Source organism: Acipenser ruthenus, chromosome 3, assembly GCF_902713425.1.
Source record: "Acipenser ruthenus chromosome 3, fAciRut3.2 maternal haplotype, whole genome shotgun sequence".
Taxonomy (NCBI): Eukaryota; Metazoa; Chordata; class Actinopteri; order Acipenseriformes; family Acipenseridae; genus Acipenser; species Acipenser ruthenus.
The window spans coordinates 106,028,729-106,295,444 of record NC_081191.1 but is presented as its reverse complement, the minus strand read 5'-3'; the positions used below and the strand labels follow the sequence as shown (position 1 = coordinate 106,295,444).

Sequence of the window (266,716 nt, the reverse complement as noted above, 5' to 3'; positions counted from 1 at the left end):
ATGTATGTATATATATATATATATATATATATATATATATATATATATATACATATATATATATATATATATATATATATATATATATATATATATATATATATGAAACAACAACAACGTTAATAAGAGCTGATATTGAGACTGTGAAAAATAGAATATAATTGCAATTTAATTTATGTATTTATTTTTTTATCAATTGATAGAAAGTTTGTAAACAAATAATATGTAAAATAGTGCACTGTACATCAATCATCACGACTCCCTCTAGTGGTCAGGCTCAGTATAACAAGGGTGAGTCCCATGGCAGAATACCAGTTGCTGGAAACCCTATATGTAATCAAAATTCAAATGAATTAGATGGCTATAAATATACAAATTGAATTAACAATTTTGAACAACTATCTGTTTGTTTATTGCATGTTTGTGCCTCCCATAACACTGTCCAAGGCTGTTGTTATGTAGGTTTATTTAATAGCAGTCTGGAACAGTTCATTACCAAACTATTTTTTCATTAAAAAAAAAAAAAAAACATTATTTTAAATAACTCTGATGGAATCTTACTGGTATGATCCTTTGCAAAGCAGAATTATATTTGACTAAAATTTAAAAATGTTAACTGCAGAAATTATTCTTTTTTTAATACCCAATCAACGTGTTATGCTAATTAAACTTCAGCAGTCAGGGTGTAGAGTTACAGTATGTTTTCTAAATTATATTTAATTTAGACTTGGAAATGAATGGAACTCCTCTCCATTGGCAACGCATCTGCTTACATTATTTGCTTTAAAGCATGTTTGTGAAAAAGCTTAACGGTTGACTGCTCCTCCCCATCCTTAAAATAAAAACAGAAATTCATAATCTCACTCTATCTTGAATATATGAGGCTCAGGGTGTGAACTGCTGCAGCTCTCAGAAGCTAATTGAAAACTGTCTGCCACTTGCTCTGCCTGTGCCTGTTTAACACACATTTTATCTGTCAGCTTCATCATGGGAAATGAAAAGAAACAGAAACAGCCTCTGTTCTAATAAGTGCTGGTTTACAAGGGATCTGGTGCTCTGTATCTGTTCTATTTATATTTTGATATATAACACAGTTTTAATCCAGATCGCTCAGATAGTTTGCCAATGTAATGTACTCCGTGGCACTGTGTCAACTAGAAAAAAGATGCTGATATTGTGAAACTGTCACTAAGTCAACTGATTAATGGTGTCCATATTTTCACATAGGCATTCTGTCAACAGATACTGGTCATAAGTGACAGAACCACAGTGTCAGCTGGTACAGGTGTCTCTAGTGTAACACAGCCATTGCATCAAGTCGTACAGGTGTCCATTAATAAAAACATTTCCATGGCACCCCTCTTTCTTTACTGTAACTTTTCCTTGTTAAAGGTGGTGTTAGTAAGGTTTTATAACACATTTCCTTACCTCTCTTTAGCTTCAGTGGCATTTTCACTGCTCCCCTTGTCGAATGTTTTCATATCTCAGTAGCAATGTTAAAGCCTTACCTGGATACAGCAGTCATGTGTGAAGAGGCATTTCCTGGCTTTCGAGAATTCAGATTTACCGTATAATGTTAAACTTTTGTGGTTGTGAAGTAAACCTTTAAGGTTATTCTGTATTTATTTATTTTTCTTTCATTTTTACATTTGCATGTATACATGGTATTAATAACTAGTATACAGAGCTACGTTAGTTGATGATTCTTTGATGACATTTTGCAATGCTCTCTTCATGTCTCCCCATATTTAATCCTGTTTCCAAAGACAAAACAATCAGGGCCAAAAATATACAATGGGTTTATGTTTATCATTGGGGAATGGATTCAAGTAAAAATGTGTTTGTGGCAGAAATGGTATGTTTATTTTTCCTCCTACATGTCAGAGACCTGTTAGAAAGAGCATTCACAGTCAATGTGTTTCAAAGCATCTTGGGGGCATTTTCGAAGGGGAACGTAATTTCAGATCGAATGATTTATAAACATGAATATGTCAAAAGGAAATAGATTTTTCATGTGTACTGTGGCATATGGAAAATGAAAGAATACAGATGTGTACAAAAGATTAAGATAAGTGTACAGTCACTTTACAGCAGAATCTTAAAAAAGTAAGCCATATTAGGTCAGAGGTGAATTGAATCACATTAGGCATGGGTGGTTACTATAAGCTTGCAAATATGAAGTCATTACCTCAAATGGTTTCTGAGATATGAGACTTTGACACTGTGGCTACAGAAGCTTTATAAAATAACTGACATGATAGCCATGCTTAAACTTCACCAATAGAATCACAGCATACAGCTGTGTACCGACTATGAAGCCTATAACTGGAAACGCTCGTTTTTTTTTTGTTTGTTTTTTTTATCATCAGGAAAGCAGATTTACGTGATTACAATATGGCATCTAGGGGTTGATCTTGTTGGGACTGGACGACCATTGCACTTGAACAATCTGTTTCTATTCCATCTTGGATGAGGACAAATAGCTAACTCAGAATGGCTGAAAAATGAAAAGGCACATTTACACAACAGGCAGTGTCTGTGGCTGTGGCTGATAAACATGCCGCTTCTAAAACACCTTGAACAAAACTGTGTTTTTACAGTTGAAAGTTTGTGCTTTGAGTTGGCTTGCAGTTGTGACAGTTTTGGTTCTGTAACTGCTATAAAGACTATAAACCTCAGTATCATCAGACTGGAAATATACTGTATACAAATAATCTCTTCTTTCTAGAAGAAAGGCTACCTGCTCATTGTGACATTTGGTACACTGTAATTCCCTAACAGGACTAAAGGGGTTATTTACTGAAACATATTCTTCTGGTTAACGTGGACTAGAAGGAGGACATTTCCCAATTTAAAAATTGTCTCAAGTGCTACTGAACATGTAGCGTTCTTTTTTTCCTAGAAATTGTGGTTTTATTTCTGAGAAAAGGGAAAAAGGCCCGAACTTAATCTTAGGTCAAAGGCCCGAACTTAATCTTAGGTCATATTTTTATTTGAAGATTTATTTTGAAGGGTTGAGGCAGAGGTTGGACTCATCGTTGTTTCATTTTTTTCCAGCTGTGTCTTGTAAGCACCAGATTCAGACTGTTTTTCAGTGTCATGCTGTAACACAGTTAATCTATTTAGTAATTCTGCTTGGGGAGAGAACTAGCCACGGGGAGCAAAGTCTGCTGTTGTGCTGTATTTATATATTTCTCGACTTTAAAAGATTCAGGTATTGCCTATTACTGATGGGCATAAAATCAAAATACAGTATTATTAAACTCAATCCTTTTAACCCTGTATAAAATACAGTATTATTAAACTCAATCCTTTAAACCCTGTATAAAATACAGTATTATTAAACTCAATCATTTTAACCCTGTATAAAATACAGTATTATTAAACTCAATCATTTTAACCCTGTATAAAATACAGTATTATTAAACTCAATCATTTTAACCCTGTATAAAATACAGTATTATTAAACTCAATCATTTTAACCCTGTATGTAGTTGCCTTTACTTATGCCTCTAATGTTGTCTATGTTGGAATTGAGGCAAGGATACTCTTCTCATCACCAATGGTAAAAGCTAATTGAAACTCATCATTTTGAGACTCCTAACTGCACCAAACCATGTCTATAAACAAAACAAATACGTGGCTGAATAAATGACATCCTAATTGACACTGGACTCTATTTTCAATTTGAGCAATATTATTGCTCAGTATATATACGTTAATATAGGGTGTCTCTTATTGTATAAGTCATGTCATCCTGTGTTTTTTGGGGGGCGAGAGGACCTAAAAGCGAAGCTGAGTACTTCTGGCGGCTGCTCAAACTGTGCACAATGACATCTCTTACACAGTAAGACACCTTACACACGGTGAATTAACTTACTATACATCACACACATGAAGATTGCACTCAGGAATAGCTTTAAAATGAAACATTCTTTTTTTTATTTTTGTAAAACATAACTTTCAGTAGTGTATGAAATGGAACTATGGGTAGTGTAACATCTTTACATATTTGTTTGTATGTTCTTGGTTAATCTTTGGTTGTCAGAATCTGATTTGTTAGTATAATATATATATATATATATGGATAAGTTTGTGATATTTGGTGTGTATCCTAAATCCTGTAAAGAATACACTTAACACTATGCCCCAATCATACAAAAATGTACATTCACTGTAGTCATTTTTATAAAATGTATTTGGAATTCAATGACAATATAAAAGAAATCTCTTCATATAAAATGTATTAGCTTGTATCCCTCCCCATCCCAAATGGATCCACTTGTTTAATAATGTCAAAACACATTCACTGTAAGCATTGATAAAGGCATTCGTTTTTAAATGTAGTAATGGCAACATCTTCATACTGAAGTTACTCTTATCACCACCTCCCCTGAACTGTTATCTTCACTGTTGACTTCCTGGCTTGTCGACCTGGAGCACAGGTGCCGTATGCAGTATCCACAGTGATGTCGATGAGACCTTATTTGGGTCGGGGGGATGGAACTTGTGGGTCTGAAGCTAGTGAGGGGTAACCATAGAGTCCTGCTGGCGGAGGATTCTCCGTGACTGCTATTTTCCTCCACGTCTGTAGTCTTATCATAGTTCTGCACGTCCCAGTGCAGATTAACAGCTCTCCATCGCTTGAATACATTTTGAACTGCAGCTCCTTCATGAATAATTAAACCTGAAAGAAATCAATAGGTTAAAAAAAAAAGGTTTAGATGCGCACAATTTAAATCAAACGCACGTCCTTCTTCAGCTGGATCAATTCTAAACTCTTTAACCTTGTTGTTGAAATGCAATTCATGACAATTCCTGGACCCATAAAAACACCTTGACAATCTACAGATAAGAACCCAATACAAAACACTGACTAATAACAAGGAGAGGTTCTGTCTGGTGTTCGCGAGGATACCTATGCTGGTGTACTTTTTTGTTAGATCATATTACAGACTTGTTAGTTTGTAGTTAAGATTTTCATATTACATATGTTGGATAACCTCACTCTACCTTCTCATGAGACAGCTTAGGTGGATATTGCATTACTTTTGCAATTGATCAATATTTCCATCAAAAAGGAGCTGTGCTATTTATTGAATAGACGATTTTGTTAATATACAGTTTCACTTGTGGAAAATGATGCAGAACAAAAAAAAAAAAAGGTTTGTGAAAATTCGGTCACTCCCTGTGTGTTTGCACATGATCAGCATTAAGTTCAGTGGCTCAGAGACAAATTAGATGTTGGTTAAGGAGGACAGGAACAGAGGGAGAAATAGGGCAACTCAACGCCATGTCGCTCAGTTTTTTAATGTGTCCCAAAGTGTGGTCTTCTGTATGTGGAGTCAATACCAAACCAGTTGCAATGTCATGAGAATTTTGATTTGATTTGCAGGGTGTGGCACTTTCGTTGTTATCAGAGTTTAATTAATGGCTTTAGGAACCTTCTTTTTGTTATGTATAGTTTCACACAGAATAAACTGCATATTAGCACAATCAGCCATTCAATAAATGGCAAAGTATGGTTTCAAATCTTGTTCATTATTCACATTTAATAGCAGTACATGAGAATATTTTCAGACAAGTGGCTGTTGAAAATGCAACATCTCATTTTCATTGGATTTTTATTGTCCACATATCAAAGGTAACATACTGCCAACTGCATTACACTACCATTGCTCTGTCCATTGTTGTAACACAGTATCACAGCGTAAGTATGTTAGAAGATATTAAAGTAACATGTTTCTTATTAATACTGCAAGGAGTTTTTATTATGCTTTAATATCTCTCCTAAAAGCTGACACATTCAACAGTGTACTGCCAGGTGCCAATTGCTGATCAAGGCCAGTCTTTCTGAAAACAGATAAGATATACCTACAGAGTGGTATAGCTGCAGGCATTTCTAGAGGAAACCTCTGATTACAGCAAAATGGCCATAGCAAAACTTATCATTAACCAATATTCTTACCTATACACACTAAATCCATAAATCCATACATCCCATAGCAGATCTGAAACAGGACGTCCCTTCTTTGCCACACTGCATTCGGACTGAAAGCAGACCACAGGAGCCAACTCACACTTGCTACCAGGAACAGGGAACCCAGGAAGACAGCAATGATCTGAACCTTCTCAACCAGGGTTATTGTGATAGCCTGCCACTGAAGAAACAGGAAGCAGTCAACAGGCATCCGATGTGGCCTGTCAGAAAACGTTACATCTCTGCTGGTGTCTTGTGTGGGTGGGGAGAAACATGGGGAATTTTACTTATGTATTTCTTCTAGAAATACAACAATTCTAGCAAAACCACCAGTTTTTTCAAACATCTTGCCATTGAAATGACCGTCAGGTGATCAGTATTGAAAACCACTGATGTTTTTCGTTTGTAAAGTTTAAAATGAATGCAATAAAAACAGCAGTATCTGCAGTGAAGTTGGTGGATCTGTTTACATGTTGATTTTCAGTTTTTTTTTTTTTATTTAGCTGTTCCAACCAAATCAGTTCAGTACAATTTCTGCAAGCTAGCATTATTTAAAAAGTCAATTTTCCTGATGTGTTGAACTCAACAGTTGTCATTTCAAATTTTGTACAGTGCTTTTAATAATATAGCGATGCTGGGGACGGCAGTATGGAGGGAGTGGTTTTTAAAATTTAAAATGATTTGTAATGTGGAATAATGACCACTGTAGTCAGAACCTGGCTGGCTGAGACAAACAGTGAGGGTTGTTATATGCAATAATCCAAAGTTAAAATATTTGGATACTTATACAATGAATGTGATATGTGTTTTTAAACAAACATGCAGCAAACATAATCATGTTATATTAGTACAAATATGTAGTCTTTCTGAAATGAATGATGTACTATACTACTTCTGTGAATACATTAAGAAGCACCAATGATATATGGATCGCTTCAGGTAAAAACATATGTGTGGAATGTACATACACTACGCTGTCACAAAGGTCAGCTTTCTGATAAAGTCCAATGAAGCCCAAACTATGGTAGAATGTAAAACAGACAGCAAGGAATTATATTGCGTTACAAAACTGAACTTGATTCTGGATTGCCTCAGTTTTATAGGGGATGTTGCTTTTCGTATTTACAGTATGTATTATTTTCAGAAATGGATTTAATTTAATAAAAAAGGAATTGCTCACAAGAGAGGTTATATCTATTATATAATTCCATCGTTCTACTAATGACACTGCTGAGGTGAACAGCCTAGGACAGTGGTTTTCAGGCCTGGTCCTGAAGTACACCCAACAGTTCAGAAGTTTGCTTCAACCCCACTCAGGCCCAGATTTATAAAAGCACTGCACATGTTTTACGACCATAAAACAGGCGCTGAATTCTTGGATGGGATTTACAAAACACACGCAATGGTATAATCACTGGCAATGTCTCTGTGCACTTTAGCCCTTGATGCATATGTAATTGTGTATATGCTTATGTAATTCTGGGGCGTTTGGGAGGGGATTTTGCAAATGAGGTCTATTAAATATTCTGTCTAATTTATTAAAGCTGCCGGTAATTGTGGGCCTCGTATTTGCTTGATTATTTTAAGAACTCTGAAAAGCAGGTGTTAATTTGCCGCAGTCAGACAGTAGGCTGTATAAAAGGCAAGGTGATGTGGGAGACCTGTCTGCATCAAGAAGGAGACATCGTTTTCAAGGACAAAGAAACATTTGATAACATTTTGCAAAGAGCTAATTTTTTAACCCTTCTGATCAAGTCAGTTTGTAAATTACAGTTTATAATAACGTATTGTTTTGCAAACCCCAATTTTCAATACATGTTTCATAGCATAAATGACAAAAGTCTGCAAATAGAGAATATAGAATCCTTGTAAAAAAAAAAAAAAGGTTCTTAGAAGCACCTAAAAAGGTCTTCCCACAGTAGCAAAGCAAGGTTCTTTGAGTGTAGGCATTATTATAAGAACGGTGGAGGCGCACTAAAGAAATAGTCTCATAGATATGTAATACAATGAGGGATCATACTCCACCGTTACTTTAGTAATGCCTACAGAATTTGTTATGTAATATGGCATTCTGGTATTTAACAATGCTGGTTACTGTTCGTATGAAGCTGTATGGAGTTATTGTTGTTGAACATATTGCTATACAATGGAAGGATTTTCCACCCGTTTGACTGCCATGGATGTAAGTAAATAAAACGTATTGTTTCTGAAGTTTGAAAAGTCTGTATGCCTGGAATTATTCTATACGAAATAAGACGTTGAACTAATATGCGAAGCACAGTAACTGGATGATGCGTCGTAATGTATAAGCAGCCTAGACTACAAACTCTGAAGTGGTACATTTGTTTATTAAGAAGCCACCACACATTCCATAATTTATTCCTTTGTCCTGGTCATGTATTTCGAGCTTGTACCAAAATCTCCACTTCCGTACTGGAGCATCCTCATCACCTTGGCTAGTACCAGGCTGAGGTCTTTGTGTGCCATTCATTTTCCTTTGGAATGTGTAGCCTACACACGCAGGGTTGACCCAAACCCACTATTTATTGTGAAAGGTGTGTAATTCTCCACTGCTAATTGCGGTGACGGGTATTTAACTTGTTTGATTGCGTAATCACCTGCTTCCTGCAGTCTTATAAAATAGGTCGTTATTTTGACACTGAGTGCGGCCATACTGAACAAGCACATTAAGAGGTTTTTTGCGGTCCATTTTTCCCCATTATAAATTTGAGCCTAAATCTTTGTTTTCCAGTATATTACAAAGCACAAAAAAACAGCCTCTTTAAGGCTTTAGAACATACGAACATAAGAAAGTTTACAAATGAGAGGAGGCCATTCGGCCTATCTTGCTCGTTTGGTTGTTAGTAGCTTATTGATCCCAGAATCTCATCAAGCAGCTTCTTGAAGGATCCCAGGGTGTCAGCTTCAACAACATTACTAGGGAGTTGGTTCCAGACCCTCACAATTCTCTGTTTAAAAACGTGCCTCCTATTTTCTGTTCTAAATGACCCTTTATCTAATTTCCATTTGTGACCCCTGGTCCTTGTTTCTTTTTTTCAGGTCAAAAAAGTCCCCTGGGTCAACATTGTCTATACCTTTTAGAATTTGGAATGCTTGAATCAGATCACCGTGTAGTCTTCTTTGTTCAAGACTGAACAGATTAAATTCTTTGAGCCTGTCTGCATATGACATGCGTTTTAAACCCGGGATAATTCTGGTCGTTCTTCTTTGCACTCTTTCTAGAGCAGCAATATCCTTTTTGTAACGAGGTGACCAGAACTGAACACAATATTCTAGGTGAGGTCTTACTAATGCATTGTAAAGTTTTAACATTACTTGTCTTGATTTAAATTCAACACTTTTCACAATATAGAGTTTCTTTAAGTTTCTGTTCATCACAGGACTGCATTAAAAAAATTAACAAAAAACAGTATTAAATAAAAATGCTCCACGAGTCAAGAAAAAAAAAAAAAAAACATACATTGTGTTTGGTTCTAGACTTGAATTTGCCAAAGGTTATATTAAAAATAATATACTGCATCAAAAATATATAATACTATTTATTCTCCAGTAGGTTATTGATTGTTTTTCTACCAAGACTTTGGAAAACTTAAGGTATTTCATTATAATAATAGCTTTGGCACCCTACTGTTATCAATTTGGTGGTCTGCAGTCATTCTTATTATTTATTTTTTAGCAGACACCCTTATCCAGGGCGACTTACAATTGTTACAAGATATCACATTATTTTTACATACAATTACCCATTTATACAGTTGGGTTTTTACTGGAGCAATCTAGGTAAAGTACCTTGCTCAAGGGTACAACAGCAGTGTCCCCCACCTGGGACTGAACCAACAACCCTCCGGTCAAGAGTCCAGAGCCTTAACCGCTACTCCACACTGCTGCCCTAAAAGGCCAAGTCTGTAAGTCATACTGAGGACAGTAGCCATCACCAAACACAAACATGAGTTGAGGTTTAAACATGAGAACTTTAACATTTTCAGATCAATAATTTTCATAAACAATGAGGATTGTTTTGCTATCAGCAGGCAGCAAGCAGCAGAGCATTTTGTTCGTTGTGCTTATGTGTTTTGGTAATGTCTGGATTACAGTGGATTAAATGTGACAGAACCACACTTTGGTTACCTGACATGGCCTTTTCATTTTGATTGCGATGACTTGGTATCTGTAACAGCACAGCTCACATCTCCATGACCCCCTTTCACTGATCCATTTTAAAAGGCATTGCTGATGAGTGTATCTCACCGACCCATCACAGCGGCAAGGATTCAGCAATTCTCCCTGAAGACACAAAGACAAATTAGTGAAAACAAAAAACACCTAGAATAAGAACATCAAACTGTATCTTTAGAACCTCTCATTTTGCATTAAACTTTAACCAGTCTCTATTGAGTGTAAATCAAGCCTAACTTTAAAACATCTGGATACAACTGTGGAAAAGGTAGCAGTTTCTTTAGGCAAACGTGTCTGCTTTTTGTCTATTTGTGAAGCGATACATTGATTCGAAAATCAATCAGTCAGTAAGTTCTAGATCTGCCAAGTCTCACAATTTGGGAGCAATAACCACAGCAGCTTGAGTGGAGAATAATAAAAATCCAACTACGAGGAAGAGCAGGCTCACCATGCACTGAAGACAGAAAAATAAAAATCTGTCTTGAAACCACTTACCCCTGAAATCTCAGTCTTGCAAAACTGACAGCTAGGCCTACCTTTTTATAAATGTATTATAAATACATTGTTAGGGACAAAACTCAAAGCTTGTTATCAAGAATTCAATTAACTGTTTTAAAGAGGGTTTATTCATGTATTCTCATTTCTCATGGTGCGTCTTAAAGAGAATATCATAAAAAAGTTATTATTATTATTATTATTATTATTATTATTATTATTATTATTATTATTATTATTATTTCTGCAGTTATTATACATTATACACTGCGACAGCCTTTACAACCAATGAGACTGCTCTGTTGCCATAGGATATGTCACGATACACTGCAGCTTTTGATTTCTGTAGTTTATGAAATGGAAGTAGTTTAAGCTGAAAATAAATTATTCAATCACTACTGCAAACTACATAAGAGAGCAAAGTAAAAACAACATGTTTTATTAATCTATTTTCTTTATAAAGTAATGGTGTATAATAGTGATGATTTGTTTTAAAGAGCAGTGAGGTAAACGTCCTTGTTGTTTATTCAAATTCAGATTGTTTACCTCTTCCTGGGAGACAGTCAGCATCCCTGGGAGACAGTCAGCATGGTTTCAGGAAAGGGAGATCGTGTCTAACTAACCTGCTTGACTTTTTTGAGGATGCAACATTGAAAATGGATAATTGCAAAGCATACGACATGGTTTATTTAGATTTCCAGAAAGCTTTTGACAAAGTCCTGCATAAAAGATTAATTCTCAAACTGAACGCATTAGGGATTCAAGGAAATGCATGCACATGGATTAGGGAGTGGTTAACATGTAGAAAACAGAAAGTACTGATTAGAGGAGAAACCTCAAAATGGAGTGAGGTAACCAGTGGTGTACCACAGGGATCAGTATTAGGTCCTCTGCTATTCCTAATCTACATTAATGATTTAGATTCTGGTATATTAAGCAAACTTGTTAAATTTGCAGACGACACAAAAATAGGAGGAGTGGCAAACACTACTGCAGCAGCAAAGGTCATTCAAAATGATCTAGACAGCATTCAGAACTGGGCAGACACATGGCAAATGACATTTAATAGAGAAAAGTACTGCACCCAGGCAATAAAAATGTGCATTATAAATATCATATGGGAGATACTGAAATTGAAGAAGAGATCTATGAAAAAGACCTAGGAGTTTATGTTGACTCAGAAATGTCTTCATCTAGACAATGTGGGGAAGCTATAAAAAAGGTCAACAAATCAAGGGAAGTAATGTTAAAACTTTACAATGCATTAGTAAGACCTCACCTAAAATATTGTGTTCAGTTCTGGTCACCTCGTTACAAAAAGGATAGTGCTGCTCTAGAAAGAGTGCAAAGAAGAGCAACTAGAATTATCCTGGGTTTAAAAAGCATGTCGTAAGCAGACAGGCTAAAAGAATTGAATCTATTCAGTCTTGAACAAGGAAGACTACGCGGCGATCTGATTCAAACATTCAAAATCCTAAAAGGTATAGACAATGTCGACCCAGGGGACTTTTTTGACCTGAAAAAAGAAATAAGGACCAGGGGTCACAAATGGAGATTAGATAAAGGGGCATTCAGAACAGAAAATAGGAGGCACTTTTTTACACAGAGAACTGTGAGGGTCTGGAACCAACTCCCCAGTAATGTTGTTGAAGCTGACACCCTGGGATCCTTCAAGAAGCTGCTTGATGAGATTCTGGGATCAATAAGCTACTAACAACCAAATGAGCAAGATGGGCTGAATGGCCTCCTCTCGTTTGTAAACTTTCTTATGTTCTTATGTTCTTATGTTCCTACACTACACGTAAAAACAAATGATTGAGTATTAGAAAACATTTCAGTACCAGCTTCCAGCTCTAGAGGGCTTCTACCCAACAGAAACATTTTTATGCAAAGTATGTTAGTGATGTGGTCTTGAACTCTAAATGCTATGTTAATGTTGTATACAGTGCTTTTTTAAACAGACGCTGGCAGTGTGGAACATGATGTGCTACTGTTTTCTTTTCTCTGTTGGCTAGTGGAGAAAATGCGTTTAACAGCCAAATAATAATAAGATTCTACTGCTGCTTGGGGCTTCAGGGACCTCTAGCCCTCTGCCTTTATTCTCCCTCCCCATTTTTTTGGCCAGCCACCACTGCATAAGCTATAATGAGATATTTTGAGGAGGTCTCTCTTTCACCCCTCACAGTTCACCCTGCTGTACAATGTGTTCCGATGTTCAGTGAAATATGTTCACTTTGTACATTGTGGAATCTAATGTACATTGTACATTGTGGAATTTAATGGAGCCTACTCTCCCTCCGACCTAAGAACAATCATCCTTCACCAATGGGAGCACAGACCAAGCGATCTTCCACTCTGACAGAAACTAATAAAAAAAATTTAAACTACGTTATTTCCTTAAAACTAAGTTATTTTTTCCAGTTCATTATCTACCCAGTTTAATTATAAAAAAGGAAATTATATTTAAGATTCTTTAATATTAACTTAATTTACGTTAGTATTATCATTCATTAAATTCACTTGAACCTTAACACCCGTTTATTGTATTTTTATTACAGATACTATTATCCATGTGTTATAATTAGTTGCCAATTAGTTTTTATTATTTTCTCCCCAATTTGAAATGCCCAATTATTTTTTAGGCTCAGCTCACCGCTACCACCCCTGCGCTGTCTCGGGAGGGGCGAAGATGAACACACGCTGTCCTCCGAAGCGTGTGCCATCAGCCGCCCGCTTCTTTACACACTGCAAACTCACTGTGCAGCCGCCTCAGAGCTACAGCGTCGGAGGACAACGCAGCTCTGGGCAGCTTACAGGCAAGCCCGCAGGCGCCCGGCCAGACTACAGGGGTCGCTGCTGCGTGGTGAGCCGACCTAACCCTCCCTCCCCCGGGCGACGCTCGGCCAATTGAGCACCGCCCCCTGGGAGCTCCCGTCCACGGTCGGCTGTGGAATAGCCTGGACTCGAACCGGCAACGTCCAGGCTATAGAGCACATCCTGCACTCTAGCGAGTGCTTTTACTGGATGCGCCACTCGGGAGCCCCCCCCCCCAGTCCATTTTGTCACGGCACGCCACTACTACTCAAAGGATTATTATTATTATTATTATTATTATTATTATTATTATTATTATTATTATTATTATTATTATTAATTTATTTATTAGCAGACGTCCTTATCCAGGACGACTTACAATTGTTACAAGATATCACATTATTTTTTTTTACATACAATTACCCATTTATACAGCTGGGTTTTTATACACAGAAGGTAAAATAATAATGGAAGCAGAGTTTGACAATATTACACTGCAGACATCTTTTTTTAAACAAGTAGCCTATGTACCGACTGAAGTGCTCTGTTCAACCCGTTTTACCGAAAAACTTAATCAACTGCGTTGGTTTTCATACAAATTAGGCAGTCGACATGTTAAGCACCCTGTATTTATGAAGGTGGAGAAAATGCTTTTGATTGGCTATTTAAAAAATAAATAAATAAAATCCTCATAATAGGAAAAAATGTAAATAAAGGAATTTTCGGAAAGCATACTGACACGTGATAAATAGGGGGCCAGTGTCTTCTACAGTGTTGAATCATTGAATTAATAAAACAGATTATTTGAATTGAATATATATATATATATATATATATATATATATATATATATACAGTGGCTCTCAAAAGTATACCCCTTGGACTTTTCCACATTTTATTGTGTTACAACATGGAATCAAAATGGATTTAATTAGGAGTTTTTGCCACTGACTAATACAAAAAAAAGTCCATAATGTCAAAGTGAAAAATAAAATCTAGAATTTTTTCTAAATTAATTACAAATATAAAACAGAAAATAATTGATTGATAAGTATTCACCCCTTTGCTATGACACACCTAAATAAGCTCTGGTGCAACCAATTGTCTTTAGAAGTCACATAATTAGTTGAATGGAGTCCACCTGTGTGCAATTAAGGTGTTTCACATGATTTCAGGTTAAATACACCTGTCTCTGGGAGGTCCCACAGTTGGTTAGTACATTTCCCAACAAAAACTACATCATGAAGACGAAGGAACATTCAAAGCAAATCCGGAATAAGGTTCTTCAAAAGCACCAATCAGGGGTAGGATATAAGAACATTTCCAAAGCACAGTAAAGTCCATTATTAAGAAATGGAGAGAATATGGCACAACTGTGAATCTGTCTAGAACAGGCCGTCCTCAAAAACTGAGTATCCGGGCGAGAAGGGTACTAGTCAGGGAGCCCACCAAGAGACCTATGGCAACTCTAAATGAGTTAGTCTTCCACGGCTGAGCTGGGAGACACTGTGCATACGGCAACAATAGCCCAGGTGCTTCACAAAACTGGCCTTTGTGGGAGAGTGGCAAAAAGAAAGCCATTGTTGAAAAAAACTCACATCAAATCTCAGCTAGAGTTTACCAGAAGGCATGTGGGAGACTCTAAGACCAAGTGGAAGAAGATTATATGGTCTGATGAGACCAAAATAGAGCTTTTTAGACTCAATGCTAAGCACTATGTTTGGTGCAAGAACACCATCCCTACCGTGAAGCATGGTGTTGGCAGCATCATGCTATGGGGATGCTTCTCTGCGTCAGGGCATGGAAAGCTCATGAAGATAGAGGGCAAAATGGATGCAGCAAAGTACAGAGAAATCCTGGAGGAAAACCTGCTGAAGTCTGCAAGAGACCTGGGACTTGGGAGAAGATTAGAACATAAGAACATAAGAAGAGCAGGACAATGACCCCAAACATACAGCCAAAGCCACACTGGAGTGGCTTAAAAACAAAAAGGTCAATGTCCTGGAGTGGCCCAGTCAAAGCCCGGACCTCAATCCAATTGAGAATATGTGGAAAGAGTTGAAAATTGCTGTTCACCAAAGGTCCCCATCCAACTTGACGGAGCTTGAGCAATTTTGCAAAGAAGAATGGGCAAAAAGTGCAGTGTCCAGATGTGCAAAGCTGGTAGAGACTTATCCAAATAGACTCATGGCTGTAATTGCTGCCAAAGGTGCCTCTACCAAATATTGACTCAAGGGAGTGAATACTTATACAATCAATTATTTTCTGTTTTGTATTTGTAATTAATTTAGAACAATTTGTAGATTTTATTTTTCACTTTGACATTATGGACTTTTTTGTGTTGATCAGTTAGATATATTTTATTTTTGCTTTTAACTGAACATGCTACTTTAAGGATGCACTTGCCAAAATACATCTCTCTCCATATGGTTTGTGCAACACATTTTTGGTACAACAAATGAGGATGATGTCGCCCACAGACAGACCACAAGATCACACTGACAGTCTAAAAATGTCCTGGTCTCTGCTGGCAAAAATGCTGTCTTTGATTCAATAGGTTGCCCGCTCTACAGTGACATTTTTAGATAACCTTGTGTAACTGTCAGTCCCCAAGCAAGCACTATACAAAAGCATCAGATGCACTTGAATGTGTAGTTAATAGCCTCTAATTCCAATTACCACATCCCCTGCATTGTTCAATATTTTCTATAACAGAAGTGGCATTACTGAACACAGTTTGTTACCCTTCAGACCAATCTTTGAGCATCTGAGCCACTGCCCCTGTTGCAGAAACCAGAAAATAAACACGCCATTGTTTCTGTTTTCATCCTGATTTTTCATTTTTTATTTGTTGGCGTGTTTTTTTTAAAAAAAAAAACATTATCAGCCTAACCCCTCCCAATACTGGAAACTATCTGTGATATAATACGCATTTTACAAAACCCCGCCAGGATCAGAGCTTTTCAAATCGTTTGTTCTGATTTTGTCAGTGGCTGGATAGAACTGCAACGGGAGACTGGTGGTAACCATAGACCTAAACAAAATGAGGACTTTGATCCTTTACAGATATAAGAAAAAAAGAACATAAAGTTTACAAATGAGAGGAGGCCATTCAGCCCATCTTGCTCGTTTGGTTGTTAGTAGCTTATTGATCCCAGAATCTTATCAAGCAGCTTCTTGAAGGATCCCAGGGTGTCAGCTTCAACAACATTACTGGGGAGTTGGTTCCAGACCCTCACAATTCTCTGTGTAAAAAAGTGCCTCCTATTTTCTGTTCTGAATGCCCCTTTATCTAATCTCCACTTGTGACCCCTGGTTCTTGTTTCTTTTTTCACATCAAAAAAGTCCCTTGGGTTTACATTGTCACCTTTTAGAATTTGGAATGTTTGAATCAGATCGCCGCGTAGTCTTCTTTGTTCAAGACTGAATAGATTCAATTCTTTTAGCCTGTCTGCATATGACATGCCTTTTAAACCCGGGATAATTCTGGTTGCTCTTCTTTGCACTCTTTCTAGAGCAGCAATATCCTTTTTGTAGCAAGGTGACCAGAACTGAACACAATATTCTAGAGAAGGTCTTACTAATGCATTGTAAAGTTTTAACATTACTTCCCTTGATTTAAATTCAACACTTTTCAGAATATACCAAGCATCTCGTTGGCCTTTTTTTATAGCTTCCCCACCTTGCCTAGATGAAGACATTTCTGAGTCAACATAAACTGCTAGGTCTTTTTCATAGATTCCTTCTTCAATTTCAGTATCTCCCGTATGATATTTATAATGCACATTTTTATTGTCTGCATGCAATACCTTACACTTTTCTCTATTAAATGTAATTTTTCATATATATAGTCAGATCATTATTTGAGAAATGTAAAAAAAAAATAATAAAATAAAAATGACAATTGACACATAAACCTAATAAAACCCCTGCAGATTTTATTTTTATAAAATGTTTAGAAACACTTTAAAATGTCATTTTCATTTTACTAATCAGTACACCATTAGATTTTTTTGGAAAATTAGTATTTATTGTATATTAACATGAAAAGATTATTATTAAAGTAATCTTTAATAAGAATGTTTAAAAAACTGATCATAAAACCAAATTCAATGACTATACGTATTAACAGGGGTGCTTCATTTTATCAAACATATAATATTCTCCTCTTTGATGTTCTGTAATTACCTTTTCTGGTCCATGAACCACATGATGTATTATACATTGTTCCATGACTTTATTGATTAAGTAGATGCTGAGAAAAAATATCCCTTTGTAATGAAGTATCCCATTAAGACTGAAGAAAATGGCTTTTCCATCCAAGTACTATTTCTCTTGGAGATCTAATGACAGCAGTTTAACTTCCTCCTCCCCATTGAATAGCTTATTTCAAAGTCACCAAACAAGGATGTTTTATTTATCATTTGTAGTAAGGTATTTCTAACATCAATCAGACTCAGTTGCAAGACGAGTAGTTGAATCTTAAGATAAATCCTCCGAATTCATTATCAGTGCCTGCGCAATGTGTGTCAACAGCCCTCTGCTCACCTTCTGCAGTTTTGTGCTGCCATTCTACATCCTAAGACTCATTTTGAAAGCTTCTAAATGTTGTTTATGCTAGCCTGTGATAGGGACAGAACTTCACGCTGTAGGAACATGCTATAAGCCTATAGCCTAGTATTTGGAACCAATAAAACCAGTGCATTCTCAACTAGGCTTTAGGTCAACTTCCAGCTGCCCAAGTCTTGTCTCTCATGGGCAGTGATTGAGTGCAGTTTCATCACAAAGCAGTCAGTTCAGTTTTCTTTTTTACTCCTTCCTTGAAACCAGCCCTTCACTGCTGTCATCCTTCTACTGCAGTGCTGAATCATGAGAGCTCCAAGCCATACCGGAAACAAACCACAAAACTCAAAACACATCTGAATCTGCGCTTATAGTCCTTGTATTTCATATTAACTTGGTACTAAATCAGAAGTCACTTTTTTAAGATCATGCAACCCATTCCTGCATGATCTTAAAAAAAAAGCACTATAGAGAAACTCAGGATATCTTTCACAGATATTATTATTACAAATACAATAAACATCAAATAAAGCAACAGCCTACATAAATAACCATAGGATTCCCAAAATATTGTGTTGTCATTCAGTTATGCCAACACAAAATCCAAAATAGCTATACAATTCTAAAGAAATACCCAGTACAAAAAAAATAAACCTGGAAGTATTTTCTTATTTATAGTCCACAAATGCAGTTCACTTTTACATGTTACACTGGCATAGAAATGTCATCCAAATTACAATTGGCAAAGTAATACATAGTTAAAACAATAAGCAAACCTGAGTGCAAATCTTCAAATAAAATATAGGATACAAATTAACAAGAGGACATAGAACAAAAAAATGTGCTATTATACTTAACAGCACATTTTATAAAACAAAACAAAGCATTTTGAATTAAGAAATGATAGGCTCTTTGTGATTTTGAATTAAGAAATGATAGGCTCTTTGTGATTTTGAATTAAGAAATGATAGGCTCTTTGTGATTTTGAATTAAGAAATGACAGGCTCTTTGTGATTTTGAATTAAGAAATGATAGGCTCTTTGTGATTTTGAATTAAGAAATGATAGGCTCTTTGTGATTTTGAATTAAGAAATGACAGGCTCTTTGTGATTTTGAATTAAGAAATGATAGGCTATTTGTGATTTTGAATTAAGAAATGATAGGCTCTTTGTGATTTTGAATTAAGAAATGATAGGCTCTTTGTGATTTTGAATTAAGAAATGACAGGCTCTTTGTGATTTTGAATTAAGAAATGATAGGCTCTTTGTGATTTTGAATTAAGAAATGATAGGCTCTTTGTGATTTTGAATTAAGAAATGATAGGCTCTTTGTGATTTTTGGTACACTTATGGTGTTTGCTGTTTTAGTCGAAAAGGCTTCTCCTGTGCCAAACCAGGCCAGGCCCACAGTGGAAAAGAGGTTTAAGCAGTAAAATGAGACACCTGGCAGGAGCAGATTGTATTCCTAAGACTGTATCACTCTGAGTGGTTTTATTTATATTTCTGGATATTAGATATAAGTTTCTCTTTAGAAGGACCAACAGTTAGTTTATCTACAATATTTGGTTCATAATGCTGGATCAATGATATTGGGCCAACATAATCCCAGTGAGTTAAATTACATTGGTCCACGGTTCAAGCCCTTATTTGCACCAGGCCAATTCTAGTGTTATGGGTGACATTTGGACACAAAAAGTAACTTTTAATTCATTGATTGAATTTAAACTAACATTGTTGATGATAAAGTACTTTTTAAACCATATCTTGATAAAAATCTCACAGTTCATAGTCTCACAGTTATTTTTATTTTTATTTTTTTTGTAGCTGCCCAATTATGGTCATGTATGGATGTCGTCGACAAGCGTTGTTGCATCACTTGTCATGTACTCAGATTTGTGGGACCTCCACCCAAAACCTTGAATGTTCTCCACAATCATATCAATAATGTATCATGTTATTATTTTGTTATATCTCTCCAGCTTTACGGATGTGGTGGCATTATGCAGTGTCTGACCTGCAATAAAGTACTGTAATTCAAAATAATGGTTTTTATATAAATGTCCCAGTGTAACATCAATTTCAGGAACACTGTTTAGTGACACATGTATACGCATATTTTAAAACATAACCAATACATTTACTAAACTTTCCTGTTTCAAACAATATTGAAACCTAAGGGGAATGACTAAATGTTTTGTATAGATTTGAAAAATGACTGTATTTTCTATGTCCAGTTAAAACCATATAACAGTGAAATAGTTCATTTCTACTGGACACATGTCATGAAACTTGACAGTGAACATCACAGAATAGAGTTGTTGTTTATTACTGTGTTTGAAGCTAGTTTCTCAAAGTGCTTTTAAGCCCTGGGAACACAAATCCACTCACACAGTTGATTCAGCACCTTAGCGTTCTCTTTCTACTTTTATTCATTAACAAATTGACTGCAAATGCAAAGAGCATGCTCTTTCATTGTAAAGTAATACTTTGGATTGGTTTATGAGCAATACATTACAGGCTTTTAGTCCTTTTATGATTTGGAATAGTGCAACAAGTGAAAGGCTTCAACTGATTATCCATCGAGACAATCAGAGGAATCTGGCCAGTTAACTTGGGTGACATCAGCAGTCTACTTTGTGAACCAAAAAAAAAAAATCATATGGTGTCAGCCTTTATATTTTAGTCCTGGTGTCCTGGACAAATTCCAAATACAGAATACAATTCTGGACTAGCTAAAATCCTGCTAACCCAAATTCAAATGGTTTGAGGTTCTATGTTTAGCGTTTGGTTTTTACGACAGTGGATATTAATATTAATCATCACACTTTATCTGGTTTCTTAAAAACATAATTCCCTGGGGAATATGATAGACACTGTGGAAATGAGTTACTTAGACAGTATATATACTGTTCCCTGAAGTTAGAATTCTCAAGGCCGTGCTACAGAAACCGCAACATGTACTGTAGTTGCTGAAATGCATGTTTTAGTACTACAGTAAATACATTTTTTTAAATAAATACATTTATAAATTGTACATTACGTTATATTTGGCTATATTATGTAAATATGCTTATACTTTATAATCCGCAATTTGATTATAATATATATATATATATATATCGACCTAATAAAGCTTAAGGATGGCAAGTGCTTTTAAACATTAGAATTAAGTGTATCATAACCTAAAATAGTTATATGCAGTGAGGTTTGAACATATGACATAGAAATCAATCCATCTGTTATGATTCAAACAATACGAAACCGATGTATTTGTTAGTTAGGAGCTAATTAAAGTGAACGTTAAACCGTAAGCGTTTAAGGTGCTGTCTAAGGTACTGAAAAAATCCGCACTCTAAATACTCGACTATCAGACTCTCTCTGAGTGTTTAACTAAACTGTAAAACAGACAATCGCCCCCGTATCAAAAAGAATGAAAGAATACCTGCTCTGCGCCTTGAAAGCAAATTCTGCAGCTTGGAGTTGGGCTGCTGTTCTCGCTGCTGCAGTCAGAGTGTGATGCGTCCGCCTTACTGGGACTCTCCCCACTTTCCTCTTGCACCTTTCCACCACTGTGTACACAGCGACACTTGTCTTTCGCGTCGCCGCATCCACTGCGCCCCTCTCCCGGGTTTAGATCTACACCAGATCCTACTCCGACATCTTTCTCGTTCTCTTGGGTAGCCCCGGTGTGATACTCTCCTTTCAAACCACTAGTGCTGTGTTTTTGTATGCAACTCTGATTTGAAATTGTAGCGCCTCTCTGCGGGTCTGGTTCTGTAGCGCTGCAGACCCGACCCGCCTCTGCCTCCAAGCTCATATTAGTAAGAATACGGTTAAAAATTAGCACATCACAGGGTTGCAGAATCCGACAGAAAAGCTTTTGAGCGTTACAGCAGTTCATAAACGTTAGACAAACCGACTCTCACGTGAGCAGTCAGTCTTGTTATTAGAAGGCTGATCTCCTGACAGGTTCATATCCAAACAGACTGCAGAGTGCAATGGAGCGCTCGCTGGAAAACCGACATCCTTTGGAACGCGAGTGTCCTCACTAGGGTCGCGTTTCCAAGGAAACATGGAATTTAATAAACGCAGAAACTTTCCAAGCACGGGCACACGAGCCTGTCACACAAGATCACAAGGTTAACATTGCTGCAAAACGGTATGAGAAAGGCAACAGATTGAGCTGGGAAGCGCGCATACTGGGCTGTCCGTAGGTACATTTTGCGGGAACCATCCATGAGTGTGTGTGGGGGGGGTGGGGGGGGGGGGGGGGGGGGGTAGATTCTGGACAGCTCCCGGGACCGGCCTGCTACTGACCCACTGACACTTAAGGGAGCGATGTTTTCCCGTCTGTGTGCAGAGGAAGAAGGAGAGAGGTTGAGAGAATATTGAGAGAGAGAGAGAGAGAGAGAGAGAGAGAGAGAGAGAGAGAGAGAGAGAGAGAGAGAGAGAGAGAGAGAGAGAGAGAGAGAGAGAGAGAGAGAGAGAGAGAGAGATGTGGTTAGGAGGGCGGGGTGATTGATCTTGGATGTATTTTGAAAAGCAATCTATTTAATTTACGTTATATGGATACAAAGACTGGTTAAATCAAGCACAGATGGAAAAATAAATATGCATACTGTTATTGTCTGTGACTGACCATACTGAGTATGTAATTTCCATTAGAAAGCCAAGATAATTATAGAAATCGATATGCCTTTATAAAAATATAGTCTACAAATACGTCAACCATAACTGAATTTGTCAAGATATATTTACTGCAGAAGCCTAAACAAGTTGCTATATAGAATTTACTAAATATTTCTAAATCCTAAAACTTTTTTTCTCTTCTATACCTCTATGCATGACAAGATATAATATATAACATATTTATGTAATGCCTTCAGATATCTGTAGTTTTCTTCTATTAGATTTCAAAACAGCTTGCAAAGCTAAATCTATAAAAACAACACTTGGAAAACTGTGAAAATTCTATAGGTCACCCCCCCCCCCCCCCCCCCCCCCCATTGTGAGTTTTAAAGGAATTAGAGAGAAATTATTGTATAACCTAATGTGGACCCTTTAGAAACATGTTTCAAATTGGATATTAGAGTTTAAAGTCTGGGCATCAGCTGAATGGATGTTCTTCAATGTAATCATCCGGTTCAGGTAATAAATATATCACAGAGTGGGAGACTGCTGAATCATTCACATCCAGTTAAAGCAAGGTATGATGTCAGCATCACCCTGCAAAGATGCCAAAAGATGCATTGATGCAGCAGGGTTCTGTTACCCGCAGGTCACAGACACCCGGGTATTCACTGTGGATATAATGTGTGGTGTTAAGATTCAACAGTGGCAGTCTTGAACATTAAATAATCTGTGGATATTGGAACCTTGATCACTGTTAGCCCAGCTGTGAACTCATAGGCATTTCAATGGAGTTTCATAGGATGGCATCTGAATAACACATGATTTTCTAATTATGTTTGTAGTCCTGAAGATAATGTAAAAAATTGGCCACAAATTCACAATGAATTCAAACGGAACACCACTTGAATAGCACGTAATGCATTGGGATTCATACACTATAGACAAACCCAATTGTGCATTCATTTAAATGTGATCACAATCATAATTCTGTATTCTGAAGATAGTAACATTCAGGTCTGTTCTTTAACTGTTGTTAAATTAATATAGTCCTTTTGAAAAGTTCTCTTCATGAAGACAAAGGCATTGGGAAAATGAGTCTGCAGTCCTCTGTGGATGAGTGCCATTTCCTGTCAAAGTACTTATAGAATACCTAGACCTTGCCAGATGACTTCATATTAATCTTAGCTTATTATAGCTACTTGCTTTGTTTTCAAATTGCACTCAAGTTTATAAAAGACTATGGCTGTTCACTTGTGTACATTATACTAATGTACATTTCTATCACTAAATACATTGTATGGCATTTAACAAGTACTTAGCGTGAACCCGGCCCGTGTGGATGTGTGTACAGCACAGAAGAATACATTAGTCAAATGCTTTTTGAGCTGTGTGCTATTTTAATTTCAGTAATTACATATCCCAACTGAATCATCTTGATTATTCACATTATCACTTTCTAGTCCATCTGAAATTCTGAAAAAATAGGGTGAAAAAAGCTGAATTAATTTGTTGTGCAGATCATATCCTTTGTGTGATGCTGTAGAATGCTCAGTTTAATTTCATTAGAACATAACTGCAAATAATATATATATATATATATATATATATATATATATATATATATATATATATATATATATATATATATATAGATTTGTATGGATACTCGAACAGGTATTAATAACAATTACTGTACCTTTAATAATGTATAGAATAAAGTTACCATACACAAGTACCTACTGTATGATATATCGCTAGTAACCTATTCTATCACATTAAGCATACAAAATCACAAAGCTTTACAAATCATTAAATTAATGCAATTCAGTAAAACTTTAACACCTACAGTTAATGTAATGAAATACTGTAATTAAACATACCATATACCAAACTTTGAAATCACCAATGACTACAATTCAGTACAGCTTGGACACATTACAGAACTATAGGAATCATTAAACTTCAAAAACTCAGTACAATGTTTCTATACTTTGATACTTGCTGTTAAGGCATTGTAATAATGTGCAATTGAAATGAATAAAATAAAAGTTCTTAGCTGCTCAATAACATAGACAGGATCTCCAGCCCTTACGGACAAAATAGAAGAAAAATCAAGAACGAGGCGACTGTTTTAATTAAACTGCAACAATTTAAAGCACACAATGCTCCATCTAAGGTTTTGGTGGTTTGAATAATTCTGTAACTTTCATTTGCCTCAGTCTGCTGGTCTTTTTTTTTTTTGGCAGCTAAGTCTCGTAGTCGTTTTAGCATCAGAAGCTGTGTGCGTAATACACACGTTATATATTTAGGCCATCATAAGTAAATATCTTGTTTGTATTAATATTTGTAAAATTTAAAAAAAAAGCAATTTCTAGTTTACAGTTACCCAATACTATTGATATTTGATAGTTGCAATATATCTTTAGCAAAATCAGCATCTACGCTGGCTATTTCTACAGTATATATCAAGATACAACAAACAGGGGTTCATTTTGAAATACAAAAGACTTACAAGACACTAGCATCAAAGAACTCATAAAAAAAAAAAAATGCATGCCCAGGATAAAGTCATTCAACTCAGTTTTTTCCATAGCTGGTTAATTGGCTTGCCAACTGATTTTAGCAAAGGCTGCTTCAGCAATATGTTAAGTATTTAGCCAGTATTTAGGAATGGCAAATTATTGATGACACAGGTATGATAGCAATGCACATTTATTTCAACACCTAGAGGATAAATGGTTAAATGGACATGCACAGCCACACTCTAACTCTCAACCCCTTTGTTTTTAGTTTGTGGATCCAAAAAACATTTTAGTACAGCAATGTATAGAGATCTCTTACAGTTTGTACTTTGTAAAGCGGATGTGGAATATTGATTACATTATGCTTTTTAAGAGGATCTTTATTGCCAGAGTAGTGAGTCTGACTGTAACCCACAACTGATAGAAGTCCTATCCTGAGCTAACAGTAATAGCATCAAGCTCTGTATTATTATGATTAGGGTTTCACCATGTTAATTCAGTTACTGCATTGGGAAGGTTTTTTTTTATTATTATTTTATTCATAATTCATTCATGCACATAACTGACTTATGGCTAAATGCTAATAAACCATTTAATGACTGTTGTTGTTTTACCAGTACTATATATTCACATCCTTAGAATCCTCCATGTATTTTGCTAAGGCTGGAAGTTAAACAGTATTTATTAGCTGAACTAAATCCTAGACTGATTTAAATCTTACTTTCCTTACTGTCCATAAAGGTTTTACATGAGAAAATGATGCCATAGAAATAATTGTGAAGGCCTTTATACCAGTATAATATCACATTGTAAAGGAATATCACACTGGAATTACTCCTGTTGAAGTATTTGTAGAAAGTCAAACAATATTTATAAGCATTAGATATTATGCCTAAAATCTATTTTTCTGTAACACTTTCACTCTTACAGTTTCATTTATACAACACGTTGTCTTTTCTAATAATTGTAAAATACGGACCGGCAGTTAAGATTTATACATAGAAGAATTCAACTGCCATGATCCCTTTGGATTACTGATTGTGGATACAGTTAATATACAATGTCAGGGCACCTTTTTCCAAAGCTCCCAGGCCATCATTTCTACTGTGAGATCCAAAGGGTTTTTAAAATGGCTCTTCATCTGGTATTAACTTAAAACTTTGAGGGAGAAATTTAAACAAAACCCGTGGATGTGGAACATTCATACAATATCTATTATTATATACAGGTAGTGGACAAAAAAATGGAAACACCTGGGTAAATGAGGGACACCAAGTATATTGAAAGCAAGGGCTTCCACACAGGTGTGGCTCATGCGTTAATTAAGCAAATAACATCCCAGCATGCTTAGGGTCATGTATCAAAATGCTGGACAAGCCTGGTTGCCTATAATCATGGCTAGCATGGCTGCAAGAGGAGACCTCAGTGACTTTGAAAGAGGGGTGGTTGTTGGGGCGCGTTTGGCAGGAGCTTCAGTGACCAAGACAGCTCAACTTGCTGATGTTTCACAAGCCACGATGTCTAAGGTGATGTCGGCATGGAACTCCGAGGGAAAGACATCATCAGCAAAGGGCAACAGTGGGCGGAAGCGCATACTCCAGGATCGTGATATCCATTCATTAATTCGAAGGCAAAACAGGCGAGCAACTGCAGATCTGCAATTGACTGCAAATTTCAACCTGGGGCGTGAGCAGCCAGTTTCATCAAAAACAGTCCGCCGAGAACTCCACAGAGCCAGATAACATAGTGGCCCCACCCCCTATTAAGTGACTTTACATTTTTTTGTCCACTACTTGTATCATCCATAACTTAAGCACTCAATCAAAATCTGAGTAAAACCATTTTATATTTATCTAATTACAGACAGTTTCTTTATGATTCTAAACATCACTAATAGATATTATGTTATTTTCAAGCGTGTAGTAATGACGAGCAATAGCTACAAAACATGAAAAGCCTTCTCCTTAATCCATAGTTTATGATGGCTACATATTATGACATTTTTACATTCCTTACTTTCTGTTACTTGAAATATCAATACCTTTTTTATGTTAATATTTAAAGCTTCCACAACTACAGGAAGCCTTTTACATACATATTTAAAATCTCTGTAAAGCATGAGGATTGGTGAGACCTTGGAGTGATGGTTGACTCGAATGTGCTGACCATTTTACCAGAGCAGGGTGTTGCCTTGTTCATAATACAATTATACAATTCGCAATTATCATCTTTTTTCAATATACAACCATGGCCAAAAATGTTGCATCACCTTATAGAATTAACTCATTTTGCTTCATAAAGGCAAATGAAACCTGCTGAATAATGTTACTTTAACATACTGAATTACATACCGCTTTGTAGTTTTCTATATACTTAAAAAAAAGACAAAAAATTGAAAGATGTGACATTTCAAAATGTAACATGAAATACTGTACTACTATTATGGCTTCCGGTAGCCTTTAGAATTGTGTAGTTTCTTTGATTATGTGATCTTAAATAAAATATCTAAATTGTGTTCATATAGTTTTTTTTTTCTTTTTTTAAGGATGTCTCAATCCTAAAATTAAAGGTAATGCAAATCTTTTGGCCATAGCTGTATATGTTAAGTTGCATTCTCTGATGCTGCAGAATTTGGTGCACTCTAAGACATTGTATGAAATTTATGTTAGCTTGCAAGGCTGTCCCTAGATGAGACTAGGGCTTGGCTAAGTATAAGGTCAGTTTAGTTCACTGTGGTCTCAATTAAAGTAAGCTGAGACTCCCTGTGTCTCCTTGGGAATCACCTGAGGAAAGACGGGGATTGAATGAAACAGGAAATTGGATTGCCCACTCATCCTGAGGAAGTCTGGGACTCCCAGGTTATGGTTAATGCACATCAGTATAGTCTGGAAAGTGAACTACTGCTCTTGTCCACATAGTACCTGATCTAAAGATTGATACAGGTCTTCTTTCTCTAAAGTTTTCAGTAAAGCCCCCAGAAAAAAACAAACAAAAAAACACAATCAAACACCACTGCAGCAGCAAAGGTCATTCAAAATGATCTAGACAGCATTCAGAACTGGAATGACACATGGCAAATGACATTTAATAGAGAAAAGTGTAAAGTACTGCACGCAGGCAATAAAAATGTGCATTATAAATACCATATGGGAGATACTGAAATTGAAGAAGGAATCTATGAAAAAGACATAGTACTATATGTTTACTCAGAAATGTCTTCATCTAGACAATGTGGAGAAGCTATAAAAAAAAGGCTAACAAGTGTTTGATTTAAATCGATGGGAGGTAATGTTACAACTTTACAATGCATCAGTAAGACCTCACCTAGAATATTGTGTTCAGTTCTAGTCACCACATTACAAAAAGGATATTGCTGCTCTAGAAAGAGTGCAAAGAAGAGCAACCAGAATTATCCCAGGTTTAAAAGGCATGTCGTATGCAGACAGGCTAAAAGAATTGAATCTATTCAGTCTTGAACAAAGAAGACTATACGGTGATCTGATTCAAGCATTCAAAATCCTAAAAGGTATAGACAATGTCGACCCAGGGGACTTTTTTGACCTGAAAAAAGAAACAAGGACCAGGGGTCACAAATGGAGATTAGATAAAGGGGCATTTAGAACAGAAAATAAGAAGCACTTTTTACACAGAGAATTGTGAGGGTCTGGAACCAACTCCCCAGTAATGTTGTTGAAGCTGACACCCTGGGATCCTTCAAGAAGCTGCTTGATGAGATTCTGGGATCAATAAGCTACTAACAACCAAACAGGCAAGATGGGCTGAATGGCCTCCTCTCGTTTGTAACCTTTCTTATGTTCTTATGTTCTTAAGTAATACGGTTCTATCTTGATACAGTAGTTTTTCAAACATTACTGCTCAAAAAAAAAAAAAATTAAACTTAAATGAAATGCTTTTTATGGATTCATTAGACATGGCATTATCTAAAGGTTATCTCAAGCAATGCACTATTGTCAAGTTGTCTAGTACAAGAAAGCAGAAGATAAGGTCAAAGTCCATATACTTATCTATTTTATCGGCCAGGGCATAGCAACACCCTGGCTTAGTTTAACAAATTATATTAAGGCTGTAGTTGGGAAGGTACTGTATGAAGAAAACAAAATGTGAATAGAAAACAAGATTTATAATTACACAATTCTGTTCCATGCCATCTATGTGCACACCTTAGCACACAATTACATTTATAGGCATAAAAAGCTACTTAGATACTTGAGGATGCATTATTTCCACCACCCCAACAACCCGGTTTACATTAGTATCAATGGGAACTGTCATTTTAAGCTTCTGTGGGTTTTCTTAGCCAGAGAATCAATTAACGCATTGCCCTTTTAGCTGCATCATCCGTCTGCATTATTTCCCCTGCTAAATATTCAAGTGATGTAAGACTGTATTTGCAGACTTTTCCTGTCTGAGTGCCTAACCAATATTTAGAAATACATTGATCTGTTAAGGAAGTGGAAACCCTGCCAAAGACAAAGAGGCCATAACCAAATACATTGATTCATTTGTTATCTTTCTATTGTGTGGCAGCACAGTACCAGCACATCAGTCACTGCCCCACCACAAGTTGCATTATTCCATTTCCTCCACTCTTTTTTTTTCTTGTCATGTGTTATTGTTTTAAAGAGGCCATTCTGTTTTGAGATTCAGAGTGTGTAGATCTGACCCCATTCATGGCCTCGCAATACAACAATGCTCTCAATAAAACACCTGTTATCATCGTTCATAATTGGCAAGTTGGCTCAGGCCAGAAAACATGCTGTAGCATTTTGAACTAATTTCTGTGAGCCGTGGTACCTGGAAATTCAGCATAAAGAAAATTACAATAATCAGTTCCTAAAGATACAAAATCCCAACTTCAGAAGCCAGACACTTTCTGCTCCTTGCCAACTCTTAAATGTTAGGAATAATCCCAAAATGTATTGTACTGTAATCTCCAGACTTGAGAAAAAATATATACAGTGACATAGCTTCTATTGTCATTATCCTTCTTTTATTTACCAGATCCTTTTTTTAAAAAAACATACTGTGTGATTTCAAAATCAGTGGCTTTGCATCTAAATCCTCCCAGTGCTATCATTAACAACAATCACTCAGGGTAAGTGCTGACAGCACAATCCATACCATAATGCGCTCTAAAGTCTAGCTGTAGCCGATCCTGTGCTTATATTCAGTTGGGAAGTGATAGTCTTTACAGTAAATGTTTTTTTTTTTTTTTTTTTACTGTGCCATGCACTGCTATCTCCACTGTAGCTTTGCAGTTGACGCTATCCAATGATTGCCTAAGAATATTATTTTGAAGTCACAAACTGAATAGTGACAGCTAACAAAGCGTTTTCGGGATCATGCAGTTCAAGGAAGAGAAGGGGAGCACTGTTTGGACAAGCTGACTGGGATGAAATGTTTGCAATTATTTATCACTTGTTTTTTTTTTTTCAAAATGTAATTATGTTTTTCAAATTGAATACTCAATAAAATAAACCAATAATATTGAACTGCCTGTTTTTATTGGCAGTATATACCAAGCACACAACCATAGCACAGAACTAGATTTGTCCAGAATGTTCAATGGCTGCCTCAGGGACCCCAAGGCAACCTGAGCGGGTCTTTGATTTATCTGCAAGTAACTGGAATATTTAGCATGTGGGTAAAGTCTTTGTAGTCATAGCTCTACTAAATTCAATCTAATCTTTTAGCATCAGACACCTGAAACGCGGTTGCCAACAGTCTTGTTTGCCCCAAGTCCCGGTTTTAATCCTGGACATCTTGATTCCAGTATTATATATATATATATATATATATATATATATATATATATATATATATATATATATTTAGATTTCATGTGTGCTAGTGTTTTAATAGAAGTCATTGAGATCAGTACTGACATATCTACTATACGGGGCTGGTATAATGTATGTCCACATATCCTTTGGTTTATCTGGGGTGCTGGAAACTAACTTCATTGGCATATGTGAAAGATACCTTAAAATTGAGAGTCAAACTTAGATTATCCAGTTGGAAGCTTTAGCATTAGATACCTGTCTAGAAACAACGCAGGATTTTTAAAATGATTTTGTACATTTAGAGAGAAAAATAAACAAGATTGGTATTGGAGGTTGAAGTTTGCCTTGAAGTAAAGCGAGACATCTATGGAACACAAAGTCAATATGTAATGAAAATATGGTGATGTTATAAGTCAGTGCTGTTCTGTCATGTTTGTCTCCGGAGCAGTAGGTGAAAATGTGTTATTACAACCTGATTATAGAAAGAATGGTAATGGACTTAATCCAGATATCTGTTATTTAGTCTATTTCATAAAAACATAAAATGTGCTGAAATGATTATTTGATAAGGATTGGAGACACAGGACAGTAATTTACTGAAGATCTTTGGCTGAATACAAATGTTTACTTCCAGTGATGATCAGCCAGGCTCTGCAGAAGAATGGGATTATTTTACAGTGCTGCTTTTTGGTAATCATGAGAAACTCTCTACAAACAAGGATACCTGAGGACAATAACACGGGCCTGGAAAATGTGACAGCTGAAATAGATAATTGCAAAACAAACCCATCTTTAATTAGGAACTATCAGGAAATAATGTTTCACAAAGGAAATTAATCACATGACTTGTCAGTTTGTTTACTACCTGATGTCATTACCCTCTGCAGCCATTGCTTTTCCACCACTACTTGGCAGCTGTGACACAGTGATCCGTAATTTCACAGCTGTAGTATGGAATGAAGTCAGACATTCACTATCCTGGCTCTTTCAAACTATTTCATCTTTGTTTCTATCCTGGCATCTCACAATCAAATAACAAACGGATAACCTTCATAAATGTATTATTTCATAAGTTTTCTGTGCTGTCGATTGCCCTTTCCATTATACATTTTGGCATCTTATGAATTTGATGAATGCGTTCATAATAACCCCTATTCATGGCTTGTAATATAAAGTGTAACAAAAGGCAGATCCAGTAATTCCAGAAGTAATATCAAGGATGGATTTATAAATAAGTGGTGCCCACATTTCCATCTTGAAAGATGTTGAGTATGTTTGACTAGAGAACAATGGATCACATTGAGCCAGATGAGAATATGCAGCACTAAAATACATATTGTGACATCACTATAAAATATAGCTTTGTTCTTTTTCTAAATTACAGAAAAAAAAAAAATCAACCAAAATATCATCAATGCACTAGAGTTGTATTGACAGCAGGAACATGTCAATTTGACCTGTGACTTACACTTTGACATCTATGTGTTTTAGTCCATCTTACACAGACAGCCAAAGCATCTTTGACTGTAATAAACAGTATTATTATTTAGCAACGGAGATCCAAATAAGCCAATTCTGCCAGCTTTATGCATCTCAATGTAAAATGTGACAGCCGCAGAACAAAAAAAGTTCCCAGAAACAGAAGCACTTTAATGACTGACTGAACTGCTAAAATGACCTGTTTTACAATATAATTATTTTCATTTGTGTCCTGCTGCCCCTTCTCCATCCACCAATATTTATATTTGATTTTTTGATTAGATTGATTGATTAGGTGAGAACTATATCTAGTTATCTTAAAATGTATCTGAACTTATTTTTACTTTCAATGTACCTTCTAGATTCTCTTATCAATTGATCCTTTGCATTCTGGGAGCTGAGTTTATTATTTGATTCAGCCCCAGGGTTTGGTTCCAAAGTTTTACACACATAAAATCCAGGATCACATTTCTATAACTTGAGGATTAGTTTATTTTTACCCATTGACGCTATCCCCACTTGCCCAATTTAAAACATATAAAACAGTGGAAATCTGAATTCCACTCCTGGATCCAAATCTTGCATATCAGCCCTAACCAATGAAGTCCTAAAATACCAGGGACAGCAGTGTTAACACTTCCATACAGATCCCAACAACATTCTCTCCAAGCACAACATTAAGAGTCAAATAGTGTCAAAGAGCAGATTCATTTACATATTAGTGTTTCTGTTTTTTTTAGCTGAGACAGACAGCACAGATACCAGTACTGTCTTGACATCAATCAATTTTTCACAAACACACACAAAACAAAAATCTTCCATTCAACAATCACACCTTTGCTGAAGGTCAAAGTGTTATTCATAATGCCTTGGATAGAAATCACAATTGATCTCTTTGACTTTTAATATTAACAGCAATGGGGTTTGTCAACCAAATTGATCAAGCTTTGCAAAGGAAGCTGTGAACTGGGGTGAAAGCCCCCCGCCCCCCCCCCCCAAAAAAAGGAAAACACCTTTGCAATTTAAATACGTGTCCCTGCAAAATCATGGACTGAAAATAGGATGATATTGCCCTGCAATCTGGTTTGTGAGTTAATCAATAGTTTGGCTTTGGCACAAAACTAAGATAATAACATTTGATATTAAAGACTGAACTGGTAGGAATTAATGGATCACTGTGTATACAAACACTGCATTACTTTGGAATTGAAAATACATTCAGAAAATATATAATTCTCAATGTACTCTTCTTTCTGAATTCACTTGTCCCATTGTTTGTACAAGTGGCTGGATGGCAACAGAATAGTGTTTCGATACACCTCCCTGCAGATCCTCAGATCCATACATCCAGATTTGATGGCTGATACAATGCACTACTATCACATGCTTCCCACTTGATGATGTTCACCCTTCAGAACATGACATAGGAGGTTCTGCCACATCTCTATTACAGTCCAGACCTTGTCAGTTTAAATCATGTATACATACAGTATACTGCATTAGTTGCAGTTCCACATTAAATGAAACCACAACCTTGTACTCTACTTATACATTTTTAAGGCCAACTACTTGGCAATAGGCATGAAAATATAATTGTAGTGGATTCGATATCTTAGCTGACATTGCAAATTCTGAGAGGTCTAATATTACATGGCCACAGGCTGCTAAATTGCCAAAAACATAATTTATATTAAATGGGTATTTCTTTTTTTTTTTTTTTTCATTTGATGATGTACAAAGGCAGCTTTGCCTTTAGGATAGTTTATTTGGTATTCAACCCTTGAATTTGAACATTGTTTCCTTAATTACAAGTACTAGACATATAATAAATTGTAAACCACAAGGTCTCAATTAAAAATGACCACTGGAATCCAAAAGTGTTATCTTTGTACTGGTAAACTGGATATATATATTATATTGAAAATATTACTGCAAGCAATTACACAATTACAAGCAATTATACAATTACATGTGCAACTTGCATGCAGTTGGTTTCAGTGCGAGTCACAAGTTTAGAATCTGACTTGTGCTCTGAAGTGCATCTGTTTGGTGGAGTTATTGCTCATTCCTGTCTTCAACATCCACTTGGACTTCATCCTCTGAACGTACTGCATGTCTCTTTGTCTTGACAGTGATGCATCTTTAGCTGAGGGGGAATCCATTTAAAGTTTTTACTCTTCACATACAAACTCCAAACATTATTATGCCCAAAAGTAATTGTTTAAAATGGATCTCTATTTAGAATAATCAGTTAACTATTAAAGGGGAACAGTGGAGCAAATTAAGTATTTTATTTTTTAATAAAACATTTTATAATCTCTTCTCTCAATCCTGATTAAAGCCTTGGGACCAGACTTCAATTTTCTAAACTGAGCAATCCACACTAAGTAACAGTAATACATCACTTACCCATATCACTGCTCCAACCCAAGGCTTTGTACTGGCGCAATACCCTACCCACTGCATTCCTGTTGCCGGCAACAGCTACGACTCTTGACACACCAAATCGTTGCTTGTAGTACCTCATCAAAGAGCGATGGCCAATTTTTGCCCCTGGTACAAACAAATAACTTGTCACACATTGACTCAACATGCAGGATTGTGAACTCATAAAATTGTATGTTTATATAGGAGACACCTTTATCCAAGGCGACTTACAGAGTCACTTACAATTACATCTCACCCGAAAGACGGAGCACAAGGAGGTTAAGTGACTTGCTCAGGGTCACACAATGAGTCAGTGGCTGAGGTGGGATTTGAACCGGGGACCTCCTGGTTACAAGCCCTTTTCTTTAACCACTGGATCACACAGCCTCATAAATAACAACCTCATATGAACTCACATGCATCTGCTTTTTCTTTTCTCCCATTCAAAGCAGTGCATTTCCTGCCAGAGCTGTCTATAAGGCTTTTTTTTTTTCCTTCATAGGGAAGCTAACCCAACTATAGGCAGAAGACACTAATGAGGGTTCTCATGGGTTTCCACAAGGACTGCTACAGTATATGCCTACCTGATGGGAGGATCAGCTCCAATGTTTCATCATCATATTCAAGATTATTTTCATCTGGCAATTCCTCATCCTGCATTTCAACATCACCTCCCTCTTTCTGGTCAGGATAACTACTCCTGTATAAACACAATACAGATACATTGTGTTTATTGGTACCTGGAGGACTCATATCAAATTAGTGGCAACACAAAAGTAACTAAAGAACACTTCCAGATGTTCTGCTGGATATGACAAAGCACTTTTTTTTCTGTGCTTATTTCATGTTCTGCATTTTACCTGAAATCAAAGAAATCTGCAAATTCCAGAGCTGCATCTCCATCTGTGAACAGTTTACAGTGGCTCTTGTCAGTCATGTGAGCCTGAACTGCCTCAGCTGAGTAGAATGACCTACCCTTCTCATTGCACCAAAGGCAGACATTTCCCACTCCAACTTTTTCTCCTACACAAAATACATAAAAGGATCATACTCGTCACTTCCAGTGTGTGTGCACACAATAAACAACTAATAAAAGCATTTTATTTTGCAAGGACATAACGGTTGAACAAAAAAAAAAAAAAAAAGTGTTTTAATCTTTGTTTGATCTTTTAAAACACTGAGGTTAACTATTAAGAATGGTGTCTCACACACTCTGGTGACTTGTGTCACACAAAGAGTGCATGATAAACTGTTCTAATATCAGTTTTCCTAATTATTTGAGTCATTTTGAAAGGATGCTAAAATTTCACGTTTTAAAACAGTAACTTTCTTACTAGCTCAGTAATGTGTTTTGTTTAAGCTTCTAAAACAGAATGCTGAACATTAAATGTATATTCCAACACCGCTATCTGTAAAATCAGGTGGTGTGTGCCATTCATGAAATAAAAAGCAACACATTCCAATCAGAACTTGATGAATGAAAGAAATAGCCAGGTTTGTTACTTACCAAGATACTTGAGCAGAGCCCTTAGATCCACCAGGAATTCTATATCAGGGATGAAGAAACTGTGGACCTTGGTCATGTGGGCTAGGTTTTTGATGAGGGAGCGAGAGTGATGGGAACAGAAGAGACAGTCTGTAACTGCTATGACACCAGGAGGCGTGTCTTCTGAAGGTGTTGTCTCACCCTGCTCAGACTCCTCTTCCATTTCCTCATCTTCTTCCAAATCCTCCCACGCTTCTGAAATGCAAAAGGGAGATAATACCATTGCATTTTAGAACTAGGATATCCAAGTTCTGCTTTGTGACAAATTCCCTGCCAAGGATGTACAGTTATGGCCAAAAGTGTTGCGTTGCCCTATAGATTTAACTAATTTTGCTTCATAACGTCGAATGAAACCTAATGAATAATGTTATGTTAACATATTGAATTACATACCTCTTTGTAGCTTTCCATATACTTAATGAAAAACTGACATGACATGTGACATAAGAATAGAGGTTCTTTAGCATATCCACAGATTCTGGTTCTCTGAATAACTTGTACTAAAGAATGTCCAAAGCAAGAGTGATCAGAATTGGATAAGCAATGTAAAACTCTGCTATACAGAAGTATGCCTTCATTAATGTACATAAGAGTTATTGGATTTCATTATTTTTTTTTAAATGTTACAGCATTACATTACAAACTGTTGATTAATAAGTTAAATTAATAAATCAATTAAACTACTGAATTCTACATATACTTCCAGAGTATGCAAAGGTAGGTCTACTAAATGCTTAGTAGAAGGACATTGTGGTATAAAAATGTATATCCAAATGTTTCATTTCTTGAGAATGTCCATCAGTAAAAGGAATATGCCTGGTAATCATTTTGTTACCAAAGAAGCTTTTTAGAAAGATGCAATTTGTAGTTGTGGATCAGAATCAAAACTAAGGAAACACATTGAACACAGCTAATTATAATAAAAGTGCACTTAAAAACAAAATGTTGAATCTCACAGTACGTGCTAGCTTGATCTTTTTAATATATCACTGCATCCACAATATAAAAACATATTCACCGACTGGCTGCACAACCTATGCAGGGTATCACCTAGATGTTGTAGCTCAAACTGTGGAGTAGGTCCTGGAAAAAAAATCTTGAAGCACACCTTACCTTCCTCTTCAGGGACTTCTTCCATAGCTGCCTCCTCCTCCCCCTCAATGTGCTCTTTCCCAAGTTTCTTAGCCTGTTCCTCAAACCACTGTAGCCTGGGTGGCTTGTCTTGACGTTTCTTTTCCTGGGACGAGAGCTGGCTCTGGCTGGCAGCTCCTGATGCCTGAGCAGGCTTACTCTGGGGCGAACCCGTCTGTTGGGCCCAGATGGCCTGCTGGATGGCAGCGTTCATGGTGTCATGATCCAGCCCCTTCTCCAGGTTCTTCTCATTCAGTCTCTCCACTTCCTTCTGGGCGGCCTGCGATGCCTTCTTCTCAGCGTCCTGGTGCCTCCGGGACTTTATGTGGTTGTCAAAGGCGTTGGCAGTGGAGAATCTCTTCGCGCAGGTGCTACACTGGGAGCTTGTGCCCTGGCTCTGCACCTCCACCGCTGCTCGCTGCGCCATAACCCTCTCCTGGAAGTTTTCAGCTGTGACAGGGGGCATGTCTGCCACCTTGCGTTTCAGGTTGTACCGGTGCCAGTCTGTCTTGTAGTGGGCACGCTGTATGTCGCCATCAGAAAACACCACCCGGCAGCTGATGCAGGTGTAAGAGGACATGGCTGCAAATTAAAAGGATGATGTGTTACTGAAGTGAAGCTCTGTTTAAGATTTAATTCTTTAACATACAAAGAGATCAGCCTTGGCATTATTGTTCCCTAATTAAGTAAATGCTGTCTGGTGTACAATATTTTGTATATTGTAGTTGATGGTTAATCACTAGAAAAAACACACACACACACATATACTATATATATATATATATATATATATATATATATATATATATATATATATAAAACACTGCATTTACTAACAGTTTAAATTCCGACAGCATCATTATTCATAACAAACGCTGCCTTCATTGTTCAACACCTTTAGTCTTTAAATTACTGATATCAAAAGTAGTCAAGCTGTATGTCATATGTTATCTTGCAATTAAGCCTCGACCGCATTTCTTATGGTAGAACTCTCCAGAGAGCTTAAAAGGCTGGTGTGTTGCATTAAAAAAAAAAAACAAAAAAAAAAACGTATAGTATTTGGTTCTTTATAGATTTATAAAACCGTACTTCTGTTTTTCTTTTTTAATTATGTCGTGGGCCAAAGCGTGGCCTGTATTAGAGGCTGCAGGCTGAGCTATTCTGATTCACTTGTCGCACTAAGGCCTGCCACTATAACTCAAAAAGACAACTCTCATAAAAACAATTGTGAACTTATACATCTCTCACAGATCATTTGAAAAAACATGTTCCCAACACAAAATCTATCGACATATCAACTCTGAAACCCAATCCCTACCAACGATGTTATTTCAATTTTTTTTTTATTTATTTTTTTCACTCTTGTCATCAAATTTACATTTTATTTTTCAGATAAACTGGGAACTGGGCGCTGGAGTCAAACACCTGGGAAATAACTGGAAAATAGTTGCAAGGTCTTACTACGTATTCATTACAGTACACCTGGCATGAGCGGTGAATCACCGTGGTACAGAAAGCATTTATAATAAGCAGGGATAACAGTCCCACCAGTGATTTTATTATCCTGACCTGATCTAACAGCTTCCATGGCTTTACGTCTGCCTCTCCCTTCATTCATTCATAACAGGTCAATAAAACATACCATTTCACATCATATAAAACAATATAGTTTATAAATGTAATGCTATAATTATTTTAAAAAAATTACTTTAGCATTTATCAAACCTGGCAGCGATCGTTATGAAAATGTAAAAGAAAACAAATCGGTTAATTTAACATATACTGAGATATTCTCGTGCTACCGAGCCGTGTAACAATAACGCCAAAACAAAAACAATGTTCCCGTACATGGCAACCTACAAACTAATCCCTTTTTTAATCATTGCACTCACCAACTGTAAAAGTTCTCAACCAAACCTGTAAGTACACAAATTCGTGTTGCCAAGTTAAACACCCACAACACTCACAAACACCACGTTTCGCAGTCTCCGTTTCCCCACATATTAGAACGTCTTCCGGGTGGTAACCCTAGATTCAACTCAAGGCCCTTTGCAAGAAAAGTGACTTCAAATACGAAAGACTGCCCCTACTGGTGAGGATGATCTTCAACAGACTTCGTTGGTCTGAGTGAAAAAGGAATGACAAACCTTGGTGTGGTGAGCTTCAGCGCCTGCATAGTTTACTTACATTTGTGTCAGCCACTGCACAGCAAGATAATATGCAAACATATGGAATATACTATGCTGGTCTAAGGTACAGTTTTTTTTCTTCTCCCATTAGAAAACCACATTATCACAATTCATTAAGTGTCCTTAGGTGAACAGCTGACACACTCTATATTGAAAGGTCTGGCACGGCAGATATTTTTAATAGAGATAGAGATCAGGAATAAGGCATAGTGACTCCCATTTAAGTGCTAAACACAAAATAATACTTACGTTGTTTTTGTAATTAATTGAATGCTTTTTTGTCAGTTCAGTGTGTTTTGAAATGGAAGCATGTGTAACTTGTTTTGCTCCATGTCAGCAGTTAGAATGGCATGATTGAGAGGGCCATGAGAACTTCACAAAGAGCAATCCTTCAAAATAAGCATCAGGAGGTTATTGATTTATACATGCTCAGATTTCCACTAACCTACAGTGAGGACAGTGATGAAGCTAGCAGAAAGGGGCCGGTGCTTATACTACACATTTACTATGCCTTTTCATTTTTTTATATACCATACTATATATAAAATATAGTTCAGTAAAACAAACACAAAAAGAGTACGAAAAACATCAAACTACTTTTTTTTAGTATCTATTAAATTCCAAACTAAACTCATTTTCATAAACTCTTTTTTCACTTCTTTAACAACACTATACAATAGCGTTTCATGAATATCAAATTTAAAACAAACTTGCTTGTTTAAACTTGAGTTAAAGCTATATAAATAGGGATATGTACCTCTGTCTCAAACCCTTAACCAAAAATATTTTTTTCAAAAGTAAGTATTTAAAATGCTCTACCTTCAAATGTATCTTAACAGAGGCACAGTGAAAGTTTTATATTTGCAGAGGTGGCTGTTTCAGTCTGTCTACCCTTGTGGTGTTACTGTGACATTTATCAAAAAATAATCTGTGAAAATGTTTAATATGTTAAAAGTATTCACCACATCTTTGGTGCAAAGCATACAGACACACAATTTATTGTGCTGCATTTTTCTCATTGAAACTTTTTTTGTGTATGTTAATGTGTAATGTGACATTGAAAGATGGAGTTCTGCCAGCCTAACTGGGGCTGACAGAGTCCCGTTTGATGTGGATTTGACCGTGATCTGCTGATGATGGCGATAAAGAAGTCAATTCCAGTTGAAGATGGAAACGGAGCTGTAGCTTACTGTACATTCACTAACCGCACAACCATGACTCTATAGGAGCATGAAACATTTTTTTTTTGCATGTACACAGAAGGTTTAAATGATTAACATTTTTTTTATTATTATTTCAGGATGTTTTTGGACAAAAGCCCTTCTTCAGCTGTGTAGAAAGAAAAGTAAACACAGTGCAGTAAACGTGTTATTCTTTCCCAAAAATAACAGTATGTCCTAAAATGTTTTTCTAAGAACTTGTGGTTGTCCAGTGAGCACGGACGAAACTAGTTATGTAGTCTTCATCATTTGGGTGCACGGGTTAATTTCCCTAAATCTGCAAGACATTCCTCTTTCTAGAACTCATTTGTATTCACTCTAATTGTCATTTAAGAGCAGTTTTGGTTTTATTTTCGGTTCTTAAAGAATGTGGGTGGTTAAGCATAACATCCTGAAAGATGGTTTCACATAACAAATAAAACATTAAGGGGCTGATGTAAGGATACATGCAAAGTAATTTGCGGCTGCAAAACACCTATATTGCGGCCAGAATCTGGTATTCTGCACCCGCTATCATAGTAGATATTGAAATGTATTCAAATGAAGAAAAGAGCATGGAATTGGGCGGGGATCTGGAATACTAAGCGGGTGCAAACATTCAAATGAAATTGCTGACCCCTCAAAAGCTTTGCACCTTCATTTACAAAGGTGCAAACCATTGTAGAAGAGAGTATTTAAGAGCTGTATAAAAGAACACACCTTCAGAGACCTGTCATTGGCCTCATGATGGCTGTTGTGGTACACTTCCTGATGCAGCGACGCTTGGCTCTTGTTGAGGACAGGCAGAAAACCTTCAGAGGAGAGCAGCACGGAGACAACCCAGGGTCACCTTTTCATCACCTGGTTGACTGTCCTGGTAACACCGACAGTATTGACTTTCTCCACTATAAAAGGACCATATGGCCTCTTTTGGCAGCATAACTGATGTTGGCTGAGGCTTTTCCAAATAACTCAATTTCATACCGAGTGACCTCAGCCTTAATGACTCTCAGCTCCTCCTCAGAAAATGTGGCCATTTAAAAAAAAAAAAAAAAAAAAACCTTAAACTAGAAAATGACTACAAAACATTAGTTATGCAGATGAGTACTCCAATGAAATTAAAATGTATGTGAATTTGAAGCTATTATTTCTAAGCGTTACCTGCATGTTTGCTTTGTTTTTGGTACACAAACAGTTTTTATTGTGTTCAGAATTGATCAAAATGTACCTTTCTAGATTTTTTAAGTCAACATCGTCAACAGCTGTCAAACTTTTTACCAGTGAACATCATATTTTTATTCACAGACCAACAACAAAATTCTTACATTACATTGTACGTAAAGACTACGGCCACTGTATCTGGTATTGTTGTTTAAATGTGAGTTTCTAAAGTATTCACACTTTGAGACCTAGTATTTTTATTTTTTATAATTATCAAAACGTAGCCGCACTTCCATATGACACAGATAGCCTACTGCACACAAGTAACAATTGCAGTACTTTGGAAAATGGGAAAAAGTCTTCGTCAGCTCTGAAAGGTTTTTCAAAATGTTATATTTGATTGATGACATAATAAATGAATTCCAACAGCAAAATATTCCTAGTAGTATTTTATTTCTCATTGCGTAATATACAAGAGCGTAATAACACTATTTATAAAAGAGAACAGACAGAATACAGTGAAACAAACTCAAAAATAAAAACTCCAGATTTAACATTCTTAAACAAAATTTAAATGCTGTACATAAAGTGGTGAAAAATACAATAACATCCCATAATAAGGAAGCAAACACAAGCTTTCTTTCTTAAATGCCAGTATGTAACTATGGTTTCCCCACCATCACAATATCCTATCAATTAATAAGGCAGATGCTTTTTGTTAAAGTGCTACGCATGGATATACAATTGCATTCTTTGTAACCAGATTGCGGTTAAAATGTAATACAACTATTTCTGTAATATTGATAAATGATTTATACATTGCGTTTCAAAGAGATTGCATTCCTGTAAGTGCAAAATCAACACAAGTGCAAAAAAGGGGGTTATTATTATTATTATTATTATTATTATTATTATTATTATTATTATTAACAAAGACCCAGACATTTATTACTGGAATCATACGTTTGATGGAGTATCCTGTATGGCCTGATAGTTAAGAGGCAACAGCGGATGGTGTCTCAGTTAGTACATTTTTCTGCAATTCATTTTTGGCTGGTTTCACAGAACCTGATTAGCGCTAATCTCAGATTGCCTAATGTTACTTTAGTTACAGAATCCAAGATTATAATGCTAATTGGGGTCTGTGAAACTAGATATTTAAAAAACCAAGATCAGTACAAGCCACTTTACTGTGGAAGATGAAAGCATAAACAGAAAGCTGGAAAAAAACCCACTTTGCTGACTACACAGTAATAGACATCAGAAACTGTAAATTGTAAAGGCTAATATCTTCAAATGAGCAGATAAGATGCTAATTTGAGGGGAATGGTTGTAATTGCAAAAGGCAATGAAAATGTGTATTAAACAAAATGAAATGAGCAAGAACAAGTCAACTCTGAACTGTGCTTTAATGCATAAAGATGCTTTGAATCAATTGTCAACTGTTATTTATTCAACTATTCCAGATGCAAAAGGCACATACATAAGGTACCAATGTCAAGAACCACAACACATTTGAAAGTGTTGTTTGAATGTAGCTTTTTAAATAGTTTTTAATAGACTGTTTTTGCAGTAAACAATAGAATTGGCTCCAAGTAAAGGCGATTAAGTAATGGATACCTGGAAATCAAGTCTACCCAGCATTAAATACCAATATAGTTTTGTTTGTTTTAATGCAAGACTATTTAAAAATGGAATTGTCGTCTATTGAGGGACTAATGATCAACAGTGTTAGGAAGTTGGATAGTGAAGAAAAAAATAAAGGGGACCTTTTTGACTACAGTTCCATTACAGAACTGGTAAGGTCTCTGCTTTATTGATCAGTCATCAATTGGATGAAAATTAAAGTTGAAAAATATGGTTTAATGAAACAAACATGAATATATTGGCGTTCTTGCTGTGAATAATTGATTAATCATTAATTATAATTATTAACTAGGACTTTGTGATTAAGGGTTAACATGTTAATTAAGTTAGAACTGTTAAAACTATAGGCTAAAAATATAATGTAGATATTCCTATATCAAATCTAGAAATATTACAGGCAATTCTTCATCTTGGAGTTACATACTGTGTAGCAGACATGAAATAGATCAGTAGATTATCAAAAATAGCCATGTGACAATGAAACCCCATGATCATAATCAAGTGAAAGGCCAAACACCATTTCCTTCAGTTGTGCTGCTTTCCACAATGGACAACTATTAAGTCTTGTATCCTATTGGCACTACAGTGAAAAAAATAAAGAAATTACGTAAACTGACTCCGTGTCTTTGAGACCTGTGGGTCAATTTTAATGATCTAAACAACAGAAAAACTGCAAGACGTTCCTGCAATGTCAAAGTGCATATTTCAAAATTACTGACACGTTTTCTAACTTTGGCTTTTATGAAGGAGGGCAGGGATGTTTTGTTCAGTATGACAGCTGTTTAGCTCATGAAACAACCTCACCATTACTGGGTGATAAGCAGATAAGTGCTAGGTATCAATAAATCAATAAGTCAATAAATGTGTCTCACACAAAGAATGACTTCCAAAGCATATGGATCAGTGGAAAAGCCATTACAAATCAGTATACTGTACCACTCTTTTTGATACTCAACATAATACACCAATGTGTGCAGCTGGGACATGGAACAGGAGACGCATTGCTGGGCAACCAATTGAGCATTTAGGCTCACCCTGTGCTGAGCTGATCGGGAGGTCGGAATTGGCTGGGGGGCGTGCCCGGGGAGGCTGTGCTGAGCTGATCGGGAGGTCCGGATTGCTGCCGTGCCTGGGGAGGCTGTGCTGAGCTGATCAGGAGGTCCGGATTGCTGCCGTGCCCGAGGAGGCTGTGCTGAGCTGATCGGGAGGTCGAAATTGGCTGGGGTGCGTGCCCGGGGAGGCTGTGCTGAGCTGATCGGGAGGTCCGGATTGCTGCCGTGCCCGGGAAGGTTGTGTTGAGCTGATCGGGAGGTCGGAATTGGCTGGGGGGCGTGCCCGGGGAGGCTGTGCTGAGCTGATCGGGAGGTCCGGATTGCTGCCGTGCCCGGGAAGGTTGTGCTGAGCGGATCGGGAGGTCGGAATTGGCTGGGGTGCGTGCCCGGGGAGGCTGTGCTGAGCTGATCGGGAGGTCCGGATTGCTGCCGTGCCCGGGGAGGCTGTGCTGAGCTGATCGGGAGGTCCGGATTGCTGCCGTGCCCGGGAAGGTTGTGTTGAGCTGATCGGGAGGTCGGAATTGGCTGGGGGGCGTGCCCGGGGAGGCTGTGCTGAGCTGATCGGGAGGTCCGGATTGCTGCCGTGCCCGGGAAGGTTGTGCTGAGCGGATCGGGAGGTCGGAATTGGCTGGGGTGCGTGCCCGGGGAGGCTGTGCTGAGCTGATCGGGAGGTCCGGATTGCTGCCGTGCCCGGGGAGGCTGTGCTGAGCTGATCGGGAGGTCCGGATTGCTGCCGTGCCCGGGAAGGCTGTGCTGAGCGGATCGGGAGGTCGGAATTGGCTGGGGGGCATGCCCGGGGAGGCTGTGCTGAGCTGATCGGGAGGTCCGGATTGCTGCCGTGCCCGGGGAGGCTGTGCTGAGCTGATCGGGAGGTCGGAATTGGCTGGGGGGCGTGCCCGGGGAGGCTGTGCTGAGCTGATCGGGAGGTCGGAATTGGCTGGGGGGCATGCCCGGGGAGGCTGTGCTGAGCTGATCGGGACATCCGGATTGCTGCCGTGCCCGGGAAGGCTGTGCTGAGCTGATCGGGAGGTCGGAATTGGCTGGGGGGCGTGCCCGGGGAGGCTGTGCTGAGCTGATCGGGAGGTCGGAATTGGCTGGGGGGCATGCCCGGGGAGGCTGTGCTGAGCTGATCGGGAGGTCGGAATTGGCTGGGGTGCGTGCCCGGGGAGGCTGTGCTGAGCTGATCGGGAGGTCGGAATTGGCTGGGGGGCATGCCCGGGGAGGCTGTGCTGAGCTGATCGGGAGGTCCGGATTGCTGCCGTGCCCGGGAAGGCTGTGCTGAGCTGATCGGGAGGTCGGAATTGGCTGGGGTGCGTGCCCGGGGAGGCTGTGCTGAGCTGATCGGGACATCCGGATTGCTGCCGTGCCCGGGGATGCTGTGCAGAGCTGATCGGGAGGTCGGAATTGGCTGGGGGGCATGCCCGGGGAGGCTGTGCTGAGCTGATCGGGAGGTCGGAATTGGCTGGGGTGCGTGCCCGGGGAGGCTGTGCTGAGCTGATCGGGAGGTCGGAATTGGCTGGGGGGCATGCCCGGGGAGGCTGTGCTGAGCTGATCGGGAGGTCCGGATTGCTGCCGTGCCCGGGAAGGCTGTGCTGAGCTGATCGGGAGGTCGGAATTGGCTGGGGTGCGTGCCCGGGGAGGCTGTGCTGAGCTGATCGGGACATCCGGATTGCTGCCGTGCCCGGGGATGCTGTGCAGAGCTGATCGGGAGGTTGGAATTGGCTACGCAGACGGGCGCTGAGCAAAATCTTGCGCTTGTTGAAATGTATGGGTGCAGCTTGTCATGAAGTTACTTAAAAACATATATAATAAAAAGTGGTTTAAAAGTATTTGATTGTCAACATATTGCCCAAAAAAGGTTTCCTAAATTTACATACCATATTTTGGACAAGCATTCTTGAGGAAGTAAAATGGTTTGAAATTAGTTTCTGCCAGTTCATTGATATATGGATACAGACTCCATGATGTTCACATTTCGCAATAGAAGTAAACAAACATCCATTTGGTAATTAAACCTGTGAAACCACATTTGACATTATTTCAATTCATGCTATTTTAACAAGGCATAAATAGTCAGATACAAAATGTTAATGACATCAGATGGAACATTAATTACACTCCCAAATCGTCTGAAACACATTGTTTAACACAGATTCCTAAATCTATACATTTACCGTTCCTAAATCACAATAATTTCAAATATGATTCAGCCCTGTGTAAAACAAATATATAGCAAGCGTATTTCTTAATTTCTAGATATCCTTCTGTGGGTTATGCATGGTCACTTCACGTTTTCCCTCCCAACCCTCCCTGCCCCACCTGCATTTATGTGATCAATGGCCTCCGAGCAGATTGGAAAGAAAGCCTGAGGGTTTCGCTTTTTTCGTCTCTGCCTCTGTTTGTGCCAGTCCCAGCTCGCTCTCAATCTGCTCCAGCTCAGACTGGTCCAGCAGTTCAAAGTCATCTGCATCCTCAGTATCCGTTTCCTCACTGGAGCTGATGGCCGGTGCAGTGGGTTGAGGGGGTGTCTCAGAATGGGAGGGAAGTAGCTGTTCTCTAATGGCTGCAGACACCGCAGCAGCAATTACCTCTCCTGCCATGGCATTGACGAGATCAAGGGTCCGATCGCCACTCGGAGGAAATGACAATCGCCCCTCACTGCCGCTTGTCTGCTCCTGCCCTGGTTTCCTGGTTCGGCTGCGGGGAGTGGGGAGGCCAATGCTCAAGTCTTCGTCGTCGCCATTCGTTTCTGCTCCATTGTCCAGAGATGGGAACTCGGAGAGCCCACTGGAGAAGATTTCTTCATGGTCACTTGGTCGGTCAAGATCTGTAATCCACAGATAAGCAGATTAAATACAAACTAATCAAGTTTAATGCAAGTCCTTTCTGTTTTGGCAAATGACATTGGTCGACAGAGAACAGTAGGCTAGGGAACAGCATCAATGGTTCCAAAAAAACTGTTTATAAAGTTTAATTCAAATTTCTTACTTACATATTTAGCACATTTTATTAATGGTGCACTTCCAAATTTCCATTAGCACTGGCTTGGGTGAACTCCATCATGATTCATTCAGTTATTATACAGATAATAATAATAATACTAAATTTAAAAAATGTAGACATGACTTACCATCTGAATTTTCTGTCTGAGGAGTATGACCCTCAGACAGGTTGAATGTTCCATTGTCAGTCCAAGACACCTCAGATGCCTCTGTGTCAGATACTGAGAGCTCCTTGCACATGGTCAAGGGATTCATCTATACAGAGACGAAGGAAATATTTACATAGGTTCCATTCTAAAGCTCCTGCTGTTAAGAAGGCAGGCATGAAGAGCAAAAGTAATCGATACATCGCAGGGAGGAACTAGGAGCACAGAGAATGCCCAGCATCACTACGATTACAGGTCCTATATATTATAGAAAATATAGAAATAGAAACACTTGCTACATGAAGCACATTTTGATTAATGGGATGACACTCACATGGCTTATTAATCTGTTGTACAATTGTATTCTGTAATATACAGAAGCACCACTTCCAGGTTGCAAGTTCAGTCACAAAGACAGCAGATCTGATAGATATTGAAGCAAGTAAGACAGGAAGTGCTTGGGTTGTCAGGTGTTTCCTCACATAAAGCTCCATAAATGGCTGATGTTTCACAGGGAACGGTTTTATCTGGCTGTGTTAATATATTTTCAATATGCTTAGAATACAAACCTTAGGACAAAAGGCAGATATTTCAGCTTCACTGTTGTCTTCAGTACTTTTGACATTTTGTTTTTCTAAAAGAAAAAAAAAGATATAGTACAATATGGTTTGTGGAATTCTCTTGTGTGCAGTATACAGTATTATACAGTTTTTGAAGGGTCTAAATCAGGTTCTCTGTCTAGAAGACAATGAGCAAAAATATAACTGAGACTGTTGCAATCTACACATGGTAGCCCCTAGCCCTTAGAACATGTTTATTTCACAATAAGCCCTATTCCCATTTGGTCATTTAGGATGAGACGTTCAAGAACAGTGGAATCAGTTATACTTTGTAATAACTGGAAGTCAATTTAAGAGCATATTTTCCAAAAATAAAAGTAGTTTACAGTTGACATAAGCAAATACAAAAGTAATCACTATTTTCAGAAAGCTGCTTCCCGGGCACCAGAAACAGGATGCATTGCTGCATTTTGTTATTTATGTATGTTCCAATGTATCAATGATGCAAATTACAAACAAGTAGTTCAGCTTTAACCAAGTAAAATACTCACCGTGTCTTTCTTTTAGCTTCTGGAGAAAATCTCCAATGCCAAAATCCAGCTTCTGCAGAACTGGTTCGATCCTACTGTACAATTTTTGACCAAACTCATGAGATGACAACAATGGCCATACAAAGGCGCACAGCACTATGAAAAGGGGATTAAAAAAAAAAAAAAGGTTAATATTTTTTTTTAATTGAAACATTTAAATTTAAATGTACATCCTAACAAACATAAAGGCTTGGGTTGTACTTATCTGATGCGTTGTGAGGCATGAGGTGCAACCCATTCCTTCAAGCGTGTTACTGTGCGGTTGCGGTGTATGGATATATAAGCGTGTTACTGTGCGGTTGCGGTGTATGGATATATAAGCGTGTTACTGTGCGGTTGCGGTGTATGGATATATAAGCGTGTTACTGTGCGGTTGCGGTGTATGGATATGGAAGTGGGATGTTCCTGACTTGAATGAAATGAGATCCGAGCCACTGGTTGCACTCTTTTAACCATATGGGATTGGGATGTCAGCAGCCAATCAGAATGCAGGAAATTCCCAAGGAAATCAACTTGAAAGTTGTCTTTCCATGTCCAAAAATCATGTCATGTTTTCATGCTTTTTTTTGTTGCTCTGTTAAAAATGTGTTTAAGAATGACCTAAAACATTTTTTTTTAGTAAACCAATTGTTGTTGAGATATCTTGTTAGTTCCAATACTATATGTACATGAACTGTTCGATACATCATGTAATGCACTTAAAAAGGTACTTACATACAAAATAGGAAATTAGAACTCCTGGAATGCAACGACCAAGGACAGCGAAGAATGTGCACAAACTACAGGCGAGAAGGCAAAACTGAAGAGACAAAGAAAAGCAGGTTTCGTATAACACATGTGTGTGTAATGGACTGTACAGGGTAAGCTGTGGAAAGTCAGGGGAAGTCTGTATCTAAACAGCAGTTTACATATTAAACAGCCTAGAGGTGAATTAGGGCATGGCATTGTACACATGAGTTTGAGATTTCTTAATGTTTGGACATGTACAGCTTGTGTCACAGACCTCGAGTTGCATTCATTTTGGACTAATGTAACATTAGAAAGTTCCACTGCAAGAGGTAATCTTGGTTTGTGAAACCAGTCAACAGATGATTTGCAATCAATCATAATATATTATAAATAGACCTTCAAAGACAATGTGTGCTTAAAATGTTTTTAAGACACCATTTATATGTAAAAAATAAAAACCTGAGTGTTTAAGAAAAAAACAGTAACATGACATACAGTACACATTGCTTTATAGCCCCAGATTGTGATACTGTCAGTAATTTCAAGTATATTCAAAATAAACAAATCTAATCCAGATTATATTGTAAAATCCAGTAGCCTACAGATTGGGGGTTGAATGAAACTTGGTGTTATTCATGTTTTTAAATAATGATAACATTTAAAAAAATGCTATTTAACAACTTCAAATACATTTGGGTGATGCTATTTACATTACGCTGTACTTCAGAAAAGCACAAAACTCCTGCCTACAGTATGTATAGTATGACTCCTCCTCCTATTCCAGTACAGATACGATGCAATTTCACTGTAAAGAAATTGAGAGATGTTGTTCAGGACTTACTTTGCCAGGGTTTTGCTGTTTAAAGGAGGACATTTCCTGGAAGAATAAACTACAACTCATCCATGACTCAGAAACAACTTGAACGTCTCCAGGCCTGCTCTCCTGTCTGGAATCGATTACTTGCCAGCTGGAAACAACAGCAAAACAGCATAATGAGTGGAAAAAAAAACATAACCACAGAATAGTTTGTAAACAAATTCTCAACAGCAACCACATTATAAAGTATGACCGTTGATTTAAAATGCAAAGTCAAATGAAGGGTTCTTCATGCTACTTTACATCCCCCATACAATAATACACATTTAAAAACAAGTAATGATAGCTTTAAATAAGTAAGGCTGGAGAGTGTTATCCCTCTGCCAGGGAGTTGGGGTTTTCAGCCACCATGTTGACAACTACTACATGCCTACAGCACTGTGAACCCAGCTCATTTAATTTCCCTGGTGAATTCAATTGACAAATGGATGCTAAGAGTTAGGCCAGATGGATGGCCAGACACTGCCAAGAGATTTGCTGGACACACGTCGCTTTATGAACGGTATCTTATAAAAAATAAAAGTAGTCCAGACATAAAACCTGGACTCTGGAATGGACATTATAAATAGAAGACACTCAAATCAATGTCAGACTTAGTAGTGGATGTCCTTGAAATAGCCGTATAGTGACAAAACTACAGAACTGTTAAGAGCATTACAGAGCTGTTCAAACAGACTATGGAAGAGGTTTGCCCAAGTTAAACTTTTTAGTAATTTGTAACTTTCCCTGTTTTCAAGGTTACTTGATCCGTTGTTTACAGTAATGTCCACTCGGATGTGATACATGATCCCTTAGCATTAGCCTGACATGCTCGGTCACATTGATCTGTCATAGACAACTGGTACAACTGTGACTTAGCTTGATCTGAAAGTATTGAGCAATAGCTGGGCCCACTAAAGGTGCAGCAGCCTGTCTATACAAGCTCACAAACACAGAATGCCAGCCTCCAGTACACCACAGTAACAAAATCCAACATCAGCCAGCCAACTTCACAAATATTTGGTCAATATTTGTTGTTGGTGGATCATACTTAATATTGATTTAATCCGCCTTAAGGAGCTGCTGATACCCACTGACTACTGCATTAGTGGGAGTGCCACTGTAAATGAAGGTCTCATTTTACCAAAACATCAATATACCTTCTGGAGCAGTTTGAATAAATTAAGCACAATGGCAATGTGGATAAAAAATCTGTATCATATGGTCAGCAGAAAAAAATGCAGTTATTTGGACAATATTGGTAGTTATGTTCATCTGAATAATTGTGTACAGTGAACAGTGGAAAGTTGTGCATTCAACTCTACCTAAAAAACTAAATATTAAAAAGACGCTTTTGAAGTTATATTAGCCATTCCTCTGTCTGGATCATGGTTACAAACTTTAAAGGTGAAATACAAATGGCTGTGAATGTCCGAAGAGTTCTTTAAAAGTCTCTGCCTTGGAGCAAGCACAAGATCTTCAGGAATCTGTAAGGCTTATTAATAGCAACACACAATAGAGAGAGAGTGTGTATGGAATCTGACAGGATACCGAAAGCCTAACTAAAGCTGCACATGGATACTGCTATTGTTCTACTGCTGTTTATTGTTTCTTGAGCTAACTCCTAAAAGACAGTTACTGAAATATAGCCAGCAATTCAAACACTAGCTTCAGGTTAAAACCAACTGAAAATGACATTTATTGAAAAACTAAAATGTAGTATTATACTGTATATATAGGTCTCAAGAAGATGATAAATTATCAGATAACTGAGTCTGGTATGACTGATGTATGTTCATTCGACACTACTCACTTTTTTTTTGTTTGAATTATTATTAAAAGGAGAGGTTACCAACTTTTTCATACAGGTATTGTACCTCTCATTAGCATACCAACAACATCAAAAGTCCACTTGTCATTCATTTGATTTTCACTCAGGTGATGTCATTTTTTATGAAGCAAACTTTACAACATTTTCACACACCGAGGTTTCCGGCTCAAACACTCAGATCTTAGTATCAGCCAAGGCCCCTTGAGTACTGACAAATGAATACACTGAGAATGCTGGAAGGAATTACATAGCTTCTTTACATAACTAGGCAAAATAGGTGGTGAGGTTTGGCTGAAACAAAAGGTACTGTAAAAAAAAACAAAAAACAAAAGTGTAATAAACCCTTCCTTAACTGTAATAATGTCTTCCCAGGAGACTTTTTAGACTATTGACATGATAATCAAAGATTAAAAAAAAAAAACTTTGAAATCATTGTTTGCTTCTCCAAATAAGATAGATTTTTCATGGATCAGCCACCAACTGCCAGTTCCCATAGTAACAGGATGACTTCCTTCTTACAAGGTTAGTCTCATTTCTAAAACACAGCACGTTTTAAAACTCATCTTACATTAAACCTGGCTTGAATAAATTACAGCTGGCGCTGCTGTACTTAGCAATAGTTCTATATTTCTGTCAGATTTCACTGAATGCTTTTTGTTCAGTTGCATTAGTGCACGGTCTCTGCAGCAGCTGTTTTCAAAGTAGACAGCCTAAAATAGCTGCCTAATTTACACCCTTTGAGAGCTAGGCAAGCGGTGTCGTTACCTTGCCATATGCAATGACACCCCTGCTATATTCATATGCTGCATTTAAAATTCCCACCACTTAACAGTCTGTTTTGTTCTTGTGTTAACTTGAAGTATCTATTTATGCAAGGGACTAGCCAATTAATGGCTCTTACATGTCATTAAAGGAATAATGCGCGACAGGACGCGTGCTGTGCTGGGATAAATTACATCACGCGTTGGGCGTCCAACACCTGGGAAGTGAAGTTATCCCAGAACAACACACAACCTGGAGTGCATTATTCCTATTATACAATGTCTCACACTGTAAAAAAAGTGATTTTAAATTAGACAAATGTGGAAATAACATTCCGCCTCATAAAATAGTTCCTGTTTTCCATTTACAACTGTAGTAAAGTATTAACTATGATATTCTAATAGATATAGTAACTTTGCATGGATTACGTACCCCACCCTTAAATGAATTCATGTAGAAGCTCTCTGAAGATACTAATAGTCTCACAAGGGAAGCCGTATGTGGGAATTGTAGAGTGGAAAGGCGTAGAACAGCCTTTGCCCAAACAGCTCTCTCTAGTAGAGGTACTTTATACTGGAATTCCCTTCCTTCAGTAATGAAGGTCTTAAGGCTTGGTTGAAACATAATCAATTAATAATGTATTCAGGATGTATTTGAATTTGAATTGTGTTTCAAAGTAGAAGTAATATGGAGATTTATTATTATTATTATTATTATTATTATTATTATTATTATTATTATTTGTTTATTTAGCACATGCCTTTATCCAAGGCGACTTACAGAGACTCGGGTGTGTGAACTATGCATCAGCTGCAGAGTCACTTACAATCACGTCTCACCCGAAAGACGGAGCACAAGGAGGTTAAGTGACTTTCTCAGGGTCACACAATGAGTCAGTGGCTGAGGTGGGATTTGAACCGGGGACCTCTTGATTACAAGCCCTTTTCTTTAACCACTGGACCACACAGCCTCCTAGATTTATTACAGTTGTTATCAATGTCTGCCCGAGGACTGTCAATGGAAATTAGCCTACTGGCTAAATTAAAAATGCAATGCATCTTGTTTGTAATAATACTAATCTATGTAATAATTGCATGTGTCCCTGATAAATAAATACAATACAGTTAATAACAATAGGACTTCAGGTTTTTTATGTATGCTGAACACATTGTTGGCAGAATTGAGCTCATTTGACAGTATATGTTGAGTTTCAAATTATAATACTGGTGGACTAATGCATCCAATGAATGACCACTCAAAGCACCCCCCCCCCAAAAAAAAAGAAAACTTGTACATTTTTCTTTTATTATCTGATCACGAGGCATTAAATATTCTGACTATCACAAGCTTTTTGGAAGAGCAGAGGACAAAAATGTTCTTAGTGCAACAGTTAGTATATAGCAGAACAACTGGAACAATTCGATAAAGCTTAGAGAATATGTGCTGTTAATGGATAGCAGGTAGTGTTAATCTCCAACACTGGTGCATACAAATCCTGTATAATACAAGAGTGAACAACTTTGCAGTAAGACTGACTCTGGTCAGGTTTACAGAAGTGAGAAGTCTATAAAAAGCAACTCGTCCCCCTTTCTCTACAGTGACCAGCAAAGAATCAACCAGGACTAAAAGAGAAAACCTCTATGGACCTCACAAAACCTGTCAGTAACATTCTTAGGGTGAATCTCCAAGCTAAGGTCAATCTATACTGATCAGAGCATGTGATAGAATCACCTGCTTATCTTCAGTTCCAGGTGCTGCAGTAACTGAGTGCAAATTACAACTGAGAAGATGAGGGGAGGAGGGAGGAAGTCCTTCCATCTTTCTCATTCCAGATGCATCTTATACTAGGATCATTAACCAAGTCTTAGTGTGACCACCACTGACACTGACAAACAGGTGCCCAATGTTACTTACCATTTGCACACCTGAAGTTGTACAGTAAATTTATAGGTTGAGAATGTCTGATTGATTCTGCATGTAACCAGCACACACGTTTTCAAACTCCATCTGTACTTTTGTGTTACACTGACAGTCTATTGCTTGTTATTAACTTGCATGTATCCATCCCAAGACATCCGCCTGTTTATATATACTTAAATATCTGGAATAAATAGTATAATAAACAGGTGACGACCATCTCAGACTGCTGTCACACCGCTCTGTTTCCAAGGGACTGGAGCATATTATTATACAGCAAGGAAATTCCAACAACATGCAGTTACAGAATGATTGAAATAATATGCTAATGACAGGCAGCCATTAAAATGTTTTAATCGTGTGACTTGAGTTTGTAGAGTAAATGTAGATAAATGATGCTCAAAATGGGAAACAGATTCTACTACTGCTGTGTACTACTCAGAGAAGACTAGTACACAGCAGTAAGACATGTAACCATTCATGTAACTATCATAAGACATGTAACCAAGGAGACTTATCATGAAATATACAGGTGGTTCTCAAATATGGACAATTTTATACCAATAAAATCCTTAAAGCAAGAGGAAATAGCTGGGGCACTTTTTGGATAACTTCATTTTATTTGGGAAAGCCACGCCGCCAACAGTGACTCCTCACGGTAAGGGCCACGTACAATGTGGCTTCACATTCTGTATAGTCACAATAGTTTTGGTATGTTATTTTATTCACACAAACGCTATTGAGTAACTCTTAAGAAATGTATTGTCCAGTTGACTTATGAACCAGCATAATAATATCAAAATAAATCTGCAATTTGTTTAAACAGATAACACTGCAAAACAGACAACAAGGGACACAGTATTGTAATGCATCCCTTATAAAGTTTGCAGGGTGTTCTGTTACACTTTAATCCAGCTTTCTCAATCTATCAACATTTTGTACAAAGTTTCAAACGCTGGTTCCTAAAGGGTATATTGAAGCACATAGTAAAAGAGTAAGCAATGTTGGTGTTGAAGATTAATGAAAAGGTAAAAGTAATTCAAGAATATTTGAAAATGTCGTTTCAGACTCGACTGACATACATCAGAAAGCCTATCATTCACAACAGCCTTTCTTGGTATTTCTTCCTCGTTCTCTGGCAGCCCACTGACATCAATTAACGCAAGCCATCCTGGCCCTCCTCCTTAACAAATCATCACTCTTGCAGATGTGGAGAAGCAGGTGCTACAGCTCATTTCAGTCACATACTTGGCTCTTTCCCTTGGACATGACACATGACCGCGTGCTGCTCAGAGCACCTGAACCCCAGAGTGTTTCTGGAGGCAATCCCTTCTACCACATGACAATCTTTCTTCATCTTACAGATTTCAAAATGCAAGGGGTGTGTTTTTGCGTGTGTAATGTACTGCTACATATGGTTGGGGGGGGGTGCATTTAAAAAAACAAAAAACAAAAACAAATACAGGTTTACTATTAGAAAGTAGAACTTGCTGTGCTAAATACAGCCATACATAACAGAAGTAGCTAGTAAATCCCAGTATAAACAAACACAAACGATTCCACAGATAGATGGCAGACACTGTAATAAAGAGACAGCAGGACATAAAGAAACTGGTAATTTTGATACAAACTATGCAACTGTCTTCACAAGACTCCAGCCAAAGACTACATCAAGCCCGCTAGAATAATACAATCTTTGACTTTCTGTACTGTTTGGTGACACAGGGTATCAGCAAGACAAGCTAGTTTCTAGAACACGTACTTCAGCAGACATAGCCAGCAGGTAACTTCAAACTACTAGACAGAGTGTTCACATATGGAATTGAACCAGTGACCTCTGATAAAGAAGGCTGTTTGTTGTTCAGGGGCTCGTGCCCTTCCAGCACTCGCACACCATCTGGCCACTCTGTGTTTTGTATGCGCATCAACAAGTTTATAAACCACTTGTTGAGGACAGAAAGGCTATGATTGGCTGTGCTTAAGAAGCTTGTTAATAAAACATTCCAAGCCAATCAAGCCCTCTCTCTTTAACAATTAAGGCTTTGATGTCAAAAACATAATTTTACTTGTGGGCAGCAGGCTACCCCAAGTCTACCACAGTCCTAATGCCTGCCTTGTATGGTTACAGATATAGACTCCATTTTATGTGCAAAGCTTTTGCTCTGCCACACCATCAAAAGCAGAGGGTTTGATACACTTTCTACTGATTTGCTTTCCACTGATCTGCTGCGCTTTGAAATTCCAAGATGACATTTCATCAAGAGGCTGGTTTGAGTTATACTAGAGAAGCAGAATTTGGAATCTGTGATTTGTACAGTTATCTGTCCATCACTTTCCTGCGCTTAGTAACATCACAGACAGTTGTAGTACTGCTCTTTCTCCACACTGCCTCCTGGAGATACACACTACAGACCCAACATGAAAAATGCCAGTAGATTAAGAAACAAACTGGGAAGCTAAAGCTGATTTTCTGAACAGGGGCTGATCTCTCAATCAGAGCACCATCTACTCTCGATATCTCACTTTTTTCCATTACTCTGTCGCTTGATCAGTCTCCTTCTCCCATTCACCACCTTGCAGCATGTTCAACAGGGGAAGCTTAACCACCAATCTAATAGCGATGTCAGCCCATGTCCTACCACCTAATAACTTCGCTATTAGAATGTAACTTCTTCTGAAGAACTTCCTTTCTGAATAAAATGTAAACGGAATCTTTTCTGAGATAACAGCCTGCTCTAACTTTAATCAATCAATCAATCTATCAATCTTTATTTTATATAGCGCCTTTCATAGTGGAAAGCATAAAACAAAATATGAATACATTATTTTTGTGGCACATCTAGATTTCACCAAAAGAGAGCAGCTGTTTTACTTTGTTTTTAATTTCTAACTCCTGGTCTAATCCACCATAAAAACATAAAATGTACTGAACTAAGCTGGATACTTCACTGCTGCTAGTTCATTAATAACAAGAAAATATGCCTTGAACAATTGGCTATGACATCATAGATAACCTCACTTCTGGTCAACAGAGTTTTAGACAGAAAAGCTACTCCTAGTTTTAGGATAAAAAGCAAAGTGCATTAAAAATATATGTAGAAACTTATCTTCTTTAGGTGTAATATTCACAAAAGCCTTTAAGTTAGCATGCCAGCACATACATAATGTCACTAATGTCATAGTTTACCTCACTCCTTTGCCAGTGTCTTCACCAGCTGACATTTCACTGGCTCTTGGTTTATGAATTAATATATAACAGTCTATTTTAGTAGAAAGAGTATGGTGGCTCTAGGTATCCCTTCCTTGCTTCTGTATGTCTTCTTTGGACTTAATTCAGGATTTGAAGTGGGAGTCCTCAAAAGGGTTCTTGACAGAAAGTCAGTGTAGCAGTATAGCGGTCTCCAGCTCAAGTGTTTGTCTTCAATGAAGCTCAGGCTTAGTTATTTTGATTGGCTGCTTCTATAAATAAGTCAGTCACGCAACATTCCAACTGCACTGATGAGGCAGACAGGATAGGAAACAGTAATTGCAACTGGAAAGTATTCCCTCTGTGTAAGTCTGACAGAAACAGCACCTGGACCCCACAGCAGTGCCTTTGATGGCAAATAAGGCTCAGCAGTTTTTTTTGTTTTTTTTTGTAACAACTTAAAGAATGAAATGATACAGCTATTCCTGTGTAGTGGGATTCAATGTTCTAGTGCAGATTTCACAAGTGAACCTGCGTCTTGTTTACCCAGCAGCTATAAAATACTAACCACATATTTAGCTAACCTGACTACAAGGACTAATCTGTTCCCTCCCATGTTGATTTTGTAACAGCCTCACAATAACAACTTCCTCAATTACACTTTGTTAACTCTGCAATGCTTGCAGGGAAGCCAGAAAGTAGCATAATGTAGCAGGTGAAAGTGGGAAACAGTTTGGTGGGCTGTTTGACAGGCAGTGCTAGCCTGCCACAATTAAACACTCTAACAAGTGAGACTGTATGCTTAACATAGCATCTTCTGGAAAGATAAATACCATCAAACTCATAATCTGATTATAACAGACCATCTGTGGGGTTAAATATTAAGGATAGGAGTCTGACTAATAACCCTTCTAGGCACTTCCTCAAAAGAGTCAAAAATTTAATTCAGTTCATATAAAACGTATATATATATATATATATATATATATATATATATATATATATATATATATATATATATATATATATATATATATATATATATATTAGTTTTTTTTTAAAATATAATTATTTATTTTTTTTTTAAATATAAACTGTTTTGTGGGTTTCCTGTAAAAAGTAAATCAGTAGAACAAAGGCTGAATATCTTTTTCTTTTTTTTTCTGGACCAATGAAGACTGAACTTGCCATTCATAAACCCCCACACTGCTGAAAGTGGCAGCAAGGGCAGAGAAGGGTAAACTATGGAAACAGACACCAAAGAATTTGACGTTTTGAAATTATTTTTAAAAGCATGACAAAGGCACCCAGGAGGGAAACTCTGTTGCTGTTCCTTTTCTCATGAGGAAACAGGATTGTTCCATGATCAGTTTACAAACCTAATACATCAACACCACCCAGAACCAATCAGAGGCATTATAAGGAGACACACCCCCCAGCTGCCACCCCATCTCTGCCCCTCAGTCTGGAAGCAGTATCAATGAAGAGAACAGCAAAGTACACTGCTTGGTCATTCAGTTACTAGAAAGATTTCTAAGCCTATGACATGTCAGATAAGCAATCAGTGAAAGTGGCAGGCAACAGTCCAGAGAACATTTCATAACAAAACTGAACAAGAGCAGCGTAAACAAGAACACGCACAAGAAACACTTCACAGTAATAAACACAGATCCTGAGTTTACAGCATGGCGATTCTGTCACTGCTAGACACAGTAATAAACACAGATCCTGAGTTTACAGCATGGTGATTCTGTCACTGCTAGACACAGTAATAAACACAGATCCTGAGTTTACAGCATGGTGATTCTGTCACTGCTAGACACAGTAATAAACACAGATCCTGAGTTTACAGCATGGCGATTCTGTCACTGCTAGACACAGTAATAAACACAGATCCTGAGTTTACAGCATGGCGATTCTGTCACTGCTAGACACAGTAATAAACACAGATCCTGAGTTTACAGCATGGCGATTCTGTCACTGCTAGACAGACACAGTAATAAACACAGATCCTGAGTTTACAGCATGGTGATTCTGTCACTGCTAGACAGACACAGTAATAAACACAGATCCTGAGTTTACAGCATGGTGATTCTGTCACTGCTAGACACAGTAATAAACACAGATCCTGAGTTTACATCATGGTGATTCTGTCACTGCTAGACACAGTAATAAACACAGATCCTGAGTTTACAGCATGGTGATTCTGTCACTGCTAGACACAGTAATAAACACAGATCCTGAGTTTACAGCATGGTGATTCTGTCACTCCTAGACAGACACAGTAATAAACACAGATCCTGAGTTTACAGCATGGTGATTCTGTCACTGCTAGACACAGTAATAAACACAGATCCTGAGTTTACAGCATGGTGATTCTGTCACTGCTAGACAGACACAGTAATAAACACAGATCCTGAGTTTACAGCATGGCGATTCTGTCACTGCTAGACAGACACAGTAATAAACACAGATCCTGAGTTTACAGCATGGTGATTCTGTCACTGCTAGACACAGTAATAAACACAGATCCTGAGTTTACAGCATGGCGATTCTGTCACTGCTAGACAGACACAGTAATAAACACAGATCCTGAGTTTACAGCATGGTGATTCTGTCACTGCTAGACACAGTAATAAACACAGATCCTGAGTTTACAGCATGGTGATTCTGTCACTGCTAGACACAGTAATAAACACAGATCCTGAGTTTACAGCATGGTGATTCTGTCACTCCTAGACAGACACAGTAATAAACACAGATCCTGAGTTTACAGCATGGCGATTCTGTCACTGCTAGACAGACACAGTAATAAACACAGATCCTGAGTTTACAGCATGGTGATTCTGTCACTGCTAGACACAGTAATAAACACAGATCCTGAGTTTACAGCATGGCGATTCTGTCACTGCTAGACAGACACAGTAATAAACACAGATCCTGAGTTTACAGCATGGCGATTCTGTCACTGCTAGACAGACACAGTAATAAACACAGATCCTGAGTTTACAGCATGGTGATTCTGTCACTGCTAGACACAGTAATAAACACAGATCCTGAGTTTACAGCATGGTGATTCTGTCACTGCTAGACAGACACAGTAATAAACACAGATCCTGAGTTTACAGCATGGTGATTCTGTCACTGCTAGACACAGTAATAAACACAGATCCTGAGTTTACAGCATGGCGATTCTGTCACTGCTAGACAGACACAGTAATAAACACAGATCCTGAGTTTACAGCATGGTGATTCTGTCACTGCTAGACACAGTAATAAACACAGATCCTGAGTTTACAGCATGGTGATTCTGTCACTGCTAGACAGACACAGTAATAAACACAGATCCTGAGTTTACAGCATGGTGATTCTGTCACTGCTAGACACAGTAATAAACACAGATCCTGAGTTTACAGCATGGTGATTCTGTCACTGCTAGACAGACACAGTAATAAACACAGATCCTGAGTTTACAGCATGGTGATTCTGTCACTGCTAGACAGACACAGTAATAAACACAGATCCTGAGTTTACAGCATGGTGATTCTGTCACTGCTAGACACAGTAATAAACACAGATCCTGAGTTTACAGCATGGTGATTCTGTCACTGCTAGACACAGTAATAAACACAGATCCTGAGTTTACAGCATGGTGATTCTGTCACTGCTGGACAGACACAGTAATAAACACAGATCCTGAGTTTCTGATTGATAAGTCTTGTTTCTGAATGATGCAGCAAAACTGAAGAAGAGGTACAACTAAGATGGCTAAAAGCATAATAAAGAAAGTTGCTATAACTATTCCCCAAGTCCCCTATAGCTCAAGGCAGCTCTGAGGACTCTGGCTAAGGTTTGTACAGTAATAAGCAACCATTTGACTTGAGTACTGGGAGGGGGTGGTTGAAAAAATCTGAATATTCAAATGAACATTGCTGCGCATGAATTCAAAGGCAAACTTGTGTCAGCCACAAATTACATAGTAAACTAAAAATAAATAAATAAATAATAAAAAAATGAAATACGTTTCACAGCGTGTTTTGCCTTGCATCAGTTTCTAAAATGGCGATGTGTGAGATTAACATAAAAAGCAGGATCAACAAAGTGCAACTTAAGATTTGGCAAGCGAGTCAGAATCGGGGGATTGAAAACGCTTAATGTTCTCCAAACACTGGCTCAACCTGCAAGGTAAATGTAACGTATAGTGATCAATGTTTTGTTTTGTTGCGATCCTATTTTCTGTTATGTGGAGAGTAATAAAACAAAACCCACCATTTTGGTTTTCGTTTCTTTGTACAACGTCCCCTTTTCCACATGTATTTTTTGAAGAGTTTATTTAAGTTAAATTTGACAATTTCCCTTTGCATGTACAGCTAAAAAATGTCATAAGTAAACCTCAGTAAAGCCATTACTTTATGAAAATGTGTCTTTTGCCACTTTGTTTATTGCAAAGAAACTACAATAGCAAGGACTGAAAAAAGTGACGCCTACTTTTGTACTGTTTCTGCCTGAAATGCACACAGTACAAAATGTATAACTTTAAATACTGTGTGACTTCATTTGCTTTATAGTTAATTCAATGGGGGAAAGTAAGGCCTTCACAATCTTTTATTGTGGAATATTACAGTTACAATACGTATCAGATTTAAAAGTGTGTACTGTATTACAATCCACATGTCGTCTCTTCTGGCAAGTGATATTTTCAGAACCATATCGTTCTGAATTAAAATACTTCTGTTGAAAATATAATACTTTACCAACAAAACCAATACATTACATCTAAATGGAAGCCTATTTATTTTAAAACACAGTCCTTTCAGCTATGTATTTTTGATATTGTATCTTTTTTGTGTTCCCTGGAAAACGGACAAGGGTTCGAACAGGCCAAAATGAAATAATCAGATTTGCGTCACACGTATATAACCATCACTGAAGTCAAAATTTTATCGGGTCGGATATGTGAGTGCTGACTGTATTATAATGTGCTAGACTCAGAATGTGACCAAATATCTTGGTTCATCTACAGTTGTCTAGCATAACATTTTTCTTACAGGTAATGATCTCAAAGTATTTGAAAAAATCTGTAAGTTCTCACATTTTCTCAGTATTTATGTATTGTGTTCTTAATCAACCCTTTGTCAGCGGCAAGGGGTTCAAACGCACCCCAGTGTGTTTAAAATGAACAAATCTGAAAACTCTTTAAATATCCAGATATATCCTCACAGGCAATTAAATTAGCTTTATTTTGATACCAAGAACCCTTGTCTGACACAGGAAATGGGACTAATCGTCAATCAAAATGCACATGGTACATTTTTGGGGTAGTTTTGCACCCCATTCAAGCTTCTGAGGGTTGCAAAAAATAAAACATAAATGTTCACATACAACCATCACAGCTCCTGCTTACTGTCACGAAGGTATTGTAGTTAAATACATTTCATGTATTTTCACCTTCACTGCTCTGTATTTTTTCATGAGTGGCAAATACGGAACCCATCTTCTACCATTTCACTGCAAATGATTTTCCTATTTTCAATTAAATGAAAAAACTTTTCTGCCATTTTCTCATGTGCAGAATACCGGTAGCGCTAGCGGATGCCGCATACTGTTACACCCCTAACCACAACATGCTTTGACTTGAAACCAAAAGTAGGAACTTACCTCTCACTGAGACTCCGCCACAACTGAGCACCTGTGAAAATCAAGAAGACGGATACTTAAAAAAACAAAACCTTTAGATTCTCGTGTCTGCAATTGCAATTATCCTCATCCTCCAACTCTATTGAAGGAATTGTTTAAAACACAAAGGCAGACTGAAACTGAAAATACAGCCCCTTCCACTTATCATCAGTCTTCAGTGCTTTACGGGTTTAACCTTCCTGCAGCCATTAACAGTGAAAGCTTAAAACTTCCCCAGATTGTAATTACCCATTCACTCTAAAGCCTAAGACCTACATACAGTACATTGACTTTTATTTACTAAATGTGAATATGCAGTAAGATAAATAAATGCCTTTTGGGTAATTCCAAACACTATACATTATTGGTAACATTGTAAGGTGGTGTTTGAATTAGCTGAGTTAGTGTGTGATTAGCAGGTGAGTGGTTAAATTGATTAGAAGTTGATTTGCTATTTGATTTGTTTCCACACAGTTTAGTTGGTTCTTTTGCCAAGCAGTTGTAACATTTAATCAAGCAGCCTATTTCGGCGCCAGCAAGAAGCGCCAGCAAACTGAAGCGCCTCAACAAAAGAGCCGGGAGTCTAGCTGTGGGAGTCTAGCTGTGGGAGTCCAGCGAGGGGAGGCCTGCACTGAGACGCTGTTCGAATAGATCCGAATCTAACAGAGCTCTGGTAGAAGCCATCTGCTAGTCAGGTCTGTACCCTCCACCCCACTGCTCCTACTGTGCCTTTTGTCTTGCCTGTCCTGCAATGACTGTATCTCACATCCATGTTCTGTCCTCTCGCCCTCGTCCTCTGCCCTCTCTCCGCTGCTGCTCCTCCAACCCCTCTAACCTCATCCCTCTGCCTCTCCCCCCCCTTCCGCACACTCTCTGGTGCACTCTGGAACTGTCACTTTTCTGCTAACAAAGCTGACTTCATCTCTGCCTTTGCCTCCCACCTCTCTCTCGATTTCCTTGCTCTCACTGAATCCTGGCTGTCCCCTGATAACACTGTAACTCCTGCTGCCCTGTCCTCTCTCTACGTCCTGTCCCATACCCCGCGTCTCCCTGGACGGGGAGGTGGGACTGGTCTTCTCCTCTCTCCCTCCCTACTCTTTTCTGTCCCCTCCGATCTCTCCTCACTCTCTGTTAATACCTTTGAATTTCATGCAGTCCAACTAACCTCTCCCTGTCAACTCCTGCTCATTGTACTGTACTGCCCCCCTGGGCCTCTCGCTCACTTTCTGGATGAACTCAACTTTCTACTCTCCTCCCTCCCCTCTCTGTCTACCCCAACTGTCCTGTTAGGTGACTTCAACATCCATCTCTCCAACCCCAGCCACTCTGCTGGATTCCTCCCTCTCCTTCACACCTTCGACTTCTGTCTCTCTCCATCCCCTCCTACCCACAAAGCTGGCCGTCAACTGGACCTCACCTTCTCCAGGGCCTGCTGCCCCTCCACCCTCTCTGTCACCCCCCTGGACCTCTCTGATCACTATTTCATCTCTTTTTCTCTGTCTCTCCCCCCTCTCCCTGCTCCTCCTACCCCCACTGTCACCTCTCGCGGTAACCTCCGCTCTCTCTCCCCCTCTGTCCTTGCCTCCACTGCTCTCTCTCACCTCCCTCCTATCGACGCCTTTTCACAACTCTCCGTAGACTCTGCTACCTCCACCCTCTTCTCCTCCCGCACCTCCTCCCTCGACTCCCTCTGTCCCCTCACCTCCCGACCTGCTCGCCCCTCCCCTCCCCATCCCTGGCTCTCCTCTGCGCTCCGCTCGGCAAGAATCACACTGCGATCTGATGAAAAGAAATGGAAGAGAACCAAACTCCCTGCTGCCCTAGACCTTTACCACACTCTCCTCACCCTCCTTCTCCACCTTCTTGCCCCTCTCAGACTCTGACCTCTCCTCCCTGCTCCAGGGTCACAAACCCACCACGTGTGCCCTGGACCCCCTCCCCACTCACCTCTTTCAAGCTGCTGCTCCTGCTCTACTTCCCTTCATCTCCTCCCTTCTCAACACCTCTCTACTTTCTGGTCTCTTTCCCTCTGCCTTCAAAAAAGCCTCTATCACTCCCCTCCTCAAAAAACCTACCCTCGACCCCACCTCCCTCCAGAGCTACCGTCCTGTCTCCCTCCTACCCTTCCTCTCCAAAACCCTCGAGCGGACTGTACACCGCCAGCTCTCTGCTTTCCTGTCCAACCACTCTCTGCTCGACCCTCTCCAATCTGGCTTCCGCTCTGCCCACTCCACTGAAACCGCCCTCCTGTCTGTCACCAACTCACTTAAGTCTGCCCGAGCTGCCTCTCTCTCCTCTGTCCTAATTCTCCTCGACCTCTCTGCTGCCTTTGACACTGTTGAACACTCTATTCTACTATCATCTCTCGCTGACCTGGGGATCTCTGGCACTGCTCTGGCCTGGTTCTCCTCCTACCTCTCCAACCGCACTTACCAGGTAACCTGGCGTGGAGCAACCTCCACACCTCACCCTCTTTTAACAGGAGTCCCCCAAGGGTCAGTCTTGGGTCCTCTCCTGTTCTCTCTCTACACCCGCTCCCTGGGCCCCCTCATCGCATCCTATGGTTTCTCATACCATTTCTATGCTGATGATGCTCAGATTTTCCTCTCCTTCCCCACCTCTGACTCCACCATCTCCTCCCGTATCTCTACCTGTCTGTCTGCTATTTCCTCCTGGATGCACTCGCATCACCTTAAACTCAATCTCTCTAAATCTGACCTCCTTTTCTTTCCCTCCTCCTCCCCCTCCTCTGATCTCTCTATCTCTGTTCCTCTGGAATCTACCACACTCTCTCCCTCTTCCTCCGCTAAGAACCTTGGAGTCACCCTGGACCCCTGCCTCTCTTATTCCCAGCACATCTCCACTCTGGCACACACTTGCCGATTCTTCCTGAGCAACATCCGAAGAATCCGACCCTTCCTCACCAACTACGCCACCCAGCTCCTGGTCCAGGCCTTGGTACTCTCCCGCCTAGACTACTGCAACTCCCTCCTGGCTGGCCTCCCTGCGTCCGCCACCCATCCGCTCCAGCTCATCCAGAACTCCGCTGCCCGCCTGGTGTTCTCTCTGCCTCGCTTTGCCCACGCAACTCCACTACTCCGCTAACTCCACTGGCTACCGATCACCGCTCGCATCCAGTTCAAGACTCTTGTACTAGCCTACAGATGCCTTGACCAGACTGCACCCAGCTACCTCCAGACCCTCATCTCTCCCTACACCCCCACTCGACCTCTCCACTCCACCTGCACTAGAAGACTGGCTCTACCTCCTCTACGCTCCCCTGCCTCCAGAGCCCGCTCCTTCTCCACCCTCGCTCCGCAGTGGTGGAATGACCTTCCTACAGATGGCAGGACCGCCCAGTCCCTGACCACATTCCGGCACCTCCTTAAGACTCACCTCTTCAGACAGCACCTGTAGAACTCGTCTGTTTTTCCCCTGGGACACTATCACCCTTCCTTAAATGCGCTTTATTTGCTCTTGTCTGCCCCCTATTTTACTGCATTTAGTCCTGTACTTCAGAGTACTGTAATCTGCCAAGTGTTTAATCTGTAGTATTTTGTATTTAATCATATCTTGATGTAACTATCACTGTCACTGTTATCTGCTGTATTATTGAATTGTATTTTGTCACACTTGTACTTACTTGAACCAAAGTCATTGTATTTATCTTGCTCTTATTGTATTACTTGTACTGTAACACTTGAAATGTATTTGCTTACGATTGTAAGTCGCCCTGGATAAGGGCGTCTGCTGAGAAATAAATAATAATAATAATAATAATAATAATTATATATTTGGGCAATTATAGCACCTGTATTATTTTAATACAATAAACAGTATGATTAACCAAACTATGTAATCAGTGCTGCTGGAATCCATTAGCTTATGTTATTGATAAACAGTACTGTACTTACAGTTTGTAGCCATAGACCATTAAACACAGTAATTGTCAAGAGTAACTAGCTTCAAATATTGTGGTAATGTAGTAGAGGGGAGATACATTAGTGCAAGATTCCAGGATGGTACTTTAACTGGAGGCAGAGGGAAATGTAGTCCTGGGGACCTACTTAAAGACCAGGACTACATTTACCAGCATGCACTGCACCAAGAGGCAGGTGAAGCACCTGGGTCTGATGACCCCCTTGATAAAGTCAAGGGAAACCGTGATGGTAGGGCTCTTTGTGCTTAGATCCAAGGCCTCATGGTGGAAGGGACTGAGACTCTATGAACTAGAAGGTATTCTTTATATTTGGTTTAAGTTTGGATTGAAAGTGCAAGTGGGGGGTTATATGTTTTGCCACTGGTAAGCAGCCTAGCTGTCCTGTATTTATTTTAGGGAAAACTACGACTGTTTAGTTTAGGCTCGAATACGAGCTAGGTTTTGTTTTGTTTGTTTGTTTGTTTTTTGTTGTTCTCTTTATTTTGTGGAAACCCTGAAACTAATAAAATATCCAGGTACTGTCCTGGTTTAAACTATCCCTGGGTGGAAATCTACTGTTTTAAGCACAAAGTAGACAGTGAACGAGTCCTGACTTAACATGTAAGAATCGCTTCTCTTTACAATATATATATATATATATATATATATATATATATATATATATATATATATATATATATATATATATATATATATGCGCTTTTTGTGATCTCTAGACCTTTGCATCTTGGACAGGTGTCAACAGAGATTAAGGGCAGTGGATGCATTAACACAAGAGTAAAGAGTAAAATACATTTACAATTGATTACATTACAATGTCCCTTGTTAGCATATTAATATACAAAAATAAAAATAAAACACCCCCCCCAATTGTCTTCAAAATGTCTGTCATGTTGAAATAAACAAATGACATGTCCTTAACTGCATCAGGAGAGATGCTCCATGTAGCAACACAACAAGTTATCTCATTTTCTTTTTAGAATTACATCTGAAGAATGCAGAGAGCTTTGACCTGGCCTATTACAAGCCGATCAGCTTATAGCTTTTGTTTCTACTTAAAATTCAAACTAACTAGCTTCTTTCTTCTTGCAGGGAATTTCAGTGACAGATAACTGATTAGCACATTCCTCCTTCCTGTTTCAAAGTAACCCTTTTTGTAATATAGGGCACACTGTAGTTTAGGAGTTTGCTTCTTACCTCTTTTTCTGGACAGAGCAATATCCTTCACCATTTGCACTGTGAGAAGGGCAAGCAAAGCTAATGCCATCAGGTAATATACCCTCCAGGAGGTCAATGCCACAAACCTGTGAGAAAAAGGAAATTATGAAAATGACAAATCAGTTTGCCATATATCTCCATCACTTCCCCATGCCTTAGTACACAATGCCTGACTCAGTATTACACCTGTACAGTAAGGTCTGTGTGGTTGTCCCACAATTTACACAGTGTAAATTGAAATATTGACTGGATCTGTATCACTAAAAAATTGTGCTGTACATGAAAAGTAAAACGATTTCTGGTAAATGTGTTTCCTGCTAAATCAATAATTCATTTATGAAAATAGTCATCTGAAAAGTTGCTGCTTTGATGAAACAAAGCTAAGCCACTTTAGAATAAAAACATTGTTATATATTTAAAAGTGAATAAAAGCCGCTGTTTTACTGCAGTACTGTACTGGTCATTGAGATGTAATGAAATATGATTTGTAATGTACTGTGCATTACTACAGGCTTGTCAGAGTACAATATCACTCTGAGACAGATCAGCCAATCCTGCACACATGTATCAGTAACCCTACTTGTACTGTTTCACAATACAGCCGTATATAATGACACCATGCACAAGACCAACATGCACTATGTGTTGTCTTACAAGCAAACACTGCAGAGGCAGTCAGGCTACTGAAGGCACTGTGTAAACCATTGTATCGCTGCTACACAATCTAAACACTGCACCTCAAGGCTGAAGACATATATAAGACTAAAGTACACACTGTAGACAGCCAGTGGATATTTCAATACCTTGCTGTTGGAGAGTCTATTTTTCAGAGGCTGACTATTTAAAGACACATTCCTTGTTACTGAATGTCTGAAGTCTAAATAAGTTCCAAAAATACATCACACAGCCTCCCAAAATCCAGAATTAGTATAAGGAACCACCTAATAACTTCCAGAGACCCACAACAGCGGCATGATACTGACACAGTAGAACACGCGGTTCCAGTTCCAGGCAGCCTATCTGTATGTATACCAAATGGTTTGAATTCACTTCACAATGCATTTTGTATGTATTATTTATAAAGGTCTATTGTTCATTCATCTGCATTGCGCAGCAAGACTGATTTAGATTACTAGTATTTAAAAAATAAATAAATAAATAAATAAATACAGCAAGCAGGTAATAAGGCAACAGATAGAACAAAAACAGCAAACTAGAGGCATAGATCAGACTACTCGGTTTGATTGCTACAAAGATAATGTTGCTTAAAAATTGAATCGCCACATTTTCATGTGATGGATTTTAAGAATTGTTGTTTATTAGATACATTTGTGTCCCAGAAAAAAAAAACAGGACAAAAAATTACCCAGAAGATTTAGGCTACATGCAAAAATTCCATGTTGGAAGCCAGGAATTATCTGGCCCCCCCTAGCAAGGACTAATAGAACTACAGGAAATGTACATGTAACTCTGGCATGTTTTTTTGGTGCGTGAAGATGAAACTGAAATTGAAATGATCACATTTTCCTGTCAAACAGCTTGATACAGTAGTAATGCCCAGTTTCTATCATTCCGGACGGTGAAAAACCAGCTCTAAAATATACTGTATAACATTGGCTGAAAATATAAAGAGACATCATTATTATTATTTATTTCTTAGCAGAAATAGCATTAATCCCCATTGTTCATATTCTGTATGACTAGCAACAGGTGTGCAAACAGACAAACCTCACGTGTGCAGTAAAAAAAGATTTCAACAGAGCTGTGGCTGCCATTTTGCCCGAGGAGTTTCCATTACAATGAAGACACAAAGTTGGCATCACTAACAGTTTACTTCAGACACAATCTGTTGAATTAGTGCTAGTACTGCAGAAGCTACAAAAACATATGCGCTCCCCATACCTGGAACCTTTTTTTGAACATGCAAGATATAATTTTAAAACCAAAACTAAAAAGTACTAAAAACAAAACGGTTAAATCAACCCATAATTCTGAGTAAGAACTACTATTAGCCGAGTCTCCTTCACGTCCCTGCAGTCTCCTTCACGTCCCTTCACTGTGCCTCTGAGATATTTATCATCCATACTGTTGCACATTCCAATGGAGAATGTCATGAAAACAATTCACCATAAACCATAAAATAGAACCAAAGCACAATTGTGATATATTTTAGTATATTATCCAGCCAGATGGCAATCTGGAAGAAAAAAAATGTTGGTGGTGGGATCGGAGGACGCCCACTAAACCTTCAGTTCTCCTGAGCTGTGTGGGGAACTGCTGCGGTAAGGGAAATGTGGACATCCCAATATGGGGAGAAAATCGGGGGTAAAATAACTGGGCACACTAAATAAAATAAATAAGATAGACAGACAGACAGACAGACAGACAGACAGACAGACAGACAGACAGACAGATATAGCACGGCCATGGTTTTAATATGTTGATGTTTCTTTCTATTTACTTAGGCCTATTTATTATTTAAACTGTGTACTATTTAACACCCACATGTACTGTAACCCCTCTAATTGTACTACAGTAGTTATTCTTTTGGGACTTTTATTGTACGACTCCCGTTTTCATAATGCAACCCCCCTCCACACACACACACTTCTAAATCTGACTCCACTGACTCACTCTAGCCCTATTAGAACTTGACTGACAAAAAATGCAGTCTTATTATTGTTGGCTGCAGGGATTGAAAATGTTGCTCTAATATAGGATGCTGTGTGGTCCAGTGGTTAAAGAAAAGGGCTTGTAACCAAGAGGTCCCCGGTTCAAATCCCACCTCAGCCACTGACTCATTGTGTGACCCTGAGAAAGTCACTTAACCTCCTTGTGCTCCGTCTTTCGGGTGAGACGTAGTTGTAAGTGACTCTGCAGCTGATGCATAGTTCACACACCCTTGTCTCTGTAAGTCGCCTTGGATAAAGGCGTCTGCTAAATAAACTAATAATAATAATTTATATCCCTGGTTTATGGCTGTTGAATGAGTTGCTGTCTGACAGGTTTCAGTTAGTTCAAACTTGGGCTGTAATTAAACATTAATCTAGAGCTGTGGTCTGGACCCCTTTGGGTCGCAAGACAGTTCAATAGGGCCGCAGCACACAGCACTACTCTCATCTGAAAGACCCTGTCACCTGCCAAAGCAATGCCTCCCAGGCTGGGGTTCCATTCACTTACATGCAAGCTGTCCTGCCACTGCCCAGCTTTCATATCTGAAGCAGATTAGAAAATGGATAGAGAAAATAAACTTGAAGAAAGACTAGAAACATATTCTCAACTGCTGTGCCCATCCTTTACTGTAAGTTTAAATAAAATGATAAGCAACAAGAAAGTCTGATTAAAAAAAAAAAAAAAAAAAACACGTTTGGCCTTGTTCCTATTTAGAACAAAACACCATGCATCAAAATATTATGATGCACGATATGGCTACGGTAACTAAAACAGCCACGTTCTCTTGCTTGGAACCGCTGAATGCAAATATGTTTATACATTAACCTAAATCAGCTTTTAAAATGATAAACAATGACTGCGCACACATCATCTCTATTCGTTTCAACCGCTTTGGCTTAAAAACAATAACAATATATGAGTTTGTTCCGTGCACTGCATAATCTACTGCGGCTTACCAGAAGAGTGCATTTGTGCAGATGAAAAGCACTACGCTGTACAGCGGTCTCCGCCAGGTCAGTGCGTCTAGGATGTGGCTCAGCAGAGAGCTGTCACAGTGCAGCCAAGACGCTGAAACCGACTCTCTCGCTCCCTCGGCTTTCTCATCTTCCACGTCTGCATTGCTCCTGGTTTCAGTGCAGACAGGTTCTGCTGCGACGCCATCATGTTTTCCATCTCCAGTATCCTTCTCTGTTTCTTTCATCTCATGGCTCGCCATAATAAACGATCCCAACACGACTTTCTGCTGACTTAACGCCTCTTGTTGTTGTCGGCTGGATGACGTCACTCAGAGCCCGGCAGGTTGTTCCGGAGGACGATGACGTCATTGGTTAATCGCGGGAGGGGAGGGAGCCTTGGTGATTTAAATATTGTTGTACGTTTCTTTTGAGTTTAACAGTTAGGGTGAATGCATAGTGTATTGTTAACGTTTTTACTCAATGTTACTGTTTCATGCTGCATATTTAAATAATAATAATAATAATACCCCCCGTGACTCCGTGTATACAAAATTAAGACACCAAGGTTAGCACTTCTGCCCTACTCAGTGCAATTGGATTGGTAATATGTGGGAATTCAATTTGATTAAAGATCAGTGCTATATCTTGAACCCTATTTACTGGAACATCCTTGTAACCTGCCACCCTGCCAGTATGCTGGGATTCCGTCAACCTGTCGTCTCCAGCTGGGGCTACTGTATATGTAGGGCTACTGATTTTTGGGAATGGAATTCTGCTTTGCAAATGCACCTTTTAAAAAAACTGCGCAAAGTCTTTTACCTCTGTTATTCTCCTATAAAAATAATGGATTGCTTTGAAAACTACACTACCCAGAAGCCCAGCGATGACGCTTGTATAAAACGTTTTTGTATTGGATCATTGGATAACGAGTAAACAGGTGGTTTTGTGGAAGTTACACTGATGGACTCTCTGTTGCGGCACTGCCAGTGTGTGCCGTGTGACTCGAGTTGCTTAAAAAAGCATCTCCATGTTTTGTGAGAGTTTTATTCTGTGGAATAGTTTTGGAGTGAAAAGTACCAAAAAAAAGCGATTGTAATGGTACTCCGTTAAATTCTCACACTGTTAGATAATTAAAGTACTATTCATATGGTAAAATGTGTAAGTCTTGTTCAATATATGAACATTAAGTTATGTAATATTTATTATTGCTTAAAAATGCGAGTAAAATACTCTGGCCCGCCTACTCCTCTTTTTTCCAACTAAGGCAACTCTACCTGTCCAGGGTACACGAGAAACGCATGCAAGCAGCTTACAGCAAGTACAGCATAAACCAGACTGTGCTGTTGCAGATGAAACTACAGATGGGAAGAGATAAAAGTGTCCTGAACATGGTATTTAATTTCTAATTATATGAAAATGGTATATTTTTGTAATAACGCCCCTCGTTTTTAGTCTGTATATTGTAATGCCAGCAATAAGCTGTTTTTTCAAATCACCGTTATTTGTTGACTGACCTGCAGTACATTGTTACTAGTGGACTGCAAGAAAGATTTTTCCAGAAAACTACAGTATCTCAGTCTTAAAAAAACAATTCAGTAGGTTTTTAATGTAGAAATTTTATTTATGTTCGAATTACGTTGTTAATTCTTAATAAATTGGTTTAAAAATGGAAAAAAAACGGAATTGTCCATTTTGAAAAACGGAAAAAAAACGGAATTTGCCATTTTGAAAAACGGAAAAAAACGGAATTTGCCATTTCCAAGAATGGAAAATCGTGAGCCCTATATATGATACTGAGGGGCCTGGTTACCATGGCAGCATAGCCACCACGGCCTGTCTTCTTTCTACCAGCAAGCCTACAAGTGTAATTGTAGAGTATACATCTATGGGCTGAGCACAACGGTACCACTAACCACTCCGCATTAAAGCAGTGTGCTTGGCTGTGTTACATTTCCAACCTCTGAATTCTCTAGAGCCTCTGTAAGTTCTAAATGTGATTACAATTAAACTTGAGACTTTATATTTCACAGGATTCCCCCTGGCAAGAGTCTCATGAAAAACTATTGGCTACTGTTATTTTAAAAACTATTATTTTATACATTGAAGTAATAAGTATGACATTATGACTGATTTGATGATGACGACAGGGACTGTGGGATGATACAATTATTTATATACAGCTGTGCAGTGCAGGAGTTGTCCCTGTTTTGTACTGCTCGACCTGGGTTATGAAATCCCTGTGGTAACATTATTTATCATAAATCATTTAGAGATTTTGGGTATACATGGAGGTGTCTGGCTGTCTGTTCATCCATCAGTCTGTATGTCGCTAACATTTTTAAATATGCATATCATGTCATTGCTGAGATTAAACATTTCATTGCTAATTCTTATTCTGTACCACAACCAGTACATGGTGTTAACTATTAAAAAAAAATACAATTTGAAAAATAGTATTTCCTGTATTTCTATTTATAATCCATTACCAACCTCTTTTTTTATATAAATAGATTTGTGGAACATTATTTTCTAGTTAAATAGTTTCCTTGATTATTTTGCCCATCCTGATGTTTTTATGTCTGTGTTCTGAATTTCATCAGTTGTTATTTTACAGCTGTGTTTGGCATATATTCAGTGTCTAATTACACTGTGTAACAAATTTTTATTTTTTTTTCGTTCCTGGGTAGTAAGTGTTATTTCCTAATTGCTTATGCCTCAAAAGTATAGAAAATGGCTATTATTCCCCACAAACTTTGCTTTTGTGACCAGGACAGTGATATTTTGAAATTTACCTATTTCCAATGAGAAAACGGGCAAATTTGTGTCTTTTTGTTCATATAAAGTCAGAAAAAAACAACATATGAATCCAAATTAACATGTATTTATACTAAAGTAATACAAAAATGACTACAAAAGATTTAGAAGTGAGTAGGTTTTCAAGATTTACGATTATACTGTAAATTACTTTCACGAATCAGCCCCCAAATGTAGTCTCCCATCATGTTCTCGTTATACTGTCCTTCATTGACAGCTCATCCAGGAGCCTCAAAGCCGTGCTACTCCATAATGGTAACAAGTACCCGTCTCTTCCCCTGGCTCACTCGGTGCACCTCAAAGAGGATTACAACAGCATCAAGACCTTGCTGGACGCCTTGAAGTATGATGAGTACGGCTGGGACCCCCGGAAGGTGCTGATGCCACCACTGCACATCAAATTGGGCCTTATGAAACAATTTGTCAGAGCTCTAGATAAGGAGTCGGTAGCCTTCAAGTACCTTCAAGACTTCTTCCTTAAGCCGTCTGAGGCAAAGGTCAAAGCCGGTGTCTTCGTCGGACCACAGATAAAGAAGATCCTGGAGTGCAATGAATTCCCCAAGAAGCTCACTAGTAAGGAGAAAGCGGCTTGGAACAGCTTTGTCGCAGTGGTTCGGGGCTTCCTGGGCAATCACAAGGCCGAAAACTATGTGGAGCTGGTTGAGACGCTGGTGAAGAACTACGGCACAATGGGCTGCAGGATGTCCCTCAAAGTCCATACCCTTGATGCTCATCTTGATAAATTCAAGGAGAACATGGGAGCGTACTCGGAGGAGCAAGGCGAGCGCTTCCACCAGGATATACTGGACTTTGAACGCCGCTACCAAGGACAGTATAACGAGAACATGATGGGAGACTACATTTGGGGGCTGATTCATGAAAGTGATTTACAGTATAATCGTAAATCTCGAAAAACTACTCACTTCTAAATCTTTTGTAGTCATTTTTGTATTACTTTAGTATAAATACATGTTAATTTGGATTCATATGTTGTTTTTTTCTGACTTTATGTGAACGAAAAGACACAATTTCGCCCGTTTTCTCATTGGAAATAGGTAAATTTCAAAATATCACTGTCCTGGTCACAAAAGCAAAGTTTGTGGGGAATAATAGCCATTTTCTATACTTTTGAGGCATAAGCAATTAGGAAATAACACTTACTACCCAGGAACAAAAATTGTGTTACATAGTGTTATGAGTGTAGGATCACTCATACTAATACTAGAAATTGGATATATTTTAACTTGAATTGATATTAGTTGGATAATCAATATTTGTGTTTTCTTTATACCAGCAGTCAACATCCTGAGCTATCTACATCCAAAGAAGGAGAATTGGATTGGGATGAAGACATTTATTTAGATATGCAGATTTAGATTTGGAGCAATTCTAGATCATATGTGTTAGGGATCCTGTATCAGTTTATTATGTGGAATATTTTGGTAAATTGTCGACTTTGTGAGGTGTAACTGCAGTAATGACATCTGAGGTCTTTCTGAGGTCTTTCTGAGGTCTTTCTGGCAACATTCTGCTTTCAGGAGCGGTGTTGAGTTATTATTGGGGCAACTGGAAACAAACAGGTTGTGACATCATCCACCACTGGGATACTGAAGCCTGAAGGCGACCAGACCACAGATGAAATTCTGAGCAAACCGCATTATTGATAAAATAGAGGAAAACACACCCATTTCCTAATAGCAAAAGAACCCTCATAAGAGGGCTTTGCTGGTAAGGCAAAACAGACTTCACAATGCAAAGTAAACAAGTGGGTTAAAGAGTCTTGTCTTGGTTGCCTGCATTTTAAACTCACCACAAGATGGCAGTGTAATACCAACATTTATTGAAGGACAGCAAAAACAAAATTGAATACAAGTGTACATACAAACATGATGTGTCATGGGATAATTATCGGCAAAAGCAGAACACATCTTGGCTTTATTCCTTATCCTAACAATGGCACATAGCAGCACAAGGGAACACAGCCAGACTGTAAGATTTTGTGTACCTCTGAATAAAGAATCAATATATCATAATGAAAAAGGTTATGCATGCTTGTGCAATCACTAGTACACCCCACCCTTAATTTAAACCTGCCTTTGTTACACAGAGTCATCTGCTAAGAGGCAAGAGATCTAAGGGACTTTCATGTGATTCAATGCAGTTCACACAAAGGATTACAGTACATCATGGACAGGGGTGTCTATAATTTGATTGAAGTTAGTGTATTCTCTGCAACCCGTGGAAAAACAGATTTCAAAAGATACATCTGTGAGGAGTTAAAAGAACAAAAGAATATCCATCTTATTTGTCTTTCAACATTGTTCAGCACTTTCTTTCCCTTAATAGACACACACAAATGGGTTTTCTTCATTACAAACAGTTAAAGTGCATTGCTGAAATTATGTAACCAAAATGGTATCTGCATTGTGCGAATGGGTTTATATTCAATTCCATGTTCAGCCCCTTTTGCTTTTATTATTGTCTCCAGACCCTCACAAGGACAGGCTGTGAGGTGTGCCTGTTGACCTTGTGATAAAAGGATGGAGTGATGTGGCATGCGTCTACCTGTTTGCTTTCACAGTTAATAGTGCACATGTTGTTCTCTTTATAAGAAACTCATTACTAAAACAATAAACAAAAACAAACAAACCAAACAAACTACAACAGTAAACTTGGTTTTATTTTGGACATTTGGGGAAAAAAAATATTTGCATCTTAAGTTGTAACACATGTCAATTATTTATTCTGAATCTGTTCAGCCAATCAGGTGAACATTTACAAAAAACAGGAGGCCATAATCTCAAAACTTTGGGTCCCAAGGATTCATTCAGTACTCCTGCCATCAAATAATTACAGTACCATTCCTTCATATGAAGTGTAATTATTTTCTACAATAAGAAACATATTTATTTACCCATTTCTACAAAATGAAATTTGCATTATATTTTATATTAAAGGGGAAAATAGTCTGCCAGTCTGCCATTTAATTACATTGCGACTACAAGTGCAATATTAAGAACTGTATTTTGTACCCGAGTCATTTACACAAACAGAAAAAGTACATGTTACTATGGGACACCATGCAGATTTATTTAATGGCTTGTTTGCTACACATTCTGAAATGCAGAACACAAATAATACAGAGAATACAGAGCTGCTACAGTTTTGTTTTTATGCTGTAAAACATCTCATTTGGCAATCTATATTGTTTATCATTTTTGAAAAACGAGTTGATTTCATTGCAATATATGATTATTGGAGTAACAGTCTGGTTAAAATACCTAAAATTCATGTGTATTAGAATATGTACAGCCACATATTATATAAAACATTGCACTTCATCATCTTTGCAATAAAACATTTTAAAAAATATGGATTAAAACTCATGTATACATATATTACAAAAAAAAGACACAGAATTAATGAGGGATGAAATGTAATGCTTTTGTTAAGGAAGGCCGCCAGCAGCATTCCAAGACAGGCTGAAAGAGTGGGAGCAGGAGAATACCATCGTGCACACCAAAAAACACACACTGTAGCACAGGTCAGGTAGGATGAAGCCCTGCAGTCCTCCTTTGCCATTTGTCCTTAACGATACAAGTGCTCAGAGTTTAAAGCAGTCCCACTAATTCTGAGCTTTTTTGATTTCTGCTTAAATACTACATAAGGCACCTTAGTACTGCCTTATTGGCAGTGCATGATTTGTTTTAAATACTATTCAACATAGTAAAGCTTTGGAGGTTTACATAGGGGTAAATCACAAACAGTCTTTAGTCTTCAATAGCAGTATTTGGAAGTTAGTTGTAGCCAGAACGTTATGAAGGATTTCACAGATCAATCTTCTGTTACGAGTTAAAGCTAAAAAGTCAATGTAGGTGTCATCTTATTTTTGCTCTTCCGGGTTAATGGTTCTCGGAGGCTTGCAACAGCCAGTCTCTGCTTGTTCTTCAGCATCATGGGGAGCAGGTCTCCATTAGACCACCTGAGGTCAGAAGCGGGCCGACGACTTCACCTGCTGCTGCTGCACTGGCTGCCCTGGCTGCTGACTGAACGAGAGGTGCTGTAGCGCTTCTTTACAATCATACTGATGTAGGCTTTCATCAGCTTTGCAATGTCAACCACCTGGAAACAAAATGCAGTTCAATGTCAGTGTGTACATATATTTACAAGCGCTCGACTGCAAAAGTATACACATTTATTTAGCATTAACTGATTAAAATATGTGGCTAAAAGTGGTTTATTCTGAAAAAGGCCACATTTCACTATCAGCATTTTATAGAAATGTTCCTTACGCTAACACAGAGATCTGGAATAAATCCACTGGAGTAATAAAGAGTCATTTATCAAGTGTATCTATCCAGTTCACAAAGTATTCCAGAAAATCTCTATACCTGGATTGTTTCAAAAAGGAGCTCTCTGTCATCCACCACAATTTTGTATGTGTTTGAGAGCGGGGTTCCGAATGACAGAATGTGCTCATACTTGAAGATCTCCAGGGGCCTGGGCTCCCCTCGCTTGTACACTGAAATCGCAGCACCGCTGACTCCCAGCCACAGGTCTTTTGGGAAGCCACCTTCCTTACACTGAAAACAAAGCAAAGCAAAATAATTATTTGGAAGCACTGAGATTGTTGCTCAAATAACAAAAGCACACCAAGTTAGAATGATCTCCCTACACATTTTGCCAATTGCCACACAAGCAGTGTCTGATTATTTACTGACATAAATGAAGATTATAAACAGGCTACATAATTCCCTGGTGAAACCAGATTTGTTGTGTTTAGTTTTGGTCTAAGTACAAACATTCTTTGAAGAGAGTCCAAAGAAGAACTAGACTAATCCCAAGTGCCAAGGAAATGGGATAGGAGGAGAGTTTGAGGAATGAAACAAGGAAATCGAACCGTTATGCGAGACGATTAGACATTTTCATAAAAGGGGTCAACAAAGTCACTTTTTAGCACAGAACCAGGTGATTATTTGGATGTTAAGCGCAGAAGGATTCAGGTAATTTTCAGCCTGGGAAAAGTGGAGTGGAAATGAATGGAATGGGTTGCCAAGTCATTCTGTTATTGCCAATGTATTGGAATCCTTCTGGGATTCTGGGGTTCTGGGATCAATTAGTTACTGGTAACCAGATGTGCTTTTTCTTCTGTTCTTATATACATTTTACATTGCGCTCTCACCTCCACGTCGAAAAGAGTGGAGGCATACCCAGGCCATTCCTTCACCAGTGCCATGTATTTGACCATGGCCTGCTCTTGAGTCATGGACTGCAGCTTCTTCCACTTGTCGATGACGTTGGTCTTGGCAGCGGTGATCTCCTCTTTCACCCACGCGTCCAGCATCTGCTCCTCCACCAGTTTCTGCTTGTTGACGGAGCCGCCGCGGAAGCTCCTGCGCAGGGTCCCCTCCAGGAAGCTGGAGCGCTTCCTCTCGCACCTGTCCTGGGTTGGGGTGAAGGTCTTGGTAGACTGGGTGATCCGTGCCTTCAGCCTCTCCATTGGGTATACCTGTTCCATCTCGGGCACGGTGGTGTGGGTGGTGAAGTCTCCTTGCAGATATTGAAGCCGCAAGGCTGCCAAGAACTGGAGGGTCTCCTCTGGGGCTGGATAGTGCCCTCGGATGACAGCTTCATGAGCCTGCGACAATGAAAAGCAGAGATATATCCTCCTTAATGATCAGGTTTTCAATATGTCAATTAGACTGCAGGTTTATTAACCTCTTAAGTTACATTTCATTTGGTGCATATTTGATAAGCAAAGTTTCTATCTAATCAGTCAATGCATGTCAGATATTTTCAATCTGTATATGTGCTATGAAAAAAGACAGCACATACACATGAAGTCACGCTCACCACCTGTGCATGCAAATGTTGGTATTGCAAGTTAATACTTTTCCTATGAGAATACTAGTATTTTGCCAATCTGGCTTCAGGTAGTTTTATACATAAATGACAAAAGAGAATTAATCTACCACACACAAAATCAGCCTTCTAAATAGTTATCCAAAAAAAGCTGTGGGTAATTCAACTAAAAAAGAAGTGCCATCAAGTAAGCTCTATCTAAGCTCTTACCTGCTCAAACATAAAAGCAAATTCCACACTATCTTTAGGCACATTATCTGTGTCCAGGAAGCAGTAGAGTTTGAAATAGAATTTCCACTGATTACTGCCTTCCTCTGTGCTGGCTGCAAGCCTGAAAAAAAGTTAAACCACTTTTAGAGATCATACTGAAAACCAAAAACGCATTTAACATTCTAACATTAAATCATGACAGTAGCGGAAATGTCTTTAGAAATTCTATGGATTAAGAAAGAACAACGTTATCAACCTTATTCTGCAAAACAGCAAAGCATCCACTGAATACTATAAAACCAGTATCACCAGTTAGGTTTCCATTGGATCCTCAATGGCTAATTTAATGGCAACATATTTTTGGGGTAATTTTAACTGACCCATGTCCTCCAAAGACAGCATGGACCAATCAAGCCAGCCTTGGTTCAATGGGCAAGGGCTGAAGAATGTAGTACCATATAATATCTGAGTTATTAAGAGTTAGACGGGTCCACATTACTCGTAAATGTTTTTGAAACATTGTAATTACTTTAAACTATTGCTTAGATGGCAAAAAAACATGACCAAAATCATACAGAATTGTATGTTAAGAATAAAAAAGATTAAGTACTTTCTATTTCAGAACTAATATAATTTACAAAAATGTTTTGGTTTACAAGCACATTTAACAGCTGGTACTTTAAATATCTGTACTGAGGTGTTCTCTTTCTATTGTCTAATTGAAAGTCAAGAAAATTCAGTTTTGTTGCTTACTTTTCAAACTTGGCTAGGATGTCGGCAACAATGGTCCTGCTTTCAATGGCTTTGTCAGTGGTGCCATTGTGCTCAAACAAAGCAAACATGTTCCTGCTGTCTTCCATTGCCAAGCCACGAATCAATTTCTCAACAATCTGAAAAAGCACAGCAAACATCTTATTAACTACTTTCTATACTCTGTTTGGCACACTAAGTATAATGATACAGAAAATGAAATATCAGAAGGGATCAATGTTAAGTTTAGCCCATTCAGCCTTATGTTTGCCTTCTGGTTGTCAAGATTCCCTGGGTGGTCAATACATACACATAGCAGTAATTAATGTGTTAACATCGTTCATTTATGTAAATATGTATTTAAGTTGAGCAGAAAATAGATATGTAAGACTCATGGAAAGTTACATGTTGAATCCCAGGTTCATTTAAACCAGCTAAAACTCTAATTCTAGTAGAGTTTGTTGAATTCTGGGAAGTTTTATAGACTTGATCAAATAAAAGACATGTTCACTCTTTTGATATTGAACTCTGACAGCAATTACCCTTACGATTGACTTTGGCCACTGAACAGGTTACACGATTCCTCTTACCTCTCCAGCAGATGTGTGGGAATTGATTGTGATTTTACAAGAGCCTCCACCATGGCAGTAAACCGTACTTGTCATTTCTTCCCTACTGATCACAGCCTGGATTTCCTCCCGGGAGGGCACAAACTCCCTGGACTTGGTTCTCTTCAGTGACTCGCAGGTGAATGCTGCATACTTCTCCATCTCTGTGCCTGGGAATTGTTCTCTAACTCTAGAAACAGGAGAAATATTCATTTGTACATGATGTATATTACGTTTTTTATGCTTTTCAAATGGTGTGCTTTAATTTCCACACAAAAACACACATTACTGATAACATTAAGCGTGTTCCTTACAAACCCTGCTCTTGATCATAAGGGGGCTGAGGTTGCAATTGTTAAAAATGCATAGCTACACCCTATTCATTTTACATTTATATTTTAAATTGGAATTGATATTGAATGTTTTACAATACAGAGCTGTGCATATGGTTAGCAGCCTAAACACAACGTTAGATCTTCCCAATGAATCCTCCCCTACCTGTACTACAATGTTTCAGTTCCCATTCAACTAGAATACTGCAGTGCAAATCATTTTAGAGTACTTGCTTTTTGAAATAGTGTTTATGTCATAGTACTAACATCCCTCCAGTACCACATTTCTGACCTCCTATCTCCCGACACATGCAACACCAAATTAGAAAAGTGCATCAATTTGTAAAGATAGCACCTGACAGGTCTTTCCCTATAAAAACCAGTTTCTAAAGGGAGGCAGTTATGTATCCTATAAACTCTGCAGGATATAATTGTCTCTACCAGCTCACAAGTGTTGTATCTAAGAAAGCAAGCCCCTTCTGCTGTACCTCTTGAGGTGGAACTTCAGGTACTTGAGTATGGTTCGAGACGGTACAAATGTGCAGCTTATGCAGGTTAGGATCTGCCAGTTGCGCAGGTTTCCTACACTCCCCATGTTAGGAGTCTTGTTGGTCTGCTTAATGAGCTGGCAGTAGATCTCATCCCGCAGAGGTCGAAGGTCATGCCCCGTCTGCAAGATTCCTTGAATGATGGGAATGGGGTCGGGAACAGATTCGATCTGCTGGAGGGAGTTGAAAATCTTGATGGCTTCATCCTGTAGAGTTGTGTAGCCTTTGTCTTTCAGCACTGTGCAAGAAATACATTTCAAAACAGATTAATTTAGCCCAATGATACAGTAGGAACAATTGCTAACCTAATTAGGAAAGAAAAGGGCAGGGATCCAAATTCCGATTTAGGTGTGATTGCCTATAATTTAAATCACAAACAGACAAATCTGACACTGTATATGTTAATTACAAAACCCAAATATGACATGTGTTTTTATTTGGAACAAAAATAGTAAAAGATGGCTTGATGAATGAGATGGAAAAAGTAGAAAATAATAACAAAAAGGAAAATATATTTTACAGATAGCCCAGAACTGTACTGCAGATCCTCTCCCTTTACAGGCAGGTGGTTTACAATAAACAAGTATTTTTTTTGTGAGTGAACTCAACAAAGTCACTGTTTTCTTCTTGTACCTTAATTGTTGGTCTTTAGTTTCTCATCTGAGAAACCCAATGCCATTAGCTTAACAAATTCATTTTGCAGAGATGTTTCTAATGCCCCTAAAGGATCCAGATCCTGAGCATAAAACAAGCAACAGAGACCAAGTCCTTATCAGGAACAAACAGGAATAGAAAAGGCAGAAGGGTGAAGGTGAGGCTCAATTATGAACAGACCAGAAATTTCTTGTTCTTTCTAGTATTTTTCCACAGCAGCTTCTTTACGTAAATCCCCCTGCTTACCAGACAACACACCATAGGTCTCATCTCTTTAGATGTCCCATACATTTTCAGAGAAGATTTACTCCTTCATACCATGCTGTCCTTTGAATTTAACTGAGAATCCAACTTCCTAAAAGTTTTCAGATTCCAGTTTCACATTCACATTATAAAATAAATGTTGTCTTCATAACATGTTAGTTTCATAAAGCAGTGTTTCTCTGTCAATTTCTAATCCTGGCCATTGACTCATTGTGTGACCCTGAGCAAGTCACTTAACCTCCTTGTGCTCTGTCATTCGGGTGAGAGGTTGAAAGTGACTCTGCAGCTGATGCATAGTTCACACACCCTAGTCTCTGTGAGTTGCCTTGGATAATGGCGTCTGCTAAATAAACTAATAATAATAATACTCACAGTTTAGGTGTATGTCCCCATAGGGCAATGGAAGGAGTGGTGAGTGAAAAGGATGGTGACTGAAACGAAGAATTGGGTTTCTCTTGTATATTTGTTCCACAACTTCAGTATTCAAGCAGTTCTCCTAAAAAGAAAAGTAATAATAATAATAATAATAATAATAATAATAATAATAATAATAATAATAATGACCAGTTATGACCAGCATAGACAGGTAATTGTATGCACGTTTCCTGAAACATGAGCTGTAGAAAAAACAAATAGATAAACTGCCGTTTAAACTTTCTTTTAAAAACTCTACTTTCCTGAGCAGTGTTAACTATACATTACACAAGGCTTTTTGCCATGATCATTTGGCTACAGTTTTGGGGCCTTGTTTGCTTACTGATAGAATCAACGGTCACACTGGAAGCCAAACGGCTATTCTGACACTTTTTGATTTTCAGAACAGCCCTTACCTTGATGTCTTGAATGAGTTGCTGCGTTGGTGTGTCAATGGGTACCTTGGTATCAATGACATTCTGGATGGCACTTGACCACCTGGTTGCTTCATTCAGCAGTTTTGTATAGAGGCGGTAGCAGTGCTTGCGCCCATAGACAGTGACATTCCAATAACCTGCAGTCATCACACACACACACACACACACACACACACACACACACACACAGACAGAGGAATAGAGATCTTACATTTAGTTAGTTTACAACAATACTGGTGATACAGAATAATATTCTCATTGGGCATGTAATTACTTCAGTGTAAGGTTAAATGTTCTTTGTGGTAGCCAAGGGAAATTGACAGAAATACATGTGCTATTCTATACTTCTTACTATTGATTGTTTTTGTTTTATTTTTACTGTGGTGGCACTGAAATACCTGCAGTGGAGTTGTGTGCTCACTCACAGCTCATTCCCTCACCCCCAATCACTGGGACTTAAAATGCAAATATAATATTTGGTCAAAACCATTGAATGCTATAGCACAATAAAAGCAGATGAAATGCATTTTATATACATTTCAATGCAATAAAGGAATCCATAATCCTTTGTTTAAAAGTAAATATCATTCAAATAATAACATTGCAACTTTTGTTGCCCAATCTAAAACTGTCCTATTCAAGAAAAACCAATGAACTACTGTATGTAAAGCTTAATTTAATAAACACTGCAAAGTAAAAAGACGCCATTAAAACCAAGAACTGCTCAAAATGTGATTGATTGTCTTGCCTGTTTCTTTGAAGGTCTTTTCATCAGGCGGCACTGCAGAGCAGAGGCTGTTGAGCACCAGAGTGCCCAGTTTAAGCGCGTTTCTCTCTGAGCTCTTGTAGTAATCCAGAGAGTTGTGTGTCAGCACAAACCAGCGCTTCTTTAGCTTCATCGAAGTTTTTGTGCTGTTCTTCATCTCTTTGTGCAGCCATCCTGCAGATCAGTAAAGTGTTACTATGGCACTTGGAAAAGCAAAGGCGCTGCCAACAGTTCCTAGTTTCAAGAGGAACTCTCATAGGATTGGAATTTATCAACAGATATGACTGAATGTGAAGCTGCCTGAACTTCTGGCTCTTGAAAGAACCACTAGAATGTTAATTAAGGTATAATAATTATTTTAAATTTAACCTACTCTGGTAGCAAAAGTAAAAGGGTGCAGGAAACTTGATGTGGACGAGATCTATATAAAAAAAAAATCTGGCACCAATGAGGAGATACCTCGTTTAATAGCATAAAGAATAAACAGACTTAACAAAATACTGTACTGAAGTCAAGTGAAAAATTGAACAAGAAAATGAATGTGATTAACAAATGAGAACTCCATAACTGCAGCTTGCCTGGGGAAGATTACATGATAAACAAATTCATGCAAACACCTTATGCACTGCATTTAACATTATAGTATTTTTTTTAATTTTTTTAATTTTATTTGCCTGCTATTGTTAATCAAATGGATTGTCCACCCGCTGTTGTATCTCAGCTGCAGTGATGGTCACTACAGGTCACTCTGCTTACCTCTCTCTAGGAACTCCTGTCCTTCAACTCTGGTATCCCCCTTTGATCTTTGCAGGAGTGTAATCCAGTGATGCATCTCCTCTGGAGTGTCTGCATTGCAGTGTACGACACGGTTGGCCGTGATGATCACAAAAGAGTTGGGTCTAGATAGGGAGCAGGTGCAAACCGCATGGAAAAAACCATTAATCCTTGAATAAATATTTGGATTCTGTTTACACAACAGCGACATGTGGTGACGCAGGACAGCAATAAAAAGAACGTCCATTTACTTACTACCAACACCTATAAACTGTACAGTCTGTGTTTACTGATGCTGTTGTCTTTTTGTCACAGATTGTACAGCAACCAGTTGAAAGCTGCTGATTGTCTATATATTTTTTAGGAATAGTTAAATTGTTTGTACACGTTTTCACCATTAAGAATTTTTTTCTTTCAAAAGAATTGGTGTTCATATTTAGTTTGGGTTATAGACCCCTCAATAGCCCCATATTTGTGAAAAACAAAACGGTTTGTAAAATGTTAACCAGATAGACTCCCATGTTAACCCTTACCTCTCTGGATTGTCAAAAGCACACACTGAATCAATTAGTCCTACATCAATCGTACCCTAGGCAAAATCAAAAATAAAATATTAGGAAAATACAAACTGTAAACATATTAATATAACTTGATCATACATACAGTAGAAAATGTACAACCTGCTGAATAAATATTTCCAATAAACCTTCCTTGCTGTTTTCAGCCAGTTAGTCTTTCCAGAATTCAGCTTGTAATTTGGCTCAAATGATTACAAATCTAGACTTACCACTGCATTCTGTGGGTTGGCTTGTTCATCATGCATTTCACGAATCTCCTGCTCTGTGGATCCGTGGACCTGGCTCAGGACACTAAACCACTGGCTGCAATGATAAAAGTGGAGAAAATCCAACTATGACATCACAAATCTCAGGATTGGCATTGCCCTCATCTGGACCAAAGGCTTTCTTTGCAGGTCTAGTGCAGCATGGGGAGTAAACAGATTCCTTTCACAGCTTGTGGCTAAAAGCAAACTTGCCGGTTGTATGACAAAGACACTTACATGTACCAGCTTCAGAGAAAGAGAAAGCCAACCAAAAGAGCTGAAACCTACACATTCCTGGTGGCACTGCATTCAGCCACACAAGCAGATCCACACTGAACTGAAGACTAACAACCAGTGCAAATAATTAAAAAATGGGTTTCTCAGCAAGGGTGGTTAAAGTAATTTACAGATTCTTTATTTATGTATTTAACTAAGTATAACATACATGTGGCATTTGTTACATTTTTTAAAATTATTTTAAGGAAAGTTTAGTTTTAATTGTCAGAATAATTGACAAGAACATTCTATAGCTGTGCGGGTCTTTGCATTTCAATTTATTGTAAGTGTCTCATCTTATGAAATACAATGCCAGTCAAGTATTTAAAATGTTATTCAAACCCATATTAGGTTGCAATTTTGTTATAGATTGCATCATGGTACAAACTGTTTGACTGATGAATATCCCTGGCTGATAAACCATAACACACTGTATACTGTTATAAAAGTCAGTCTGCACCCGAACATAAACTTGATGACAAAAGAACATGTCTAGGCATGTTTAATCTCCAACGCTATTAAGCCGTTGAACGTATTCTGAATCAGAATGTGCATGGAATTTAAGGTTAAAATTGGAAGATTACTCCATTACTGCAATAGATTACACTGACAGAAAAATTCGAAGTTCATCTTCCTCAGAGAATGCTGTATATAATTCCAGGTGTAGTGAGTTTAAAGAATAAAAAAATAAAAATACCAGTTCATTTTAGGGTGGAAATGTCAAGATGGTTGAAATAGGGTTGCCACCTAAGGAGTAGACACACACAGATTCATCCCTGTCAGAAAATCTGAGAGTGTAGAAACCCAAAGGTGCATATGGTAGCGTCTGTCTCGCTCCTTCTTTCTCTCAGAAGTGTGCAATGGAATCTGGACTGGGAGTAACAGCACGGCTCAGACTGGTGCTGACTGTACAGGAGTAAAGGCTCCATTGAAAAATCAATATAGCCAAGCAAAGTACAGAACATACCCCATTCTGTACTACCTTGAAATAAGACTGTCACAATCAAATAAAGAACAGTTCTGTAAAATACAGAAAAGGTTTAAAGCAAGTTCATGAAAATATCCTACATTTCATTAAGCCAGCATATCGACCGGTATTGGATTACTAAAATGGTAGGCCTCCCAACCACTGACTCAGCTATATATGGTGCTATGATACAACACTTGTTCTTGTCAAGTGTGATCAAATTAGTGCCTTTTAAAACACACTTTCTTACCCCAGAATTATCAAGGTCTTTTCACCAAAGTGTGAATCTTTTTTTTTGTGAAAGAAAAATGCAACTGTTATTTTTAGAAAAAATACTGTAGCAAAACAAAAAAAAACACTTGGCAAAAATAGCACTTTGGAGTACAGACCCTGATAAATCTGCCTTTTTCTTGGTGCTTTTAACACATTTTTGACTTTTGATTCAAAGGCATCTGTCAGATAATGAAGTCTATTTTAATCATCAAAACAGTCTCTCATGACCTTTATTTCCAGAGTATTTTTTTTATTGTATTAAGTGATGAATAAATCAACCCTGAAGGAAAACACCAGCAGGATTATAAGGGCAGCAATGTTCTGAACAGCAATATCCATCACTGTTCAGAACATTGGCATTGATATCCATTACTGTTCAGAAGATTGCCATAGATATCCATCGCTGTCACCGTGTAACAATTTTTTTTTTTTTTGTTCCTGGGTAGTAAGTGTTATTTCCTAACTGCTTATGCCTCAAAAGTATAGACAATGGCTATTATTCCCCACAAACTTTGCTTTTGTGACAAGGACAGTGATATTTTGAAATGTACCTATTTTCCAGAACATTCCACATAGATGCAGTGCTGAGTAAACTTGGAGTAACTTCTAGAACTTTCCAGTAATATAAATAGTAGTATAAATACAGGGGCCTTAAGCCCACCAGTTCAGTTTAGTTCCAGCTGCCTAAGTGGATACATATCTGCATTTTTCTGAGATGGCATCAAGAGGCTGCAAGCATCCGGCAGACGCATTTTGCTATGTCTGCAGCCAATTTAATCAAGACAAGAGCGAAAAACTACTCCGTGGAAGCATCTGCTAAGATGTGTGAGGCCTACAAGGCATATTTTGACATGCCTGTCGGGGATCAAGACAAACCCTGGGCACCTCATTTCACCTGCGAGCACTGCAAAAAAACTCTGGAAGGTAAGAGGGACAATTGTTGCTCAGAATTTTATGTTATAAAATTTGTTAATTTTTAAAATTGTAAAAGTTTTTAATTTTAAAATGTTTTACAATTTTCATGTTATTGAAAAAATATATCATATATGAAAAATGTTGCGAGAATCTCTTACACATTAGTCATGGGTGAAATAAATGTTTTTTTGTAGGATGGTACAGAGGGGAAAAGAGAGCCATGAAGCCATGAAGTTCGCTATCCCAAGTTCGGAATCGCCTGTAACCAGAATGAGTGGCGCCTCTTCACTGACAGCTCATCCAGGAGCCTCAAAGCCGTGCTGCTCCATAATGGTAACAAGTACCCGTCTCTTCCCCTGGATCACTCGGTGCACCTCAAAGAGGATTACAACAGCATCAAGACCTTGCTGGACGCCTTGAAGTATGATGAGTATGGCTGGGAGGTCATAGGAGACTTCAAAATGGTGGCATTCCTGATGGGTCTCCAAGGCGGTTTTACCAAGTTTCCCTGCTATCTTTGCCTTTGGGACAGCAGGGACACCAAGGCGCACTACCACAGGCGGGACTGGCCACAGCGGACCGAGTTCTCTGTGGGGAGGAACAACGTCAAGTGGGAGCCACTGGTGGGAGCACGGAAGGTGCTGATGCCACCACTGCACATCAAATTGGGCCTTATGAAACAATTTGTCAGAGCTCTAGATAAGGAGTCGGCAGCCTTCAAGTACCTTCAAGACTTCTTCCCTAAGCTGTCTGAGGCAAAGGTCAAAGCTGGTGTCTTCGTCGGACCACAGATAAAGAAGATCCTGGAGTGCAATGAATTCCCCAAGAAGCTCACTAGTAAGGAGAAAGCGGCTTGGAACAGCTTTGTCGCAGTGGTTCGGGGCTTCCTGGGCAATCACAAGGCCGAAAACTATGTGGAGCTGGTTGAGACTCTGGTGAAGAACTACGGCACAATGGGCTGTAGGATGTCCCTCAAAGATCATATCCTTGATGCTCATCTTGATAAATTCAAGGAGAACATGGGAGCGTACTCGGAGGAGCAAGGCGAGCGCTTCCACCATGATATTTGAACGCCGCTACCAAGGACAGTATAACGAGAATATGATGGGAGACTACATTTGGGGGCTGATTCGTGAAAGTGATTTACAGTATAATCGTAAATCTCGAAAAACTACTCACTTCTAAATCTTTTGTAGTCATTTTTGTATTACTTTAGTATAAATACATGTTAATTTGGATTCAAATGTTGTTTTTTTCTGACTTTATGTGAACAAAAAGACACAAATTCGCCCGTTTTCTCATTGGAAATAGGTAAATTTCAAAATATCACTGTCCTGGTCACAAAAGCAAAGTTTGTGGGGAATAATAGCCATTTTCTATACTTTTGAGGCATAAGCAATTAGGAAATAACACTTACTACCCAGGAACAAAAATTGTGTTACATAGTGAGAACACTGCCATTGATATCCATGGCTGTTCTGAACATTGCCATTGATATCCATCGCTGTTATCCATCGCTGTTCAGAACATTGCCATTGATATCCATGGCTGTTCAGAACATTGCCATTGATATCCATCGCTGTTATCCATCGCTGTTCAGAACATTGCCATTGATATCCATGGCTGTTCTGAACATTGCCATTGATATCCATCGCTGTTATCCATCGCTGTTCAGAACATTGCCATTGATATCCATCGCTGTTCAGAACATTGCAATTGATACTCCCCTATGTGATACACAGTCTGGTAGCAAGGTATCCTATATCTATAAAAGAACATTCCTACGAGTCTTATCCGTATTCAGACTTTCTTTGCATTTCAGTGCAAATTAAAATCTGGGGCAATTTCACAATCTCTGTGTGTTTTTCTGTGTGTCTCTGTCTCACCCAGCTGCTAAACAGCTTCCCTGGGTGCTGTGTTACTAGCTCAAATATACACAGGGCTGTGATGTCCCTTTAAAAGTTCTATTAAACTGACTCTGTTTCTTAATTAAACTCTTGGAAAAACATTGATTGTGAAACAAGATCACTTTTGTTTTCTCTCCTGTAATTTGAATGAGACGATGATAATGTAAACAAAACAAACAAACAAAAAAAAGACAGCTCCTTATTTTTAATTCAAACCGAACACAAAAAGCGAGTTCAGTTAAATTGCTTTTCCCAGACTTCAAATCTTAATGACTTATTGCAAAAAAATGTCACAACCTGTTTTGCAAATAATAGTTTCCTCTTAATTACAATTTAATGAAATCAATTAATCTTCACTCGCTGTTTGCATTCGGTTTGAATTAAAAATAAGGGGCTGCCTTTTTTAACATTATCAATGAAACAGAATCATAGTCTCAATCAAGATACAGAAGAAAAAACTAAAGTGAACTTGTTTCACAATCAACATTTTTCCAAGAGTTTAATTGAATGGAGTTGGCTCAAAAAAAGGGACATCACATGGCTGAAAATAAAAACCGAAAACGAATTAGATGTGAAGAGACACCAGAACCTTCATGTGCAGTGCAGTTCATTATTAAGGTAATATTTAGTAAAACAGGGAGTATTCACTTGCCTTGCATCTTCAGCGGTTTCTGCAATCAGGTGGTATGTACGTTCTGGCATTACTACATCAATTCCATTCTCTTTCCCGGTATTGTCAATAATTTCCCTATAAATAAGACGGCGAGAAATTTTATTAGAAAAAAACAAGGTAGTGGCCAAATATACTGTTGAAGAATTGCAGATAAGGATTGCTCATTGGTATTATAACATCACATCTACAGTATTTCCCTATTGTCTGTTGTTTAAAGACATGCTGGCAAACTATTCCTGAAGAATATGATTTCAGTCAAATCTTGATGTTTTTACAGTAGATATGCACTGTATTACAAAGGTTCATGCTTAGACATTTGACAGGACTTTTTTCTGTGAGTGCTTTAGATGTGTTTAAGATAACTCTTGCCACGAGACACCTCAGACTAGTAAGAGGACTTCACGCTTTCAACACCAAGTATACATAAACCTAAATGAACTTCGTACTAGTCCAATTAAAGTGGCAAGCAACCCCCAATACCTGGTTTTGACATCACTTACCCTGGATGTATTAGCTATTAGATCTTCTAGTACTGTGCATGTGCACATGTGCATCCTATGCACTCAAAACTTATATTTCATCTTTCCATCACCCCCTCATTCAAAATTCTGTGAGGGTCTCCCCTAAATGGCACTTTCTCATGCTACTGGCTTGTGTGCAGCCTTCCATTATACAAAGGAATAGACTGTAGACCCAGAAATAGGTAGACAGAAAACACCTCTTTCAATTACTAAATTAAAAGATGAATGTGAGATTTCAAAGAACTCTCTGTTTCTTTTCAGCACGTACTTTGCAGCCCGCATGTCAAGAGTGCCCTTCAGCTTCTCCTCTCCGTCGTTCTCAAAGTACATGAGCTTGGTCTGGCGCAGGACGAACCAGCGCCTCTTCCAGTTCCGTCTGGAAAGCGTTGAGGAGCCGCCACCTTTCTTGTGCAGCCAGCCCTGCTTCAAGGCTTCCTGCTTGGAGCGGAACCACAGGAACGTTTCATCCTTTAAGACACACCAGCGCCTCTTCCATATGTTCATCAGACCCCCTAGCAGAAGGGAAAGGAGGACAAATGTGAGAAACAATCAAAAAAACGGATTTAGGAACAATACGACATTACTGCAGAGCAACATTATCACTTTTTACTCAGTTACCCAACGGCCCTTCTCCAAAATTGGGGCTCCTAACTGGCAGAAGGAATGTACTTTTACAACCCTTGACTTTATAGAACGCCACTTCTATTTAGCTCACAGTTCTTTTTTGTTTTGTGTCCTTCAGGACATTCCAAAAGCACTTCCAGCAGAGGGAATGACAAACCAGAATTGTGAGAGAAGCCTTGGGATAAAAACAGAGTACAAGAGAATAAAACAATAACAGCACTGTGCTCCATTTGACAGGGCTGATTAGTTCTTTGCATGCTATGGCAAAGTTAATATATGATTCAGTAATCAAAGCTAGGTCCCAATTAGCAACCATGGGAAAAATATATTCTCTTTGTGTGTTTTAGTTAGAAAGTCAAAACTGTGATTGCCAGGTACAGATTTATGGTAAAATGTAAGTATGTCATAAGCTACAGAGTTTCACATTTTGCTGCATGTGATTAAAAAAAAAAAAAAGTATATGTATGGGGTGGGTTACGGGGGTACCAAAAGTGAAGGGAACAGGATTGAACAAGCACTCCAAGAACCTATATTCAAAACATTAAGACTCATTCCTACACCCAGGACCAAAGCTGCTTTTAATAACCTCATGCCTATGTTACTGCCTTGTGACCACAACATTCTAACTGTTTTAGAAAAGTATTCACCTTTGATAAAAAGGAAGCTGTGAAAATAGGGAAGGCTGACACAGCTGTAGACAGAGTCTCTGCGGTAAGAAAGCTCATCATCTGTGTCAAACCTGCTGTCAAAGTCGTCTTCGCTGTCTTCAAACTGTGAAACAAAGCACTAGGTTAGTAACGAAACACCCTGTCCTTCTCACATACACGTGTACAAAATGACATATTTCCAATTGGGAAAAACATTTTTAACAATTTCATTAGAAAAAAAAGGATGTCTATCCCAAAAAGGAAATACTGGGTTACTGGATAATGAAAAAAAAGTTATTTTATTTTATTGTAAATCAATTGAACAAATGTATTACTCACTGAAGACTGTGCTCCTTCTGAACTGAAGCGATAAGCTCCAGAGCTGTTGTAGGTCCCCACAGAGAAACGGTAATCCGAAGACCACTGGCCACTGCGGGGGTTGGAGAATGTCATGCTGCTGCCAGAGGCAATAGCCCCATCATCATAGTCATCCTGGTCATAGTCAGAGTCTTCATTGGGTGGGATAAGCTCCACAGAGTCCTGGGGACTGCCACTCATGCTGTCACCAATGCAGTAAGCCAAATCCTTGCTGGCAGACATGTTCATGTTGAGAGAGTCTTGGATAGGAAGAAGCAGAGATGTGATGGCAGGATTGGGGAGGGTGGTAACCACTGTGTCATTCATATAGGGGTCCTCCTCCGAGGAATCATCACTTGTCCTAATACCGCTGGTCCTCTGGTCTGAATGACCATGCTCACTGGAGCTGGGCGAATCTTTGAAGGCATCATCGTCTGCTTCAAAGCCCTCATCCACCTCCTCCTCTGGGTTGTGCTGGCTGAAGTTGAAGTTCGGTTTATCCGTGCTGACTCCTTCTCCACTGCCCACGGAGAGGGAGCTCTCGATGTTGCGCACGCACTCGTCAATCTCGTCAAAGTTCAGGGACTCCAGGAATTCCTGGGCAGCCCGGCAAGCCTCCTCCTCGAGGCGCCTCAGCTCGTCATCACGGAGCAGCTGCAGCCGCTGGAGGGAGGCCTCAGTCAGAGAGAGCTCCTGCTGCTCCTTCTTGCGCTGCAGGTCCTGAATCTCTCGCTCCAGTCTCAGGATCTCCTCCACCTGGGTGGTATCCTGAGGCCTCTCCCCCGCCCGGCTGTGCTCCATTTCTTCTTCTTGAGCTTTTAGGAGGGCTGCCAACTCCTGCTGTTTACGGGCTTCCTCAGCCTGCATTTCAAAGGAATTCATTCTGATTAATAACTAGTAAAATTTCAAGCCAATCAAGATAAATTATTTGGTCTTCCTGGCTTTAAACATTACAACCACTAAAAAACTCATACCTGCTGTGCAAGGCGTTCAACTTCCAATCTTTGTTTTTCTCTGTAAAAGAAGGATTTCACAGTGAGGTTTTAGAAGATCTTCAATGGATATCAAGTCATGTATTTTTCTCTCTTTACTTTTTTGTTTGAAATACACCCCCAACATTACCTTTCTTCCTCTTCCTCTCTTCTCTTGCACTCCTCCTCTTCCTTCCTTTGTCTCTCTTCAAGCAGCTGGCTGTAGATCTTGCGTGCCAGCTTTCCTCGCACTTGCTTCTGGAAGGTTACGGCAGCTTTGCGGAGGTGGAGGAACCTTCTCCTCCAGAAGAAAGCCCGATAGTTCTTCTGAATCACCACAATGCACTGCAGGACCTTTCGATACTGTTTCCTAGGTTACAGATAGAGAAAGTAAGAATGTTAATTTAAAAGAGAGCACTGCATCAAAGTTACTTTTGAAATAAATAGATATTAAATGTTCAAGTACAGTAAAATTATTATTATTATTATTATTATTATTATTATTATTATTATTATTATTATTATTATTTATTTCTTAGCAGACGCCCTTATCCAGGGCGACTTACAATCGCAAGCAAATACAAATACAGACTGTAATTAAAATAAAAAATAAATATAGTAATACTTAAACTAATTTGAAAAAATGCAATGTTTTATTCTCTGACATCAGAGTCTGGTTGATATGGGATGCGGCTAAAGCATTTTTGTGGTCTTACCTCTAGAGTAATTATAAAAATGGCAATTACGGCATTAAATATTTCTGTATATCTGCTGTATTATTGAATTGTGGTTTGTCACACTTGAACAAAAATTATTGTATTTCTTGATCTTATTGTATTACTTGTATTGTAACACTTGAATGTATTTGTATTTGCTTGCGATTGTAAGTCGCCCTGGATAAGGGCGTCTGCGAAGAAATAAATAATAATAATAATAATAATAATAATAATAATAATAATAATAATAATAATAATAATAATAATAATAATAATAATAATAATAATAAATATTTCAAACTGTTCAGTGGCTGTTAGATTTGTTGTCTGAACAAAACATAAAAAACTGCCCTAATTATGTAAAGCATTATTCAACAGTCATTACTTACTGATATTATTAAAAAAAAACAAAAAAAAACAGATGGTCTGCAACGGATACATAATGCATGGAAAGAACACACCACATAAATCAATTTGGCATTACATCTCTGTCACCTGCTTTTTATTGTTCTTTTAATTGTTTATTTAACTCTGTCACTTCCCCTTCTTTGTCCTCGTCACCTTTCTTGTAGTTACTATTTAATCAGGCTTGCACAAGGCCATATTAGGGGGTCTAGTTTGTATGACCTACGTCAATATAAAATTATCCTTTTAGAACAAAACCAATCAAACAGTCATTAGTAATCTACGACTATAGAACAGATAAAGGGACCAGATACAGCTCAGAGCTAGACCTCAAAACAACATGATTTGTCCCCCTTTTTAACAGACAATGGAAATGCACATTGGTTGAATAGGTATACAGCAACAGAATGGAAGGCAGATTCCAAAATGAGACCCAGATATAAAAAAAGAGCATTGAATACAAGTTTTTCAAAGCTGTACATTTCAAAACTTTGTAAATATATATATATATATATATATATATATATATATATATATATATATATATATAGTGCACAATACATACACCATACAAACAGAAATGTAAGGCAGCAGCACAACTGGGGTAAACGTTTTTTGATAACACTTAAGTCTAAATGTGTAATTATCTTATTTTTCTGCATCATTTTATAAAGGGAAGTCCTTTTACTGCTTGAATAGGTGGATGAAGAAAGCCATTAAAGCTGAATTCATGAATATTTCTACTTACCTTGCCATGTAACCCATTATACAAGCTTGGATGATCATGGCTGCTTTGTAAACCTTAACTTCACGCTGTTTTTCCAGCTTGTGTTCAAGGGACTCCCGAAGAAAAACCTGGCATCAAATAAATAAATAAATAAATGTGTTTGATTTACTTGTCTCTTATCATGTAGGTTTTAATGCATGCCCGGTTGAAGTAACAACTTGTGATCTGTCAACCGCTGTTGAAAGCAGCCTGAACTGTCAGCTTCAGATGGTTCTTTGCTCTCAGGCACACAGCTGTTCCTAGCTGATAGTAAAGCTTTTCCTTATTGCTGCAAGGGTTAAGAAGATTTTCAGTTCTACATGACAGGACACAAATGGAATTGTCTGATGTAGTGAAAGTGATAACTGAAGCAGCAGTACGGATATGTCTCAGATGTGTTTCTGTTAGAAAGTCATTAGGATCGAAACTGTGACGAAGACTATCCTATCCTATCACTACCACAGACTAGCAAGCTTGTTTTTTTTTCTGTCTGCTAAACTGAATCAAATCACTGGTGCTTCTGACTGTATTGTTTAGCTACCCCCAAATTCTGGTCGGCTGTCTCATGGAAATATGACATTTTTGTGTGTATAACTCTTGTCTTTTGTTATTTATTTATTTATTTTTTGTTATCAATTGCAAGCCTAAAAATTCAAATTTATGAGGATCAGGCTTACTATATTATACTGTATGCATATACTATTAACACGCTCATTGAGTAAAATAGAGTTAACTTATACATTCATCTTTTCAGGGGATGAAACACTCTGTTTTATAACAGCATTAAGTGATTCCATTATCTATACTCCCTGCTGTTATCTGGTTAGAAGACAATTGATTTTATCAGCATGGTCCCCTACTTGGGGAGCACCTCCAGCTGTGTCACATGGTCCATTGCGACTCCTGTCACTTTTAATTAGAATAAACTGGGACATATTCCTTTCTTAGGCTGTTCTGGATAAGTAAATTTTGCAGAGTCTACACAATGGTCTACAGAAAGTGTAAAGTAAATTCACCACCAAGGACCAAATGGGGGTTCTTTTAAATGTAAGTAACACTGGCGCATATTAACTGGATATTACCAGGTAACAGAAACACAAAATACATATTATAAAACAAAAGCATAATGGTGTTAGTAAGCTTAAAAGGGCTGATTAATTTTATATATATATATATATCTGTGGCACTATTTGAAAACTGCGGTCCACAAGCGTCGTCCAACCAACCTGAACAACCTGGAGCAAATCTGCCAAGAAGAATGGGCCAAAATCACTCCGACACTGTGTGCAAAGCTGGTACATACTTACCCCAAAAGACTTAAAGCTGTTATTGCTCTACCAAATATTAATGTGTGGGGGTTGAATACTTATGCAAGCAAGATATTTCAGTTTTTTATTTTTCTTAAAAATATTTCCCAACATAAAACCAATGTCACCTTACAATAATTGATTTTGAGTTTCAGTGTTTTAAAATAAAATATCAAACAGAACGAAATTTCAATGTACCATTTGTAATTCAGTAATATGAGAGAATTGGTCAGGGGTCTGAATACTTTTGCAAGGCACTGTATATATATATATATATATATATATATATATATATATATATATATATATATATATATATATATATATATATATATATATATAAATAGTGTGTAATGGATAGGAAACTTAATATGGTACGATTATACATGAAATGATGAAAGAGGGTATAATACAATTATGTGTGGATCCTTCCACCGTATCCAGCATCTTGTATAGGTGACCATACTTGCCTAAGTTCTTCTATCTCGCTTGCAAGAATCCCAGAGATACACTTACCTTTGTTTTCCCTAGTTGCCACTCAGCACTTGTACTGTCATACGTATGAAGCAGACTTCTACATTTCTCCTTTACATCTTCAGGAACTGACATGTTCTTCATCAATACTTTGTATCTAAAATTGAGTGCAGAAGGATGTCATTTTAAAATGTAGGTGCCCTCATAAGCTGTTAAAGCCAGAATATTCCACTTACTCCCTGGCTAGTCACTTAGGAACTGGCAGTAAAAATAATGGATATAATGTGTCTCTATATGCAGTTTGTTATAAAGGCTTTTACACTAAAAGTTTGAACATGAAAGCATTGTGTCCTAACTTGAGCTCATCAGCTCCTCTTCATTTATTTTTTAAATTAAACCCTTATTATTAACAGCAGTTAACATTTTCGAATGCCTGACTGAAGACTGTAAGGTCTATCCCAACATACATGTTGAAAAGAACATTGACTGATGCCAGGCAGATTGATTATCCATCCAGAATGTTCAATTAGTATTCAGACTTAAGTAATGTGGCCTTCAAATCGATAAACATAATCCTTTCCCTATAAAAAACACACTAAAAAGAAGGCAGTAGTCTTTGCTAGTATTCAGGAATTTTGTTGTGAAAGTGTCTCTCTTTTCTGGTGACGCTTCAAGTGAAAGGGTTTAAATGAAATAAATGACCTTGTGTGAAAGTCTAGGAAGCTTCTCCTGACTGGAAATCCAGCCCGCCGTATCCTCACGGTCTCCAGCATTCCAGAATACCTCAACTGGTTTAGTACCACGGACTGGTCAAACTGGTCTGGCATCTAAATAATATTACAAAAAAAAAAACCCACATCTGTCAATCCATTTATGTCTTTTATTGTAACAAACATATCATTTGCATGGGTTTGTCATTTAAACTTAGATTTTAATTTAAAGAGAGGTCTTGTTCACAGTCGGGCAGTGGGGACTAATCATATTGATTGTATTTTGTCCAAACCAGGATTACTTTATTACCTCTTCCCTAATTTAGCACATCGCATTTGACCTTAAATATAATCTTTTGATATACAAGAAGCCAAAACCATAATGCTGTGCGTGAAGCAGGCAGTTTATTCACTCAGGGGGTAGTATTCAAACTTAGTTATATTTCTACCATTTCATGTGTGGTTCCAGTGGCAGTTAAGCCATTGAAACAAAGTACAGAACCATAAGTGATTAAAAAAAATAATAATAAACAGTTTACTAAAGAATATTGCAATTGCACATTACAATGGGGCAATGTATTATCATGGTGCCAAAAATTTGGTTTGTGGCCTTACAGATCTGGGTGCAAAAGAATATTAACCCTGGTGGGCGTTTGCGATAGAATACCCCTTTTTTCTGTTGGGCAAATTTAAAGAAGTAGGGTACTGTTACTGCAAGACCACCACAGTTTTGTCTCTGTATAACCCAGTACAGTACATGACATTTAAACATGGACTTGAAGATTCATACACAATAAGTAGTCTACATTAAGAAGCTGTCTGGAATTAAAGGCCAGATATGGAATTTGCATAACTGCTGTGCACATAATGTCCAATGATTGCCACCATAAAGCAGTCTGTCAGAAAACCGCCTGGTTGCAATTGTTGCATTCTTTCCATTCATATTTTGATTCCTATGTTATGCGATCACTCAGGCAAACAAAGGGATTTGGAATTTGAATCAGGAGAACAGAGGACCTTTGTCTGGGGGGGGATATGTTACTCCCAGGAGAAAACCAACTCTTGCTGTCAGTCACTTTCACCTTTCCATAGTCTCAAAAGAATAAGTTACAGCTTTCAGAAAGGAAAACAAAAAGATCTTTTATCTATTAAATGTTTTATTTTCTATCACAGAACGAGAGAGAGTCGATTAAATTGTTACCATCACTTAATATAAAGAGGAATATTCTTAATCCCATCTCTAATCCTTGCAAACAAAAAAAAATGTATAACAATATGGCTTTTTTTCAAAGCCCATTCTGTGCAAGCTGTGTCTCTGTCTCTTTTGCTCAATAACCAAAGGATTTCTCGAACCTGACTCAGTAAACAACCTCTACACACATTAATACCTTTACACGTTTTTACCTAACTGTACATCTTTTTAAATGTCTATTTGAGAACTACTGTAAGGCTGAAAAGTTTACACATATTTGTAAACTGCATAAACTAACTTCTACTTTTAACAGATAAATCATATCAATTTTCAAAACTCAAAAGATAACATTCAGAAATGGTTTGATTTACTTTACATTACTAAACATTCCGGATTACAAAGCTATACATTATATACCAAAAACAACTGTTTACAGTAAAGCAAATACATAACATTATATGAGTTTAGTGGCTTATATATTTGAGTTTAGTTTGACTGTTTAGCAAATTTACACTAGCATGTGCATGTTATAGCACCCCTACTGAAATCTATTTATATGGATTCCAAGAATATAGGTATTCATTTTCTACCTATACTGTATATAAAGTACAGCAATAGTCACCCTACAGTGTTTTACATTCCAGATCTTTGCATTGTCTTTCAATAGATGCTTGGCATCAAACTTACCTTTAGTTTTTTCATGTATTAACAACACTGGGCTTTCTAATTTGAAGAATAACTACATCACAAATACCCTGTACAAACTCATACGAATAAACAACAAGGGATTTACTTATTATTAACGTATAAAACTACTCACGTTAAAAAAAACACACACACACACACACACACACATCTTCAAAATATGTATTATAAAGCAAATACTGAAACACATATCAATCTTTAAAATCATTCCATACTTATCGATTTGCCAATCTTGTTTAAGGCATACAGAACTTTAAGTGCTTTTTTCCCCTAATAATAAATTCACAATTTGTGCATATCAAACAAAACAGTGCAAGTTGTTAGTTCCTATAAATGTGGTTATCTGCAACCATCACAGAGCAACTTCTCTGCAGTGCTAAACAAGATAAGAAAGAGTCTCCCATATTAAAATGACAATTGGCTACAGCTCTACATTAAAATGACTGGTTTCATACCAGACACACTTACCATGCAATGAACTGTGTACTTCATCCCTCCCTTTACTCCGTGCTCAATTCAAATTTCATACAGGGGAACAAACTACGACACTGATCTGCTCTGTTTAGAGCTAAAGCCACACTGACTGAACAAGACAGATTCTGCCACTTAGTGACCAGTTGCTAAGGCAACGCGTCCCATGCCGAGGCTAATTTGTGCAGTGACTTGTAGGGCCCGTTGGGTAGAGAGCAGCAGCAGTGGGCCAGTAGTTTAAGGCCTCAGACTGCCTATGCAATTTCAGCTCACCCATAGAGAAATGCCAGCTGTATTTTTCACACTAATTTAATTGGGATGGAGGGGAGGTCAGCCAACAAAATTCACCCTACAGGAGTGTGAGGCCAAAGTCAAGGCTTCATGTTTTAGAAAAGACAAAAACAGAGCCAAAAGTATCAGGAAAGGTTGTCTGCTGAAGGTGTTTACCCATTGTGATGTATTTACTGTATAATGCCTCAACTCTAAAAGGAAGAACTTTGATTATTTCACATAACAGAGTATGAGTGTGTCTTTAGACAAACAAAATAAATATACAAACAATAAATAAATACATTAACACAAATACACTCTAGTTATTTTACAACTAGACACACAGAGCAGCCAACTGAAACACAGTATTTTCATGACTGCTCAGCAGTAAAGCCCTCAGTGATCCTGCCTACCAAATGTATTCCATACACATATTTTAGTCCTGGGACGAGCACAGGATTTTCATGTTCGGATACTTGCTCATCATTTAAATGTTCGTTTGGATATTTGTTCGTTTTTCAAAAAAGTAATAAAAGTCATTATACTACTCGGAATGCAGGCAGAGACAGCATAGCAGCAGGGGCAGGGGGTGTGGCCCCTGTGTGCGCGCCTTTATTTTACAGCAAGACCTTACAATATGTAACACGTTCAAATAGAAAAATATCAAGTTAAAGAACAAATTGTGTGGGCCTTACTTTACCCCAGTGAATTAACTACAAAACAAAGGATGCCAAATAGCAGTTCAACTTAAACGTTGTTTTGTTTATTCCCAAAATAAATTGCATAAAGTTGACAATGCATTTTATTTATTTATACGAAAATCTGATTTTTGTATCTGAATATATGTCAAAAATATTCTTTCGTTCGTTCGTTCGTTCGTTCGTTCGTTCGTGAGAGAGAGAGAGAGAGAGACACACACACACAAAACAATGATCAAAGGCTGAGTTGCTGGTCATGTATTTAAGTACGACAACAGATGGAGGTAATGCTGAATAATGCTGAAATTGACAACATATTGATGGTATATGATTTCCCTCAGGCCAGCTTCTACACGTTGCAGTGCAATAAACAGCTGCCAGGCCACTCCACGAGAGAGTGCTTGCACACAAGCCATAGGTACATTTACATTGAATCAAATCAGTCTGAGGCTGTTTAGTTGTGAAAAATCTGTGGTTTGTACCCACATTTTCAGATTTTTTTTGTCAAGACTATTGTCTGCATTAGTGTTTTACCTTACATTTTTTACCTACTGTTATCATATTTTACAACATAATATTTAGTTTTTTTTTTTAAAAAGAAGTGCTAATTATGTGTTCAGGGAAACCAAGACAAAAGGGAGTGCCGTACATTTTTATTTTTTTATATGGACTGCTGTTTCCAAGAATAATGTTTGTCAGTCTAAATCAATCATGTGCTTTTCAAGTACTACTTTTTATTTCCCCGAATTTCCAGAAGAAATATTTCAGTCATACCCCTTGTACTCTAAGGGCTCTGGGAATAGATCTCCAAAGACATTTTACTTTAGCAGTCAGAAAACCTCCTCATACTTTATAATCCGATACCTGTGCTGCTAACTAGCTCCTTCTAAAGTGCTGAAAAGCACAAACCGTGTCACAGGTTTAGGCCCCTCAGCAAACACCAGCTGAGGACCCTTGCAGATCCTCCTCACCACCTGTGAGCGTTCCGTTATACTCCCCTTGTAAGGCCAGCTCAATTATCACCTCCCACTGCCATTGGACCACCGCCAAGCAATCAGGCTGTCGGGCGGAAACTCGATTTTCCATGAAAATGGTATTAGAAAGTAATCAAGAGACAGCTGTCCTCCCCAACGACTCCTTGTCTATCAGCCTTAGGGTTACCATTGTTTACTCCATTGACCAGGACTCTGACATGTGCCTGAAATGCAGCCTAATTCATGTAGGACACAATGGCCAGTCACATTACTACCACATGCACCTGCAGCAATGATGCCACAAATGCATACATTAAAGTCAACGCTTGCCTTAATAACAGCAATTAACACACCCTCAAGACAGACAATTGGCAAGCTTTTCATTATGTATCTATTTCAGCACACAGTACACAGTTCCCTTATTCTGACCCCTGTAGATGTTCTCTTTGTGTAACATGCAACTTTGGGCTGTTCTTTAAAACAGACATTACAGCAATAAGAGAAACATTGTTTGTATTCAAACTGTAGCTGCACTGTCTTTCCTGAGCCTTATACATATCTTAAAACTGACTTGAGTCCCACATTAAACATGATACAAATCCTTGAAGGCTTACTGTTCATGGTTAATGTTCTGTCTTGATAGATCTCAGGCATTTAATTGAATGGTTCTTTTAAGTCAGAGTGCACAGCAAAATACTACATATATATGTTTATTGCAGTGAAATAAATATGTTTTTTCAACATACATATTCTGTATTTCACAGGCTAACTTATTTAGAAGTTAACCTAAAGCTAGAACATTATTTTAATGGTTGAACAACAAACTGTCTAAACTGTATTTTATACTGCAGACTATCAAACGTTGAATTACTTTACTATCTAACACTACCTCGTTTGATGATTTGTATGCAATTTGTGTCCTGTATAGCATTGTTTTCTGGGTGAAAAGAATGTCTGTACATATCTGTGCCATACTTCATATTTTCAATTTACATCTGTAAACACCCTAACCATTCAAGATGTAATGTGTAATAAAGTTGACCATTCCAAAACGTTAGTGAGCTGAACAATCTCTTGTGTCCACAGTGACACTTCCTTCTCTTATTATCGTTGGAGAACATTACTCTGGAAGTCGCCAAGGGAATAGCGCCAAGCCTTGATCACAGCCAATATTTGATACGTGTAAATCAGAAAAGCCTCCAAATACTCCCCTGGACTGTTTCTTGTTGCTAGGTAACCAGAGGTCAGGCAGCATCCAAAGGCCAGAGTATTCCCATCCTCTGTTAAACTGATTTTGAGCGTGTTTGCATTTGTAATTCTGCCTTTCCACTGCCCATTTATCAGTGATTTAGTCAAGATCTCTCTGCTACTTTTAGCATTAGTTTTCTTATAGATTCTCCAGATCTATAGACCAGACTGCTGAAAATGCCACATGGGAGAAAAGAGGCCTGTTGCTTTAAATATAACCCTGAGTTTCTTAAAGCATTACAGCTATTTAAAATAGTCTATAAAAAAACATGTACATATGCAATACAAGTTAGAGTAAGTAGCGGGGTCCACATCAGATCGTTGATGCTGTGCTACCTGTTTGACAATGTGGGCAATAATCCTGACACAATCAGTGCACTAGAGAGGACATTTTGAAAAGAGCTTTGAATCAGACTTTAAAATTATAAGTGTAAAAAGTTGTCAGGTTAACAATGAAAGGATAAATTACAGGTATGTTATTTAAACAGTTGTAGCAACACGTGGGGACGTGGAACGCTATATTTCTCGGAACCCCACTACATACTCTTAAATGACTGTTCTGTACTGGTGCTGTACTTGTATCCTGCCAGTTTAAAACCACAACCAACTTGGTATAGTTTTTAATGTATATTTAAAAAGACACATTTCCAGTATTTGATAGTATGTAGACAAGAATGACATAAAAAAGAACTGACCTTATGCATTCTCCCAAACACAGCTGATACAGATGTTAGTACTGGATAGCAAACTAAGCAAGGCTGGCTTTCTTTACTGACCCAGATTTAAAATCCTTTTTGAAACTCGTTTTCCATACTGTCTCTATCTCCTCGTTCTCAATGTGAATCATCAAGACTAAAAAGAAAGCATCAGCCTGTCTCTCCCGGTCATTCACAGACCAGCAAGCTTCAACATGCTCAACTACCTCATCTGCCCAAATGCTGTACTATTAGAGCATGACAGCTATTACTCATCCTGTACTTTCAGCCAAAGCATATTCATCGAATGTATGTGAGTGATAATGTTCACCGAGGTGCCTGTAATTCTACAGAATGACTATGATCTTAAGTTTGCCCCCCATAGTTTCTAAGTTTAAAAAAAAACAACTTTCTTGCAGGTCAAATCAAATCATGCAAAATGACATTTATAGGGCAAATAGTAATTACAAATGATCACGTTTCCCAAGTGGAATCCCTGCCACATTAGATAATGAAAATATCACGATACAGCAGCTACTCTGAGCAGAACACCCCATTTCAGGGACCCGAGACACAGATCTTTTGAGCTGACAGTTGATCTGAAATTATCAAGCACTGCACTGTCTCTCTATGAGAATGCATCAGAGTGACTCATATCCACTGCTTTCTGATTAAATCCCCCACTTTACTCAAGGGGAATATGGTTTGTTTGTCCTCTTCACACGAAGCAACACCTATGGGAATATAACTAGTCGCCACACCCCTCTAATCTCTTGACAAGCCTGTGCTACCTCCCTGTTCTGTTTCACAACGGGAAATAAGAGGATTGCTTGGTAAACTACGCATTCTCCCGCAGTCGTTAATCAATCATGAATCATGGTGCCCTCTGCTGCCATGCATTAATTTAAATAAAACAATTCGGGGACCAAATTACTGATGCATTTAATCCACTGGATATAGCCTCATTAAAACGACAGATAATATGCATTTCTGGGATACTCCTGCATTCACATGTAGGTGCTCATCCAGCACCTCACCTTCAAAATATGCACATGACAGGCAGCTAGAGATAGCCATATATCAGTATAATATAAGGCAGTATTGAAATATGATATAAGATTTCAGTTCTTTCACATACTTTAGCACAACTGTTCTCACACATTTTGTTATCTACATCACATTTGTTATGTAGCTCAGACAAAGTCAAATACATTGGTGCTATTATTTATGGATATCATCAAGTAAATGAATCAATGACCAGCTGGCAGAAATACCTATCACATTTGATTTTTAAAAAAATCATTTAAAATATCCACATGCTTTCCTTGATATTTCAAAGAAAGAGCTGTTCACCTCACACTAAACCATTGACACCAAGGTGGTTAATTTTCAGAACTTGGTTAGTGGATTTTATATAAATGTATTCACTTTTATGAGTTTCAGGTTTGCTTTGCTTTTTGCATTAATTTATGCTTCTTGCATAAACAAGCAGAACATATGATTTTCTTTTTAACATACATTACCAAGACTGAAAAGAACCAACTGAGCGGGCATGTCTGAGAAACTCGAGTTAATGAGTGAAAATGCAGAGCCGTCAGGTTGCAGTCCAGTCTTACCTTCTGGGTATTTGGTTTGATGCAGCGGACAAAGAAAGGATTTGATGTGCTTAGAATGGCCATCAGGGAATGCAGGGAATTCTAGAATGGAAAACAATGGTGTATTTAAAAGACATTTATAGAGTAGCATAAATGTGCCTTACAGCACCTGAAATACTGCCATTAATACATACTGGTCCTTTGTTTAGATTTTCAGGTTGAATTTTCTCTACAGTTCTGAAGTCATATAACAGCTCACATCACACTATGAGTGCTATATCAGTACCATCAGTCATCTCAGGTATATCTGAACCTAAATATTTCATTTTAGCTTGCTGATGCATTTTTTTTTTTTATTATTTAGCAGACGCCTTTATCCAAGGCGACTTACAGAGACTAGGGTGTGTGAACTATGCATCAGCTGCAGAGTCACTTACAACTACGTCTCACCCAAAAGACGGAGCACAAGGAGGTTAAGCGACTTGCTCAGGGTCACACAATGAGTCAGTGGCTGAAGTGGGATTTGAACCGGGGACCTCCTGGTTATAAGCCCGTTTCTTTAACCACTGGACCACACAGCCTCCTTCTGCTTACCGTTTAACTTATGTTAATTTTTTTATGAGAATTTAGGTGAATTCAAACTAGGGACAACCACTGGCATGCATGACACATTAGCATGTGTGCGTGCCAGAGCTTGTACAACTCACTCACCACGAAGGTCTCTGGAATCAATACTCTCTGACATTCTGAATTACAGTATGGGAGGGGAATTGGAACACGGTTATGGGATTCAAGTCATGGCATGCAGAAAAGGGTTATCTACTATTCAGATATCATTTGTTACATGAATAATATCTTGGATTAGATAGGTACTGAAACATCACCCATAATACTTAGTGAACCTTTTCATACTGTGTCTTTCCGGCATACTTTCTTGCCACTCAGTTGGAACATCTATTCATTCATTGATCACTTTCACATGTGAAATATATTCAATATGCTCTTTTAGTGTAACGTGATGGGTTTGACTTTGAGCTCCCCTTTGGCTAATTCGATTTCCTGTCCCACAGCTTGACTGACCTTGAACTGTGAGCTCACAGTTGGTTTCCGATGTTTGGAACCACATTTCAGTGTATCTTGATTGTTCCAACATGAAACATGCTCAAACAGATCATAGACAAAATCCAGCCTAGAAAATTTGAGAGATGAAGAATTCAATCAATACCAATCACCTCAGACATTGTGTCCTGACAATATTGCAGGCCTTATATTGAAAAGGAAAGATTTATTGATCTAGCCTCAGTTGGTAAACCTCATTTTTTCTCTAAAGTACAGCCATTTTGATTTAATTGAACTTTAACACTGTTGTCGAAAAAACGTTTTTTATTTTGTTGAAGACTATTCTGATCTATTAACTGTAGTTTTGACATGTTTACGTAACACCAAATTGGTCGTAGTTCTGCATTTATTCATTTGGCTGCGTACTTATTAGAGGGTAGTGTAACATTCACATCTCCACTATTGGGAAAAATACTTCAGACTGTATGTAACAGAATATTGTGACTGAAAGAACGCAAGAATATACAGACCTGCTTTCCTGCAGTAAATTAAGAACATCTTCCCTGAATGTATCTCTGTTCTTCTCAAGAATGCCCCTCACGTCATATAACACCTAAAAAGAGAAGCGGTAACACATTGGTTATACACCGAAGCTTATTTTACAGGCTTTCGCTTTCATAAGCAAGCAAATTTATAAAGTTATATTAAAAATACATTTAACACAGTGTATCCAAAGATAGCTTAACTTACTTGACTTCCAATCAGTTTAAAACTGAAAAACAAAAAGGTGATGCGACATGCAGCAGGGGGTCAAAATGTACTAAACATACACACACACGCTGACAAAGACACTGACACAGACACAGACACAGACACAGACACACTGACACTGACACAGACACACAGACACAGACACACACACACTGACACAGACACACTGACACAGACACAGACACACGCACGCACACACAGACACAGACACAGGCACAGACACACAGACACACGCACACGCACACACACAGACTGACACAGATACACGCACACACACACACACACACACACACCCACACACACTGACACAGACACACACACACGGTATAAATTCTAACCATTCCTATAAAATAGAGCTGTCTCTGTTACAGTCAGGCTCACAAATCAGACTGCATCTATTTACTTTTAAGAACCGGTAATGTTCTTTTCCACGTGCAGTCTACACAGTTTTAAGAACAAGACTAAATACCTCTCCAGCGTAGTGTTTCACTCCAAAATTGTGCACAGCAACCCGGGGCTTCACATAGAAGGGATTTTGCTAAGAAGAGAAATAAAACGATTAAATAAAAAATATTTGCTCTTGTGAAATGCATGACCTTTCAAACTGATGAAATTGTTTTTACTCTGTGATGAAGTATTGTATTATATCGATTCACAGACCCAGTCAAGCTTCCTAAGGATAGACATGCACTCTGTCTTGCTCTTTCAGCAGAACCTGCACATCCTGTAATATATAAAGGATTTTCTCTTTCTGTCCCCAAGTTAGTAATCAAAAAATCACACAAAAATACACTGGACACTTAATCACATAGAGTATGATTATTGGTTTTCCTAAACTTTTTAAACAAAATACTTGTTTAGTGATCTTAACAGCAGTAATGAAATCCTCTTCGGTTTAGAATAAATAGTCTCCACGGTCTTTAACTGTTGAGGGTTGATACACAAGCACTTTCATATGCTGTGCAACAACATAAGGGTATATTGCTAATGCATACAAAAAAAAAAACACACCACCACCTACCGAATGCTGACAGTGCAGTTTTGCCAGCAAAGTGCCATCAGTTGCCTTAGGAAAGTGGCTCTCTTCATTAATAAGGGCCAGTAGTCCCAGTTTCTATGTAAATACAAACAGAAATGTCTTTATATTACTGTGATCTTTTTGCAGCAGCACATCACAGTTTCAGTTTAGAAGTGACAGCATTAGAAGTCAACCCTATTGTAATTTAAAAGTGACATTGCTAGAGTATGGCAAAAAAAACTAAAATGTGTGTGTATTTGATTGAGTTTCATCAGGATTTTAAGATTTACCTTTTCGATTAGGTCCAAACACTCCCCATTATCCATCCAGTTTATATCTTCCCAAACCAAACCTTCCCTGGTGAAAGAAGCAGAATGTATAGTTTTTATTAACAGAACTCATGCTGCTTTTGTTTCAACGGGATTGCTACAGAACCCAAATAGAACATTTAGAACGTTTTTCTACTGTATTTAAGTGTACCGTTTTTCTGGCACCCACAGTGCACCTTTCCACATATATTTATTTAACATTTACAACATTTACAAAAAACACAATACTATTATCATACTATATGTCCTTGGGGGACGTTGCATTAAACTAGCTCATTTAAATTATTCTTGTTATTTTCCTCTGGGTGTCTGCTCTTGGAATGATTGTAATAGTATCGCAATGGGCTACTCAGTAGCTATTGCTAAACACAAACACCTTTCAGTCCCATCTTGAGGGACTCTCATCAATCAAATCATACTGGCCTCAGTGTACATTTAAATAACAGTCATATCACAAGCATATAATGCTTTACTTTGACATGCTTTAAAACATGCCACAGTGAATTATGCAGACAATGACCGAATTCAGCAGGGTCATATTAGGACTGGAAAGCAACTGTCAGATGCGATTCCCTGCAGTAATCAAAAATTATATCACACAATACATGTATGCCATACTAGTGATACACATTCATTTCTTATATTTCTCAGAAAAGAAAGTAGACCCATTTCTTAGTAATGCTGCCCATAATAGTGATCAATAAGAATCTGCAAAACGAAATGCTTGAATGTTTTATGTCAAACAGAAGTAGGAGGTAGATGACAGAGAGACTGATTTGATTATTAGTGTCACCTTCACCTCCTGCTCAAGCTTCACTCTTCTGCAATTGCCTTGTAATTCGCTGGTTGAGTTAATTGCTACATTGTTGCTACAAGCTGCATCAGCATGCCTGTTTTTCTTTCACACACTTAATATGTAAACTGAATTAATAAAAAGGTAGGACAATTGAAAAAAAAATCACTACATTTAAAATGTTAACCGATAAAAATACTGAGGAAAAACTCCTGACCTTGATTACCGTAAAAATGGTTTTATAGGTCGCACAGGCGTAAAAGTCGCTCCCCCCTTTTTGAGACTTCAGTTTTAGGAAAACACCTTTTTTGTGTTTAAAATATTGTTTTTACAATTGATTTTTTTCCCTACATGCTCAGCACAGATACATAAAGAAAAATACACAGATTTAGTTTCGAAATAACCCTTGTTTGTAACATTTTATTCCATCCGACAGTCGTGCTTTTCGTAGCTTTTTTGTTTTTTGGCTGACTGTCCTACTTTATCCAGTCTCAAATCCCTCGTTTCCACGATTACTATTTCCATACCGTGTCAGCACATAACTTAAACAGCACAGTAATGGAAGCATGCCAAGCTGTCCCCACGAAATATATACATTTGTGTAGATAACAGAAATGACGCAATACGTACAATGGTAACCATGGTAACACATGGTATCGACGACACGTCAAGACGGATGTGTTGAATCATTTTTTTGTTCTGTTTTGTTTTTTAAGCGATGTTTTTTTTTATATTAAAAACACAGGTAAAAAAATGGTAAAAGACAACGTATAGAAGATTTACATTATCACAAAGTTAAGTTATATTGTAAATTCACATTGGTTTTGCATAAACACTCTGACAATAACATTTTGTGTAAATTTAATTATTGATCTTATGTAAAGAAAATGTATGAATTACTTAACTTCGTGAACAAAAAATTAAAATGACCGAAAGCAGAAAAAAAAAAAAATCAATTAACTATTTACATAGAAGGGGAGGGCATGGTGCTGACACGCCAGGGCACGGTTTTTACAACAATCATGGAAACAATGTGGCACGCTTTCACAACAGTGACAGAACAATGCAGCACGATGCTGCAAGGTTCATGGAAACGAGGTAACAGACACCTGCATTATAATATTGCATTGCAGTTACGAACGGAAGACTTGATAAGTTTACTTGGCTTTCTAACCAATAGCTGTTTGCTACGGATCCCAGGGGCGGGTTCAGTCTCAATGTTGACAAATCAGTGGACAGATATTTGACAAAGATGGACACATATTGTGTTAACATATATTTTTTCTCCACTTACAAGCATCTGGGTCCAGAGGAGGTCAGTCAAGAGTCTGAAAGCTTGCATTTAACATTCAAAATGACTAAGGGTATTAAGAAAACCAATTAAAACTTTTAATTAGACCAGTGGTTTTGTGTTTCTACCTAGCAACATGACCTGAATGTCGTAGACCCTGAAAGAATAAATAGTGTTGTTGAAAGTTAAGTTTGTGTGAGCCATAACTGTGGCTGCAGTAATCCCATTGTGGCACTGGTACAGTAGTTAAATATTAGACACACTGGCGCTTATGTCACACCGGTGTATTAATCGCTCCCCCCTTTTTAGGGCCACCCAAAAATGACTAGAAAATCAACTTATACTGTTTTTTTGTTTTTTTTTTTAATGTAAATCTCTTATTGCCTTATTTTTCAGTAAAATAATGTATTTCCTGTTCATTGAAACACCGGCCTGCTGTTGGCCTTTCTCTTTAGGATGGCTTATGATGTTTTGCAGCTCATTTATTCCCTTAAGGAAATGCTACTTCTGGTTTCTAGTGAACGATAATGAAGAGGATGATTTGAAAAGTCCTGACAGGAATGCTGAGACCAGCAATGAGTCAACTGGATTTATTTACTGTTTTCATTGGGTATTCATGCAGCGCTACTAAAGCTCTAGCATTTCTAACCACTCAGCACAAATTATATCTTTAAATTGGAATATTTTACAAAAGAACAGACAATTCTGTTTTAACATTGTCAATTGTTTTTAACACTGCTGTTTAAATTTAAGGAGGTTTCGGAAATAGTAAGTGTGATTACTGCTATATTAAAATGTAGTTTATATTTCAGTGGGCCCTGTACCACAGTTCTTTAAGGCCTAGTTGTTATCTCCCTGCCAGTTAAATCAGAAGGCAAATCTATTTATTTCAGTGATAAATGTAAACTGTACAACTTACTTATTATATTCCAGTTGCTCCAAGGAAAAAATGTGCTTGTTGAAGTATTCCTGAAGTTTTTCATTTGCATAGTTTATACTGAATTGCTCAAAGCGATTAACCTGTAAACAGACATATGGCAGGAGAGGTCAAGTCTAGTTTGATCTAAATTTTCAAGGCATGACTGGCTTCATTATCAGTGACCCCAGTGCAAGTCAATTATAGCATACGAGTAGTTAACAGAACTGAAGCAGAGCCAGCTGTTCTTTCAAGGGTGTTTGTATACTAGTACAATCAACACTATTTCATTTACAATGTCATTAATAAAAGAAAGAAATATTCATGAAAAGCCATTGTATATCCAACCTTTAATATGAATCCTTCAATGATATGCAATTCAATTAAACTTCTCAAAATACCTACCTCAAAGTTTTCAAATCCAAATATATCCAGGATTCCTATAGACTTGAAGTCTTCCTTGCCTTTTATCCTGCTGTTGAGTTTTTTTATGATCCAAGAAAAGCATTGGGAATAAAGTGCCATGGCCATTGAATCTCTGGAATCTACTGCCTGCATGGGGAACACAGGTTTGTACACACAGCCTTCATTATGTAATATTGTGAGGGTCCACGGGCAACATGAGGTTTACAAGAATAATGAATTATAACAACTTTTTAAAACCCAAGCTTTTAATGTCTCACTTCTACTACATAAACCATCTGTTTAATGAAGTCAACATTTGTGAAACACAAGTTCTCTTAACCGAATCACTTACCTGCTCCACAGTCAGTGGTGTGGAGATCTCCTCTCCCCTGAGAAGCATAGATTTATGGGTAAGAACTTCTGCAAGCTGCATTGAGTCCAGCCCAAGCAACTCTGATGCTCTTCCCAAAGCTTAGAAGACAGAAAGACAGCAGGTAAATCAACCACAGGCTCTCTAGGACTTATAAGCAGTAGTAGATGTGCCGGCTTTGGCAGCTTTATGCTTTAAAATAATAATAATAATAATAATAATAATAATAATAATAATAATAATAATAATAATAATAATAATAATAATAATAATAATAATAATAATTAAAGATCAGTCCATGCAAATACATTCTTGTAATTTCTACAAACACCTCAATTTCTCAAATCAAAACACACTTATTTATTGGAAAAGACAGATAGATAGAAGGATAGACAGACAGTCAGTCAGACAGATATCCATTTACCTGATTTAGTGGAGACCTGTGCCCCGCCTGCAGTCATAAATTCAATGTTTCCTAAGTGCAGAACCCCTGCCAGGAGTCTAAGGATCTCATGGATGTCCTCATTACTGAACTGCATGACCTTCATTGCAGTCTGTATACAGAAAAAAAAAATCAGTTTAAATATAATCAAAACATCAGATTTCCCCATCAGAGGTGACTGGATATCACTTATGGATGTAAATGTTAGCTCTCCGCTCTCGTTGTCAGTACAGTATCTGCTTTCCTTTTTGAGTTCTGGGGTGCTGAAGGGATGTCGTTTCTGGACCGAAGCCACTCAGTACCCATTTACCCTGTGACATTGACACTGCATGCAGCATATAGACCTTGTGGTTGTTGTTGGATAAACAGAGTGGTTCAGGAGTTCTTGTAATAGCATTTGTATTACAGTGTCTTTGCAGTTTTGTCTGCATTTGGCTCCACTGTATTAACATACATTGCCACACATTATTAAACCAGAAGAGCAGCTCTGTGTATGAAGCGAGTATCAAGAATACTTCAGGTGGGGAAAATGTGGAAGGACCCAATTAAAACCAAACTCTAAGAATGGGCGCACAAGTACAGAATGCGATTAAAAAAAAAAGACATTTAAAAGAATGTATCCATTTTAAATGATATGGTAAATGAAGTTGATTTATCTGCAGTTAATCTAAATACAGTTACCAACACTAGTTTGGTTTGCAATATTTTTTATAGAATTTCTTGGACCCAGGTAAACACCTACCCCCCAACTTCAGTTCTTTACCCAGGTATGTTTAAATGAGCAATCTGTACAAATATCTTCAACAAATGAATGACTTGAATAACTGGTCATGGGAGCAAGTTCTAGTATCCATGGCCGCATGCCAAGTGCACACATACATATTGCATCATTTACAAAACCTCCCAAAATTACCAATTATTCACCTAATTCCCTTTGCTACAAGCAACTTCTATAAACCTCCCTGTACATTAGCACAAGGCGTTTCCTATATTTAAACTTAAAGGGAAGGGAGACAATCTTGGCAAAATGTTGTTATTTCTTTTGACTTGCAGAAACGAACAGGCTTTAAAAACGCATTGTTGTTTAGTCCGTCCTCCACCATTAGCATTCAAAAAAGCATAACGATTGAAGAAATTCTAAGAAGGCTGGAAAAGCTCCCACTGGCTCCCCCTGTTACAGTTAAGCTGTAGTGTATTTAACAGAAGCAAAGCTGCCAAAGGGTTTTACCATGACATCCTGGAAGGTCTCCAGGTCATTGATTGTCTTGTCCGCTGTGCATCCAGACTGTTTCAGGTAATAGTAGTTTTCAGCTTGGGATAGATGGAATTCTTCTGCAAAATTAATCAAAAATGAAAGGTGTTATTCTGTTGAATGTTACAAGTGGATTTTTATGAAGTGTATAAGGAATCTTAATACTCAGTATCCTCCCTCTCTACCTTACCTTTTTGTTCCCTATCAGTTCCTGTCAGCAGTGCATAGAAAATATGATAGTTCCTTTCACCAGGGTTCTGTCTGACTACTCGGTTCTTTACAGGGAAAAACACACAAAACAACAGAAGTCAATACAATCATTGAAATTGGTTTGAATAACAAAATTAACAGCTTGAAAAAAAAAAAAGAATACAACATACCTTTTCTAATAAATCTTTATTAAAAAGTCACAGTTAAGGCAAATGACTAGTATTTTTTTATTTCCTTTTAAGGTCTAACAGAAAAAAGTACACAGTTATTTGGGATTATTTATACATTGGCATCTTGCGGTGGTTCTGCTTCTGAAATGAGATTTGAAAATATCTTACCGTGCAGTAAATGGTGTATTAAAAGTATAGTATTAAAGAACTAAACAGTTCCGTTTATAGAAGAGCTTTAAGAGGTTATATGTAAGTGATGAACATGCCTTCATTTTACAGCCTGCCAATGACACTTTCCCCAAGCAATTCTGGACGAGAAAGGATCGAATTGTGCCAACATCTGCATGAGCACTTAGGACTAATGGTGCATGGTAGTAGTTCCTATTCTGTCAACAGATGGCATTGTGTACAAAGGATACAATCTACAATTTTTCCTCCCTGAATGTTCCCCTTCTGACAAAAGTTCAGCTGAACAAACTTCCCAAACCGGCTGGAGTTGTTATTGTAAACTGTTTTGGCATTTCCAAAGGCTTCCATGATGGGGCTATAAGATATCAAGAAGAAAAAAAAAAAAAGTTATTTATATCAACCATAAAGATACAGAATACGTACATGCCGATCAGCACAATTAGGACATTAGGTCTTTATTACACATGTGCTGAAACTATCTGGAAATACAATGCTATCCCTTAAAAGTGAATGTCTTTTTTTTGCTGCTGAGAATTTCAATAGTCATAAACAATCAGTATCAAGTACCATAATGTTGTGAGTAGAAGTCCATGCTCCTGGAGTAGACGTTTCTTTTTTGTTTCACAGATAGGTGCATGCACTTACATTCGCGTACTGTCACACAGTAAAGGTGATTATGATTGGAAATCATGACTACAGTAGAAACACAAAGAATGTATTGCTTAGCTTTGTATTTTATATTTGTATGTTCAACTGACAATAAATAATCCATCGTAAGTTGCTGATGTTAAAAGTTGTTTTATGCTTTTGCTCAAGATTTTGGTTTGATTAAAATCTGTGTTTTCCTTCAATTCTCCCACACACAAACACCCGGGCTTACATCCACTACAATTCCATATCTCCACCTCATCTTTTTATTGACATTTTCTTTTTTGTTTTCATCTTTGGCGATGTTGCTAACTCAGCTCTGTGTTTAAACGTGGCAAAAATACAAGGCACAAACTAATGAGAAGATGGAATACTGTGGTGCAAGAGCAGAGTGTGGATCAGTGTTTTGATGAAGGTGAAACACAGTGAAATGACAGTGCCTTCTTCCAAAGATATTGTGTGAGTGATACTTTCTCAATCCACAAGAGGGCAGCACTAAGTTACATTAGCAAACCAATAAGAGGGAATACATTACGCCAAACAACTGATCATAAAATCCAGTTCTGCCTGTTCTTCGTAAGCATACAAAAATAAAATGAATACAAAAATGCATAAACAAACACTGCACCTGCTTTCCAAGAGGGCCTGTTCCACATGTGAAGTCTTTTCATTCGACGTCACCTCCAGTGAACGCTGGCTCATGGCTGAGAGGAATCGGAGGATGAGCTTTGTGCTTTCAGTCTTCCCTGCTCCACTTTCTCCACTGAAAAAGCAAAAAGAAAATCAGAAACAAATACCATGTTATGATTATTATTATTTATTTCTTAGCAGACGCCCTTATCCAGGGCGACTTACAGTTGTTACAAGATATCACATTATACACATTATACATTATTACACATTATACACTTATGACATAATTTTTTACATACAATTGCTCATTTATACAGTTGGGTTTTTACTGGAGCAATCTAGGTAAAGTACCTTGCTCAAGGGTAGAGCAGCAAAAAAAATATTATCACGTTTTAAAAAAGCATGGAATGTATATCATCATTAAATTGGTAGTTAATAACATTTTATACAAGCGATACTGAAAGAGCATCATATAAAACTGTTTTACAACCAAATAAAAAAATAAATAAATACATGACACCATTTTTGCAGGACTATCTAGGTAAAGACTTGTTCATAATCTTGCTTAGGCAGTGTTCTATTCAATTGCATGTTATTGTACTTAAATTTATAAACAGAACTAATTTTATCGATATCTAGGTTCGTTCATTTTTGTATTTAAAGATTAAGTTGCTGCTTAAATTACAGGAGAACTGTGTAGCAGAAGAGGTGGCCAGCAGAGGGCAGTAAATCCTTTTTAGACCATAAAACTACCCTGGCACATGTCATACACAGAAGCAAATTTTTATTATTATTAAGTCATTTAGAAGACGCTTTTATCCAAATTGAGAGGTTTCATTGAGTCTGTAAACTAACAAGAAACTGCTCAGAGCAAAATGTTACACCTAGTTCAACCATATGTTTCTGGTTAGTTTTATAGCACATTGTTTGTTTTATTTATTTTAACATAATAGGGCCCATAGGTTTAACAAAACAGCAATGAATAGACATACTAAAAATATACATTACCATTAAGACTTATGGGCATTAAAATGAATCATTTTATTGATCCATATTTGTTCAATCGTAAAAACATTACTTTTAATGTAAATTTAAGCCGACATTTAATTTAAAACATTTCAGAACCTACAATGGTTCACCCAATGTACCTGTTAAATCGGTTTGAAAGAGTAGATGACTCTAAAGCATCCACTCTGTCCAGAATAAAAATGCTATTAAAAGAGTGGCAACTATTCTGCCCTTTCGTGTGCAGTCAACCAAATGGCAATGCTCTTATTGGCTTATTGTTCAGGAGCGAAACAGGACACATTTCTGAAAAGTTCTGCTACTGAACTTTGCTGTCAAGACTGACATGGTAAGTTTGCACAATTAACCACATTGGGAGGTGGTGAGGAGGGGGTGGTGAGGGGGGTTGGTGAAGAGGGGGGGTGGTGAGGGGGGAGGTGGTGAGGGGGGAGGTGGTGAGGAGGGGGTGATGAAGAGGGAGGTGGTGAGGAGGGAGGTGGTGAGGGGGAGGTGGTGAGGAGGGGGTGGTGAGGAGGGAGGTGGTGAAGGGAGGTGGTGAGGGGGGGTGGTGAGGGGGGGTGATGAGTAGGGAGGTGGTGAGGGGGAGGTGGTGAGGAGGGAGGTGGTGAGGGGGGGTGGTGAGGGGGGAGGTGGTGAGGAGGGAGGTGGTGAGGAGGGAGGTGAAGAGGGAGGTGGTGAGGAGGGGGTGGTGAAGAGGGGGTGGTGAAGAAGGAGGTGGTGAGGAGGGAGGTGGTGAGGGGGGGTGGTGAAGAGGGAGGTGGTGAGGAGGGTGGTGAGGAGGGGGTGGTGAGGGGGGGTGGTGAAGAGGGAGGTGGTGAGGGGGGGTGGTGAAGAGGGAGGTGGTCAGGAGGGGGTGGTGAGTAGGGAGGTGGTGAAGAGGGAGGTGGTGAGGAGGGGGTGGTGAGGGGGGGTGGTGAGGGGGGTGGTGAAGAGGGAGGTGGTGAGGAGGGGGTGGTGAGGGGGGGTGGTGAGGGGGGGTGGTGAAGAGGGAGGTGGTGAGGAGGGGGTGGTGAGGGGGGATGGTGAGGGGGGATGGTGAAGAGGGAGGTGGTGAGGAGGGAGGTGAAGGGGGAGGTGGTGAGGAGGGGTGGTGGTGAAGAGGGGGGGTGGTGAAGAGGGAGGTGGTGAGGGGGGGTGGTGAGGAGGGGGGGTGGTGAAGAGGGAGGTGGTGAGAAGGGGGTGGTGAGGGGGAGGTGGTGAAGAGGGGGGATGGTGAAGAGGGAGGTGGTGAGGAGGGAGGTGGTGAGGGGGGGTGGTGAGGAGGGGGGGTGATGAAGAGGGAGGTGGTGAGGAGGGAGGTGGTGAGGGGGGGGGTGGTGAGGAGGGAGGTGGTGAAGGGAGGTGGTGAGGGGGGAGGTGGTGACGGGGGGTGGTGAGGGGGGGTGATGAGTAGGGAGGTGGTGAGGAGGGAGGTGGTGAGGGAGGTGGTGAGGGGGGGGTGGTGAGGGGGGAGGTGGTGAGGAGGGAGGTGGTGAGGAGGGGTGGTGAAGAGGGAGGTGGTGAGGAGGGAGGTGAAGAGGGAGGTGGTGAGGAGGGGGTGGTGAAGAGGGAGGTGGTGAGGAGGGAGGTGGTGAGGAGGGGGTGGTGAAGAGGGAGGTGGTGAGGGGGGTGGTGAGTAGGGAGGTGGTGAAGAGGGAGGTGGTGAGGGGGAGTGGTGAAGAGGGGGGGTGGTGAGTAGGGAGGTGGTGAAGAGGGAGGTGGTGAGGAGGGGGGGGTGAGGGGGGGTGGTGAAGAGGGAGGTGGTGAGGAGGGGGTGGTGAAGAGGGAGGTGGTGAGGAGGGGGGGGTGAGGGGGGGTGGTGAAGAGGGAGGTGGTGAGGAGGGGGTGGTGAAGAGGGAGGTGGTGAGGAGGGGGTGGTGAGTAGGGAGGTGGTGAGGAGGGAGGTGAAGGGGGAGGTGGTGAGAAGGGGGTGGTGAGGGGGAGGTGGTGAAGAGGGGGGATGGTGAAGAGGGAGGTGGTGAGGAGGGAGGTGGTGAGGGGGGGTGGTGAGGAGGGGGGGTGATGAAGAGGGAGGTGGTGAGGAGGGAGGTGGTGAGGAGGGAGGTGGTGAGGGGGGGTGGTGAGGAGGGAGGGTGGTGAAGAGGGGTGGTGAAGAGGGGGAGTGGTGAAGAGGGAGGTGGTGAGGGGGGGTGGTGAGGAGGGAGGTGGTGAGGAGGGGTGGTGAAGAGGGAGGTGAGGAGGAGGTGGTGAAGAGGGGGGATGGTGAAGAGGGAGGTGGTGAGGAGGGAGGTGGTGAGGAGGGAGGTGGTGAGGGGGGGTGGTGAGGAGGGGGGGGTGAAGAGGGGTGGTGAAGAGGGAGGTGGTGAGGGGGGGGTGGTGAGGAGGGGGGTGGTGAAGGGGGGGTGAAGAGGGAGGTGGTGAGGGGGGAGGTGAAGAGGGGGGGTGGTGAAGAGGGAGGTGGTGAGGAGGGAGGTGAAGAGGGGGGGTGGTGAAGAGGGAGGTGGTGAGGAGGGAGGTGAAGAGGGGGGGTGGTGAAGAGGGAGGTGGTGAGGAGGGAGGTAAAGGGGGGAGGTGGTGAGGAGGGAGGTGGTCAGGAGGGAGGGTTTGAGGGGATGGTGGAAACATAACATCATTTACTGACACATTCTTGTTATATTCATTGTGTTCTGTCAGAGTAAATGTAACTACAAATCATGCAATGCCTCCTTGGGTGGCATTGCAAAGTACATTAAAAATAAAAAAATAAAAACTTTTTAATATGTCGTGGATGTTTAAGCCAACATGGTTTTATACACCCATAACTACTTTCTTGGACTGTTTGGATGTTTTTATTGTTCCTACTGTATATCTACACACTGATGTCTCAGACAAATGTACACTGTAGAGATGACATACACTTTCATTTAACTTTACACATGTGGAAATGTTTGAGCAGTACTTGACATTATGTGATTTTCTTACTCAAGTTAAAATAGTAGCCAGAAACATTGGGACTGCCGTATAAAAATGAGCCATATTTTCACAACTATGTTTGAACAACTTTGGCTCTGATTGCCAATTTCACAAGTACATTGGAAGCCCGGAGATCCAGAATGCTTTTATTAAATTAGATAAGCGAGCTGGCTGTGTGTCAGCTCCACACTTCTCTTAGGAACAGTCACTTTTCACTGAACTGGATTGTAACCAGAGTTACATTTCAGGAGACTGGGGTTACAGACTGGGATTCCTTCAATATTATATATTAACATTGCTACATGGTGGCACTCTTTATACAGAACCCAACATCACAGCTGTACACCTTACTGCACCACTTTAACAAATTAGCTGCCATGCTAACCAATTTGACTTAATATCAGGGCCCTATACCCCCACATTCTCAATAACCTACAGCGTTTAAGAATGTCTTACCTATAGTTTCAACACAACTAAATAAGCAGTTCAGCAGATCTAAAGCTGTAAAGTATTCAGGCACCTCCAGTATATTCCTATCTCAATAAATATGCACTCCCAGGAGGGGATAAGAAGTGGATGTAATCCACGTCTGCCAGACACAGGGTTTAGTACGAATAACTAGGAATCCAGTATCACAGTTTACTACCAAAATATGTGTTCATTTACAAGTGCATTTGAGTAATTTGACTTGTTGAAAGTGTTATCCTAGAAGTAGCAGTAGAGAAACACATACTGGAGTTAAAACTGAAAGATTAGCATGTGCAAGCAGCCTTTCAAATTCATTGACAAAGTCTGCATTTCATTAGATGGTCCTACATTTTTTTTTCAGGTGTCAGAATGTTGACAACATGGTGTCCCTGGTAATGTTATAGATGAGAATGCTGGTACTGTATGCGAAAAACGTTTCTGAAAGTAAACATTTTACTCTACCAGTACTGAGAAGCTGAACACCACAGGAGTGAAATGTGGTATGGGAACACACTTGTAGAAGAGCATGACACCTCATGAGTGAACCAATAACAGTATCTGACTGTTCGTGACTTGGCTGTGGTGCACAACTACCACGTTATGAAGCTTTAGTGTATTAGCAATATTACACAACGCCAATTAATCAGCATTTTTGTGTGTGACTGGACCAGAGCTGTCTTGCCATTTTAAATGGTGACCCCTCCTGCAAGTTGTTTCATTTGCAGCTGGGGGTTTAAAGAATGTGCTGCATGAATTAAATGTGCAGGCCTCAAAACCATTTTCTTCTCAGCTGTGGTTTTAGCTTTTATTTACCCACAGTGCTCCAGCCCCTTTCTCTCCTTTATTTCATATCCAGGGGCTGCTCAAGGCTGGATCCTATTACCTGCATGCTTTGGGGTCTTTCTTCCTTCCTTGCCCCAGTTTAAGGTGCCAGGACACCATTTATTTCCATAAACTTTTGAATTATTAAACAATTAATCTGCTGTTGTTTGACCATTGATACACGTTTGTGATATACTATGTAGAACTAGACTTTTAAAGTAGTATACAATATTATTATTGACCTCCATGCCACTTAAACTGTTTTAATAAAAACATCAACAATAAGAATTGGCAAGGTTGTAATCAATGTAACATTTTGTTAATACACCTCCAGTGTTCATTTCGTAACTTCACTTCAGATTTAAACGACATGGGACAATTTTGCCGAAAGTGCTTTAGCTAAATAATGATCTACGCAATAGAGAATGAAACAAAAACACAGTGTAGAATAGTGAATAGGTGAGAAATGAATATTCTAAAAAGTAGATGACAATCAAATAAACATTTAAAAAAACAAAAATAACATAAATTTCACTTTTAGCCACCATTTGCATTGACTATGTTACTCCCCCCACCCTGCAACTTCACTGTAAAGTGGGTTATGCTGTATTTTAATTCAACATTAACAGCATTAGCTGTTCCACAACTAGCTGTTTAAACCAACAAAAACATACCCCTGCTAATATATCTGTGACATAGTAACAGAGTGCACAGTCCTCCTGTTCAACCTCCTCAGAGAAAGGAAACCACTTGAGGTAACTCTGCAGCAATTTAATACACAACTCTGTGCTGGCTTCATATATATACATATATACATATATATATATATATATACATATATATATATATATATATATATATATATATATATATATATATATATATATATATAATGTCACTACTGTGCCGCTGGCATCTGTCATTAACAATCGTCTGGTGTTGCAAAAAAGCCTTGTCATGTGTTGAAGCACCACCGCTGAAGCCATCAGGATGATGTCTATTGAAAAGCACTCTATAACTCATTATCCCCCAATGACTGCTATTTCTTCAAACAATTAAAATGTAAACCTCATAAATTATTTATAAGAGAAACACTCTCGACATTAAAGCAAATGAACAAGAACAAACCCGAAACACACAAGGCAAACCTGAAACACACACACGACAAACCCGAAACACACAGGGCAAACCTGAAACACACACACGACAAACCCCAAACACACAAGGCAACCCTAAAACACACACACGACAAACCCGAAACACACAAGGCAACCCTAAAACACACACACACACACACGACAAACCCGAAATACACAAGGCAAACCTGAAACACACACACGACAAACCCAAAACACACAAGGCAACCCTAAAACACACATACACACGCGACAAACCCGAAACACACAAGGCAAACCTGAAACACACACACGACAAACCCCAAACACACAAGGCAACCCTAAAACACACACACACACACGACAAACCCGAAACACACAAGGCAAACCTGAAACACACACACGACAAACCCCAAACACACAAGGCAACCCTAAAACACACACACACACACGACAAACCCGAAACACACAAGGCAAACCTGAAACACACACACGACAAACCCAAAACACACAAGGCAACCCTAAAACACACACACACACGACAAACCCGAAACACACAAGGCAAACCTGAAACACACACGACAAACCCCAAACACACAAGGCAACCCTAAAACACACACACACACACGACAAACCCGAAACACACAAGGCAAACCTGAAACACACACACGACAAACCCCAAACACACAAGGCAACCCTAAAACACACACACACACACACGACAAACCCGAAACACACAAGGCAAACCTGAAACACACAGAAGACAAACCCGAAACACACCACAAAAAAGAGGGAGATAAATGTTTTGTACTAGTTGATATTGTAAGGGTTCCATGACTTTGTCAGTATTTGAACAGTGGTGTGTGCATTTTTCAATACATCCAGTATATAAAGTCCTGCAAGCTTGATTGAGTACTGTGGTAGCACAGCTGGTAAAGAGCCTGGGTTCGAATCGCAGGTAGCAAGTGAGGTAAATTTGGTGGTAAAAAAAAACAAACAAACAAAAAAAAACACTATAGGAATTTCAAATGTATTTACTTCCAGAGGAAAGAAAAGGTGATGGGAGCAGACCATCTGTGTAAGCATTGCAGTACTGTTGGACCCCATGTCAATTAGAGGCTTTTAATCTAGCTGCTAAATAAGAACATGCTGGCAACTGCATTTAAAACAATAACATACAGTACACAACTTACCTGATGAGAACACACTGGTTTTCAAGACGTTTCCAAAGACAGCGGTAACACTCATTGGCCAAAGCAAAGATGTGAGGGGATATTTCTCCTAGATGATGTTTGCTGTAGGACTCCACTGTGGGAGTGTCATACAGGCCTGGAATAACCTTGTAAGGGTTCACAGAGGCTAGAATGGAACCTATATATGTCTGCAAAGAAGAAAAAAGGGATCACTTGAATGTTTTTAAATTAATTCACATATGTAGTTAAATATAAATGAATAAATTAAAACCTTACAACTAAGTGAGAAGAAAGGGACCCTCTTAAAAAATCAAGGGGTCAGTAGTGGAACTTACTCAGCACCTTACACTAGGTGTTGCCCAGAGTATCAATAATGCCCATTTCTTTAATATAAATCACCCTTTTACCAACCATATTTATTGTATGTTGATAATTAAACATTTCAATGTTGATTGGACTTGTCAGCTTTGTGCAGGGCGTCTCTTACTACAAGACATTATTCTGCACCATTAGAGCTGCCAGAACCATTCAGCATTGTTTTTCAGTCCTCACGCCCATACATGTGATCGCTTAAACAAAAAGAGCCTCCCTATACACAACACACTTTATTACAGGATGAGTTACCATAATTACAGGGACCCTATAGCAATGTTACTGTGCACTCCGTTATGTATTTCCTGGAATTGCAATCTTGTTGCTGTAAATTATTCTGCAGCCTCTGACCGATTCGTTAATGCTGGTTCACAATAATAGAACTTATGCTAAATACAAGTAATCAAACCACTTCCAAGTATACAACGGTTCAGTAGAGAGAAATACAGGAAGCACTGAGAAAACCCAGCCATATTTACAGGCAATAACTACAGATTATTTTACTACTATAACTGGAAATGAGCTTGGTAGGGTGAGAAGTTATAAGGGCAGAGTACTGTACAGGGTACTGATTTGAGCTCCAACACTATTACACTCACATGTGCTAAACAGCTCTCCCGTTCTGGGGGTGACCACTTCCTGTTTGGACCAAATCACCATGATTGAGGTTAAAAGTGCCCTGGTTGAAAAGAAGCTAAATACAACAATAACCTTCCGTGGCCATAAAGGTTTTGAATGGTCAAGGTTTTTAAAAAAAAAAAAACAGGTTAATTTTAAAACACAAATACAATTATCAGTTCACACACCCCTAAAATTACATATAAAATGATCTATGTATACAGGCATACCAGTTTACAACATATTCCATCCCAAGAATACTAATTAATACAGTGAAATCTAATAAAACACTCTTCAGTAAAAACACTGTGTACTACTTTATTTAAAGAAAAAAAAAATGTATTGAAAAAGCTTCCCACCAGCAAATCAGATCTGGCTGAAATGGATACTTTACAGGTTCTTCATATACTGTATTGTATTCATGTTAACCATAAGTCTTATGGTGTCCAGAGTGACACATTTTACAATAGAGACACCACTGAAAAAGTCTCAGGTTGAGTTAAACATAAATAAACACCATTTACGTTTAGATTTTGTTGTGCTTAGCTACTCAGTGTGTATCCGAGAACAAGGGCAGCAGTGTGGAGTAGTGGTTAGGGCACTGGACTCTTGACCAGAGGGTTGTGGGTTCAATCCCCAGTGGGGGACACTGCTGTTGTACCCTTGAGCAAGGTACTTTACCTAGATTGCTCCAGTAAAAACCCAACTGTATAAATGGGCAATTGTATGTAAAAATAATGTGATAACTGTATAATGTGAAATAATGTATAACGTGATATCTTGTAACAATTGTAAGTCGCCCTGGATAAGGGCGTCTGCTAAGAAATGAATAATAATAATAATAAGAAGACCTCATTATAAAGCAAGCTGGCAAAACATTCCAATCCCAGGAGCTTCACAGCAGTATAGAAACTTTCTCAAACCCATTTAGCTTGCATTGTTCCAGCAAATCGTTGAGGGTCAAACAGCCCAGTGTGCCCAGCAATATTTTCAGTGTAAACAGAAAAGAAAGCAAGCGGTTCTCGAGATTTTTCACTTATGCCAGGTTTTAATAATGACAGGAACCCACTGAAAAGCAGCTATTTCATGCATGCGCCAGGCTCCTCCCAACAAGATTCAAGTATTAGGTAGGAGAGGTCCTTTACTTTTATGCTCTACGGTTTTTATTTTGTTATTTTTTTTTGCGCCAGTACGAAGCAGCGCTAAAGACAAGTGCAGAAGATTTTCAACTTTAGGCAGACCACAAGAAGCATTGTTGCAACTGGTTCTGAAACTCAACTGGAGCAAATCAGAACAGCACTGAACATATATCCCAGTCTAAACAGAGGAATAACCCAAAAAGACAGATTGTAACCTGTCTTTTGACTTTATAAAAACAGTTTTATCCAATTACTGATGTTACTAAAAATAATGTCATTTTGCCTGTTAGGACCATTAAAGTTGTAGTGACCACGATATAGAGTTGCAGTAGTCGAGAGGAGACAAATGCACGACAAAGTATCTCCGCACCTGGGAGGGAAAGGTAGGGACGGACTTTGGAGATGTTTCGAAGATGGTAGAAGGAAGATTTGACCACGGAGGAGATGTGGGCATCAAAGGAGAGGTTGCTGTCAAGAAGTACACCAAGGCTTCCTACTGTGAGGGAAGGCAGCAGCAGACAGTTTCTGAGGTTCAGGGCAGCTATATTGAGATTCTTAAGTTGAGTTTTAGATCCTACAAGAAGGAGTCTGGATTTCCTAGTGTTCAGCTGAAGAACATTGGCAAACATTCAGGCCTCGATGTCTTGAATGCAAGCCGAGAGCCGGACCCTGGCAGAGGGGCTTCCAGGGCCGAGTTTTAAGTAGAGCTGGGTGTCGTCAGCATAGGAGTGAAACATGAGGCTGTGTTGGCGGATGAGGTGACCCAAGGGAAGCATGTAGATATTGAAGAGAAGGGGCCCAAGAACAGATCCTGCTTATCAAAAAACTGTTTCGTTGCCAACAATAAATGATTCTCAAGGCAAGCCACAATGGCTTACATTGACCAGGAGAAACCCATTTTACCACTGTGGGGCATCAATGAAGAGGAGAAAATGAATGAACTGTCTGAAGCTGTGCAATGTTCACCCAGTCCATATCCCACATTCAATTATTTTACCACCCCCAAACCTGTCCAATATGGCAGCCAACAGAGCCAAAACAACCAATGGAACATCAGTAAGGGATATGACATGAGCACTACAGATTTAATCAAAGAACAATGGGATTCACTTGACAAATTAAATACACAACTCATTTGTTTTTCATGGCAACTATGTTGTAATCCATGCTTGCAATGTTAAACAAAGTGCAAGGTTAATAATGAAATACAATTTATAAAAAGCCGATTTTAAGCTTGAAAATGTAGATTTAAAACGTGTATGTCTTTATAAAATGCAAGTGTTAGTGCCGTGCAACCTCTAAATACCTCTAATTAAGTAAACCCACCCATCAGTGCTGTCACATGCCAGTGGATTTACCAGTGTTATGCTAAATTCACTTCTTGCAGAATGTATTACCTATCAAAATATATACAAGTACAATGTTGGTGTGATGTGTTCTGTTTAACAATTGTGGCATTAATAATGAAGACAAATGTTAAATCGGTGTCTCCCTACATCCCTATTCTAAAAATGACAGTAAATCACCAGTGAAGGAAAACCCCGCAGTAAGAGTGTTGAGTGGAAGGGTATGAAGAGCCGACAGTGTTTAGGTCAAATAGACTTAACCTCCTGTTATATAGGCCTACAGTTAAAACAGCTGCTGGCAATGACTGTATAGAACAGCTGTGGTGATAATATCTACCACCATTTACATGAATATGAGATACACAAGGCTATTCTTAGTTACCAAGATGGGAAACGAACGGCCACAATCTTAACTCAACACCATATCAAACGTATTAATTACACAGCATATATGCTTTTTGTATAAACTCCACAATGTTTATCTTTTGCTTACATCTGAAGCCTAATATTTCAACTGAGGCTATACCTAATTCAGTCATTCTGTTTCATGTAGCTTTATCAGTATCTTATCACTAGTCTAATGTAAATGTGTGTGTCTTCTAAATGACATTTCTTACAAATCACTGCAAAGAAGAGTGTCTGTGTAAATATTCATCCTCTTTATTCTGTCGTTCTGAAATGTGGCAGAATCTGCAGATTTCAGAGAACAATTTCCTCTGTTCAACAAAGCAATAACATCACTCCATCTGACTTCAATCATCAACTGAATACAATCCATGTGAAACACACACTATCCAAATACACAAATTCGACATAAATGCATCTGAAACTAGGACCATTTTTATAGTAGCACAATGGTCAGGGATATAGTGGAGTGAACTACTGATCTCCAGTAGAGAAAATATATTTTAAACAAAACCAAAAAGAAACCCAGAACCTTTTATTTTCCTGGATAAGAAAAAGGCTTCACAGCTATGCGAGGTTAGGGGTTTGAGCTGGTAAAGTTTTACATTCTAGTTTTAGCACAGTTTACTGTACACTTTAACACATTTGAACCTCTGATAGATGAGCAGAGAACAAGGCTACCACACTATCTGCATTAAAAAAACTGCTTTATTTATCATGCCATAAATAATCATTTATTTGATAAGTCATTAACCATTTATTGCAGTTCAGTTCATGTAATAGACAGTTGAGAAATACACTTGTTTATTCTTTGTTTTAGGAACAGTAAACTTTTTCATTCAAAACAAATCTATTTTCTGCTTCTAGGGTAAAGGCTGAGAAGATAATTCAAACTGATTACTTGATTGAACATTTACAATATATGGTGCGGTTGCACCATTTACTCAGCAGGTCTGCTAGGTTCAAATTAACAACTTTAAAACAAATGTTACCACCACTGCCACTTTTGTGATATCTGTAAATCCTACTACAAATGTATTAAAATATTTATAACATAAATGGAAAACATATATCAGTTATAATATTTGTTTTTAATCTATCCCTAAATGAAGCACACACAGAGGGCTGACAAGTTGAAGGTCACTCCAGCAGGCCCAGCACAGATGGGTTTTTATTTTTTCTTTAAAAAAAAAAAAAAGGGATTTGTTCATTGAACACGTGACCTTCTTCAGTGCATTCCAAAAGTTCAAGCAGCTTGATGATTCCTAACAGTTAAGTGACACAATACAACAGGCTTTGGTTCTAAAAAGAAATTGATAATAGGTTAAAAATGAATTTGTCTGTCAAACCACTGGTTTCAAGCAATTACAAGTTGTAACCAATGATGTTTTCTCATGCAATTTCATCAAACATACCATAAATAAGAAAGAAAGAAAGAAAGAAAGGAAGAAAGAAAGAAAGAAAGAAAGGAAGGTTTTCCTAATTGCCCCTGGCTACAGTATACCTGATGTGAAATTTCTGCAGGAGAGATTTAAATGGGAAGTCCCTCACTCTGGGTTACGGGATAAGAAATAAGGCCACAGATGGTTACAATCAAGGACGTGGCTACATTCTCAAATTAAATCTTTATAAAAATAGGCTCATTTCCTTTCTCTTCTAAAGATTATTTTCTTGAAAACGTATTGGCTGCCAAAGGCAAGGCCCAACAGCGAACACCCTGAAAGCAAAGCTATTCCCTGTGCTGTTGGGACCAGCATTTTAATGACAGGCAAATGGCTGCTAAACATATGTAGTATCACAGCTTGCTGTACCCAGGAGGGCTTTAAGTTAACTGAAGTAGTCAGGCAAAGGAAGGTCCTGAATACCAGAGGGGAACAAATAAATAAGTAAAACCTTTCGAGGCTCATGATTTATACCAGTGTGTGCATGTGTTGAAAGTCTAGGCATTCCTTCCACTATCAGTTTCATGAGCTCTGTCAAAAGTCAAATATATATTATTATTATTATTATTATTATTATTTATTTCTTAGCAGACATAAGAACATAAGAAAGTTTCCAAAACGAGAGGAGGCCATTCAGCCCATCTTGCTCGTTTGGTTGTTAGTAGCTTATTGATCCCAGAATCTCATCAAGCAGCTTCTTGAAGGATCCCACGGTGTCCAGGGAGACTTACAATTAGAGAGAAAGTTTACAAACGAGAGGAGGCCATTCAGCCCATCTTGCTACGAATTGTTACAAGATTATCCACCCTTATCCAGGGCGACTTACAATTGTTACAAGATTATTTTTACAGTATATATATATTACACATTATATTTTACATACAATTACCCATACAAGGGTAATTGTATGTAAAATAGGCTCAAGGGTACAGCAGCAGTGTCCCCCCACCTGGGATTGAACCCACAACCCTCCGGTCAAGAGTCCAGAGCCCTAACCACTACTCCACACTGTTGCCCTTGGTGAGTTCTGAAAGTGGTTCTAAAAGTATAAAGTATATCACATTGGCTACATACAACAATTTCGATGAGGGTACAAATTCTGATTCTCATGTCAAAAAAGAGGCAAACACCACTTTGATATTAATACCCAGTTCAAGAACAATACAAATATGTTCCCTTGCAGAGATTATTCTTGGTTTTAGAAATAAAGAAACCTTTTTTCATTCATCAACAGGTACATGAAGTTTCCTTCAAGCTTAGAAGACCTCTAAAAGAGTATGTAGTGGGGTTCCGAAAAAAGAAAAAAAAAATTATATATTATATATATATATATATATATATATATACACACACACGCACGCACGTACACACACACACACACACACACACACACTCACACACACACACATAATACATAATCCTGACACTATCAGTGCACTAGAGTGGCCATTTTGAAAAGAGCTTTGAATCAGATTTTAAAAGTAAGTTAAAGTGTCAGGAGGTTAACAATGAAAAGATAAATGACAGGTACATTATTTAAACAGCTGTAGAAACACGTGGGGAATGTAACGCTAGATTTTTTGGAACCCCGCTACTTACTCATTAAAGCAAGCACTGTCAGCTGCAGTCATTTCTGCTGCTAAGATTGGTTCAAGAACAAATGTGTTCTCTAGCAGATAATCAAAAAAACTTCAGAGCTAAAAAACATTCATTTAATAGGGTTGTGAATTTCCTAGATGAATACCTTTCAACAATGATCGCTGTTTTTTTTTAAATTTTTTTTGTTTGTTTATGATAGTTTTGGTTCATCAGTCTATTTATTTAGATATCCCAAGATAGACTCATGTGAAAGTAAATATCACACTGGTATAGGCTTGCACATGCCCAATGTGCTGTAGCTGTTATCGGAGTGTGGATTGAGTTACTTGCAAAGCAGTTGAAATGTTTTGTTTTCCTACACAACTGTACAGAGTGGATAAGATAACCAGACTAGAGTGAACGGATCCAACTGACATACACCCCCCCCCCCCAACACCACCAGCACTGGAGGGAATTCTAAAACGCCTCATCACTGGAGTAAAACTGGAAACCAGGTCGAAGGGGAATGTCATTGCTTTTCCATCAGTCATTCATACTGCATGTTGAAACAAAGTCCCCCCGAGCATAATACAATCATAATACACTTTACACAGAAAAACAGTAAGGTGATGTGTCAGCATCTGCAACAAAAAAAGCTCAGCTGTATATTTTGCATATACTGTATACTAGGGTGAAAATTGTGAATGAAAATGAAGGTGTAATTCAGTGCTGTGGCGGGGTGCCGCCCCTGTGCGTAGTGTTTGTGTTTTATGTTGTATGTGGTGTGTATGTATTGGTGCATGGGGTATAATGTGGGCTGTGTAGCGTGAATGATTTAAAATGTATACTTGTATTCAGGCACGAGGATTGCACAATCACTTCACGTGCAGATAAAGTATGTAATAGTATGTGAGCACAGGAACTGCACAAATTAGTTCACCTGCCGGGATTCAAGTGAATGATTAATTAGTAACTGAATCCCAGCACAGCTCTATATATAGATGCACGATCACTCGGGGTTGGGTGTTCCGGGCGAAAGAACGGGAGAGAGAAGGAGAGTAAGATAAAACTAAAAAGCAATTGCTACTCGTGCTGACATAGATCAGCATGATACTTGTGCTTTAAGTGTTCGCCGTGTTTTGTCTATTTGTTTTGGCCAACATGCCATTTTGTTTTGGTGCAGTGTTTTGTACAACTGTTTAATGTACACATACACACAGACTACAGTGAAACCTTAAACTGAACATACTTTGAACAACAAAAAATGAATAGTGTGCACTATGCATGTATCACCCAGTTGTACAAAGTAATCACTTAATCAATCTGTAGGATGTGGAGCAACGTCCTGCATCGTGATAGCTAATTTCTTCATAATAAAGCAAACATTGTGCTTCAATCAACTGGAGACTTACTGTATTGTGTGGTACAATAACAATGTTCCAAGGACACCAAAGATTCACTAAATAACAAAAGAAAAAAAAAACATGACATAGAAAGTGTGTGGGTGCTTCAAGCTAAAACCAATGGATTGAGTTAATGGTGACATTGCTAGAGCAAGTGAAGTGGGCAGTGCACGTCATCTGTCTCCACTGTTTCCCACTGATTCTATGCTCTTGGTACAGCTCAGAAACCACAAAGAAAAATGTTTCTGAAAAACTCCTACAATTCAAATGAAAATAGATCTAAAAAGGCCAAACTTTCACCCAACAAGCTATTTCTCTTGGCTTTTAAACAATGTCCGCATTGAAAGAAGGCCCGACTCAGACCCTGAAAAAATTGGAGAATGTCTTATTTCAAATAGTAATGCTGCCAGTTCATAAATGCTAGTGGTGTATGACAGCAAGTCTATTTCCTTTCAACATGCTGCCAAGTGTATGGCTCTGGAAAAAGGATTTCACCAAGCCTACAAGTATAAACCAGTATCTCCCATATGAAGTTTTCCACTTTGAAAATGATGAACAAGAAAATAAGCAAATGACATAAAAGTCGTATTTCAGGTACGACCAGTGAGGAACACTTTACACATAATAAGAATGAGGAGCCACAGCTCAGCAAACCACTGGTCTGGTCTTAATGAAAATCCACCATTTCCTTTTCTAAATCCCCTTCAGATTAAATAACTTGTCTTTTAATTAAAGCAAGTCATGATTCACATGGGACTAAAAAACAGGTGTCCTCAGAGTTGGTCAAAAGCAGAGGACGTCTAGTAACCTCACAGACCTCACAGGATTCATTTTTATCAAGGAAAGTCGGTAAATTCAAAATGAAATGCAATGTTGTGGCCAGAGAGGGCGCTTTTGTGCATGATTTGTAAATAATGAACCAGGTGTAAATGACTCATTTCGTTGTACCTTCTTTTCCAGAGGCTGGAATAATTTCATCCTTTGACTGATATTTAATTTCCATACATATCTTAAATGCTCCGTTAAAAGCGTTAATTTTATGATGTCGCCGATTGTTTTGTATTTTTGGCCATCCACAATTTGGTCATGCCCAATCGTATCGTTTTAGTGAACTGTAAAATCTCAGGTCAGACAGTACCCATTTTAATATTATATTATGGTTTATTGTGAAGCCTGTTATTGCTTTGAGGCGAATGCCACGGTAATGCTGTATCAGTTCTAACATAACGCTGATATGGTTGATTCGCACTAGACTAAAAAAAAACACAGGACACCCGAGTTTGAAATTTTGCAGAAGGCCCAGTGTCCTGTAAAAAAAAAAAAAAAAAATTCAAAATCGGAGGACCTCTGAGAAAATGATCTGGGATAAAAAGAAATGGCTTTGCTGGAAAGGTCTCAAATACTGGCTGGTGCAAAGTGATGTTTATTATTATTAGTTAGTAGTGTTTTTAAAAAAAATGCTCAGAATGCAGCTAAAATCAAGTAATTTCAATCTTATTCTTGGTCACAGTACCTTGGTATGTGAGGGTTACTTAAATATTTTGTAATATATATATTATATACATAGTAAACCATGTTATCCAAGACTTACATAAATGCTGTTGTGTTGATATCGTCGGTACAGATTGTGCATGATTGCCCCTTCGTGCAGGTCACCCAGCGCTGCCATATCTTCCACTCCTTCAATACTGGTGGAATGCATGGCCATCACCTTTTGTCGAGTGAGGGAGTTAAGTTTGTAGGTATATACCTAGAGTAAAAAAAACATTAAATACACAATCAGAGAAAACATCTTATCTGTAACTTTAAACACTCTGTACCATAAATTCTGAAACAAAAAACTACACTACGCATAAGAAACAGAACATTTTGTTGAAAAAAATGTGGCATAAAGTACCTAGAAGTTTAAGATTCATATTTAATACTGTAGAATACATAAATACATAGCACAACACTTAATGAAAAACACGTGTTACAGCAGTTTTCGGCTAAGAGAACACCGAGGTGTTCTCTTAGCCAAAGTGTTCTCTAAGAGTTGACCACCAGACACAATATGAATCAATCAATCAATAAATAAATAAATAAATAAATATGCATTACTTGTCATGATGCACGTGCATCAACATATGAAATGAACAGAATTAGTATGAGAAAAGCAACAAGGCAAGTGTATCTAACTGTCAAACTAAATTACACATCACCCCTACACACGTTTACATGCAGCTGCAGCTCTATTTTAATTATGAACACATGTACAGGAGCAATATTCAAGATACGCACAAAATGATTTAACAGAACGGTGAGGCAACTCACCAGAACAGGATCACCAAATTGCTCAGCGACTTATGTCTGATTCAGGTATTCTTTCAAGAGCTTTTTGTAGCAAGAGAAACAGCAGTGTTTGTTTGCATGCTATTTTGTAGCAAGAGAAACAGCAGTACACTCATGACAATCGGAATACAAAATGATAAATAATGAAGGTTCTGGAAAGACTGAATGAACCAATCACAGTTCCTTAAGAAACTCTCGCAATGACAAGTCAGTTTATAAAAGATTGAATAAACCATTTGAATTTAAGTTTGATGATGATGAGTTATCAGGTTACAAAACAATACTACATCAATTGTGAACAAATCGCTATTGGTGCCAAAAAAAGGTGTTCTTTTAAGCAAATTTTCGGTTACTTTAAGCAGAGCTTTTACAATGAGAAAACTCTGATTCACCACGGTTGTTCTCTTAGCTGAAGTGTTCTCTTTGGAAGTGTTCCTATACATGGAGACTACTGTATTAAATCATGTTTGTTTAATAATTATGAGCACAGTAAATGGGATACAGCCTGATGTTGTTCTTACAGTAAAGCTGGGGTGGTTGAGGGACTATTGCCTTGTCATGTGGATGTGGAAACTACAAACTGGAACCTCATTTAGGTTTGCATATAACAGTGGGAGAACATGGCAAGGATTTTTCTTATTTGTATCTTAAATAATATGTACATACTGTAAAATACGATATGCCCGTATTTTTACAGTTTACATTGTCCTATATTCTGCAAATGCAATTCATTTACCAGTGTATTTCCTCCTTTGAATGTCGAATCAGTCCTGAACATCTGGACGCTTTTTCTAAGATTTAAAAAATAAAATCTGTTCTGGGTGACCACTTAGGTATTAACATGCTAGCTCAGAGAATGTTAAAAAATGATAAAAGGAAAAAAGATACAACTGTTGGGAAAAATCGTCTTGAGCCGAAGGCGAGGGCGCCAACGAAAGTCAAGGTCAACTACCACATGGTAGAGCTTTCATTAAGAAGGCACTAGCGCTACAAGAAAACTATTTGTCTCATTATTTTCTTTAAAACAACACTTTAAAACCCGATGTTTACCTTGAACTTGTAATGATTCATCAGGTACCCTTCTGCCAATAGTCCCAAACATTTTCATAAAGGATCACATAGATGATATGAGGAAAAAAAAAAAAAGAAAAAACTTTTTTTTTTTGACTAAACCAATCGTTTAACATTCTTGCGGCAGCTGTTAGAAAGTCGAGGTTTTGCTTGTGAAAGATGCTGTCCAGCTGACAGGCTGTGATTGGCTGACTCGGGAGTTGTAGGAACAGGACTGTCTTCTTCGGTGCAGAGTATTCATTGGCTGCTTTTGGGTGGATAATAAAATACATTTGGACCATGTGTGTCTTTGTTTAGTATTTGCAGTCCAATAGATGTGAACGGAGCTTTCAATACAGCAAATCAAAATGAAAAAGCTGGTACCTGCGCCGATTGATTTTAAATGGGATTCACACTTGATGCTTTGACATAGCAACGGGCTTCTGCTGTCTAATGCTGGAAGCTGATTGGCTGATGGTACTGAATTGTTTTGTAATATACAACAAGCATGAGAGATATACAGTAGTATTGAATAACTTACATTCATGAAGACAGACGTAAACAACACACTCGACCTATTCAGGGATGATGGGTTGTTCTACTATCCTCACTGGTAGACATGGAGTATGCTTTTTATTTATATATATATATATATATATATATATATACTTATATTGTATTTATTCATGGATCATTCTCTTGGTAAGTGTGTTGAAAATGATTCTGCAATGTCATTTTTTAATATGATATACAGTCAATTCTCATTAAAACAAACCCGGATCAAACAACTTTCCTGATGCTACGGATTTTCTACGCTGTCATGGCCAAATTTAGCAGTCGCTTATTGTAAATTACTTATAGACTATGAATTCACTTGACACAAAGTTCTTATTTGTGTGAATTATTTTACAGCCCCCCCAGGGGAAAAAAAAAGCTGAATAAAATGACTTTCCCTCTTTCAATCAGCTGAGTGTAAAGGGTATTGGTAAATGTATTGACTTGCATCCAGATCTGCGCCCCTGCACTGTATTTTATTGCTGTTTTGGGACTATTGATCCTATAATGCATTTCAAGCTGCCATAGACACAGTTTTCAAGTTGCCATAGTGCTCACACATCAGTGTAATTTCCATGAAGCAGTGCAGAAAACATGCATTTTCTGTGCAGACAAAAGTGGAGGTGTTGAAAGCGGTGAATAATGCACCACTGAACTAGAAAAAGAAAGCTGTTGCATTAGATTTCAACATTCCTACGAACACAACCATTCGGAAAAAACGTGACTCAATAACACAGGCTTATGAACAGCAAAACTGGGTTCAAGTCATCAGCGTTTCAGAGTTTTAAAGGACTTGTGTATAACCTGTCAAGCTTCGACACATTTTGTATTGTTTTTCTACCAAAATGCGTGCAGTATTTACAGTAGGCTCCATCAAATTCTGCAAAGACAAAATGTTTTTTCTTTTGTTCATTTCTATTGTATACTTTTTTTCTACATTGTACAGCTCTTTTTCCTCATCTAACCTCTTGTCCCATGATGGCTAGCTGGAACACTGCTGCAGGAGGGTGATCCTGGTTTCATACCCTGATGGCTTTTTTTTTTTTTGGGGGGGGGGGGGGGGGGGGGGGAGGGCTGCATTCTCTCCCTGCACTACTCTCACTGAAAAATACATAAATACATAAACACATTACCATGAGCTGACTGCTGCATTTAAATATCAGGTTAATGCATTAAGAAAGCAGGATCACTTATTTGCCAATTTACAAAGTAAGTAACTTAAATTTAAAAGATTAGTCTGCCTTGCCAGATTCTCTCTGGGTAGCCATTTCTGGATTTCTTTGTAACCAATAGAAGTTCAGCTTTTGTCACAGCTAGCCAATCAGAAGTGATAGGGGTGAGACGTAAACACTTTTTAAAGTGTTTGTGTTTCAGTGCTAGACTTCCACAGTTCAGTTTTCAGAAACTTGCATGGCTCTCTAGAAATATACCCGAAGTATCTTTCTAGCAACAGAACAAACTTAGGAAAAATAAACAAATAAAAACTACTTGTCCGACAGGCAAAGTACAACGGCAAAACTTGTCTGGGGCGTCGGGCGATACGAATTGCACACTCCTGTGGTCACAAAATGCAAAGATACAGACCCTATGTATTTTGCCAAAAGTAGATAGTAGTCTACTGTGCACTCATGAATACAAATGTGCAAAACTATTATAAGGGTCTTACTGAATGTATCTGTGTCCTGGAAGACCCTCTTTGTGGACCTATCAACAAAAGATTCAATCTTTTGCTGATGGGATCATGTGCATCTAATGTCACGTAGCAGGAAGTAAGGTCATTATCACAATGATGCAATAGTTCTGCAGCATTCATAGCTGTCTCCATCAATACAGTCAAGACATATTCATTCACCCAGTCACAAGCCTCAGGATCACTGAAACTAACACTGAACAGCCAATAATAGTGTAAGAATGTGGGACTATTTCATTTCAGACTATACACACAGACTGACAGTATCCCAGGGTGTAGGCCAGCTGCCTGAAAGACAAGCAGTGCCTGCCCCATATTGAGGGTAACATACCACCACAAGGGAGTATTTGGATGAATTATAATGTGGTGCTTGCCCTGTGTCTGAATTAAAAGCATATCAAAGAGGACACACAATTACTGGATCGTATGCACTGTCAAAATTAATTGGCAAGAAATGTTACCGATGAATCAAAACTGTATTTTCATCCTAAGAAAGCCAAGTATTGAGTCCTACTCTGTAATTTGTAGCATCTGCCTCAAGCTAAACACCAAAAGCCAACAGCCACCATAGGGAGGAAACTACTGGCTCCCAACACAAGAAGATTATTTATGGACAAAATATCAGCCTGTCATCATTTAAAAGGGAGTGTCCCCTTTAGCTCCAGCGCACAACTAGAGAACAGTATTAAAAAAAAAAAAAAAAAACACACACACAGACTCACACAGACACACACACAGAGACACACAGACTCACGCACAGAGACAAACAGACTCACACACAGACTCACACACAGAGACACACACAGACTCACACACACTCACACACAGACTCACACACAGAGACAAACAGACTCACACACAGAGACACACACTCACACACAGAGACACACACAGAGACACACACACACACACACACAGACTCACACACACACTGAATACTTTTCACACAAAATCAGTGAATTTCTAACAGCTACTGTAAGAATGTTAAACAATTGTCTTCTTGCCCGTTCTCAGCATTTATTCATGGTATAACAAAAGAAAAAGAAAGTATCAGGATGCTTTTGGTTTCCAGTGATGGTTCAGTTTATAGGTCTGCCTTGAACACCACTTGAAATTGCAGGACACATTTTACTTGTGCCTTTGAGCACAGCACATAGAATCTAGTCAAAACTGGGTCTTTGTCAGCCAACAAGCTTAACCGTATGGTGGGACCAACCTGCACGACTGCTGAATGGCTACAGGCCAAGGGTGCCACTTGTCATGAAACCTTTTTTTACAGTTCATGACTCGTACAAGTTGATGAGGATTAATGTTATGTTTTGACATGTCAATCATGCGCTCAAAAGCATTATGCTCTGTGAGAGCTTGCTGACTAGATTCTTATGGCAGTTGTTTGTTAACCATTGAAGCCCACACATGAGAAAAAGGCCTTAGCATATATTGCACACATTCCTAAAAAAAAAAAAACACAATGAACTGAATATATATAACTATCAACTGAAGTGGCAGGGCTTCTTCAACCTTTTAAATTTGCATTAACTTCTGGCGATATAATACGTTATTACCTAGGATTACTGGAGCTGTCATTTTGACCGTCATAGTAAAAACAGTGGGTTTAGCTTAGTGCACATGAGATCGATCACATGATCGCGCTGCTGAACAGGAAAGCTTCGCGTTTATTTTGTATAGCTACAACAGGAGAGTTTTTCAGAAGCGATTTACTAAATCAGCAAAATGAATACACCAATACAACGTATGACTGCACTACAAGTCTTGCAGTACTGTACTTTCAGGAGTTATCAGAAGACGAATCTGGACACGAAAATGCGCCAGACCAAGACAGTGATGAAACTTACTCTGATCACAATGAGGTTAGTGATAGTGAAAGTGATAAAGTTGCAGACATTTTGAGACAGAGACAAACACAAGCTGTGGAAAGTGCGTGGCAAGTGCACTGCACATGGACAGAAGTGGCATGTCTGTGTTGACTGCAAAAACTAGACTTCACAAGGTTTGTTTTTTTACATTCCACATTTTGAACAGTTATACGTTTCTGTCCTTTGAGCTTTTAAACATAATAAACCATTTTTCAATTTAGTCCTGTTGTGCATGATTATATTGAAAAACAAAAATAATTACGGAATAATAGCGTAGCAAACCAGCTATCGCACAACAGTTTCGTGCAACGCAACAGTAGTTTTATACACATTTTAATATAGCGGTTAAAAAAAGACGCTCCGGTAGTTCCAGTGTTAAAATATGTTCAAATCTAGCTGATGGGAAAGACTATTTTAGTTTTCTTAAAATAAAATATTATCCTTCCAGCCACTAAAAAAACGTCTCTGGCATACATAAAGATCAGATTTATACATTTTCTGCTGACATGAACACGAAATAAAAGAAAAGAAAAAAAGTGGGAACCAGGGAAGTTTTAATATCTTCCATCTCAACAGGAAATGCGGCTAATTATAGAGGCATGCTGCTGGCAGGAATGTAATGCAAATCAAAGCCAGTTCTGACATTTTATTCTGGCATTCAACCAAAGCGCTTTCTAGCTGAAAGAATCGTCTGACCTTAGAACTGACACTATTTTGTGGTTGTCATCATTCTTCACATTTCTCTCAAGCACCCCAAATCCTGTTCCTAGTAGGGTAATATGCTGCTTTTTAGTTTGTAATATTGTATGCTCATGTTAAGCCCAGTAAAATAAAAATTGTTATGGAATGCACAGTTACCAGATTCCGTATGATTCATCCTTTGTGTTTCTTTTACATTTTAAGTTGGATTCAGTCAAGCAGTACATCTCTTCCAATTGAATTTTCAAATGTTAAATCCTGAAACCCTCATGTTTCCCTAAATCAGAGCATTTATACCACACACCCAGAGCCAGTCCAGACTGGTAGCTCTACACAAGCAGACAGGCAGCTGTGGTTGTAATGTGGCTGGTAATGATTCTGACCTGAATTGAACAAAGAAGAATTCTTATACATGTATAATCAAATAGAGTTTTGTTGAGATTTTCAAAATTCAATTATAAATCACATGAAAATATTCAGTCTTTCAGAACTTTGTACAAGTCATTCTCTTTTTACCTTCCCTAAACAATCTAGAAGTCACATGGCTAATCGTTTTGAATTATGGCTGTTAAATAGACAAAGCTTGTCTTATTATATTTGTATAAAAGGTTAAACAGAATTAATTATGTCAAACACAAATTAGGGCATGGGGATTTGGTGAAATTATAATCTGAATGTATTCCCTAAGAAAAGTACATCCAATATGTATCCAAATAAATAAATAAATAAATAAATACACATATACATACATAAGAAAGTTTACAAACGAGAGGAGGCCATTCGGCCCATTTTGCTTGTTTGGTTGTTAGTAGCTTATTGATCCCAGAATCTCAAGCAGCTTCTTGAAGGATCCCAGGGTGTCAGCTTCAACAACATTACTGGGGAGTTGGTTCCAGACCCTCACAATTCTCTGTGTAAAAAAGTGCCTCCTATTTTCTGTTCTGAATGCACCTTTATCTAATCTCCATTTGTGACCCCTGGTCCTTGTTTCTTTTTTCAAATAGAAGTCCTCTGGGTCGACACTGTCTATACCGTTTAGGATTTTGAATGCTTGAATCAGATCGTCGCGTAGTCTTCTTTGTTCAAGACTGAATAGATTCAATTCTTTTAGCCTGTCTGCATACGACATGCCTTTTAAACCCGGGATAATTCTGGTTGCTCTTCTTTGCACTCTTTCTACAGCAGCAATATCCGTTTTGTAACGAGGTGACCAGAACTGAACACAATAGTCTAGATGAGGTCTTACTAATGCATTGTAAAGTTTTAACATTACTTCCCTTGATTTAAATTCAACACTTCTCACAATATATCCGAGCATTTTGTTGGCTTTTTTCTAGCTTCACCACATTGTCTAGATGAAGACATTTCTGAGTCAACATAAACTCCTAGGTCTTTTTCATAGATTCCTTCAATTTCAGTATCTCTCATAAGATATTTATAATGCACATTTTTATTGCCTGGGTGCAGTACTTTACACTTTTCTCTATTATTATTATTATTATTATTATTTATTTCTTAGCAGACGCCCTTATCCAGGGCGACTTACAATCGTAAGAAAAAACATTTCAAGCGTTACAATACAAGTAATACAATAAGAGCAAGAAATATAATAACTTTTGTTCAAGTAAAGTACAAGTTTGACAAACCACAATTCAATAATACAGCAGGTAATAGTGATAGTTACATCAGGATATGATTAAATAGTGATAGTTACATCAGGATGTGATTAAATACAAAGTACTACAGGTTAAAAACTTGGCAGATTACAGTATTCTGAAGTACAGGATTAAATGCAGTAAAATAGGGGCTGATAAGAGCAAAATAAAGCACATTTACATGAAGGGTGATAGTGTCCCAGGATACAAACAGAGGAGTTCTACAGGTGCTCTTTGAAGAGGTGAGTCTTAAGGAGGCGCCGGAATGTGGTCAGGGACTGGGCAGTCCTGACATCTGTAGGAAGGTCATTCCACCACTGCGGTGGCCATGTCATTTGCCATGTGTCTGCCCAGTTCTGAATGCTGTCTAGATCATTTTGAAAGACCTTTGCTGCTGCAGCAGTGTTTGCCACTCCTCCTATTTTTGTGCCGTCTGCAAATTTAACAAGTTTGCTTACTATACCAGAATCTAAATCATTAATGTAGATCAGGAATAGCAGAGGACCTAATACTGATCCCTGTGGTACTTCACTGGTTACCTCGCTCCATTTTGAGGTTTCTCCTCTAATCAGTACTTTCTGTTTTCTACATACATACTCCTATTGTACACAGTTAGTTAAACGTTTGTAATAGTGTAAATGTAAAAACATGTTAATAGCCTCCACTAGATCCCTGTTTCAGGGGTAAACCTTTGTGGGTATAAAAGATATTCCAATTAACTACATTTAAACTTGTAAAGGTATACTATAAATGATGCTGTAAACAGTTCTGAAGCATATTGTGTAAAGCTGTATTCAAAGCACACAATCTGTACCTGTTTTAAGAGATAATAGACACTGTAATCTTCAGGGATTGACATCATCTCTCCTAAAAAAGATATATGGATTTAATCAATTTAAAGACACACCTCTTTAGTGGTCACTGTATTCATGACTTTGGAACCTGTTTCAAACTCTACAACATGTTTATCCCATCCATATCTTTTGTGGATTTAAAACAGATGTTCTGTTAGATTTCCTGTCAGTAAAATGTTTATCTATTGCAGTCAGCGTGCAAGATGTAAAATCGGGGCATCTCGCAAAATTCAGCATCATCCCTTCTTATCAGCAGGAATCTAAGGAGAATGTGGAACACCACTGGGACTAGAGGGTGTGGGTTTCTGCAACAGATTAGCTTTAAAAAAAAAAAAAAAAAAGGACTACAGACCCTTTACCCAGCTATAGTGAAATAGTACCTTCAAACCCTAAAGACTTGGAATCATTACTGCAAATCTATAGCACAATGATGAAGGTTATTCACAGTGATGAAGGTTATTCACAGTGATGAAGGTTAGCCACAGTGATGAAGGTTAGCCACAGTGATGAAGGTTATTCACAGTGATGAAGGTTATTCACAGTGATGAAGGTTATTCACAGTGATGAAGGTTAGCCACAGTGATGAAGGTTATTCACAGTGATGAAGGTTATTCACAGTGATGAAGGTTATTCACAGTGATGAAGGTTAGTCACAGTGATGAAGGTTATTCACAGTGATGAAGGTTATTCACAGTGATGAAGGTTAGTCACAGTGATGAAGGTTATTCACAGTGATGAAGGTTATTCACAGTGATGAAGGTTATTCACAGTGATGAAGGTTAGTCACAGTGATGAAGGTTAGTCACAGTGATGAAGGTTAGTCACAGTGATGAAGGTTAGTCACAGTGATGAAGGTTAGTCACAGTGATGAAGGTTATTCACAGTGATGAAGGTTAGTCACAGTGATGAAGGTTAGTCACAGTGATGAAGGTTATTCACAGTGATGAAGGTTATTCACAGTGATGAAGGTTATTCACAGTGATGAAGGTTATTCACAGTGATGAAGGTTATTGCTTCTTTAGAGACGGAGGGGACAGTTTTTATTTATTTAACCAGGAGATTTACCCATTACAGTGTACAAACAACGATAAAAACATGTATGGTTCAAACTTAATCAGTTAAATATGTAATCTCAAATGTAATAAGTAAACTAGAAATATTCAACAACTTTTGTAATTATTACAACTTTTAGCCCTTTAAAACAACAAAAATAAAGAAAAGAATATATTTTATTTATTTAAAAAATAAAACGTCACAGGCAGCTAATCAATGAAAAACAAATTCAGCTTTAAGCTTTTTAGTAAAAATCAGGCCAGCTGACTACAGTGTAAGTCTGTTTTTTATTTCCCCTTGATGATAAAACGGTGTTTGGCTTTGTCTCATTATACTGGCTTCTTGCTGGGCCCCTGCTTTTGAACTTATCCTTACGCTAATAAGAGTAATTCTTAACTTTCCAATGAGACGTTAAATCTGTTGAGGTGACAAACCGACCGTGTTAAAAAGGAAGTATGAAGTGTCACTATGAAAAAAAAAGGCTGAGAGCAGACTAAAATGATTAATGAACAGGTAATAAATCGCCAGTAGACTGCAGTCGTAACTCACATAGACCAAGTCATATTTGAAACATGCTGGGATTAAGCGAAACCTAAAGAATTTAGTGCTGCTGTGTGGGAGCAAAGATTACTCATTGTTATTTAAAATTATTATATCCAATAACGTGATTTGACTAAACATAAAATAAACCAGTATTATCTGAAATCAACATTAAATATATTCATGCACATTTTTTATGATTATTACCAATTACTACTAATTTCAAATCTTAATTAAAAATGTCCTTCTGTCTTAAATGTAGCTTATATTATTGTTATTGCACACATTCAGTACATTTACAGTTAGGTCATGTTGACAGTGAAATGTATATATAAACACATCACTGTCCTTCACAAATTCACCGTTTTCAATATTTCAAGGTGTTTTACAATATTTGAATCTTCTTGTCTAAATCTAAACCATGTTTGTGTTGATTTGTAGTACCCATTTCCAAGGAAACATACAGTGTTGTTTTAGAAATGTTTTTAATTGCTTAAGTTAACACATTTGATTGCACATCCTGCTGAGCTATAAAAACACCACAGAAAAATCCAACCCTAGCAAGTCATTCAATTTAAACTTGATCTACTGAATCTGTTATTATTATTATTTATTTCTTAGCAGATGCCCTTATCCAGGGTGACTTACAATTGTTACACAATATCACATTATTTTTTACATACAATTACCCATTTATACAGTTGGGTTTTTACTGGAGCAATCTAGATAAAGTAGCTTGCTCAAGGATACAGCAGGAGTGTCCCCCACCAGGGATTGAACCCACGACCCTCCGGTCAAGAGTCCAGAGCCCTACCCACTACTCCACACTGCTGCCCATGATACATGGGCACTGCTGTTCAAGATACATGTGACTACTGTATACCGACACTGCTAATATGCTTTTTATTTCAGCAACAAACCACTGACAGAATCAATCCTTTTTCAATGTATTCACATGAGCGTGCTTATGAAATAGCTTGAGGGCCAGTTCCAGTGAGTCAGCACAGACTGTACGATGTAATTTAGGACAATTAACACACACTACAAAATGTTTGTTTTTCAACAGCGATAGGCAAGAATACTGGTATTCACTGGTTAATTGTTTATGCTACTTTGCATAATCATTGAGAATTTACTATTTTGAATCATCCTATTATTTAGCATCCTACTCTGTAGTCCTGCAATACTTGTAGATATTCCAGCGAGCCACGAATTTAATGTCAAAAGCAGCTGTGTCAGAGGAGAGTGTTTTGATCAAGCCTAAACACACACACATATATATTATATATATATAAATATATTATATATACACACACATACATACACAAAGATATACAAAAATAAGTGGGAAGGCACCCTGGTCCCTTTACACAGCAGTCACAACCCCCCACCCCCACCCCCCTTTTTTTTTTTTTTTTTTTTTTTTAAGCGATATTCAATAAACCTAAAATGACTCCTTTAGATGAGCAACAAACATATATTACTATGCATATAAATTTACACATTGCAAAATGATATAAATGTAATGAAGCCCAATTGAAAAGGTGGTTTACACACGTTTTCTGGACTTAAAAGTAACCAAACCAAACAATTATGTACCTTTATCAAATGATGGAATTATCCTACAAAAAGGAAAATTTGCCAATCGAAAATGTATGTACACTTTTGTCCTCCATAGTAAGGCTTTTTTTTTTCTTTTCCTGTACCAGGACTAAGGTTCATGTTCAGTTCTCCACTTTTCAGCCCACATAGACATGGAATGTAAGCACTTTCACATTCTGTGTTGATCTGCACAGTTCACTGCATCACAAACCAATCAACAAGCTCCACTATTAACTATTTCAGCTCCTACAGACATGAACGTGTTAACAGGGCTCCCACTCACTCTATCTGAAAATACTGCGTTTGTCCCACCTCTATCTTCAGCGCTGCATGAGAACATAATCATCGTCAAAGGTGGAAGAACCAAGACCCTGCAAAGGAAAGCATGGCTACTAACATGTTAATAACACTTATTATAAGGACAGTTTCACATGTACCGTAGTTGGTCCTATTCTGAAATTTCAGATTCTGTAAAGCAGATCATTATTGTTTTAGTTATTGTTTCTTCCTTATGCAATAAGGGACACAATACATCAATTGTGCCTTTATTTAGAATGGTGCTCTTTCAAAGGCCTGATCAACCAAAGCTTTTTTGTCTCTAAGTCTGTGTTGTCTTAATGTCACTTATCTTCAGTAAATACATTCTCATGACAACACTCTGAGTGGCATAATCAGATTATAATCTTTTACAATATATTCTGTAGGCTTGGTATTCACATCAAAACCACATCATTTGCACATGGTGATCTCACGCTAATCTTCAAATCATGAACTGAACTTCACATAAAAAGAAATAATCATTGTTATTATAAAATCAAAGGGAAGTAAAGCCTCCAAATAGCTTAGGAGAATATAGTTACTTTCTCTCATTCTTTCGAAACACTAAGCAAACAGAATGGTGCAAAGTGATTGGCCTAAAATATTTCATTCCATTCAAAAATTGAACGCAGTAACTATACACCAAACCACTTAAATAAATAAATAAATAAATAAAAGTAAAACTAGCTCTTATTGGGGCAGCAGTGTGGAGTAGTGGTTAGGGCTCTGGACTCTTGACCAGAGGGTCGTGGGTTCAATCCCAGGTGGGGGACACTGCTGCTGTGCCCTGAAGCAAGGTACTTTACCTATATTGCTCCAGTAAAAACCCAACTGTATAAATGGGTAATTGTATGTAAAACATAATGTGTAAAAAATAATGTAATTGTATGTTAAAAATAATGTGATATCTTGTAACATGTGTAAGTCGCCCTGGATAAGGATGTCTGTTAAGAAACAAATAATAATAATAATAATAATAATAATAATAATAGACCAAACAATTAATGCAACAGAGGTCATCAATAAGTCTTCTTAAATGAGCTTCTTAGGCAGTAGGTGGATAGTCTAAAGGGTTGGCTCAGCTACAGTAGTCAGGTTTCATTAAAGATTATACTCAACTTAGTTCTAATTAGATTTCCCAATTGGGAAAATGATATCCCCTCATTACTTAGCAGATGCAGACAGTATTTAAGTGCTCAGACACAACAAAGTCACTACTTTGGGACGTAAGCCAAAGAACAGATGCAGAATGAATAAACCTCTTCTGGCAGCAGCAATAAATAAGACTTGCAAAAACTGACCTAACTACTGTAAAACTTCAACAAGTAGCTATCGTTTTTAAGATGGGTTTGCTTTCCATTACCCTTCTGAATTACAGAACACATTCATGCTTAAAGGTGATGGGTGTTAGAAATAACATTTGAGTCCATGTGAACTTAGCCAAGTGGCTACCAAACAGAATTAACAGCATACTGTAAATGAAGCACTTTAACAGAATTGAACACTGTAAAACAAGGGAGCAACATTTACTAATGCCTTTTGTAAACTTCTTCCAAATGTTGTGCACATCCACTCATTTTATACTACAGTTCGATTGTTCAAAAGAAGAAACAAATACACTTTTGCCATAAACACAATGTACTCTGCAAACCTCCCTACTAACACAAACGGACAATTGTACCAAATAGTTAGTACACAAGGCACAGTGGTATTCTGCAATTCAGAAAAGTTGTCTCCAGGGCTCCCAAATGGCACATCCACATGGAGCACCTTTACTGGAGTGCAGGATGTGCCCTATAGTATGCACGTTGCGAGTTCGAGTCCAGGCTATTCCTTTGCCGAGCAAGTACATGAGCTTCCAGGGGGCGGCACTCAATTGGCCAAGCACTGGCCGGGGGGATGGAGGGTTAGGTCGACCAGGGTGTCCTCGGCTCACCGCGCACTAGCCCGGCTGTAGTCTGGCCGGGCGCCTGCGGGCTTTCCTGTAAGCTGCCCGAGAGCTGCGTTGTCCTCTGACGCTGTAGCTCTGAGGCGGCTGCATGGTGAATCCGCAGTGTGAAAAAAAGCGGTCAGCTGACGGCACACACTTCGGAGGACAGCGTGTGTTTGTCTTCCCCCTCCCGAGTCAGCGCAGGGGTGGTAGCGGTGACCTGAGCCTAAAATTATTAGGCCATTTCCAAATTGGGGAGAAAATAATAAAAATAATTGGCAACAACTAAATTTTTTTAAATAAAAATAAAAAGTTGTCTCCAAATTGGTTCACAGATTATAATGAACATGCAATCAGAAAAAAAAAAAATCAACACCCACTTATGCATGTAAACACGGGTTTCTCATGAAAATGTTAATTAGCTTGTTCAAGTCCTTTCCTAAAGCTGCTATAAAAGTCACATGGGAATACGTAAGCTACCATGGTCCAAAGATGGCAGCAGGAAAGTTAATTTTATGTTTGCAGTATTTTCCTTTATCAGATTGATGTTGCAGCCCCACTTTTTTTCCATCTTCCCTAAAACCTTGCATAATGCTAATCATGCATGGATCTAAATGTGTTTGTACAGATTGTATTCATCAAGTTTCTGTTTAAAACTATTACTAAAAATGTTTGATAAACTGCATCGTGGGTTTGTGAATTCAGGTGTACAGCACACGCCTTGAACCTGTGGTATGACAGGCGCTCTATAAATAAAGATTATTATTATTATTACTTGCAAATAGCTGTCCAAACTGTCAAAACGACTTTATGTAAAGTACTACTGAGTTATTTTTGTTTATTTAGCAGACGCCCTTATCCAAGGCGACTTACAGAGACTAGGGTGTGTGAACTACGCATCAGCTGCAGAGTCACTTACAACTACGTCTCACCCGAAAGACAGGGCACAAGGTGGTTAAGTGACTTGCTCAGGGTCACACAATGAGTCAGTGGCTGAGGTGGGATTTGAACCGGGGACCTCCTGGTTACAAGCCCTTTTCTTTAACCACTGGACCACACAGCCTCCCATGATTAAATGTTTATAACTATACTCCAATGCAATTTCTCCTAGTTATGTCTGAGCAAGACCCGTGTCCATCCTCCACTTACGTCCATTGGAGCGATGAAGAGACTCAGGTGTTAATATCCATAAGGGAAGAGGATATGATGAGGCAGCTTCATACAATGTACAACACGAAAATGGTTTAACCCACTCCCAAAATATAATGTGGTGTGGAATTTTCGCGATTTCTTAGGAATCAACAATACTATAGGTGCTCCTCGACTTACGACGCCCTGACTCAGTCTAGCGCTTTTTCTCTTATGCATGTAACTGTTTTCTTTTTTTTTTTTAGAATTTATTTGCCCTTAACAATGTCTGATAAGAGCAATGGACTCAAAACGAAACCTAAGTTGTGAACTCTGTCACATGATGAGGGGCTTAACTTCAGGCGCATACACACACAGAATGCGTCCTTGGAAAGCCCAGAGTCTGTACTTTTAAACAAGCCAGGTAGGTGCCTGAGTAATATGCGCGTAACTACCAGGCTGAGTGTAAAGTGTTAAATAAATATTTGCATGAGTACAATATAACGGGTCATTTTTGTAAAAATATATTATCTGGCCAAAGAGTCAGGAACGCAACCCCAATTTATAACATTGTTCCTATGGGAAAATGTGCTTCGACTTACGACACTTCGACTTACGACGAGACTTTCAGAACCACGTGTCGTAATTGCGAGGACTGCCTGTACTCAATATTCCAATTCTTTATTAAGCAGAAGCAGTCATACAAGTACAGCGCACATGAGGATGCTATATTTGGTATAAAGAGATAAAAAACAAGCTAATGAAACAAAAATGTGATACAAAATAAAAGTACACCGTCGAGTTACAAAACTAAAGACAGCCGTGCATCTCTAATAGCAGGACCCTCTTCACATCTCTAATAGCAGGACCCTCTTCACATCGCTGTTGTGCAATTCTTGCTGGAGGCTGAGGTAGCTGTTCCTCTGCTTGCCTGAACACCTCCTTTTGTGCAGGATACAGCAGGCTGTAATAATTTGGGGAACAAGCTCGTGGTTCACTTCAGTACACTTCAGTAGTATCCGCATCCCGCATCCCGCATCACCCCCCCCTCCCCGATCTTGCAATAGCCCAAACGCCTGTTCAACCACCACTCAGATTTGGTGAGATAATGTGTGAAAAGCAGTGTGGGCGAAAACACTAAAACAAAGTATTAAAGCAGACACTATCCATCTGCAAATCAGATGGATTATTTCTAGTGAAACTGTTCTCTGCTCATGTAAACAGTATTTTGGGGACTTTCACGGTTAACAGCACAAGAATCTAAGTGGGCCGTCAGCATGGCTAATTTAAATCTGACCCCCCTCCCCTCTCCTTCATTTGCATAGCATTCTGGGAAAAGTAGGCGTTCCAAAGGAAATTAAAGGCTTTATATATAAACACACAAAGGCACCATGACCACGTTTATTTCACGAGAGACAAGTGTGTCGAGAAAAGTCAAACACTCATGTAATGTGACCTATTGAGGATACTTGTGAATCAAGTAGCAGTGGACAGCTGTGTGAACTTCCACCAAGTGAACAGCAGCTGATTGAGTTCCGAGCGAGGGGCTTGCTGGCGCCAAAGTTGGTGTGTGTTGGTCACTGAAAAAAGTTCCTCTCCAAGTATGCCAGCCTCCAAAAAAAACATGTTGTGACCCAAATAACCGATACCCATGAAACTACAATGACACAATGTACTGAGTGAATACCTCCTGATCCTATCAGGATCCCAGGCTAATTTTTGGTACAAACTTAGAGGATGGTGTGAACTTCAGTATCCAACCTTGATTTTGGTCATCCATGTTGGGGCTGACAGGCCAAGTGAGGTCAAAGCTCAATAATTCAAGGTCAAAAGGGCAACATTCTGTTTGACAGTAAATATAGAAAATGGCATATTTGGATAGAGAGCTTATACAAAGAGAGCTTTCCAGCAATAGTTTACTTTTTACTGTAGCATTAAAAATAAAATAGTTATTGGTACTTTTATGTCATTGGTCTGATCTGGGAGCCATTTCGGGTAAAATACTTGGTGACCTCTCACATAAAAACTGTTTGACCTAGAGACGTGAAACTTAGGGAAATCGTATATCTCTCTGACACCAACATCCCTGCCAAACAACATCAAAATCTATGAACCTTCAGTTTTGAGGGTGATTGACCTGACATGGACTGACCCATTGGCTCCATTTTGCAACAAGGCTAAAGCAAATGTTCAGAGAATAGAATAAAATAAAAAAAAATAGCAAGAAACTACTCAGCAATACATTTTTGCAAGTAAACAGCTTACTACTTTTCTAATGATACAACTGTTATATTCCTCTAAGACAAAAATGCCATAATCTCCCAAATAAAGCCAATAGGGCTTTTCAAATCAGAGACAGTTAATCATTTTATCACAATGACAAATAAATAAATACAAATAAAAGTACAATTTCCCAAAACTCTGAATTGTAGCCATATTGACCCATAATTTGATAGTTGTGCTGGCTCTTTCTTTAAAATGTATTTTGGTACAATAAAATGCATCATAAAATATTTAAATGCCAGTTGACTTCTTATGGGACAATATGGCTACAATTCTTTGCAAATTCAGTACCAGTAGCTTTTCTGTCTTTGTGAACACACTCTAGTTTAGGGGCAGCAGTGTGGCGTAGTGGTTAGGGCTCTGGACTCTTGACCGGAGGGTTGTGGGTTCAATCCCTGGTAGGGGACACTGCTGCTGTACCCTTGAGCAAGGTACTTTACCTAGATTGCTCCAGTAAAAACCCAACTGTATAAATGGGTAATTGTATGTAAAAATAATGTGATATCTTGTAACAATTGTAAGTCACCCTGGATAAGGGCGTCTGCGAAGTAATTAATAATAATAGTTTAGATATAAAACACTGTTTTTGTTTGTAGTTATGGCAGCTGTTGTGAATTTGTATTATTAATATGCTTTATCTATCCACATTAGTTATACAAGCTAGTTCTGCATGCCAGCACTGCAGACAGATTTATATTTGACTAGAAGACATTTCCAAGTATGTCTTTCTTCATCCTAGATCATATCTGACATGGTTTAAACACCCTTGCCAAGTGAGTATGGAAGGAAATGCAGAGTGAGGACCTTGGACACTTGCTGATGACACCAGGCACGAGTGAGTTACACTTTATTAGAGATTGAGAGTATCTGTAAAATGATAAATCACGACCAGTCAGTTCCCTTCAGTCCGCTTCTCATATAGTCTCATGAGTTTGCATGTCAACTCCCATATACTGCAACATTTATTTCAGGAACACAATTATGGGACAACTTGAAATGCTTTTTTAGCAACTGTCAAACAGGACTCTGTGGTAACATACTGTAGGTCATTTTGGCAGTACAAAAGGAAAGAGTTTAAGTCTATGGTATACAACTCATCAAGCCAAGTACACAACTCAATAATATTTGTACATACTTACGTATAAATACATATGAGCATCTGTCTTGTTTATTCAGGCTAGTCTAACACACATATGGATTCATTTTAAAAGTATTTGGTGTTCTCCTTTAATTTCCCTTCTCTGTATAGAATAGCAAACCAAACTAAGCCTGATATGAAAAAAGAGCCAACACAGAATGCCTATGTAAACAGCAATATTGGAGAGCTTTCACAGTTTAAAAAAAATCCCAAGATGTTAAACTGTTCCTAATGTTTAAAAGGTTTACAGGTTTCATTTCTTTTGCTTTCTGAAGGATGACCAGGGTATCCTCTTAAAAGTCCACAAGACAGTTAAGTACATTCGATTTCTTTCAATCCAGTCTCAATCAGAAAAGAAAATCTACTTTTATAATTGTATAAATATTTACTGAAACTGGAAAACGTATCTTAAACAATACTACAAAGAATAAAGTGCTTTATTCTATCTACAAAGAGAGATCACTCTTTCAATGACAGAGCAGTGCAGAACTGAACATTAAGAAATCTTTGTGTGCGGCTTTGCACAGCCCTCAGTAGTTGTAGCTGTGGTTGACTCAGGTATTCATGTGTCAAACGCCATTAAAAAACAGATAAGAAAGCCATCCCATCTTTATATTTGACATAATTACAGTATCTCAATATCTGTGTAGCTAGGCTGTCACTGAGGGACAATGGACAACATCTGGTCTCCCTACTCTTTAACTGCTTTGGTATCCACCATCTCCCAGTTAACAGGTGCCATGGTTTCAGCTTACAGGGGTGGAGGCAGGGAGCTGAAGAACAAGACTGTGTGAACCCTGACCTCTCAGAGCAGGATGGACACATTTCCAGGTAGAAACAAGATCACCTGATTAAAATAAAAATTGCGACACTTGATCACTTGTCCTTTGGAGAGAATATATTTTCATGCAAGCACTGAGATCACTTTTCAGTTAGTAAGCTGAAGTTTACGAACAAAGGCAGGCCTAGTTTAGGAGGTAATTTAAAAGGTAGAGAACGGCAAAATAAACGCATATTCAGTTACCAATTTCAAGTTAAAGGTAAATTATACAAATCACCCTAGTAGAACAGTGGAATTAAAACTGACCTGAATTCCTCAGGAGATTAAACAACAAAAGTTGTTGCTTACCCTGAAAGAGGTTTAAATTGTTTATGAAGTGGGAGTTATACTTTAGAAATGTGTTAATGGAACACATTAAAAGGTTGAATAGAAATGTAAGCATTCTTTGACAAACACAGCACTTAAGAGAGGAGGCAGTTAAATAGAAGTCAAACAAGATGCTCTACTGACATACTGCACCTATGAGAACATCAACCTCTTGTGAACAAATCAAGCTGTCTGCGCTGAATACCATCAATACAGCCCTGTTCCTCTGGTAGATGTTTAATAAACATGGTTTTAAAATCACAAAAGGTTTAGTGATATCACATGCATGGTAATGTAAAGTGCAGTTTACCGTGTGCTTTTATAAAAGTTGTTTTGATAATTATGATAAAGCAAGTCTAGTTTGTTGTAGTTTGCAATACAGGGGAGACAATGAGACAATGGTTTGGTGCACTTTTTCTTCATTGATCATCAGCTTTTTTGATTGGGTGTAAATATAGTGAACAAAAAAATGGAAACACCAATATAAAGTCACTTAATAGGGCGTTGGGCCACTATGGTATCCCGCTCTGTGGAGTTCTCGGCAGACCGTTTTTGACGAAACTGGCTGCTCGCGCCCCAGGTTGAAATTTGCAGTCAATTGATCTGCAGTTGCTCGCCCGTTTTGCCTTGCACTTCGAATTCATGCACGGATATCACGATCCTGGAGTATGCGCTTCCGTCCACTGTTGCCCTTTGCTGATGATGTCTTTCCCTCAGAGTTCCATGCTGACACTATCTTAGACACTGTTGCTCGTGAAACATTATTATTATTATTATTATTATTATTATTATTATTATTATTATTAGTATTAGTTTATTTAGCAGACGCCTTTATCCAAGACAACTTACAGAGACGAGGGTGTGAGAACTATGCATCAGCTGCAGAGTCACTTACAACTACGTCTCACCCGAAAGACGGAACACAAGGAGGTTAAGTGACTTGCTCAGGGTCACACAATGAGTCAGTGGCTGAGGTGGGATTTGAATCGGGGACCTCCTGGTTACAAGCCCATTTCTTTAACCACTGGACCACACAGCCTCCTGAGCAGCAAGTTGAGCTGTCTTGGTCACTGAAGCTCCTGCCAAATGCGCCCCAACAATCACCCCTCTTTCAAAGTCACTGAGGTCTCCTCTTGCAGCCATGCTAGCCATAATTATAGGCAACCAGGCCTGTCCAGCATTTTTATACATGACCCTAAGCATGCTGGGATGTTATTTGCTTAATTAACGCATGAGCCACACCTGTGTGGAAGCCCTTGCTTTCAATATACTTGGTGTCCCTCATTTACCCAGGTGTTTCCATTTTTTTGTTCACTACCTGTACAAAGCCTTTGTTATATCTAGCAATCAGTACGTTTACATGACAAAGCGTTTTCCGAAAACTAATGCTTTCGGAAAACTGAATCAGAAAATGGATTTTTTTAAACGTCACTTTTCTGTGTTTACATGATTAACGATTGAGAATCTAATTATAATTCAACTGTATACATGGATTGAAGTTTTCGGAAAACGCAGGACATTTTCACATGCAAAGTACTGTAGTAGCCGAAGTACGATTTGAACAGACCGGACATTTCTGCGATAGAACGGAGACCAATCCAATAACAAGTGCTTTATCGAAGTGTCAGGTCTTAAATTCAAAGATTACTATCCTATACCTCTATTCAGATTCCCCACAATGTGCAATCAGCCTTTCCAACAGCTCATCCTGTTCTATATTACCAGTTTCTTGTGCAGACATTATTTTAAATTCTCACGTCATTTTAAAGCTGGAAAACATTTGCTGCTTCAGTATTAACAAATACATACAGACTTTAACAAATGTATTACTTTATCCCTAACTAGACAAATGGATGCATGCCGACTGACTATAGATTATTATTATTTTCTCTGTTTTCTAAAACCACGTGCAGGAATGAAGGTCAAAGTTTGCACATGTGCAGTACGCTATCGGAATAAGTTTTCCTAAAAGAGTGTTTACATGATATACATTTTGTTTGTTTCCGGAATATAATCGGAAATCTCTAGCTGGTGTTTTCCAAAAATTGACTTTCAGAATATTCCAATACATTTTCCGAAAACCGTGTTTACATGACTTTTGATATCGGAATTAGTTTTCAGAAAACTTAATTTCTGAAAAATATAGGAATTCTCATACCCATGTAAACATTTGTTTTCAGAAAGGCACCTCTATTGTAAAACTACAAAATTAGACTTCCATTGTTAGTCAACTAGACATATCTATCCAAGATGGTTTAAAGTAGGGGAAAAATGTAATACAAAAAATATCGTTTTAAAACTGTATATGTGCTGGTCATTCAATTCAATTCAATGCATTCAACCACTGACCGATTATGTTAAATAAGTGTCTAAACAAACCGCCGATATCTGACCCACCTAAATTCTTGTTTTAAGAAAAAGACAACACTGAAATTAATCATTGCCATTTATACCACAGGGCTGGGTATATCTACACATGCTGTGCATGTTGTTACTGCAAGAAGCTATGGGGAACACAGTTTTATAGCAGCTCACAGTAAATTAACCAAGTGATTTTCTCACATGGTCTTCAACACTCTGCTTGGGCTACAGCAGATAGGTCACTGCATGGGTGGGTACCCTAAGCTAAAGAGGCTTCATGCCAGCCCTGTACTAAACCATTCTATTGAGTGACATGCTCAAAGCAAGATTGTTCTGAGTTTTCACCACAATATTAACCTAAAAAAGGTCTAAAACAAAATGAATCGCCTGCACCAACGATGACCTTTGACTTCCTTCCCCCAAGCCATTGTTCTTCCTTTTGTTTGGATTTGGGGACAAGGTCATGTTAACCTATAATAGTAGGCTGTTTCTTCATGCTTGAATAACTTTGTTTATACAAAACATAACATATACCACCATGTAAATGTATGTAAAACATTGCTCTCCAACCTGCATTTTGCTTTAAACCTTTCAAATAAAACGATCTGAATGTGAAGGTGTTAAAAAAGACTAGGGTTTGTATTACATTTTAAAACTTTATATGAAACTTTGTAGTTTTGTAAATTATTTATTTATAGAAATTACTGATTGGAAATGTTTTTAAGCATGCAGCACAAATTACTGTATAGTAGTAGTAGTTCTTTCCAAATTTCCTTGTTTAACTTCTATTAATTTCTTTTCATGAGTATGTGGGATGATATCCATTGAAAGAGTTCTCATACATTCTTCAAGGAGCACTAATATCTGAGCCGATCACAGAGAAGTTAAAGTCACAGTTCAGTGTAGTCTTCCAGAAGTGTTTGCAGGCTTCTTGGAGTATATGTGAGAAGCAGAACCCCCTTTGCCCCTCTCCAACACACACGAACATCAATAAACTTTTTTGTGGGAACAAATCAACAGTTTTTGAAACGTCAAGGATAATTCGATTAGAACGCCACCATGTGTAGTTCAGACGTACTGTACTTACTGGGGTGTCATATTTCTTTTACCAGTGCAAAAAATGAAATACTTTTTTGAAGCGGATTGCTCAGAAAATTATAGTGCCATATCTTTACTATTCATAGCAGATGACCGAACAAACACCCATGTACATATTAATAAAAGTTGCTTGGTTTGCTAGTTATTGATATGAGCTAACTTATTTACTTAGCTTTACATGCATACACTTAAGTTAATATAAGCAAAGGAGGACAGGAATTCTGCTAATTCAGATACAGACTCTATATTTTTAAAACTGTTATGATTATATTCAGCGTTTGCCTTTGTCTTCAACCCAACTTCTCTGGACATGCAGCTGTAGATGAAAGCATGACTAAATGTGGAATAAATATATTCCTTATGAAGTAGGTTGTAACTCAAAAAAATGCCATCCCAGAGGTGCTCATCTGAAATACGCATTTCGGAATAATTCACCTAGCACAGCACTCCCAATTTCTACTGTTCATTTCAGTGCATCACAGTGTCCTTGCTGAATAGCAATGACAGTCATGTAACCCTTCTCAAGGACCTAGCCTCCTGGCTATAGGAAGCATATCGCTTAACTGTTGTTTCAAGCATGGATACTTTCTTCACAATTTAAAAGTATGTCAAAGTTTTACAGCCTACCAAACGGCTTGGCTGTATCTCAGTAGGATTTGGATGTGATGAGTTTTACTTGATGTAGAAGTCTAAATAAGCACTCTGGGGTAGTCTCCACATCGTAGAGCAGGGAAAGAGAAGTACTTCCTACAGTACTTGGTCAGAAAATATATAGTCACACAGAAAGAATTAAAAGTAGTCATCGTGTTCTTGTCAACAATAAAAGGCATGACGTTTATAAAAAAAAAAAAAAAAAAGAGGTATAGAATTTTTTTTTATTCCACTTTTATTATTCTACTTTTCACTGGTAAAATTATTCTTTTTTTTTTTTTTTTAAATATTTAAAAAAAATCCAATGCCATTGTAAAATAAATCCCACACACAGCTCAGCTCATTTTAACTCATAATATGCTGTCTTCACTGATTTTGCAGTTATGCTTTAAGAACACAGTAGTCTAAGTTGGTTACATACCTGCCCGTAGTCTGTGGCGAGCACCACAACTCCTGCTGCGCAGGACAAGACTGTACTAGGTAGGTGCTGATCATTTTCTCTCAACCAGACTCTTGCTCCCTGTAGAATAAAAAAAAAAAAAAAAAAAAAACTTTATAGATTATATGCAGTAAACTTTACAGATTAAGAGTTCATAAATGATCTACCATTAGTTCAACCAGACCCAGTAGGAACTACACCGAGCATATTTTTGCCTTCATAGAATTAGGTATTTTATTAAAATGTGCTATGCCAATTGTTTCCTTTCTGCTTAGATTAGCTTATTTTCCATCAAAAAAAAACCCAGAATCTCTACAAAGCAGTATTTGTAAAGTCGTTGACTGGTTTTCTTGCAGTTAAGTAGAAGGATTAAGACAAATACATTGCCACACATCTTGTAGTCAGTGGTTAGTTGAATGAAAAACCCTATGTGAAAAATACTATGCCTCAGCATGGGTCATGGATTAGTTAATGTAAAAAGCTTATGTGGTAACAGAGCTTCACTGTTATGAAAAGCAATGGTAGGGCAGGGGACTTCTTTCTCCATGAGGGCCATGACCTTTGACATCAAGCCTTAGTTCTGACTTAATCAAAGTCATTTCCAACCAACAGCAATGAAAGGTCTGACTAGAACACATGGGCTTTAGAGGAGCAATCCTCAGTTTAGCACACTGGTGTCAACATAACAGAATATACGCCATAGTTCTGTATCCCAGGTTCAGAGTCCAAAAGTACAAAGTGTGAATATGTGAACCTAAGTGGCAGAATAGGAGTTCCTGGTCCCACACCATACTGTAGCTACATTCAAACACAGACTGTCAAGTTCCTGGTTGACCAAAGCACAATATATACTGTACATGAACCTGTTGAGTAGCTTGTATTCAGCCTTTCACAATAAGCCAGTATATCTTTGTTGATACAGCAACAGAAACCTGTGGAAAGTGACATCTGGGCAACTGCTTACGTGAAACTTTTAAACAAGGGCTGATATTGACCGATGGCTCTTATAAGATTTCTTCCTTGATTAACTCATATATTCAAGATGCAAGCACTATATTATTAAAGCTGAATTCAGGTGTGTCAAAACAAATATTCAAATGTGCAGTACTGAACGGAAATAACGACACAGCGTGTGCTCGTAAACACGAAAGATTAATTGCACTTACATAGAAGATGACAAACAAAAAATATAAGAAACTTTCCTCAGCTTTTAAATGATATTAATTTGTTCCATATGCAATTTAAGGCACCAAAACAAACACACACTTTCACACACACATCCCCATCCCCAGCTATGCATCTTCCTGTCCAAACAATGTATCACAGCACTTTCTCGCATAGTCACTGCAGAGCTAATAGGCATTAAACCAGCTCAGACAGCTGGAACCCTGATGCTGTTGCTTTCAGGCGTGCACTACAACATGATACCCTTTGTGTTGTGTCATTAAGCATATTAAAACAAGCACTCTGGTGTGCTAACTAGCTTTCCCCTCCAAAACAAACCCTCCAGACACACAGTCTTACTGTTTTTGTATAACCCCCTCTGAATTTAAACCTTCTCTACTACTGGTAAGAGTGAGAAGAAGGAAAGCACACAGAGAGCTGACATTTGCACCTGCAAGTCCAGTTAGCTAATTCACTTATTAAACAAACAGCTGCTGCAGACTTTTCAGATTGTCTTTTCGTTAATGTAGCTTGGTGCCTTTGTGGTTCTGTTAGCACATGCTATCTGTACTTGTCTTGTAAAGCTCTAACCTGCTCTCATATAACAAACAATGAGAAATGCTTTAATTCAAAATAAAAAGCAAAGAAAGAAATAGAAACAATATAACTTGGCTAAGCAAACAAGGTCTCAAATCCATTTAGCAAAGCCTCTGTTGAGAAATCAACCTTTTCTACCCAGGATATACCCCTGGCTAATACATTATAAAGAATTGTATTTCTTGCTAATTTGTCTGATCAAACATGCAAGTCCAACTGTGTTTTTTGTCCCCTCAAGATCCACTGCAATGGTCTCATGAACAGACCAGGTTTTAAAGTACAATAATTTAAAGCACGAGCTACTCGCCATCAAGCTCCCCTCTCCCATGTCCCTCACCCTTGCTGTTATCTATCGTCCACCAAAGAGCAACTCTGCTTTTATTGCCGAGTTTTCAGAATTCCTCTCCCTCACCTGCACTTCTACTGACAAAATCCTACTCCTAGGTGACTTCAATATTCATGTTGACTTACCTTCCTCCCCTCTAGTGACCGACTTCAACACAATTCTGGACTGGGCTTTCTCAATCTGTCAATGTCCCCACTCACACCTGAGGACACACCCTGGATCTGCTCATCACCAGGGGTCTCGATACCTCCAGATATCTCTCTCTCTCTCTCTGACCATTTCTTAATCACTGCTAATATTAATCTCCCTGCTCCTTCCTCCGCTACCGATACTGTTATCTCCTTCCGTCCCAAGAATCTCCTCTGAAACTCTCTGAATGTGCCTCTTCATCCCCTCTAACTGTCCTCCGTTGACGATGCAGTGACCCTCTACAATGCCACCCTTACTCATATCATCAACACTATAGCCCCGCTTACAACCAGAACCGTCAAGAAACTGCCCATGGTACACCCTCGAACTTCGATTGCTTAAGTCTGCCTGCTGCAAGCTTGAGCGCAAGTGGAGGTCGTCTGGACTAACTGTTCACAGAGAGATCTGGACCGACCATCTCGCGAGCTACAGGTGCGCGCTCGCCGTGGCCAGGGTGAAGTACTTCTCTGAAATCATAACTATGGGACACGGTAAACGCAATGTTCTCTAAGACCATTGACCAAATCCTACATCCAGCCACCGACAGATCCATCTCCCGTTCATCCTCCTCTCTTACCGGTCATGACTTCGCCTCTTGATATTGGAACAAAATTGAAAACATCTATTCTACGCTCTCCCACCACAAACCAAGTTTACTACTTGACCTAGACTCTCTTCCGATTGCCCCTCCTGCCCTCTCCATTGTTGATGTCTCTGGCCTACTGTTGAAATCAACTACTGCCACGTGCCCCCTGGACCCCTGGCCGACTAACCTTGTCCATCTCTGTGCTTCTGAACTTGCTCCTTCCATTATGCACACTCTCAACCTGTCCCTGGACTCTGGCTTGGCTCCTGCTGCCCTTAAGCTTACCCGAGTTAAGCCGCTACTCAAAAAACCCTCCCTAGACCCGGCTGACATCTAATTTCCATCCCATCTCCAATCTCCCTTTTCTCTCCAAAACTCTCGAAAGGGCTGTAGCTAGTCAGCTGATGAAACATGTCCCACATAACAATCTGGCTTCCGCCCGCATCACAGAACTGAAACTGCACTGCTGCGGATTGTGAATGATCTCCTGCTTAATGTTGGTGCTCCCTCTGTGCTTGTCCTCCGTGCTCTAACAGCTGCTTTTGACACCATAGATCATGGCATTCTTCTTGACCGCCTTCAGAAGTATGCTGGGATCTCTGGAACCTGTCTCCGGGATGTCCTCTTACCTATCCAGACGCATGCAGTCTGTTTTCTATGCTGGACGCAGTGGTGTTGCAAACCCAGTCACTTGTGGTGTCCCCCAAAGAACTGTTCTTGGGCCCCTTCTCTTCAATATCTACATGCTTCCCTTGGGTCACCTCATCCGCCAACACAGCCTCATGTTTCACTCCTATGCTGACAACACCCAGCTCTACTTAAAACTCGACCCTGGAAGCCCCTCTGCCATGGTCCAGCTCTCGGCTTGCATTCAAGACATCGAGGCCTGGATGTCTGCCAATTTTCTTCAGCTGAACACTAGCAAATCTGAACTCCTTCTGGTAGGATCTGAAACTCAACCTAAGAATCTCAATGTAGCTGCCCTGAACCTCGGAATCTCTGCTGCTGCCTTCCCTCACAGTAGGAAGCCTTGGTGTACTCCTTGACAGCAACCTCTCCTTTGATGCCCACATCTCCTCCGTGGTCAAATCTTCCATCTACCATCTTCGAAACATCTCAAGTCCGTCCCTACGTTTTATTATTATTTATTTCTTAGCAGACGCCCTTATCCAGGGTGCCTTACAATTGTTACAAGATATCACATTATTTTCTACTGGAGCAATCTAGGTAAAGTACCTTGCTCAAGTGTACTGCATCTTGTAAAGCACTTTGTGATGGTGGTCCACTATTAGGGCTACTGATTTTCCACGATCGCGGAATCATGGACGGAATCGCGGAATTAGACATTGGGAACGGAATGGGCATTTTGGGAATGGAATTCTGCTTTGCAAATGCACCTTTAAAAAAACAGTCGCGCAAAGTCTTTTACCTCTGTTATTCTCCTATAAAAAATAATGGATTGCTTTGAAAACTACACTACCCAGAAGCCCAGCGATGACGCTTGTATAAAACGTTTTTGTATTGGATCATTGGATAACGAGTAAACAGGTGGTTTTGTGGAAGTTACACTGATGGACTCTCTGTTGCGGCACTGCCAGTGTGTGCCGTGTGACTCGAGTTGCTTAAAAAAACATCTCGATGTTTTGTGAGAGTTTTATTCTGTGGAATAATTTTGGAGTGAAAATTACCTGAAAAAAACGATCGTCAACCCCCCCCCCCCCCCCCAATTAAAAAAAACTTAATTGAATTTATGTATTCATTTATTTAGTTATTATCGCAAATCCGTTATTCTGTCACCCGCTCAACACAAGGAAACGGCACGGTGGTATAACTGATTTCTAATTTATCATTAACTTCTTAATAATATTACATGCTCAGAGTGATTTTTCGTTTTTTTTGTTTTTTTCTACTCGTGTTGGTATAACATGGCTCTCTCTATTCTAGCTAGTAGTAAGAACAGAAAATGGTGAAAATTGTAGATTCAACAAGGAGTGGACCAAAACATACTTATTTATTTTAACAACTGTACCGAACGCAGTGTGTTTATTGTTTAATTAATGTGTGTCAGTAGTTAAGCAATAAAATATGAAAAGGCATTTTGAAACCAAACAAGGAGCTTTTGGAAATATGTATCCAGAGGGCGCAGTAGTTAGAAGCTCAAAAGTAGAAGCGCTGACCTCTTCTAGTTATACTATGAATATGTCAAATACATTTTAAAATGTTTGTAATGGTACTCCGTTAAATTCTCACACTGTTCTATTATTAAAGTACTATTCATATGGTAAAATGTGTAAGTCTTGTTCAATATATGAACATTAAGTTATGTAATATTTATTATTGCTTAAAAATGCGAGTAAAATACTCTGGCCCGCCTACTCCTAACTTTTTTCCAATCTGGCCTTAAATAAAATAAATAAATAAATGAATAAATAAAACACTCGTTGAAGATCCCTGATCTAACTGAGGCAACTCTACCTGTCCAGAGTATACGAGAAACACATTCAAGCAGCTTTACAGCAAGTACAGTTGCAGATGAAACTACAGATGGAAGAGATAAAAGTGTCCTGAACATTGTATTTAATTTCTAATGATATGAAAATGGTATATTTTTGTAATAACACCCCTCGTTTTTAGTCTGTATATTGTAATGCCAGCAATAAGCTGTTTTTTCATATCACCGTTATTTGTTGACTGACCTACAGTACATTGTTACTAGTGGACTGCTTTAAGAAAGATTTTTCCAGAAAACTACAGTATCTCAGTCTTAAAAAAACAATTCAGTAGGTTTTTAATGTAGAAATTTTATTTATGTTCGAATTACGTTGTTAATTCTTAATAAATTGGTAAAAACGGAATTGGTCATTTTGAAAAATGGAATTGGTCATTTTGAAAAACGTTATTTGCCATTCCCAAGAATGGAAAATCAGGAGTTCTACACTCTGAAAGGCGCTATATAAAATAAAGACTGAATACAAACTCTTTAAGATATCTTTCTTCAGATGACAAACTTGTAGATATTTAGGCTGGTCTTATCAAATGATACCATACACTTCAAATGGGCAGGAGATTAACAAAATATTTATAAATAACTAAAATCTTTTAGGTTCGAATTGTTAAATTTGTATAAAAGATGTGCTGCCTGTAACACCCTGTGTGGTTTCAGATATAATTTCACATTCTAATTTATTATTGAGTATTATTGAAATTAATTGATGGTGTCAATATTTCTGGGTACCACTGTGTGTGTGTGTTTATGATAGGTCATCAGAGTAGATGCACAGAACAGAAGATAAGATGTCAGCTTGATTGGTTCTGAAGGTGAAGCAGGCAGGTGCTGCTGTGAGCTGCTGACAGGTGTACTCATGAGCGGAAGTTTGCACTGCCAGCGTACATATTGTATAACCAGCTGATAACGGACTTGCTTTCAGTATGACCTCAACAGTCAAATAAAAACAACAATCTCTCTCAAATTTCTGGTAGTTTTATTTTATTTTTTAAATGCTAGAGGGCCCAGGACAGTTCATTTGCCTAGGTTCTACTAATAAAAAAAGTAAGACAAACAACGGAGTTCAATCACATGGGACTGAGAAACAGAACTAGACTGACTGCCTAACATCAGACAAATCACCAAGGTGACGCTGTGTAAACTGGTCATTCAAAGTTAAGACCAGTTTTTCTACACTCAGGAGATACGAGTGCATTGTGGGTATTTGAGCAGCAGTTGGACGGAAGGTCAAAACATACACAACCCATACAGTACCTCCTCCAGCAATAATGATTTCAACACCTGGCTTACTAATTTTAAAATATGTCCCTTTACTTGTTTAGACAGGTAAAGCATTAAACCAGCCTCAAATAATTTGAATACACACGTCCAAAAACTTATTTTGTATCTTGAAGGGATCTCCCTTCGGCCCCCCGTGATGAAACATAGCTAGTTAAAAAACGCAAATGCAGTTGCAGGAGAACAGAAACATGAACTACAGTAATCCGTTACATATCCGCCCATCACACGTCTGCCCTAACCGTTTACCTGCCGTGATCAATCTCTTCAGCAACGTTATTTTATTATGAACAGAGAAGATTAGATCCTACCAAAGTTTTTGTACACAGTGTTGTATGTGCTCCGAGCACTACCATTGCTGGTAGTGTCACGTGAGCTGTTCAGTGTGTTGATATGTAAATAAATCCTGTTCATCTGCGGGGCATATCAACTTCAACCCCTGTCTCGATCTCCTGCCTGTCACTCAACAGCGAATGCACGCACCCACATGGCAGACGACTACCGTGTCACAAGCATTGATACCATGTATCTTTCTAAACAAGGGATTTAGGGAAGCTCCCCAATAAAAGCTGAATCTCAAAACAATAATTATGTGAATATAGAAATTGTTACAGCTGTGTATAATGGTATTTAAAACAGGATTCATTTATCTTCCTTTTTACTTACCTGCCCTTACTCTGGTGCCACCACAGTCGGATACACAACAGATTACTGCATATCCAAATCATTAGTTTAATCTTGTTTAAAAAAGATTGCACAAAAACCTCAATCCCAAACTAATGTGAGAGATTTGTCAAATTAGTGCCACCAATTTATTTATGTGTGTACTCTAATCAGTAAAGGTTTTGAAAATCTTCTTTGGAACCAGTGGTATTAGCGGTATGATCTCTACAAAGGCAGAATAGGATTCCTCTCCTTGATTGTAAAAAAGCTAAGCTAGTCATTATTTACACACAGAATCACCAGCATGAGATTGGGTTTAAATAACAGATGCACAGGTTGTGAGGTTGTGACACTTTTTAAAAGTAATTTATTCACGAGAATACTCAAATACCCCTTTAACTAATGCTGTTCTGAAGCGCTGAGGAAAAAAGTTTGCTTTGGTAACACACATGCTATTATCTATTCAGTTAGATGTAATAAAGAAACAGAATGTATACTAGTGCACTGGTAGTGAGATTAATCTGTTTACTTGAGCAGCAGCCAGCTCAGCATTACGTGCTACAATATTTAATGAACAGAACTGTTTATTTAGTTAGGTACACAGATAAGAATGTGCAGGATAATGGCCTAAATTCAGAAGCCTTTTATTTCAGCAAAAACAGAGAGATGTAAAGTAAACTGTTAATAAAGTCTGCATGGGATCAAAGTCTATAATTTGAATCAGCAGGGTACTGTAGCAGCTGGCTAACTTGAACCCTTGCCAGTTATGCATGTAAGTGTGCTGATAGACACGCACAGAGTAGACTACGTGCAGAAACAAAGGTGTCTGCACAATAGATGTGATGCTGCGGAATACTTTATCACATAACAGACAACCGAAATGAAAAAAAGGAAAAACAGGTTGTGTGTGATAGGAAACACATCTTTGCATTAACTTTGCTTTGGAAATCCAATGTTTGTTAATTAACAGTTAAAGCCCAAAATATACAACACAGATGAGCCATATATATAAAATTAATCAACAACATTTAAACACTTGATCCTTTTAAACTGTTAGTTAAAACCCAAGTAAAATACTTAATTTTATTTCAGTAATGTTCACCTTTCCAATAAGTGTAAACCGCCCCTAATGGGCTTATATAACACAAGATAACATTGTTCTTTGTTATTAACTTGAACTAAAGTTAACTGCGGTTACCATTTTCACTCAGAATGATTTGATTGGGTAATGAAAAAAAATAAAGCCATCATCTGTATTTCAAAAAATAAATTATTCTATGTGGGTCTGCAGTGTGGCAAGTTTATAATTTTTGGCAGTAGTACTCAAAGAAAATAAATAGATTTAAAATAAATAAATAAATAAATAAATAAATAAATAAATAAACTACTACATACAGGTATAGTCAGCACTCCAGATAAGATTTTGGGTCTGGGAGAAACGTACCCTCTAATTTAAACACTGACAGTAAAATGTATTTCAGGGTCTAAAATGCAACACTACCTTGAAGTCATGAGTAATCTTGATTAAATACTGTACAATCTTTAATGGTAATGGGGTAGGCATTAATAAAGAGCCTTCTATTATAACTGCAATGTTACTTTGAACTCCTGTACAACCAGGCGTGTGTTCTACAAGGTTCTTTAAAGCTATACAGATAAATAAAATATGCATTAATAAGTTATAAAACAGTTTGTTTAATATTATATGCACCTTTTTTCAGTGGTTGACTCTGACGATGGTTCCAGTTGGATTTGTAGCCGGACTGGGTGGTTTACGCTTCGATTTTTTCTTATTCTTACTGTGATTGGCTGCAAATACAACAGGGCTAGCCAGAGATTGGATAATGTTTGTTGGTTTGGTTTTTCTTGTGTACAATTTCCTACTAACTAAAGACATTGCATTCTGGGAGATGTAGTTGTTAAGTTTTAGGGGCGGCGGGAGCGGAGGTAGACAATCTGTAAGCATTAAATTAATCTTGTGTGTATTTCGGATTTTTTAATAAAAACGGCAGGTACGCAGCTTAGCTAGACTGCTGGCTACACCACAATGAATTAGAATTTCTATTTATTTGTATGTATCCTGGAAGAACACCAGTGTTATTTTGTTCCGATTGGTTGTTTTGAAAATAGGCTTTTCGGAACGCTAGGGGGATATCTGAAAGTTAAATCACATTAAGAAAAATGTAGAACTGTATGGATGTAAATTAACTGAATAAAATATCAAAGGGTGTGAATTCCGCTGCTGTTACAGTGGTTAAGAACAACATGCTACTTAAATATTCAGCTTTTTCATAATTAAACATTCGTTTAACAGTCATAGTCAACACAGTCGTGTAATTTAAAGTGTTAAATTTCAGTACCAAATGCAGCTGATTAGCAGTTCATGGCTGCATTAGACCCTTTCAAAGATATCACGTATGAAAAAACAAAACAAAAAACAATTAAGTCGGTGCAATAATTAATAAAGTAAACAAAAGTACAGTAGCAGATGTCCGTGTGTATTAAATAAACAGTTTTGTTTGAGCTGAGTGACACCCAGCAAGCAAGTAACCAAGTCTGTCTCTGAGCCTAACAGGTGGTAAGAACAAACAAAGGCTTGGCATTTAAACTAAATGTGTTATTGATATGGTTTTAAAATACATGCTCTTTCCTCTGAAATATTCATTGCTCCCTTATCACTGAATGCTACCCTGCCCATCACATTTCAGTATTTATGCTAAAAGTCTAGCCTGGTGCGGCCGAGTTATGGATCGTATGGCATTTACCGACTTCTAGCTTCAAACTGCACCACTGAAGTTAATTTAGTTGACATTTTTTGTAAAGGAATTTTTTTACTTTTACCTTTTAAGCTAAAACCATAACTAGTTTTTAAATGTTATTTTGCAATGAATTACAATTCTAGTGCAATACAGAACACATTAAAACTTCCAAATACCCAAATCAGGAGAACACCAAATATTATAGTTGAGATGAATAACAATAAAAAAGACTCCTGGCCTAAATCATCAATCCCCTTTTTCCTGAATGAATAAACAATCACTACATTTAATTTTTTTTTTCTCTTTTCTCCCCCTGCTTCAATTATACCACCTTGCTGTTTAACTAAAAGTGAACTGAAAACCTATGAGACTACTGTACACAGTCACACCCTCTGGCAAGTGCTGAAATATTTATTTTTTTGTCTGCTTACGTGGTGCTTTTTAAAGACCAGTCTTCATAAACAGCAGTAAAAACCAGAGTACTTCATACACTTCTGTGGTAGCACATTGAGAACTGAAAAAACAATTTAGCTGTTTAACATTTAAGTTTTTGTCAAGAGGTTTAATGCATGATGCAAAATAATAATAATAATAATAATAATAATAATAATAATAATAATAATAATAATACCACAAAGATTTATAACGGTACCATTCAGTAACATTAGTAAGAATAACAGTTAAATAACATTATTAAGACCTTATTAAGTGTACCTTTTACAAAGTGTAGACAGACAAAGTGTAGATTGAGTGTGCAATATCTTTTAATGTGTCTCTAACATTAAACTAGATAAAGACATTTCTATGTTAACCTATTTTCACATCAGCACCACCTGTTGGGCCCCAATTACTGTCTTAAGCACCGTTTGGTGGACTCAAATGTGTTCCACTACTTCCACATTAATATAAAAGTGTAGTTAAAAGTAAATGCCTGTATTATTTTATTATATATATATATATATATATATATATATATATACACACACATTTTTTTATATAATTTTAGTAGTCGCCAATTCGTTTTTTTGTTGTTTTCTCCCCAATTATTATGTTATTTATTTATTTATTTTTTTAATATAAATTTAGTCGTTGCCAATTATTTTTTATTATTTTCTCCCAATTTGATACGTCCAATTATTTTTAGGCTCAGCTCACCGCTACCACCTCTGCGCTGACTCAGGAGGGCGAAGACAAACACACGCTATCCTCCGAAGCGTGTGCCATCAGCCGACCGCTTTTTTTCACACTGCGGACTCACCATGCAGCCACCCAAGAGATACAACGTTGGAGGACAACGCAGCTCTCGAGCAGCTTACAGGCAAGCCCGCAGGCGCCCGACCAGATTACAGGGGTCGCTGGTGCGCGGTGAGCCGAGGACACTCTGGCCAACCAAACCCTCCCTCCCCCGGGCGGCACTTGGCCAATTGTGCGCCTCCCCCTGAAAGCTCCCATCCTTGGTCGACAAAGGAAAAGCCTGGACTCAAACCGACGACTTCCAGACGATAGGGCGCATCCTGCACTCTAAGCGAGTACTTTTACTGGATGCGCCACTTGGGAGCCCAATGCTTGTATTATTTGACATAAAGCCTTTCAAATCCTTTGGGACTAACCACAGCTACAGGTGGAAAAGAAAATAATGTAATATTATTAGAATGAAACTCTTTTTTTGATCAGAATCTGTGAAACAATAAGCATCCTAAACGAGGCAGTCATTGACTTACACACCGTTTAGTGTGTATAAACAAGACAACGTTTATTATAAAGCAATGCTTCTGCATAACACCCACCAAAAATAAACATTTTTATCAATTTAAAAAAGACATGATTCTCCATTGTCACCTGTTTTTTTTGTACAAAACATGTATTTTGCTGGTTTTTACCCTACAGTATCTCGGGTAATTTGAGAGGTAATTAAGCTGTTTGGATCATTAAAATGCACACCAGAAGGTTTAGATTTATGAGCCACAGTTCTGCAGATCCACATGACATGGGAACAAGCAAGCAAGCCATTTATTGATACCTTCATGTTAAGTAACAGTCATGGAAAACATAAAAAGCAACTCTTTACCAATTCTCTGATGCCATTCTACTTTTACAAAGTCTTTTTTACATTCACATTGCTACCTACTGTACTCAAATGTGTTCCACATTAATATGAGGTTTAGTTAAAAGTAAATGTCTGTGTTATTTGACATGCTGGTAAAGCCTTTCAAATCCTTTGGGACTAACCACAGCTACAGGTGGAATAGAAAATAATGTAATACTAATAGAATGAAACTTTTTTTGAGAAGAACCTGTGAAAAAAATAAGCAAGATGAATCCACGATCCAAAACGAGACACTTTTTCTAGTATAATGTTCATTTCAATGCGCTACAGTAGGAACAAACGCAAACACTAAACATCTCACAACATCTTTCATCTGTATTCACAGTGCAACACTGGGTGCTGAAAAGAGATTTCCTGGTCTCAAGGCCAGGTTGGCAGACACGCAGTGAACAGCCAGAGCACATCTAAAACACAAGCTGTCAGCAGCACAGTAACACCCTTGTCTCTTACCACTTCCTCATTAACCGTAATGTTGGAACACAGTAACTCCATCACCCATTGTCTCTCCATTTCGCATGTAATACTTCTGTCACATGAACAAGCCACTCAATCGCTTGGCTTACCCTTTTATGCATTAATTAACTAAAGAGATCCTCATGGGTTCCAAGAAAAGGTGTTTCAATAATGGGAGCCACAATTTGGGACCAGAAAGTCACCTGGGTATACAGAGCCAGGAAGCACTTCTACTGTTCCCACTGTATCCCAGCATGTAGCATCAAGCTGATGTTAATAAATGTTAAATAAGCGAGTCGGAACTGAAGCATTGAGTGCTCATAATATTACTTTAGCTCTGAACAATGAAGGGCAAGGGGACTGCTGTGCTGCTCAAACCTGGCACTGCAGAAATGAACATTAAACACTACTCTCCTACTTACTCAGAATAACTGAGGTTGAACTACTATAGTAAGGAATTTAAGATGTGTGTCTTCTTTCAAGAGAGTCAGCTGTCAGTCATGGAGCTATGGGTGGCAGGAGCCTCATTACTGTACAGGAATTAAACTAAAAGCCATTTACTGTAAAACGTTCTTTTGTAATCTATGTGGATTCTGGTCATTCACATTTAATGAGTCCTTTGGGCTCGCTAATCAGCTCTTGTACTACTTTGCTCATAAGGAACTTTTCAGCCTAATCAACATTTAGCGATCCGAGGCCGATAAACGGAACTACTGTACAAGTATTTGTATTTGAATGGCTCTATTTAGCAAACTGAAATACTGGAGCTGTACAAATAGTACAAATGTGCTGACATTTGTTTTCAAATTTCAGATTAACTACAACAGGTTGCTAATACCACGAAATATGTGGTAGTCTGTAGGAGGGCTTGGAACCCAGTGCAGTCTGGAAGCTACTGTGCCTCACTTACTAGTACTACACTATGTATGTATTGATAAGACAGGAAGAACACATTTCAGTAGGGATATGACTGAAGTGGATGTAAAATGCAGCTGAGGGAGGCCATCAGGGCAAGTTTTGACTTGCAAAGCAAGACTTAAAAAAAAAAAAAAAAAAGTCAGAGAATAAAGTGCTTTGAGTCTTTAAATGTGTGGTCTGGATGCAGGTTAACTTGAAGTAAGTAAATCATAAAAGCTAACAGAAAATGTGAACTAGATATGAATTTTCCAGTATAAACTTGTCTTGCTCGGTTTGACATGCGTATGTTGAGAGCTCAGGTTTCCTATTTTCTCTTTCTCCCATACAGATAAAAGGCCTATATGCTGTAAAAACAAGTGAGTGACGAATAGCAATACAAGTGTTCAATGTTCTGCATGTTTTTAAACAGAAACAAAAATTAACATGTCTAAAGCTGCCACACAAACATTAGGCACACACTGTATATGAATAAACGCATGTGCCGTTGTCTGCGATTCAAATGCAACAGAGCAGAACTGGCGCCGATGACGGCAAGCTGATTTACCTATTAGAAAAATGAGGCTTCTTAGTGCAATATATATATATATATTATTTTTCAAAATTACAGCAATATAGCTTTAAGGTTTTTGCTTTTTCTGCACACTTTTCTTCCCAGTTATTTGTTTTATGAGTGTGTGTTTAAGGCATGAGCATTTAGATGTAACAGTCGATCATTTCTCTTTGTAAAACAGCATGGAGTAAAGTTGTTTAGTTTTCCTGTATGTTCTGTGTGCAATTATACTTGCAACTCCACTACAAAATAAAACTTAATTGGAATGGAGAAATTCCTCCATATACAGTATGTGTGTGTGTGAGAGAGAGAGAGAGAGAGAGAGAAAGAGAGAGGAGAGAGATAGATGTCATCAAAAGTTTGCTTACCCCAATGTGTGGAAATATACATACGTTGGGGATTTAAACTGTTGACGGCAACTGTGTTGTCAACACTTTGTGCTTAAGCATGTGTTTATTTCTTTATAAATAAAACCTGATTTCTACCCGAATATTTATTCTTTCTTGATTTATATATTAAAAATCCACCCAATTTCACCCGATTTCATCCGATTTTTTTTAAAAAAAAGCATTCACCCGAATTTGGAAAACAATTTCACCCGAAAATCAGATGCCCGAATTATAATTTACCCTCAAATTCACAACACTGGTATACAAAGCAATTAGTAATCTGTCACGTCTGACAATAAAGTGCAGTGTCTCAGAAAGGAGTCTGCTTGTGTTTTAATTACTGTAATATTCCATATAGCCTACAGATAAGTATAGGCTATGAAAGAATATCTGTTTATGATGCCTTGTTAAATCCCAATTAATAAAACATGACATAAATCAGCCCACGTAGGCATTAGTCACATGTATGTGTTTGAGAAACAGGTACTGTAAATGATGAAGACAGCACACCTACAACAGGCAGACACAACTATACAAATATTCTCACTTAGCTTCCCTATCAGGCATAATATTGTAACCTGTTGATACTTGTCTCCCAGCGTCACTGAAACCAAGACAAGTGCATTCACTAAAACTATCAAATGATATTCCAGTAAATGGCATTTCAGCACACCCTATAATGCTGGCTCTAGGTCAAATGAGTATGTTTCTCAATAAGATTTATGTAACCTTGAACAGCTGTCCAAATAGCCCAAAGAGAGGCTTTGATTATCCTATACTAAAAAAAACATTAAACTAAAATACAAACAAACACAATTTTAAACAAATAAGTTTTTAAAAGGAGTTGACCTAGTTAGCCCAAACCATGACTAAGCCAAGTATTGAAACCAGGACCAGAGGACACACCTGGAAATGAAGTGGAGACAGACAGAGGGAAGCAGACACTTCTTCACACAGAGAGTGGTGAGTGTATGGAATGGGCTACCTAGAGATGCTGTTGAGGCAGAAACACCTGGATCCTTTGAGACCCACCTTGACAAAGTTCTGAGATCAATCAGCTATGAGGAACCGGAGAAGCTCAGATGGGCTGAAAGGACTCCTCTCGTTCGTAAACTTTCTTATGTTCTTATATTATTTAAAATATCTGATAATATTCGTTTTTGGGATAGATTTGCTTTTTCTCCAGCTAATTTTTCTTCACTTTTTTCAAAGTAGGTAAAAGTCGATTGGTACTTCTAAAGCAGAAATAAAAACATGGGGTGGAAGCAAGAAAATGCAGGAAGAGCTTAGTAAATGTATCTCGAGTGTCACCAAGAAAAGGGGAACAGCAGCCACTGCGCATCTATCACTACAGCGTAATGAAAGTAAACCGAGTAAATTCAATACAAGTACCAATCTGTGGAAATACAGTACCCTTCAGGTAGTTTTTAATGTGCAGCAATGGTCAAATAGCAAATCATCTTGTGTTTTTCCATTTCATTTATTTATTTATTTATTTTAAAGAAAACGATGTCTGAGTAATCAAATATTTAAAATTGCAGTTATATTTAACTCTTTCAACAGAGTGGACCTATAATACATCATACTGTATGACTTATTTACATAAAGGACTCCAAATATATGTTATTACATGTAGTGGGGTTGACATGTTCCGGTTACTAGCTAAATTAATCATTTTGAAAACTAGAATAGACCATGTCAATGACCATTTTAAAGTGGTTTTGGAATTGTCTGGAATAAATAACAGTACTGTTTTTTGTTTTTTTTGTGAGGAGATGACAATCCTCCTCATTATATCTGAAGTACTTTACAGTATGCCAGACAGCTGTACATTTAAAATATTTCAACTGAGACCATATGCCTGTGAAAACACCACATGTTCTTAACAGTCCCTGTTCAGTTTTCTGCCTCTTATCCTCAGAATTGCCTGCTGCTTCAGTTTTTAAAAAAATAAACCTATGCCATTCTAACCTTCTTCACTTAAGATGTCTTGTATTGTTAATGTTGATATTAGATTCAGATCTAGGATTATTATAAACAGCTGTTCAATACAAGATGCTGTTCATATAGTTTGAGACAATACACAACACTATTAAAATGACTTAACAACTACAACATGTAAGACGGAGTTAATATTATCCAATAATATCAGCCACAGTAATATAAACAGGCTATACTTGGTTGATTGGACCTACGGCACAGGGTTAACAGCAGTTTGTTTTAGGTTTTCCAGTATGGTAGCAAGAGTGCCTGGTATTAAATATGCATGGTTTCATTTTCTGTACCTACTATTAAAGAACATTAGCACATATTGTGAAGCATGCACTCCGCAGGGTGGTCCCATGGTTAAAGAGAAGGGCTTGTAACCAGGAGGTCCCCGTTTCAAATCCCGGCTCAGCCACTGACTCATTGTGCGACCCTGAGCAAGTCACTTAACCTCCTTGTGCTCCGTCTTTCGGGTGAGACGTAATTGTAAGCGACTCTGCAGCTTGACGCATAGTTCACACACCCTATTTTCTGTAAGTCGTCTTGGATAAAGGCGTCTGCTAAATAAACAAATAATTAAAACATTCTGTTAGAAAGAGTGTTTATTTTATTTGAGCCATTGGCGTGGGCAAATATCACTTTTAAGTTGGTGGTCAAGTCTGGTCTTGGTGGCCCAATTCCACTAGAGCAGGGTGGTTGCTGGAGCGGACATCTCCGGCCCACTCTTTCACACGCTTTTATTTTTCTTAAAAATATGTTCGGCCATGAAGTTTGCACAAAAGCTTTTTTAAAAAAAACACCAAGGAGACAAATACAGATGCAGTCATTTTACACTATTTTCCATTATGCCTGTGCATTACCATTCAAAATTAGGCACTTACGTTTTGCAGATTTGAGAATTGCATTTTTTTTTTCTTATATTCAATGTAATTGGCGTTGCAATTTATAATTCATTATGATGGGAAAAATAGTGTCCCGATTGTGAAGCTGCATTTGTGCTATAAAAAAAAATCCGAGAAATGTCATTAGAGTGTCCATCTGTCTGCTTTATTACATAGCCTAAATTGTTCTTATAGTTATGCCCCAATACAGCGCTGTGAACACGGTTTATATTTTCTGCACTCTTAAGGACAGTTTATACAAGGGTGGTCCATTAGCCCTGTTGAAACTCACTCATATGTGTTCGTGGGTTGCTCAGATATTCAGTGAGATATTCAGATAGAAACAAGCCCATTATGAAGCAAAATTTGATACAAATCATATGCAAAGTTTGAAAGAGGTGACACCGTACACGACATCGTAGGAACCTGTTAAAAATCTTTTAATTGCAAGATGATAGTTCCTAACTTATTTTATTTTCAATTTAGGCATTTTTAGGCAATAACAATGAGAAGGCGTCTTCAAATTGAATTAGATAACTTCTCAGAGCACCTTATGTCAGCTTTTCTTCTTTGCTGATCATAGCTGGGGATTTTTTTTTTTTTAACTTGGGTCAAGTTATGCGATTACAACAACATTAAATAGTATTCCTTTCTGAAAAGGAGCATACTGAAAGTACTTAAACTAATATTGAAAAAATAGAAGACGGGGCTCTTCAGTAGTGACTGCTCACTAGGCTTCGTCTATTTCTAGGCAAACACAAAACAATGCATTTCAATTATGTATTTCATGGCAAAATTTAAATAGTGTATAAAACGTCACCACGTTACCACGTCTCCAACCCTGGTCCTGAAGAGCTACGGAGTCTTCTGATTTTCATTCCAGCCGAGTTCTCAGTTACTTAATTGAACCAATTAGTGGCTAAATTAGTCAAGATTAACATGTGTTCCAGATCTTTAGCCATTGATGACATAAAGACACCTAGAAAAGCTGCAGGATGGGACTGGGGGTGGGGGAGAATTAAACGCAATAGAAAATGTGACATGCTTGATGGAACGTTTAAACAAATCCCCCCTAAGATTCTGTCACGCACCCAAACAGTGAGGGAGAAAGAAAACAAAAAGGACATGAAATGTTAAATAAAGAAACTGCCTCAAGCAAGGCAAGTCGTTTTGTAATTCATGGCTGCATGACTTCTCTCTTGGCCTATTAATGATGGTTAACATAGCAACATTATCTTCATTACTGACAAACGACTGCTGTTTGCAATCAAATGCTCACTCCAAGGACCTTTAACCCCAGGCACTACATTCTTAGTTTACAGAACGCAGTAAGAGTCCTTCTGCCTGCCTAGCCAAAACAAGTGGAAACCTAAAGTGTAGGTCCAAATATGCAACAACATTATTAAATGAATACATAACTTTGTTATGATAGCTGACCTATTTTTATGTTTGTATCTCTTTGCTAATATTGTCATATTTAATGAGCTTCTGGTTCAAATTATATATATATATATATATATATATATATATATATATATATATATATATATATATATATATATATATATTAATGTTTATAAATGCTTTCCTCAGAAAGACAGCATTGAAATTTCAGTTAAACTTCCTGACAGGCAAATGTAAGAGTTGCTTAGTGAATAGTCTAATAGTCTACCTGATAAGTTTTGCATCACCTAGAATTTTAGGATGATTGAGCCAAAATAAAAAATAACAAAACTATAAACAAAATTTAGATATTTTATTTACCATTATGTAATGAAAGAAACTACAACATTAGATTGCAAATCTACCAGAAATCATAATAGTAGTACAGTATTTCATGTTAGATTGAAATTTTTCACATTTTTAAATTTCTCAGTTTTTCGTGAAGTATATGGAAAACTACAAAGTGGTGTGTAATTCAATATGTTAACGCAACATTATTCAGCAGGTTTCATTCTACTTTATGAAGTAAAATTATTTAATTATATAGGGTGATGCAAAACTTATGGCCATAGTTTTACAACTGCATGCTAGAATTTACATTGATGTACTGTAGCCTTTTGACAAACAAATCTGTCTGATCGAATCCCAGTGAACAAAATGTTCTAGATTTGGGCAACAAATTACTACTATTATGGACCAGTAAAAACGGTGCATTAAAATTAATAATTCAAACTAATTATACAACTGCTAGACTACAACAAAAACACCAAAACACATGCACTTAACTGAATACTAAACATTTCTATATTTCCAGCTCACATAAGACCAGCCAGCCTTTGAAAAGCCTACAATGGAAAAATGCTTGAACATTCATGATGTATCTGTTGATTCTGAACTTTTTTTTTATTCTCTTTACTTGACTTCTTACAATAAAAGTATTTTGGCTTCTGAAATGCATGATTGATCTCTGCAATAAACCTTAGCCCTTTTAACACCTTACGTTGTCAACAGTGAAGGATAATTCAAGTAAAACTGAAGTATCCCGTATCATATCCAATCCTACACAAATTGTACTCCACTTTTTCAGACTGATATAGTTTGGGCTTCTCTCTGTCTCAAGATATGCTTGCAGCACTTGAAAGATATACATGACATAAGTTATGTTGTACACCATGGAGCACAACCATACCCCACACACACTTATGTTATAACAAGAATAATATACCTTTATCATTTATACAGCACCTTATTATGCCAGAGGTATTTCAAAGAGCAACAGATTATGTTCCTTATTTTACAGGAATACATAACAAGGTTCATGTAATGCCAAATTCATACCAATTTGTCTTTAAGAAAAACTACTACAGTAGAATTTTAGGTAGATTATGAAAAATAGTTAAACTCCCACAATGGCAGACTAATCTTAGAATTTCTTATAGAGCATTATTATTTCAAGTCTGAGGCTGGTGCTAGGTGTTGTGCTTCACTTAAACAGAATGACTTCTTGAGTTGTCACATGACAACCGCGTGACACACTTAATGTATGACATATTAACAAAGGGGTATATTATTTATTATTATTCTGGTGCTCTGCAGTATGAAGGCGAACAGGGCAGTCTCTAATTATTTTCCAGTGATTTTGGTTAATGTTCAGCAAGTTCGATCACCATGCAATGGTACAGACCAGACCCAGAAGGTCATTATGTTATTGATCTTGTTAGTGCCAGCATATGCTGTTGTCCCAGTCAAGATACAACTGCACTCACTGGTGTTGTTAAATACAAGCATTTGTACTTCCAATGATAGGATGCATTTTCTCCTTTGATACTAAAACATACAGTAAGGAAGTTTTGAAACTTGGGTTCAAAAGGACTGCCTCCTACACACAACATGCCGTCTAATTCTAAACAGAAAACCTAAATAAGTAACTTGTCCCTGTTGCATTTGATTAATGTCCATCCCTTCCCTTCACCATCTCCACCCTTATCTTCCCACTGGTCCAATCTATTATGGGGGTCTACAACCTGGCCAGGTTTCTTGCATTCATGGTATCTAATTCAAATTCATTCTGTTGCCTGGGTTTGTACTTAACTATTGAAATGGTGAGGACTTACCAAGTACAGGATGGGATTCTAAACTCTATCTGCCAAGAACAATGAATGATGTTATAGGCCTTTCAGGCTTTCAATTAAATATAAAAGGTCTGGTATACTCTTCAAAGATAAAGGGAAAATAAGAGACTACTTCACTATTTATCAAAATGAATGCTGCAGGCATTCACAGTGTTTTTAGTGGCCAAGATCTCTAAAAAGCACAACATTTATAATAACCAAATTAATAATGCTTCAGGGTCTGTTATGTGGAAGTTTGAGAAATAGACTTTATTGCCCTGGTCTTTAAGCATCTAAAAGGTTTTAGAAATAGATCAGCCTGTGTTTCTGTGATGCGGATTTGTCAGTCTTAAGCTCTGCATAATGCTTCACAGCTTGCAGATATAATGTAATTGGGGATACAGGAAAAAACAATGGGAGTTCAAATCTTCCGACTCCCACTGGGTGCCATGAGCAGCTGATCCCAAGGGAGTGTCATTTAAGTCCCTGTTCAATACAGAGACCTTGTTATACAATAGGGGCGCGTGCAAGTCAGCAATGGTAACAATTAACCCCACATCTGTAATTTACAACAGTGACGTATTCCCCTCTTTAGTGCTCCGACAGTTCAGCATTTTCTTTGATCAATAGCTTTCACTTAAACACAGAGGTATTTATCTCCCTTAAACGTATGTTTGTAATTTTGAGTTATTTTATGAAATGTCTACAATGGAGGGGTGTGGGGCTGCTGCTAGTTTATTTGAATGAAAAACGATAGCTCTTGTATTGTGATAAAAGTATTATAATACAGCTGTAACAGATTCTTAATAGGTTATGTATTATGCATTATAACTAGCAGACAGTATACAGTATTTAAAATACATAAAGCACTTATAATCCTATAGTTGCTAAAGATGTAGGGAATGCTAATAGTAAGAACAGGAGTCGCTGTCAACACTTAACTGAACTAATGATTTAGGGAAAATGGGATTTTAAAACTATTTAGGTTTATACAGTACAGGCACAGAAACTGATTCTGTGTTTACTTTTATCTGTTCATAATACAGCAGTCTTCTGTAGCCATTTCATTAAACAGTTTTGTGTACAAATAAAATAAACAAACCAAATTCTGAGGCAGATACAATTTTCAGTATGAGGGCATTTTAACAATAATCTTCTCATGAGTATTTGGAAAACAAAAGATAAAACTAAAACGCTAAATTTTCAAAAGATTTAGCTTTAGTTTAACTTTTCTTATGCCATATTTTCAAAAGTGCCAAATAACAAAACAAACAAAAGCTGTGATAACATTAAACACAGTCAGCACTGTTTTTCTTTTTCAGTCCTTTTTAAAAACCTCCGTAAATACAGGAAAACCATAATTACAATCACATCCTTCGAGCTTCTGCTGGAAAAGAAAACCCCTACCAGAGGTTCAAAGAGATGCAGGTTTATTTAGCCAGTCATCCGATAAGGCCCCGATTCAGTAAACACCAATACTTCTTTCAAAGCACATTGTGAATTTAAAATATCAGCACTGCAGCTTCTAAAGATTTGCAATGCATTTGGGGTTTCTTTTGTTTTTTTTTTAAAAGCCTCATTCTACACTAAAGCTCCATAACAAAAAGTGGCAAAGAATCCTGCCAAAGTAATGCAAAACACATACTATGCAATACACTGTTAAAATGCAAGAAAACAAACACATGCGTCAGAATTATTTTACTCCTAAACATACATACATAGATATGTTTGTGCTTCCCTGCAGGATTTATGCAGCACACTCTGAGTCACAAAAGAGGTGAAACTAATATTACAGCAATTTCTGTGTGAGTAAATTACAGGAACCATCCCTTCGTTTAGCAATTGATTCGCAGGTGAGCAATATAATCACTTCACAGGATTACTAACCGACAGGTAAATAAACATTCACTTCCTGACAGAGAGAGCCTGTTATGTAATTTGAATAAAAACAGGTTTTTCAGCTAAGGAGTGTTTCCAGATAACAACCAGTCCTACCCAGGCTGCATACCACGTTTTCACACTGCTTTTAAATGAGCGTTAATGCAGCCAACATAACAACCAGTCCTACCCAGGCTGCATACCACGTTTTCACACTGCTTTTAAATGAGTGTTAATGCAGCCAACATAACAACCAGTCCTACCCAGGCTGCATACCACGTTTTCACACCGCTTTTAAATGAGCGTTAATGCAGCCAACATAACAACCAGTCCTACCCAGGCTGCATACCACGTTTTCACACTGCTTTTAAATGAGCGTTAATGCAGCCAACATAACAACCAGTCCTACCCAGGCTGCATACCACGTTTTCACACTGCTTTTAAATGAGCGTTAATGCAGCCAACATAACAACCAGTCCTACCCAGGCTGCATACCACGTTTTCACACTGCTTTTAAATGAGCGTTAATGCAGCCAACATAACAACCAGTCCTACCCAGGCTGCATACCACGTTTTCACACTGCTTTTAAATGAGCGTTAATGCAGCCAACATAACAACCAGTCCTACCCAGGCTGCATACCACGTTTTCACACTGCTTTTAAATGAGCGTTAATGCAGCCAACATAATGTGACAGATGGTACTGTATCTGTATTCGGGGGGGGGTTTGTGATGAACATTCTAACTTTAGTCTGCCCTTTAGCTCAAAGACTGGTCCTTTGTTTTCAGATAGATTAGCAAAAAGCTGTATTAAGTATTTGACCACTTGCAGTTTTGGCAGAAAGACCGGTCAGCTGTTTTTTGTACCTTCTGGACTAAGTAACATTTGTCTATTGTGCTGTTTTTACAATAGTTTTTTTCCAACCTTCTTTCTGGGCTGTTTTACAAACAAAATCTAAATTTTAAAATTGTCACACACAGAACAAACAAAAATAAGCAAAAATGTTCCCTGTGTAATTAATTATGTTAAGTTATTTTATTTTATTTTATTTTTTTGTTACACAGTGATACAGTCAATATATACCATACCTGAAATAAATTCAGTGGCAACTGGTAACTCTTTACTTGAGTTGGACTATGCTTCAGAAATTCTTCATACAAAGATTTTGCACTTTGTGTAATTGTGCTGTGGCCTGGCCATTCATGAATTCAAGTTGTGATACAATTAATAGATCACACTGTATATGGCAATAGCAGTGTTGTAGCAGGATGATTCAGTATGTTTCCAGCTGTGTATATTCTGCAGGAAGTCACGCACTGTCACAATTAACAATAACAAAACATTCGGTTCCAAATAAGATTTACAGTAATAATGAAAATATAATCAATAAAACTGATCATAAATGTCAATAATGCGTTTCTGTATCTATATTAACCTGTAAATACAGGTGCATTACTGTCCATCTGTCATCAAAAGGAATCAACCAATGGCCGCTGAGTAAATTCAAACGCTGTATACAGTGTTCCAGTTCTTTGATATTTGTTTTTCAAACAACCCCCCCCCCGCCTCCTCCTCTTAAAGGAAATACCAGAACCATCGGGGGAGCCAAGACATTTACCCAGACACATCCTTGCTGAGGCGATGTACCTTACCCGGCATGTCCTTCCTTCCCTGACCGCTTTCACAGTAGCGGTCAACACACAGAATGAATTGCGCAAATCTAACATGCTATCAGCAGGAGCAAATGTCCAGAGACATTTCCAAACAGAACCCGAAGGTGGCATGGTGTGTATTAATACATGTTAGACTAGCATCACAAGCGCACCACATACACGTTTGCCCATAAAACATGTTTAGTTTTGCATGCTTACACTCAATATTTCCTTAAATAATCTACCAAAGCAACTAAACCGATGGCAGGCAAATTGTTTCATAAACATTTCTTATATTACTTTTTATAACAGGCAGTTTTATTTTTTTCGATTATTTTAAAATGCATGCGTAATACAAATATATAGGAGGCTGTGTAGTCCAGTGGTTAAAGAAAAGGGCTTGTAACCAGGAGGTCCCCGGTTCAAATCCCACCTCAGCCACTGACTCATTGTGTGACCCTGAGCAAGTCACTTAACCTCCTTGTCTTTCAGGTGAGACGTAATTGTAAGTGACTCTGCAGCTGATGCATAGTTCACACACCCGAGTCTCTGTAAGTTGCATTGGATAAAGGCATCTGCTAAATAAACAAATAATAATAAATAAAATAACTTCCACTTCATGTGTCAAGCTGCGTTTATTTGGTCTCTCTCTCTCTCAAAATAGCAACAAAAACCATGTTTTTGTTTTGTTTTTTTAATTATATACCGGTAACCAGCAGTAATATTGTACTCACCTCCGTAAAAAAATTATCCATGCTTTTTGCTTTTTTGTTAATCCAGGTATATTACACAGTCTGCAAAAGTCCGGCTGGACTATACGTTAATGGTGCATATAAAACATGAATGAAGAGTCAACTCCGACATTACCAGTTACTAATAGTCTTCTCCAGACCAAAAGTCAGAACACAAAACATCCACAGAGAATCCTTTGTTTCAGAAGTTCCTTATGGGCATTTACAAAAAAAAAAAAAAAAAAAAAAAAGTGGCACGCTTCGTTTCGCCCCCTATGGAACAATATTATCCTCTCAGTTTTAAAATACTCTTCAGTCAAGTGTCACAACACAATTCGATTTAAAGAAAAACAAAATGTTTTCTGTAGCACTTTGCCTGACTATGTTAAATACACGCAAACATTCTCACATTGTCAAGTACTGAAGTATGCGTGTAGTTCTCAAGGCAAACTCCGGGGCTGACTCTACAGTACAACTTGGAGCTCCACCCAGGACGTTTTGAAATTTAAACCAATCTCCTGAATAAATCACTATGCTCCGCCCGTGGGGAGCCGGAACACACTGTTAGTTCTGGGTCCAGCTACACACGTCATCTGTACGAATATCTTTATAAACTATTAAGAATGAGCAACTATACTTGCAGTACCGCTGATTCAAAAAGTAATTCTGAAAGTAAACAGCTGCTATATTGCCAGCGTTTTCATGTTTGTCTTTCTACACATTGCCTACGTGTTTCTAAAAAAAAGAACGACAAATAAAACATCATTTGACTTTTTCCCTCCTCTAAACGCAACACGGTATTTGTCAGAAGTTGTGTTGAAAGACCACAATTTGTAATTCAAAATTTTTTTTTTTATCTTATCGTGTCTTTTTTAATTTTGTATCACAATAACTCAACAATACAGCAACTGTACAGTATGGGTTTACAAGTATATGCTATTGGAAAACGAATATACTGTTCCTGGTTTAATCAAAAACCCGGACTTTTAGGAAGTGATTTAGGACAAGGATTAAAAACCTGAGATAATTAGTATAATTCTGTGAGGGAGGGGGGTCATTAATGACCCCTTTCTGCTTCTCAGCTCCTTCAATTTAGTAAGGAGAGGACTACCTTCCTTCCAAATTATGGTTTATTTTCTTTTAAGAATTGTGTACATTTTTGTCACGAAGATGGCTGTATGTATTTACAAATCTCAGCTAAATTAGATGGCTTGGTCAGAATGCTCAACATGGGAACTTCAGTATGACCGATTAAAACTTATTTTTAGGACCCATAAGATAGAGTACAGTAGAAGCAATAATATTGTAGCGTGCACGGGGGAAGGCAGCAGTAGGGCTGGTAGGTGACGTAATCACACACAGGGACATAAGCCCGATATACGCTCTTTGCAAAGAAGCCGGCTGTTTTGTACAGCGGTATCGGCGCTATGCTTCAGTGCGAAAGGTCCCGGGTGTTCGCGCCCGCCCTCCGCCTGTGTGTGCATTTCCTCGCTCTGTGTGATGTGCCTGCCTGCGGGAACAGAGAACGCTACAATATTATAAAAACAAATCGTTTCAGTGCATGCTAATTTACATACTTGTAGAGAATACAGATTTGTTTTTTAAATGTAGTGTTACTATATATTTATTTAAATGGTAGAACTATTTTTCTCAAACTTTGAAAGAGAAAGAGTTTTCCTTTGAAAGAGACTTCTCATAAAAATTTACAGGGAGACAGCAGGTCCGTATAAAGATAGATAAAGGTATACAATACAGTTCTCTTTACATTTTCAGCAAGTCCTGACAATCCATTGCCATGGCTCTAAAGTAACAATGAAACCATTACAACCTTTAATATCTTTATTTGCATACTTGCCGAGAGCATTTTTCTTAATTAGCAACATTGTTTCATAAGACAGAAACCTACAATATATGTCTATGGGATTCAAAGAAGAATTAATACCAAGATCGAATTACTGTAGCAGGAATGTTTACTGCATTAACTTGTTCGTGGACTGACTGACCCTCAGGTCATTTTTTATTACTAGCAAGACTAATCAGGTTGGGTAAGGCTGTACCTGTTGTATATATATATAGAAAGCTAGGTCAAAGTTACACCCAACATAAGAGTGTTATCCTAGCTAACAAACTTCATAATCTCACACTTCTATTATTTATTTCTTAGCAGGGTTGCCTTATCCAGGGCGACTTACAATTGTTACAAGATATCACATTATTTTTACATACAATTACCCATTTACACAGTTGGGTTTTTACTGGAGGAATCTAGGTAAAGTACCTTGCTCAAGGATAAAGCAGCAGTATCCCCCACCTGGGATTGAACCCACAACCCTCCGGTCAAGAGTCCAGAGCCCTAACCACTACTCCACACTTCTAACCCAATCAATGTAGTGAATTTAGCATTACATTCTCTGCTGGCAAGGGTTAGCTACGCTTTTTGGCAGTATCCAGCTCTATGTTTACAGGATGCTGGAGACACCCGCCCAAGGCTTTTAAGAAATTAAAGAGAAAAATACCCCTAGGGTCTGCGAGAGCGGGGGGCGGAAGATGACTCAACGTTGAACAACACGGTTATTTATTTTTTATTTCTTAGCTGACGCCCTTATCCAGGGCGACTTACAATTGATACATTATTTTACATTCATTTACCCATTTATACAGTTGTTTTTTTTTACTGGAGCAATCTAGGTAAAGTACCTTGCTCAAGGGTACAGCAGCAGTGTACCCACCGGGGATTGAACCCACGACCCTCCGGTCAAGAGTCCAGTGCCCTAACCACTACTCCACACTGCTGCCCAGTGATGGAGTAACTTGATAAGGAAACTGGTCCTGCTCTGTTCCATTGTCCATAGGTCTTGCCATGGCAATGACTTAGGAAAGGAAACGGATATGAGTATGGAGAGTACTTCACAAAAGACTAGTTCAAGATCTGCAGGTAGCAAAGACAGGTTTGTGTCCAGGTTTGTGTCTGCAGCTGGAGTAAGGCGACAAAGGTCAGGGGTTTGAAGATTCATCAAGGGAGAATGAAATGCTTGACGGAGAAGGGACAAGGACCTCACATTGATCTGTACTTCTTATGAAGTCAGTCCAGTCAGTCGAAAGAAATTCAGCGACAGGAAGCAAACAGTTCGCAGGATATCAGCACCCCTGTCATAGACATGAGGAGGACTTTCATGGATACAGCTAGTGATGAACCTAATGATCCTTGTGAACCCGGTCAGACAAACCAGCATAAGAGAGAAAAGAACCTCAACGGGCACACGCCTGGAGTTAAATGGCCAAGAGCTTGTGAGAAAATTGCGTGGGACACAGTCAGTTTCACCCTATTTCCCTATTAAATGTAGAAGGCAAGATTGTCTTCAGCATTATTGCTCAGAGATTGTCAACTTACCTATTAAAGAACTGCATCATTGACACTTCAGTACAAAAAGCGGGCATTCCAGGTTTCCCAGGATGCTTAGAACACATCAATGTGATCTGGCAACAAATTCAATCAGCTAAAAAGGAGAGGAAGGAGCTCCATGTGATATTCCTGGATTTGGCTAATGCATATGGTTCAGTGCCACATGAACTTCTTTGGGCAGCATTTGATTTTTTCAGTGTACCGATGACAAGAACACATTTTGTGAAAGCCTACTTTGGAGATTTGCAATTTAGTTTTTCAACTTCAGAATTCAGCATTACATGGCAATGCCTAGAGGTTGGAATAATGGTAGGATGCACCATTTCTCCACTGGCTTTTACCATGGCAATGGAAGTAATCATTAGGGCATCAAAATGGGTAGTGTGAGGAGAGCGCTTGGCTTCTGGAATGCGACTACCACAAATTCCAGCATACATGGATGACATGACAACCATGACTACAACAGTATCCTGCACTAATCTGTTATTGGGCAAATTAATCAATAACATTGAATGGGCACGAATGCAATTCAAGCCCACTAAATCAAGGAGCATCTCTATAATTAAAGGTAAAGTAGTAGATAAAATGTTCTACATTAATGGTGAGGCAATACTAACAGTGTCTGAGAAGCCAGTGAAGAGTCTTGGGAGATGGTACGACAGGGATCTAAAGGACACAGTTAGTGTGGGAGAAGTTAGACAACAAGCAGTGGAAGGGTTGAAGAGCATAGACAGCAGCGCTTTACCAGGCAAACTAAAACTCTGGTGCTTTCAGTTTGGTCTACTGCCGAGGCTGCTGTGGTCACTGACTGTGTATGAGATTTCTTTGACAATAGTTGAGAAGCTGGAAGCTTTAATCAGCTATACTGCAGCTACCAGTCTCCGCTCTAACTGAGAAGTTTAAGTGCGCCAAGGTCCGACTGTTAATTACATTAGTAGAGTCATGCGACAAATGCATAAGGGAGGCAGCACCTGTGTTGAAAACTGGAAGAAAGTGGGCGGCAAAGAAAGCCGTGGAGGATGCAAAGGCTGCCCTTCGAATTGGTGATATCGTGGGGCAAGTTCAGCATGAAAGAGGGGGTCTTGGTTTCAGTTCAGCTCCTCCTACATGGCACAAGGCAGCCCCAGCTCAATGGAGGAAGCTGGTAGTCAACGAGGTGCAAAAGCAGGAGGAGAGGATGAGGTGCATAAAGGCTGTTTCCCAGGCCAAGCAGGGTAAATTGATGAAATAGGAGAGTGTGGAACAATGCAAGATCCGCTGGCAAGACCTATGGACAATGGAACAGAGCAGGACCAGTTTCCTTATCAAGTTAATTTCTCCCATTACCACAGAACCTAAACCTCTGGGTAGGAGAGGATCCCTCATGCCCTTTGTGTTCATCACCTGCAACACTAAGGCACATTTTGACAGGATGTAAGGTGGCTCTTGGCCAAGGACGGTTTACTTGGCACCATGACCAGGTGCTGCTATGTTTGACCTTAGCATTGGAAGACAAGCGTAAAATGACCAATAAGTTGCCACCAGTTCCATCAAAACATTACACACAAAAGACAGTATTCCTCCACCCAGGACAGCAACTGCCAAGAAAAGGTGTTAAAACCAAGCCTCGCCCAGGACAACTGGAAGCTGCTAGAGACTGGAAAATGCTGGCAGATGTTGGTCAACGGCTTATTTTTCCACCTGAGATTGCCACCACTAACCTTCGACCAGATATTGTCTTGAGGTCTGGATCAGCACGCCTTGTTCACCTCATAGAGTTAACAGTGCCATGGGAGGATGCTGTAGATGAGGCGTATGAGAGGAAGAAACTGCGGTATGCTCAACTAGCCGCAGAAGTGGAACAGCGAGGATGGAGAGTCCGGGTTTACCCAGTGGAGGTGGGTTGTCGAGGATTTGTGGCACACTCTACAACCCGGTTTCTCAAAGACGTCGGATTCAGTGGCCAAGAGTTGCATTGCACAGTGAAGAACTTATCTGAAGCAGCAGAGAGGAGCAGCAACTGGCTGTGGTTGAGATGGAAAAATTCTGGGTGGGGATCTCAAGCACAATATAAAGAAAGAAACGCTGATGTACGGGTAAGTAAGCTGGGCTGAGTTGAGTGGGGGATGGAGGGGGGTGGTGCTGGGATGCCAGAATCACCGTCGAGCACTGTGTTGTGGGCTAGTCGACGAAACACAGAGGATGGAAGATGCCCACTTGAAGACCTCAGAGATGTGCCCTACTTAGCTCAATCCAGATGGTTGTCATGCTGATGCGCTGGGGAGACCGCACTGTGGTTGATCCCCGGAGCCAGCATCACAGCCGTTGTGTGTGCTGATGCGCTAGGGAGGCAAAATAAGCTGATCCCTGGAGCCAGCATTACACTTCAGCCATCAACACAAGGCAGAAGGATATCTACATCATCATATGGAAGGAAATGCAAATGGATGGAGACACAGGTGGATCACATTAGTCTACTGTAAAACTACGTCTTAGTTGGTGTTTATCTTGGCGAGAGCAAAGTTCAAATCAGCATGAAGTTTTAACATCTACTCTAATGTAATGGAACTCCTGCTGTCCCTCGGGGAACAACAGCAGCTGGCAAAATAATACATTTCTATAAGCCAAAAAGTTTTATTATAGCCACCACGGGAGATAGATAGTGGTGTTAATATAATAGCAAATCAACAATGCACGCTAATTACATATTACCTTGAACAACAGCTTTGGTCATTGTTTTCAGAATTGGCACCAAATTATATGATCTTTTTATAGCTGGGAAAAAACGCATTTTAGGAAAAAATAAGTGCATGCAATAAACAAAACAATGATGAATCATAAAATAGATTCACATGTGCTCTGTGTAAGGCATCAATTTGGTACATTTGAAGTAACAACAAAATGACCTCTTGGAATTGATATGGGGGTATAACCCGCTGTTCACTCTCTCTTCTCTGCTGTGAATAATGGTCCTTTTGTTATAAAACGATCAATCAATTTGTGTCCTTAGCTTGTTAGAAAAGTATCTTGGGAACAGTATTATTATTTCTACAAAGACATCTTAAAGAGGATATTGTTTCAATTGCAGGAGCTTCTGAGCCATGATCCAGATTATTTCAGGCTGCATACCAGTATAAATTGTATTGGCACTCTCTGTTATGCCCTTGTAATATGATAATCCCTGGAGACAGACTAAAGGCAATCGCTACTTTTATTCTGACAAACTATAGTAGGGGAGTAGTGGTTAGGACTCTGGACTCCTGACCAGAGGGTTGTGGGTTCAATCCCCAATGGGGGACACTGCTGCTGTACCTTTGAGCAAGGTACTTTACCTAGATTGCTCCAGTAAAAACCTAACTGTATAAATGGGTAATTGTATGTAAAAAATGTGTAATAAAATATCTAATGTAATTGTATGTAAAAATAATGTGATGTCTTGTAACAATTGTAAGTCGCCCTGGATAAGGGCGTCTGCTAAGAAATAAATAATAATAATAGAAAAGGTTCAGATTTCACTGACCATGAGGTAAAAAAATAAATATATGGTAAGCTTAATATAAAAAAAATGGGTTTGGGCTAAAACAATGTTGTGATGTTCCTTTTATTTTTGATGAAAAATAGTGTTTTTCTTTGAATAAGTATGTGTTACCCTTGATTCAGACAAAAATATTTAATTCAGATATAAACATCCTTGCAAAGACTATAATAAATATTGTTCAAAATATGCTCATGTGAATGTTACATACCAATATCACAAAATAAGTCTGAATCATGTGTCACGAGGGATTATACAGTAGCTGGGGTTGTGCACGTTATGCTTTGTTTTGCTTTTGTATTTATTATATTTAGTTATTTTGGGTTTTGCACTTGTCATGCTTCCCCATTTCATTTTCTTTATTACCCAAAGGGAAGCATGTTGTTGCTTATTTTGTATTGATGTATTTATTTGTTTAGTATGTTTATTATTTGTAATACAGCACAGGTGAATAGAAGGAGAAAATAGTCCCATTCCCCAAAGTCCAAATGCAGCCAGGTATTTTCCATTTGCACCAATTAACTATCATTGTCAGTCCATTATAAAACAGGAACTAAAAGTACAGGAAGGGGATCCATGGTTCCAGGGGGAGTTATAAGCCAGTTTTACATTTGACCTTTAGGAGAGGTAAAAGGTCACGGGCAATTACATCTTTTGACATAACATACATGGGTTACTATACTGTATGTGTTCCATAGTAACCATGGCCAAATCTGCACTCTACAAGGAGTTATTAGCCAGTTTTGTAAGTTGATGATGTCATCCAACGTGGCTGTCATGTTTTTATTGTAGCAACTTCCCTTGACCATATCTTAAAGACAATCATACTAGGATCATGTGTGCCAATTTTTGTTTCAATCAGACTAGCAGTTTGGGAGAAAAATAACTTTGTAGTTTGTGATTATGATATCATGCAGCATGGCTGCCATACCACACAACCTATAAGCTTGTTACGAACACCAGTTAATCTTGGACTCTCTCTCAACAACTATACCAACTTTCAGCACTCTGCAATAAGTGGTTTTCGAAAGACGAATTTTTACATTTAGGCAAAATGTTTTTTTCAGTACAATATGGCGGCCAAACCATGTGACCTAAGACATAGGTTCAACTAACATTTACCAGCTTCCCATAAGCATCTATCATCCTACCCAATTTCGTCAGTTTTCGAGCAACGTTTGGCGGAAAGAATAATAAAAATAATCCAAGCAATAACAATAGGCTTCCCAGCCCTATGGGCCTGGAAGCCTAATTATAAAAATGTATGCTTGCCTGGAATTAACACTAGTAGACCCTGACACACGTACACCTGTATTTTTCAAAGAGCAGCTTCATCAATACAGTACTTTGTGTAGAGCACCCTCTAGAGGTCTATGCGAATATATTAGATAATTATGCTTACCTGAAATTGAACACAGTATTTTCTGGCCAAGGCAAAATCTGACAGCAGCAATTTATACTTTTATTTTACACATGTGCAATAGTAAACTGTCTACTAGAACCAGTCATTGTATTTATCTTGCTCTTAATTGTATGTTATCACTTGTACTGTGATTCTTGAAATGTATTTTTGTTTACGACTGTAAGTCGCCCTGGACAAGGGCGTCTGCTAAGAAATAAATAATAATAAATAAATAATATGTGTGTGTGTGTGTGTGTGTGTGTGTGTGTGTGTGTGTGTGTGTGTGTGTGTGTGTGTGTTTGTGTGATGTTGCTCTTTCATTCTAGATGCCAGTCATAAACATATGTATTTAATGTGACAACAGTGACCTTTTACTGCACTTCAGTACAAAATATTAATGGGATAATATTAAAGTCTTTTTTTTAGTCTTTTTAAACTTTAAGTTTAAGGAACATTTTTCCTTATCATACTAAATTAGCAGTGACTCATTTCTCTTGGACTACAATAGACATTTTAAATTGGTCAGTTTTGCTGTTATGCAATGCTATATGCATATACAGTTTGCAAATAATACATCTGAAAACCACTGGAGCTGATCTAACTGGAACAAGTGGTATAAAGAAACCTGAAGTTTCTAAATCCACACACAAACAAACATTACAGTATATAAATATGATTCAATTGGATGAATTTTTCTTTTTTAAATAAACCACTGCATAAATGTATTAAAATAACGATATAAAACAGTAATGCATTGTATTGGGAGAGACACAAGCTGGTAGTGTATATGTAAACAGCTATGCCATTAATCAAAATCAGTTTTTTTAGGAATAGATTTTTATGGCAGATCCACAGATCGCACAACACCCTTTACTTTAGCTGTAAAGTATTTCATGAAAAAGCTATACTAAACGAGTATGGAAATACACCTCCATGGATGTATATATACTAAATGATCTGTAATAAAAAGCAGAAATTATCACAAAGAATAACAAAGTGAAACCATTTCAGATTTGCAGATGCACGGTAGATCTGTAATGGAAGGCAAGCAACTGGACCTTATTCTGTGTCTTCCTCAGAGAAAGATGAAGTCAAAGAAGGGACAACATTATTATTATTATTTGTTTATTTAGCAGACACCTTTATCCAAGGCAACTTACTGAGACTAGGGTGTGTGAACTATGCATCAGCTGCAGAGTCACAATTACGTCTCACCCAAAAGACGGAGCACAAGGACGTTAAGTGACTTAGCTCAAGGTCACACAATGAGTCAGTGGCTGAGGTGGGATTTGAACCTGGGACCTTCCGGTTACAAACCCTTTTCTTTTACCACTGGACCACACAGCCTCAACATTAGACATGTCAAGCATTCATCCCAATTCCTAGTTGGAAGCAGGTTGATATTTTTTAATCAAAGTAGCTGTACCGAGAAATAAAACCACCCCAAGTGTGTTTCTGTTTGCAGATTTCCCACTAGAGGAAATGGGAGCGCCAAACTGGGGAATGTCAGATATTTAAAATGAATAAATGAATAAATAAATAAATAAATAAATAAATAAATAAATAAATAAATAAAATACATTAAAGTAAAGATGAATTATATTAATATATCCCAGGCTCTCAAATACATGTTAAAAGAAGTGTTATACCAAGCTTACAATTGGACAAATGCATCGTCTGTATAAAAAGGTTCAGCAATTACTGTTGTCTGTTTGACAACTTGTAATATAATGAAAGATTATAGTCTCATTGAATGAAATGCTAAACTATACAATAAGGGAAATAGAGTAGATATTAAGTTAAAGTAGATATTAAATTTATGATGCTAAATTGTATTCAAGCATAATAATGGTCTTCTCAAGTGGTTCATTTCTATACAAAGCATACGTTTATGGTTTTAAAACCTCATGTCTGCTAAAGATGAGTCCTAAATTATCAGGACAGCCGTCTTCATACGCTATACCGTTAATCAAACTGTAAAAAACAAAAGGTTGAGAACGCTTAAGGTCTATCACGTATAATAAGGGTTTTATTGATGTGTGGTTCATTTCTATGTATACAGCATATACAGTTGTTTATAGTTGTCTGACTGTAATACCTCATGTGTCTTTAAAGTCCAGCATTGTCAGGGTGTAATACAACTGTTAACAAGATTGGTCTGCCTTGGGTACGAGTAATGTATTTAATATGTAGGTTAGTAAAACTAAACCGAAAATATATTACAACTAAAAGTATAAAGCAGTCAGTATTTTTGGTACCAAATTAATTACTAATTACATTTTTCTTGTGTTTGTATTTAGTTTCGATTACTGTCTCATTGAACCTGGGAAAGGCATGTAAGTCAACCTGAAAGTGGGGAATGGTCCAATTACAAATGCCTCAAAACTAAACAACAGTAATTAAGAAAAAAGAATCAATGATATCAACTCTGGAGCAAATACAGTATGAGAGAAAAAGAAGTGCATGCAAGCTGTATAAAATATTCAGCTGTGTCATGTACAGTACCCTGACTCTTTGTGTACATTGTCATATTAGGGGGAAAACATAGCTGTGCATGCTAGCACTGTTATCAGGAGGAACGGTCTGTTGCGAAATAGTTCAGTTTACTAAAAGTTTTCGGGAAGGGCCATGTCACAGAGTGGGTGGTTTTGAATGCCTCAATCCCAGTAAAACATAGCCAAGCCATTACGCCTACACTCTAAACAGGAAGATGTGATCAGCTTGTGGAACATTTGTATGATTAAGGTGACAGATCAGTTTGATGGTGCAGAGTGCTCTGAAGTGATGGGTGCAATGGGTTTATAGTTGATAAGCCCCATAATTGTTGAATTGTATTACAATTATAAAGGTATAAAAGGTATAATATCCTAGAATTAAAAATTCCCTTGAAATGTATCATGCCACTTAGAAGCCATGTATCAGTCACTTTCTGTGCAACATGGATTAGGATCCAACCTGACCCCATATATTGAATGTGAGACATAATTACAGCCTCTAATAACCAAGCTGGGGTGTAACCCTGAAGCTGAGACTGATGCCAAACTTGTGAGATTGTTCCTTATGAAACATTAGTCATTTCTATAGTCCTAGTTGTAGAAGCTCAAAGGTGAGCTGCCCATTTGCTCATTTGTTACTTATCATAGATGTTTCCACCAGGCCTATAGACTGATATTACTTAGAAAGAAAAGAAGTAACAAAAGAAAAGACATCTTGGAGAAAGTATGCAGGGTTTATTCAAAGACACTGCACCATTGGAAAAAAAAATCAACAATGATGAATTACAGGACACAATTGCTAACATTATTCCTGAATTTCGTAGAACATTGCACCAGTTTCATAAAATAATATAATTGTTCTTTGGCATCACTTCAGCTCTTGCAGGAAACACATTAACCACATTGAAAAATGCTTGTGCAATACATATTGCACTACGCAACCATTTACATTTTTGTAACATTAATCTGGAGCTTTTTTCTACAGCTTTGGCCAGAATTTTTGCATAGCCTGTCCGTTTTTTTTTTTTTAAAGCTTGTTTCCCTGTTATCCCTCGCTAGCAGAACTTATTTCAGTCCCTTTTATCCTCTTTGAGGAAAACATTACACAGTTGTTAATTTTACAAAATAACTTTCTCTTATTAATTTCAGTATCTGTAAGTTACAGGTAGTGGACAAAAAATGGAAACACCTGGGTAAATGAGGGACACCAAGTATATTGAAAGCAAGGGCTTCCACACAGGTGTGGCTCATGCGTTAATTAAGCAAATAACATCCCAGCATGCTTAGGGTCATGTATAAAAATGCTGGACAGGCCTGGTTGCCTATAATTATGGCTAGCATGGCTGCAAGAGGAGACCTCAGTGACTTTGAGAGGGGTGATTGTTGGGGCGCGATTGGCAGGAGCTTCAGTGACCAAGACAGCTCAACTTGCTGATGTTTCACGAGCAACGGTGTCTAAGGTGATGTCGACATGGAACTCCGAGGGAAAGACATCATCAGCAAAGGGCAGCAGTGGGCGGAAGCGCATACTCCAGGATATCCGTGCATTAATTCGAAGTACAAGGCAAAACAGGCGAGCAACTGCAGATCAATTGACTGCAAATTTCAACCTTGGGCGCGAGCAGCCAGTTTGATAAAAAACAGTCCGCCGAGAACTCCACAGAGCGGGATACCATGCCCTATAAAGTGACTTTACTTTGGTGTTTCCATTTTTGTGTCCACTACCTGTAGTTCTGCTAGTATAATGTTTTCTTTTTGTTGTTTCAGCAAATGCCATTTCTGATTTTCCTGCCAGGTTAGTCTCCTAACACAACCCTAAATGTGTTGCATGTGTTCTAACAGATTTAATAATTATTTATAGAAATATTAAATTAGTTATATTAAATAACTCTTTACTAGTCAGTGTAACACAATGCTATCTTTATGGTGCTGTTCCAAAAGTGTAAATTACATAGGAATATGTAAAATTACATATACAGTATAGAGTATATAGAAAATGGGGTGTTAGGTCATTTATTATTATTATTATTATTATTATTATTATTATTATTATTATTATTATTATTATTATTAATTTATTTAGCAGATGCCCTTATCCAGGGGGTCTTACAGTTGTTACAAAGTATCACATTACGGAGACCCCCAAATGGCTCACCTGGTAAAAGCAGTGGTTGTGCGAGGCAGCTGGTGACTCCGGGGGTGTGCCAGATTAGCCTTGGCGCTCCCAGGGTTCGGGAGGTGGGATCCAGCCTCGACTGTTTCTGCTGGTCATGTATTTTCGGTACACTAGGTGTACTGGCTGGTGTGGGGAATCGCTGCGGTGAAGGAGAAAAATAATAATTGGGCATTCTAAATTGGGAGAACATTTTAAAAAATAATTTAAATAATTTAAAAAAAAATCACATTACAAAATATCACAATACAAAATATCACATCACATATAAGAGCAGTTATAAAATACATTAACATTAGTAGTAAATAAGAGCCAATTCAAATGAGAGAACAAAATACAGTAAATCATTACGTTTGAGAGCGATTTCGACTAAGCAGTTAAAATATTTCGTTATAAGAGTAAATTTTACTAAGAGCAAGTAGTCAGTACAATACATGGGTACGATTGATTTCAAATAAGAGCAATTACAAAAAACATGAATACGGTTACCTTTAAGAGTAAAATCAAGTACAAGATATAGAAAATATAATTATGATTGAGAGCAGTAGTGGAATACAGCAAAGTGTGGAGCAGTTCAGTGCAAGTACAAGATTATGCAAGTACTGATACAATCGGGTGCCATATAGTCCAGTATAGTCGAGAGTTTTGAGGTTTCTTTCTTACGTGAAAAAGGATTGCGCAAAACGTGATTTCCAAGACCACTCAAAATACATGTTTTTCCTGTGTTGAGTGGTTCATGTATTTTCAGATATTCGGCATGTAGAATGGGTGTAGTATTTGTTGGCCTACCTGTCGTATTGCAACACGACTCCAACTACGATTGGACTGGAATATCGAAACATGTGATAACTGATCGGAATAGCAGGTGGTAACTGGTCGAAAGACCTATTGTATTTGAACTTGCGATCTCGCAATATTGAAACAAGCTCCTAGACGGCCCCTTTTTTATTTGAACAATCTCTTGCGGCTTTCATCTGCTCATTCTGAATAACGCTTTGTGTTGACACTGTCTTTTCCAAATTTTTGCCTTCTTGTAGAACTGTTTATAGATATCATTATTAACCCCTCTGCAGAGATTATGGATTATAAGACACTGGACTCAGTTGTAATACACATTTAGGCTACTATTTTTTTTCCTGCTGCTATGGTCAGTTGTTTGCTATGGAGTGGGAGATTTCCATGTCGTGTTTGGGAAAAAGGTATTTTAAGGCCAGTCTTGAGAATGTTTTTTTTATATCAACACAAGTTCACAACAAATACTGGTTTAAATCGCAGGAGGTACATTCTATGGACTATGGGAAAACAGCTATTCTGAATTGGTTAAATGAATTGTTTAGTCTAAGCTCTGCTGGCATACAAACAAAATCAGGCCACAGGTGACAAAAAATAAGATATTGTCATAAGCCTCTACTTACAATATAACAACATACTGTAACCCAGGCAGATGGTTAGTGGCTTATTTCTAATTTAAAGTACCAGTACTAGATTTATTAAGATATTATAAAATGTAATTCTGTCACCATTGTTTAAGCACTGTTTAAACTAAAACACAAACTGCTTTAAAACAGTCCCTAAAGTTTTTTAAACAGGGGTTTGTAACTCCATGGAAAATGCCTGCATTGCAAAGTTCTGTTCCTCTAGCATGGTATTGATTATCCTCACAAACTACTCTTGTGTGTTATCAGATAAACAGCTGGGTTTTTTGTTTTATTCATTTTGAGGCCTTCAAAACAATGCAACAATTGTGTATTCATTGCTGTAACAATAATTAATTTGGTACAAGTTATGAACTTACAGCAATGAACTTTTAAATCCAGAGCAATGACTAAGGTTTTTAATTTCATCATCAAAAGGTCAATCTCCCTAATAAAAAAGCAAATACTCCTTTTTCCACCCAAATATACAACCTATATGACAGAGACTTGTAAAAAGGTAGTCATCTCAAGGTAGCATCTACCACTATTTCAAAATTACAACCGACTTATACAGCTGACAGGAGGGTTGTGGTTCATTACAATTTCAATTAAAATTACACATCCTGAGAATTCATTCATTTGAATTACAATTACCAGCCTCTTGAATGTAATTAACTACTATTACAATTATGTGAACATTATATTAATTAAAATACAACATTACATGAACTTAATAAGCATACATATGTTAAGTTCACAGAAACCTATACTGTAGTTTGCTTTTGAGTATATCAGAGTCTTGAAGGGTGTGGATTTGTTAGGCGGTTTATTCTGCTCCTTTACAGTTAGGCTGGCTTGGCGATAGTATGAACAACCACATTTGCTTGACAATAGAACAGTACTGAGACAAACTGAGATAAACCATTTCACATTATAATATGTGATCTTAGGCTGATCAAGCCTACATTAAATACATATGTTTATGACTGGCATCTAGAATGAAAGAGCAACATCACACAAACAGACACACACACACACACACACACACATATTATTTATTAATTATTATTTATTTCTTAGCAGACGCCCTTGTCCAGGGCGACTTACAGTCATAAACAAAAATACATTTCAAGAATCACAGTACAAGTGATAACATACAATTAAGAGCAAGATAAATACAATGACTGGTTTTAGTAGCAATATATATATATATATATATATATATATATATAGACACGTGTGTATATATATATAGTGCTGAGCTTTGAGGGACGGCCTTTTCTTTTCAGTGCCTGGGATATCCAAACACTTGGATATTATTTTGTACCCTTTCCCTAATCTATGCATTTGTATTACTTTATCTCTAACTTCTGTAGCATGCTCTTTGGTCTTCATTTTCCTTCAGATTCACAGCCTGACCAATGATCCTTCAACAGTGGGGGTTTTATCCAGAAAATGTGACAGCAACTTTAATGGTTCACAGGTGAAGGCCAATGGTAAGGTAATTGTGTCCTCGTTAGGGCAATTTCTTTCATCGGTGTAAACTGGGAGCTTCCACAGCACAGGGGTTGGATACTTATGCAAGCAAGATATTTCAGTTTTTTATTTTTCTTAAAAATATTTCCCAACATAAAACCAATGTCACCTTACAATAATTGATTTTGAGTTTCAGTGTTTTAAAATAAAATATCAAACAGAACGAAATTTCAATGTACCATTTGTAATTCAGTAATATGAGAGAATTGGTCAGGGGTCTGAATACTTTTGCAAGGCACTGTATATATATATATATATATATATATATATATATATATATATATATATATATATATATATATCATATATATCATTTGAAGCTAAAACTGTGTATAATTTTAGATTTATTTTCTCCCCAAACAGGTACAGTGATCTACAGTAAATACATTTCCCCATTCCCCAGTGAGGACTGAATCCACATCCTTCAAAAGGTCACTACATTAACCACTCCAGCTTGTGGTCTGTATATCACCCAGCACCATAGTAGGCCTTCTTGTCTATTCAAGAGCAAACAGACAGGGCTGATTGAATTCCTTGAGAAATAGGACCCAGCAAGGCCTGACATTTTAAATCAACAGGAAGAGGAAAACAAACATTTCCTCGACCATTTGGGTTTAACTAAAGATTTGAGATTAGGGACTGCCTTTCCTCTTACAAATTCCTCTCGTCTCTATCAGTATTTTTTTTTAAAGCACTGTGAAATGACTTCCTCTCCTTGTCGCTACAGAAAAGAAAGCTTGTTATTTTGAGATCTATAATTAGAAGGAAGTCCTCCCTGTTTGATTTTGATCAGTATTGTTTATCTTGTCTAGTTTATACAACTTTCATTTTACTTTCTATTATTCAAGTAACTAGTAAATTATAACAAATTCAAAACCAAAACACTGCAAAAACATGCCCCTTGTGGGTACATAGTGTGCCAAACACACATGCAAATGCATGTGTTAATTGTTGAATTGTATTGTTAATTGTTAAATTATCACCTGCACCTGGCAGTTATTGTAAATTAAAGCCAGGTGCAGAGTTTAAAAGAAGGACAGTCAGTCTGTTCTGACTACTGAGTAGAAGGAAACAGGAAGGTGTACCCTGTTGCCGAGCAGTCAGACGAAAGGTACTGTGTTACCGTGCTAGTGCGTAAAACAGGGTGTTTGGTTGTTAAAGGGTAAACAGCTTAGCTGTCCTGTTTATAGTTAGAGTGTTCTTGTATGTTTAGTTAGTGCTCGACTAGAGCTAGATGTTTATTTTGTTTTTGTTTATTTTTGTATTAAGTGTGTGCATAAAAAGCACTAAAAGCTCAAGTTTGCGTCGGGTCTACGTTTTTATAGGGGTTGACAGCGGCCGTTGTACAATATTGAGTGCAGAAGTAAACTCTAGTTTAACCTTCCACTACAAAAGAAGGATTCTAAACACTACAGAAATTAATTGAATAGTGAAGCCAGCTCCCAAAGCTACCATATAAAGAAAGAGAACTAAATCTAAAGCCCCTTTCACACTGGCATTCCTACCCGGGTCCTGGCTACCCAGGTCACAATCCCGTGTAGTGTGAAAGCACGTACCTGGGTTGTACCTGGGTGCCAGCTACCCACCTCAGGATGTAGATTGACACGCTTTGACCCGGGTCGAGCGAGAGAAAACAATTTGACGGCCATTCGTGAGCCGATGCAATAACAAACAGCCACGTTTCACTTCCACAAGGAACATTTCTGTTTAGCCATATTTTTCTTGATTTGAGAGACAGCATGAGCCAGATAGCAGCAGAGATGTAGAAATATTTGCTCTAATCAACATTTTGGCCGACGGTTCAATTCACAGAAGCTTGGATGGCAGCGTCAGTAACAGGCTGCTTCCAGGACATTGATACATATATTGTGCACTTGTGTCTGTCACCCAGGTCAACCCTGCTTTATCAAAAGCAATGTGAAATCGTGTAGCCGACCCGCATGACACCGGGTCCTGACCTGGGTAGGTTCTGACCCGGGTAGAGCATGCCAGTGTGAAAGGAGCTTCTCGTAAAACAATCTTTACCCGGTTTAGGTATAATTTTGATTGTATAATTGTTGCTCTTTTGCTAATCTGTAATCCATATCTGATGCCTCATATACAAAATCAGCATGGCAAAAAATGATCTAAACTCACTCAACAATCGTAAACCATAAAGAAACACACATAATATAACACTATGGTGAAGGTAAATTAAATACAGTACTATACTTGGCCACTGTTAACCTCTTGCCAATAAGAAAAAAGTAGGACTATTTTAAAATAGAATAACATCTAAATCTATTTTTATTTAATAGGTGTCTCATTTCTGAAACTGTATGACTGCCTGCATTACCTATCCCAATGTGCCACAAGCTTTCACAGAAACAAACACCTATCCATAAAGGAAAGCTTCTAAAAACAGAATGCAAGCTTACACACAAAACCGTTGGATTTTACCAGCTGGAATAGTTGTGGAAGTTCCCTAGATTACTCAGTGGAACACAAAACGTCACTATTCTTAGGTATTTATTTGACAAGCTGGTAAAAGGATATTATGAAAATAATAGGTTAATGCTGCCATTTATTATCTTAGGAATTTTGGATATGTGTAACTTTCAAATTTATCATGACACCCTGCTGAACCTCAGGTCATAAACCTGTATTAAAGGACTTTTAAAGGCGTTTCGCGTATGTTTATCATTTTAGAACATACACTGCGATGCCAAACTATAGTTTTATATAATATATAACTATATGCCCCTTGTGTTTCCTAATAGAAATCTCTAACTCAACATGCATGCTATGTAGTGGCTAAGGGTTTGTTGTTTTAGATAAAAGTTTAATCTGTCTCCTGTGTTGTTGGGAAATATAAACTGTGTTGTCTTTCTTGTATAGCACGCAAAGCCTAAGAGCAACATTTTAAATATCTGTTAAAAATAACACTTGAGTATTAACAAATAGGATAAACAGGTCAGAATTAATCATTTCCATACAGTTTTGGTGTTTGCATTCATAGGTTCTGTAAAGGGGTTCATTTGAAGTAGCATTGGCATGCTTTATCCTGGACTGTAGCGTCAGCGGTTTGGGACTTTGCAACATATAAACACACACAATACATCAAACTTGGCAGGTGAAGTGAACTGTAGAAAATCCCAATTTATAACAAGTCATGGAAACATTAACCTTCCATTACACTGTCCATATATTCACATCTCTGTAGAATCTTACAAAAGGAACACAGGATCTTTTCACACTGAACATACAGAGGTTTACTGGTGTAAAGGTGCAAAGAGATTTTAAATGATCAAAGCTTATAAATGTGCAAACATTTTAGTATTATACAATAACATGGCCATGGGATAAAGTGGGGGGTGGTATTGGTCAGTGCAATTACTGCACAGTATGAATATTCTTTATTTAACTTCAACATGTAGTCCAGTACAGTTTAAACAGTAACATACATTTCCCGTCTTGGCTGTAAATACAAAATTAGAACAATCAAGATATTCAAAAACAAATGCCAATGACACTCAGTACATACTATCCAGATAGACTATACTATCCACATAACGACTGTATAAGGAAGCTTAAAATCATTGAATGAGTACTTCGACTGTTCTCAACTGAACATAAAATATCCACTTACAGTTTGGAATGCATTTTAAGATCCCACAGTGATCTTGGGTATTTCAACACATTCGTTTATAAAACAAAACAAAAAAAACACCATAGTTTTATAATTGCTTAAAATACGTCATGTCAGTACACTCGATTGCATTTAAGATTAAAACATGTCCTGCCTGGAAGGTATGGAATGTGAAGTATGTATGCAAGTGGTGCAATACATTTTCTTAACTGAATACTGCTGTGCTTAATTTGTACTTCAAATGCAAATTTGGAATTTCCAGCAAAACACTGCATTTGTCATTGTAGAAACCACTACACCATGTATTTCAATTCATGCAAGTAAAATGTGTTTTTCTGCAATGAATACAACAAAGCATACCTCATATATGCCACAGGTCACACTGTGCTATCTGTAAATACATCCAATACAACACAGTAATCAAAGAGGCAAAATCTTCATTCACTATTGATGAGACTTACTTGTCAAGGAATAGTATACTGCATTACTTGTGTGAAGTGCAACAAACTGTACATCAGAGAAACAAAACAGCGTTTAGCTGATCGCTTCGTGGAACATCTATGAAGTATAATTAACACCTCTACATCTCCTGTTGCCAGAAATTTTTCAAATTAAGTACTTTGGAACCTCTTGGAATGAACGTTCTTTTCTGAAGTCATCTATTCTGAACTTTTCTTTTGAAAGACAACTTGTTTACACACTGCTTTTTCCCATCCAGCTGAAGGAGGATTTGTAGTCCAAAAAGTCCTGATACAATTAATTTATCAATTCATTTGTGTACCTACGTTAACTCTGATTTAGCACTTTATAGTACACAGCAGTTTTCCCATTTAAAAATATTATATATATATACACATACACATACTGTATATGTATGTATATATATATATATATATATATATATATATATATATATATATATATATATATGTGTGTGTGTATATATATATATATATATATATATATATATATATATATAAACACAGCTTGGAAGAACAGCCTCTGATTGATTAAACAGCATCACATGACCATGCGCATATCATATATATATATATATAGCGCCTATACCACAGCTTGCATACTAATATCCACTTCACACTGAATAAATCACTACATTTTGAAATTCCATGACACTGCCATTTGGGGATGAAACTCCAGACAGCAGTCCATCTGAAAAAAATAAATACAAATAAAATAAGTGCACCAAATAGAGTAGACACACAAAAGAATAGCTAAATGAAAAAAGAAGAATGATTTGCTAAGAAATTAACACATGAGTTAACTTCATGCTGATTTGACATTCATTGTAAGGAATTAAGTCAAAAGAAAACATAAATTATGACCAGTATTCAGTCTCCGGTTTTAAACACTGAGCTGGACTAAATAGACATTTTAACAGTAGAAGTTAACATCTCTGCTGACAGCAAGTTTAAAACCAACAAGAACGTACTCCTGTCAGTCATGAAAACTTTTAGAAAAGGATTTGAAACGTCTGTGGGAAACCGAGGCACTGTGCCCCGACACCGTGGTCGGATTGGTGCGTAGTCTGGTTTGATCTTCAACTTAATCTGGCACAACTTGGATGCGAGGGTGTCCAAAAACTAACAAAACACTGAGATTCGAAAGGATGGAGAAAAAAAAAACTAATGTGTGCCTCGCATATAACGATGACACAAACTTACCTGCAAATACAGCTTCAGCATCTTCACACGCAGTGTGGAGTAGTGGTTAGTGCTCTGGACTCTTGACCGGAGGGTTGTGGGTTCAATCCTCAGTGGGGGACACTGCTGTTGTACCCTTGAGCAAGGTACTTTACCTAGATTGCTCCAGTAAAAACCCAACTGTATAAATGGGTAATTGTATGTAAAAATAATGTGATATCTGTATAATGTGAAATCTTGTAACAATTGTAAGTCGCCCTGGATAAGGGCGTCTGCTAAGAAATACATAATAATAATAATAATAACTGTTAACACCTTTGAATTTCATGCTGTCCAACTAACCTCTCCCTGTCAACTCCTGCTAACTGTACTGTACCGTCCCCCTGGACTTCACTCACTTTAGAGTAACTCTACCCTCTCCTCCGTCTACCATAGCTGTCCTGTTAAGTGATTTCAATATCCATCTCTCCAACCCTGCCCACTCTGGCAGATTCCTTCCTCTCCTTCACTCAAAGCTGGCCATCAACTGGACTTCCAGGGCCTGCTGCCCCTGCACACTCTCTGTTCACTATCTCATCTTTCCTCCGTCTCTCCACCTCCCACTATAACCTCCACTCTCTCCTTGCCTCCACCGCCATCTCACCTCCCTCCTTCTCCCAACTCTCTGTAGACACTGCTACCTCCACCCTCCCCTCACAACTCTCTGTAGACACTGCTACCACCACCCTCACCTCCCAATCTGGCTGCCCCTCCCCTGGCTACGCAAGAACCCATTTACTGAAAAGAAATGGAAGAGAACCAAACTCCCTCCTCTCCAATCCTCCACTAACAACCCCCAGAAACTTTCCTCCCTCTTCTCTAAAATCTGATATCCACATACTCTAACACCTCTCCCTTCCCCTACTAACTTACCCTCCTCTCCCAGGCCACCCACCCACCACATGCACCCCCTCCCCACTCACCTCAAGCTGCTGCTCCTACTCTCTTTCAAAACACCTCTGGCTTCTTTCCCTCTGCATTCAAAACAAGCCTCTATCACACACCCCACCTCCCTCTAGAATGACCATCCTGTCTCCATCTTGCCCTTCCTCTCAAACGGGCAGTAAACACCAGCTCTCCGCTTTCCTGTCTAACCACTCTTTGCTCAACCCTCTCCAATCTGGTTTCCGCTCTGCTCACTCCACTGAAACAGCTCCATCTGTCAACGACCCGTTAAGCTCTGCCCGTGCTGCCTCTCTCTCCTCCATCTCTTTGCTGCCTTTGACACTATCTATGCTCCTATCCCCTTACCGACCTGGTAATCTGACACTGCTCTGGTTCTCCTCCTGCCAGGTAACCTGGCACTGCTCAACAGGAGTCCCCCTTTTAGTACAAACTGCCAAAATGTGGCTTGCCTATGAACACCGTGGTAGAAACGGGATCAAATCATTACACTTTGATACGGTTACCTTGAAATGTCAAAAGGTGTACAGGCATGTAAAAGGTCTAGGTCAGGGGTTCCCAAACCTGATGGTCCTGTACCCCCTTTCAGACCTAATCAACTGCGTGCGTACCCCTAGCATACAGGTTTATATTTAATATGTGCAGTCATAATTCACATACAATATAAAATGAATAATTAGCTCTTCTGATTTTTGGTTTTAAAATTATACCACCCATACAAATATATATATATATATATATATATATATATATATATACACTGTGTGTATATATATATATACACACACACACATATATATATACACAGTGCCTTGCAAAAGTATTCAGACCCTGACCAATTCTCTCATATTACTGAATTACAAATGGTACATTGAAATTTCGTTCTGTTTGATATTTTATTTTAAAACACTGAAACTCAAAATCAATTATTGTAAGGTGACATTGGTTTTATGTTGGGAAATATTTTTAAGAAAAATAAAAAACTGAAATATCTTGCTTGCATAAGTATTCAACCCCCACACATTAATATTTGGTAGAGCCACCTTTCACTGCAATAATAGCTTTAAGTCTTTTGAGGTAAGTATGTACCAGCTTTGCACACAGTGTCGGAGTGATTTTGGCACATTCTTCTTGGCAGATTTGCTCCAGGTTGGTTGGACGATACTTGTGGACCGCAATTTTCAAATAGTGCCACAGATTCTCAATGGGATTGAGATCAGGACTTTGACTGGGCCACTGTAGGACATTCACCTTTTTGTTCTTGAGCCACTCCAATGTTGCTTTGGCCTTGTGCTTGGGATCATTATCCTGCTGAAAGGTGAATTTCCTCCAAAGCTTCAGTTTTTTAGTGGACTGAAGCAGGTTCTCTTGTATTTTGCTCCATCCATTCTTCAATTTTAACAAGATGCCCAGTCCCTGCTGATGAGAAGCATCCCCACAGCATGTGCTGCCACCACCATACTTCACTGTAGAGATGGTGTGTCTTGAGGCATGGGAAGCGTTAGGTTTGCACTACACATAGAGCTTTTTGGCCAAAACTCAAAGCGCTATCTTTGTCTCATCTGACCACAAAACCTTTTCCCACATCGCAGCTGGGTCACTCATGCTTTCTGGCAAACTCCAGACGTGCTTTCAGATGGTACTTTTTGAGTAATGGCTTCTTTCTTGACACCCTCCCATACAGGCCAGTCTTACGCAGAGCTCTTGATATGGTTGACTGGTGAACCATTACTCCACTCCCAGCCACTGAACTCTGTAGCTCCTTCAAAGTGATTGTTGGCCTCTCTGTGGCTTCTCTCACAAGTCTCCTTGTTTGAGCGCTGAGTTTTGAGGGATGGACTTTTCTTGGCAGTGCCTGGGTGGTGTAATGCAGCTTCCACTTCCTGATTATTGATCCAACTGTGCTCATTGGGATATCCAAACACTTGGATATTATTTTGTACCCTTTCCCTAATCTATGCATTTGTATTACTTTATCTGCAACTTTGGTAGAATGCTCTTTGGTCTTCATTTTCCATCAGATTCACAGCTTGACCACTGATCCTTCAACAGTGGGGTTTTTATCCAGAAAATGTGACAGCAACTTTAATGGTTCACAGGTGGAGGCCAATGGTAAGGTAATTGTGTCCTAGTTAGGGCAATTTCTTTCATCTGTGTAAAACTGGGAGCTTCCATAGCACAGGGGTTGGATACTTATGCAAGCAAGACAGTTTATTTCTTAAATATTTCCAACAAAATCAATGTCACCTTACAATTGAGTTTCAGTGTTTTAAAATAAAAAAAACAAATCAAACTAAATTTCAATGTACCATTTGCAATTCAGTAATGAGAAAATTGGTCAGGTGTCTGAATACTTTTACCAGGCACTGTATATACACACATAACAGTTAACTCAATTCGCCACTCGCACTTAAACAAAAACCTAAAATAAACTACCTTTCCTAGTGCAGCAGGGCAATGCCACTTCCTAACTTCTACTTTAAGCCTGAATGGAACCTTGCAGGATTTCAAACTGTATTAGTTAAGATAGGGAGGATTTAAAACAGAATTGCAAATTGTGGTGAACTAAAAAATTGCCTACACAAGACCCAGAAGGATGTGCCCGTGACCACAAGGATTTAGTTGTGGAAGACAAAAGGTACAACCTAAGAGTGCAAGTACTGTCCATTTACTACTGTATTGTTCCAAAAAAAAAAAAAAAAACCCACCAACAAACAACCCACACTCCTAAATACATATGATTCACACTGCACAGTGATTGGTGGCGAGGGCTCAGTACATCATTGTATCTTCATTCTCACTGCTACCTCTGAAGTTTGCAATAAAACATGCACGCCAGGGTAGAGAAGTGTCCTGCAGCTGCATTATTGTCTGGGACAGCCTTGTTTGACACCAACTAGCATCAAACACCAGAAAAATAAAATGAGTTCAATGTTAAAGCTTTAAGTAGCAATTTTTTTTTTTTTTTTATTAAAAAAAAAAAAAAAAAAAAAACCCCAACCCCATTACACAAATTACCCGCACACCCCAGTTTGGGAACCTCTGGTCTAGGTGACCGTTATAGATCTCGTCACCCTCAACCAATGCTTGGGTCACAAGTTTTACTGCAAACCCTCTTCACTTCATGGCTGAAAACCAAAAGGTTTAAAGCATCATTTAGTGAGGCAACAGCAGAATCCTCTCATGGGAAAGAGTTATTGAAAAAGGACATTCAAAGGTTAGCTGAATAAGACTGCAGGCATCATTTTAGCCATCCAATACCCCAGTTAATTCAGATCCATTGACCGATGCAAATGTGAAAGCTAGCCACACACACGAGACAATTTCACATTCAAAGATTTTTATTAAATAGAAACCCAACATCTCCTAGCTTTGGCAGCAAACACTACAACAGCAAGTAGAAGGACTCCCACTGCAACTCCCAAGACTGGAATATAGGGGACCAGAGGAGGAGTCGCACCTGAAAAGTAGACAATGGCAAGCATTAGGACCCTGAGGAAGCTACACAATACCCAATGTGTGCACTGGGGGAAGAGATGCAAGTGTTGGGTAGAAGAGGCAGAGCTAGTTAGCCTGGAGGGCTTCATTTGAAATCACAGCTACTGGTTACATTATGTAGCGTGCCTGGGACAAGCATTTGTTTGGCTAAAACTTGCAACAGAAGAGGTCTAGAAAAACTACAGCCCCTGCAGGTGCCCTTTTGGCGCCAGATTCCCCTTTGGTGCAATACACAAAGCTTCCCATGCAAAAGCCAAAATGGCAGCAGTTTCCTAACCTTCATCACCATGCAAAGGAACGCAGTTACAGGGCAGGCAGGGGATTAGTGTCTTGGTGCTTTACTGCTTACCGGCTGCTTGAACACTGGCAACTTCCCCCTCGGGTACAATTTGGACTGGTCCAGCAGAAATATAGCCTTTGACAGAGTCAGCCAGCTCAACACTGCGGGCTGGAAGACATACCCCAAAAGAGTTAGATCCAAAAAGGAGCAATTGGGAGTCGATAGAACATACAAATGGGTATCATATATCCACTGCAGGAGAGGTCAGATACACCCTGCCTATTTATTTCTTAGCAGACGTCCTTATCCAGGGCAACTTACAATTGTTACAAGATATCACATACAATTACCCATTTTTTACAGTTGGTTTTTACTGGAGCAATCTAGGTAAAGTACCTTGCTCAAGGGTACAATAGCAGTGTCCCCCACTGGGGATTGAACCCACAACCCTCCGGTCAAAAGTCCAGAGCCCTAACCACTACTCCCTACCTGATCTCTTGTCTCCAGCGATACAGGTCTCATTGCAGACACCTGCCTTCTCAGAAGCACAAACCACAGCTAGACAGTGGAAGTACATCTGCAAAACACAAAAAAGGTCAGACGACAGTGTTAGAGCCCTAGTTCAGCCTCATACACAGCCAACCAATATGTCAGCCTATAGAAAGCCATTTCTAGAGCAGGACTGCCCATTTCTGACCTTGGAGTCATTCCACACCAGTTTAAATAGGGAGCTACTTCAGGGTCTAGATGGAGGTTTAAACTATCGTTTGACATGGGAGCTTTCCTCCCCCACCCCAAACCTAGAGTAGATGGCCGTGTATTAACCCGAGGGTGAGAATGCAGATCAAAAGGCTCGGATTGAGCTCACTGAAAAAAGTTACCAACCTGTTGCCACAGGGCATGGTTTGCAACAGACTGAGCCTGGACCTCAAGCCTCTTGAGGTGGTGGGGGCTCTTGGTGAGAGCGCTGGCAGACACTGGGTGGAACCGGGTCTTGTAGGAGTCGCCACTGACCAGGCAGCTGCAGAAAAGGAGGAGACGACATTGGAGGCAATCGCACACTGGGTTTCGTGGCATGGAGCTCGAGGGGTGAAGTACAGGACAAAGGTATTCATTTTAGGAAACGACTGAATCCTAGCACATTAGGAAGCCTCCAAAAGACTTCCAAGTGTGTTCTACATGCACTTCCCACCAGAGGGAAACTGCCATGGTGTGTGTGTTTACCATATATAGATGAACACCAATCAAGGCAAATGCAACTCATTGCAGAAGTACATGAAGCCAAAGCCCATTGCAATGCTGAAAAGGCCTTTGCCAGGTCACGTCTATCTAGGCATCCAGGTTATCATGCAATGCAAGTCTACAGCATAGCAAGAAAAGTTTAGACCTCTACCAAGCACACATTCTAAAAGCTGGCATAAGTGACAATGAAACTCCAGCTCAATACCATCTGCCTGCTTACTCTCGTCACCCCCACCCCCTTACCCGTCAGTGACCAGGTCCCATTGAGGGGTGGCGTCCAGTTCAGGGGTCTCTGTGGCCCAGCAGTCCCGCAGGACGAGGTGGTCAGCCAGGTTCTGGTGGTGGAGGAGCACAACCTCCAGGAACAAGGGCTCCAGCCCAGACTTGGACACTGGGAACTCCCGATAGAACTGGGAGAAGGTCACATCTGGCAGGAAGGAGAAAGGTTGACTGAGCGCCCATCACTGCTATGCTTTTAAAGCGCATTATGTGTACAGCCACCATTCCTGGTGGGTTATGGATGAAAGACTACAGAACCTGGCCATTAAAAGGTAGGTGGGTATGAAGGGTGTACCAGGTACCAACCTCTTGCTAGACGGGCCTTCAGATTCAGAACGTCTCTGGCTTTGGGGCCTGGGAAATCAAGAAATGGAGTCATAGTAGTAGGTCGATACTGGTAGTCAGGATAAAAGTTGACCAACACTGTCCCGGGACCGGGCAAGTTAAAACTAGGCACTAGAAGCCATACCTCTCTGCTCAGAGCTGTAAGGATAGAACTCCAGGGATCCAAGACTTTTTTTAGAGTAGGGGGCAGGGACAGCCTTCCTTTCAGCTAGCAATTTCATGGTGTCGTTGAGGGGGTAGCGGCAACGGATGGTCAGCCTACGGGAGACACGTTGCAGTAGTATTGGATAAGACTACCAAAGTCTTTAAAATGCAGTTGAAACACATTACTGTACACTACTTGCAATTTGTTAAATGGTTCCTTCAGAGGCAAATCTTCACAGGAAGTATACCATTATCTATTGGGCAGCATGCCCCAAGTCTAAAAAGTCAGTATCAAGAGGTGCCAGTGTAGGCCCATTTCAGGCCTTCTAGAAGTGCAGGACTCCTCATGCTCACCTGTATTCAGAGTCCCTGGTGATGACTGGAGCATTGGCTGGGAACAGAGCTCTGGTATACACTACCTCATTCTCATAGATCAGGTAGTTCTCCACAATCTGAAACATTGCCATATCAAGCCATTAGTACAAAGCACCCCCACCCACTACTAGAAATTAGAATAGCAGCCCCATTTGAAAGAAATCTGTATGCCAATAGCACATTTAAAAAAAAGACACACAAACAGGAGTTGTCACTTGTCAAACATGCAATTTTAAAAACAGTTCAAGGGGAAGCAATCTTGTAGTCTTTACTAGGGCAGACATGCAAGGCTAGTCCACAGCACTTTTAGGGATACGTATTGCATCTAGTACAGTCCACCAATACAAGACCTGTATGAAGGGCTATTGCACGAGTCTACAGCACCATGCGGGAAACCCACCTTGCTCCTGGTCCCACACGTGTTGACAGTGAAGGTGAAGAGAGCCCTGGTTGAGTCAAACTCTTTGGGTTTGCAGGTCTTATCCAGCAGGGTGGTCTTGCTGGGTTCCACTACTGGTATGGGCTCCATGGTGACAGCCACCACCGTCATCACACCATTAGGCATGCACACTGAAGAGAATGGGGTGAAGTTGAAGCATTCCATGAGAACTTGCTGCATGAACCAGTTCAAGATTGCCACACCAAATCGTGTACCAAGTAGCCTCGAGACGATACCTACAGCTATGGCCAAAAGTGCTGCGGAACCCTGTAGAATTAATTTTGCTTCAGGTCAAACAAAGCCTGCCGAATACTAAAGGATCACACTGTGGTGCACGTACTGGTAGAAGCCTTCACCAATATGCATAGAGACCTGACCGCAGACCATTTAGAAGTTGGGCAAGTGGCACTACGGATTGTTGCAAGCAATATGTGATCAGTGGAATACTCTCTATAGCAATGGAGAAGGAGGAGTCAGGTATACGGCTAAAGCATATGTTAGAGATTGCTTAGTCAACACGTGTAGAAAATGGCAAGGCATGGAAGCAGGGAGGTGCAGAGCACCAAGACAGAAAGTCAAGCCCACTTTGGGGAACTACTTACCCAACAGCTGCTTGGTAGGAAATTGACAGCGCTGTACAGCGGACAGCACTGCCACGAGTGTCCCAATATCGATTAGGGTCAGTTCTACTCGAACAAAGAGGCCTCGGAGAGAGATATCCTGGAAAAGAGGGAGACAAGCGACACGGGGAAAAAAAACATCCCAGTTTGATGGCACACCAACAGAGGGGCAGGCTTTCCAACCTAGTCATGCAGGGAGAACTACAGATTTAACAAGGCTCAGGTTTGCTCACACACCTAAACAAAGGAAAAGAAAAAGTCTCAAACCCAGAACGAGAATGTAATCCTACAAAACACCCAGTTCAGCCTCTAGGGAGACTCTGCCAAGTACATTCCTAATGGCCCCCAGAAATGTGTACCTCATAGATGCAGCCGATACTGAAGAGCGGCACCTCTAGAATAAACTTGGTCTGGTTGGTGAGGATGTAGCCCCGTTGAGCCGCCAGCTCAGAGGTAAGCTGGTGTTTCTCAATGTACATGGCCCAGAGGTGGTCCATGTTCCCACGCGTCACTTCAAAGACTAGGCTCTTTTCAGTACAAGAGCCCTTGATCACAGGAAGTACTGGGGAGGAAAGAAGAGTCAAGAGCCTGAAGTGTATGCCAATAAAAAACTACCAACCACACCTTCAGTAATGGTCAGGCGTCGACAGTTCAAGCTTCAGCAGAGTGCTGGCAGTCTTCTTTGGGCAGCAGTGCTTTAATGAACATCATTTCTCTCAAACAGCAAGTGCCAATAGGGGTGCATGTCTGTTAGTGTGGGAGGTGTATGCAAATCCCAAGAAAGATGACAGCATGCTAGCAGCAAACATTTTTCAGGAGGCTTTCAAGAGCTTGCAAACTAGCTCAATTGAAAAAAAGGGGAGACATCTTCATGATGGAATTCCCTGGGTGGGCACACAACCAGTGCACCAATCCTTTGGTTGAGAGACTTGGTCTAGTCCAGGGATGTCAACTCCAGCCCGAGGGTCGCAGGGTCTTCATGCCAAAACTCTCAATTAACAATTGAGATAATTTGTTGAATTATCAAACATTAAGGTCTTTTACAGTGGATGGTTTTAGAAATGCACTGGATTCAAGGTACACTACCTATGAAGCATTGAGGCCTGAAGAGAAGTGTTGAATGTGTCCGGTTAATCATCATTAGACCCATTAAGTAATTTGCTCTTATTGTATTACTTGTACTGTAACACAAGAAATGTATTTGCTTACGATTGTAAGTCGCCCTGGATAAGGGCATCTGCTAAGAAATAAATAATTGAGAGCTCAGGGGGAACGAAAGCCAGAAAACACTGTAGCCCGCCAGGAACAGAGTTTGACACCCGTGGTCTAAATCAATCAGTGCTCAGGGACACTTCCCAGCCCCAATACTTACCGACATCCTTAACCTGACACACAATGGTTGCAGGGTGGAAATAAGGCGCATTCTCAGGGATGATGTTCAAGGTGTAGTTGATATTCAAGGTGAACTCCCTCACACCATTGCCAATATACTGCCAGAGAACAACAAATGGTGTAAAGAAGCAGTAACAGTCAGCAACTGTACTGGAGAATAGACCGGTACAGCTTGGGTCTTAAGCTTTGAGTTCCATCAACATATAGGCATGCTTTCATCCCTACCTTTTGTGGGATGAGTGGGTGGGTGAAGGGGACCTTCAGGACAAAAGACTTGGTGCCATTGGGGTGCTGGACCTCAGTTAGCACAATGCCTTGGTTGATGGCCTCAGGAAGGGTCAGAGGAACCCCATTGATGGTGAAGTTCTTCAGCTCAACATCAGGGTTGAAGATGCCAAGGGTCACTGTGAAGACCTTTTCTGCTGGGATGGTATCTACAAACGCAGGCATTTAGGAGGTTAAGATGGAGGAGGGTTTGCATTACAGATTTAAAGCCAGGGCTAGTGTTTTAGTCCAGGACGTCCCCCACTGCATTACACATTGGCACCACAGCAAGGCCATTAAATGCCATGCTGGAAAGCAGGCAGCGTACTCACTGTTGACAACAAAGGGGGTCTCAGCAATAGAGGGGGTGCGGACTGGCTTGAAAGAACGGTGCTGGGTCGCTTCCCACTGGTCATCTGCCCACTGGTGCTCAAGGTACAGGTCAATGGCGTAGATCCGGTTGTACTGGTTATTTATAACACGACTCTGAAGAGACAGAAGGGCATGGTCACAAGAGTAAAGCAGGAGGTGGACTCCATTAAAAGCATGCAGAACCAAGGCTGGAAAGGAAGGGTCATTGGCCAACGTGTAGATTAAAACCAGGATTTACTCAGGGTCAGCTAAACTTGTCTGGGATATCAGAAGCAGGTGTACTGTCAAAGTGCTCATCTAGAGAAACACCAAGGGCACGCAATCTAGGGGGTAGAGAGAGTCTGCAACACATCCAGAACCTGCCTGGTTGTCAGTGAAGGAACGCCAGAGCTAAACCCCCCCCCCCCCCCATTACCTTCAGGTAGCCACCCTCCGCGCCATAAGGAACAGAGATATCTATGAAAGTCTCATTGACTTTCAGTTCATAGTTCCGTCTTCGGATAGTGGCAAGGTCAAGCAGCTTCCCCTCCACACCCATGGCAATACCCTTGTCCTGGAACTTCTCTATATGCAGGACCAGTGGAGTGAGGACTCTGGGTGCAACCCAAGCCAAATGTGTACCATCAAAAGTGCCAAGATCTAGGAGGGAAAAGACAGTTGGATTTAAAAACTTGTATCCATTAGGAATTTCTGTATAAAAGGAAGTGCAAGCAGATGGCAATCAATATGGCCATGATCATGGCCCTTGTTTGTAGAATTCTGTAGTGCTAGCATGCAGAGATGTTCCTTTTGTAACCTAGTAGAAGTAACTGCACTAGTAATTGTCCAGTTAAAAAGAGGACCACACCATGGCAGTCGTTTTACATGGCCTCTGGACCATGGCAAGATAGCCAAGCTTTAGATCTTACTCTTGGTACAGGCAGCAGAAGTGTCCACCAATAGCAGCATCCACCTTTGCTTGTAGAAGACAGTTGCCCGGATTGCTTCCACTTGGATTCCATTAACCTGGAAGAACATAGCATGAACTCAGGCACAGAAGCAATACAAGTGTGCTTGGAGACACCGATGGAGCAATATGGAACTCTGCTAAAAACAGAACCCGATATTTTAATAGTGCTTTTGGAGAGGTCTTACTGTAAGCATTTCTGATTCCGGCATGTTATAGGGCGAGCGGAAGAGGATCCTACTGGAGGTGGAGTTGATCATGTAGCCCCGAGACTGGGCCACGGAGGCATTCATGGATTTGGCTGGCTGTCCGGTCTTGTGGAACACAACCTGCCACACTGACATGATAGCTTCCTGGGCCTGGAACACAGGAGAGACAGCAGCTGGTCAGAAGGTCTAGGGGCTAGTCTGGTTTTATGGGACTGGGGTAGGAGGCAAGAAGCCAAGTTGACTGGGAAAGTGTGGAGTGATTTTAGCTAGACAAGTTATGAAGCTTAAGACAGTTCACACTTGCATAGAGTAGCAGCAAGTCACAAGCCTGCATAGAAGACAAACTAGGACTGAAACATAGGCACTTAATATACACCTAATTAGGACACTGTTGTGCACGAGAGACCAATCGATGGGGAGGTCCAAGTGTGATGGTCTAGTTGCTACAGAACTCCGCTGCTAGTGAGGGATTGATGGAAACAGGACTCCACAGCAATACGTTGATCAAGTCCCAAGGCCTCACTTGGTGCCCTTCTTGCAAGCCCATCCTAATAGGCCAACGTGCATGGTCTTGCAGGAATGGCCACATGTTGCTTATGTCACAACAGCTTTCTTGCACAATGGGAGAGTCATGCCTTATTCCCCAGACCCAAGCCCAATTAAACATTTGTGCGATGAACTTGGGCGGCATGTGGCTTCTAGGGCCCGGGAGACCACTGAACAGGCAGATGCTTATCCAGGCATGACAAGAGGAATGGGCCAGGATTCCACAAGACAACATCCGAAACCTGGTGCAAAGCATGCGTACTGCTTCCAACAGTGGCCACACACGCTAGCCTGTGACTAGCATAACTTCAGATGGTAAAATATCAATTGTTGGTCAGCACAGTAGAGTCACTGCACAGAGACATGTCATTTTATCCCAATATGAGCGATACATTTGATGCTCATTCATATATATGGCAGCATGAGCATCAGACATCATGTTATTAAAAGATGAGCTATACCTTTTGTTAAATTAGAAATATAGGACAGGTTGCAGAAAGACACAAGCCAATAGCCCTGCTCACAGCAGCCAACAAGATGCTACTGCGAGCTGGATAGCAGCTTGTAAGCACCCTATACAATTGCCATGCTGCATGAACATCTTCAGACCAAAACAGGAGTGGCTTTTAAACTTACTGCAGGGAGAGCAGCGTGCCAGTCTTCAGTATCCATCCCCTCCTGAGCAATAACTGGCACATTTCTCCTTACAGATATCTAAAGATGACAAGGGGATAACGTTATACAATCATTTAGGTTCAGACCTCCCTATAGCTTAAAGACGATCTAGCAGCCCGTCACTTTACAGAAGTAGATGGCTAGATCAGCCAAGAGGAACCCTGTTACAGGTACTGGGCTCAAGTCACAACCAGCTAGAATTAAGCCATGCAGCAAGAAATCTACTGAGAATTTGATACAAGCTTCTGAAGGAGTACAAGGGACAACTGTAAAACAATCAGACACTGCATTTTAGCAACACCAACAGTGGCAGGTTGCAGTTGTTGCCTGGGTTTGGTAGAGGACTGCACATCCAGATTGTGTATTGTTACTAGAGAAACAAACAAATGCACAAAGAATCAATAATTCACCTTCAGTTTAATGCTGTAAATATAAAATGCACAAATATGGGAAGCAAAAAGGCAATGCACACCAATTTGGATTTCTAATCCAAATAAATTCTACAATACTTGTAATTCAATTAGTGTTTGGTATTCTGTCCTAAACCAGTTTCAGTTGCAACATGTTGACAAAATAAGATATGGGGAAATATTGGTTGAATTAGAGTATTGTTTTATTAACTGGTACCACAGTGGCACAAAAAGGTAGTTTAAAAAGAAAAAAATCTGCAGAAGGATAATGGACCAAAGGGTGAGGCATTATTGTGGGCAATGTATTATAGCTAGTGGGAGTACAGGTCAAACCCAGGACTGGAGAGGTCTTACCTCCATGTAGTTCTCTTCACAGACGATTTCGCGGGGGTACCACTGCTTGGTAGTACTGCACGTCATAGAGAACGGGTAGTAAGTCTCTCTGCTGAACTGGTCGATGCGAACGAAACGGAACCTCAAGCTAAACTCCGAATCACTCTAAAGAGAGAAAAGCCATTAGTTTGTTTACAAGGAGACACTGTCGCTTGTAATAATGCTGGCATACATACGGAGCTGGCCGTGTGAAGTGTGACCGCACAGGACTCACATTGCTGGAGACGTGACAAGCAAAGAAAGAAGCCCTGAATATCAGGTCGCCGGGGATATTAACAGAGTAGGTAAAGCCACAGGATGCGGCGTATCTATCGTCCAGAGGGTGAATGCCGTCGTTACCTAAACACAAAAAAGGCTTAATTGTATGTTGAGGCATCCTACAAATACAAGTTCCTGTTACCGATCAAATCATATTTACCAATGATATCGAAGCGAAAGTTCCCTCCAATTAGGAAGTTTCTTTTCGTCGTCATCCAGAAGTATCGGTCCCGACACTCATTAACAAAGGTCCCTGCGGGCAAAGAGACAAGAGACTTACTCTCACTTGCAGTGGTTCAATAACTATTCAGAGAACTAACCGGTTTTAATGACGAACACAACGTTGGTTATGCGGCAGATACAGTGCGCTTTTAAAAGAGCAAGACCGTGCTAGGGCAGAGACAACTCGTAACATTTCAGACAAAACTTCCCGTTTAAGCAGGTCAAGTGGCAGCTACAAAAGACCACGGAACAATTAAATAAACGCCACTTACCTGGTGGCGCTTGCGCCTTCGCATCCAAAGGTAACAGCATACACAATACAACTCTGAGGATGAAAAAAAATGCATGCAAGAAGTGTTATTCAGACACACGCTGTATCCTACACAAACTCGGGTGTACTCAAGACACTGCATACCTTTACACGGCAACGCAAAAACAAAACATATAGAAATGAAATACAGCAACGCAAAATCATTGTATTTATCTTGCTCTTAATTGTATCATTACTTGTACTGTGATACTTGAAATGTATTTGCTTATGATTGTAATTCGCCATGGATAAGGGCGTCTGGTAAGAAATAATAATAATAATAATAATAATAATAATAATAACGCAAGCATCTAAAACCGCGTAGCCATTAAAGACATAAGCAAACCAAACACTATAACACATCAAACTCACCCTAAAAGGAGTTTACAATCCATGATACCCATCCTTCGTGCCAAAGCCAGCCACCAACCCGCAAGCTGCACAGCGTGTATTTATACTAAAGAAACCGATATACTCGCTTGCTAGAGTAGGACTGGTTACAGGATTATAAAGCCGCCTGAATTAGCTTGCAACCAATCGGGGCGGCAGCACCTGAGTTTAATAATCCGTTTATTGGAATGATCTTAATTATTGACAAATAGGAGCGTGTTTATCATTTGCCCCCTCCCGAGGCAAAGCCGAGGAGTGTTGGGTTAATCTTCAGAGGGTTTTGATTACAACAACGGTATTTAATAATATAAATACACATAATACAGTAGCGCTAAGTAGCGTGCAATTTATACCGTTTTACTATTTCAGCCGTGAACCAGTGTTTCACCAAAAGGTTCACTGATCCGAATCACCCGCAGCGCTTCATACTATAGTGCCACCTAATGGTAGATCTGCACAACCCAATGTCTTTAAAGCTAAGGCATTACCAAAATGCAACCGAACCATCAATAATAGTGACATTGTGGACAACTGCACCATTAGTTTACAGCGAAGGCAATAACCCGTAACATATTTTTGATACACATTATTAAGCAATTATTAATGCTCTCAGTTACTGTATCTTTTGAAATGTTGTTTCACTAAATGTTAAGGCATCTTGATCTCTTTGGAGTGCTTCGTAATCCATTGGTAGTAATTTAAAAATGTAAAATGAATATTGTAACGACCCCGGTGTAGGACGCCCAAAACACTCCAAAAAGACTAGTGTTTTGAATGTAAATTGCTAACACACTGAGTGTAACGAGCATACGTTCAAAACACTCTGCTGCGCTTTGAATTCACGCTCACACTAAAGGCCGACACTTCACAGCGGGGCATCTGGTCTGGGTGTACTGCCCCAGGAGGACTCGGGTCCGCTGTCCGAAGTTGGAGAGCAAATGGGTGGGGCCCTGCGAGGTACTCAAGCGAGTGAGTGAGGTGGTGTACCGCCTCCCCCGAGGCCAGACCGTGGTACTGCATCTGGATTGGTTGGCCCATTACCAGGGATGGGCCAGACCAGCACCCGGCCCAGCTGCACCGGGGACCCCGTCGGCGACCTTGAGTAATTCCCCCGCCTTTACACCCACCGGCGATCCGGAAGCCCTATCCCCCGCCGGACGATTGCCAGCACAGTGGTCTGATACTGGTCTCCCAGTAGCTCTACTGGTTTTTCTGTACCTCTACTGGTCTGTTCTGGTCTCCCAGTAGCTCTACTGGTTTTTCTGTACCTCTACTGGTCTGTACTGGTCTCCCAGTAGCTCTACTGGTCTCTACTGGTACTGGTCTCCCAGTAGCTCTACAGGTTTTGCTGTCGTTTTGCAACTGCTCTCATTTGTTTAAATCTGTTGCAGATTTTGCCCTCTGTGCTCCTGTCCTTTAGCTCTTCTGAACCCCAGACTGCTACAGCAAGCTCTTTGCAAAAAATGGAATCTTTGCTTGCCTTGGAAATCCATATCCATTTTTCTTCTGGCAACCAAATGCCCTCTCCAATACACACCTTCAACACAATTATAGAGAGGGACAATATTTTGTAAAAGAACATCAGTTTTAACATTTAAATATTAATAGATTGTTACATAATATAAACAACTTCATCAAATAGTCTTGGTACAGGGTTTAATTTTGAATTATAGTATTGCCTCAGTATCTTAGAAACAAGCTTGTCCTTTCTTCTATGTAATTGGATATCGTGTAAAGCTTAGCTTACTTTTCTATCAATGCAATCAAAAGGAATATATTGCGATTCCTTTGAAGCTGGAAATTCATGGACAGCAATAGGTTTTTCAGATGTTGTGGGCTCTGACTCTGGAAAAACAAAACAATGAACAAAACATGTTACTAGAAAACAAACCTGGGGCCAAGTACATGTAAATACACCCCAGCACATTTATAAGTACAAGAAGGCCAAGCAGTATAAAGAGTACATTTTTTTTTTATTGATGTGCTCAAGTATGACTAATAAGAGTACATATTAAAACGTTTTGGTGGGTAACTGGAGAGAGTATGTTGAACAACTATATAAAATAAGCTACTTTGCAATGGCATCATGTCAATGACCCAAAACATAACAGATGTACTTAAATTCTGAGCAAAATAGGAGGGTTACATGAAATAAATTAAACTGTAAACATAAATATAACTCTTACCTCTTGGAAATCTGCTAAGCAAGTTGCTCTGCAACTTAATGTTGAGGTCCCTCAGGGTTCTGTTTTCGCGTTTAGCGTTTGATTTTCTTTTCTCAACAGTGACATTTCTTCGTCCATATTCCTCTTTTGTTTTTTTAGGATTTCATAGTTTTTTTTCTGTTGCATTATATTTTTCTTTCATTTCTTTAAACAGTTTGGACGGTACAAGGTCTACGTCCGAGTCGTCAGAGCTGCTGGATTCTATTTCCTCCACATAATCCTTTTTCTCTGAATAGAGGATTTCTTTTCCTTGTCTTCTTTTTTATTTCTAATATTTTCGACATTGTTTGCTTCTGTGCCTGAAAGGTTTTTCTTTTTTGTTCCTGCTAAAATGTATTTAGAAATATATCAATCGATCTTTATTTTATAGAGCGCCTTTCATAGTGGACCACAGCGTTTTACAAACGCACTGTCGCCTACAAGAAACCATTACAGATAAAACACATATTAAATAAAATAATAAATACCTAATGCACAGTATACAAGAAACCATTACAGATCAAATATAAATATATGGGTTTCTAATTACTATTATTATTTATGGTTTTTTTTTTTTTTTTTTTTTTTTACATATTAAGATACTTACCATTGAATGTTTCATTGCGGAGATTTCCAGATCCAGATTTTTAAAACATTGATTTTCTTCGATTTCTTCATCATGGTTAACCTTGGGAACATGGATTCGTTTTCCACTGGAAATTTGTTTCTTTAAATCCTTCTCGTCATCTGGAAATGTTTATGAGACAATTCAATATGGCCTAGTTCTTACATAGAATGCCATCTTTGCAAAAAGTTATTCATTCGAAATTGTATTAATATCCTTTATCAAAATAATTGTCCAAACGTGTTTTCTTTTCACAAGTATCCTAGTTATTTTTTATGTTGTCATTATGTTATTAGCCTACTTTTACTTTTAACCTCGTTGTCCCATTCACCCTAAATAAAAAAAGATAAAACGTCCTTACCTGACAAGTAATAGAATTTGTCCTTTATAATAGTTATTAGAACTAACCAGATGTTGCTTAAGTTTATGCTTATCCTCTGGAAGTTTTTGTTGGCTTTCAGTCCAGTAAATCTGGTAAATTTCCTTTCTGTCAAAATCTTTAGTCGTTTCAGGATTGAAGTCTCTAATAAAAGACTACGACAGCACGTACATCATCTTCAATGTATCTGACAAAAGCGAACACCCCAAATTACCAAGAAAAAAGTCAAATTACAATTTTCACAATAATAGTTACATTATTTTTAAATACCATTACACAGAGGTAACATAACTTACCTTCTAGCCTTTAGCGAAGATGAACCGGTCTGAAAATTCCAAATCTTCTCGCGCAGCTGTTCAAATTTTATTGCAACTGTAAAGCTGCATCAGTAGCGCGCGTGTAACAACCATTAACCGACAACGGGGAATGACGACAGAGACAAGAGGAGCCAGCGGTTTCGAGAAACTTCCAAAAGGTATGTTAAACCAAAAATTAATCACAATACTTAACAAAGTATATAGTGTATTAAAACTTAATACCCTTTTGTTTGTAATATTTTTAGTATTTTTTATTATAAATTAATAGTTTTTTTTTCTCTTGTTATTCATAATTGTTAAGTGAAAGTAAACAAAAATATTGTATATGTTTCAGCAGAATTAAAAAATGGAAAGGCCTTCAAAATATAAAAGATATTTAGAACCTGGAGTAGAAGATTACAGGCCGCGCTCAACACAGTGGCTGCATGAAAGAAAACATCATATTGCTTTATCAGAGGTGCCTTTGGTAAGTATCCATTCATTAGTTTTGCATGAGTTATAAAACAGGAGTAGCAGTTTATTTCACATTTCAAATTGATTGCAAGTTGTCTGTAATGTTTTCTAGTGATAACATCCTGTTCTTCCCCCTCCCCCCCCAAAAAAAAAAAATCCAAAAACAGAAGACATAACTTACAGCCACAACAGTGAAGAACTGGCTTATGAAGTAAATATTCAAGACCTTCCTGATGAGTTTGATGAACCAGACAGTGATCAAGAACACATGTCATCTGGAACAGCGGTAAATGTGGAAAGTCCTGGTCCTGGTTTCTCAAATGATCCCTTACATATGTTGGGGTCAAATCCAGACCTGAATTTCAATCTGTGCGATTTTGTTTCTACAACAAAAGCAGAGGCACTTTTAATGGTTATGACATTTGCCATGAGGCACTCCCTTACTGGTGTTGCTGTAGTGGATCTCCTTCAAATAATTAACAAATTGTTTGAGAGAGAAGTTGTCCCAGATACGAAACATCTTTTCAGTAAGGTTTTTAGTAAATCATGTGAGTTGACAAAATTTCATTTTTATTGTACATTTTGTCAAACATATGTAGGAAAAGGGTTTTGATGAAAAAGAGAAAAAATGCCCCCAGTGTCACAGTGTTTGTAACTTAGACAACTTGGATGAAGGAAATTTCTTTATAAGTGTACCACTTGCTCCTCAGATTCAATGTTTACTAGAAAAGCTGGAGAGTACTGATGTGTTGTCGTATAGAATGTCCAGAAAAATGACTAACCGTGAGTCTATATGTGACATTTATGATGGCGAATGTTATAGGCAGATATCACAGCCTGGAAAAATTTTAAGTAAACCAGAAAACTTTTCGTACAATTTCAATTGTGATGGCAGTTCGGTGTTTAATTCATCTTCCTTCTCTATATGGCCTATTCAGATAATGATTAATGAAGTACCTCCCAGTGAAAGGGGTAAACATTTGATTTTAGCAGGTTTGTGGTTTGGCAAGGGGCATCCAAATATGGATATATTTCTTGGGCATTTTGTAGAAGAGGCCAAAATGCTTACAGAATTAGGTGTAAAATGGAGGAAAAAGGACAAGACCATAGTAACAAGTAAAATTGTAGGTATTTGTTGCTGTGTAGATTCTGTAGCAAGACCTGCCATGCAAAATTCTACACAGTACAATGGATACTTTGGTTGCAGCTGGTGCTATCACCCTGGTATGTTGGTTTCAGGGCAGGTCAAATACCCAGTTTCAGAAGTAGAGTATGCAGATAGGACAGACAGGGGAATGCTGAATGACATGAAAACTGCATTAAGAGAAAGGATTATATACAACAGAGTTAAAGGTCCTTCTCCTTTAATTAATCTTCCCTAATTTGGAATAGTCTGGGGCTTTACTCCAGACTACATGCACTGTGTGCTCGTGGGTGTTACACGGCAACTTACAGAGCTGTGGCTTCAGTATGCAAATGAAGAATGTTATATAGGCTCACCATCATGTCTAGCTGTCATAGATTCAAGACTACTTAGCATTAAACCACCGCAGAATATGGCACGATTACCAAGATCAATAAAAGACCGAAAGTACTGGAAAGCATCTGAATGGAGAAATTGGTTACTATTTTATAGTTTGCCCTGTCTGAAAGGAATACTGCCAGAGAGGTATCTGAAGCACTTTGCACTTCTTGTTGAAGCAATTTATCTTCCGTTACAATCTCCGATTTTACCTCAAGATGTGAATAATGCTGATATTCTCCTGCTCGAATTTGTAGTAAAGCTGCAATCATTATGTGGTGAAGCTAACATGACATCAAATGTCCATCTTTTGCTTCATTTGGCAAAAAGTGTGAAACTCTGGGGTCCACTGTGGGCACATTCAGCATTTGTTTTTGAGTCTGGTAATGGTAAATTATTACAATTAGTGAAAGGTACAAAAGGTGTAGCTAAACAAGTCGTTAACAAATTTCTGCTTTACAAAGCAATTCCATTATTTAAAGAGATCCACAATATTAAAACAAGCATTGCTGAGTTCTGCACAAAATTAACAGATTATCCAGAACTTCAGGCTTCTGATACAAGCAATGGAATAACACTACTGGGTCCAGGCTATGTACAAAGTAGTTTAGGACAGGAAGAGCAGACACTATTCAGAGAAGCTGGTAAAGAGATACCGTCGACTTTGGTTGTTTACAGCAGAATGGTTGTAAATGGGCAAAAGTATGAAAGTAACAGGGCAAAGAATGGGAGAAATAATAAAAATTGCTAGAAGCAATGCCACCATTGAAAACGAGATTATTATATTTTTAAAAATGTTTGATATAGAGCAAAGACAAGACATTGCCGGTATCATATTACAATGTGTTCAGAATACAAACGAGCACGACTTCTTGTACCGAGTGCAACGGATATTGTATGTAAATGTATTTTCATTTGTTTTGGTCAGACTGCATATATTTGCAAATTTCCAAATGTATATGAGAGGGACTAAAAAGTGTAGGGTAAATGTATTCTGTAAGCCCACCAAATCTAGTTTACACATGTCGTCCATGTGTGTTCCAATTAAGCCCATATATACAGTGCCCATCGTAAGTATTGGGACAGTGAAGTCAGAATTGGTATTTTTTTCTGTATACTGGAGCAATTTGGATTTGAAATGAAAAGATGAATATGAGGCAAAAGTACAGAACGTCACCTTTTATTTTAAGTGTTATTATTCTAAAATGGTAAAACATATATGCACAGAAATACCCAGAAATAAAAGGTGACATTCTGTACTTTTGCCTCATATTCATCTTTTCATCTGAAATCCAAATTGCTTGAGTATACTGCAAAAATACAAATTTTGACTTCACTGTCTCAATACTTACAGATCGTGCAGTGTTAGAGAATACAGCTGTGAAATGTCAAGGAATCAATTCCACTAGATGCTCACAGATATCTGTGAAGTTATGGGACCACTCAGCTCTGATAATAAGTGCTGGTGGGGGTACACTTACCCTGATATATTAAGACGCTCCCTGTCATTTATTTCTTTAGGTATCCAGACTGAAGATTTCATTAGTTACCATTACATTTTGTGATAGAAAAAGAACCTTGGTAGAACCTTGTTTTGGTATTTTTTTATTTACATATTTTTTACTTGTTTGTTATTTTAACCTCTCATAGACTAAGAGAAAAGGTACATTTTAAATTGTAATATGTTTTCTATGCAATGTTATTGTGATATGTTAAAAAAACCCCAGCAATTCTGCAACCTGTTCATCAGTCCATTGTAAATGAATTGTAAAATAATATATACTTGTTTTTTCATATTTTTAACTGTGACCAGTTTTTATAAAATATTAATGGAATGACTAGATTTTGTACTTTCTTATTGTTCTTAACATAATTAAACAAATATAATATCAGAAATTAAGTGTCCTTTTCTTTTTAAACTTCCATTGAAAAAGAGGTAGCTAAGGTAAGACACTGTATTCATTTCTAATACATTATTTTGCTATAATTTAGAATTTTGAATAAAAGCTTACACGAGTAAGATATTTATACTCAAATAGGAGCCTATTATTGTGGATGCAGACACATACTACTATAATTAGCTACTATCAGTAGCTTGCAATTACACCGTGTAACAAAATGTATTTATTTTTTTTTTGTTCCTGGGTAGTAAGTGTTATTTCCTAATAGCTGATGCCTCAAATGTATAGAAAATGGCTATTATTCCCCACAAACTTTGCTTTTGTGACCAGGACAGTGATATTTTGAAACTTACCTATTTCCAATGAGAAAACGGGCGAATGTGTGTCTTTTCGTTCACATAAAGTCAGAAAAAAACAACATATGAATCCAAATTAACATGTATTTATACTAAAGTAATACAAAAATGACTACAAAAGATTTAGAAGTGAGTAGTTTTTCGAGATTTACGATTATACTGTAAATCACTTTCACGAATCAGCCCCCAAATGTAGTCTCCCATCATGTTCCCGTTATACTGTCCTTGGTAGCGGCGTTCAAAGTCCAGTATATCCTGGTGGAAGCGCTCGCCTTGCTCCTGCGAGTACGCTCCCATGTTCTCCTTGAATTTATCAAGATGAGCATCAAGGATATGGACTTTGAGGGACATCCTACAGCCCATTGTGCCGTAGTTCTTCACCAGAGTCTCAATCAGCTCCACATAGTTTTCGGCCTTGTGATTGCCCAGGAAGCCCCGAACCACTGCGACAAAGCTGTTCCAAGCCGCTTTCTCCTTACTAGTGAGCTTCTTGGGGAATTCATTGCACTCCAGGATCTTCTTTATCTGTGGTCTGACGAAGACACCGGCTTTGACCTTTGCCTCAGACAGCTTAGGGAAGAAGTCTTGAAGGTACTTGAAGGCTGCCGACTCCTTATCTAGAGCTCTGACAAATTGTTTCATAAGGCCCAATTTGATGTGCAGTGGTGGCATCAGCACCTTCCGGGGGTCCCAGCCATACTCATGATACTTCAAGGCGTCCAGCAAGGTCTTGATGCTGTTGTAATCCTCTTTGAGGTGCACCGAGTGAGCCAGGGGAAGAGACGGGTACTTGTTACCATTATGGAGTAGCACGGCTTTGAGGCTCCTGGATGAGCTGTCAATGAAGGACAGTATAACGAGAACATGATGGGAGACTATATTTGGGGGCTGAATCGTGAAAGTGATTTACAGTATAATCGTAAATCTCGAAAAACTACTCACTTCTAAATCTTTTGTAGTCATTTTTGTATTACTTTAGTATAAATACATGTTAATTTGGATTCATATGTTGTTTTTTTCTGACTTTATGTGAACAAAAAGACACAAATTCACCCGTTTTCTCATTGGAAATAGGTAAATTTCAAAATATCACTGTCCTGGTCACAAAAGCAAAGTTTGTGGGGAATAGCCATTTTCTATACTTTTGAGGTATAAGCAATTAGGAAATAACACTTACTACCCAGGAACAAAAATTGTGTTACATAGTGTTCTCTTTATTTGAGAGATCTACTGCTGCACTACTCACCAGTAGAGATACTGCTGAGTAGTGCAGGAGAGTTCATACCAGTTGGGACCCATTGATGAAATGGACTAATATACCATAGACCAGTAGAGATCTACTGGAGAGTAGTGTAGACCAGTTCATACCAGTTGAGACCCATTGATAAGGTCTACTTGTGAGTAGTTCATACCAGTTGAGACCAATTGATACGTTTACTGGTGAGTAGTACAGACCAGTTCATTCCAGTTGAGACCAATTGATAAGATCTACTGGTTTCAACTGGAATTTTTCTGCTCACGGGCCAGATCATTTTGTGCGTGAGCGTGCTTGCGAGCGCACAACATGCTAGACGGATTAAAAAAAAAAAAATCACATATGTTTTCTTCTTGTTCAGATTAGTTTGTATAGGTTGTTTCGCTCACTAAGCTACTAACAACCAAACGAGCAAGATGGGCTGAAATGACCACCTCTCGTTTGTAAACTTTAAGTAGCACGAAGTGGTTTAAAACGTCATATGTAATTTAGTGGGTGTAAAGAAAAACACAGAGTTTCGGTTTTGTCACTTGCACTTAACCCTGGTTTTACCATTTTGTTTTTCAAAGTCAGCGTAACGCTATGCAACACAGTCCGTATAATTACTGTATGAACACAGCCTAAGTTTTAAATGTTTACAAAACTCGACAATGTTGCCGAATTTGTCATTCAAACTTGTTTTGTTTTAATCAGTTTTGTCTGCTTGTTACTTTTTTCAGCCAACACATTTAAATGACCCTTGTTTGTTACATTTTAGAAGACTGTTTTAAACGTTACAATGTAAATGTTGACTCAGTAGCTACCATTAAATGTTTCAACCTTGGTGACTTTCTTTGATGCGCTATTAATTTTAGGCAACTTGCAATAGAAATGTTATATATATATACACACACACACACACTGTATATATATATATATATATTATATATTGTATATAGGTATATAAATGTCAGTTGCTATGGATAAACGCATCAGCCAAATCAATTAATATGACGTAATTTTCTAGCTTGCTATTTATACATTTATGTATTCATTTCTACATTTATTTAAATTATTTCTAAATGTATTTATGCCTCCTATGTATTTGTTTAAATTGTTTATTTCTACCAAATAAATCCCTTTATCTTTAATTTAACGAGGAACTACAATTTATCAGAGATTTAGACAAGGAAGCTACATGCCACTCGTGTACAATTCCATGCTGTGGTATCTACCAAACAAACAGGAAACTAGAAATTTTCAAACAGGAAATCGAACATTCCTAGAATCGCGCAGAACTTTCAGCAAAAGCTGGTCAGGCTCGGATGCAAGCTTAAAAAATAAAACGCATTTCAACAACTGCGCAGTGGGCCAAGGTCGTGTGCTCGTCAAGAACGTCATGTTGCAAGTTCACACCACGTATTTTTTTCTGCGATGTGCCGTTTTAAAACAAATGGTTTCATATAAATGGTGTGGATATCAAAGCGCTTGCATTCTCTGGTTTATTTTGACGTTGATCAACATGTGGAATCAGTTATTTAGCTTTTCTGTTTGAAAAAGTCGCTACACACCCTTAAGAAGTAGACAGAAGAGGAAGAATAACAATGTTACCTTAGTTTGACGACTTCTATCGCATTGTGTACAAGAGGCATGTACGGTTTTATTCCCCCCACATTTGCTGTAAGGAAGTTTCAGACTTTTGATACTGGTACAGATGGGAATTCTAAATCATTTAGTTTTGCCGCTGCTACATGGCAAAAACAGCTAAACTCTTTGCGCTATACAGAGATGCTTGGTAGTTTCAAACAAGTTTTTCTAACTTGTACATTTGAGAGGAACGGTAGTTCCTCGTAGAATGGATAGACAAAATACACAGCCCCTCCCTGGATTTGAACTAATAATTAACCATTACAGCAGTCCTAGTAGCAGGTTCCCAAGACACATTGGCTTTCCTCCCCTCCTTTTCTCTAGGGCAGTGGTTCTAAACCCTGGTCGTTTTGGTTCCAACCGAGCTCTTAAGGGTTCAATTAAGTACTTGAGAGCTCGGTTGGAACAAGACACACCAGGACAGTGGGTCCCCAGGACCAGGGTTGAGAAGCACTGCTCTAGGGGATTGTCATGGAATTGAATCTTATTTGCACAACAGCAGTCAGTGCTAGCTCTAAAAACAGGTTACAACTTGCCTCTCCACTAACTAGGAAGGCAATGCTTCCTCCTAGGAGTACATGTTAGTACGGATTGCGAGGGGGGGAATAAAAACTGATTCAATTTATAAACTGCAAAAACGTGGCTTGCCTGTGAACACTGGTAAACTGGACCAAATCATTACACTATGATACCGTTCCCTTGAAATGGCAAAAGGCGTACAGGCATGTAAAAAAAGGTCTAGGTTACCGATAGAGATCTTGTCACCCTCAACCAATGCTTGGGTCACACAAGTTTTACTGCAAACCCTCTTCACTTCATGGCTGAAAACCAAAAGGTTTAAAGCATCATTTAGTGAGGCAACAGCAGAATCCTCTCATGGGAAAGAGTTATTGAAAAAGGACATTCAAAGGTTAGCTGAATAAGACTGCAGGCATCATTTTAGCCATCCAATACCCCAGTTAATTCAGATCCATTGACCGATGCAAATGTGAAAGCTAGCCACACACACGAGACAATTTCACATTCAAAGATTTTTATTAAACAGAAACCCAACATCTCATAGCTTTGGCAGCAAACACTACAACAGCAAGTAGAAGGACTCCCACTGCAACTCCCAAGACTGGAATATAGGGGACCAGAGGAGGAGTCGCACCTGAAAAGTAGACAATGGCAAGCATTAGGACCCTGAGGAAGCTACACAATACCCAATGTGTGCACTGGGGGAAGAGATGCAAGTGTTGGGTAGAAGAGGCAGAGCTAGTTAGCCTGGAGGGCTTCATTTGAAAGCACAGCTACTGGTTACATTATGTAGCGTGCCTGGGACAAGCATTTGTTTGGCTAAAACTTGCAACAGAAGAGGTCTAGAAAAACTACAGCCCCTGCAGGTGCCCTTTTGGCGCCAGATTCCCCTTTGGTGCAATACACAAAGCTTCCCATGCAAAAGCCAAAATGGCAGCAGTTTCCTAACCTTCATCACCATGCAAAGGAACACAGTTACAGGGCAGGCAGGGGATTAGCGTCTTGGTGCTTTACTGCTTACCGGCTGCTTGAACACTGGCAACTTCCCCCTCGGGTACAATTTGGACTGGTCCAGCAGAAATATAGCCTTTGACAGAGTCAGCCAGCTCAACACTGCGGGCTGGAAGACATACCCCAAAAGAGTTAGATCCAAAAAGGAGCAATTGGGAGTCGATAGAACATACAAATGGGTATCATATATCCACTGCAGGAGAGGTCAGATACACCCTGCCTATTTATTTCTTAGCAGACGTCCTTATCCAGGGCAACTTACAATTGTTACAAGATATCACATACAATTACCCATTTTTTACAGTTGGTTTTTACTGGAGCAATCTAGGTAAAGTACCTTGCTCAAGGGTACAATAGCAGTGTCCCCCACTGGGGATTGAACCCACAACCCTCCGGTCAAAAGTCCAGAGCCCTAACCACTACTCCCTACCTGATCTCTTGTCTCCAGCGATACAGGTCTCATTGCAGACACCTGCCTTCTCAGAAGCACAAACCACAGCTAGACAGTGGAAGTACATCTGCAAAACACAAAAAAGGTCAGACGACAGTGTTAGAGCCCTAGTTCAGCCTCATACACAGCCAACCAATATGTCAGCCTATAGAAAGCCATTTCTAGAGCAGGACTGCCCATTTCTGACCTTGGAGTCATTCCACACCAGTTTAAATAGGGAGCTACTTCAGGGTCTAGATGGAGGTTTAAACTATCGTTTGACATGGGAGCTTTCCTCCCCCACCCCAAACCTAGAGTAGATGGCCGTGTATTAACCCGAGGGTGAGAATGCAGATCAAAAGGCTCGGATTGAGCTCACTGAAAAAAGTTACCAACCTGTTGCCACAGGGCATGGTTTGCAACAGACTGAGCCTGGACCTCAAGCCTCTTGAGGTGGTGGGGGCTCTTGGTGAGAGCGCTGGCAGACACTGGGTGGAACCGGGTCTTGTAGGAGTCGCCACTGACCAGGCAGCTGCAGAAAAGGAGGAGACGACATTGGAGGCAATCGCACACTGGGTTTCGTGGCATGGAGCTCGAGGGGTGAAGTACAGGACAAAGGTAGTCATTTTAGGAAACGACTGAATCCTAGCACATTAGGAAGCCTCCAAAAGACTTCCAAGTGTGTTCTACATGCACTTCCCACCAGAGGGAAACTGCCATGGTGTGTGTGTTTACCATATATAGATGAACACCAATCAAGGCAAATGCAACTCATTGCAGAAGTACATGAAGCCAAAGCCCATTGCAATGCTGAAAAGGCCTTTGCCAGGTCACGTCTATCTAGGCATCCAGGTTATCATGCAATGCAAGTCTACAGCATAGCAAGAAAAGTTTAGACCTCTACCAAGCACACATTCTAAAAGCTGGCATAAGTGACAATGAAACTCCAGCTCAATACCATCTGCCTGCTTACTCTCGTCACCCCCACCCCCTTACCCGTCAGTGACCAGGTCCCATTGAGGGGTGGCGTCCAGTTCAGGGGTCTCTGTGGCCCAGCAGTCCCGCAGGACGAGGTGGTCAGCCAGGTTCTGGTGGTGGAGGAGCACAACCTCCAGGAACAAGGGCTCCAGCCCAGACTTGGACACTGGGAACTCCCGATAGAACTGGGAGAAGGTCACATCTGGCAGGAAGGAGAAAGGTTGACTGAGCGCCCATCACTGCTATGCTTTTAAAGCGCATTATGTGTACAGCCACCATTCCTGGTGGGTTATGGATGAAAGACTACAGAACCTGGCCATTAAAAGGTAGGTGGGTATGAAGGGTGTACCAGGTACCAACCTCTTGCTAGACGGGCCTTCAGATTCAGAACGTCTCTGGCTTTGGGGCCTGGGAAATCAAGAAATGGAGTCATAGTAGTAGGTCGATACTGGTAGTCAGGATAAAAGTTGACCAACACTGTCCCGGGACCGGGCAAGTTAAAACTAGGCACTAGAAGCCATACCTCTCTGCTCAGAGCTGTAAGGATAGAACTCCAGGGATCCAAGACTTTTTTTAGAGTAGGGGGCAGGGACAGCCTTCCTTTCAGCTAGCAATTTCATGGTGTCGTTGAGGGGGTAGCGGCAACGGATGGTCAGCCTACGGGAGACACGTTGCAGTAGTATTGGATAAGACTACCAAGGTCTTTAAAATGCAGTTGAAACACATTACTGTACACTACTTGCAATTTGTTAAATGGTTCCTTCAGAGGCAAATCTTCACAGGAAGTATACCATTATCTATTGGGCAGCATGCCCCAAGTCTAAAAAGTCAGTATCAAGAGGTGCCAGTGTAGGCCCATTTCAGGCCTTCTAGAAGTGCAGGACTCCTCATGCTCACCTGTATTCAGAGTCCCTGGTGATGACTGGAGCATTGGCTGGGAACAGAGCTCTGGTATACACTACCTCATTCTCATAGATCAGGTAGTTCTCCACAATCTGAAACATTGCCATATCAAGCCATTAGTACAAAGCACCCCCACCCACTACTAGAAATTAGAATAGCAGCCCCATTTGAAAGAAATCTGTATGCCAATAGCACATTTAAAAAAAAGACACACAAACAGGAGTTGTCACTTGTCAAACATGCAATTTTAAAAACAGTTCAAGGGGAAGCAATCTTGTAGTCTTTACTAGGGCAGACATGCAAGGCTAGTCCACAGCACTTTTAGGGATACGTATTGCATCTAGTACAGTCCACCAATACAAGACCTGTATGAAGGGCTATTGCACGAGTCTACAGCACCATGCGACCATGCGGGAAACCCACCTTGCTCCTGGTCCCACACGTGTTGACAGTGAAGGTGAAGAGAGCCCTGGTTGAGTCAAACTCTTTGGGTTTGCAGGTCTTATCCAGCAGGGTGGTCTTGCTGGGTTCCACTACTGGTATGGGCTCCATGGTGACAGCCACCACCGTCATCACACCATTAGGCATGCACACTGAAGAGAATGGGGTGAAGTTGAAGCATTCCATGAGAACTTGCTGCATGAACCAGTTCAAGATTGCCACACCAAATCGTGTACCAAGTAGCCTCGAGACGATACCTACAGCTATGGCCAAAAGTGCTGCGGAACCCTGTAGAATTAATTTTGCTTCAGGTCAAACAAAGCCTGCCGAATACTAAAGGATCACACTGTGGTGCACGTACTGGTAGAAGCCTTCACCAATATGCATAGAGACCTGACCGCAGACCATTTAGAAGTTGGGCAAGTGGCACTACGGATTGTTGCAAGCAATATGTGATCAGTGGAATACTCTCTATAGCAATGGAGAAGGAGGAGTCAGGTATACGGCTAAAGCATATGTTAGAGATTGCTTAGTCAACACGTGTAGAAAATGGCAAGGCATGGAAGCAGGGAGGTGCAGAGCACCAAGACAGAAAGTCAAGCCCACTTTGGGGAACTACTTACCCAACAGCTGCTTGGTAGGAAATTGACAGCGCTGTACAGCGGACAGCACTGCCACGAGTGTCCCAATATCGATTAGGGTCAGTTCTACTCGAACAAAGAGGCCTCGGAGAGAGATATCCTGGAAAAGAGGGAGACAAGCGACACGGGGAAAAAAAACATCCCAGTTTGATGGCACACCAACAGAGGGGCAGGCTTTCCAACCTAGTCATGCAGGGAGAACTACAGATTTAACAAGGCTCAGGTTTGCTCACACACCTAAACAAAGGAAAAGAAAAAGTCTCAAACCCAGAACGAGAATGTAATCCTACAAAACACCCAGTTCAGCCTCTAGGGAGACTCTGCCAAGTACATTCCTAATGGCCCCCAGAAATGTGTACCTCATAGATGCAGCCGATACTGAAGAGCGGCACCTCTAGAATAAACTTGGTCTGGTTGGTGAGGATGTAGCCCCGTTGAGCCGCCAGCTCAGAGGTAAGCTGGTGTTTCTCAATGTACATGGCCCAGAGGTGGTCCATGTTCCCACGCGTCACTTCAAAGACTAGGCTCTTTTCAGTACAAGAGCCCTTGATCACAGGAAGTACTGGGGAGGAAAGAAGAGTCAAGAGCCTGAAGTGTATGCCAATAAAAAACTACCAACCACACCTTCAGTAATGGTCAGGCGTCGACAGTTCAAGCTTCAGCAGAGTGCTGGCAGTCTTCTTTGGGCAGCAGTGCTTTAATGAACATCATTTCTCTCAAACAGCAAGTGCCAATAGGGGTGCATGTCTGTTAGTGTGGGAGGTGTATGCAAATCCCAAGAAAGATGACAGCATGCTAGCAGCAAACATTTTTCAGGAGGCTTTCAAGAGCTTGCAAACTAGCTCAATTGAAAAAAAGGGGAGACATCTTCATGATGGAATTCCCTGGGTGGGCACACAACCAGTGCACCAATCCTTTGGTTGAGAGACTTGGTCTAGTCCAGGGATGTCAACTCCAGCCCGAGGGTCGCAGGGTCTTCATGCCAAAACTCTCAATTAACAATTGAGATAATTTGTTGAATTATCAAACATTAAGGTCTTTTACAGTGGATGGTTTTAGAAATGCACTGGATTCAAGGTACACTACCTATGAAGCATTGAGGCCTGAAGAGAAGTGTTGAATGTGTCCGGTTAATCATCATTAGACCCATTAAGTAATTTGCTCTTATTGTATTACTTGTACTGTAACACAAGAAATGTATTTGCTTACGATTGTAAGTCGCCCTGGATAAGGGCATCTGCTAAGAAATAAATAATTGAGAGCTCAGGGGGAACGAAAGCCAGAAAACACTGTAGCCCGCCAGGAACAGAGTTTGACACCCGTGGTCTAAATCAATCAGTGCTCAGGGACACTTCCCAGCCCCAATACTTACCGACATCCTTAACCTGACACACAATGGTTGCAGGGTGGAAATAAGGCGCATTCTCAGGGATGATGTTCAAGGTGTAGTTGATATTCAAGGTGAACTCCCTCACACCATTGCCAATATACTGCCAGAGAACAACAAATGGTGTAAAGAAGCAGTAACAGTCAGCAACTGTACTGGAGAATAGACCGGTACAGCTTGGGTCTTAAGCTTTGAGTTCCATCAACATATAGGCATGCTTTCATCCCTACCTTTTGTGGGATGAGTGGGTGGGTGAAGGGGACCTTCAGGACAAAAGACTTGGTGCCATTGGGGTGCTGGACCTCAGTTAGCACAATGCCTTGGTTGATGGCCTCAGGAAGGGTCAGAGGAACCCCATTGATGGTGAAGTTCTTCAGCTCAACATCAGGGTTGAAGATGCCAAGGGTCACTGTGAAGACCTTTTCTGCTGGGATGGTATCTACAAACGCAGGCATTTAGGAGGTTAAGATGGAGGAGGGTTTGCATTACAGATTTAAAGCCAGGGCTAGTGTTTTAGTCCAGGACGTCCCCCACTGCATTACACATTGGCACCACAGCAAGGCCATTAAATGCCATGCTGGAAAGCAGGCAGCGTACTCACTGTTGACAACAAAGGGGGTCTCAGCAATAGAGGGGGTGCGGACTGGCTTGAAAGAACGGTGCTGGGTCGCTTCCCACTGGTCATCTGCCCACTGGTGCTCAAGGTACAGGTCAATGGCGTAGATCCGGTTGTACTGGTTATTTATAACACGACTCTGAAGAGACAGAAGGGCATGGTCACAAGAGTAAAGCAGGAGGTGGACTCCATTAAAAGCATGCAGAACCAAGGCTGGAAAGGAAGGGTCATTGGCCAACGTGTAGATTAAAACCAGGATTTACTCAGGGTCAGCTAAACTTGTCTGGGATATCAGAAGCAGGTGTACTGTCAAAGTGCTCATCTAGAGAAACACCAAGGGCACGCAATCTAGGGGGTAGAGAGAGTCTGCAACACATCCAGAACCTGCCTGGTTGTCAGTGAAGGAACGCCAGAGCTAAACCCCCCCCCCCCCCATTACCTTCAGGTAGCCACCCTCCGCGCCATAAGGAACAGAGATATCTATGAAAGTCTCATTGACTTTCAGTTCATAGTTCCGTCTTCGGATAGTGGCAAGGTCAAGCAGCTTCCCCTCCACACCCATGGCAATACCCTTGTCCTGGAACTTCTCTATATGCAGGACCAGTGGAGTGAGGACTCTGGGTGCAACCCAAGCCAAATGTGTACCATCAAAAGTGCCAAGATCTAGGAGGGAAAAGACAGTTGGATTTAAAAACTTGTATCCATTAGGAATTTCTGTATAAAAGGAAGTGCAAGCAGATGGCAATCAATATGGCCATGATCATGGCCCTTGTTTGTAGAATTCTGTAGTGCTAGCATGCAGAGATGTTCCTTTTGTAACCTAGTAGAAGTAACTGCACTAGTAATTGTCCAGTTAAAAAGAGGACCACACCATGGCAGTCGTTTTACATGGCCTCTGGACCATGGCAAGATAGCCAAGCTTTAGATCTTACTCTTGGTACAGGCAGCAGAAGTGTCCACCAATAGCAGCATCCACCTTTGCTTGTAGAAGACAGTTGCCCGGATTGCTTCCACTTGGATTCCATTAACCTGGAAGAACATAGCATGAACTCAGGCACAGAAGCAATACAAGTGTGCTTGGAGACACCGATGGAGCAATATGGAACTCTGCTAAAAACAGAACCCGATATTTTAATAGTGCTTTTGGAGAGGTCTTACTGTAAGCATTTCTGATTCCGGCATGTTATAGGGCGAGCGGAAGAGGATCCTACTGGAGGTGGAGTTGATCATGTAGCCCCGAGACTGGGCCACGGAGGCATTCATGGATTTGGCTGGCTGTCCGGTCTTGTGGAACACAACCTGCCACACTGACATGATAGCTTCCTGGGCCTGGAACACAGGAGAGACAGCAGCTGGTCAGAAGGTCTAGGGGCTAGTCTGGTTTTATGGGACTGGGGTAGGAGGCAAGAAGCCAAGTTGACTGGGAAAGTGTGGAGTGATTTTAGCTAGACAAGTTATGAAGCTTAAGACAGTTCACACTTGCATAGAGTAGCAGCAAGTCACAAGCCTGCATAGAAGACAAACTAGGACTGAAACATAGGCACTTAATATACACCTAATTAGGACACTGTTGTGCACGAGAGACCAATCGATGGGGAGGTCCAAGTGTGATGGTCTAGTTGCTACAGAACTCCGCTGCTAGTGAGGGATTGATGGAAACAGGACTCCACAGCAATACGTTGATCAAGTCCCAAGGCCTCACTTGGTGCCCTTCTTGCAAGCCCATCCTAATAGGCCAACGTGCATGGTCTTGCAGGAATGGCCACATGTTGCTTATGTCACAACAGCTTTCTTGCACAATGGGAGAGTCATGCCTTATTCCCCAGACCCAAGCCCAATTAAACATTTGTGCGATGAACTTGGGCGGCATGTGGCTTCTAGGGCCCGGGAGACCACTGAACAGGCAGATGCTTATCCAGGCATGACAAGAGGAATGGGCCAGGATTCCACAAGACAACATCCGAAACCTGGTGCAAAGCATGCGTACTGCTTCCAACAGTGGCCACACACGCTAGCCTGTGACTAGCATAACTTCAGATGGTAAAATATCAATTGTTGGTCAGCACAGTAGAGTCACTGCACAGAGACATGTCATTTTATCCCAATATGAGCGATACATTTGATGCTCATTCATATATATGGCAGCATGAGCATCAGACATCATGTTATTAAAAGATGAGCTATACCTTTTGTTAAATTAGAAATATAGGACAGGTTGCAGAAAGACACAAGCCAATAGCCCTGCTCACAGCAGCCAACAAGATGCTACTGCGAGCTGGATAGCAGCTTGTAAGCACCCTATACAATTGCCATGCTGCATGAACATCTTCAGACCAAAACAGGAGTGGCTTTTAAACTTACTGCAGGGAGAGCAGCGTGCCAGTCTTCAGTATCCATCCCCTCCTGAGCAATAACTGGCACATTTCTCCTTACAGATATCTAAAGATGACAAGGGGATAACGTTATACAATCATTTAGGTTCAGACCTCCCTATAGCTTAAAGACGATCTAGCAGCCCGTCACTTTACAGAAGTAGATGGCTAGATCAGCCAAGAGGAACCCTGTTACAGGTACTGGGCTCAAGTCACAACCAGCTAGAATTAAGCCATGCAGCAAGAAATCTACTGAGAATTTGATACAAGCTTCTGAAGGAGTACAAGGGACAACTGTAAAACAATCAGACACTGCATTTTAGCAACACCAACAGTGGCAGGTTGCAGTTGTTGCCTGGGTTTGGTAGAGGACTGCACATCCAGATTGTGTATTGTTACTAGAGAAACAAACAAATGCACAAAGAATCAATAATTCACCTTCAGTTTAATGCTGTAAATATAAAATGCACAAATATGGGAAGCAAAAAGGCAATGCACACCAATTTGGATTTCTAATCCAAATAAATTCTACAATACTTGTAATTCAATTAGTGTTTGGTATTCTGTCCTAAACCAGTTTCAGTTGCAACATGTTGACAAAATAAGATATGGGGAAATATTGGTTGAATTAGAGTATTGTTTTATTAACTGGTACCACAGTGGCACAAAAAGGTAGTTTAAAAAGAAAAGAATCTGCAGAAGGATAATGGACCAAAGGGTGAGGCATTATTGTGGGCAATGTATTATAGCTAGTGGGAGTACAGGTCAAACCCAGGACTGGAGAGGTCTTACCTCCATGTAGTTCTCTTCACAGACGATTTCGCGGGGGTACCACTGCTTGGTAGTACTGCACGTCATAGAGAACGGGTAGTAAGTCTCTCTGCTGAACTGGTCGATGCGAACGAAACGGAACCTCAAGCTAAACTCCGAATCACTCTAAAAAGAGAGAAAAGCCATTAGTTTACAAGGCGACACTGTCGCTTGTAATAATGCTGGCATACATACGGAGCTGGCCGTGTGAAGTGTGACCGCACAGGACTCACATTGCTGGAGACGTGACAAGCAAAGAAAGAAGCCCTGAATCAGGTCGCCGGGGATATTAACAGAGTAGGTAAAGCCACAGGATGCGGCGTATCTATCGTCCAGAGGGTGAATGCCGTCGTTACCTAAACACAAAAAAGGCTTAATTGTATGTTGAGGCATCCTACAAATACAAGTTCCTGTTACCGATCAAATCATATTTACCAATGATATCGAAGCGAAAGTTCCCTCCAATTAGGAAGTTTCTTTTCGTCGTCAGCCAGAAGTATCGGTCCCGACACTCATTAACAAAGGTCCCTGCGGGCAAAGAGACAAGAGACGTACTCTCACTTGCAGTGGTTCAATAACTATTCAGAGAACTAACCGGTTTTAATGACGAACACAACGTTGGTTATGCGGCAGATACAGTGCGCTTTTAAAAGAGCAAGACCGTGCTAGGGCAGAGACAACTCGTAACATTTCAGACAAAACTTCCCGTTTAAGCAAGTCAAGTGGCAGCTACAAAAGACCACGGAACAATTAAATAAACGCCACTTACCTGGTGGCGCTTGCGCCTTCGCATCCAAAGGTAACAGCATACACAATACAACTCTGAGGATGAAAAAAAATACATGCAAGAAGTGTTATTCAGACACACGCTGTATCCTACACAAACTCGGGTGTACTCAAGACACTGCATACCTTTACACGGCAACGCAAGAACAAAACATATAGAAATGAAATACAGCAACGCAAAGTCATTGTATTTATCTTGCTCTTAATTGTATTATTACTTGTACTGTGATACTTGAAATGTATTTGCTTATGATTGTAATTCGCCATGGATAAGGGCGTCTGGTAAGAAATAATAATAATAATAATAATAATAATAATAATAATAATAACGCAAGCATCTAAAACCGCGTAGCCATTAAAGACATAAACAAACCAAACACTATAACACATCAAACTCACCCTAAAAGGAGTTTACAATCCATGATACCCATCCTTCGTGCCAAAGCCAGCCACCAACCCGCAAGCTGCACAGCGTGTATTTATACTAAAGAATATACTCGCTTGCTAGAGTAGGACTGGTTACAGGATTATAAAGCCGCCTGAATTAGCTTGCAACCAATCGGGGCGGCAGCACCTGAGTTTAATAATCCGTTTATTGGAATGATCTTAATTATTGACAAATAGGAGCGTGTTTATCATTTGCCCCCTCCCGAGGCAAAGCCGAGGAGTGTTGGGTTAATCTTCAGAGGGTTTTGATTACAACAACGGTATTTAATAATATAAATACACATAATACAGTAGCGCTAAGTAGCGTGCAATTTATACCGTTTTACTATTTCAGCCGTGAACCAGTGTTTCACCAAAAGGTTCACTGATCCGAATCACCCGCAGCGCTTCATACTATAGTGCCACCTAATGGTAGATCTGCACAACCCAATGTCTTTAAAGCTAAGGCATTACCAAAATGCAACCGAACCATCAATAATAGTGACATTGTGGACAACTGCACCATTAGTTTACAGCGAAGGCAATAACCCGTAACATATTTTTTATACACATTATTAAGCAATTATTAATGCTCTCAGTTACTGTATCTTTTGAAATGTTGTTTCACTAAATGGTAAGGCATCTTGATCTCTTTGGAGTGCTTCGTAATCCATTGGTAGTAATTTAAAAATGTAAAATGAATATTGTAACGACCCCGGTGTAGGACGCCCAAAACACTCCAAAAAGACTAGTGTTTTGAATGTAAATTGCTAACACACTGAGTGTAACGAGCATACGTTCAAAACACTCTGCTGCGCTTTGAATTCACGCTCACACTAAAGGCCGACACTTCACAGCGGGGCATCTGGTCTGGGTGTACTGCCCCCGGAGGACTCGGGTCCGCTGTCCGAAGTTGGAGAGCAAATGGGTGGGGCCCTGCGAGGTACTCAAGCGAGTGAGTGAGGTGGTGTACCGCCTCCCCCGAGGCCAGACCCCGTCGGCGACCTTGAGTAATTCCCCCGCCTTTACACCCACCGGCGATCCGGAAGCCCTATCCCCCGCCGGACGATTGCCAGCACAGTGGTCTGTATCGGGAGAAGGGAGTGATTGGGTGGGGGTGGGGGTGGGGGGGGGGGGTGCTGTGCAAGAGAGTGACGGAGAAAAACGTGCTGAGAGACTGACAATCGTGGGAGACCTATCGGGTAGCGGAGGGACACTGCCTGAGAGTAAGGTGCTAGTGAAAAGGATTAGGATACAGACAAGAACCGAGAGAAGGATACGGAACAGGGTCGAGGGTTTATAGTGGGCTTTCTTGTTTTGGTGGTGTGGTCCTGGCCCGAACAGTGGCCGTTAGCGTGTCACGCAGGGCAATACAAAGCTCCACAGAGTGTTGCGTCTGTCATTCTTAAAAAAAATATTAATTAAGTTCAGATATAGCGACGCCAGTCATTTCACTTTACTGTAACAACATACACACAGAATGTAAGCCTACCAGCAGAGATTCAGTAGCAAACCCTAGTGGAAATTCCAACAGAAAATGTTCAACTGGTTTCTACTGGTGACCTGTGGCAACTGGTTTCAAATGGGTTTCTGGACAACTGAACTGGTCTACTGGTTTGGGTTGGAAACAGTAGCTCTACTGGTCTGTACTGGTACTGGTCTCCCAGTAGCTCTTTTGGTTTACCAGTACCTCTACTGGTCTGTAGTTGCACTGGTCTCCAAGTAGCTCTACTGGTTTCTACTGATACTGGTCTCCCAGTAGCTCTACTGGTTTTTCTGTACCTCTACTGGTCTGTTCTGGTCTCCCAGTAGCTCTACTGGTTTTTCTGTACCTCTACTGGTCTGTACTGGTCTCCCAGTAGCTCTACTGGTCTCTACTGGTACTGGTCTCCCAGTAGCTCTACAGGTTTTGCTGTCGTTTTGCAACTGCTCTCATTTGTTTAAATCTGTTGCAGATTTTGCCCTCTGTGCTCCTGTCCTTTAGCTCTTCTGAACCCCAGACTGCTACAGCAAGCTCTTTGCAAAAAATGGAATCTTTGCTTGCCTTGGAAATCCATATCCATTTTTCTTCTGGCAACCAAATGCCCTCTCCAATACACACCTTCAACACAATTATAGAGAGGGACAATATTTTGTAAAAGAACATCAGTTTTAACATTTAAATATTAATAGATTGTTACATAATATAAACAACTTCATCAAATAGTCTTGGTACAGGGTTTAATTTTGAATTATAGTATTGCCTCAGTATCTTAGAAACAAGCTTGTCCTTTCTTCTATGTAATTGGATATCGTGTAAAGCTTAGCTTACTTTTCTATCAATGCAATCAAAAGGAATATATTGCGATTCCTTTGAAGCTGGAAATTCATGGACAGCAATAGGTTTTTCAGATGTTGTGGGCTCTGACTCTGGAAAAACAAAACAATGAACAAAACATGTTACTAGAAAACAAACCTGGGGCCAAGTACATGTAAATACACCCCAGCACATTTATAAGTACAAGAAGGCCAAGCAGTATAAAGAGTACATTTTTTTTTTATTGATGTGCTCAAGTATGACTAATAAGAGTACATATTAAAACGTTTTGGTGGGTAACTGGAGAGAGTATGTTGAACAACTATATAAAATAAGCTACTTTGCAATGGCATCATGTCAATGACCCAAAACATAACAGATGTACTTAAATTCTGAGCAAAATAGGAGGGTTACATGAAATAAATTAAACTGTAAACATAAATATAACTCTTACCTCTTGGAAATCTGCTAAGCAAGTTGCTCTGCAACTTAATGTTGAGGTCCCTCAGGGTTCTGTTTTCAGTATTTAGCGTTTGATTTTCTTTTCTCAACAGTGACATTTCTTCGTCCATATTCCTCTTTTGTTTTTTTAGGATTTCATAGTTTTTTTCTGTTGCATTATATTTTTCTTTCATTTCTTTAAACAGTTTGGACGGTACAAGGTCTACGTCCGAGTCGTCAGAGCTGCTGGATTCTATTTCCTCCACATAATCCTTTTTCTCTGAATAGAGGATTTCTTTTCCTTGTCTTCTTTTTTATTTCTAATATTTTCGACATTGTTTGCTTCTGTGCCTGAAAGGTTTTTCTTTTTTGTTCCTGCTAAAATGTATTTAGAAATATATCAATCGATCTTTATTTTATAGAGCGCCTTTCATAGTGGACCACAGCGTTTTACAAACGCACTGTCGCCTACAAGAAACCATTACAGATAAAACACATATTAAATAAAATAATAAATACCTAATGCACAGTATACAAGAAACCATTACAGATCAAATATAAATATATGGGTTTCTAATTACTATTATTATTTATGTTTTTTTTTTTTTTTTTTTTTTTACATATTAAGATACTTACCATTGAATGTTTCATTGCGGAGATTTCCAGATCCAGATTTTTAAAACATTGATTTTCTTCGATTTCTTCATCATGGTTAACCTTGGGAACATGGATCCTTCTCGTCATCTGGAAATGTTTATGAGACCATTCAATATGGCCTAGTTCTTACATAGAATGCCATCTTTGCAAAAAGTTATTCATTCGAAATTGTATTAATATCCTTTATCAAAATAATTGTCCAAACGTGTTTTCTTTTCACAAGTATCCTAGTTATTTTTTATGTTGTCATTATGTTATTAGCCTACTTTTACTTTTAACCTCGTTGCACCCTAAATAAAAAAAGATAAAACGTCCTTACCTGACAAGTAATAGAATTTGTCCTTTATAATAGTTATTAGAACTAACCAGATGTTGCTTAAGTTTATGCTTATCCTCTGGAAGCTTTTGTTGGCTTTCAGTCCAGTAAATCTGGTAAATTTCCTTTCTGTCAAAATCTTTAGTCGTTTCAGGATTGAAGTCTCTAATAAAAGACTACGACAGCACGTACATCATCTTCAATGTATCTGACAAAAGCGAACACCCCAAATTACCAAGAAAAAAGTCAAATTACAATTTTCACAATAATAGTTACATTATTTTTAAATACCATTACACAGAGGTAACATAACTTACCTTCTAGCCTTTAGCGAAGATGAACCGGTCTGAAAATTCAAAATCTTCTCGCGCAGCTGTTCAAATTTTATTGCAACTGTAAAGCTGCATCAGTAGCGCGCGTGTAACAACCATTAACCGACAACGGGGAATGACGACAGAGACAAGAGGAGCCAGCGGTTTCGAGAAACTTCCAAAAGGTATGTTAAACCAAAAATTAATCACAATACTTAACAAAGTATATAGTGTATTAAAACTTAATACCCTTTTGTTTGTAATATTTTTAGTATTTTTTATTATAAATTAATAGTTTTTTTTTTCTCTTGTTATTCATAATTGTTAAGTGAAAGTAAACAAAAATATTGTATATGTTTCAGCAGAATTAAAAAATGGAAAGGCCTTCAAAATATAAAAGATATTTAGAACCTGGAGTAGAAGATTACAGGCCGCGCTCAACACAGTGGCTGCATGAAAGAAAACATCATATTGCTTTATCAGAGGTGCCTTTGGTAAGTATCCATTCATTAGTTTTGCATGAGTTATAAAACAGGAGTAGCAGTTTATTTCACATTTCAAATTGATTGCAAGTTGTCTGTAATGTTTTCTAGTGATAACATCCTGTTCTCCCCCCCCCCCAAAAAAAAATAAACAAAACAAACAAAAAACATAACGTTATTACATGTATTCTGCCTTTATTTAACAGACTGAGAATGATGAAACTATAGAACAGTTAGTGGGAGATTCTGACAGACTCTCAGGCAGCAGTTGTTCTACGGTAAGAAACACCATGAATATAACAAACAGTAATGCATAATATAGTGTAGCTGGGGTAACTGCTGCCGCTGCTCCGGGACTCATACCTGCAACTGGGTCTGGGTCTGCCGCTTATTATGTGAAAACTAAATTATTCTTTATAAAGCAAACACTTTAATTTTACTCTTTTAAAATACATATTTTACAGATACACTCTGGAACAGAAGACATAACTTACAGCCACAACAGTGAAGAACTGGCTTATGAAGTAAATATTCAAGACCTTCCTGATGAGTTTGATGAACCAGACAGTGATCAAGAACACATGTCATCTGGAACAGCGGTAAACGTGGAAAGTCCTGGTCCTGGTTTCTCAAATGATCCCTTACATATGTTGGGGTCAAATCCAGACCTGAATTTCAAGAAAAGAGAAAAAATGCCCCCAGTGTCACAGTGTTTGTAACTTAGACAACTTGGATGAAGGAAATTTCTTTATAAGTGTACCACTTGCTCCTCAGATTCAATGTTTACTAGAAAAGCTGGAGGGTACTGATGTGTTGTCGTATAGAATGTCCAGAAAAATGACTAACCGTGAGTCTATATGTGACATTTATGATGGCGAATGTTATAGGCAGATATCACAGCCTGGAAAAATTTTAAGTAAACCAGAAAACGTTTCGTACAATTTCAATTGTGATGGCAGTTCGGTGTTTAATTCATCTTCCTTCTCTATATGGCCTATTCAGATAATGATTAATGAACTACCTCCCAGTGAAAGGGGTAAACATTTGATTTTAGCAGGTTTGTGGTTTGGCAAGGGGCATCCAAATATGGATATATTTCTTGGGCATTTTGTAGAAGAGGCCAAAATGCTTACAGAATTAGGTGTAAAATGGAGGAAAAAGGACAAGACCATAGTAACAAGTAAAATTGTAGGTATTTGTTGCTGTGTAGATTCTGTAGCAAGACCTGCCATGCAAAATTCTGCACAGTATAATGGATACTTTGGTTGCAGCTGGTGCTATCACCCTGGTATGTTGGTTTCAGGGCAGGTCAAATACCCAGTTTCAGAAGTAGAGTATGCAGATAGGACAGACAGGGGAATGCTGAATGACATGAAAACTGCATTAAGAGAAAGGATTATATACAACGGAGTTAAAGGTCCTTCTCCCTTAATTAATCTTCCCTACTTTGGAATAGTCTGGGGCTTTACTCCAGACTACATGCACTGTGTGCTCTTGGGTGTTACACGGCAACTTACAGAGCTGTGGCTTCAGTATGCAAATGAAGAATGTTATATAGGCTCACCATCATGTCTAGCTGTCATAGATTCAAGACTACTTAGCATTAAACCACCGCAGAATATGGCACGATTACCAAGATCAGTAAAAGACCGAAAGTACTGGAAAGCATCTGAATGGAGAAATTGGTTACTATTTTATAGTTTGCCCTGTCTGAAAGGAATACTGCCAGAGAGGTATCTGAAGCACTTTGCACTTCTTGTTGAAGCAATTTATCTTCCGTTACAATCTCCGATTTTACCTCAAGATGTGAATAATGCTGATATTCTCCTGCTCGAATTTGTAGTAAAGCTGCAATCATTATGTGGTGAAGCTAACATGACATCAAATGTCCATCTTTTGCTTCATTTGGCAAAAAGTGTGAAACTCTGGGGTCCACTGTGGGCACATTCAGCATTTGTTTTTGAGTCTGGTAATGGTAAATTATTACAATTAGTGAAAGGTACAAAAGGTGTAGCTAAACAAGTCGTTAACAAATTTCTGCTTTACAAAGCAATTCCATTATTTAAAGAGATCCACAATATTAAAACAAGCATTGCTGAGTTCTGCACAAAATTAACAGATTATCCAAAACTTCAGGCTTCTGATACAAGCAATGGAATAACACTACTGGGTCCAGGCTATGTACAAAGTAGTTTAGGACAGGAAGAGCAGACACTATTCAGAGAAGCTGGTAAAGAGATACCGTCGACTTTGGTTGTTTACAGCAGAATGGTTGTAAATGGGCAAAAGTATGAAAGTAACAGGGCAAAGAATGGGAGAAATAATAAAAATTGTTAGAAGCAATGCCACCATTGAAAACGAGATTATTATATTTTTAAAAATGTTTGATATAGAGCAAAGACAAGACATTGCCGGTATCATATTACAATGTGTTCAGAATACAAACGAGCACGACTTCTTGTACCGAGTGCAACGGATATTGTATGTAAATGTATTTTCATTTGTTTTGGTCAGACTGCATATATTTGCAAATTTCCAAATGTATATGAGAGGGACTAAAAAGTGTAGGGTAAATGTATTCTGTAAGCCCACCAAATCTAGTTTACACATGTCGTCCATGTGTGTTCCAATTAAGCCCATATATACAGTGCCCATCGTAAGTATTGGGACAGTGAAGTCAGAATTGGTATTTTTTTCTGTATACTGGAGCAATTTGGATTTGAAATGAAAAGATGAATATGAGGCAAAAGTACAGAACGTCACCTTTTATTTTAAGTGTTATTATTCTAAAATGGTAAAACATATATGCACAGAAATACCCAGAAATAAAAGGTGACATTCTGTACTTTTGCCTCATATTCATCTTTTCATCTGAAATCCAAATTGCTTGAGTATACTGCAAAAATACAAATTTTGACTTCACTGTCTCAATACTTACAGATCGTGCAGTGTTAGAGAATACAGCTGTGAAATGTCAAGGAATCAATTCCACTAGATGCTCACAGATATCTGTGAAGTTATGGGACCACTCAGCTCTGATAATAAGTGCTGGTGGGGGTACACTTACCCTGATATATTAAGACGCTCCCTGTCATTTATTTCTTTAGGTATCCAGACTGAAGATTTCATTAGTTACCATTACATTTTGTGATAGAAAAAGAACCTTGGTAGAACCTTGTTTTGGTATTTTTTTATTTACATATTTTTTACTTGTTTGTTATTTTAACCTCTCATAGACTAAGAGAAAAGGTACATTTTAAATTGTAATATGTTTTCTATGCAATGTTATTGTGATATGTTAAAAAAACCAGCAATTCTGCAACCTGTTCATCAGTCCATTGTAAATGAATTGTAAAATAATATATACTGTTTGTTTTTTCATATTTTTAACTGTGACCAGTTTTTATAAAATATTAATGGAATGACTAGATTTTGTACTTTCTTATTGTTCTTAACATAATTAAACAAATATAATATCAGAAATTAAGTGTCCTTTTCTTTTTAAACTTCCATTGAAAAAGAGGTAGCTAAGGTAAGACACTGTATTCATTTCTAATACATTATTTTGCTATAATTTAGAATTTTGAATAAAAGCTTACACGAGTAAGATATTTATAGCCTATTATTGTGGATGCAGACACATACTACTATAATTAGCTACTATCAGTAGCTTGCAATTACACCGTGTAACAAAATGTATTTATTTTTTTTTGGTTCCTGGGTAGTAAGTGTTATTTCCTAATAGCTGATGCCTCAAATGTATAGAAAATGGCTATTATTCCCCACAAACTTTGCTTTTGTGACCAGGACAGTGATATTTTGAAACTTACCTATTTCCAATGAGAAAACGGGCGAATGTGTGTCTTTTCGTTCACATAAAGTCAGAAAAAAACAACATATGAATCCAAATTAACATGTATTTATACTAAAGTAAAAACCCAACTGTATAAATGGGTAATTGTATGTAAAAATAATGTGATATCTGCTAACAATTGTAAGTCGCCCTGGATAAGGGCGTCTGCTAAGAAATAAATAATAATAATAATAATAAAGTAATACAAAAATGACTACAAAAGATTTAGAAGTGAGTAGTTTTTCGAGATTTACGATTATACTGTAAATCACTTTCACGAATCAGCCCCCAAATGTAGTCTCCCATCATGTTCCCGTTATACTGTCCTTGGTAGCGGCGTTCAAAGTCCAGTATATCCTGGTGGAAGCGCTCGCCTTGCTCCTGCGAGTACGCTCCCATGTTCTCCTTGAATTTATCAAGATGAGCATCAAGGATATGGACTTTGAGGGACATCCTACAGCCCATTGTGCCGTAGTTCTTCACCAGAGTCTCAATCAGCTCCACATAGTTTTCGGCCTTGTGATTGCCCAGGAAGCCCCGAACCACTGCGACAAAGCTGTTCCAAGCCGCTTTCTCCTTACTAGTGAGCTTCTTGGGGAATTCATTGCACTCCAGGATCTTCTTTATCTGTGGTCTGACGAAGACACCGGCTTTGACCTTTGCCTCAGACAGCTTAGGGAAGAAGTCTTGAAGGTACTTGAAGGCTGCCGACTCCTTATCTAGAGCTCTGACAAATTGTTTCATAAGGCCCAATTTGATGTGCAGTGGTGGCATCAGCACCTTCCGGGGGTCCCAGCCATACTCATGATACTTCAAGGCGTCCAGCAAGGTCTTGATGCTGTTGTAATCCTCTTTGAGGTGCACCGAGTGAGCCAGGGGAAGAGACGGGTACTTGTTACCATTATGGAGTAGCACGGCTTTGAGGCTCCTGGATGAGCTGTCAATGAAGGACAGTATAACGAGAACATGATGGGAGACTATATTTGGGGGCTGAATCGTGAAAGTGATTTACAGTATAATCGTAAATCTCGAAAAACTACTCACTTCTAAATCTTTTGTAGTCATTTTTGTATTACTTTAGTATAAATACATGTTAATTTGGATTCATATGTTGTTTTTTTCTGACTTTATGTGAACAAAAAGACACAAATTCACCCGTTTTCTCATTGGAAATAGGTAAATTTCAAAATATCACTGTCCTGGTCACAAAAGCAAAGTTTGTGGGGAATAATAGCCATTTTCTATACTTTTGAGGTATAAGCAATTAGGAAATAACACTTACTACCCAGGAACAAAAATTGTGTTACATAGTGTTCTCTTTATTTGAGAGATCTACTGCTGCACTACTCACCAGTAGAGATACTGCTGAGTAGTGCAGGAGAGTTCATACCAGTTGGGACCCATTGATGAAATGGACTAATATACCATAGACCAGTAGAGATCTACTGGAGAGTAGTGTAGACCAGTTCATACCAGTTGAGACCCATTGATAAGGTCTACTTGTGAGTAGTTCATACCAGTTGAGACCAATTGATACGTTTACTGGTGAGTAGTACAGACCAGTTCATTCCAGTTGAGACCAATTGATAAGATCTACTGGTTTCAACTGGAATTTTTCTGCTCACGGGCCAGATCATTTTGTGCGTGAGCGTGCTTGCGAGCGCACAACATGCTAGACGGATTAAAAAAAAAAAAATCACATATGTTTTCTTCTTGTTCAGATTAGTTTGTATAGGTTGTTTCGCTCACTAAGCTACTAACAACCAAACGAGCAAGATGGGCTGAAATGACCACCTCTCGTTTGTAAACTTTAAGTAGCACGAAGTGGTTTAAAACGTCATATGTAATTTAGTGGGTGTAAAGAAAAACACAGAGTTTCGGTTTTGTCACTTGCACTTAACCCTGGTTTTACCATTTTGTTTTTCAAAGTCAGCGTAACGCTATGCAACACAGTCCGTATAATTACTGTATGAACACAGCCTAAGTTTTAAATGTTTACAAAACTCGACAATGTTGCCGAATTTGTCATTCAAACTTGTTTTGTTTTAATCAGTTTTGTCTGCTTGTTACTTTTTTCAGCCAACACATTTAAATGACCCTTGTTTGTTACATTTTAGAAGACTGTTTTAAACGTTACAATGTAAATGTTGACTCAGTAGCTACCATTAAATGTTTCAACCTTGGTGACTTTCTTTGATGCGCTATTAATTTTAGGCAACTTGCAATAGAAATGTTATATATATATACACACACACACACACTGTATATATATATATATATATATTATATATATATATTTACATGAGACATGTACTTTGTATATAGGTATATAAATGTCAGTTGCTATGGATAAACGCATCAGCCAAATCAATTAATATGACGTAATTTTCTAGCTTGCTATTTATACATTTATGTATTCATTTCTACATTTATTTAAATTATTTCTAAATGTATTTATGCCTCCTATGTATTTGTTTAAATTGTTTATTTCTACCAAATAAATCCCTTTATCTTTAATTTAACGAGGAACTACAATTTATCAGAGATTTAGACAAGGAAGCTACATGCCACTCGTGTACAATTCCATGCTGTGGTATCTACCAAACAAACAGGAAACTAGAAATTTTCAAACAGGAAATCGAACATTCCTAGAATCGCGCAGAACTTTCAGCAAAAGCTGGTCAGGCTCGGATGCAAGCTTAAAAAATAAAACGCATTTCAACAACTGCGCAGTGGGCCAAGGTCGTGTGCTCGTCAAGAACGTCATGTTGCAAGTTCACACCACGTATTTTTTTCTGCGATGTGCCGTTTTAAAACAAATGGTTTCATATAAATGGTGTGGATATCAAAGCGCTTGCATTCTCTGGTTTATTTTGACGTTGATCAACATGTGGAATCAGTTATTTAGCTTTTCTGTTTGAAAAAGTCGCTACACACCCTTAAGAAGTAGACAGAAGAGGAAGAATAACAATGTTACCTTAGTTTGACGACTTCTATCGCATTGTGTACAAGAGGCATGTACGGTTTTATTCCCCCCACATTTGCTGTAAGGAAGTTTCAGACTTTTGATACTGGTACAGATGGGAATTCTAAATCATTTAGTTTTGCCGCTGCTACATGGCAAAAACAGCTAAACTCTTTGCGCTATACAGAGATGCTTGGTAGTTTCAAACAAGTTTTTCTAACTTGTACATTTGAGAGGAACGGTAGTTCCTCGTAGAATGGATAGACAAAATACACAGCCCCTCCCTGGATTTGAACTAATAATTAACCATTACAGCAGTCCTAGTAGCAGGTTCCCAAGACACATTGGCTTTCCTCCCCTCCTTTTCTCTAGGGCAGTGGTTCTAAACCCTGGTCGTTTTGGTTCCAACCGAGCTCTTAAGGGTTCAATTAAGTACTTGAGAGCTCGGTTGGAACAAGACACACCAGGACAGTGGGTCCCCAGGACCAGGGTTGAGAAGCACTGCTCTAGGGGATTGTCATGGAATTGAATCTTATTTGCACAACAGCAGTCAGTGCTAGCTCTAAAAACAGGTTACAACTTGCCTCTCCACTAACTAGGAAGGCAATGCTTCCTCCTAGGAGTACATGTTAGTACGGATTGCGAGGGGGGGAATAAAAACTGATTCAATTTATAAACTGCAAAAACGTGGCTTGCCTGTGAACACTGGTAAACTGGACCAAATCATTACACTATGATACCGTTCCCTTGAAATGGCAAAAGGCGTACAGGCATGTAAAAAAAGGTCTAGGTTACCGATAGAGATCTTGTCACCCTCAACCAATGCTTGGGTCACACAAGTTTTACTGCAAACCCTCTTCACTTCATGGCTGAAAACCAAAAGGTTTAAAGCATCATTTAGTGAGGCAACAGCAGAATCCTCTCATGGGAAAGAGTTATTGAAAAAGGACATTCAAAGGTTAGCTGAATAAGACTGCAGGCATCATTTTAGCCATCCAATACCCCAGTTAATTCAGATCCATTGACCGATGCAAATGTGAAAGCTAGCCACACACACGAGACAATTTCACATTCAAAGATTTTTATTAAACAGAAACCCAACATCTCATAGCTTTGGCAGCAAACACTACAACAGCAAGTAGAAGGACTCCCACTGCAACTCCCAAGACTGGAATATAGGGGACCAGAGGAGGAGTCGCACCTGAAAAGTAGACAATGGCAAGCATTAGGACCCTGAGGAAGCTACACAATACCCAATGTGTGCACTGGGGGAAGAGATGCAAGTGTTGGGTAGAAGAGGCAGAGCTAGTTAGCCTGGAGGGCTTCATTTGAAAGCACAGCTACTGGTTACATTATGTAGCGTGCCTGGGACAAGCATTTGTTTGGCTAAAACTTGCAACAGAAGAGGTCTAGAAAAACTACAGCCCCTGCAGGTGCCCTTTTGGCGCCAGATTCCCCTTTGGTGCAATACACAAAGCTTCCCATGCAAAAGCCAAAATGGCAGCAGTTTCCTAACCTTCATCACCATGCAAAGGAACACAGTTACAGGGCAGGCAGGGGATTAGCGTCTTGGTGCTTTACTGCTTACCGGCTGCTTGAACACTGGCAACTTCCCCCTCGGGTACAATTTGGACTGGTCCAGCAGAAATATAGCCTTTGACAGAGTCAGCCAGCTCAACACTGCGGGCTGGAAGACATACCCCAAAAGAGTTAGATCCAAAAAGGAGCAATTGGGAGTCGATAGAACATACAAATGGGTATCATATATCCACTGCAGGAGAGGTCAGATACACCCTGCCTATTTATTTCTTAGCAGACGTCCTTATCCAGGGCAACTTACAATTGTTACAAGATATCACATACAATTACCCATTTTTTACAGTTGGTTTTTACTGGAGCAATCTAGGTAAAGTACCTTGCTCAAGGGTACAATAGCAGTGTCCCCCACTGGGGATTGAACCCACAACCCTCCGGTCAAAAGTCCAGAGCCCTAACCACTACTCCCTACCTGATCTCTTGTCTCCAGCGATACAGGTCTCATTGCAGACACCTGCCTTCTCAGAAGCACAAACCACAGCTAGACAGTGGAAGTACATCTGCAAAACACAAAAAAGGTCAGACGACAGTGTTAGAGCCCTAGTTCAGCCTCATACACAGCCAACCAATATGTCAGCCTATAGAAAGCCATTTCTAGAGCAGGACTGCCCATTTCTGACCTTGGAGTCATTCCACACCAGTTTAAATAGGGAGCTACTTCAGGGTCTAGATGGAGGTTTAAACTATCGTTTGACATGGGAGCTTTCCTCCCCCACCCCAAACCTAGAGTAGATGGCCGTGTATTAACCCGAGGGTGAGAATGCAGATCAAAAGGCTCGGATTGAGCTCACTGAAAAAAGTTACCAACCTGTTGCCACAGGGCATGGTTTGCAACAGACTGAGCCTGGACCTCAAGCCTCTTGAGGTGGTGGGGGCTCTTGGTGAGAGCGCTGGCAGACACTGGGTGGAACCGGGTCTTGTAGGAGTCGCCACTGACCAGGCAGCTGCAGAAAAGGAGGAGACGACATTGGAGGCAATCGCACACTGGGTTTCGTGGCATGGAGCTCGAGGGGTGAAGTACAGGACAAAGGTAGTCATTTTAGGAAACGACTGAATCCTAGCACATTAGGAAGCCTCCAAAAGACTTCCAAGTGTGTTCTACATGCACTTCCCACCAGAGGGAAACTGCCATGGTGTGTGTGTTTACCATATATAGATGAACACCAATCAAGGCAAATGCAACTCATTGCAGAAGTACATGAAGCCAAAGCCCATTGCAATGCTGAAAAGGCCTTTGCCAGGTCACGTCTATCTAGGCATCCAGGTTATCATGCAATGCAAGTCTACAGCATAGCAAGAAAAGTTTAGACCTCTACCAAGCACACATTCTAAAAGCTGGCATAAGTGACAATGAAACTCCAGCTCAATACCATCTGCCTGCTTACTCTCGTCACCCCCACCCCCTTACCCGTCAGTGACCAGGTCCCATTGAGGGGTGGCGTCCAGTTCAGGGGTCTCTGTGGCCCAGCAGTCCCGCAGGACGAGGTGGTCAGCCAGGTTCTGGTGGTGGAGGAGCACAACCTCCAGGAACAAGGGCTCCAGCCCAGACTTGGACACTGGGAACTCCCGATAGAACTGGGAGAAGGTCACATCTGGCAGGAAGGAGAAAGGTTGACTGAGCGCCCATCACTGCTATGCTTTTAAAGCGCATTATGTGTACAGCCACCATTCCTGGTGGGTTATGGATGAAAGACTACAGAACCTGGCCATTAAAAGGTAGGTGGGTATGAAGGGTGTACCAGGTACCAACCTCTTGCTAGACGGGCCTTCAGATTCAGAACGTCTCTGGCTTTGGGGCCTGGGAAATCAAGAAATGGAGTCATAGTAGTAGGTCGATACTGGTAGTCAGGATAAAAGTTGACCAACACTGTCCCGGGACCGGGCAAGTTAAAACTAGGCACTAGAAGCCATACCTCTCTGCTCAGAGCTGTAAGGATAGAACTCCAGGGATCCAAGACTTTTTTTAGAGTAGGGGGCAGGGACAGCCTTCCTTTCAGCTAGCAATTTCATGGTGTCGTTGAGGGGGTAGCGGCAACGGATGGTCAGCCTACGGGAGACACGTTGCAGTAGTATTGGATAAGACTACCAAGGTCTTTAAAATGCAGTTGAAACACATTACTGTACACTACTTGCAATTTGTTAAATGGTTCCTTCAGAGGCAAATCTTCACAGGAAGTATACCATTATCTATTGGGCAGCATGCCCCAAGTCTAAAAAGTCAGTATCAAGAGGTGCCAGTGTAGGCCCATTTCAGGCCTTCTAGAAGTGCAGGACTCCTCATGCTCACCTGTATTCAGAGTCCCTGGTGATGACTGGAGCATTGGCTGGGAACAGAGCTCTGGTATACACTACCTCATTCTCATAGATCAGGTAGTTCTCCACAATCTGAAACATTGCCATATCAAGCCATTAGTACAAAGCACCCCCACCCACTACTAGAAATTAGAATAGCAGCCCCATTTGAAAGAAATCTGTATGCCAATAGCACATTTAAAAAAAAGACACACAAACAGGAGTTGTCACTTGTCAAACATGCAATTTTAAAAACAGTTCAAGGGGAAGCAATCTTGTAGTCTTTACTAGGGCAGACATGCAAGGCTAGTCCACAGCACTTTTAGGGATACGTATTGCATCTAGTACAGTCCACCAATACAAGACCTGTATGAAGGGCTATTGCACGAGTCTACAGCACCATGCGGGAAACCCACCTTGCTCCTGGTCCCACACGTGTTGACAGTGAAGGTGAAGAGAGCCCTGGTTGAGTCAAACTCTTTGGGTTTGCAGGTCTTATCCAGCAGGGTGGTCTTGCTGGGTTCCACTACTGGTATGGGCTCCATGGTGACAGCCACCACCGTCATCACACCATTAGGCATGCACACTGAAGAGAATGGGGTGAAGTTGAAGCATTCCATGAGAACTTGCTGCATGAACCAGTTCAAGATTGCCACACCAAATCGTGTACCAAGTAGCCTCGAGACGATACCTACAGCTATGGCCAAAAGTGCTGCGGAACCCTGTAGAATTAATTTTGCTTCAGGTCAAACAAAGCCTGCCGAATACTAAAGGATCACACTGTGGTGCACGTACTGGTAGAAGCCTTCACCAATATGCATAGAGACCTGACCGCAGACCAAGAGGCCAGGTAGACCATTTAGAAGTTGGGCAAGTGGCACTACGGATTGTTGCAAGCAATATGTGATCAGTGGAATACTCTCTATAGCAATGGAGAAGGAGGAGTCAGGTATACGGCTAAAGCATATGTTAGAGATTGCTTAGTCAACACGTGTAGAAAATGGCAAGGCATGGAAGCAGGGAGGTGCAGAGCACCAAGACAGAAAGTCAAGCCCACTTTGGGGAACTACTTACCCAACAGCTGCTTGGTAGGAAATTGACAGCGCTGTACAGCGGACAGCACTGCCACGAGTGTCCCAATATCGATTAGGGTCAGTTCTACTCGAACAAAGAGGCCTCGGAGAGAGATATCCTGGAAAAGAGGGAGACAAGCGACACGGGGAAAAAAAACATCCCAGTTTGATGGCACACCAACAGAGGGGCAGGCTTTCCAACCTAGTCATGCAGGGAGAACTACAGATTTAACAAGGCTCAGGTTTGCTCACACACCTAAACAAAGGAAAAGAAAAAGTCTCAAACCCAGAACGAGAATGTAATCCTACAAAACACCCAGTTCAGCCTCTAGGGAGACTCTGCCAAGTACATTCCTAATGGCCCCCAGAAATGTGTACCTCATAGATGCAGCCGATACTGAAGAGCGGCACCTCTAGAATAAACTTGGTCTGGTTGGTGAGGATGTAGCCCCGTTGAGCCGCCAGCTCAGAGGTAAGCTGGTGTTTCTCAATGTACATGGCCCAGAGGTGGTCCATGTTCCCACGCGTCACTTCAAAGACTAGGCTCTTTTCAGTACAAGAGCCCTTGATCACAGGAAGTACTGGGGAGGAAAGAAGAGTCAAGAGCCTGAAGTGTATGCCAATAAAAAACTACCAACCACACCTTCAGTAATGGTCAGGCGTCGACAGTTCAAGCTTCAGCAGAGTGCTGGCAGTCTTCTTTGGGCAGCAGTGCTTTAATGAACATCATTTCTCTCAAACAGCAAGTGCCAATAGGGGTGCATGTCTGTTAGTGTGGGAGGTGTATGCAAATCCCAAGAAAGATGACAGCATGCTAGCAGCAAACATTTTTCAGGAGGCTTTCAAGAGCTTGCAAACTAGCTCAATTGAAAAAAAGGGGAGACATCTTCATGATGGAATTCCCTGGGTGGGCACACAACCAGTGCACCAATCCTTTGGTTGAGAGACTTGGTCTAGTCCAGGGATGTCAACTCCAGCCCGAGGGTCGCAGGGTCTTCATGCCAAAACTCTCAATTAACAATTGAGATAATTTGTTGAATTATCAAACATTAAGGTCTTTTACAGTGGATGGTTTTAGAAATGCACTGGATTCAAGGTACACTACCTATGAAGCATTGAGGCCTGAAGAGAAGTGTTGAATGTGTCCGGTTAATCATCATTAGACCCATTAAGTAATTTGCTCTTATTGTATTACTTGTACTGTAACACAAGAAATGTATTTGCTTACGATTGTAAGTCGCCCTGGATAAGGGCATCTGCTAAGAAATAAATAATTGAGAGCTCAGGGGGAACGAAAGCCAGAAAACACTGTAGCCCGCCAGGAACAGAGTTTGACACCCGTGGTCTAAATCAATCAGTGCTCAGGGACACTTCCCAGCCCCAATACTTACCGACATCCTTAACCTGACACACAATGGTTGCAGGGTGGAAATAAGGCGCATTCTCAGGGATGATGTTCAAGGTGTAGTTGATATTCAAGGTGAACTCCCTCACACCATTGCCAATATACTGCCAGAGAACAACAAATGGTGTAAAGAAGCAGTAACAGTCAGCAACTGTACTGGAGAATAGACCGGTACAGCTTGGGTCTTAAGCTTTGAGTTCCATCAACATATAGGCATGCTTTCATCCCTACCTTTTGTGGGATGAGTGGGTGGGTGAAGGGGACCTTCAGGACAAAAGACTTGGTGCCATTGGGGTGCTGGACCTCAGTTAGCACAATGCCTTGGTTGATGGCCTCAGGAAGGGTCAGAGGAACCCCATTGATGGTGAAGTTCTTCAGCTCAACATCAGGGTTGAAGATGCCAAGGGTCACTGTGAAGACCTTTTCTGCTGGGATGGTATCTACAAACGCAGGCATTTAGGAGGTTAAGATGGAGGAGGGTTTGCATTACAGATTTAAAGCCAGGGCTAGTGTTTTAGTCCAGGACGTCCCCCACTGCATTACACATTGGCACCACAGCAAGGCCATTAAATGCCATGCTGGAAAGCAGGCAGCGTACTCACTGTTGACAACAAAGGGGGTCTCAGCAATAGAGGGGGTGCGGACTGGCTTGAAAGAACGGTGCTGGGTCGCTTCCCACTGGTCATCTGCCCACTGGTGCTCAAGGTACAGGTCAATGGCGTAGATCCGGTTGTACTGGTTATTTATAACACGACTCTGAAGAGACAGAAGGGCATGGTCACAAGAGTAAAGCAGGAGGTGGACTCCATTAAAAGCATGCAGAACCAAGGCTGGAAAGGAAGGGTCATTGGCCAACGTGTAGATTAAAACCAGGATTTACTCAGGGTCAGCTAAACTTCACTCTGCCACGGGAGCATTTCCCAGGTGTCTGGGATATCAGAAGCAGGTGTACTGTCAAAGTGCTCATCTAGAGAAACACCAAGGGCACGCAATCTAGGGGGTAGAGAGAGTCTGCAACACATCCAGAACCTGCCTGGTTGTCAGTGAAGGAACGCCAGAGCTAAACAAACCCCCCCCCCCCCCCCCATTACCTTCAGGTAGCCACCCTCCGCGCCATAAGGAACAGAGATATCTATGAAAGTCTCATTGACTTTCAGTTCATAGTTCCGTCTTCGGATAGTGGCAAGGTCAAGCAGCTTCCCCTCCACACCCATGGCAATACCCTTGTCCTGGAACTTCTCTATATGCAGGACCAGTGGAGTGAGGACTCTGGGTGCAACCCAAGCCAAATGTGTACCATCAAAAGTGCCAAGATCTAGGAGGGAAAAGACAGTTGGATTTAAAAACTTGTATCCATTAGGAATTTCTGTATAAAAGGAAGTGCAAGCAGATGGCAATCAATATGGCCATGATCATGGCCCTTGTTTGTAGAATTCTGTAGTGCTAGCATGCAGAGATGTTCCTTTTGTAACCTAGTAGAAGTAACTGCACTAGTAATTGTCCAGTTAAAAAGAGGACCACACCATGGCAGTCGTTTTACATGGCCTCTGGACCATGGCAAGATAGCCAAGCTTTAGATCTTACTCTTGGTACAGGCAGCAGAAGTGTCCACCAATAGCAGCATCCACCTTTGCTTGTAGAAGACAGTTGCCCGGATTGCTTCCACTTGGATTCCATTAACCTGGAAGAACATAGCATGAACTCAGGCACAGAAGCAATACAAGTGTGCTTGGAGACACCGATGGAGCAATATGGAACTCTGCTAAAAACAGAACCCGATATTTTAATAGTGCTTTTGGAGAGGTCTTACTGTAAGCATTTCTGATTCCGGCATGTTATAGGGCGAGCGGAAGAGGATCCTACTGGAGGTGGAGTTGATCATGTAGCCCCGAGACTGGGCCACGGAGGCATTCATGGATTTGGCTGGCTGTCCGGTCTTGTGGAACACAACCTGCCACACTGACATGATAGCTTCCTGGGCCTGGAACACAGGAGAGACAGCAGCTGGTCAGAAGGTCTAGGGGCTAGTCTGGTTTTATGGGACTGGGGTAGGAGGCAAGAAGCCAAGTTGACTGGGAAAGTGTGGAGTGATTTTAGCTAGACAAGTTATGAAGCTTAAGACAGTTCACACTTGCATAGAGTAGCAGCAAGTCACAAGCCTGCATAGAAGACAAACTAGGACTGAAACATAGGCACTTAATATACACCTAATTAGGACACTGTTGTGCACGAGAGACCAATCGATGGGGAGGTCCAAGTGTGATGGTCTAGTTGCTACAGAACTCCGCTGCTAGTGAGGGATTGATGGAAACAGGACTCCAACAGCAATACGTTGATCAAGTCCCAAGGCCTCACTTGGTGCCCTTCTTGCAAGCCCATCCTAATAGGCCAACGTGCATGGTCTTGCAGGAATGGCCACATGTTGCTTATGTCACAACAGCTTTCTTGCACAATGGGAGAGTCATGCCTTATTCCCCAGACCCAAGCCCAATTAAACATTTGTGCGATGAACTTGGGCGGCATGTGGCTTCTAGGGCCCGGGAGACCACTGAACAGGCAGATGCTTATCCAGGCATGACAAGAGGAATGGGCCAGGATTCCACAAGACAACATCCGAAACCTGGTGCAAAGCATGCGTACTGCTTCCAACAGTGGCCACACACGCTAGCCTGTGACTAGCATAACTTCAGATGGTAAAATATCAATTGTTGGTCAGCACAGTAGAGTCACTGCACAGAGACATGTCATTTTATCCCAATATGAGCGATACATTTGATGCTCATTCATATATATGGCAGCATGAGCATCAGACATCATGTTATTAAAAGATGAGCTATACCTTTTGTTAAATTAGAAATATAGGACAGGTTGCAGAAAGACACAAGCCAATAGCCCTGCTCACAGCAGCCAACAAGATGCTACTGCGAGCTGGATAGCAGCTTGTAAGCACCCTATACAATTGCCATGCTGCATGAACATCTTCAGACCAAAACAGGAGTGGCTTTTAAACTTACTGCAGGGAGAGCAGCGTGCCAGTCTTCAGTATCCATCCCCTCCTGAGCAATAACTGGCACATTTCTCCTTACAGATATCTAAAGATGACAAGGGGATAACGTTATACAATCATTTAGGTTCAGACCTCCCTATAGCTTAAAGACGATCTAGCAGCCCGTCACTTTACAGAAGTAGATGGCTAGATCAGCCAAGAGGAACCCTGTTACAGGTACTGGGCTCAAGTCACAACCAGCTAGAATTAAGCCATGCAGCAAGAAATCTACTGAGAATTTGATACAAGCTTCTGAAGGAGTACAAGGGACAACTGTAAAACAATCAGACACTGCATTTTAGCAACACCAACAGTGGCAGGTTGCAGTTGTTGCCTGGGTTTGGTAGAGGACTGCACATCCAGATTGTGTATTGTTACTAGAGAAACAAACAAATGCACAAAGAATCAATAATTCACCTTCAGTTTAATGCTGTAAATATAAAATGCACAAATATGGGAAGCAAAAAGGCAATGCACACCAATTTGGATTTCTAATCCAAATAAATTCTACAATACTTGTAATTCAATTAGTGTTTGGTATTCTGTCCTAAACCAGTTTCAGTTGCAACATGTTGACAAAATAAGATATGGGGAAATATTGGTTGAATTAGAGTATTGTTTTATTAACTGGTACCACAGTGGCACAAAAAGGTAGTTTAAAAAGAAAAGAATCTGCAGAAGGATAATGGACCAAAGGGTGAGGCATTATTGTGGGCAATGTATTATAGCTAGTGGGAGTACAGGTCAAACCCAGGACTGGAGAGGTCTTACCTCCATGTAGTTCTCTTCACAGACGATTTCGCGGGGGTACCACTGCTTGGTAGTACTGCACGTCATAGAGAACGGGTAGTAAGTCTCTCTGCTGAACTGGTCGATGCGAACGAAACGGAACCTCAAGCTAAACTCCGAATCACTCTAAAAAGAGAGAAAAGCCATTAGTTTACAAGGCGACACTGTCGCTTGTAATAATGCTGGCATACATACGGAGCTGGCCGTGTGAAGTGTGACCGCACAGGACTCACATTGCTGGAGACGTGACAAGCAAAGAAAGAAGCCCTGAATCAGGTCGCCGGGGATATTAACAGAGTAGGTAAAGCCACAGGATGCGGCGTATCTATCGTCCAGAGGGTGAATGCCGTCGTTACCTAAACACAAAAAAGGCTTAATTGTATGTTGAGGCATCCTACAAATACAAGTTCCTGTTACCGATCAAATCATATTTACCAATGATATCGAAGCGAAAGTTCCCTCCAATTAGGAAGTTTCTTTTCGTCGTCAGCCAGAAGTATCGGTCCCGACACTCATTAACAAAGGTCCCTGCGGGCAAAGAGACAAGAGACGTACTCTCACTTGCAGTGGTTCAATAACTATTCAGAGAACTAACCGGTTTTAATGACGAACACAACGTTGGTTATGCGGCAGATACAGTGCGCTTTTAAAAGAGCAAGACCGTGCTAGGGCAGAGACAACTCGTAACATTTCAGACAAAACTTCCCGTTTAAGCAAGTCAAGTGGCAGCTACAAAAGACCACGGAACAATTAAATAAACGCCACTTACCTGGTGGCGCTTGCGCCTTCGCATCCAAAGGTAACAGCATACACAATACAACTCTGAGGATGAAAAAAAATACATGCAAGAAGTGTTATTCAGACACACGCTGTATCCTACACAAACTCGGGTGTACTCAAGACACTGCATACCTTTACACGGCAACGCAAAAACAAAACATATAGAAATGAAATACAGCAACGCAAAGTCATTGTATTTATCTTGCTCTTAATTGTATTATTACTTGTACTGTGATACTTGAAATGTATTTGCTTATGATTGTAATTCGCCATGGATAAGGGCG

At 39.1% G+C, this 266,716-nt stretch overlaps 7 protein-coding genes and 1 long non-coding RNA gene across 14 annotated transcripts; 1 reads left to right on the top strand and 7 right to left on the bottom strand.

The window, feature by feature from the left end:
- Window positions 1-3,986: 3,986 nt before the first annotated feature.
- LOC117435304 (E3 ubiquitin-protein ligase MARCHF11-like) lies at window positions 3,987-22,271 on the bottom strand. The gene is made up of 4 exons (XM_034058357.3): window positions 21,491-22,271; window positions 10,130-10,285; window positions 5,969-6,161; window positions 3,987-4,687 (listed from the first exon to the last, which is right to left on the bottom strand). Exons 1-4 carry the CDS (start codon window positions 21,947-21,949, stop codon window positions 4,362-4,364), a joined length of 1,134 nt encoding a protein of 377 aa, XP_033914248.3. The 5' UTR covers window positions 21,950-22,271; the 3' UTR covers window positions 3,987-4,361.
- Window positions 22,272-33,620: 11,349 nt separating this feature from the next.
- Window positions 33,621-39,634, bottom strand: LOC117435513 (cytoplasmic 60S subunit biogenesis factor ZNF622-like). 2 transcript variants are annotated; one of them, XM_034058766.3, is made up of 7 exons: window positions 39,482-39,634; window positions 37,572-38,171; window positions 36,420-36,653; window positions 35,773-35,935; window positions 35,497-35,612; window positions 34,895-35,038; window positions 33,621-34,631 (listed from the first exon to the last, which is right to left on the bottom strand). In XM_034058766.3, the coding sequence occupies exons 2-7, from the start codon at window positions 38,167-38,169 to the stop codon at window positions 34,498-34,500; spliced, it is 1,389 nt and encodes a 462-aa protein (XP_033914657.3). In that variant the 5' UTR covers window positions 38,170-38,171; window positions 39,482-39,634; the 3' UTR covers window positions 33,621-34,497. The 2 variants fall into 2 exon arrangements, with proteins under 2 accessions (XP_033914657.3, XP_033914658.3); XM_034058767.3 differs by having other exon boundaries at window positions 39,557-39,600.
- Window positions 39,635-47,166: 7,532 nt separating this feature from the next.
- On the bottom strand, window positions 47,167-73,263 carry LOC117395047 (reticulophagy regulator 1-like). 2 transcript variants are annotated; one of them, XM_033993897.3, is made up of 9 exons: window positions 72,881-73,263; window positions 69,231-69,337; window positions 64,076-64,106; window positions 50,706-50,832; window positions 49,850-49,934; window positions 49,097-49,231; window positions 48,555-48,619; window positions 47,968-48,094; window positions 47,167-47,664 (listed from the first exon to the last, which is right to left on the bottom strand). In XM_033993897.3, exons 1-9 carry the CDS (start codon window positions 73,138-73,140, stop codon window positions 47,171-47,173), a joined length of 1,431 nt encoding a protein of 476 aa, XP_033849788.2. In that variant the 5' UTR covers window positions 73,141-73,263; the 3' UTR covers window positions 47,167-47,170. The 2 variants fall into 2 exon arrangements, with proteins under 2 accessions (XP_033849788.2, XP_033849789.1); XM_033993898.3 differs by lacking the exons at window positions 64,076-64,106; window positions 69,231-69,337; window positions 72,881-73,263 and adding an exon at window positions 58,418-58,930.
- Window positions 73,264-78,356: 5,093 nt separating this feature from the next.
- On the bottom strand, window positions 78,357-186,875 carry LOC117394376 (unconventional myosin-X-like). Its single transcript, XM_059020579.1, has 41 exons — window positions 186,398-186,875; window positions 161,190-161,288; window positions 136,400-136,558; window positions 126,506-126,693; window positions 118,985-119,119; window positions 117,939-118,063; window positions 117,520-117,533; window positions 117,330-117,414; window positions 117,116-117,219; window positions 115,870-115,999; window positions 115,428-115,546; window positions 115,076-115,222; window positions 114,674-114,774; window positions 111,632-111,698; window positions 111,345-111,437; window positions 110,793-110,861; window positions 110,083-110,165; window positions 109,574-109,682; window positions 108,515-108,595; window positions 100,638-100,762; window positions 99,978-100,092; window positions 98,137-98,243; window positions 96,419-96,637; window positions 96,271-96,310; window positions 95,279-96,157; window positions 94,940-95,063; window positions 93,937-94,180; window positions 93,123-93,222; window positions 88,101-88,190; window positions 87,847-87,902; window positions 87,296-87,438; window positions 86,522-86,713; window positions 85,753-85,910; window positions 85,295-85,418; window positions 83,945-84,242; window positions 83,107-83,314; window positions 82,520-82,656; window positions 81,767-81,887; window positions 80,877-81,332; window positions 80,086-80,277; window positions 78,357-79,816 (listed from the first exon to the last, which is right to left on the bottom strand). Exons 1-41 carry the CDS (start codon window positions 186,416-186,418, stop codon window positions 79,703-79,705), a joined length of 6,171 nt encoding a protein of 2,056 aa, XP_058876562.1. The 5' UTR covers window positions 186,419-186,875; the 3' UTR covers window positions 78,357-79,702.
- On the top strand, window positions 142,098-175,802 carry LOC117394377 (uncharacterized). Of its 5 annotated transcripts, none has more exons than XR_004543378.3 (4): window positions 142,098-142,305; window positions 155,113-155,208; window positions 155,787-156,342; window positions 172,440-175,802. It is a non-coding gene; the product is annotated as an uncharacterized LOC117394377 (long non-coding RNA). The 5 variants fall into 5 exon arrangements; XR_009324088.1 differs by having other exon boundaries at window positions 155,762-156,342; XR_009324084.1 differs by having other exon boundaries at window positions 155,754-156,342.
- Window positions 186,876-211,886: 25,011 nt separating the features above from the next.
- LOC117394599 (uncharacterized) lies at window positions 211,887-222,259 on the bottom strand. The gene is made up of 23 exons (XM_059020569.1): window positions 222,155-222,259; window positions 221,745-221,797; window positions 221,411-221,503; window positions 221,207-221,331; window positions 220,954-221,097; window positions 220,151-220,228; window positions 218,948-219,118; window positions 218,722-218,818; window positions 218,229-218,452; window positions 217,774-217,927; window positions 217,403-217,611; window positions 217,158-217,275; window positions 216,145-216,347; window positions 215,768-215,885; window positions 215,127-215,296; window positions 214,706-214,803; window positions 214,332-214,465; window positions 214,169-214,216; window positions 213,827-214,010; window positions 213,227-213,362; window positions 212,831-212,918; window positions 212,411-212,509; window positions 211,887-212,023 (listed from the first exon to the last, which is right to left on the bottom strand). Exons 1-23 carry the CDS (start codon window positions 222,184-222,186, stop codon window positions 211,908-211,910), a joined length of 2,892 nt encoding a protein of 963 aa, XP_058876552.1. The 5' UTR covers window positions 222,187-222,259; the 3' UTR covers window positions 211,887-211,907.
- Window positions 222,260-233,826: 11,567 nt separating this feature from the next.
- Window positions 233,827-243,186, bottom strand: LOC131730509 (zona pellucida sperm-binding protein 2-like). The gene is made up of 20 exons (XM_059020562.1): window positions 243,152-243,186; window positions 242,901-243,044; window positions 242,098-242,175; window positions 240,895-241,065; window positions 240,669-240,765; window positions 240,176-240,399; window positions 239,722-239,875; window positions 239,351-239,559; window positions 239,106-239,223; window positions 238,093-238,295; window positions 237,716-237,833; window positions 237,075-237,244; window positions 236,646-236,743; window positions 236,272-236,405; window positions 236,109-236,156; window positions 235,767-235,950; window positions 235,167-235,302; window positions 234,771-234,858; window positions 234,351-234,449; window positions 233,827-233,963 (listed from the first exon to the last, which is right to left on the bottom strand). The coding sequence occupies exons 2-20, from the start codon at window positions 242,964-242,966 to the stop codon at window positions 233,848-233,850; spliced, it is 2,511 nt and encodes an 836-aa protein (XP_058876545.1). The 5' UTR covers window positions 242,967-243,044; window positions 243,152-243,186; the 3' UTR covers window positions 233,827-233,847.
- A 13,329-nt stretch (window positions 243,187-256,515) lies between these two features.
- Window positions 256,516-265,920, bottom strand: LOC117394635 (zona pellucida sperm-binding protein 2-like). Its single transcript, XM_059020552.1, has 20 exons — window positions 265,886-265,920; window positions 265,635-265,778; window positions 264,832-264,909; window positions 263,628-263,798; window positions 263,402-263,498; window positions 262,909-263,132; window positions 262,420-262,573; window positions 262,049-262,257; window positions 261,804-261,921; window positions 260,791-260,993; window positions 260,414-260,531; window positions 259,756-259,925; window positions 259,335-259,432; window positions 258,961-259,094; window positions 258,798-258,845; window positions 258,456-258,639; window positions 257,856-257,991; window positions 257,460-257,547; window positions 257,040-257,138; window positions 256,516-256,652 (listed from the first exon to the last, which is right to left on the bottom strand). The coding sequence occupies exons 2-20, from the start codon at window positions 265,698-265,700 to the stop codon at window positions 256,537-256,539; spliced, it is 2,511 nt and encodes an 836-aa protein (XP_058876535.1). The 5' UTR covers window positions 265,701-265,778; window positions 265,886-265,920; the 3' UTR covers window positions 256,516-256,536.
- Between the last annotated feature and the right edge of the window lie 796 nt (window positions 265,921-266,716).

Coding starts and splice junctions, on each gene's coding strand:
- LOC117435304 (XM_034058357.3), bottom strand. CDS start 21,949: ATGAACTGCTGTAACGCTCAAAAGCTTTTCTGTCGGATTCTGCAACCC. Junction 10,286..21,490: donor GCTTTCAAGGCGCAGAGCAG/GTATTCTTTCAT, acceptor TTGTGTCTTCAG/GGAGAATTGCTGAATCCTTG. Junction 4,688..5,968: donor TATGGATTTAGTGTGTATAG/GTAAGAATATTG, acceptor GATTTCTTTCAG/GTTTAATTATTCATGAAGGA.
- LOC117435513 (XM_034058766.3), bottom strand. CDS start 38,169: ATGTCCTCTTACACCTGCATCAGCTGCCGGGTGGTGTTTTCTGATGGC. Junction 35,039..35,496: donor GGAGCTGATCCTCCCATCAG/GTAGGCATATAC, acceptor TGTTTGTACCAG/GGGCAAAAATTGGCCATCGC. Junction 34,632..34,894: donor GGGTTGGAGCAGTGATATGG/GTAAGTGATGTA, acceptor ATTCCCCCTCAG/CTAAAGATGCATCACTGTCA.
- LOC117395047 (XM_033993897.3), bottom strand. CDS start 73,140: ATGGCGAGCCATGAGATGAAAGAAACAGAGAAGGATACTGGAGATGGA. Junction 48,095..48,554: donor TATCTGCCTTTTGTCCTAAG/GTTTGTATTCTA, acceptor GTCTCTGTATAG/ATGAATCCCTTGACCATGTG. Junction 47,665..47,967: donor TCAGACAGAAAATTCAGATG/GTAAGTCATGTC, acceptor TGTGGATTACAG/ATCTTGACCGACCAAGTGAC.
- LOC117394376 (XM_059020579.1), bottom strand. CDS start 186,418: ATGGATAATTTTTTTACGGAG. Junction 87,903..88,100: donor CCAACCCACAGAATGCAGTG/GTAAGTCTAGAT, acceptor GATTTTGCCTAG/GGTACGATTGATGTAGGACT. Junction 79,817..80,085: donor TCCTTTTTGAAACAATCCAG/GTATAGAGATTT, acceptor TTTTGTTTCCAG/GTGGTTGACATTGCAAAGCT.
- LOC117394599 (XM_059020569.1), bottom strand. CDS start 222,186: ATGGGTATCATGGATTGTAAACTCCTTTTAGG. Junction 217,928..218,228: donor CGGAGGGTGGCTACCTGAAG/GTAATGGGGGGG, acceptor CTGTCTCTTCAG/AGTCGTGTTATAAATAACCA. Junction 213,363..213,826: donor TGGGACCTGGTCACTGACGG/GTAAGGGGGTGG, acceptor CCTTTTCTGCAG/CTGCCTGGTCAGTGGCGACT.
- LOC131730509 (XM_059020562.1), bottom strand. CDS start 242,966: ATGACGTGCAGTACTACCAAGCAGTGGTACCCCCGCGAAATCGTCTGT. Junction 237,834..238,092: donor GTATCGGCTGCATCTATGAG/GTACACATTTCT, acceptor CCTCTTTTCCAG/GATATCTCTCTCCGAGGCCT. Junction 235,303..235,766: donor TGGGACCTGGTCACTGACGG/GTAAGGGGGTGG, acceptor CCTTTTCTGCAG/CTGCCTGGTCAGTGGCGACT.
- LOC117394635 (XM_059020552.1), bottom strand. CDS start 265,700: ATGACGTGCAGTACTACCAAGCAGTGGTACCCCCGCGAAATCGTCTGT. Junction 263,799..264,831: donor GGCACGCTGCTCTCCCTGCA/GTAAGTTTAAAA, acceptor CCTGTGTTCCAG/GCCCAGGAAGCTATCATGTC. Junction 258,846..258,960: donor TTACAGCTCTGAGCAGAGAG/GTATGGCTTCTA, acceptor TTGATTTCCCAG/GCCCCAAAGCCAGAGACGTT.